The sequence below is a fragment of the Uloborus diversus genome, chromosome 10 (assembly GCF_026930045.1).
Source record: "Uloborus diversus isolate 005 chromosome 10, Udiv.v.3.1, whole genome shotgun sequence".
NCBI lineage: Eukaryota > Metazoa > Arthropoda > Arachnida > Araneae > Uloboridae > Uloborus > Uloborus diversus.
The window spans coordinates 56,448,479-56,736,836 of NC_072740.1; the positions used below are offsets into that span (position 1 = coordinate 56,448,479).

Genomic DNA, 288,358 nt, shown 5'->3' on the forward strand with positions numbered 1-288,358 from the left:
TATTGTGCCCAGTATTCTCGGGGCCTAAAATGCTCGGCGCCCAATGTTTCCGGCGTCCAAAATGCTCGGCGCCCAATGTTCCCGGCGGCAAATTTTGAAACGCTCTCAATGCTTACGTTACGGTAGCTACCGGTTAGTTAACCAAGTGACAGCTAATGATCACGTGCTCCAATCAACTGCTTAGAACGGTAACCGGTTGATCATAGAACGTTGCGGTTAGTAACCGGTCGACCGGTGAGGTTCGTCGAACGCAAGGAATGCTTGCGTTCGCCGAGCTTAACAGGTAGCTACCGGTTAATCGATCACGTGACATCTAATGATCACGCAGCGGTTAGCAACCGGTTACTCAGTGGTCGACCGGTTAGGATCGCCGAACAAAACCAATTACAGTACATTGGCGAAATGAGAAATAAAAACGAGCGCGTTCTATTAAACAGCATGGTGACCTGGATACATTAAAGCAACCCCGAGTAAAATGTAAACAGAGCCGCCCCTTTAAATTGTGAGGTAGAAATTGCAATGCTAAATATTGCTGTTTAAAGTTTTAGTTCGTTTTAATTTCACGATTTACTGTTTTTTGTGTTGTGAAATATTTCCGTTTTCGTAGGCTTTCTTCTGAATCTTAATTTACGTCTGTATTGTTGTTATGTTTGGAACCGTTTCCCCCAACTACCAATCACTTCTGAAGTGCTCCAAATTCAGAGTTAATTACAATACAATACGAATAGCAACCCCTTCTGGAAGTTTTCCGGATTTTTCGCATGGCATGAATGTAAGGGAAAAAACGGAAACGAACAAGTTCAAAGGGTGCAAGAATGCACTAGCCAAGGGCACTCACTTTGGCTCCCCTCCCTCCTCTAACTTAACTATCACAGGTGCTGTGAATTCAAAGTTAATTATACAATATTTGCTGTAAACTTCTTTGATAGGGAGCATTTTAATATAATTAAGATTTTGGTGCAATCTGCAAATTGTTATTAATTATCAGTTCATTCAGGCAAAATTAACAAGGCCAAAAAAAAAAAAAAATTTTTTTTAGAACTCTGAATATATTATTATCATTAGCATACAAATGCACTCACAAGACTATAATGATTTAGTACAGTTAAGGAGTGACACAAGCTCGGAGCATAAAACAATCGAAATGGAAAAGCTTACAGTTCCTGTGGCCAATGACTACTGATTGCGAGTAGTTGGTGGTAGCCAAACGTGTCATTTTAATTTTTTCTAGGAAATGGGGGGGGGGGGGGATTGTGCAAAGGCTGACACTGGTCGCTCAAATTCTCACGAGTCCCACAGAGCATAGGAGCAGTGACTCAACATCTTCCCACCCATCCTTTCCCCTTTTTATTTTGTTTTACAAAACTAAAAACTGAGACAGATGAAGGTGAAATTAAATTAAATGAAAAGGATTATATTCTTTCCTGAGATAAAATGTATTTCTTAGATCATTAAATGGTAGTATTTTTTACAGATTTTCTCACGACATTTTTATTGTTAAAAAACTTTATGAACTAACCAAAATCTTCAACATATTGTTCAGAGAAAACCAATAAATTAAAACATCAACAACATAAGAGAAGCGCACTCAGATTGTATTTCAGTTACTATTCTCAAGAATATAAAAAAAAAATCAACAGTCAAAGAAACTCATTTTGAAACAGCATGTATTATCTACCATGTTTAAATCTGTTCTGCGTCTCTTTCAATGTGAGTTTATTGCGAATGTTTACAGCAAGCAGAATTTTCCAAACATAACAAAAACACAGACGTAAATTAAGATTCAGAAGAAAGCCTACGAAAACGGAAATATTTCACAACACAAAAAACAGTAAATCGTGAAATTAAAACGAACTAAAACTTTAAACAGCAATATTTCGCATTGCAATTTCTACCTCACAATTTAAGGGGCGGCTCTGTTTACATTTTACTCGGGGTTGCTTTAATGTATCCAGGTCACCATGCTGTTTAATAGAACGCGCTCGTTTTTATTTCTCTTTTCGCCAATGTACTGTGATTGGTTTTGTTCGGCGTTCCTAACCGGTCGACACCTGAGTAACCGGTTGCTAACCGCTGCGTGATCATTAGATGTCACGTGATCGATTAACCGGTAGCTACCTGTTAAGCTCGGCGAACGCAAGCATTCCTTGCGTTCGACGAATCTCACCGGTCGACCGGTTACTAACCGCAGCGTTCTATGATCAACCGGTTACCGTTCTAAGCAGTTGATTGGAGCACGTGATCATTAGCTGTCACGTGGTTAACTAACCGGTAGCTACCGTAACGTAAGCATTGAGAGCGTTTCAAAATTTGCCGCCGGGAACATTGGGCGCCGAGCATTTTGGACGCCGGAAACATTGGGCGCTGAGCATTTTAGGCCCCGGGAATACTGGGCACAATATGCTCGGCGCCCAAAGTGCTCGGCGCCCAAAGTGCTCGGCGCCCAAAGTGCTCGGCGCGCAAAATGCTCGGCGCGCTCAAAGTTCCCGGCGCCCAAAATGCTCGGCGCCCAAAGTTCCCGGCGCCCACAGTGCTCGGCGCCCAAAGTTCCCGGCGCTCAAAATGCTCGGCGCCCAAAGTTCCCGGCGCCCAATCTTCCCATTTCGTTAATTTCATACCTCATATTCCTTAAAAAAAGGCTTTCTACTTATAATTTATAGAAACGCTTCCGGGGGGGGGGGGACCTATCTGACCTCAATTGAATGCTTTCGGTACATTGGTACTGCCATTTCTGAAGCTATGCGCATGCCTCTATACCCATCAATCATGTTGCATAAATGCTCCCTCGCAGCAAAATATCAGAAAAGTGTCGAGGTATGCTACTCCGCGTTTGCAGTGCTGAACATATGTTTTCATGACAGTGTACAATGATATGGCAGTGTAAAAATTAATCTCTACCCCCAACCCCATCTCTCGGCAACCCTGCTCCAGCTATTATTTTTAGAATTGATTACAGGAATATTTAATTAATAAAATGGCCAATTGCTGTTCACTATTGCAGATTTTCATCCGCAGAAACTTAAGCTAGGAGTGCTCCCCCCTCCCCCCATGAGCGATAGCATCCCTCCCCGCAGTTTCACAGCACCTCTCAACAAAAAATGCGATCTCCTAATAAAGTGTAACTAAAATCCTTTTAAAACAACTTTCTAAAAATTTTAATAATATTACCTGAGACATGACCCTGTCTTCGCTGTTATTATTAGAATGAAATGTACAATTTTATCAAACACGCTGACCTCCAAAACCAATCCCTCCAACAACAGGGGCGTTATCCAGATGGAGGTAAGATGGGGCAGCTGCGCCCCTTACAAAACAGAAAATATTTTTTAAAATTTTCCAACAAAAAAAAAAAAAAAAAATAAATAAATAAATAAATAAATAAAAATAATTTGAATTTTGACATCTTGAATTCAAAATTATGTTTTTCGCAATCACGAGTGTGTGTATGTAGGCGTGTGTGTTTGTGTGTGGGGGTATGTGTGTTTGTGTGTAGGGGGTATATGTATGTGGTGTGCAGGCATGTGTAATTGTGTCTGTGTGCTGGCATAAGTGTGTGGGTAGTTGTGTGTATGTTTTTGTGTCTGTGTATATGTAGGTGTCTGTATGTATGCGTGTGTGTATGTGCATGTGTATGTGTGTGTAGGTGTATGTGTGTGTAGGTGTATGTGTGTGTATGTGTTTGTGTGTGTGTATGCGTGTATGTGTGTAGTTGTGTATGTATGCGCGTGTGTGTAGAACATGGATGCAACCTGGAGACGGCTTTCGCTAGAGGAGCAGCATCGTGAGGATCCGGTCGACGGTGACGCTGCAGAGGGTGGCGGTCGGAAAATAAAATGATAGGACGCCAAAAACAGTCAAGTGAGAACAATAAACAATCGTGATTGCTCAAAAAAAAAAGCAATTTTCAAATTTAAAAAAAAAAAAAAAGAAAGAAAAAACTTTTGGTTGTGTGTGTGATAGAAAGTTGCGCAGAAGAAATCATTTCTTTCTCTACAACAAACAAAGGTGACGCGAAGCGCAAGATATTCCTCAGTCCTCACCTGCGAACGAATCTGCTGTCTTGGAAACCAGTATACTTAATGTCAACATATGCGGTCAGGCCAGGATCTGCGTACCCGCAGAACCCGCAGTGCTGAGGGGAGGGGGGGGGGGGGGCACGTCTTTGAAGGACCCAAAGGCTCGAGAAGTTGAAAAACAATTGTAAAAACTTGAACAAGACCTTTAACGTTGCAAATATATACTGCTGGCCTCTGGGAGAGGCCCTACAGATTTTGTTGCAGGGGGGCCTGACCTAATGTTAAATTTTCCCATTTCGAAGACGGGCTCCTTGTCAACTTGCTCTTCGGGACTCTCCCCTCCCCCCCCCCCCATAAATCTTTGTTACAGAGCGAAGAATAGCATTTGTTCTGACAGCTGCCTGCGCGCAGTAAAGGAGAGATCGTTTAGGTACTAGTTTTTTATGTTCAAAACATAATGAGTTTTGAAAGCATTCCTCAAATGAAACATATAAAAAAATAGGGACAAATGAGGAAAAATATCTTTAATAAATGTGGGTTTCACTGACAACTTTTTAAATTTGAGGACGAATGATAAAGGTAGGGACTTACCGATTTTGTGACGAAGTACTGGTCTAAATATTTTCTAGAGTAGAAATTGCATAAAATTTTATAAGTTCTAGTCAATAAAACTTGCAGTTATTTGATTTTTTTGCGTCTTGACTTCGACAATAATTTTCCCTAGCGAAAATGAATCAAACTATAACTGTGAAATTCCCACTTTAGTGTTACGTGAACCATAGCAGACAGTGTATCGTCTGTTAACGGTGCGTCGAATGAGCACTGACGGCGTCTTAATTATTGCAGTTTTCATGTTGTTTGTGTATCGTCTTTATGCCTATCGAAGTACGATCGAATAGTGCTCTCTTCAGGAGAGCTGAACAGCTAAAACGTTGGGAAGATTCAGAAACTAATAATGTGTCACCTGTGCCTCCGACGGATAAAAAAAGCAAGATTAAATTTAGTGATGGATGTGTTTTTCTTGCTGCATGTGCTGCAAGTGACACGGAAGAAGTTGAACGATTGCTTGAGCAAGGGACGGATATCAACACAGCTAATGTTGACGGTCTAACAGCTTTGCATCAGGTAAATTTCATTTTCTAAGAATTCAAGCCGGAGAGGATTCATGTAAAACATTTTCTGTCAAAAATTTTATCCATTTAATGTGTCATACTAGTTCATGCCTCAAACTTCTCTCTGTCAACAGTTACAAACCGAGTCACTCTATACCTCACCCTACTGTAAAAATGTTTTTATGTTTGACGAGTCTGTAACAGCATTAAAAGTTAAAATGGAATTACTCATTACAGTGGAATTTTTAAGGTTATGAGTGAACTGAACTGTTCAGGAGGGAACTAAAACAAGCTTATGCTTTTTATTTTATTGTGTTAAATGTCGTTTTTAAACTGCAGTTGTCAAACTTATAAATTTTTATTTCAACTGTTGGCAGTGACATTAGCTGTCTCGTTCTGCATTTGATCATTTTGCTGCATTGTTTTTCGAAGTTGATTTTCTCTAATGTTCTGTCTGTGACGTTGTGCGTTCAGGTTGATGCCCACAAAACTTTATACAACTTGTGCATTTAAGTTAACTTATCAACTTAATGTAATTCTGCTTTGTTTATATTTCTTATTTGTCAAAATTCAAGGGACATGATTGTTTAAAACATCAAACTCAAGTTGAAAAAGAAACAAAACAAGAAAAAGCACCTTAACATTTGAGGCAGGGAGAAGCAAAGGGATGTAAGTGGACATTTTCAAGTTTTGAGTAAAACACATTTAAAGATAACATCCTAGGCTTTCATTGAAAATTTTTTCTAAATCATGCTGTATAGCAGCAACTACCAAGGCTTCTAGTACCATCTCTTGCCCCAAGACAGAGGAAAGGTTCGCCTACCATATGTACTGGTTATCTTCAAATTGTTAATTTTGCCACTTACATCGCTTTGCTTCTCGCTGCCTCATTTGTGCTTGTTAAACTTGTAATTTGTTTCAAACTATGATGATTGATTGTAGCCTTATACTATAAAAAGGTTTTCCTTTGGTCAAAACAGTTAACTCCTATATGTACATTATGCAGTCAACTGAACCTTGTGTGGACCAACGTATCACATGCCTGATGCACCTTGGTCCGCTCAGGGCTTGATTACCGAATAGGCCAACTAGGCCGCGACCTAGCGCCTTCATTTCTTAGAGGTCCCTCAAATTGCCAAATTGCTTTAGCCAAAGGTAAGATTGTTTTAGCTAGCTATAAGGTTCTACTACAAAAGGGTCCCAAAAAAGCTTTGGCCTAGGGCTTTAGCCCCCCCCCTCCTGATGCCTTAATTGGGCCCTGGGTCCTCATGAGGCTGGGAACTCATGAGGCAAGTTGAACCACTTAATGCAATGATGGGTGGAAATAATCAGTGGTACTTCGTTGTACTAGATTTTCTACTGGGTGTGGCCGAAAAGACTCGAACTTGAATTACATATTCCAGTAGAAATTAACTAAGTTTCTTTTTATTTGTGTGTTTGTTTTTATTGATCATTTTAGCTAAAATATATTTTATGACATATCTCTCAGTTTACATGTCGTTTTTTGGTATTTTTACAATATCAAACAAGACATCTGTTTTTTTAGAATAGCTGCAACAAAGAAAATGGTAGCCAGTTTGAGTTTAATATTTCTCTGCAAGCATTGTCTGCCATTTCAAAGAGCTTGGCAATGGTCAACTCTCAAAAAGTTGACCAAAGTGTACGGTGAACACTTGCAGTATTTGTAAGTCCATCAAAAAGCTAGTTTAATGAAATCTAGTGGTTTCCACGAAAAACTTCAAAAGACAATGAGTGACCAATCTGATGAATGGTAATAACAAAGCTTAGACTGACCTTACGAGTGCCAGAAAATTCAGCTTCTCTCTGAAGAAAACACTAATCCGTCTCTAAAAATGCCAAAGGTTTTTCCGACGAGCCGCAAGTCAACGCGGCAAGAGATTCTATTTCACTAATGAGAAGCTCTTTGCTATTCAATAAGCTCGTAACTCCTAGAATCATGGGATTTTTAGCTTAATTAAGTAGTAAACCTAACTTGATAATCAAAATGTTTGTTTTTGCCGCGATTTTGAGTAAACCATGGTTTTATTAATGAAGTTTATATGTAGATATTTTTTATGACTTGTCAAGTGTATTTGAAATATTGAAAATTTAGTAAAGCATATTTTTACTCTGTATTTGAAGTAAAAATTTAGTTTCAAGAAAAATGGAAGAAGAAAAAAGCATAATATTTAAAATACTATAAATACACTCGGGGACCGAGTCGGGTAGTTAGGTTAAATTTTAGTTTTTAGCATTGGGATATATTTTATCTCTTCAGTTGCGGGGTGCCCATCTCTCCCAAAAGCAAGGGCACCCCCCTAAATACCAAAAAAAAAAAAAACCCTTCCAAGAACAAGACCCCCCTAAAAAAGAGAAAAATACACGTAAACATTTCAATGGTGCAGTCTGCGCCATGACACTCCCCTAGGAGGGCAGCACTGTCAATTGAATGTACACAAGTATGGCAAAGAGCATTGCCTTTACAGAGTCAACATACTCAGCACATTGAATTGTTCAGGATTTTCAAATAATACTTCTGATCTAAAGGAGCTGTGCTACTTAAGATGCTAATTTTTGTTAGGAGGTCAGGGACGCCCCGACGGGAGGTCACTGTGACCTTCCAAATGTTTCCATATTCAATAAATTTTGTCAGTCAATTCGGCGAATTTGGAAACAATGTTGCTTTTTTAAAATGCGTAATGACCCTTCTTTTTATGTTTATGTATAAGTGTATACTCATATTTTATCACTTGGAATAATTCGGAGTTTCCTTCGGAAAATTGAAAAATTCTTTACTCCCAAAAATTTAAGCTAGGAGTGCCCCAACTTAACTCTAAAAGTGCCTAGGCTTGACAAGCCGCAAGTCAGCGTTGCAAAAGATTCTATTTTACTGATGAGAAGCTTTTTGCCATCCAATAAGCACTGGACTATGCTGGATATGATTACCATGACTCCTCTGCCCTGCCCCAGGGATTCGCACCGGATTACTTGTGGGATCCCTGTCAAAGCTCCCGTGAAGGGTAGTGTTAAGCGGAACCCAGATTGAAAATAGTAAGCAAAACAAGAATGCAAAAGTAAGCAAAACAAATCGGTAAAAGCAAAATTTTTCTTAAAAATAGTTATAGTCTTATGTCACAAAGTTTCCTTGGACTGGTTGGCATTTGAGATTAATCTAACAAACAAAAGACAAAAAAAAAAAAAAAGAAAAAGAAAAAAACATGAAATAATATAATCCAGGATAATCCAAGGATAAAATAATATAATCCAAGGATTCCAAACTATAAACAATTATACAGTAAAATATTTTTATGCAGAATTTTTTTCGAATGAAAAGGCATTTCGCAAATTCAAACTATAATGCTGCTTTTAAAATTTATCCACCAGTTCAGTTTGGCTGGGACTACGATTTTTTTAAATTAAATTTTATGAGCAAATTCGGACAACATTCGCACACACTGCTTAGGATGGCATAATATGCTATATCTTGTACTACATGAATTTATAAATCGGAATTCTTCTAAATGTTCTATAAATTAATTTTCCCCAAGCAAAAATTACATAAAATTGAATGAAAGTGAAGAAATATAAAATGAGAGAGAATTTACAAACTAACAAAAGCAACAAAACGAATGTGCAAACAACAATTTAACCAAAAGAAATTATTGATTAGAAAATCATTTTTAAAAGAATGGATTTGCTAAAAATTTTTTTCTTAAAATAAATTGTCCTTCAGGAAGAACATTTGAATCACTAATTTTGAAAAGGGCGTAAGTCACCATTTTTGACAAATCGAGATAATAATGGGAAACAGTACTGTGGTAGTAAACCTACTAATTGAGATTAAGAACTGCATAAGTCTATATGAATAGTGATGGAGAAAAATGGAGGGGGGGGGGAGATATTTGCGATCACTTTGAAAAGGGCATTAGTCATTCAACTTATGCCCTTTTCAAACTCATTGACAATTCTAATAGATGTCGCTGGTTGTGCAATGTAATATTTTTTTGTTTCTCTGGCGGTACAGTGTTTTATGAACTGTAGTTGTTGAGTGGTTTGAAGGTGAGGGTGTTTCGTATTTCATTGAAGACTAGTGATATAAGCACATAGATGTTTTATTACTGGACGGAGTTACAGCACACAACAAATACACCGACGCAAGAATCACAACAACGAATAGCCACGCACTCAGCTAGCGTTAGCATACATCAACACAGAGCGGAGTGCCGTCTAGTGGCCAAAGCTCACGTAACATCCCCCCCCCCCGACAAAGTTCGGAAAAAGGGATTTAAAGATCTAAACGTTCTGGGGGTTTGACAACCCTACCAGAACGAGTTTGTTTATGGTAATAGTCTTTGGTGTAGGACAGTCCTGAATTGGAGGAGTCTCTGGAAACACAATTTCTAGCGCCTCTGGTACAGCCTTGGGATCATTGATTGTTTCCTCTGTCTCTTCTGGTTCCGACATTGGAATTAGGTGTTGGCGATTTCGACGAATTTCACCTCTGGGGGTCAGGACGTTGTAGAACCTTGGTGTCTTTGCCGGAGAAGAAATGATTCCTGCTGTTTTGGAGTCTGGAATCCAAACTTTCTCACCTGTGCTTAGAGGACACAATTCATAAGCAGCATGTTTTCGATCAAAGGCCGCTTTTTCTTTTTCTTTACGAGAAATGTCTTTTTGTAAATGTTCTTTCCCGTTTGACCATTTTGGAAGTAATTGCTTAGGGTGAACTGGAAGTAGAGTTCGGAGCGATCGTCCCATACATAGTTGAGCAGGGCTACTTCCTGTTGGTTCCGATGTGTTGCAATAGGTTAGTAGAGCAATGTTGAAATCTGAGGACTTTTCCAGTAAGGTTTTCATCGTCTGTACCATTCGCTCTGCTTCGCCGTTTACCTGCGGATAGCGGGGACTACTCGTTTCATGCTTAAAGCCGTAGTCAGCAGCAAATGATTTAAATTCTGATGATGAATACAGTGGACCGTTGTCACTAATCACAAGATCGGGCATGCCATGTCTGGCGAATATGGGTTTGATACTGTCTATGGTTGCTGAAGAAGTCAAGCATGGCAATTCACAAACTTCTGGGTATCTTGAGTAATAGTCTGTGACTAATAGAAAGTGTTTACATCTAACTTCAAAAAAATCTGTAGGTACCTTCTCCCAAGGCCGAGTTGGAGGAGTAGATGGAATTAAAGGTTCTTTATTTTGAATTCTTGTTTGACACAGATCGGACAGCAAGTTGCCATTTCTTTTATTTGTTGAGAGATACCTGGCCAGCATACCGGCTCTTTAGCTCGGAATCTACATTTGTTTATGCCTAAGTGTCCGTCTTGGATTCGGCGTAATATATCTTTCTGTAATTTTTTTGGAATTACCAGCCTAGGACCTTTTAGTAGTAGTCCGTCAGAAAAAGTCAATTCGTCTTGACTCTTCCAGTATGGATCCGCTTCAAATGGCATGTTACCGTGTTCTGGCCACCCCTCTTGGCAAAATTTGATAATCAGAGATAAAGAGCTATCCTTCCGAAGTTCTTCTTTTATTTCTTGTAATTTCTCAGAAGAAGCAGGGATGGTTTTTACGATATAATTAATATAGGCTTGTACTTCCTTGTTCGACTGCTCATCATGATTCATTTTATGTGTTTCTGGAGATTTTGATAATGTATCGGCAGTTGCAATTAAGTCACCTGGGACGTACATTATATTGTAATCAAAAAGCATCAATCTGATTCTGAAACGTTGAATACGCGGTGGTAGGTCTTCAATGTTCATCTTGCCTAAAAGAGAGACTAGAGGCTTATGATCAGTCTCTAAGGTGAACTGAAGTCCTAACAAGTATTGTTGAAATTGTTCTGCTGCCCAGGTCGCAGCCAAAGCTTCCTTTTTGATTTGCAAATAACGCTTTTCTGTGTCACTTTAAGATCTTGAAGCGTACGAAACTGCTCTTAACTCGTCATTGGGTTGTTTTTGGAGCAAGACACAGCCTAAACCAAAATATGAAGCATCAGCCGATAAAGTAGTTTCATATTCGGGGTGATACTTTGTTAAGCAGACTGGCGAAATGATTAATTTTTTTACTTCTTCCAGTGCTTTTGATTGAGGAGTATCCCATTGAAATTCCACATTTTTATTTAAGAGTGACCTTAAAGGCTTAGTTAATGATGATAAATGAGGGATGAATCTAGCAACGTGATTTACCATTCCTAGAATTCTTCGAACACCGGATATATCACTTGGAGCACTAAGATTCTTTATTGCACTTACTTTCGCAGAATCGGGTCGAATACTATCTTTATCGATGACATGCCCGAGAAATTTTACACTAGTGCATGAAAATACGCATTTAGATAGATTGAGAGTGACTCCATATTTGGATAATTTTATTTAAACTTTTTCTAGCCTTTCATCGTGTTCTTTTTGATTTCAGCCCAAAACTAGCGTATTGTCGGTTTGATTGACCACTCCTGGTAATCCTTCCAAAATTCTTTGCATGCGATGTTGAAAATGTTCAGGAGCCGATGTAATACCGAACGGAAGACGAGTGAAACAGAATGTTCCGAATGGTGTTATGAATGTAGTAAAATCTTGGCATTCTTCTGCCAGGGGAATTTGAAAAAACCCAAAGTTTGCGTCAAGTTTGGAAAATATTTTAGCTTCTCAGAGTAGTCCTAATGACTCTTCCACCATTGGCATTATGGTTTTTTCACGGGCTACGTCTTTATTGAGCTTAGTGAAATCGACGCAGATCCTTACTTCTCCAGTTGGTTTGATAACTGGAACTAAAGCTGCACACCATTTCGTCGGACGAGTTATTCTACGAATTACCTCCATTTTCTCGAGCCTATCGAGTTCGAGTTTCACTTGTTTTCTTAAAGGCAATGGTACTCTGTGAGCAACATTAACACTAGAGGGAGTAGCTTCTGAATCTAAATCTATATGATTAGTTGCCTTCATTTTACCCAGGCCGTTGAACAATTCAGGAAATTTTGATTTATAAGGTTCCTTTTCGTTGCGAGACTTTCCTACTGAACTGGCTATCTTGATAATGCCTAAAGCTTCTATAGTAGGCCAGCCCAACAAGGGCTCTGAAACTGAATCAACTACAAAAAGTGTTTGTACAGAATCTTTGTTTTCAAACTTTAAGTTTGCACAAAATTTCCCTAGAACTTTTAGTCGTGAGCCATCAGGCCCTTTCGAAAATTCATGGGCTTTACTTAACGTTTTTGGAGTTCCTGGTGTTTCTGAACCTACAATTGAAACTTCTGCACCAGAATCCACTTTAAACTTTATTGAACAGTCATTATATAATATCTGAATATGGAGAGAATTTCGATTTTTACTAACTATACCCCCAACTGAATATTCCGCATGTTCTGTTCGGTCACATTTAGCAATAGAATCAATTTTTGGATGGGCTTTATGATTATTTAGCTTTTTCTGGCAAACTTTTGAAAAATGTCCTTTTTTATTGCACGAATGGCAGATAGAAGTATTAGCTGGGCACATTTTCCTAGCGTGTGAAGAACCACCACAATAGCCACAAGTTTTGTTTTCAACTTTCCGTTTAGAATTTTCAAATTTATTTGATTTCGGTTTATTTACCCATTGGTTATTATTTACTTATTGATGCTTCTTTACAAAAGCAATTTTAGATGACTTAACATTCAATTGAGCGAGATCATGTTGTTGAGCTTTCACAGTTTCTATTTGGCACGCTTTTTCTATGGCGACATCAAGAGTTAGATTTGCGTCTAATTGCAAGGTTTCAGATAAACTTTTATCACGTAATCCAACCACAAAACGATCTCTGATTAATCTCGTTTTCGAATTACCAAATTTGCAATGAGCTGCCAAAGAATATAAAGCAGTTGCAAATTGATCAACAGTTTCGTTCTCATATTGATACCGTAAATTAAATTTAGCACTTTCATATACCTCATTATATCGAATTACGAAATGAGAATCAAACTTTTCTTTTACGATTGTATATTTATCTTGATCATCAACTGGAAGGTCGAAGGTTTACGAACTTCCCACCCCATTGTATGTAACAGCATGCGAACTTGAGTGATCTCAGATTTTTCACTAAGTACCGATGCATACCGAAAGTCCTCGAACTCTTGAATCCATTCGGGCCATTCAGCCGAATTTTGGAAATTAAATGCTGACGGAGCTCTGATTGCAATACTATTGTTTGAATTTACTTCCTTTGTGATGCAATTGAAAACAAAACTAGTACTTACGTTCGATGTCTTCTATTATAGAAACAAAAACTTATTTTTTTTACTTGAATAGACTCCTGACACCATGTCGAGTGGTTTGAAAGCGAGGGTGTTTCGTATTTTATTGAAGACTAGTGATGTAAGCACATAGATGTTTTATTACTGGACGGAGTTACAGCACACAACAAATACACCAATGCAAGAATCACAACAACGAATAGCCACACACTCAGATAGTGTTAGCATACATCAACACAGAGTGGGGCGCCAACTAGTGGCCAAAGCTCCCGCGGGTAATCTTCTGTCATTATTTCGCCATATTGCACCATTATTTTACAAATATTGCATCGTCATTATCTATGTTCTTTTGGTTTAGGTAATTTTTTTAAACATTAATGATGGACGAAATAGATGAAAAAAACGTAAAAAGAGTTAGAAACATGCTTTGATTCATTCTGTCCAGAGAAACATGACAGTGTCCTTGTTAATCTATACTCTATGCAATCAAAGACAATACAAGACATTTGTCCTCAGTCCCTCGTTAATCACTATGAAGTCGAAAAACATTGTCTCAGAAAAGAGAACCACGAGTGAGGTAGCTTTCAGCTATCATGTCATGCAGGGCTCCCAAAGGTACCTGTTTCTCAAAAGGTTTTTCTTTTCGAAAATAAGCTAAGGCGTTTATATGGATTGTTTAGAGGAAGAGACACTCCAAAAGAACTGCGCGCTCAGGCTCCTTGACCAAATTTCGAGATTTCCGCCATTGAAATCAACCGAATGGTGGAGCATATTAAATCATTTACCATGAAAACGTACCACTATTCCAGCAGGGAAAACGTCTACGTCCCTGACAAATATCATGCAATGATTCTGGCTGCCAGAAAGGATCCCTTCACTATCAAAGTGCTACGCCCCAAAGAAGTCAAAGATTTCAGTCAATGGTGGCCAAAGTCCTGCGTCCCTTTGAAAAAGACCCACCCGGGGCGGAAGAGTGATCATTGATATTTATTCTCCATCAGTTACAACAAGATGTATGTGTTTGATTCTTCAACACCTGGGATTTATTGCTTTTGACCGGATTGACGGTCTAAACTACAACAGTTACAAACTCCTGAAAGTCAAGAACATCCCCGACCCACCAACTATGCTAGCATACAGTCACTGATCAGGTGCCCGTCAATGAAAGGAAGTTGACTGATATTAGAAAGCTCCTCCCTCACATTCCTGAATAACGCCATGGATTCTACAAAAGGATCCTCTCTTGGAAAACCACAGCTTCTGACATCGCCAGCAACGACGATGAAATGTAGTTTAGAAAAAAATTTGTAACATTTATACAATTAAAATATCTTTAAAATAAGTGCAAAGAAAATATTTTTTTATAGCCAAAAATCGATTGATTTTGAAAAGGGCGTAAGTGATCTAATTTGCAAATTCGGTATTTGATCCAAATTAAATCAGAAATTAACCAAAACTTCACTGAACATATGTAAAAGCAATACCTTTGAAACGACTGCTATAGATTTATAATAACATATTTGTAACTTAAGATAAATGGTTTTATCAAGTTTTCTAAAAATCAATTACTGATGACATACACCGTTTTCAAAATCAACGATTCATTTCTACTCATGAATTACTATGCTGAAAGAATGGAAACATCATTGATTTTAATTCATGAAAATATTTAATTTTTCGTTTACTTAAAAGGAGGGAGAAAAATAAATGATAAGGAAATTAAAAATATTTAACAATCATGGGTTTGTTTCTTAAAAATTCAAATCTGATTTTTCGCAATCAAGATTGAGGTAGGAACCTTTCAAAGAAAACAAAAAGAACCTTTTATCCAGGGACAGAGGATCCAATGGGAGGTCACGGACAGTGACAGAGCAAAATGGAGGATTGTTGAAATTTTTATTCCTCATTCAACATGTTTCTTCTTACTAAAGTTACTTCTACATATTAACATGTAAGAAATTAAATGTTTTAGTTAATCTGCTTATGTCATTCATTATTACCCCTGGTTAAGGCTCATAATTAGTTATCATTTTCATAGCATTAAGAATTATCTTCCCTCAGAAACACTCTAAAAACTAGTCGGAGGTGTGCTGTGTACCCTTTTGAATACTCGTGGCACTGAGGGGGGGGGGGTGCATTCCAGTGTCCCGGTTGAACATTGTAGAAATTTGGCATGCCTAGTTATAACCCAGTGCTCGTAAAACCCGGTTCGTGAAAAATATCATAAATACTTATACTTGCTTGTTTTGTTATTTTTATATCTTTGTACAGTATCGAAGATGGTTTTTTGCTTGGAACTTTCTTATTGTCTCTATTATTTTCGAGGAATATGTGGTTCTAAAAACATCCTCATTTGCATCCATCGCTTCAAATTGATTTAAAGTTTTTCTGCACTTTAGAAGCCAAGTACAGTCAAGCCTGCTTTTTGGAATATCGGTTAAAAGAATATCCTGCTTAATGTAATACATTTTCAATGTACCAAACCATTGATGTCCATAATTTTAATCCTGTTTAATGGAATATCCGGCTTATTAGAATACTTTTTCGTGAAAAATTTGCTATTCTATTTAGCAGGCTCGACTGTATGTCAATTGCTATTTAACTTCAAAATCTTCACACTTGTCGTTATCGTCATCGTTTCATTTTCTTTTTCTCATCTGCATTAGCTTGACTTTCTGCTACAATATCCTCGTAAGTAAATCCCGAAAATGATAGCATTCACTTTAACAAATATATAATTTTTAAATGCTCCTCCACTCCACAAATGCCAAAAAAAGAGCTGCGTTATCCCTTGTTCTTGGGATTATGTCTTATATCTAACATTCAGTTGAATTCAAAATGTTAATGGACTTTTTCTAAAAATAATATATTCTTTTTTGAGGAGGAAATAAACAGAAATTTTATGAATTACAAAAATATTGCTTGCTTTAAGCAGGATTTGTTTGTTAAAAGCGAATTTTGTTTCCATAAATTTAACAGTGTACCAACCAAATCTTTTTGATTTCCTCACTAAATCCGAATTCTCGTTAAAACAGGGCTCATTATAAGCGAGTTCGACTGTATATAATTGTATCCTTCCGAAATGAAATCCTGTTTCCTAGTTGGCTATGGTACTGCTCATGGGAGGTCTCGGAGGTCACTCTCAAAAAGATATTTATTTGGCACATTTTGTCTAAACAACTCAACAATACTAGTAGTGCAGAATTGCTTCCCCCCCTCCTTCTGCGTATAATATTTCTTCGCATTGAATGTAGGTGTGCATGATTGTATTTCATCATTCGGTAAAATTTCATCATTTGGAGTCTTATTCGGCATATTGAGAATTCCCCCCTCACAAAAATGTGGGTTAGGGGTGCCCTTGAATGAGGTGTTCAAAAGCTAGCTCTATCTCACTATATCTTCTGGTCAATAATATAGTGATACAATATTTAGTTTGGATATCATTCATCTTATATACACAGTGGAGGCAATTTTGAGGGGGGGGGGGGGGGGACAAAAGCCTCCCTCCCCCACTTTTTATGGTTCATTTATATATTTTATTTTCCAATTTGGAAACCAAAACTAGAAATTATAAAAAAGCAAAAATGACAAAATTTTCAGGACTATTTGTTTTACTTTTGACTGCAAAATTTTATCTAGCCATAGTTGTTCAATGAAATTATTACCAAGTGTTTGTGACATCTCAAAATACTTCAGGGTAAATAATGTAAGTGTAATTCATGTCTAAGTGTTTCTTTGGGGAAAGTATAAGGTACGAAATTCATCAAAATCTTAATAAAAACGTGAGTTAAGTTGCTAGATTTACATCAATTAGCACTCATCTGCTCTCAAAATCACAGTGGCGCAGCCAGAAAATTTTTCTGGGATGGGTTTTCAAATACGAAAATTTTTGCTTTCTTTCCCATTCATTTACAATGCGTAATAATTCAATACCAAAGAGTTTCTACAGATTAGTAATTATTCATTCAAAGTAAATGCTTAAAAATAATTAATAATTCTCATTAATATCACTATTAAACGAAAAACGGAAGTGGGAAAAAACATAGAATACTTATCATTAGTTTTACCTTAATCTTATATTCAGTTTTTGTCTTTTTTTCGTGAGATCATTTAAAACTTCCTCCTCAAATACATTCATGTCTTTATGAATGTCAAATGCTAGCTAAGAACGGTTTCGATCTTTCGATGAGAATTAGTAAAGAGCCCAGCAGGGCTGGTTATAGTAGATCTGCCGCCCTAAGCGATATTAACAAGTGCCGTCCCCGACCCCCATTGAATAATAATAGTCATATTAATAATATAAAATAATAATATATTAATAAAATAGAAATAATATTAAAGAGAAATAATAGTAAAGTTCTTAAGATTAAAGTGAGTTTCTAGTTAAATTCCAAACTGAGTTTTGCACATCCAAGCACTAGTACATACTTTCAGTTATCTTTTTTAACATTAAAGTAGTACATCTTATGTCACTGAAACAAATATTAATATTTTCAAAAGACTTTTAAATCACGCAATTTGCCGCCTCTAAAATAAAATTGAATTTCTAGTTAAATTCCGAACTACGATTTCCATATCCAAGCACTTGTACACACTCTAAATTATTATTATTTTTTAGCATTTGAAGCAGTGAATCTTATGGCACTGAATCAGATATTCAAACTTTAAAAAAAAGTTTCAACTTCGAAATTTGCCGCCCCTAAAATCTGCCGCCCTAGACGGCAGCCTAGGTCGCCTACCCCAGGAGCCGGGCCTCAAAGAGCCTAAGAAAATCTGGTGCGGTAGACTCTCTCTCTCTCTCTGTAGGCTTCCTCTCTCCAGATGTCCCTAAAAAGGATTTATGCAGTGATGGAAGTGCTGAGGGACCATGATGCCCTGTAGAGTTTAACTGGCACCATTTTAGCTATCTTATACCAGTGGGAGCGTGGGGAGCTCATCATGACATATAAATTGTATATTCAAAGAACTGAAAAGTAATTTCTGACTGCTTCCCGATCATTAAAAGCATTAAGATATTTTGTTGAAACCTATTCCGCTTGGAAAAGTTCAAGTATAGTCAACTCGCGCTACAACTTGCGCAAAACTGCTATAATGCGAGTATTTCCCGACTGACGAATTTTAGAGCTAAAGCGAATTTCTCTCCCGCAAGACGGAACTTTTCATTAAGTAATCGCTGAGTGTCAGAATCGCCATCGATACTATGGCTACTAAATATTGGTTTCGTGAATGGGTTTCATCTCTTTAGCATCACTGAAGTGCGGTGTGTTAGTATATATAAATTACGACTCCATACTTTTTTTTCATTCTAAATTGAACACAGTATCTAATCGTGCTGTTTCTTTGGAAGAGAAAGTAAAGATCTTCCATATGAAGGAGAACATTGACATCGATCGGATGAGCTTCACAGCACTAACAATCATCTTCAGTTTTTTAGTTTTTGTAATTCTTATTATTTTGCCTACTGTGGAGAAGAGTAATAGTGCTGTATTTCATTATTATTATTATTGCCTACTGTACATACAGTATAACAATTTGTCTCACTCTCCCATTGATCATTGATTTTGTGCATCATAACAGTATTTTATATTGAATACCGTAGTTCTTTTTCTTTTAAATACAGTATGAATTCAGTTCTTTATGTGGAAAATGTTGACATATATTTAAGGAATAGTTTAAATCTTTATGATAGTTTTATGTAAAGACAGTGTTATGCATATCAAAAAGTCGTATACATAGCCTTTTTCACAACGCGAAATTTCGCCTTACGCGAGGGGTCTTGGAACGCATCCCTCGCGTAAGTCGGGACCGGACTGTGTTTCCATTGATTTTAACGGAGGAAATGAATGTGCTTGTGTTCTGGGAGGGGTTTTAACCCCAAAACCCCTCCCGTGGCTGCGCCACTGCAAAATCAGCCCTAGCAAAATTTTGTACTTCTCTCTCTCTCTCTCTTTTTTTCTTTCTTCTTTTAATTTTTTTGCTGCTGCTTAAAGGCTTTTAGTTGTCATATTTTTTTTGCTCACTCCCCTCTTTTCAGTCCCAATTGCTGCCTCTGTATATACAAAAGGTCATAAATCCATTGGCAGTATCAATCATTGCTGGAACCCCATTGGTTCTTGTCGCAAACAGCTTCTAGAGGCATTTCTATTGACTTAGCATATGCTGTTAATATTTTCTAAATGCAGTGAAACTTCAGTAAGTCAAATTTCAAACAGCTCAAGAGCAATGTTAGGTTACAGATTTTTTTTTTTTAAATATCTTTTTTGTGGTGGATAAAAAATATAAATTTGTTTTCTAACCTATAAAAACTCTTGCTTTTATAGAATTATATTATACATTGATTATGTCAAATTATCTTTGATGCATTATTGATTATTCTATCTCTGTTTTGCTCATATTATAACTTTAATCAGTTTCAGTGGTAGCATTTTATTTTAATCTATAGTTTTGTTTTCATATTCAATAAAAATTTTTGGTAACTCAAATTTTTTTGCTTTACCTGCAACTTTGACTTATTGAAGTTTCTCTGTATCTTTACCTGTTGTTCATCCTTTCATGGATAATAATTTTTAGCAAATCTTCGTGTGTGACATATTTCTTTAGATCTTATGAAAACAGGAAAAAACGAAAACTGTTCACAACGTACAAACATTTGCTCACAAAACAAACTTAGGTATATCACAAAAAAAAAAAAAAAAAAAGAAAAGAAAGAAAAAAACACCCTTTATAGCTTTTTTTTTTGGGGAGTGGTTTTAAGTCTGTATCTAAGTTGGAGAAAACAAAGCGTCTCAAAGTAACGGTATTTGTTTCTGCTGATATTTGATATTTCTTGTGCAAAAAATGTCCTAAAATTTTGTCAAAATTGTGCTTTATTTTTTTTTTTTTAATTCCCACTCTGACCCCGCAATTGTCATTTTTTATAATGTTAGTAAATTAACTTGAAATTAATCAATTATGTGTTTTTACCATACGTTTATTAATTAAACTCAGTGTTAACTAGTGCAAAGTGTGGAATAGCTCACATTTGAGCATGCTAGTGATGATTTTAACGAGATTCTCCCATAAAAGTTGTGTCCCTATTAAAGAGACTCAAGTCCTTCTAAAGTCACTTCTCCGAAAATTTCAATTGTATAGTCTGCTTCATCCCCCCCCCCCTTCATGGGCGCCTCTGCTTTAGGTATTATTAGTATAAACCAGGTTTAGAGTCAATAACGAGGGAATGTAATCGATTATGATTACGGGCACAAAAAAAGGGGGATTACGATTATAATCCTCTGGCAAAACGTAATTACGATTACAGCAACTATCCGACTATGTAGAAAATGTAATCGATAACGATTATATTATGCCGATTATGATTTTGATTACAGATTTATATTATAATAATGTATATCTATATCACTTATTTGCATTGCAACAACATGATAGTTGAAAATTATGATTTTTGATTTAATATTAAAAAGATAATTGCAACTACCGTTACCGTGTAGTATTAATTCACTTAAAGATTATTTATTTTGTATTATTGCGCTGTTGCAGGAAAAGAGCAATATATGAAAGGTAAAAAAAATCTAAAAAATTCAAATTGCGTACATTGCACAATGCTTCCCAATAATTGTACAAGTATAGGCACACTCTTATTCAAATGTATATACAGTGCAGTGTTTTTGATTCAGCTCAGCTGTTTATTATTATTTTGTCATTGCAGTAGTTCTGCCTTAGCCCTGGCTTAAGGGCAATAACTTACTGCTAAACTGCTCAACATTTTAGAGCTTATACTTTCTGCAAATTGTGTGATATATTTCACATTTGTGTGGTATTCTCAATTATTTAGTACGTTATCAGTTAATTTAATACGCAGCTATTTAAAAAAAAAGAACCTTGTATGTTTCTTTATGCAGAAAAACTGCAATGTAATAAAATACGCAGAAAGTGTAAATAAAAGATACGGAACTAAAATTAAAAAATGAGGAATTAAATGCATTTAAGTGTAATTAATACTTCAAAGATGTCTGTTTTTTTTTCTCATTCTTTGAGAAGTGAAAAAATTTTCAGCAATGCTAAACAATCGTTGAATTGGAGCAGATGACGCAGAAATTAAAAAAAAAATTCTTGGGTAGTATTATTTTTAGCAAAAGGATATATATGAGTGTTAGACCCCAACAACTCTATAGGATCAATTTTATGATCATTTGATAAGCTATTTGCAGATGCTTTGATTTCGTCCTTGAATCAATCACTTACTAAAGAAATTGCACTTACTTAACTCATAAAAAAAATAAGATTGGGCATAACATGTTTTGCTATGATTTCCACTTTTTAATCATACAGCTTTTTTTGCATGAATGAGTATTTTATAATAATATTTATACATCACAGTTTTAATGCAGCAGTGAAGTGCAATTTTTCTCACTTTAAAAATGTGGCATGAAAAAATAATTAAACTTCAAAATTTGTGTTAATTCCTTGATACAATAAAACGTGAATAAACTTTATAAAATCTATCAATGCGAACATTTTACTTTCATACATACTCATTAATTAGAGATAATATCAGTTGTAAACATATAAACATACGTTTAAGATGAAACTATGCGATATATTATTTTGAAAACATACAAAAAAAAAAAAAATCTTATTCACCAGGGTTTAGATTAGATGTCATGTAGCAAAAAATAAATGCAATACGTGTAAAGGCAAGAGTGTTTAAAGAATCACTGAAACACAAATGCGAATTCGGTTTTCTTTTGACAAAATCTTTTTTCAGTCATTCACTACTTTCTCATGAAAGTATAAAAAAAAAAAAAAAAAAAAAAAAAAAAGCTTTTTGTTGCGCGAAACTTAATTGTACTTTTGATATCATTGCACTTTTTCAGCTAAAATATGATTTTGAGGTGGCAATGTGCTTTGCTTGATTGCCTAACATTGACAGATGAAAGGGAAACTGATGAATGACCAATTGTAAGGATTTGGGAAGATGTTCCCGGGAAGCTCCTGTCAAAGGCGCCCACAGGGTACTGATTGTACTAAACACTTAAGATAGGGCTCGATTTATGACTCTCGTTTGCATACAGGGACGAGTGGAGACGAACACTGAATTGTCGTTTAAAGAAAGAAGTCGTTTTCTATGTTACTATTGAACTATGTTACTTATCTTTAAATACATTAGTAAAAGGGCGGCTTAAATTTTTTCACTTTTTAGGAAGGCAAGATTACACGATTACAAGGGGAAATTACGGATTAGGGGAGAAGGGGGCTAGTGTGGACATCTGGAATAATTCTATTATTTGTTTTTTCAAAATTTCTCTGTTAATTTTTGCATAATGACAACACTAACATGCACTTTCATGTGTAGTTTCATGACAACACACTTGATAGTTCAGTAGTAAATTACAATAGAAGGTTTTCATAGTGGAAAAGTAAATTTTGGATTTTCTATTAATTATTAGATTAGACTATTTTAATTTATTTTTTCAAGTAAGATATCATAAATAAATGTATTAAATATATATTTTCATATTCAGTTCTGCTGTGCATAGTTTCAATTAATAATTAAAGGGCTTAAAAGAAAAAAATGCTCCATGGGTTATAGCATAGAGTTGTAGCCCAAGTATTTCCCCTCTATGGGTTAGAGTGGACACACGGTGATGGGGCCATTGTGGACACATGGTAGTGATGGGCATAATCGAGTTCTCATAATCGAATCACTCGATTATTCAAGATCATTCGAGAACTCGATTACCACGAGTTCTCGATTATCGTATCTCGAGTTCTCGATTATCACTTCTCGAGTTCTCGAGCGATGAACTTCTCGAGTACTCGATTATCACTTTTCGAGTTCTCGAGCGATGAACTTCTCGAGTTCTCGATTATCACTTTTCGAGTTCTCGAGCGATGAACTTCTCGAGTACTCGATTATCACTTTTCGAGTTCTCGAGCGATGAACTTCTCGAGTTCTCGATTATCACTTTTCGAGTTCTCGAGCGATGAACTTCTCGAGTACTCGATTATCACTTTTCGAGTTCTCGAGCGATGAACTTCTCGAGTTCTCGATTATCACTTTTCGAATTCTCGAGCGATGAACTTCTCGAGTTCTCGATCATCACATTCTGAGAACTCGAGCGATCAACTGCTCGAGTTCTCGCTTTGAACTTCTCGAGATGTTGAGTTCTCGAGATGTCAATCACTCGAGCAGTGTAATCTTCGATCGATTTGATAATCGAATGAACCTCTCAATATAGTTGACTTCTGACAAGGGTGCCCACCTATGGAGGGGGGGGGGGGGTCATGGCGCAGACTGTGCTATTGACATTTTGGGGGGGGGGGGTGTTTTAAGGGGTATTTTTCTCATTTGTTGGGGGGGAGGTCTCTGCGATATTGAGCGTGTGGGGGGGGGGGGCTTGACCTCAGGGCGAATGGGAAACCTTGCTTCTGAAGTGTTTTAGTTACAGGGGCGGATACGTCATTTAGGCGGTCAAAGTTAATGATTTTACTTATGAATGAGCATGGGGTTTTTTTCTGTCTTCCGAAAAAGTTTGCATTGAAACCTTTTAACCCTTCCCCCAGAAAGACGGGCTGCGCTGAGGAGCCCACAGGGGAGGTGGGTCATTGCGCAGACTGCGCCATTGAAATTCCTAATGGACGTAAGACTTTTTTATGGAGTGTCCTTCTTGAGGGGGAGAGAGGATCCCTAATTTTAAAAAGTGTGCCAGCACACTTGAGGAATAGATACCCTTGCGATCTAAATGGTATTACAATCAAATAATTGCCTTTCTAATGTTTCATTCGAATAGTGTTATAATTGAATGTATACTGTTGAATGCTTGATTATCAAATGATTCTTTGGGGATGCTTGGTAGTATAATAATATATATTTTGAGCGAAAGGTGTTAATGAATGAACACATGGACGGGTCTGTGGGAGACATGTGTCGTGTGTCCCGGTGGTGGAAGTAAAGGTTGGAGGCGCTTATAAGGTTCTAACTTGAGAGCCATTAAAATTATAGTTCAGGTAAAAAGGGGGAATACTTAAGTTGAAAACCTGAGGGGACGTCTTCCCCCTTACGTTCACCTTCGACTATACGATTGGGCAATGATACAAGTGTAATAGGCAATAACAAACGTTTTAGAGCCCAAATATACAGATCACTGCAGACACGTGTTTCGGGGTTTGAAGGAGCCCTTTTTTCAACGCAAAATAGTGAGATTGTGGATGTAAGGACATTACTGGATGTCTTTACGGACCATTCATTAATTACGTAAGGGTCCCGAGGGGATGGGGTTGGAAAAATGTCTACATACTTTGGGGGGGGGGGGAGAGGGGTTCAAACGCATTCTTACGCAGTATTTTCCAAGCCGATGTTTCATTTGCGTCTGGAAAATAAAAACGTATTAGGATGACTGTTTTTTATTTGTTATACGAAGAATTAATTATGTAAAACATAATAAAAGAATTGCACTATTGTATGGCATGTTTTATTTTTAACTACTATCGTATCATATACAAAAAAATGTCGAAAACACATTTAGTCAAAATTCCAACTTTTTAGTAAATATTTCTTCACACAAAAAGGTTTAATTTAATAATACTGAATTAAATTTCGATTCCAGTGATATTAGATTAGTTATTTCATTATTTCGAAAAACGAAATGGAATCTTACGTAAGAATAGGGGGAGGGGTTTGAAAAACCTTACGTACCCTTACATGGGGGGAAGGGGTCAAAAATGGCCAAAATCATCCATACGTAACAAAGGAATGGCCCCCTATATGTAAAAGCTTACTATTTTGTTGAAAAAAGGGTACCTTAAAACTCCAAAACACGTTTCTGCAAAACTCTATATTTGGGATACTAAACGTTTGTTATTTCATGTTACTTCTCGGCACAAAGGTACTTAGTTATTTCTTAATAAAACAAGTGGTTAACTTCTCGTGTAATTCATTCCTATGGGTGCAAATAAGAGGGGAGGTGGGGGGGGGGGGGAGTTTTGACGTAAACTGCGGGATTCTAATTTTTAGGGGATTTTGTCTCTTTTGGGGGTATTGCTCTTGGGGGAAGAGCTTCATTGGTGGTGATCTTTGCTCTTGGAATGGATAGATTTGGAATGATTTTTAAAATCGAATGATTGCTTTTCTCTTGCTTTATTCGAATGGGGTAATAGTTGAATGTTTGGCTTCGAATTTTCGATAATTGTGAGATTCCTTAATAATCGAGAACGATATTTTTGGAACGAAAATTGTTAATTATCATATGAGCGGATTTATGGAGGGGCATGTGTTGTGTGAGTGGCGGATACAATGGAGGGTCGTGGGGGTCATGACCCCCTCCCCCTGAACTCTCGAGAATAGTATCCGTACACATTGTGTTCGAATAATTTATGCATAAAATGCAAACGATGACAGTATCTTATCTTTTCAATACATCAATTATTTTTCAAAGAATTAATTTGAACAACTACTTTGTTTTATTGCTTATGAAATTAATTTGCAACGTTTATCCCCAATTATGTGCCTTATTCCTGACCGATTTGGGGCTTTTTATTGACCCCCAAAAAAGTTTCAGAATTTTTTCGTACTTAAAACGGGAATTTCGTTCATGGGGGAGGGCTTTCTTCAGCATGACCCCCATCCCCCTTCAAATGGTTTTCTGTATCCGCCCCTGGTGAGATCCGGTGGTGAAATCTTGAAACAAAGGATAGAGAAACGCTCTCCATATTGTTTTGAACTTGACAGTTATTAAGATTAAATACGTACGTATGTACAATTTTTATTAAAAAGTGAGGGATAATGATAATATGGGCAAGTCGTTGGGCGACACTAGCAGGTTTAAAATTGAGAGTTGCTAAACTTAAAAATATATTAAACCGGTATGAAGGGCTTCCATATAGGGGGGCGGCAAGTAGGGGCTCAAGCCCCCTCCCCCTTCTTTGAAATTAGGACATCCTTGCTTTTAGTACTTTTTTTTTTTTTGCGAAAATGTAAAATCATTTCTTCTCCAGCAATTAATCAATAAGTTATTAAAAATGTCAAATTTTAATAACTCTAATTTGTACTGAAATCGGTTTCTATGGCGCCCTTGACCGGTATGGTACAAACCGTGTAATTGAAAATTTAATGTAGTCTTTAGCCCTTTTTCGGATTATCGTTTCTTGGGGGAGGGGGGATTGTCATAAAAAGCGCGCCATTGCTCACAGGGACGGACGGACACCCCTGTCATTGTATAAGGTTTTAGAATCAAATAATTGCTTCTCAAATGTGTCACCCCTGTCATTCTATAAGGTTATTGAATCAAATAATTGCTTCTGCTTTTTTTCGAATGGGGTTACTCAGAGTTGAGTAAATGTTTTAAAGCGATTGTTAATGCTGTGGCAGCCATGTTAAAACGTTTATGAAATGTTTAAACGCAAGGTGTTTATAATTCAGTGGTGCCCCCGCCCTCATGGCGATGACACTCATCCCTCAAATGCGACGTTGAGCCCCCTAAAATAAATTAAAGCCCGCTTAAGTTACCCTCTCCTCTTCAAAACTTCAATGGCGCGGTCTGCGCCATTTACCCCCCCTCCCTCGCGCTCTCTCTTGTATAATATGTTGTTTGATGTGGTATGCTCGGTTATCGAGCATCTCGGATGATTTGAAAACAGAATACGTAATCTGCTTTTCAGAGAAACTTGACAATCAATTTTAACCTTTTTGAGGACCAGCGCACGGAAAATGAAACGTAGCTACGGAACTTTAAGTTCCGAAATGGACCGTTGCGAGCCTTAGCATTTTCAGCAGTACTGCCTCAACTTTACAAAAAAAAAAAAAAAAAAAAAACATAAAATCAGCACATTAATTGACTGAAAATTTTTAAGTTGAGTAAATAATATATTAATCAACATTTACGAAACTATAAGGATTATGACATAAACAGAAGCGATTAAAACAAGCAAAATACTTAAATTTAACTACCCACGCGAAAATAAATGCTACGCACACAAGAAGTCACAAATATCTTGCGTATGGAATTTCAAAAAAAAAAAAAAAAAAAAACAATCTGTATAAAATGTAATTTTTATTTAAAAATTGGGCCGAAGAGTGGAAGCTAAAATTAATCCCACACGACAAGCTTCAATATTTCTTTTTAAAGCACTCAGAATCATTTCAACTTCACTCCCAACACTTTTACTGTTATTGCATATTCCTAAAGTCGACGAATGAAAAAGAAAAATAAAAAAGAGCGGATCAAGAAAGAAAAAAAAAATAATCATGAACTTCAATGCACTTCAAGCCACACTTGTACACTTTTCAATGGGTCGGGAATCCCAATCCTTTGGAAAACGTAATCAGAAATATTTTACCCTCCCTCCTCATAAATTAGTCAGATAAATATATTTAATTACTCTCAACAAGAACATCAAAAAAAAAAAAAAAAAAAAGCAAAGCTATAAACTACGAAAGAATGAGTACTTTTGCGCAGAGCAACTATTCCACTACTTGTTTACATTATTAACTTCGTGTTTGAGAGTCCGAAAACCATTCGAAATAATCACGTGATAACTGAAAATCATTAGTTTAAATGCATAACCGCTCGAATAAATCGCTCAGTCGCCCAAATGCCGAGCTCCTAGTTTCTGACAAGCTAACAGGGAATCTAGTCGAACCTGCATCCCCCAAGGATTGCGACCCCAAAATGAAGACTAAAATCTATCGAATCGACCCCCTAAAACAAGCTTGCATTTCGAACTTTGCCGGAGGGTAAGGGGACAAAAGGTGTATCTGCTCATTTTATCGGAAAACAACAAAAAACCAAACCCACTCAAATGTAAAAATTAGAATTTTTCATGGAATTTGGGGGGAGTGGTATTGATCCCCCTTCTAAAAGGGGGGTGTCAATACCCCCCCCCCCCAACTTAACCTAAAACTTCTAAAAGTCAGGAGGGTTCACCCTTTATTATACCCCTAAATGGTAGGCTAAATGTCATATTCCTATCTCGAACGCACCCCTGCCAAAACAACTCGGGAATTCAACTGAAGTCAAGGGAGTCCACCTCCCCCCTTTCGCAGGGCGCTGGCGCACCCCTCTCAAATGTTACGGAGCATCCGTCTAGAAAGAGCTCTCTCCCCCCCCCCTCCCGAAATGAGACTTAAAAAAAATCTCAAAAAACCGCTTCTAAAAATTTCGGTTTCGCAGGCTGCGCCATGGACCCCCTCCCCCCTTCCGAAAATGAGATTAAAAAAACCCTCTCAAAGAACCGGCTCTAAAAAGTTTAGTTGCACAGGCTGCGCCATGCCCCACCCCCTTTTAGTGGGCACCCTCGTAGCAGTCAAGCTCAATTTTGGAAAAGCTCAGAAAATGAACTACTCGAGTACTCGATTCAAACGTCTCGAGATCTCGATTTGAAACATCTCGAGATCTCGATTTAAAACATCTCGAGATCTCGATTCAAAAGATCTCGAGAAGTCAATCGCTCGAGTACTCGATTCAAAAGATCTCGAGAAGTCAATCGCTCGAGTACTCGATTTCAAAGATCTCGAGAAGTCAATCGCTCGAGTACTCGATTCGGAAGATCTCGAGAAGTCAATCGCTCGAGTTCTCGATTTCAAAAGATCTCGATTATCAATCACTCGAGTGATCGACTTAAAAAGATCTCGATTATCAATCACTCGATTATCAGAAGTACTCGATTCCCGAGATCTCGATTATCAAAAGATCTCGAATTATGCCCATCACTAACACATGGTAATGAAGCTTCTGTGGACTCATTCCCACGCTAATCCCTTGCAGCTTTGAGTGAGAAAAAAAAAAATAAGGAGTTAAATAAAATATAATTTATGTTATATGCTTGATTAGATTAATTTTGACAAGTATGCATTTAATTACAAAGGATTTTATTTCCCGTTTTTTTATATTTTAAGTTTCATTTACAAAATAAAATTGATTCTTGTAAAGTGATGAATTCTTTTACAAATGATTTTGTTTATTTATTTTATCATATCAAATTTGGGATTTTATTCTTTACCAATTGCTTCATAAAATGATTTATTGAAAATGATAAAATGATGACATTTAAAAAGGATTCTTTGCACATTTTTAATCCTTTTTTTTACTAAATAAGTTTGCTTATTGAAAAGTGATAAATCAATTTACCTAGGAATTCTGTCATTTTTCACACATTTTTTATTATTATATTTTATAATTCAAATTACCAATGACATAAGCCTTAATGACTTTGTGTTGGTCAAGTTCATTAAAAAAATAGCATTTTGCACAACGTTGGACGAGTAGACGCCGTATAAAAATCAACTGATTTTATTATGCATTTCTTCTGGAGAAAAGGTGAACAAAATCGTTCTTAGAAGCACAGAAACTTATTCTTTTTCCACGATGGAAAAGATATGCCCCGAACATCGTGAAATGAAATTGTAAGGAACTTAACATCGCCAGATCTTGCTAGTAGCACATTAAAAAAATTCCGAAACGATACTGATTATTTTCGTGGAACGTTGCAGGATTTCACGGGTTTTCACTTGTTGGCTAAGGAATATGCTATTTAGTTTAAAACTTATTTATTTATGCTTGTAAATCCACTGTCTACATTGCTAAATTGGTATTCTAGCTTGTTCACGATAGCCCCTTAGCTTGTTCACACTAGCCCCATGCCATGGGGCTAGTGGACAAAAACAACCTTTTTTGAAACATTTTTAATTAAATAACTGTTCGGCCAAATGTTTTAATATATCAGTTAATATAAGTGCAAAAATGCAAATTATTGTTAAAAAGATATCAGGTGTATTAAAAACAGTATGTAGTGTATGTTTTTTCCAAAAATGCGAAATTTGTCCACACTGGCTCCCTTCTCCCCTATTTTACTTAGATAACAATTACGATTACGCATGAAAATCCTGATTGTGATTTCGATTACGATTACGGGAGTATCCCATCCACAGATTGGGATTATGGTTACACAAAAACGTAATCGAGTACTCAGATTACGATTACGTAATTGTCGATTACTCTAAGCCTGGTGTAAACTAATGGAATATTTACTTATCAAGTTGTCCGATGGCTTTATTCTCCCTAAGTACGTTGCCTTCTCTTTAGTTTTCCGAGCACCTCCCCCCCTCTCTTTCTCCAAAAAAAAAAAAAAAACCCCTCCTATTAAAGAGTCTGAAATCATTTTAAAATAACTTATCTAAAAATGTAAATGGTATAGACGCCCTTCCCCCTCCCAGACACACAAGAGAAGCTTTTATCATTAGAATCGTTTTCTTTAAAATTCACTTTTCAAGATGCCCGACGATTTTTTTCATTTGCAGATCTTAATTTGCTGATGATATAGCTAAGGGTGCCCATTAGGGTGTCCCCCAAAAAATGAAAGTCAATGTTTCAAGTCACACACCCTCTTATATATTTCCTTTTATGTCAAAACAGTTGTAAAAAAAGTTTCATATAATTTGAACAACGGCATCCCAAGCCGACTTGCGCCTGAAAGTGTAAACTAGCACTGTGTACTAGGGCGAATCGAAAAAAAAAAATTTTTTTTTGGAAGTTCGAACTTGTCGATAAAGCGTTGCCACTAGAGCCCCATAAGTACCACACAAATATTTATCCAAATTTTTAGGTGTCCAGCAGGTCTAAAATTTATAATTTTCTTCAAAAAATGCTTTCTTTCTATGATTTTTTTTAAACATAAGGTAAATTTAAAGAAACAATAAAGCTGAAAAATATAAACAGTAAAGTATGTAGTTAACATTAAATAGAAATTTTTGTTCTCTTGTAATATTTAAGTCTCCCACATAGTACTGAAAGATATGAATTTTTTCAAGTTTGAGTTAAACTGTTCACTTAAAATATATTTTTTTTTCCTTTTTCATTTGCAAATGTTGATTTGAAAATGCATTCTTTAATACTTTTTGAACTTAATATTTTATTTAAATGTATATGTAACTTTTTAAAAGATAAATAGAAAAAAAAATCATTTTTTGCAGAACACTATAAATTTTAGGCCTCCTGCTTAGCACTTAAATATTCTTTAATTTGGATAAAATTTTTGTGGTACATGTGGGACATAGCGGCAACGTTTTATCTACATGAAGTTTCGAACTTCCATTTTTTTTTTTCCGATTCAGCCGAGTTATATTGTGCGTTCATGAGGAGAAGAGACTTCGGAACGCCTTCCCGAAAGCAAAGCTAAGTTTAGCGCGGGGGTGATCGCTACCGCTTTCAATTGAGACAACCCTAAATTTGGCGGGCATTTAAATTTGTAAAAATGTCTTTGTGTTCTTTCCTTTCGTTTCTAGCTTCGCGTAATTGTCGTCTACGGAGAATCTATACTTTTTAAACTGAAAATGTAAGAACAAAAATATTGTATTTACAAAAAAAAGTAAGGTATTTTGTTTTCCGAATGAAACATTTCTATTAAGGATAGGCTTTCTGAATTTTGAACGATATCCTTTTAAACACTAACGTCCTATATTCGAAATTGCAAGTGCGCTGATGAAAAAAAAGGGGGGGGGGACAGGAAAACTTCATTGCCACACAGACTGTGGCATTGAAATGCTTAAGGGTTGCGTTCGTTTTGAAGACTTAATATCTCTCTCCATCTCCCTCTCCCTTTTCTTGAGGGGGGGGGGGGGTGACTCAGTAGCTCTTACGGGTTGGGTCTTTTTGATGCATCTGTATGAGTTGCACAAAATTTCAGATCATATAGAGCGGATATATAGTCAGTAGATCTACAGTAGCAGTTATTTTTGAAAAATGATGAAAACATTATTCGAACAAAAGTTGCCCCCCTCTCCCCCCCCCTCAAAAAAAACTTGGTTGAACCAAAGGCGGGGACTGGGCAATTGTTCCAGAAAGGATTTACTTGTGAGAAATAAAAGTAAATGAGAAAACAATAAAAAATCAATCTGAAATATTTAAAGCAATTGACTATTAAAATCAAGGCTATTTCTCTAAGTATTGCATGAATATTAATGTTTAGAAATATGTAATGATTTGCGATGCGTTATAAAAAGTGTCTTTGGTTTGAATACTGTTTTAAAATTATAGGTTCATCGGTTGGGTCCGGCTTAAGAGATGACGACTACCCCCAGGGCGAGTATTTTCAAGGCGGGGGGGGGGGGGGGGTAACCAACTTCGTTTCGGGGGGGAGGCAGAAACGAAGTTAGTTATAACACTTCAGTACACAGTAGCCTAACGTAAACACGGATTGTCCATAAAGGACGTTACTTCACCTTAGCCTCTCCCCTCGTCACGTCTCACGCAATGTTCGAATGAACATATTGCTATAACGAACGCTTTTATTTGGACCAAAATATGTGAAGTCATATTTTTTATAATCTTCTTAATATACCCTTCTTCCCCCTTGAGACTAACTGTCCGAAGTTCATGAACCCCGAACCCTCTCTCCCTACCCCTTTCAAGCGTGACATCATTTGTGAACGACTCCTTAGGTTTGCTCTAAGTCACCAAAATCGTAGTAACAATTGTTTTAAGGGAAAAGACCGGCTCCCCCCCCCCCTCCTTCCTGGATAGCTCTAGTCACAATTTGTTTATAATCATGTATGTTTTTAATAAAGAATCATATCGTACTCCGGCAAGGAAAGTGACACAATTCAAAATCTGGGAAAACCGTACCGACTATTGATTTAAAATCTAAATTTAGTGCTTTTTCTCGACACAAAAACCGCAAAGTTAGCTCACCTAAATGGTGCGGGGGGGGGGGGGGTAGAAACGATTTCATCAATAATGACACATCATTAAAATTTCATAATTTGGAAGAATATTTTTCGAGCTTAAAGTATGCATTATGTATCTATACTTCAAAAACTAATTAATAAACATCACATAATAAGTTGAATGCGCATATTGTAATGTTTGAGACTAAATCACTTAAAATTACTATTGCGTCAAACCTTAATTTTCTAAATTGCTGTTTTTTTTTTTTTTTCTTGTGGTTGAGTCAGTTTCCTTGCCAGTGTGGGATATGTTGAACAACTGAATAGGTTGACTATAGCAACATTTCTTGATAAAAATAACGCATTTTACATTCAGAGCTAAGGACGGATCCAGAAACTATTCAAGGAAGGGGCGATTGATTTCACACCCTTACCCTTTTATAAATTCGCAAACCTCCGCCCCCCCCCCTTTCCAAACACCATTTCAGTTATTTTGGGAAGGGGAGGGACTTCCTTTTCTACAAAATTGCGGAGGAGTGTACCAAACCCCATCCCTTACCTTAACGCCATCAAAGGTGTCCCCCCCCCCAAGTTCCTCTTTTTTTTTGGGGGGGGACTTCAATTTTCCAAACTTTCCTGAGAAGAGCCCTTGAACCCTATAACCCTATTTAATATCATCTAAAATCTTCTAAAATTGAGTTTTTGGAACTTTGAAATACTTCCTATACAAAGTTCAGATCTCTATCAGTAATGTGTTAAGAATAAGATATGTGCTACACTTTCATTTTCCAGACAGCAAGTCCAAAGTCAGTATCAAAGACATGCCGTGGAAGAGTTCTGCATCTCGACTCAAGGAAGGGGCGGTCGCCCCATCGCCCCTCCCTTGTGTCCGTCCTTGTTCGGATCTGTATTAGAATACGGGCAACAAACTTTTGCCTATTTTATGATCCCCACACGTAACGCTGTTCCGTAAAAGTACTGGAAGAATTGAATTACTTTTAGAGTAATCGAAAAAACTTGAATAAAAAAAAGCATGTATATTTTTTCATATTTACAAAAATAAATAGGTTAAAACAGTAACATAAAACGTTGTTTCAGGCACTTATTCCATTATTCTGTAGATAACCATATTGGCATGTGAAAAGCTTTAATTTTTGTTTTGTTCCTTTTTTCATTTCTGAAGAATAAAAGCCATATTGGGAAAAAAAATAGTACTAAAGTATTGAAATGTGTCACACATAGTGCAACTTACCTACTGAGGCTTCCAAAATTGTTCGTAGGCTTTAAATGTGATTGGTTAAAAATGAAGTGCCTAGGAATCATAATAGTAGTTCAATACTTTTTCATACTGTCTCTATATGATTACATCAATTCAACATTTTTTTTTTTTTACAAAATATTGACTGTTTGAAATGGGCCAAAAATGAGGTGACAGAGAAATATTTTCAGAAAAATTCGAAATTAAAGTTATCGTCTGTCGTTTTCTTTCTTTCTTTCTTTTTTTTTTTTTTTGTTATTTTTTCAATGCGGTGATAGTTAAAAAATCTTTTGGCATTAATTTTTGCTTGTTCACTTTACAAATCTACGTATTATTTTAAAAATGACTCGTATTCGCAAAGTAACAACAAACACAATTCGAAAACGCATTAATTCTTCATTAGATTCGAAGTAAAACAGTTCGAAATATTGCAAAAGTAGTTCATTTATCCCTAAGCACTGTGTAACATTTAATAAACGCTTTAAAGAAGAAAATCGGATCGAAAATAAGGTGAGAAATGGTTGACCAGCAAAGTTAACAATATGCGATTAGAGATTTATAATTAGAATACCTATGAAAAACCCACGTTTGAGAGCTGTGAAAGTTTCAGCAGAATAGAAGGAAAAATTTTCCTTCCAATTTCACCTGCAACTGTTCACCGTGTTTTCAGAAAATGTTTACTTAGCGTGAAAGACAGAAAGTTTAGGATTTCCTTCGCAAAATCAATGATAAATTAACCCAAAACGTATAGAAATACACTGCAAATCTTAAAATACTTTTAAGTCGAACAATTGTCTTAGTAGCACACCTTTTTTTCGGGAAAGATTGTGGGAGGTAATTTCTTAGAAAATTATAGAACACTCGTCTTGTTACAGCGCGATAACGATAGCCAATTGCAACCTTTCTCAGTGTTGGTCTGAAGCCTCATCCCCAAAAGACGCATATAGAATCTTCCGATACCACGTGTTGGGGGCGTGGCCAAGTCTCAACTAGTGAAAAACGGACAATAGTTACACAGTGCTAGTTCACACTTTCAGGCGCAAGTCAGCACGGGTTGCCGTTGTTCAAATTATATGAAACTTTTTTTACAAATGTTTTGTCACAAAAGGAAAAATTTAAGATGGTGTGCGATTTGAAAATTCACCTTTCATTTTTTTTTTTTGGGACATCCGAGTGCCCATCCTCCTCAAGAGCAATATAACCCTCAATTTTACGGAGCACTAAGCCCCCCGCCTCCGAAAAAAAAAAAAAAAAAACTCAGCCTCCTGATAAAAGGAATGAAATCTTTTTTAAATAACTTCTTTGAAATTTTCAATGGTATAGTCTACCTTATGTTCCCTCCCTCCCCCCCCCCCCTACGTGGGAGCACCTCTGCTGTAGGAATTAGCATCAAAATATTTACATTGCTGGAATATTTATTCATTGAGATAACCGATTGCTGTTCTCCATTGCAGATATAGGCGTCCCTCGTATAACACAGTACTTCTACGATACGGTTTCGATATTACACGGTACCAAATTTGTGATTATTATAGCACGATTTCGATATTATACGCTACGAAACATGAATTTAATATTTCATGGCTTTGATACAACACGAATGTTATATTTAAAAAAAGATAGAATTTCATGTTTCTTTAATACGTTCTGTAAATTTTTGACAATAACTCTAATTTTTGACTATAACTCTAATACTTCGTTTTGGTTTTATGAAACTTGGTTTCGATACAACGCGGTACACATCCCTAGATTTACATTATTTCTAATGCTCGTATAACACGGTTTCGATATAACACGAAACAAGATTTCGATACAACACGGTACATATTGACATGATTTTTACAATGTACATGATTAATTAGTGTAAAAAAAAAGAGTTAAAAAGTTGTTTTTAAAAATGTCTTGTATAACACGGTTTCGATACTGCACGGAACGCATTAACCGTGTTATACGAGGGACGCCTGTACTTCACTTTTGCATTTGGAATCCCCCGACGTTAAACGTTGAATTTATGGGTCTATATATATCTATACCTGGAGAGCGATATATCGCAGTATTAAAATTCTGATATTGAATCTGTGGGCGTGAGTTTCTCTTTTCATCAAAGAAACTATTCGTTTCTCAGCGAAGTCTTAAGTTCCAAAATGGTAAAGGCCTGAGAGCCAGCGTTATGTTTCATGCTACCAAAATACTTTGTGATGGTTTTGGGGGCTGTTAAGAAAAGATTAAAACTCTTGTTAATTCCCATTAGGAAGGGATTAAAAATCAATGTTCAGTGTTAGGAAACTAAGACTAGACTAAGGATGAGAGAAGTTTTTATTCCCAAATGTCCACAGTATGAATGTGGTGGAATATTGCTGCTTCCAACAATTGGGGCCCATACAACATGTGTGTTTCAGGAGTGGTGAAGCAAACACTTTAGGATTAAAAACAAAACCCAACCCTCTCGATCTGAACTCGCTTGATTATTTTGTGTAGTCATTTATCATAGCTGTAAAATTCCTAATTCGAGCAAATTCAAAAATGAAATTCTAAAATAATAGTAGGAAATGGCAGTGCAAGTGTACGTTCCGTATGTGATGGATTTGAAAAGAAGCGGAATAATTCCAAGTCATTTATTTTAAAGATACATAATGAATGATGCTTTAACTTGATGCAAAATGTTTTCGTGCTCTTAATTTTGTGCTACTGTGCTGTATTAAAAATTCGCAACTGTATGAGAACTTATTGGTCAGTGGTCACCCTGTACTTCCCTTTTCTACCTTTCCATCAAGTAATTTTTTTAGAAGAAGGGGTTTTTTTCCTCGTTGACTATACTCATATGAATTTCCACAGCGAACTGATTACTTCACTTGCAAACAGGGGCGGACTGGCCCGCACCGTGGGCCGATGTGCCATCGAACGCCCTCTGCGCGCCTTTTTTTTTTTTTTTTGCGCCTTCTCCCCCCCCCCTTTTCACCCTCAGTCTGTGCGACTTTGTTTTTACCTTTCTTAACTTTTTTTGCTCCCTTGAACCTGAGCGCCTTCCTTTTTTTTAGCCCTCGAACCTGTGCTCCATCGGGTTTTTTTGGCGTCCTCAAACCTATGCACCCTCGTTTTTTTGCGCCCTTGATCCTGATCGCCATTGTTTTTTCTATTTTTTTTTTCTTTCTTTTTTTTGTGCTCTCAAACCTGTGCTCCTGTGTTTTTTTCTTGCGCTCTGAAATCTGAGTGCCTGCATTCTTTTTTTTTATGCCCTCGTGCCCTTTTTTTTTTGCACTCTCGAAAATTTTCTTTTTTATTTTATTTAATTTGCCATCAAACTTGCGTCTTCGTTTTTTTAAATTTTTTTTACGCCCTCGGACCTGTGCAACTTTGCTTCTTTTTGCGCCCTCAAACCTGTCCGCTTGAGTTTTTTTCTTTTGTGTGCTTTCAAAATTGTGCTCCTCTGTGTCGTCGTCTTTTTTTTTCCCGCCTTTGGTTTTTTTATTCATAAATTTTAATTAAAACTCTTTTTTTTTTTAATATTTATTTTTTTGCGCGCATTCGTTTCCCCTCCCTCCATTTTTGGCGTGTTTCATTTTTATTATTTTTTCGCTTTCGGTTTTTTTTATTATTGTTATTATTATTTTAAATTTTTCTCATTTTTTTATTTTATTATATTTTTTTTTGCGCTTTCAGTTCCCCCAAAACCCCGCCTTCGTTTTTTTTTTTTTTTGCGCCCTTTGGGAGTTAAGGTTGGTGTTCTTTTGGAGGACTCAGTCCGCCCCTGCTTACAAAAGCCGGATAATAAAAAGATAGTAAAAATAACATTTCTTTAGAAAAGCATTTGCTGAAGTTTAGTTTTATGCGTAAATGACATTTTCCAAGACTGCCATTGGCAACTAAAAAAGCGACTATTGCTACTATTTTGAAACAAAAGCCACAATTGCTACTATTTTGAAGAAAAGCGACTTTTCCTACTATTTTGAAGCATAAGTGACTATGACGACTACTTTAGACAAAATATGGCCAAAACGGCTACTTTGCAATGAATTGTAAAAAACGGTGGCTAATTTAGAGAATAGATGACTAAAAATTCATGAGAACGACCCCCTCCTAGGGTGAAAATGTTGTAAAAAAATGAAGGATTCGCTTTTATCTTACTTTCCGGGGAAAAAAATGGAAACAATTTACCGCGTTTTTTAAAATTATTTTTTTTTTAAATTGAGCGTTTTAAATAGTAGGAAAATGAAATGTGATAAACATATTCACGATCAGAAATGTGTGATATTCTTATTTTTTTTTTTTTTGCATGAAAAGTTTCGTTTTTGCGATCGCAAATTTTGAAAAGAGTTAAATTTTTACGATCGTGATTTTTGAAAAAAGTTAGTTTCCTCTACTGCTATTTTTATTAACTGTTTGCATTCTAAATGAATATCAATCAAGATTTGCTTTTAACTTTTGTTGCCTTATTACATTCATTTTTTGAAAACAAGCGTTAATTTGAACGCGAAATAAATCATGCGATCGGAAATATCGAGAATACGGCATTTCTATTTCTTTTTACGTAGTCAGTCTTTTACTGTTTTTAATATACTATCAGACAATGCGAAATGATACCAGATGGTGTCATTTTTTGCTTCTTTAAAAGGGTTGTACTAAAGTCAAAAATGTTTGTTAAAGTTCCATTTTTTTAAGGGTTCGTTTGGGGAAAAATTTCGGAAATTTCGCCCCATGTATAGGTCTAGCCCCCTGCTGTGAGTGGTCCCGTTTAAACACCATGCAGACAAAATGTGTCTATTTATTGACACACTCTGAATTGTTCTGATGAAGTCAAGTATCTTGGAGTCTACTTTGACTCCAAGATGAACTGGGAAATTTTTTTTTACCCGTTGCTTAACTAAGTCTAATAGTTTTTTAGTCCTTCAAGAGAAGTATTGGTAGAACCTGGGGGCTTAGTCCCAGAGCTGTCTACTGGATCTATAAGATGGTTATTTGTCCATCATTGCGTACGGTGTTATTGTTTGGTGGTCAAGAACCAACTTAGACATTGCGCAAACTGAGCTTAATAATCTACAGAAGATGGTGTGCTTAGCCATGACTGTAGTATTAGGACCACGCCCACTGCTGCGCTGGAACTACTTTTAGGTTTACGTCCCATTTATATGCAGATTGAAGCTGAGGCTTTTTTTTTTTTTTTTGCGAAAGGAGAAGCTTAAACGTTCTGGTCTATAGAAACCCTACTATGGATATCTTTTATGATGAGAATGTACTTGGACATCTTCTTTCTGGCCTGCCTAGTTATAAAATGCTTAGCGAGTATGCTTTTGACAGGTCTGATCAAGTAATCTTTCCCTTTTGGAGTAATTAGACAAATGTTCCTTTTTATCATAACAAAAGTTGCACTCTCTAGTGCACTAATGGTTATAAAATGAACAAGAGCATAGGGCTCGGGCTTTTTGTCTCAGAGATAGAATTGAATACTCTTCGCTCCGGCAAATTCACCTTTTTCTTTCAGGCTGAGGCTTCTGCCATCCTGATGTGTTACAGTATTACATTTGCTGTGGTCGTCAAGCTGCCTTAAATGCCCTAAATAAGGTTGTAATGATATCCCATATTGTTTGGGATTGCTTTAATATGTTGTGCACTCGTGCAAAGCTGGAATAAGTTTACTCTTTTCTGGGTATCTGGACACTCAGGGGTCTTACTATAATGGGTTCTACTTATATGCTGCTATGTTTGAAGCCACAATGCTTTAAGAAACGAACACGATTTTTAAGTCTACTTTGAACTTACACTTTAGTTTATTTACCTTATCGGCAACGCCTATTTATTGTTTGTTATCAAGTTTTGGACGAAATTTAATGCACATTTAAATTATTGGCGCATACGTCTACTAGCGCAGCCAGGATTACCTTCTGCAAGGTTTTTTTTCCCTCCTTTTTGATTAAATCAACTCTGACACGTGTAAACTACTGTGTTTGGATTGGTAAAAACCAAGGCCTCTGGGGGTGTTTTTATCCTTCCCCCCTCTTTACGCTCCTACATACACCCAATACCATAACCATTACCCGATGTTTTTTGGAGATAGGGAACAAGTGAAAACAGCTCGATATTTGTTGTTCAGCATCCGTCACTGTGAGGATGAGTTCTCTTCTCGCACCTCCTACACATTCTACTTATATTGAAAGTCCGTTTATACTACCGTGTTTACTCGCGGGTAAGTCGCCCTCGCGTATTATTCGCATGCTAATTTGGAAGCAAAGAAATCGCCAATAAACATTCACATCCTGTTTTTCCGGCATAATCATCATAATATTCGCTTATGTAGGACATCCATTCCCGAAACTAATGTTTGACTGTGAAAAGCAATGTATAGTAGGCTTTTACAACATTGGACATGCATCACGAAGGATGGATTTTCAAAAAGGTTTTTGGAAAGACAGGTATTTTGCAAGCATTTTGTACGAAAGTGTAATTGAGGCTGTCGAACAACAAATTCATTATTTACTAATGTACATGGCATTGAAAGCGATACATTCAGTGAGCAGTTATATTTTAAGTAGTAATTTTTTAACTAATTTTGAAAATTTCCGCAAATCTTATTTGTAATAAAATAAGTTTCTGATAAATTAGCAAAAATGCCTCATCCACTCCCGTCCCGTTTTTTCCGAACTAAGAGAAATAATTTTTTCGAACGGTACATGGTTTGTATCTAAAGTGTTCAAATGCAACTTTTTCATGAAATTTTTTATATACAATCGGGAAAAAAAGCGGAACCCTCTTAACCCTACCATGCATGACTTTTCATTTTTCGTTTTTAGAAAAACTAAGTAGCTATATAAGTAATAGGAAGAATTAAAAAAAAAAAGTTTAAGTTTAAATTTACAAACACATATACGCAAACGACTTTGCAATTACAACGTAAGTTTAGTTGTAAAATAACTGAATATTAGTATTTTAAATTTTTTGTTGTATGATAGTGATTGACATACAGTAGATTAAACTTTTATATTATAAGTTTCTCTTATTCATATAGTGTGATCGCATTTAAAAGCAGCATAAAAATGACTCGTGAAATAAAGCGATACCTATTATAATTTATTACATTACTTTGTAGGACTGTTTTCCTCTTTCTTTACTTGAAAATCAACTTCCATCGTTTCACTTTAAGAAAGCTATTTTTGCTTTATGGTCCCTTAAACGGGCCTTAAATTGTTTTTAAACGTAGTGTAAAAATTATGAAATATTTAAGCTTAAATTTTATATATCTAAATTAAAGCTCTTCTAGATTAATTTTTCATTAAAATATAACATGGTTTCATATTCTGTTTTTCCAAAAGTTAATTTCATAATTCATAAAAAAAATAAATAAATAAAAAAATAAAAGTAAATAAATAAATAAATGAATCTGTATTTTCGAGCTCGTAAACTACGTTTTTATTATCAGGTTGAGGTTGGTTCGCACTTTGATATAAAGTGGCGATCTTTAGGTATTATACCAATATATATTCTTTGAACATTATGAGGTGGAGTTTTCTCATTTTAAATATGAAACAACGACTGAATTGAATTAAACAAAATTTGGTGTGCAAAGATAAAAGGATGCTGATTACTAACATGTGATTTTAAATGGGGTTGGGGGGGTTGAAGTTGAAAATTTTATAGTTGATGCTCATTTTAATATGGCGGCTATCTCCCAATAAAATTTTAAAAATTGCATTTTATAGAATAAATAATTCCCTGAGAAAATGATACATTTGTCTCCCGTGTAAGTACAGAGTTTGTATTTTAAGTAATGATAATAAATGAATCGATGAGTTTCGAAAACCAGTCATCTCCATCAAAACTAATTTTATAGGAGAGACAAAAAACTAAATTATCCAATATTAATCTGACATACAGGACTTCTTTTATTTTTTTACCGTAGAATATGGCTGTTTATCTAAGATTCCGTTACTTCTATGGGATTATAACACTTTTTGGTTCATTAAAAATACAATTAAAATTTGGATATAGCTTGTTTTCACACAAAAACATTGAAATATACTTTTCATTACTTTAACAAGAGAATAGATAAATAATTCTTCATTGAAAAATTGAAGTAAAACTTATTATACATGTTGCAAATTAAATGGATATGGCTATTTCTGCCCTGTAATGGCATTAACTGTTAACGAAGTAAATGTAAAAGCTAAGTTATATCTATTAATTCAGGAATACTCTTCTGGATCATTACAATTTGTGCTTAGTCTCATCTAAACTTCTTTATAAAAAGCCAAAAAATCACTTAATATGCAAATACTTTCTTAATGTCGACATTTTCCCCAGAATACGCCGCCTTTACTGGCAATGGGGCAACTTTTTTTTTTTTTTTTTTTTTTTGACAAACAAACATTAGTTTGCTTAAACCACGAATGAATTGAGGTACTTCAACTTCGCCAGGTGTCCAATTTTTATAAGTAAAACTAGTAAATAGGTATTTGACATTGCGTTTTTTTCTTTTCTTGTTTTTCCATATAAGCATTTTGATTGTACTATCATATCATACTAATAATATAAAGCTGAAGAGTTTGTTTGTTTGAACGCGCTAATCTCAGGAACTACTGGTTCGAATTAAATTCTTTTTGTGTTGAATAATCCATTTATTGAGGAAGGCTATAGGCTATATAACATCACGCTATGATAGCAACGCTAAAGTCTCGGGTTCGAACCCGGCTGCGGGCGGGAAGCTTTTCAACACTTATAACCCGGCTCATTTAAAAATGAATTAATTTATTAATCAAGGGTTTTTATTGATTTTTTTTTCTATTTTCTTATTTAACGGAAAACATCGTTGTGGATAAGGGTGTGTAATTTTTTACTATACATATATCATATCGTGATATACTTAAAATAGTTTTTTAATACATTGTTGTCTTATTAACGTGGGTAAAACCACGGGACACAGCTAAAAATAAATAAAGGAAAGTATAAATTGTTTCTCAATATTATTACTGACCCAGGCAACCCTGTGTATGTTTGCTAGTTTTCTTATAATGCTCCGGCCACCTGCATTTAATATCAAGAGTCATGTTTGCTGTTATCTCTCACAGTGAACCTCTGTGATGTGGGTGATGATTCTAGTAGTGAGTATTGTTGAGGAGCGTATGTACGTTACGGGTTCAAGTTTAGTTAGAAAACAAGTCATTTCCAGGGATATGGCATGTTTTCGAGCTAAATAAGAGATTTTAATGTTTAATATTTTCTATAACTAGTGAGAAGAGATGGCTTATTTTCAGGTTTAAAGATGTGTCCACATCAGTTGAGCGGGAGAGTAAAATAATCTCAATTTGGTAAAAAAGTGGAAATGGCTGGTTTTTGGACTCAACGATTCAAATCCATAAATCAAAACGTTTTATAGATATTACTACAAAACTTGGTAGTCTTCAAATTATGCTCATTGAGTATTAACTCTTCTGGAGGCGAGTTTTCCACGCTTTGTACGCTTCCTGAAAGTCTGCAAATGAAACATCCTTCAGAGCACGCGTGCATGCTCAAAACTCTTCAAAGCATTGAACAGAATTAAGCAATAAAGTTTTGTGCAAATTATTGAACTGCCGGGTCAACCGAGTGCCACCACAAGTTGTCGTGATGGTAAACTTCATTATGACAATGTGCAATGTTACACCTGCTTCGACTAACGAAAAATGGCATCACAACGATTCCTCAGCCTCCCTACAGCCCCCGACTTTGCCCCTGCAGAATCTTCATTCTTTCTCAGAGTAAAGCCGCCCTCAAAGACTCAACCACGGAGCTCTGGATGCTGTCCAAGTGACTGCACGCTTGCTCTGAAGGATGTTTCATTTGCTAACTTTTAGGGAGCTTACGAAGCGTAGAAAACTTGCTTGCAGAAGTGTGTTGATATACTCAAGGCGCATACTTTAAAAACTACTAAAGTTTTGTAACGATATCTCTAATACATTTTGATTTGTGTGAATTTATTATTACTTTCAATACAGACCACGTAGTCTTGAAATACGGAAAAATGTTTCGTTTATTCCCCATGACGGTATCAAGAAATTTCGTCGCATATAAGTTGCAATTGGATTTTAATATTAAAAAGTGGGGGGACGGTGAGAGTACCTATAGACTCGATAACTGGACTCTTATCGAAAATGGTTCGGTTTCGAATCTTTCTCTTAAGCAATTCTTTGAATTAAAATTATGTATAAAAGGAACTTAAAAAAAAAAAAAAGCCAAATGCATTCGAAATATCGTCGTGGAAGATCTATCTTTAACTACTCGTTGACATAAGCATTAAAGCGAGTGTTCAGCAAGTTTAAAAAAAAAAAAAAAAAAAAAAAAAAAAAAATCTGAAATTTAATTATTTGTTGTTTTTCTGTAATAAGGTGATTTGTATTTTTAAAATTTTCTGCGTTTAGTCATTATTTTTTAATGTTTACTGTAAGCAGTTAATTCATTAAAATTTTTAATTTATGATCAGTAGGAATAGTAACTCACGTAAGTGTTAAAGGGCTTGAAAGTTTTGAAGCGTTTTACTGTTTTGTGCGGTGATGTATAAATTGGAAAAAGCTGAGGGTTCCAAATTTCGATAGTTGTCAACGTTCTTCGGTTCTTCGTATCCTCATCGTCTAATTTGGGCCGCCACATCTGGTAATAGGTAGTGCAACGACCACTGGATACGGTGCTTGGCAATCAGCCAGAGTGTTTTTTGTCTTAACTTTGACTTTTCTTTACTTATTTCGCTCGTTTCATTGTCGCTGATATTAAATGCATTTAACTTGGTGAAGGTAGAAAGGCAAGAAGATGTCAACTCTCCCGGAAAAAGTTTCGCTTCAAAGCTGTTCACGTTATTTAAAGGCCTGTTTCCGGCTTTATTACTCAAGTCTCTTAAGCGCATTCTTCTTTTTCAGTTACGTCATCAATGTTTATACCTTTTCCCTCAATGTTTATGCCTTTTCCTTTACCCTCTCTTCTCTTGTGTATAATGCCATTGAGTTCTTCTCGAAAAATGTGGGCCTGATTCGTTTGTGATACTAATTTGTGAAGGACAACATATGTCGCGTTAATAAAATGATCTGGCTAAAATTCGACTGTAGTTTTAAAATTCCCTATCCCCCCTCCCCCCCGTTATATTGTGCTTTTCTGGAGACAAGAAGCTTATTTTTTTATTTTCGGTCTCTTTTTTTAAATAAAAGTAACAAAATCAAGGTCACCTTTCCCATTACAGTAAAACCTGTGAAGTTGACCACCTTTGTAAGTTGACCACCTGTCTATGTTGACCGCTTTTGTCAGGAACGGAATTAGTCCTATCTTGTATAATGAAGGAAAACCTCTGTAACTTGACCACCTTTCTATGTTGACCACCTGTCTATCTTGACCACTAATGTACCCCGAATTTGGTTTTTAGTATTGTAAAAAACCCTTTGTAAGTTGACCACTTAGTTTATTTTTTAAAACTTAATTTAGCAAATTATTTTATTTCATTATTTTTTTTATAGCTTTCCAAGAATATTTTTGATGCCAGACCAGCATTTTACCAACTAAATAAAACAGCAGCATAACTAAACCTCCTTGTAATTTTAACCACATTGGAAAACTACTAAGAACCCTTTTATTCTCCAAACTTGTTTTTCTTTTGTTGTTCTATTTGAGATTACCTTTTGTACTCTCTGTTCAATGAAAACATGTGTCAGTAGAAAAGTACAAAGTATTTTTTTCTAGTTGCAATATTTTGTGGCAACACTGGAATTGTGCTAGAGTAAAAGTTACTTGCTATCAGTATTTCTGGTGCAAGGAATTAAGAAATAGGACATTTTCATTTTCAACTATTCTTTTAGAACTATGAGAGTCCAGCTTGTTGCTCTTTGTGTTATAGTTTGACATAAGATGGCTTAAAAAAGAAAGTTAGTTGAACTTGAGATCGATAAAAAGTATGAAATATGAAAATTAATTGAAAAGGGAGAAATCTAGAGAAAATTAGCCGACACATATGGAATTTCCAAAACTAGTGTCTAATAAGTGCGCCAAACTTCAATAAGGAGTTATTTTGTTGAAAAGTAGATCATCATGTTTATAAATGTATTGAATGTATATGAGCAAAAAAAAAAAAAAAAAAAGCGAAAAATTTGTTATTTTTGATTAGCTATGAATTTTTTGGAACTATTAATATCAAATAAATTTTTATAAACAATGATTTTTTTTGATCAATTTACTGAAATTTTAAATTTACATGACACATTATAGGTCATTCTGAGAAAATAACCTCTAAAAATATTTGTATTACCTTTTTAAATTATTGTTTCAAAGTAATGTTAAACAATGAAAGTGAGTTGAACAGAAAGAGTAAGTGTCAATTAGTCAAAAAATGGTGCAAGAAATGACAAAAAAAAAAAAAAAAAATCATTACCCCCTTTATAAGTTGACCACCTGTCTAAGTTGACCACCTGTCTAAGTTGACCACCAAAGTACTGCACCGCAAGTGGTCAACTTACACAGGTTTCACTGTACTATATTTGCATATTGTCGCCTCAAAGCAACAGTAGGACATCTTAGTCAGGGTTGCCAGATTTAAGGACAGTAAATACGGGACAGGCTTCTAAGAGTGAAAGTGGGGGGGGGGGGGGGAGAGATGTTTTTGCGGTTGAAGGCAATAACTGGTTATGGTGTATTTTTAAGGGGTGATAAACAATCAAGTTTTAATAGCTTTTGAAAGATTCCTCTAAGTGTGTTTATGGGTGAGCACATTTTTGTAGGAACACTAACTCAAAGAATAAAGCAAGCAATATAGAACGAAGTTCAGTTTTCAGATCGATGTTGATAGGAACAGGTGCTAAATAGTTTAGTCACATTTTTCGTTTTACTTTATTTTTTTTACCTCAAAATACTTCTCGTATTGTAAAATATTGTTATTAGCTAGAGTACGGGACCTAAGCCATCCCGTATGGAAGTTCCCCGGGACGCGGGACAATTTTTCAAAATACGGGACTGTCCCTCGAAATCCGGGACGTCTGGCAACCCTGATCTTAGTGTTATTTCTGGGATTAGATGTCTTGTTGCTCTGAGTTGACGATATGCAGTTGTTGAAAATGAATTTAAAGTATTTCTGCTGCTTTCGGTGAGAATCTCAAGTTATTTACCGTCTTTTTCTTTTTAAAATTTGTTGTTTACTTGAAATTAACGATCGAAGTTACACCAGCAAACGTTGTAGTTATCTCTCTCTGTTTCAATGGGCATTTATGTTTGCATAGATACAAAAAATAAATAAATAAATAAATAAAAATAAATAAATAAATTAAAAAATAAATAAATAAAAAAAGCCTTCAACCCTATCGAATTCTACTGTTGTGCGTGATTGAGGGAGGGGAGAAGGAATTGTGTTGCACGGGAATTAAATGTATGGAAAAAATCCCATTTTGTTTATCGACGATGAGTTGAAATAAAAGGCTTTTTCTGAATTGTACACCACAGTGGTTCCAAAGAGAAAACGAAACCTTTTCTTCTTTTTTTCTCTGTTTTGTACTCTTTGACTTCTAGCTGCTTTAAGCTGAAGCGATTCTGTGAGCCGCATGTATAGTGTGGCTCTGATAAGTTGAGCCATGACCTTGACCATGTTTGCTTCTCTTTTGCGGAGTTGAGTGAAAAAGGGACGTATTATTGGCGTGGATTTGAGTTGGAATATTTTCAGAAAACTACCACAAAGTAACCCAACTCCAATTCCCCGTTACCCTAATACGAAGTAAATATTGTCAAGTTCACGGCCAAACTTATTACAGCCAGACTATAGCCGCCGAACGGGTAGCGATCACAGAGAACTGAGTAAGTTTTCATGCACTATGGATCTTGTCGGCGGCTTCCATAGTCGACACTGATGGCTTCGCTGAAAGCACATATGCGCCCATAAGCCGCACTGATGGTTCTAGCTAGACTCACATATTCTCTCATTTCTGAATGGGACTGTCCCGTTTTCCCCGCGCATTGTGTCGGGACGCAGAAGTATCCCGTTTTTTCAAAGTTAGCGGCCTACTCTAAGAAATTGAAAAAAAAAAAAAAAAAAGGAAAAAAAAAAAAAAGAGAGAGAGCGAGAGAGAAAAGTGTAAGAGGAACTTGATCATCGATGATAAAGTATAGAGTGGCGATCAAGTTAGTCACATAAGTGAAAAAAATAACAGTAACCAATTTAGCAAAGTAAGCATAACCACTTAGTAGATCAGGGTGCAAAAAGTGGTTACCATATTTGGCAAATATTAGCCGATTTGAATTTTTTTTATTAATTAAACTTAGCGAATTAAAGTAATATCAAAGTAACAATTTATTGTTGCGCCACCTTAAAAATGTTGTATGTAAAAATACGGGGAGTGTATATTCAAGTGAACATGCAGTTGAAGCATTTAAAATCATCCAAGGGTGGTGCGGTTAGTTCTCACACATCTCAGCTATTTTTGGTTAAATTTAAGTAGAAGGCTACTTTCAAAACTTTTCATTTGACAATTGAGTGATATAATGCGAGGCAATATAGCTAGGTGTTGCTATAATTGCTGTTGACTTATTAGTTTACAAATTTTTCTTCTAGATGTAATTCAGTGCTCTATTTTATAATTGTTGATTAAAAATATTTTCAGTCGGTTTTGCTGGTATCTTTAAAAAGCTAACTGGCTGTGAAATAGCTCTAAAAACACATATGTTGAGGCCTCCTTGAATAATACAATCGAAGAAAGTGCTGTAGAGTTTCAATCACAAGCATTATTTGTAATTTTATATGCTACAGCAAAGGTACAATTGGGGTGCTGTAAACGTAAAGTAATTTAAAAAGTACTGGTAGCAAAAACCAGTGGCGTGCCACCCATGTAACAGAGGGACTAGGCTGGTCCCTTAAATATTTGCCCCTTCAAAAAAATTACCTTGCAGAATAATTTATTAAGAAAAAACGTGAGCAGAAAAACAAGTTTATTAGAAAGCACTACTTCTTTTACTGCCCCTCCCTCCCTTTCTCCCCTGTGTGCGACGTCTTAAATGGACTTGTCCGTTGGACTAGCTCTTAAGAACCTGTTCCCCATATCTCATATAGCTTTGTTAGATCCTTGGCGTTCGCTGGAAAGCTTATTTGATTATTTCATGCATTTTTTAAACCAACGGAAAAATTTTTGTTTCCGTACCTAGTGTACAGGTTTCTATGTGAGCTTCAGGAAACAACAAATTCACTAGTCAAAGTTATTTTCCTGCGTCCATTGTGTTTTTCTTTTGTAATGGAAGTGGACTCGGTCGAAAAAATAAGTCCCCAACTGGACGTAGTTGAGGAGCATGCGCAACAGTACAGATTGCCCCGGAGCTCGGAAGAGAATTGCTGCCTGCTGGGACGTTCTCGCAAACCGTTCGTTCCGAGCTTTGACTTGAACAAGAGAAAGCTCAAATACTTTCACAGAGCAGGCCTACTCCTGACCTAGCAATATCTGCGAAGCTAAAAACTTACAATCGGCATGTTAAGAAAGATTACTTTGAGGCTGACTGCTTGTAAGTCAAGAAAAAAATTATTTTGCTGGCCCTGCGTCCTTTTTGAAAAGGAAAAAGGCGTCTGGAATGCCAATGGATTTTCAGATATGAGCAATTTCCACAAGGCAACGATTCGTCACGAGAAAACCCAAGGACGCTACCAAGCCATTACTCAGTTGAAAACTTTTGGTAAAACTCGAATAGATTTTCATCTTAGTGAGCAATGTTGCTCATCAACTTTGAAGCATAACACTGAAGTTGATAATAATAGGGAAGATAATATATCTATAAATATTTTTACTTTTGTGTATCGTAATTTACCGTAACCAACTAGTCCCCTAAAAAATATTGATCTGCAAGCCACTGGCAAGAACCAGATCTTTTGATGTTAAAAGCCCCATGTCTGTCTATGTACTTTGTAATATTGTTCTTGATTTTAAAACCATAATAAACAAATTAATACTATATTTTGTGATAATTTTCTATATGGTCTATAATTTTTGTAGACTTCCTTGGCTGGGATTCCCCTAGTTCAGGCCTAATGGTAAATCAAGTTCTGCCTTTGTTTACACGTGTTTGTACGTTTTACTTCATAGTTATGATTTTCTTGCATTAAGATTATGTAGAAATTTCATAAATATCAGTCAGTTACTGGGCAATAGTCAGTCAGTTACTGGGCAATAGTCAGTCAGTTACTTAGCTGTTGTAGTTATTGTAATTCTTTATTGTTGCATTATTTTCGAACTCAAATGCCACATGCCGAAATGTTATTAATCGTCTCGTACTCCTAATTTAAATTTATTAATTTTTTTTTTTTTAAATTTTAGACAAATCTCTTATTGAATATGTATTTCTTTTCACCTGGGTTCCAATAATGTCAATTAGTTACCATGTTATGTGCCATCACTTAGTTACCTAGGATGGTCCAAAACGGTTATCTTAAATTCAATTATATAGTTAAATTCAGCTTAAAAAACGATAAACCAGGGGAGAAAAACGTTTTTTAACTGTGTGTTTTGTATTGTTTAATCCAAGGGGGTAGGGGGAGATGGAGGCACGCAAGGACGTTTATTTTTTTTTGTGTTGTACAAAAAAAAAAACTAACCTTTTTCACTTTATTTTCTCAATTGTTTACTAACCATAATCGTACACCTAATCCCTTCAAATGTACATGCTAAATTTTTTGGAGAGGTGACAGTATTTAAAAAAAAAAAAAATATATTTAAAATTTTGCGAAAATCGTCCACATGTGCCGTGTACCTACATGGGAGTACATTTGGACATTCTTGGATCACATTTGAAAATCATAAATAAAACCTTGTTAATAATTTAGAATGACAAAGACAAATAGGTTGAATTTACATAAATTGAAAAGTCGCTTCATTCTCCCAAAACTGCTTGATTAAACTTTTTTTTCTTTGTCATATTCAGAAATTACTTTTGGTCTGAGTAGAAATTTTGAAATTCCAGACACATCAAAATTTAAAAGTCTTCTTAGAATGAGCTTATACAGGGTGTTTCTGAACTCTTGGGCAAATCTTTAAGGGGTGATAGTACATATCAGGACAAAAAATATAATTGCAAAAATAAGGGTCCCAAACCTCTTCTGAAGGAGATAGGCGTCATTAAAGTTTAGGGTCCAAAATTTCAAATGAGCATAAAAAAACTGAAAAAATTGTTCGTTTCGTTTGCTGTTTTCGCTAAAATTATTTTCTTAATCAGTATTTTCTTGAAAATAAATTTTGAAGATGTGGTTTAAAAGATGCCGATAGAGGTCGCGTTAGACTTTTGAGTAACGAACAACTATTTTTTACCGCTATTTTTAAATCTCATTAGGTTTTTCTAATGCTTGGACTTAAATTTAAATTTACAACTCAAAATCAGAATCATTCAGTGTGATTAAGTTGCGCTAACTGAACTGTGTTCAGAAGTTGAAATACACTCTGTCACAAAGAAAAAAAAAATCCATGAACCCAAAGGGAAACGAGCGATCTTCACGAAACTTAAAATGGATGTGGCCTAGGACAAGATAAGGAAATGATTATAAATTCAGAGCAAAAGATTGTTTTATTGAGAAGTTATGACACAATAAAGGTTACAAAACGGTAAGTAGTATAGCCTCCTCTAGCAGCTATACAAGACAAAACATGGCGTAATATGGAGTGAAATAGGTTACCTTTGACCACTGGGACTAAATAAGGATTCATCGTTGAAGATAACATGCCTCCTGTCTGTCACAACCCAGCTAATCAAGTGCAGCAAAACCCAATCGACGAAAATCCAATCCATCGCCATGGAACGCCGGTTCGAGATACCAGCGTTTTTCAGTCTACTCAGGATTGTTTTTCTTGATACCAACAATTTCTTGTAAAGTGTTAAACGGCATGGAACTAATGTTATCGACCTTGTTGATACGGTAGTGGCCGCTCTCATGATGTGCGATCTTCGCGCTTATTTCTGTTTCTAGAATGCCTTAACCGACCGCAATGGAGTGATTCATTTATTTTTAGATACACTAAGCTACTACCATATCGCTCCGACTGAGGTGGCGGCGGATACGTGCGTACAACCAACCTGCTTCTCTGACGCCTACTGTACGTCCCTTTAAAAAGTCCAACAATTGTTCGTATGCCTCTGAAAGGTCGTCCTAGTCACAATAGCGTCCTTACAACTCGACAGTTTCGTATGAAGTGCTCTTTGACACAAGCTTTCCCACTTTCAATCGGACCTATCTGCGCATCTTATATGCGCATAGCGCGCTTACCCTTTCTTCACTGGCGACGGAATTTAAATAATCTCTTATCAAACTACATTCTTGCCGAGTTTGTTGGTTGCAGCTCAATTTCATCTTGATGCATACATGTTTTTGTGACAAAGTGTATTTTAACCTTTGAAGACAGTTCAGTTTTCGCTACTTAATCCCTCTCAAATATTCAGATTTTTAGCTTAAGATGTAAGTTTAAGTCCAAGCATTAGAAAACATTTAATGAGATTCGAAAACAATGGTAAAAAATAGTTGTTCGTTGCTCCAAATTCTAAAGCGCCCTCTATAGGCATTTTTTAAACTACATCTTCAAAATTTATCTTCAAGAAAATACTGATAAAAAGAATAATTTTAGCGAAAACCACAAACGAATCGGTCAATTTTTCCGTTTTTTTATGATCATTTGAAATTTTGGAACCTAAACTTTAATGGCGCCTATCTCCTTCGGAAGACGTTTGGGACCCTTATTTTTGCTATTATATTGTTTGTCCAAATGTGTGCTATCCCTCTTTAAAGTTTTGCCCAAGAGTTCAGAAACAACCTGTAAGTCATAATATCTGAATAAGTTTTCAAAAAGGTATCAGTATTTTCTGCATTAAGGACTCTGGCTAAACTTTTATTCTTTGGTCTTCAAAAAGAGGTTTGCCTCCTGATTTGTCTCCCTTCAGTTGGTATCAGCTATTCTATTTCTCTAAACGTTAGATAATTTTTATCTAAAGCTTCTGCACATTTAAATGAAAGCATTCTGGTTTAAAGATAGGCCAAGCCATATTGTACCTATTTGAAATGATTTTTTTTAAATACTAAGGGATGACTTTTTTTTTCTTCTTCACTTGTTACCATACTTCACTCCCAACTTAACTGCATGGCTTATTCCCAAGCAAAGAATGAAAGCTACAGTCGTTCTTATTTATTTTGAAAAAATTTTATGCACCCTATTTCTACAATTTTGTGTAATAATTTATACATATATATCATTTGGGGCATTTAGGCTGTTCATATGTATGTGCCCCCAAAGCAGTGTCCGAATTTGCCCCATTGCAAGATGTTGATAACTTTGTAAAGCCTAGCTTAATATATATATATATATATATATATATATATATATATATATATATATATATATATATATATATATATATATATATATATATATATATTTTTTTTTTTTTTGTTGTTGATAGGATTTGATTAATATATCATTATATTAAATCAGCTATTCTAGAAGGTGGAATTCAGTCTAACAGAAAAAAAAAAAAGGAAGGGAATGTTCGCCTCTCAGTTAACAACTAATATTCTGTTTCTTTTTTAACTCCTTCTGTAATTTTTCACTTCTGCTGTTTCTCATTTATGTGTTATTATGCAGCAATACCCTTCACCCCGTCATATGTGAGATATTTTACTGTATATTTCATAAAAAATATTCTAAAGTCGACTACGTTAAGATTCCAGAAAAAAAAAAAAATTATACATATGTATTTTAACGTAGGGTAAATGAGTAGTTATGGACACCCAACCAGCAATGAGCAGGTTTATCTCGTATTGTTAATTAGCAACGAATATTCGGCTCATCAGCCGAACGCTATGCATTATACATAGTCACGCATTATTCGTTGCCACGTATCGAAAGTGTTACACATTTCTATTTATGCTTATGTTTAATGGGCATTTCAAAGGAAATATTTGTTATACTTATAGTGCATTGCCGTTTTTAGTAGTTTTCATTGATGAATGGAATACTCTGCACCCCCTCATAGGTTAGAGATCACTGTATATTTCATAGAAAATATTCTACAGCCGAATAAGTTAAGAATCTAGAAAATTTTTCATGTATATGTATATTTTAACAGGGTAAATGACTAGTTATGTGCACTCCACCAGCAATAGGCAGTTTGTCTTGTATTGTCAATTAACAAGGAATATTCGACCCATCGGCCGAATACCTAGTTTACTATTCGGTCTCGACCGAACACTATGCAAAAACGCATTTCATTATCACGCATTGAAAGTTTTGCACATTTCTGTTTATGCTTATCATTTTTTATGGGCACTTAAAAGGCCCATTAAATTAACTAGTTTCGATTATAGTAATTTAGTATAAAAATAAAAGAGGAATTGTGATTCGTCAAAACTTTGGTCAAGTTCTCATAAGAGAAAATTACATAATTGTTTTATTATTCTTTCCTGCAACATTATTGTAAATTTTCATACGTGAACTGTTCTGCATTTCATTTTTGAATAAATAAAGTTTTATTTGTACAAAACTAGTAAAAAAGTGAAATGCTAAAATAACCTTTTTTGGCAATTCCAGAATGAAATTTTGCTGCATCATTTTTCTTCTGTGAATAAAATTTGAAATAATTAAAATGAAGGATTTAATACAATGTAAAAGAAAACATTCCTTTTTGATTATCATTAAACTACAATTTTAATGAAACATAATTTGTTTAGTAAAACTATTACTGAACGTAATCGATATTTTTGATCGGAGAAATTTTATTGATCAGCTTCGACTTCAAAGCTTGATTAATAGTGTGCTCCTATAAAAATGAATAGAGAAATAATACGGATTGCAAAACGCTTGTTTCCACCATATTATAGGATAAAAGGTTTAAGTACATGACTCGCTCAATTGTGTGCCATCCATTAGAGTACCTTTTTGGTTCTCTTATTCTATAATTTTTAGTAATATCAGTGAAATGTAATTTTGTTCAGTAAAACTGTTCCTGAACGTAATTAATTTTTTAAAACTTATATTAGAGAAAATCTGTTGATCTACTTTGACTTCAAAGCTCGATTAGTGGTGTATTACAATAAAAAATGCAGGGAGAAAAAATTCGCTTTGCAAAATGCGTGTTTTCAACTTATTAGGCCTTTTCACCCTTAATTTTTAGTAATATTAGGGAAAAGTAATTTTGTAAAGTAAAACTGTTTCTGAACATATTTTTTTTTTCTTTTGAACTTATATTAGAGAAACTCTGTTGATCTACTTTAACTTCAAAGCTCGATTAGTAGTGTATTACAATAAAAAATGAAGGGAGAAAAAATACTCCGCTTTGCGAAATGCGTGTTTTCACCTTATTAGGACCATAAGGTTGAGGCACGTGACTCTCAATTGTGTGCCACCCGTGAGTGTACCCCAATCTGCGTAGACAGTGGTGGATAAATTTAACTCATATTCGCTGAGAGTTTTGCGGGACAATGTGCTCTTTGAAAGCGAAGTACTTTTAATGCTGTGGTCTGCGTCATCTCATTCTGCGTATCTGATCACTTTGGGGGAAACGAGAACCGTAGCCCCTTCTTGAGTAGTTACCCTTGTTACATATACCTCTTCAATGGCTAAATACTTTTCGCGATTCGTTCTGTTTTCTTTAAACGTTTTCTTTTTTTATTTGTTTATTTTTGTAGACTTGCCAAGAGGATTGGAATAGCGGGCTTTTAAACTTTATCTTTTCTAGTGTAGCAACTTGCCATAATTGCATTGAAAATAGAAAAAGGACGGTTTCTGTCGAGACATGAAGAATCCCCCCCCCCCCCCGTGTTCTCTCTTTTTTCACGTGGAAGATAAAAAGTTGTCTGAAATGATATAGGGGCTGGGAAAAAACGTTATTATTATTATTATTTTTTATTTCAATGTAAACCGCTGAACCTCTATTTTTAATTTTGAGTGATTGAAGATCTTTATGAACTTGAGGGTAGTTTTCCTGGTAACTTCAGGAGACAACCAGTTGCTTTGATGAATTATGCAACATGTAGATTTTGTTTTATGTCTTTCTTTTTTATTGTTTCATCAGAGTTTAAAATGTTCAAAGAATTTAAGAATCGCATAATGTATTTTTTTCTCGTACGTAAAATTAAAGAGAAAGGCAACTTGATGAATCAATGGTTTCCAAAGGCAAAGCCCCCTCCCCCCACCCCGGCTACATAGGATTTTTTGAGTGCTAAAAATTGAACTTTGTAAAATGTGCTTTTAAAGGGTTTGAAACAGCATTGAAATGTATTTCAAAGTATTGTGGAATCAGTTCGTTCTGTTTTACATTGAGAAGCAATGAACAGTTTATTACATAAAATCTTTTCCTTAGAGGGTCGAAACTCTATCTATATATTAAAAAAAAACAACTATACTCTTATATTTAAATTTTAAAATGATTTAAATGCAGGACTAAATGCTCTAAAAAACGTGATAATTGATATTAACTACGCTAAGTAAGTTATTGCTGTGAAATTACCAATTATCGGAAACGGGTAAAAAGTTCGAAAAATATTTGATTTTCATTTCGATTAATAGTTATTTCTTTGCATTTCAAATGAAATTATATCTTTGTCCGTTTCAGAGAATCTGTTCGGGAGTAAAATCTTCGGGTATTTCCGTTTATAGACTTCCGATTTATTGTCAGGGACTTCAACCCGTTGCGCATAACGTGTATCTAATCCACGCGCACCATTCTTGTATAAAGCGTGGATGAGTAATACTTGTCGGAGAATATGCAGGTGTGATGGTTATTTCGTATCTGTTTTTTGTGGCTTTTTCAATTTTTCTTGTAATCACTGTAAAACTAGCAGTGCATATTCCGATTTTTTTGTTTCGTAAGTCTTTCCAAACAACTGCAACGAGCAAGTATAAGTTACTGATAGATAGTTAGGGAATGTGAGGCAAAGTGAAATCGTTTAGACTTACCTTTTTCAAAAAGATGAAATTGGAAATTCGTTTTGAAAATTTCAGTACATAAAAGAAGAACAATTTATTTTGTATTAAAACTTGTACTGACTGAAATAACATTTTTCATTTTTGGCATTAAATTTGTGCCTTCGAAAAAAAAAAGGTGAAGAATTTTACTTTGTCCCTTATATGAAGCAAAGTGAAAAATAAAATAGTTTTCTAATTAAATACTTCTATTTGATTATTGAAAATATTTTTCATCAAATGCATAGTTAAATAAACGAATGAATGAATAAATAATGAAATAATAAATGAATAAATAGGTGAATTAATAGGTATAGGAATGAATACACGTGATTTGATGAATGAATAAGCAAACGAAAAGAACTATTTCACTTATTTCCTCCCATGTACACTTGACAAAGTGTATCAAACATTTAAAATCAAAACATGCCTAATATTATCTAAATAAATAGGTACTGTTCTTGACATCAGTATATCTCAATTATTACTTAAAATATTTATAACAAAAACTTGATCGTTTCATAACAGCAAATTTTATTTTTGATAAACCACAAAGTATTACAATACATGTGTATCAAATTTTGAAAATGGTTCTTATTATTTTTTCCTTTGATCTTTAGAGCTATTTATTTTTTTGACTAGATTCAGTTACCTTAAAAACGCTTATCTTCTCGAGGCTTTAATTTTCTCTGACCAGTCACGAAAATATAAGCCTCGCGAAATATTTCTATTTTGTATATGTAATCAACTTTCGCTTCTGTTCACATAAAATTCGCGAAATCACGGACATCTTAATTTTTGCGAAAATAAGTGATGCTTTTACAGAATATGTGTAAGAACATAGTAAAATATTGCTAGATAGGTGGTGCTGCAAAGCAAGCTAAATATATATTTTACCTTTTCACTGTGCCCCGAAATTTCACTTTACCCCACATTCCCATAAAATTATTTCTTGAAGCTTTATCACATGCAACTGCAATACATTTGAGTCTGGAGACTTCTACAGCTGTAATTTTTACTGCATATCTATTACTATCTTAAAAAAAAACAGAATCCATTTGCTTATGATGTTTTCACAAACAACCTTCGAACCTCAAGACTAGTGGTATGCTGTTTATATTAAGTTCAATTCGACACATCCGCCGTCTTTAGGGCTCAATGCCGCTTTCTCACCATGTCTGTTATAATAAAGTTGCTTGTTTTACTTCTTGATTGTGGTTTAGCATGGAGTTAATAAGAAGCCACAATCAAGAAGCAAAACACGGTACCATAGCACACATAGGAAGAATGCATCGTTTAGCCCCAAGATGGTGGAAGTGTCGCTACTTATTCTACCGATTCAGGGCTTTAGCTTACATACTCCATTATTGAAACCATGGAATTCCACCTGATATCTGATTGCTACTCAAGCTTTTTGAAACCTGTTTTCCAATGCTTTTCTCAAGGAAACTGGTTATTTTGGTAATATATAACAACAACTTGAAGGTTAACATTGGAGAGTTAATAGTTTTTACTAGAAGAATTATGATCTGAGTTGTGAGCTGATCATTCATAAGTTATGATTTTGATATTATCCCCCCAGTCTTTCAAATGGGTTTCATTTTCCCAAGACATTAAAAGCAATGTCAGTTACAAGATTTCGGTCAAGGCAACCAATGTATTTCTTTGGTTGCATTTATGGGAACCACTCACAATCTCGCTGAAACAATTAAATTTAAGAGGACGGCCAGGAGTCTACTGAGTACATTTGGTATTTACAATCAATAAGATAAACACACCGGTAGTGACCAGTGCTTCATAGTGCATCAGTAGTGGCCACTTCAAAGTTTCTCTTTATAAAAGTAAGGTTTCAAAGAAATTCAGGAAGGAAGTCTGTGGCGGACGTGCGTCCAGGAGACCCCAGCGCCTACAGCCTTGAAATTTTGCACAAAATTACTTCGAGCCCCGGGGGTGTACACCTGGGGTTTAATTTTTTAAAATTCGAATTGGTTTTTTGTAATTAATTTGTTAAGCTCAAATTTCGCGTAAATTGCCTATTATTGCCTATGAAAGGGGTGAAAAATTATTTGCACATATTATATACCGTTAGAAAGGGTAGAATTTTCCGCTTTCTACGCAATTTGTTTCAAAGCTCTAACTTAAATACGGCGAGAGTTATTTGCGTGTTTATCTTAACTTAACTTTTTAGGCTTAGCTAAAATTTAAGCACTACTTCATTAAATCTATCAGTAAAAAGCGGAGGATTTGTCCTACAGTTTTCTTTTTCACACCACTGGAAAGAGTGGATTTTTTTACTCCAGATCTAACTCGACCTATGGTCGAAAAACTGAGCTTCTATCTCCAAAGGAAAAAAGTTACATGCCGTTAAAAATCAAGTTCGAATAAACTCATCTGCTTTAAAATTATTGATGTTTTATTTGGCGTTGCCATAGTTACGTCTTTTCGATTCGCATGTTTCTTCTTTCTTATTCAAACTTTAAGGTTTTCGATTTTAATGGAAAATCTTAGGCTCAACTCAATTGTCCCGAGCTAAGGCCGCCTCTACACTCGACGACTCTACGCGCGACAGATTAAGGAATCGATTAGCACCCCACCTCAGTAGCCCTTTGATTGATTATAGCCGATAAGCTATACACGCTATCTGTGGGAGCCGGCCGCACAGCTTTTCGTAGTCTCTTGCTCGTTCATAGTCGCTCAAGAATCGCTTGAGAACAGCAAATCGCAGCAGAAAGAGTTCTGAAAGAACACGCTACGCATCCCGCACCAAGTACGCGACAGTTATGGCTAGCACAGACATATTATTCGATGCAGAAAAATTCGTTTTGGCTGTTAGCGAGCACAGTTGTCTGTGGGACCTCTCAGCAAGTGATTACTGTGATCAGAATTAAAAATAAATAAATAAATAAATAAATAAACAAAAGCGTGGAGCACATTGTAGCTCAAGTAGTGATTGCGCAGTTCTCTGATTTGGATGCTAAGGAATTGTAAAATAAGTTATTTGTACGATTGTTATTATAATTTATTTAGAATTAAATTTAAATGAAAAGACAAGTAATTTTTTTAATTATTATAAGTTAAAAAAAACATATGACAGATCACAGAAAACTAAAAATTAATTCTAAAATTAGCCTAAAAATAATCGTAAAAATTATACAATATTACTTTATTCCTATTAATAGTTATTTGATTTTATCTGATTTATTTATTCATTTTTCTAAATACAGATACTCTTTAATTGACTCAGACAGACAAACGCGGGATTAGCGGTTGAGAACCAACCACTTCCAAAACACCTTGTTTTAACACATGTTGCCAATCCTTTTATACGGTAGTTTATACACCTATAAAGGCGGTTATGACCAACATCCCCACCCAGATAGTTATTTCTGATTACTTTTACTGCCCGCCTATAGATGAATTCGTGTCAATATTTTTTTATTATTATTTATTTATTAATGGGGAAGATTATTTAAAAACAAATTCCAGGCTTAATATTTCGTCTTAAATTTATTTAGAATTCTTTTTAATTAGTTAAAAAATGAATAGCTCATTTAACATTTAAGTTTAGTTTCATTAGTCATAACTTTTGTTTTCTTTTTCAATAATTATTATTATTTGATTCAAGATGATTTACTCTGGTTGGAGCAAACCTAACCTAGCAGCGTCATAATGCTGTGATTAGCACCTAGCGCACTAAGCAGCACAATGCTGCCAGGTTGGGTTTTCCCCAACTATAGACGAAATTGAATTTAGCAGTTATGAAAACAAAGAAATTTTCTTTACTACATATGAACAACAGATTTGAGAATTTGATTTTTTTTAAAAACTTTGAATGAATTATTCGCACGAATCTTCGCTCGAATCCCTTCTTGGGTAAACCCCTACGAATATTAGTGCAGTTTAATTATTGTACACATAAACTGAAATTCTGTGTTCAGGGCTGATCTAAATTGATGTTACTTATAAAAAATTAGATACGATACACACCAAACGTATTTTTATCTCTTTTACAAGCTTATTTCACGTTTTAAAAAACATAAATACGATTCTAACATTTATTCAAGCTTATGTTCACGTTTTTTTTCTTTTTTTTTTTTTGCATTATAGTAAATGCAATTGAAGTTTCAAAAATACATTTGAATGATTTCGTTATTTTATAGCATACAAAATGTCAAGCATTCTCGAAATTGAAAACCAAAATATTGCTCCCCTCTTTTTCACTTCATCGATTTCATCCTTCGGAAGCTATTTTTATTGTGGAAATCACCATCGTTATCCTTTAAAAAACAGGGCAAACTTTGAAGTGTTATTACAAGTATTTGCGTTACAAGATTTCAAACATATGTCAAATGCGCCGTTTCAAGTCAGCCTTTGAATGTACCGCTTCAAGTCGCATGAGCAATCCACACTGGGTCTTCTCTGATGACTCGTCGACCCCCAGTGTCTAATGAGGGGGATTCCTTAATCTGTCGCACGTAGAGTCGTCGAGTTTTCAGGCGCCCAGAGTAAAATATATTATTAGAGACCACGAATATGAAAGCGACTTTTCAAACGTAAAAAACTGCAGTTTTGCAATGCTCAGGAGCCCCTTAGCCCTTGCAACTCAGCAAGTCGGTACAAGGGGTGCTTTTTGATTCAAAGGGAGCTCATATGATGTTTTTAATCTGTTTCTTTTTAACTGACGATTTAAATCTTTGCGAATCAAAAAAGATTGGCGAAGCAATCTTCGGGGATTGGTGAGCGTTAACGAGCAGGGGGCAGAGCTCCCTAGTATATTTAAAAAAATAGGATTCGAGGTTTCCCAATGGATTCAAACGTGCAGGAGGTAATACCTCTTTACGTTTGATGATTTTTTGAATCCATTGGGAGATCTGGAATCCTATGTTTTCAGATATAAACCTTGAAGTGGCCACTACTGAAGCACTGGCCACTACCGGTATGTTTACCTTACACACCATTCACAGAGAAAGACTTACGAGACATGCAGGCTTTAAATAATGTTCTAAATGTAGCGTTTTAAACGTGTTTAAACTGCTGTTTTAAACGAAATGTTAAAACGTGACAACCCTGATTTGATTGCAACGCAAAATATAATGCATTTATTGAAATAAAGCAGAAAATAAATCGATTCAAAATCATTCGAGTTCTTGAATAGTGATGCTGACTGCATTCTATACGCGTAAAAATGTTCCATGAATAAAATTGAAAGTTGAGACGAAAATAGATGATTTCTCGAGAATCCCCATAAAAATGAATAACTAGTGAAATGTTGTTCTCTGATCATTCTGGACTAAAAATCCAGAATTATGTGTTTCATGTTTCTTGGATTTTTAATTTGATTTTTATTAAAATGCTTGCCCTGCAAGTCAGCAATACAGCATTTATTCAAAAAAAAAAAAAAAAAAAACCACATTCGACTGTCAAATAAAATTTTTATATTTTAAATTGTCTTTCTTGGGGTTAAACGATCAATTAGGAAATTAAATTAAATTTTAATCCTTTAATTTATAATTAAAAAAAAAATTCAAAGTCAAATTCGCTGCTGGTGACGAAGTGCCTGTTCACGCGATTGCATTGTGTAAGAATTATCTATTGTCTAGCGTAAGAGCTAATTAATGCACGTCAGGAAATACCCTGCGATATGAATGCAAGCATTGACATTGTGGCACGTGTTGATTTCAACAACTCTGCGGTTGCAATTTTCTAACGCAGTGCAATCGCATCACTAACTTATATTGTGAACGGGCCCTAAGATTATTATGTTCGCACCTATAGGCATCTCCACTCTCCCCTTCACTGAAATGTACCAATGATATGGTTATAAAGACAGCCAATTTATTCAACAATTACACAAGCCTTACGAAATTTTTTTTGGTTAATCTGTATACACGTTGGTATCGAATTTCAGTTTCATGGCAAACTAATTGTTATCTACATCATAAAATTTAAAGACATTTTCGTTGCACGAAAGTTGTTGTGCCCTTGATTGTTCTTCGGAATAATCTTCTACACATAAAAAGTTCTCTAATATCACAACTTTCGACGTTTCTGCTGTACAGCTATTTTTTTATATTTTAACTGTCACCGTTTGAATTTAGAAAAGTAAATAAAAAAAATAAAAATAGTTTAAATTTTTTTTTTATATTACAAGTTGCATTTCATTTCCAGTTTCAAGGTACAGTTGACACATTTTTTTGAACTATTTTTAATTAATTTCGATACTTAAATTTCAGCTCTACAGTATTACTTATTTTGTCTACACGGTTTGCTATAAAATATTTTTTGTGACTTGGAAAATATTTTTCACCTTCTAATTTAGAGATTTTCTATTGCAGTTTCATGATTTTATCGTCAGCACTTTCTTGTCCTCGAGCGTGAAAGATTCACTTCCAAGAATTGTTCACTTTTTTTATCTGCTTCCCATTCTGTTTGTGTCTTTACATCATTCTACCTTCAAACTTCATTACCACCTTTGCCAATGAAACAGTTTTCTGAAAATTTACATTGCTTCTAACGTATTTTGAATAGGCAACATTTTGAGGGGAAGAGAAGCCTTAGTATTCTTGTACTTGAAGTTTTTAGTTTCGCTCGCCAATTTATTCTGAGGATCCTAGGTTGCATCTGTGATATATTTTTAGCTTCGGTAAATGTTTTGGCTCTTGAGGGAACAATGCGAGAAGATTGTTTATGTTTTTTATTGCATTTCTAGATTTAATGCAATGCGTTGTACTTAAAAGCCGACTGGTGAAGGATATCAGTTTTTGTAACAAAAAAAAACTAACATTGTTTAGAAGATCATGATTAATCTGTTTCTTTGTCCACGTGGCCGAAAAATTGATGTAACTGTTCTCTTCTTTCACACTTTTTTTTTTTTTTGCTTAGTTGGAAATACAGTGCTTATTTAAAGTCTTGCTTAACGCAAACATTTTCAAGTGTAATGTATGTAGTTTTTTGTTTTTGTTCCTTTCTTAAAAATATTTACATTTTGATTTTAATTGAGTAATAATTGTTGTTGTCATGTAAAACTAAGTAAAATAATCATGACTTTTTTTTTGAAATAACTTAAAAAAACCGCATTTTTTAAAAAACTTTAATTAGATTTTTTGGAAATAGAATTTTTTCAGATAAATAAAAGACCTTAAAAACTTCAGTTACTAATTAATTTGCATTTATATAACTTAGAAACTACTCAGCGAAATGTTTTTAAAGTTCGACCATATACAATAAAACCTCGTTTATCCGAATTTCTCGAGGAAAAAATATGAAAAATTGGGTTTTTTTGCTCCCCAAAAACGGCCTGTGCGTTAAGTGATAAAATTTGAAAACGTTAGGGTAAGAAGCTCTTATGGTTTTCTTTAAAACGGAACACAAACTGTCTTGTTATTCCTTTGCGTAAACGAGATATAAGACTTTAAAAAGTGCGTATTAAAATAACTTTCGCAGACTACTTAAAGAGGCTAAATAGGCTGACTTAATGCCTTATAAAATGCCATCTAACCAAATTTCATTGGAATATGTTTACAAAATATAATTTTACGCATCATAACATTTTCAATTTTTATTAACTATATTTACAAAACAGGATTTTTCACCATAAATAATGTTTTTTTAAAGGCTTATATCTCTTTTACACCTATGAAAAATACAGTTTTTTTTTTCGTTTTACAGGGCAATGTAACAGCTTCTTACTCTTGCATTTTCAAATTTTCATCCCCTAACCCACAGGCCGTTTGTGGGGAGTGAAAAAGCCCATTTTTAATTTTTTCTTAAGCTTAAACAATTTTTCCATCATGGAAGACTACAAGAATTAGACTTTTTTTTCTGTGATTATAATACGCCGTATAACTATCTACAACTGGAAAAAAAAAGTCTCCTATTGTAAGTCCCTTATCGACTTTGTGAAGGTCGAAATGACAGAAACGGCACTTTTTGAACAATGATTTGACCACCGAGAATTTTTCTAATTAGTCTCAACTTAAATCGTTTACTTTTGTGCACAAATAAAAGTTCATTCTTTCAGCTTTACAATAAGCCGTGTTTGAACTTCCGAATATTTTAAATGCATTTACAAGAGCTTTTAGAAAAAAAAGATCAAAAAGGCCAAACTTTACTCATAAGCGAAGAAAACAAATAGTTATAGCTCAGGACTAAAATTTTTCCAAGAAAGGAAAATTAGTTTTTTGAGTGCAGAATATTGGTACATATTAGCTACTAAATTTCATCAAAATCAAACATGGTGCGGCACGGTCCCTTGGTTGATTTAATATCGAATGACCCCTCTATAACTCAAAATGAGGTATAATTTATGACTGTAAAGATGGAAGGCTATGTTGATGATTATGGAAAGAATTCCAGATTGCATGTGCACGAGCAATAAAGTTCGACGATATTGTAAACTGCTGAAAATAATTTCATGTAGTATTTAATACCAAGCAGTTCCTTGTGTGTGACTTCAGTTGTTTTCTTTCAATTAAAATTAATACTCTGGGAGTCACTATTTTTTAAAATACTTCTGCTGTCTTAGCTTACAGTTCGCCAGGAATAGCATAATAAGATAAAAATATAAAGTATCTGCGCACAAAGCTCAAAACTATCCGCAGGTATGAAGAACAATGCACAGTGGCTGGACAAATTTTTTCATAAGACAATGCCTTTTGCTTCCAATCATGTATCCGTGATAGCAAAAGGTGAACTTTTTAATTAATTTATCTACCTATTTTGAAGGTAATCAATGTTCAATATTTACATTAATTAACAATTATCATGCGATGTACATATCTCCCACAAATCTGCAGAGAGAAGGCGCTGTGTACTGTTCCAACACACATGTAGGGGTATGAACAGATCACACAACTACGTATATAGTTGATTCTTCAAAAACCTGGCATTTTCCAATCACATTTTTTTAATTAAAATAAAAATGTTTAAGAAAATCTGAAAATGTATGCTTTCTCTTTGTTAGGAACCTATTAAGAAAAATAGATGGAACTCACTTTAATCATACTACACCCTCAAAGGAGGGGATCAAATTTTCACACACCAGGAGAGTGACAAAATGAATTTCATCAAAGGTTATCAAAAATGTATCTATAGTAATAAAGAAATAACTCTAGCCCAAATCAAAAAGTATGGTTATTGCATGAGAAAACAAAATCTATGTAAAGTCTCTCAAATGGCGAACATTTCTTCGAGTCACAGTCCCTTTATGTAGATTTTTTCAATACTATTCACTATGAACAACTTACACTTTGAATAACAGATAGTTATTTTAACAAAAAATAAAAATAAATAAATAATAATATTTTTCTATTGTTCTACTGAAATTCTAAACCAACAAATTGATAGCAATTTTTACTTGAAGTTCTATTGTTGTTAATTCTAATTTTCTAATATAGAAAAATATTTGCTTAATTTTAGAAAGTTGTTCCCCAATTTATCTAACTTCAAAATTTAAAGCAACTTCGCTTGCCTATTTGAGCCACATTTAAAATTAAAAAATGTATAACAAAGACGTCTCTTTTTGAAAGATTCGTCTGAACAAATCAATAAGTAGAATTTCTGATTGATACATTTTTTATTTATGGTTTGCCAGAATTAGCTTTTTTTTCAATCATTATTTTATTTTCTAACTATGTATCTAACTAATGAATTGGAAATAAATCCTGCTATTCTACTTGATGTTTTACCAGTGCTTTATAAACTGTGCCAGAAGAGTGACTTTTTTTTTTTAACCAGGAGAATAACATGCTCCTTACAACTTGCATGTTACTTAGGCCCACAATTATGATTAAGGTACAGAATGCTATTTTTCTATTCTAATCTCTTACTTGAAGTAAGAGATTAGACTTGCTACTTTCATCCACTGCTAGTAGAATTAAAATGTTTCCTTTATTTAAAACAAAAATGCTGTCCAGGAGAATGACAGCAAAATTTTAACAAGAATAGAAGACAAATCATATTAACAAAATACTCAAGGAATCCAACAAAATGGGTATAATAAACTAAACAGTATCGTTGTACAGCAGATTAAAAATTACATTTTTATCTATAACAATTGACCTCATTCCTAGGCCAGGAGAGTGACATCGAAAACCTAGAGACAAACTTTAAAACGATGTACCTTAATTATTGAAATAATTAAATTTCTTTAAGAAATGTTATTTTACACTTTTAAGTGTATATAATTTATTACTGTAAATTAAATTTGTGGAACATTGATACAAAATTTTTAAATAATTTAAGAACATTTGAGAAATTGATTGGGACACGCCAGGAGAGTGATTTCTGGTTATTCAAAAATTTTTGTAGGCAGAAAAAAATAAGTTATTGGTTTAATAAGAATGGAATAACATCAGAAAAGTTATTTCGAGCTGTTAAAGAAAAAGAAAAAACTTTTTTAGTCAAACAATTTTTTTTTGTTAGGCTTCTGGGACATTATATTGTTAGGATTTTAGAGAATGACCCACATGGGGCTTTTGTCGTACTTAAATGTTGTATCCGAACTTTGATCGCAATTACCCTGCCATGTCGGGCATTATCGCTCTATCCGCTAAAAACGATTTTAAAAAAATCATGATTTTTTAAAAAATTTGTTGGTTGCGAACTGTTTTAAGGCTTTGTAACTATACTCGGTAAAAAAAAAAGTGTAAATTTGACTAGCTGTTCATCATGTTTTCCCTTTATATGAAGCGGCCTTCCCCAACTTTCCCCCACCTATTTGAGTTACCTAAAGATTTAATTTTGTTGACGACGAAAAATAAATGCATGTGAAGTGTGAACAAATGTGTACTGAAAACGGAATGTGATGCCGTTTCTATGTACTTATGCGCATTTATCTGAGCAATGTCATCGATATTATTTCGCTGCTTACAAGTTAACGTATTTGCTGGTACTAAAAGGAGTGAATTAGATTTTCTGGCAAGTTGACGCGGAAAAGTAACAAACAAGCTTTTGTGTTTAGGGATTTGAAAGACACGTTTAAAATAAATGTTTACGTTTTTTATTTTTTGTCTTCTTCGATGTTTATTTTGTTTTTCGTGTGAACTTGGTGAAGCCGAAGCAGAATGTAGCTTTTTAAAGAGTCTTGTTAGTACATGTTTTTTTTTCTTTCTGATATTTTTGAAGTGATGCGTTATTTATTTAGTAAGAATTTTTGTTTAGTTTTGAAAACTGTAACATAAAATGCTTTATTATTGCTGCTATAAGGAAAGTATATTAAAATACATTTTCATTATATGGAGTTAAAGAATTTTCTTTTTCATATTTTGTTTCAGCATTGCTTTTTGATAAAAAGCAATTTAACCCCATGCAATAAATGTATTTATTTCATTAGTTTACTAAACATTTCAATGAAATGTTTTGGCATGGGCCAAAGGTGAAAATTCAAAATCAATAAAATGAAAATTCAATAATATTTCTATTTCGGCGTACGATTTTTTTTTCTTTTTTGTTTCTTAACTATATCTATCCCTGAGATAGTTGCCTTTTATGCGTAAGAAATATTTTTACTATTGATTTATTTTCTGGAAATTTTTTTTGAATAACAGTAATTAGGCTTGCGTTTTGCTGTAGATTTTTCTAATCTTTATTTCCAATATTTTAATGCAACTTGAGTTAGTTACCTATAAATTGCATTTACTTCATAAACGTTTTGCATTCTTATTTATTGTATAAACATGAAGTTTAAAAGTTAAGCTTAATTTTGGACTACTTAAATTTATATTGTGATAATGATAATACAGTCGTTTGATTTATTGCTCGTTATGAGAGCAAGTTGAGTTGATATCGTTTAGTGTTGTATCATGTACTCATTGGTTGTGATAGTTATTAACCAAGAGCTCTGCGAGAGGGACGGGGGGTTAGGGAATCATACCCCAAAGCCCTTGGTTTTAGCACATTACCCATCCTAATGTGGTAGATAAAAATGTACAAGTAATGACTTTCATTTCAAATAGTTAACTCTGGCTGCACTAGTACTGTCAACGCACGTTTTGTGTAATTTTCTCCTGTAATTATTTTTACTATTTTAATGGTAGAGCTTATAAGTGCGAAAAGTAATGGTAGTGCTTATAAGTGTTGGCTTATATTTGTTTTTATGTTGGAAATTCGCCGTGAAAATTTTCGCGACACAATGGTAAAAAGTTGCTCCATATGTTTCAGACTTCGCGAACCGAAAAACCTGTCCGAATTTTTTCTTGTGGGCCCACTTGAAAAACCCACTATCTCCGTTCACACACACACACTTTTTTTTTCTTTTTCAGAATTTACTGCTATTAAAAACATTTATTTCAGAAACAAATTAAATATTAAAACTAGATTGATCAGTACTAAGTCCAGAAGTTGCCATCTTCCTTTTTTAACAATTAATTGAAAACTTCATTTGTTTTTTTAATTAATTACAAAAAATACATAAGCGACCAAAATAGGCAAAAGTTATTTCGAGCTATTTCGAAGTTTTTTTTCCCTTGTTTAGTGTGACTTTTTGATCAAAAGGTAACAAATCCGTTCTCTGCACGTTTTATTTTGAACAAAAGGGGACATATCCTGAAAGAATCTGTAATACGAAGACTTTTAGATCCAAAGGAACACAAGTCCAAAATCCTCGAATTTTAGTCCACTACTTTTAGGTTCATGAACCTCGATAAGAGTATATGAGAAGGGGAAATATTAGGGTTTTGGTGAAATTGGAAATCTCAACATTCAGGTTTTCGTTTAAAAGGGCACATATCCAAAATTAAGATGGCTATATCTCCTTGTTTTTTTACACAAACATTTCTTACTCTGGGCCACGATTTGCTGTGCTTTCGTGCTCAATTTTGTACCCAGAGAAGTTGGTAAAACTATTTTGCTCTTACCCTTATTCGTTTTTCTCACCTCCTGAACATTTTTAGAAAATGGATGTGTTCCCTTTTGATAAATTAGTCCACAATTAGAACAACAAAGTGGCTGATGCAATTCAAACAGTCGGGAACAAAACAGAATCCGCAACAACTTTTCTTTTCCACACCCTTTCTTACCTTTTAGCTAGTTCCTTACGACTAATCTGCGATAATTGGCTCAGGCAGCAAAATCATTTTCCAAAGTAAAGTTCAACTATTTTACTGTCATAATTCATTCCTAATGTAATAATTGCCCACGCAAAGCAAACAATCAATTTTCTTTGATGAATCATAGGGAAAAACAAAATAAGTCTCCTAAAGTAAAATAAAACAATCATACCAGGGTTTGAAAGGACTCAGGTGGACTGGGTCCTTTCAAACCCTGGTGGCTCAGAGTAAGAAATGTTTGTGTAAAAAAACAAGGAGATATAGCCATCTTAATTTTGGATATGTGCCCTTTTGAACGAAAACCTGAATGTTGAGATTTCCAATTTCACCAAAACCCTAATATTTCCCCTTCTCATATACTCTTATCGAAGTTCATGAACCTAAAAGTAGTGGACTAAAATTCGAGGATTTTGGACTTGTGTTCCTTTGGATCTAAAAGTCTTCGTACTACAGATTCTTTCAGGATATGTCCCCTTTTGTTCAAAATAAAACGTGCAGAGAACGGATTTGTTACCTTTTGATCAAAAAGTCACACTCCACCCTTAAATAAAATAGGATTTTCCACGTTTGGATTTCTTGAGAGTAAGTGATTTGATAAATGAGGCAGGCTTTGTCACCTACTGTGACTTAACTTTATCCTGACTAATTAAAATATCCATATCAACATTTTTTTTGCTGATGATATATCCCCATTATCATTAGCGTACATGCTTATTTCCATGCCCAAAATGAAACACTCGATATTTTTCGAAATTGAACATCTCCCACTTATCTGCAGGCTTAGAAACCTGATCCAAAACTTCTTGAAGCTTTTTCAATTGAGACAGTGAGAAGCAAAGGGATGTAAGCGGACATTTTCAAGTTTTGAATAAAACGCGTTTAAAGATAACATCCTAGGTAGGTTTTCATTGATTTTTTTTTCTAAATCATGCTGTACAGCAGCACCTACCATGGCTACTAGTTCTATCTCTTGCCCCAAGACAGATGAGAGGTACCTCTACTATTTGTACTAATTATCTCCAAATTTTAGATTTTGCCATTTACATCCCTTTGCTTCTCACTGCCTCAGATGTCATCTGAAAGATTTAGAAAATGTCATAAAATGATTTTTCTAAAAAGTGGATATGTTCCCTTTTGATAAATTTCTCCTCAATTCTAATGGCATAAAGACCATAGCTCTTTTGAGCCCATTTATTTTTTCATTAAGAACAGCAGCGGGGCGGGGGAGTATGGAGAGAAAGTATTCTTTTGTTTTTGAATGACTAACCATTTTCCGGACAGCTGTCTGCGGAATATAACCCAATTTTTTTTTTACCATACTCGACATCAGTCTGTGGGCAGTAGCTCTAGCAAATAAGATCTATAATTTACGTTTCACATTGAACGTGGTAGTTCTCTTGTTCACTTATTAGTCGTGGTCTTTTAATTAGAATTAACGTACACGTATATTCTGAACTTTCGATTGATGTTGGTAATGGAATACTCCCAAGACTAGGTGGTTACTCGCTCAGCAATGTCCCATCTGCGAATGATTAAATTGTATCTTGCACGCTGGATAATATTTCCAGAAATATATTGCGCAATAAAGTTTAATAACGTTTTGCATATATTTATTAATAGGGTTTACTGTGGCACAAGTGACGTGCGCGTTTGGTTTAGTCTGGCAGTTCAAAATAAGAATAGTTTTTAACATCATTATGCGTTATCATTCTACTGTGTGATTCAAAAAAAAAAAAAAAAGGTGCTGCTGCTGGCACGAAGCAAAAGCATAAATAGTTATGTAGTTGTAATCATAAAATTTTCATATGTACACACCCAAAGACGCGACTAAGATGACAGCGTACTTGACTCGTGACCAGTCAGTTAAAATGAAGCGTCATGAGTGTAAAAACACATTTCATGTGTTTTGAATTGAGGAAATCGGAATAAATACTGTTCAATGACCTTTTGTATCACTATTCAAAAAAGACTCCCAAAAAAATAAAGTTCAGCATGAAATGTTTGAAACTACTGTCTGTTTGTGAAAACTTAAAAGTCCTTGACGATTGCGTGTTGAAGATGTCAAAAAACTTTCCACTACCCATTCATCTAATCTGGAGGAAATAATGTGGAAAAAGAGAAGTAAAGGGTTGATTTCCTAATTTGAAGAAGAAGCTGCAAATGTTATCTTAAAAATGGCAGATATATCAAAATTAATAATCAACGATAAAAATTTCTTTGCATATGATATTACATTTCTATTTGTTGAATTATACATTGGGTTTTGAAACTGGTGCCCATCAGCAGCTATTATTTAAAACAGTGTAAATTATGGAGGAAATAGTAGTATAATAAAAATATAATTTGAAACTGTTTTAATTGACAAATGCCGAAAAGTGACTTTAAGGTTAATGTTGAAAATGCTGGCTAGACCTTGTTATCTGATATGCACGTGTATGCATTTCTCCAAATGTGTGGACACAGTGGTTGAAATGTGATGTTAGATATTGTGTTACTGATGGGGAAAAAATGTTTTTAGATGCTGTAAAGCAGTAGCTTTTTTTAGGTACGAAGTAAAAGTATGAATGGTATGAATGTAGATATAATCATCTACATAATACTAATTGAATGATACTCATTTGAAATATGTCGCTTGCATCAATAATCCACATAAACCTACGAACATCATTTATGCAATATTCTTGAACGCTCAATGTGTCAGGGACTACTAGCAATTTCAAAGAAGAAATTTAAATGACAAATAGCAGAAATTAAAAATTTCCGCCGTTTGTCATCAAAGCAATATCTTCAAATTTCAGTTTTGTTCTATTCTATTGTTAAATCTTGAAAATCCTCATATATATAATAGCCAATTCACTGATCGAGTAACGCTCCTGACGTCACCATCAATGAAACTCGAGCCACAGCATGATAATTTGATGATATTTTTAGTAATGTTTTCACTTGGTAATGTCGACAGGGAAATGCTTTATTTTGACAAGGCTGAACTGGGCCCGGTTACTTTACTGTTTTACTGGTAAGACAGTTATTTTAGGTAGGAGAATGAAGAAACGAAAAAGTGGTCAACGCTATCTACTGGAGTTGAGGATTAATCCACTAAAGTTAAGGTTGAAATTTCAACCATCAAAACATCACCAAACAGGCAATTGCTTCGTTCAAATGTAGAAGCGATTTTCACTCGTCGTACCTTGACGGGCGATTTTCTAGTGTATTGAATAGTTAGAGAACTTATCTTAGTTTTAAAAGTAAGCTGAATGGATTCAACTATTGTATGAAATATATTATATAAGTTTCTAAATGTAAAGTAATTAATTACTACAAACTTTTGAAGATTTAAAAAAAAATAGGAAAAAAAATCTGATTTAAGTAAAAAAAATTCGATTAAAAAAACAAAAAACAAAAATCACAAACCCTGATAAATAGTGAACATACACTATATGACCGAAAGTATTGGGACACTCACAAAAATTAACATTTTTTAGGATTTCTCAAGAAATAAAAGACAAATTGCTTTGTATTCCTTTTATTTCATAACTCTTGTATCTCTCAAATAATTTTATACAGAATGCTAATGTAGGGGAATGTGGGACAAAGTGAAATAGCGGGGCAAAGTGAAATGGGGAAATATTAACTTCGTTTTCAGCGCCACCTATCTGGTAATTATTTTATTATGTAGTGACACATGTAGTCTATTCTAGTCAAGATAAAGTTACCTCTGAAAATCAAAGAATGATAATAAAAGCAATTTTCAAAAATTGGTACTGTATTGTAATATTTTGTTGTAAGTCAAAAATTATTTTTGTTACTATTAAATGATAAAGCTCTTGTTATTAACGTTTTAAATATTAATTAAGATCTACTAATGTTCGGTGCAGTAGTTATTTGTTTAATATTAAGCTTATTTGTGTTTAAAATAATTTGCACAGTTATTCAAGTTCATGCGGGGCAAAGTGGATGGGGTAAAGTGAAATAGCTCATTTCATTTACTTATTCAATACTTTATACAATCTCTTGCGTATTTATTTTTTAATTATTTATAATTATATTCTTTCATTTAATAATTTCCTTATTTATTCATTCATTCACTTATTTTCTTATTCATTCACTATTTTATTCACTCATTTATTTTTTCTCGTATATTGATTTATTAATTCATTTTTATTGTTTATTTTTTTCTATTTATTTTTATTTATTCATTCATTCGTTTATTTCTCATTCATTTGATCAAAAATATCTTTAATAATAAAATAAAAGATATTTCACTCGAAAAAAATTTTATTTTTCATTTTGCCCCATGGAAAAAAAAAAGTGAAAATTTTCTACCTTTTTTTGGAGGTACAAAGTTACTGCCAAAAATAAAAAATAATGTTTCAGTGCAAGTTTTATTATGAAATATATTGTTCCTTCTATATGAACCGTAAATTTTAGAACGAAATTTCAATTTATTCATGTTGAAAAAAAGCAAGTGATCATAACCATTTCACTTTGCCCCACGTTCCCCTTTTATTAAACTCATAAGTACTTGAAACACATTGAAAAATTTTGAAATGAACAAATACCTATGTGAGATAAATAAATACCTTTGTGCTGAATAGTAAAGTCAAACCAAACAACGTAAGTAGAAGCACAAATTTGTAAATTACAGCAAATAATTTACAAATTTGTGCTTCTACTTACGTTGTTTGGTTTGACTTTAAATACCTATGTACTGAAAAAAAAAAGATAATTAAGCAAAAGCAATTAAATGCAATATAATTTTTTGAAATTTCTGCATTTATTACTTTTTTTTCCATCATTTATTGAAAATATTATTTAAAATAAGGGAAAAACAATAACATTCGTCATTTTTAAATTAGGGGAAGAGTGGGTACAGCGAGACAGGGAGAACTATCAGACGACCGTAATTTATCTTTTGTTTCGATATTTCTAGTCTGGCAAAACTTTTGAAAAGTCAAGTTGACGTACGGTGAACAACAGCATTATAAGAAAAAAGATTTCTTTCAACTCTGATGTACGAAAATGAGCTACGTCATCATAATTTAGCCCCATCGAAATAAAATATCTGTATTGTTTCTAAACTGTTAGATAAACGTTACAGACTGCTATTACTAATCTTATATTAGCCTTTTATTTAATGTTCATTTTTGCAGTAAATGTTGTTAATTTTCTTTGTCTGAAAATAGTCTTCGGGTTTATATATTGCAATGAAGAAACAGTGAGACACCATAAATTTGTCCCGCACATGGAACTTTCATATTAAAATAGGAGAAATTATGTATTGAATTAAATTTATATATTTAAAACTAGCCTGTTGATACGAATGATAACAAGAGTAGTTTGAAAGCCCTGCACCAACAAAATAATGACGTTTGAATTGAATTGTGGCTGTTATAGCTTAATAATATTGCACTATTGACTAAATTTCTATTTGTTCAAACTACGTATTTATTTTAATTTCTTACTTAATTCAATTAAAAAAAAAATTGTTTCATTGCAGTATGCTAAATGTAGTAATATGTATCTACATTTCAAAATTTCAACATGACTAGAAAAAAGGAAGTCAGATAAGCTTACTTGGAGATTTTATGAAACAGACATGAAAGAAGTTGTTGCTCTGGTGATATACAAAGGCTACAGTGAAAGCATTCCATCCTCATCAAATGCTATACATCACAAGATGACACTTTAATAAACCAATTTACCTGTCCAGAATCTTCTAAATCACCCTTAGTTCCGAATAGATACGCAGCAGATGTCACTACTGTGTGTCAAGACGGTACTAAATGTATCTTGCCAAAGGCAATAACTCATACTAAAACCGAACGGCAACAATCATTCATAGTTTTCTAAGTAAATTTAGATTCTTTCAAAGTTCGCTAATTCGAAAAAAAAAAAAAAATAAAATAAAATAAAAATGTGTTTTACTGTTTCCGCTTGCTGGATGAACAGTGAGACAAAATTGCATTTCAATTTCATTTTATTTTCGTTTGTGTGAATTCGTACTTTTTTCTACACCAACTTTTATAATACCCATTACAGTGACAAATATTGTACCACTTGAAAGAAATTGATTTTTATTGTTTTTGATAATAAAAATTGAAACTGAATTTTTGTGTCGCGCTGTACCCACTCTTTCCCTACTTAATAAATAATAAAGCTCAATAAATTTCATTTTATTTCAGTTTTTTTCAACAACTGGTAATACCATAAACAAATTAATCGTAGCACTTCAGTTAAATTACTTTAGTTAAAAGTGTTCGGAGTTGGCAATATTGTTAGGAAAATTTTATCACCGTAGTAAGTCTGATGAAGCATTGAAGATAAGTGCTTTTAAGTGATAAAATTCGCGGCTAACTTTCAGCTGAACTTTAATGAGCCAATCATCTGCAGCTATTGAAGTTGCTTCTTTTCACCTGGAATTTGCATACAGCGAATGTGTGACGGTGATGTTCCAGCATCAGCAACTTCTTCTCCGCCAGGGAAGAGAATGAGTGGAGCTCGTTGATGTGTTTCTAAATTACTCTATTGTTTTCTATTGGTGTTATCAATCAACCTTTTTATGGTGTCGCGAAGTTGACGAACTTTTTCAAAAGTTTGATTATTAAAACAAATGTTGTTTATTGAAGAGATTGATGAAGATTTGGGGAAGATGTGTAAGTAAATGTGTCATTATTTGATATTTTCCAAAACAGTTTGTTCGTTATCATAATACAAAATCTCGAAAAGATTTTGTCAAACTATGATTCTACAAGTTCTCCTTATTAGGAATTAAAAAAAGTTGCTTAGTGAAAATGACCTGCGCAAAGTAAAAATTAAGCAATTCCGACAAGTTAGGCAATTAGTTCTTTTTGTAAAACGCCATTAGTCCTTCAATTTTAAGGCAATGTGCCAGAATTTATTTTCCATTCTAAAGAATGAAATACCTACTAAAGTAAATGAGAAATCATATAACCATAACGATTATAGCTACTCATCCTAACACAGCTCACAGCTAATCTGTTTTTGATTTAAAAGATTGGGTTTTTATGTCATCACGCAGTGGGCACGTAAAAAGATTCATGAATTTTTACTTTGAAATACGATTAACATTACACATAAGAGCCAGAAAAACTGGTGCAGGCATGTTTAATACTGATTTATTAGTTTAGAGTTTAGTATGCTTATATATTCCATACCTTCGTTATACAAATAACGAAGGTATGAAACCTAGCGCAATGCGCTTTGCAACGCCTATAAAATCGATGTCTGTTATATCTCCTGTTACTGTCTTCCTGTTTGCTGCTAAATGATTAATATTTATGAAATTTTTTGAGGGGTTTTACTGTCGGCACATGAGAGATGACCTACCGTTTTCGAGGTAGCGATGTGATTTGAATTTTTGCATACGTTCTTTTCCCCTTTAAATAAGGTATCCAGTGAAGTATCGAATCTCCGATTGCGGTGCTTTCGGTAGATCTCGAAAGAAAGGGACCTTTGACTACTGACGAAAAAATTCAAATGTAGTTGAAGTCGAACACTTCTTTCAAATTGTTACAAGTTCAGTGTACACCGAGTACTGTCACTGTGTGAACTGTCATGCAACGAATGGTCATTGATATGGAGTTTGAGCCGAAAGCCAACTCTTTTATTCTGATATGTCACGAGATGAGTTTTACATGGGATACGTACGAAAACCACCACCTACACCTAAATCAATTGACCATACATTTCGACGGACTTGAATAATTCCAGCCGGGCAATGCAACATCTCGATCGAGGTCCTTATCATGATGTTTATTGAGAGTTGCTTCTGAGTGGCTCCAAAAGTCCTCATCTGACTTCAGAATTTTCTCATTAGCCACCTTAATACCCTGACATGAACAATATTGAGCCTATCTGAGGTGCTTTTCTGCCACATCGGACTACTGTGGGTTAGTAGACTGTCTTGCAGACTTCATGGGAAAAAATGTATTTTATATTTAAGCAATTATATCATACAAATATTTCATAAAAGTACCATTAATGGTACATGGAGGTTTAAATCAAATTTAATGATTATTATAGAACCTTTTAAGTGAAAGTATTACGTAGCTTAGTAGATATGTATTAAAACGTTTTGAAAATTCTGGTAAAGTTTTGTTGGTAAAGTATTAGCTCTCTTTTAGAGTAGTTTTAATCCTTCCGCAATAACTTTTTTTCTTTTTTCATTTAGGCATGTATCGACAATAATTTAGACATGGTTCAGTTCCTTGTTGAGCATGGATGTGATGTCAACAGAGGAGACAATGAAGGTTGGACTCCTCTCCATGCTACAGCGTCCTGTGGTTTTATTAGCATTGCCAAGTTAGTTTTACATTTTTCCCCCCACTTATGAAATTTTATCTTTATTAATGACACTGAGTATATGTTTTAAGGTGCAAACAAAACATGTTTTGAAATATGCTAATTTATTAAGATTTTAACCAACTTGGTTTGCAGATCCTTTATCAAATTTATATTTTTTATACTTTCATTTCACTTTATGTTTAGTACTTTTATTAATTTCTTTTCTTTGGCTCCTTTATGTATGTGAAAAAAACATTTTTTTGGTGAAGCCAATTTGATTTTTTTTATAATGCAGTAAACTCTCGATTATCGTCAAAATAGCATGGCTGTTAACTCTCCCGATTCGTTCGAGAAACTCCCGAATTTTTGTGCCTTCTCCCGAACTCCCTAATGAAGTTAATATCGCCTGAATTTTCATCAACACGATGAAATTCCGTAAAAAAGAGATTTTTTATTGACCTGGGTGCTTATTCCAAGCTCGAAATTCACCTTGGGAGATTCTGATCGTCTCACTAGATGGCGTTATAGGGAAAATCGCAGTCTCGCAGAATGAATCTCGCAAGTTCCTATTCCAATCGCCAAAAGAAGGGGAAAAAGCGACTTTTCGCGCGTTTGCTTGCGAGCGAAATCTCGACTGCCCCAAAGAAGGTGAGATTATGCGATTTTTGTGATACAATTATGGGAGTTGGTTTTTCTGAAAGATATTGGCTCGAGGAAAGCGAATTTGGATGTTGCCAATCCCGGAAATAGTTCAGGGAACGGGGGGGGGAGGTAAAACTGCACGGGGGGGGATTAAGTGGTTTTCCATTCAATTTGTGATACAATTGCGGGAGTAAGTTTTCTGACAGGTATTTATTGGCAGGAGGACAACGAATTAGGAATTAGGATTTTGCCAACGCCGAAACTGGTGCAGGGGGCAAGGGGGGGGGGGGGGGTTCATAACTGTACCGGGGGGGAGTGGTTTTCCGTTCGATTTTCGTGACGCAAAAACGGGAGTTAGTTTTTCTGAAAGGTATTGGCACGGGGAAATCGAATTAGGATGTGGCCAACCCCAAAAATGGTGCAGGAGGCAGAGGGGGGGGGGGGTTATAACTGCAAACATAAAATAGGTATATATGCAACATTTCTCGCTTTACAACAAGTTTTCAAAGCTTAAAAGGCTTAAACCAACTAATAACAACATTATAATGCATAAACATCAGAATTAAGATGCAGACACATGTTTCGGAGATATTAAGAGCTCCTTTTTCAATGTAAAAGATGTGAGTTTATGAATGAAAATGCACTCTCGGCTAAGGTTGATTATTTCCATTGATTTCATTTTCTTTCGACCAAATCCATCACTTAGGAAATAAGATGAGGGGGGAGGGGATCGGGGGCTCCCTATTTTCAAGAGATAATGCATTCGAAAAAATTAAGCGGCTATGAATTTCCTACACCGCCTTATTTTTTTTTGACAGCTCGACGGCCAGCACAAATGCGTCTAGGGCAAATTATATAAAAAGGGTATAAGTATGAATTTCACGTTTACACAGAATATTACAATCCCCTGTTTTTGCGTTTTTTAGGGGGGGGGAGGAAGGGTGACACCACAAATTACCGCCCCCCGGATGTCACCCATACTAGGTACGCCACTGACGAAGGTTTTTTTCTCTGTGTTCTTTTGTTGTAAAATACCCCCCCCCCCCTTCTACCCTAAATTCTTTAAAATACCCACTGTTATCATTTCAAAAGAGGGTGTAAAGTTCTTTTCATAAGATTTCAATTGAATTCAATGTGTAAGAAAATTTATTTTTCTTCATTGAAATTTGATATTGATTAACTAATTACAAAACAGTACTGAGGCTGGTAATTCTGGGGTTGATTCCAAAATTTGATTTTCCATTTCGCTTACATCAAAATTAGCAATATTGTACAAATACTGTATTTGATTATACTGTAAGCATTTGTAAATTGGCTGCTGTATAATATGATGCATTTGAAGGAAAAGAGAATACTTCAAAACGCTCCTTTTCATTTCTGCTTCAATTTAGAATCATTCCCTTTGATTGAACTTATTTTAAAGTTCTTTATCAGCTGAAGTGAAACTATGATTAAAAAAATTATTTTCTTTGCGAATATTTTTCAATATATTTACAGAAGCGAAGTTTTTATTTATTTTAAACTGCTCTTTTAACCAAGATTGCTGGTTTAACTTTTTAATCTTGAAAATAAAGATGGAATTATGTAATCATAGGTACAAGTTGCTTGTTTTAAAAAGAGAAATCTAGAAAAGTACTTTTTGAAGAACAATTGAAAAACAATACTTAGAAGAAATGGAATCTTGAAAACAGGAATAATGAAGAAATAAAATTTTTTTATTTAGCATATACTTATTAAATTATAATTTTAAAAGATAAGAGAAAAAAAACCTCTGAAATATGTCTTCGAAACTGAGATTGTTGTTATAATTACAACTGACAGGGGGGAAGGGGGGTATCCCCAATAGCCCTTGGTTTTTACATAACCAATAATAATATGGAAGATTATATACTCTGTTATGTCTGCTCTCATCCCCAAAAGCTCAATTAGCCCAACAAGCCTTTTACATTTTACAATGGGTGCCCACCCCCCTAAGAGCTAGGGCCCCCTAAATATCGCGAAGACTCCCCTCTCCAAAAGCAAGAGCCCCCCAAATGAAAAACCACCCATCAAACCCCCCCCTAAAAATTTCAATGGTGCAGTCAGCAAAATGACTTAATCCCCCTCCTCCTTGGTGCGCACCCCCCCTGCATTTTAGTCTTTTATATATTCAATTTGAATGGCAAATTTTTTCATGAAGACTTTCGGGTGCATCTAAACCTTTCGCACTCTGCACTTCATTAAAAACGACAACAATAATAACAACATATATTCAATCCACGATTACGGACAATTTATAATTCTTCGTCTGCATTTATGATAGTAAAGATTTTTTTTTTAAATATCATGATTATTTTTTAAAGTTATTATTATTACTATTGATTAAAGTTACTAATATCGATGGTGTTATATTGTAAATCAACATATTTTACGTTTAATTTTCAACTTATTTATGTATTAGCTCCCCCCCCCCTTCTATAATTGTTCTAGACACTGTAATGTTGAAATATGCATAAAATATGACTTACCTTTTGCCATTTGACAATGCTTTAAGCACCGGAATCCTCGGGGTGGGCGAGTTCGGCCCATTTTTTCTTTTATCCTCTTTCGTGAATTCCTCAGAGAATTTATTCTTATGGACGCTTGGATTTTCTCAAAAGAAAATCTAAAATGATTTCAATGTGATTCTTCGTCACATAAAATGTGTACTTTGAAGCAGCTATTTGCAGGCCTTTCAGTGATAGCCTTCAAAATTCGCGCCTTATCGTACACGGAAAAAGCGAAACAATAACTACAAGGGTGAAAGAACATTGGTTGTAACAAGTCACGTGCCTCAGCGCGCCGATCATGCTAGCCGTAACCGGCGAAAAATCCTTCCCTCCTTCGAGTCTGTTATCTTAAACTCGCCGCAAGCTAGGAGTTAGGACTTTGGAATAGTACATTGCCAGATATATACGTCAGAGCCGATCACGTGACGGGAAATGTCGAACTCAAGAGCAGAAAACCTTGGAATGACCTCCCAGAATTTCGGAAAGAGTCCCAAAAGTAAAGCAATCACAAAAACAGAGCCCTTTTATATACGAGTATGAAAATTGTACTACATCCTATCACTTTTAAAACATGTTCATTTCGTTTTCCTCCTTTTCAAAAGTTTTATTTCCTAAAAAATACTGTACAACCTAGCCGATTTATTTTTTCCACACATCGTTAATTTTACATGCTACAAGGAATGTTTGCTATCACTTAAAGAGAAAACACTTTTGCTTCTTTTAAATCATTTTCAATGTAGAAATGTTGTAGGTGTTTTTTTTTTTTTTTACTTCAAAAAAGTAAAAATAGTAATCTTAATATCCCGAATTTTGGGTTCTTTAATGTTCTTATCTTTATAGATATTTAATTGAAAATGGGGCAAATGTTGCTGCCGTGAATAACGATGGCGATCTACCCATTGACATTGCTGAGTCCAGTGAAATGGAAGAATTTTTATCCAATGTACTTGATGAAAAAGGTTGATTGTTTTTTTTATAATTTGAATTTGTGTATGCAACTGAAAATTTTATTTTGTGTTAAATGTGCTTTAATATATCTGTTGTGAAATGTACAGTATTGGGCAATTTCATAGCAGGATTTAAACTCCATTTGTTTATGTGTTTTGGAGATTTATTTTAAGATTATTTTCCACATAGGAATTGACTGTGATGAAGCACGTTCAGAAGAAGAACGTATTATGCTTGAAGACGCAACTGAAATGCTCAGTTCCAATAAATTTTTGGATAAAATTCACTTGCGAACTGGTGCTTCTGCTCTTCATGTTGCTGCAGCTAAAGGTTATATCAGTGTTATGAAGTAAGTGTTTTGCTGCTAAATTAATTAATAGGTAGATTTTATAAGAGTTGGACAGGTCAGATACGCACCATTTCTGATTAGCTGGAAATTTTACTGCATGTTCTTCAAATGATTTTAGAAAATACAATTTTATTCTTTTTCCCCCAAAAAAATTCCTTGTGATCTACAAAAATACGGAAAATTGGTCCCGACTTCAATCTCGATCGATTTCTCAAATCGATATTTTTCAGTATTCGATTATCTTTGTGCATTGAGTACCAGCCAAACTAATTTCTTGCGATTACAACATGACATTAAGTGTCTATATTGAACCGAGTTGAAACTTTAATGGCTGACCTTTCGTGCAGCCTGGTAGGGATGGCCAAATTTTGCCGATGGAAATGAAAAAGTCCATTGTTTGAGGCTTCCTGTCTCTATGCGCTGAGGGTCTCATAATCGCCATTGGTGCCACTTTTCAGTACTGAAGACGGAATTCTATTTTTTAAAAATCGGCGGACTGATTTCCGTTTTTCTATTGAAAGGATTTAAGAGAAAAGCGTTTTACGAAAAAATATTTTTTATTGAAGGAAATCTTTTAATATAATAATAATAACCAGGGACTTATTTAAAAGTACAAACTGGGACCTTTTTTGTCCGTTTTGCACTACTTAACAAACTTTTCAGGAAATTAACAAATGTAAAAACGGAACTTTTCCAAAAATTTTAAGTCCAAAAACGGGAACAAGCGATATTTATCTATCCTCGTTAAAATAATTCTAACGTTTTCGTTTACTAACAGCTATTATTATTTTAGTATGAAACCCATTATTTTGGAAACCGATGGGGAAATACTATTTTAGATATCGGAATTAGCCGATTTTCAGATCGTGACCGAAAATTTCAACATGGCGGCCGCAAAAGCTTATCAACAAACGATTGCTCTAAAGTAAATTTTTGAATTGCAAAAACTTTTATTGTAATTATTACCATACATGCTCCCTTATAGTTCGTACAAATTAATACAGAAACAAGGTTATGTTATACGTTGAAAGATTTGTTTATGGGTGCAGTCAAATTTTCGCAATTTTCTCCGTAACATCGATCGAAAATCGAAATGCTATCGTGATTTTATTTCAACCCTTTTAAAAGAAATACCAAAGAATTTAATGCTGACTATTTCAATTGTCTGACAGTTGAGATGTTTATTCCACTCAAATCCCAACTGTATGAAAAATGCGGTAAACGCCAAATGCTGGGCTCGCACAGTTAGTTGCTTGGAAATTAGAGCTCACATTTTAATAAAATATATGAAATAAGACTGCAAGAAATTTAAAAGGAAATTGTTTTTAGCTTTGAACTTAATATAAAAGCCACAATTAACAAAAATCGCAATCGCAAAAAAAAAAAAAAAAAAAAAAAAAAAAAAAAAAAAAAAAAAAATCGCGATCGTAAAAGTTTTGAAAATGAAACCGTTTTATATGTGAATGTGAAAATTGTTCATTTTCACTCAGTGCACTGAGATACCGGACCATGAAAAGTAGGGGAAAAGGGAGCACATGTGAACATTTTTTTTATCATTTCTTAATTTCTCAGAAAACATTTTCAATTTCTCACAAAAAAAGTCCCCATGATTGAAGTTTTTTCTTTGTGCCATGGATTTTTTTTCAGATTTTTACTTCCTTTTACAAAAAACTACCTTTTTCGTCTACTTTTCACAAATATTTAAAAATACGAAGAAATACATGCTTAGTCTGTTGTAAAAAAATTCTTTAAAAGAAATAATTGTCAAATAAATAACTAAGTAGATGAATACTGCAAAATAAAAATTTTGAATATAAAATAGTATTTTCCAATTTATTTGCAGATTTTTACTAGACTATATAAGATACATGATCTGTTTTCACTGCATAAGAGCCTGGATGTTTTATCTTTAAATTTATGCAATCATTAACTAATAATACTCTGCGTTTTATCGTCATTGAAAACATCTCTTAGAAAAATTTTCCTATTTTTGCCCAAAGTGTTAAGTAGACGAAGATAATATCAGAGCAATAAGGTATATATGACAACCACATTTGTGTGAAATTTCGAGATGAGAAATTTTTTTTAATGTTGAAATTGTTATCTTTATTTACTGCGTTTAACTTTCATCATAAGTTCTTGCAATATAAATGAACATAAATGTATATAAAATAATATTTGCTGATTAGTAATTAAAACAAATGTGTTCAGAGTTTTACTAAAGTATTTTTTAAACCAAAAATTAACAGGGCTAAATGTGCAATATATAGATTTTTTTAACTTTGTATTTCCTGATATCAGAATTTTTTCTAAAGTTGTTTTTCCGTTAGTTTTCAAAGAAAAAAATTGTGAATGAAACCATGCTCTTAAGCATTTAATATTTTGACCAGTTCAAGATTTTTTAATTTATTTTCGTAGTTTCAAAAAAATTATTCATAATTCAGTAAATATATGAATTAAAACTCACAACTTTTAGTCAAAATGTGTACCAAAAAAGCTTTACATTACGTTGCTGCACATTACAAATAAAGCTAGCATTTATTTCACTAAGTATGATGCTCTTTCTGGTTCGCCTGAGTTTATTAAGCTTTTAAATTTTAGTCAGCATTTGGTCAGTATTTTATAAATTTTCTTCAGTAGTCAGTATTTTTGTCGCTCCAAACAGTTGGGGCGACAAAAATACAAACCCCCTGGTACACCCATGAATGAAGATGCTAGCATACGCCATCGCACCTCCACCATCAACTTTCATGCATGAACACTGGATTGCTTCTAGTGCCACATTCAGACCCCGAAGAGTTCCTATTTTTCCTACTTTTTAGAACTCTCTAATTATTTTCCTACTTTTTCCTTTTTTTTCCTACTTTTTCTTTCTTTAGTATAGCACTTCTAATTGTGCATTGATTCTTATTTTTACAATGCCACATCAATAATTTTCTGCATGTTTCAATTTTCAAAAGCAAAAGAAACAAGCGGATCCGGAGCTTTTCATTGACCCAGTACAGTAATTTCTGGAAGGAACGCCGTGCCGCGGCGTTTGCGTGTTTAAAGTTAAATTTTCGTAAGTGACTTTTTTGCCATTGCGGGGTTTATGCTCGACTTTTCTTTTTATCTTCCCGTCTTCAGTCCTACTGTTTTAACAAAACAATAAAGAAATAGATACTGGCACATTCTGATGCAACTATATATTATTTACCCGTCAATTAGAAGCTTTAATTAAAGTAAACAGCCGACTTCAAAAAGTGCGAGAAAAGCCGAAAATTTCCTTTTCGCCAATTTTTTGTATAGTTGATTACCAGTGAAGTTGAGCTCTATTTAAATAGAAAGGCAATGTAAAACCTTAAAAGGAACGTAAGGAAGCAAAAACTGAAAAACCTGTACACTGTACATATTTTATTGATGTTAGTACAAAATAAAAGCTACAGATAACAGAAATTCGCAAAAACGGACCACTTCAAAAATAATAAGCTAACTAAAAATAATAAATAGGAAACTAACTTTTTTCACACATAAAGATGATTATTGTTCATTCTAAATCGCAAACATGATTATAAAAATTATAACCTTTCATTTTTTCCTTTGTAAAAAGTATTTGCAAGAAAAAAAAAAAGAGGAAAAAAAAAGCCACTGCAAAACCTAGATGGGCAAAACGTTCCTAATTTAAATGCGAGATTCTGTTTTTATTTTTTTACTTTTTTAAAAGTTGGGGGATAGAGCCACAAGCAAATATTTACTGATTTTTTTTTTTTTTTGGATGGGTATTTTCTACTCTGATATATCATCAATATTGAGGTGTTGCTCATCATTTTTATGTGCTGATGGGTTTATGGCAATGCGGCATTCTGCACATTTTCTTTAAAAAATTTTTTGACAGACTCTTACTCTTTTCTGGGTGTGGCAATTATACCGATGCCGCGTATCTACTGTAAGTTATTGTACACAGGGCGCCGTATCAAGGGGGGGGGGAGAAAGAGATATATGCAGGCATTTGATGCCAGGTGCTCCCCCCCTCACTCTCAATTTCGTAAAAAATTTCCGATTGAATATTTTTGTTGTATGGGGAGGATTGAGAGAAACTACATGCCTTCCCTTTTATGCACAGAGAAACATTAGTAATTGACCTTTGTCTTTGATAAAAACGTTATGTTTACAAAAAATTTTGGAACAAGAAGGGGGTAAAAATCATCAAACCAATAAAACAATATTCGTTTTTATTGCTTGATTAAAATTAAAACTGGCCAATCATTTTGATTTTTCCCTGTGGGTGGCTAGCGAAGGATGTATACTGTGAATGCAAGTTTTATCTGAAAACAGCAAAAATCGCACAAATTCATGTATAGTTAAGCACTAATTTTCCAAAGCCAGGGATGGGAGAAATTGACCCCACTGACTCCCATAAATGACGTGCCTGAAACAAAAATTTATGTTGCATGCTAAAAATACATAACATAATACAAACCCTTCAGTTTACTTATTTCGCTATTTATTTAGTTTTATTATTTTGTTATAAATTTTATGTCCCATATTTAAGAACAAATTTATTTTAGTTCTGCTTTTTCAATCTGCCCCTGCCTATGCAAAAATGCATGTCAGCTACTGATTATGTTTAACTAAAACTAATTTAATATTTGCTTTGCTTTTTGTAACATAGTTTATGACAACAGGAGCTGAAAGTTTTAGTATTTTCAAATGATAAATGGATGCTCTCAAAGGAATGTTTTCGTTTTTGACAAAACAAATCTTTAACAAAAATGGTTTTATTGCACCAAAATATAAATTTTATTATTATTATTGTTTTTTTTTTCTTTTTGCGGTCGCTATATTGTATTTTATTCTTTAACTATTAAAATTTTTATTACTGTTTTGTTGAAAGGTGTTTCTTTGTTTGGATTTTTTTTTTCGTATTTTTGTAATTATTATCTTTGTTTCCACCAATATATTTTTCATACTGGTGATTGTCAGCTTGTTTCTTTGGTTTTGTTTTTGCGGCTCGGTCTTGTATTAAATTCCTTTGATACTTCAAAAGTACTGTTGATTTATTTTTGGGACAGTTTTAAATCAAAAATAGTATTAGCTTATTTTACATTAGAAATAAAATTTACGCCAATTTAGTTTCCTCTTGACGTGTGTGTAGTCTTATCTCTTCCTATTTTTTCCTACCTTTTTAAGTGATTTTTTTCTACTTTTCCTACTTTTTTAATTTTTGATTCCTTATTTCCTACTTTTTCCCTCCAAAAAACCAATTTGGGGTCTGCACATTCCCTCCTGATGAAAATATGCCTATTATCAGGAAGGAGAGAAAAATGGGATTCGTCAGAGTAAAGAATATTGTTCCATTCATTTCTTCGTGAGTTCACATGCTCTGTTGCGCACTCCCAGCGGGCACGACAGTGCCTTGCAGTTATGTGATCCACACCATTGATCGATGAGCATACAGACCTACAGTGTGAAGGCGATTTTTACAGTTTGTGTTGAAACTGTCATGCCAGTAACTGTCGAAACTGTCATGCAAAGGCATCGTTTGAGTAGAGTGGCATTCATACTTCGGTTCATCCGAGCCATTCAAGCTAAATAACGGTCCTTATTTATCGTTGTTGCCCGTCTACGAACTTGTCCTGATCCAGACCCTCCCCCAGGATTGGGCGGGAGGGCGCCGCGCCCAACTTGCCCTTTGATTCTTAGAACGCGCCCAACTTTCCGTTTTATCGTAAAACGGCGCCCTAATTTCCTTTTTGTTCATGAACTGGCATCCTTTGTATTTAAGATTTTTACTAGAAAAAGGAAGGAGCCAGTGTCCCTTTCCGTTGTTTTCCTACAATGACTTTCTTCTAAGTGAAAACAGCAGACATCCGCCCCTCCCCCTCGCCTCCAAACTAGGGATTGCCATTGAGCTGACTATTAGAAAAGCATGCCTTCCATTATCAGTTACCACAAGGGATAAAAAGTGGCCTACTGGGCATTGTAGAGACTTAACTATGTTCTTCTAAGGACCTTTCACTTTTGGGAACACTACTCATAAGCCACTGCTGAATTCCCAGAATCGCTTCCTTGCTCCTTGCCTCAGGCTTTGCATCACCCTTTATTTAATAATGGAGGGCTGTAGCGAAGAATACTGGCTGTCATCCTTCCTCCTTATCGCTTCATGACAAGGGAAGTGTTTCTTTGTTCAATTGACATGTATGTTAAGAAAATTCTACTTCTCTTCCAGCCAGATCGATAAACGTTAAGTTAGCGCTGCCTTTTTAATCTTTCAATCAAATTCATATTTTTAATAGTGCTTTTCCATTTCGAATTAGAATTAAGTAGGTGCAGTGGAGCACCACAAATCCACCGACCTGAAATCCCCCAACGTCCAAAATCTGCGCCATTTTTTCCGTTTTTTTTTCTGCGCTGCGAATTTAATCTTTTTTTTTTTTAAATTTTATTTCAGTCTAAAATAACCAAAATCACTATTATTTGCTGAAATAGCTGTTTTAGCGGATAATATGTTCTGTTTTATTATTATGCATTATACGCACGTCGATAATTTTTGGTCCGAAAAATAGGTTTGTATTTTTGCTCAGTTTACTTCATATTGTGTACTACTCAAAAAATAATAAGAAATATCGAAAACTGAAAGCAGATGCTAAAAGATTGCTGCAGTTCAACAGCAAAACGCTAATATTTCGCGTGACACGTGGCATCAAAGAAACGCAAAAATATGACAAAAATACAAAGAATTCAGCATGTAAAAGTTAAATGTGGATGATTTTGCACATTTCAAATGAAAACAAATGACTTAACTATTGAAAATAAATACTAAGTGCTTTCAAAACTGGTGCTGTTTATTGGTTTTTGTTTCCTTATGGTGGTGGTTACTCCAAGAGCAATTATTACTTTTGGATTTAAAAGTCTTTTAAGTTACAGCTAGTAGCAGCTGAAAGAATTAGTTTTCCGCCCCCCCCCTATAGTTCATTCTTTTTTTTTTCCAATTTATAAACCAAAACTAGAAATTATAAAAAAAAAAAAAAAAAAAAAAAAAACAGAATGTCCAAATTTTCAGATCATAATTTGTTTTGTGTATCTGCTTAGAAAACATTTTTTAGCCACAAGCAGAAACTTTGACTTTATATATTCATTGTTTAGATATTAGTAAATAAATTGTTTTTCTTATACAAGCCATTCTTGCTTAATGAAATTGTTACCAAATGTTTGTGACATCTCAAAGTACTTTGTGGTAACTAATGTAAGTCTAATTCATGTTAAAGTGTGTCGTTGGGGAAAGTTATTATGTACATAATTTATCAAAATCTTAAGAGAAACGTGAGTTAAACTGTTAGATTTGCATCAATTACCAGTCACATGCTTTCAAAACCAGCCTTAGCAAAATTTTGTACTGTTTTCTCTCCTTTTTTTTCTTTCCATTTTCTTGCTGATGCTAAAAATCCTATGAATTTTAGTTGCTTTCTTTTTTTTAAACCCCCCCCCCTCTTCCCCAATTTTTAGTCCCAATCGCCTCCTTTGAAAATGATTATAAACTATTCAAATGTCCTAGGAAGTAATTCATAAATGTTTCGAAGTTTTTATTGTTGCGACAGTAAGACATTTGAACCCAGGAATAACAGTAATATCCTACGACTATATCCACTGATGCTTTGAAGCTATAATTAACATGCCTTTTAGTTTCCAAAAAGTGCCCTTATCTCAAAAATGTGTCCTTTTTTGAAAAACAGCACCCTGCCCTTTTTTAATTCTGGGGGAAGCTCTGTAACGGTTCCAGATCCTAGAAATCCCACTTTGCGAAACTCCAATGGCTTCTGCTGCCTCGGCTTGTGCTTGTCAGCCAACAACTTTAGAAACTTCTGATTCAGTTTAATGACTTTGTTGAGCCATTGCACTAATAGAAACAACATGCTTACTGAATGTCAATCATTCTTTTATGTTTTGTCTTAAGTTGAGAGTGAAACCTCATTCACTGCCACTAAAACGTTATCTTTGACCTCAAACTCAAAATTTGCATCCTGCAAGGCTTGAAATTGTGAAAAATTTGCATTTGTGACTCTATCTATTCTTCTATTTTATGCAACAAAAAATTTGCTTATACCTTTTTGTTATGCAAGACTTACAATATCCTTTAATTGTTTTGAGCAGTGTATAAACACTGTGGGCCACACAAAATGCAACACCAAGAAGGAATAGTCAGAATGACATGAAATTTTACACAGGTGATTGCAATATTGATATTAGAAAGTGGTTATAAAATGAAAGCAAAATGATCATTTATTACTAGAAAATTAAATGAATGGAGGTTTAAGTACACTACTGAGCCACCTCCAGGCTTAATGTAAGAGGCCATGCAGTAAAGCATTGAGGCATAGCAGTCTTGTAGGATGTCCTATGTCATCTTGTATTACACAGTCACTGTAAACCTGACATTAATTCTATCAAACTCATACACTATCCAATTTATCATATCAAGTGATCCCAGATATGCTCCATTTGTCAGAAATCAGGGTATCACAGAGGCCAGAGAAAGTTATAACGTGGAGAAGAAGTCCCCTGGCACCCTTGCTGTATGTGGCTGATCATTGTCCTGTTTAAAAATGGCTTCTTGGAGCCATTACAAACCTCATACATATATGCCTGGAAACGTAGAACAATGCACATAGAATGCAGGGATTTAAATTCATTTCAAGACTGATAATTTTTGGTTATTACTTCTTGGAAGCAGATTTTTAAATAGACAAGTTTGACTGTTGTGTACTACAAAAACTCTTTAGTTTTTCTTTACCAAACATAAGTGATTTATGTAAGGTTTTTTTTATCAGTTGCTAAAGTCACTGAATGCACCTTGTATGTTTTGTGAAGTGTAAATATTTCTAGAGACTCTTTTTAAGGTAATTTTCACAATGAGTTAGAAATATTAATGAAAGTAAAGTGCAGTACATTTTAAATTCTCTTGCAGTATTCTCATTCAGGCTGGTGCAGATTTAAACGCTCAAGATAATGATGGATGGACACCTCTACATGCTGCTGCTCATTGGGGTCAAAAAGAGGCATGTGCGGTGTTAGCTGACAGTTTGGCTAACATGGATATCCAAAACTTTGCCGTTAGTTGAATGTTTAACCTTATAGTTTGATGAATAATTTAGTTTTGTAGAAAAATTTGTTTATTAATGAACAAAATGTTTTAAATTAGCCACCATTATGATACATTATGCTTTTTTTCTTGAATAGGGTCAAACATGTTTTGATGTTGCTGAACCTGAGTTAGTTAAACTTCTAGAAGAGCTTAAAAAGAAACAGGCATTTGTACGTATTTTGCATGTTTTTTCTTCTTTGTACATATTATTTCTTTGGGAAAAAATACATTCAGTTACAAAAATTAAAATGTTTTCTGATACCTCTTTTTAATTATCCATGTACATTTGTTTGAGAATAGCACCGATATCTGTAAAGATATCAAAGGTTCCTTTCAGAAAATATTCCATAAGTTTTCTGTCATAGTATGTAGGTTTTTCAACTCAATGCAATTCTGTTTGAGAAAAATTTAGAAATTATGTATTGCAAACATAAAATTTCAGGAAAAGTCAAGAAATGCATTGTTAATACTTTTATTTGAGGGATGAACTATTATGCAAGTAGCTTTAAAATATATTTATTGCACCATAACAGCAATTTTGCCTGAATTTGTACCATGCCTGCACCAACTTCAGAATCAGCCCAACTACTGTCCTTGTGTCTTGTACTATGGTTTATAATAATCTAACTTATTAAAGTGCAATTGCTATCACTGCTCCTGGAAACTTAAAGTATCTGCCCTCCTCCTTTTTTAAACTGGCACACTGGATTCATTCTGTAACTCCCTCCCAAATCAGAACATAGTTTTCAATAGCTAAAAGCAAAACTATTTTAGCAATACATGCCAGTTTTGAAATACAGAGAATGCTCAATTTCATTTGGAAACTGCAGGAAATGCCGAATTTTAGCTACGTGAATTTTTCCAGATAGTTTAGAGAGCAAAATTCAATCATATTTGGAACTTGGAGGGGCTGCCAAAAATACTGATAAGTCTGCAAAAAATTGAAAAGTAAAAAATTAATATTATTTTCCCAGCAAAAAAGCAGCAATGGACAAAAATATCAACCACAAAAATGGTTTCTTGAATGCTCCCCTCTTCCTGAGCAAGAATTTTTGTTATCCGAAAATTTTGGGTTGCCGTGTCTGAAAATTTTGGGTCTACATCACATTCTAAAACTGAAAAATTATTAATTTTTTAAAAATCTTTCTTTCAATTGCTTTTGTGTGCATATTTGAAGAGTTTTTATGGGGGAGGGGGGTTAAGTTACCTCATAGTTTTAGTCAATTTCAGTCAGTCTTCAGAAAACTTTATTTGAATTCACTATCACCCCTAACTAAAGACGCTATTGAAATATATATAATTTGCAGAAATTTGCTGAATTTTTAAAGCTTTTGTAAAATAGTTTAATATGGAATAGCATTTCTCAAGACATAATGAATGCATATAACCAAAATTTTAATAATTATTATTAGTAATTTTTTAAAAAGCATTTTGAGGTTAAAAAAGGTTAATAAAATTACATTTTGTTCTGTGTCATTTTGTGGCAAGTATAGATACTTGCTACTGCAATCAAAAGTGCAAGTTTTTACTAGTCGTATGCATGAAGAATAAGTTTTCATTTGCATAGGTTAATGAAATTTATTTGATTAATGTATGATAAGTCAATTGAAGTGCTTATTCCATATTAACTATAATGTAAGTGCATTCATGAAATTTTGTTGACAAACTGGTTTCAGTCTCTTGAAGGCTTAGCCACAGTTAAATCTTATGCCATTCAAATTTTTTGATCGTAAACATGGACCTATTGTATAGTAATTAACTGAATTTTTCCTTTTGTTCTGATTGTAATATGTACTTAAACTTTTTTTTTTAAATTCATGGAGTGGTATTTCATTTTGTTGTTCTTGATATTTATTCAAGCGACAATGCACATTTTAATTAAGCTCTTTTTTTATGGAAAGGAGAGGGGGAAAGGGGGGGGGGATTTTGCTCTATATGTCATGGGTCTTTTAGCATTAATTCTTTTTCTTTCAGGGTTTTTCATTTTGTTCTTACTTTAATGCTAATTTGATTGAAGTTATGTATTTTCAGGGAGGGGAGGTCAAATTTTGTATTTTCCTATACATAATCTGCAGATTATCTGTTAAAAAAGTAAAATAAATGAGGTGCAGATTATACGCTGCCGCAGGTTATCTGTGCATTTCCCTCCTCCTCAACACCAACGCATTAAACCTCAATATTTATGACAGGATTCAATTCACCATTAAAGATCGTTACCCTGCCTATATGTTGTTTATTTTACATAGCTTGAATGTTCGTCTTACGCAATTGAGGCTATATAAAATAAACAACAAACAGTAAAAGAAGAAGCTTTCATATGCACAAGATTAGACCGTTTGCTCCTTTCTTGAATCTTTGTCTTCAAATAATTAACATTCTATAATGACAGTTAAGAGAAGAAATCTTTATTTTTTAGATTATTTTGTTTTTTGGTACGGAATATACTTCAAAAGTTATTACTTCTTCAAGTTTTTAATTTAGTTGCTAAAATTGAATGTTACATCAAAACTTCATTTTTTTTGCATTGTATTATCCGCGTATTATACAAAGATTATTTCTTCTTCACGCCGATTTTAGGACCTGCGGATTATATGCCGTTGCGGACAATATACAGGAAAATACGGTGCTTATAATGAGTATGTAATTAAATCCTTTTTTCTTTGAGCAGGAAGGTGATTTTCATTTTGTTTTTAATCAAGTATAGGTTAAATTAATTTGTCTTCCTTGGTGGGAGTTGGAGCATATAATGGGTAGTTGTTATCATTCAAATAGGGATTTTTTTTTTTACTATGCAAAACATTTTTTTATTTGAAATGCATTTAAAGTGTTGTTCTTATGGGATAAACTTATGAGCCCCCTTAATTACCCCATTCAAAAACACATCAAATGTGAAAGAAAATTTTTCTGCTGTTAGTGGAGAGAAAAAATTGAAGTCTTAAATAAATATCATTTTACGTTTTATTTGAAAACAAAAACATTATTTGTGCTTTAACAGCAAAACTATGCAGTATGACACATTTACTTCAACTTCTGAACTTTTTTCTAAACTCCTTTCTATCAAAAGTAATTTATTGTTCATGCTTTTTTGAAATCAGGAATTAAATTATTGTTCCTAATACTTTCAGATGCAAAAGGAAAGGCCAGAAATACAAGCAATACTTCAGAGAACTAGTACTAGACCACCATTAAAAAGAAGAACTTCTGTTACTCGCATGAGTAATCAAGAAAAAAGCAAATCTGTTATGAAGGATACTAAGTCTGAAAGAGCTCATATTGAGAGCTTAACTCTACCGGAAGAAGAAGAAGAAGAAAGAGGTGAAAAAATGTTTTTTTCTTTTAAATAATGTTCTATATCTAATTATGCTGAAAAAATATAAAACACTCATTGAATTTCAATGTATTAACTATCATGTATTTTACTATTCAGAAAGGAAGCAACATGAGGCATTAGAGCGACTAAGGAAAGATGATGTAATTAAAGTAAAAGGTATCTCTATGTTTGAATTCTTAATTACATTTTCATTTCACAGATGTATTTCAAAGTTTAAATTTTGAAAATCATCCTTGAAGTAAAAATGTATATATTGTGGTATAAATGATGTGTTCTGAAAAAATAACCGAGACATAAGTGCACTAAATCATATATATATATATATATATATATATATATATATATATATATATATATATATATATATATATACATACATATCTTAAAACAGAGGTAGGTGTAATAAAGCGTTGGTCATAGTATAGTGATTGAAATTCAGGTGGTAGTGTGTTTTGAGAATTTGAACTATTGTTTTTGGCTATCCATAGTCATCAGACATCCATGTTTAATTTTTCAAACTCAAATTTAATCTTAGAGTCATGATTTGGTAGTATATGAGTAGTGGGATTTTTGTTTGGAAAGCTGTACATTCTTATGGGCTAGGAAAATGTTAAAGTATTCAAAAAATGATTGTAAATCATATGCTTCCAATGTTAAAAAATTGTTCGGAAAAATCTTCTCTTAAAACTCCATCATCTGCATATTTAAGACAGTCACTGATTACTTTGTTCAGTGAAACCTTGACTGTTTTCGGATGAAGAAAAATATTTTCATCACATTGAAACGATCACAATCATGAAGTGGAGTTGGTTGTTGAAAAAGGAAACATCTCCTGTGTAAGTTGTTAGGCTGATTAAAAATTAACAGTGGAGTTGATTGTGCAATTCCAAAGTTCAATGTTTCAAAATTTTTTAAAAATAATTTTTTTTATGTTTTAAGTGTTTTAATTTGTTTCTCATTTTATTAGTACTTAAATTCTTCAATGAAATTTTCAATTGCTAGATTAGAAAATTTGTCAATTTCATTTATATTCTTCTTCTTTTTTTTTTTTTGGCCACATTCTGCTGCTATTCTAAATTAATGTGTTCAGTTTTCGGGAAACTTAAAATATTTCAATTTTTGAACAAAATTTCTCTTAATATTTGTTCTATGGATCAAAAACTTTTCAGTCTTCATGCTATTTGTAATTTATTGCTAAAAGTTAAAGTAAATGCTTCATAATCAAATTTATGATTTATGAGGAATTACATTAGTCGGTTTCTAATTACTACATCTATGCTGAAAATATTAGTTTTAACTTTTCCCCCGGTGTATTAATGAGTTTCTATTAATTTTTCTTTGCATTTTAAATAAATTAAAAATAAATAAATAAAATAATTATAATAATAAAAAAAATGAAAATTGAGTATTTTAAAATGAAAATTCCAAATAGATTGTGTTTTTAAATAAAAGTTAAAATTTACTGTTTCTTACTTTTGAGAGAAAATTACTAGCTAATTTAGCATTTAAGTTTTTAATAAATGTATTTTTATTTCCAGATATACCTATTCAACCAAAGAAAGTGCCAACCACAGAATCAAAACCAAATGAGGTAAAATTTTATACTGTTACACAGTATGTTTTAAAATAACTAAATCGAGGAAATATTTTACAGTATTTATATAGTTCAATTTTCAGTCTATGATCCATCTGTAAACTATCCAATACAGTTGATTATTGAATTCAATGTTGATCAAAGCTATAGTAAAATTATCCTCAAATATTGTATAGAGTAAAAATAGTAAATTCTGAATCCAAGTTTTATAAATAACATCAATGAAATATGATTTGGATTTCTAACAAGCAGCTTAGTACACATAAAATTGCTGAGAGGAAAATATTCCCTTTTAAAAAAGAAACACATATTTTATAGTAAAATGTATCTTTTGAGTCTCATAGAAGTGGTCCATGACATTGCCTATCCCCCTGGTACAGAAAGTCAATAAATCTTTTCCAAACAGTCTAAAAGTTTTCAGTATCCAAATGTTTTCAGCAGCAATTCTCTTGTTTATAATATGGTACTATTATTAACTTCTGAACACCTTTATTCTGCTATAGTCAACTCTTCAACTTTTTTTTTTACAATTAATTGGCCAAAAAGGAATAAAACAGAAGCAAAAAAAAGAAAGAAAAAAAAATCATCTTGAGGAATGATAAACAATTAATTGTTATGTTTGAAATTGTTTTTTGAATATATTTTACATAATCAATGATATACAGCAATATGCAAATTATGGTCAATAATAGATTTTGTAAAAAGTCATTCAGCCTTTTTAACTCTCAATCCTAGATTTTCCTGGACAAAACATGAACACTTTTATTGTTCTTGTAGCTGTGACCTAATTTGCTTCAATGTTGGTTAGCACAGTGTCAGCAGCCATCCTAATTATCCTTTGTTGTCATAGCTTAAAAGAGCTCAGTTAATTTGTAAAGAAGAAATATGCCTTATCTTCTGTTATGCTCAATTATTTCAAGCAATTTTCTAATATATTCTGAACAACTCTTTCATGATGGATCAGATTTTGATAGGAAGGTGATGCTGAATGTTTATAATCATCTATATTTTTTAAATCTACAATACTACTTCTATTGCATATTGATGATATATTTGCCATGGAAATTCATATGATAACATCCTTTTGCTATGATAGAAGAATGATAGTTGAAAACTAATTCCTAACATTCCTTCCTGATCAGCAAAGAGAAAAAAACTCCTTAACATATAGATTTAAGCAAAATACTGCATTCAAAAAACTAAATTTTCTCAAAAATATTTAGTAATTCCTTTGGTCTGTAGCAAATGGAAAATTGTAGCATATTCCATAATGCCTGTGTACTGTGCGCAGTCTGTACCAGTTGTCATCACTGGTGTAGTTTTTACAGAAAAACCCTCCCTTCTAAATAACGCATTCATGGCCACAATGTGGGGAAGTTAGGGGGCACCACAGCAGTGGGGCCCCAAATGAAGAAAAAAGGGGTTAAAACTTATTTTTGTATGCCTATTGACAAAAAAGGAAGCGCTGACCTGTATTGACTCATTGCAGGATCTGGGAAGGGGGCATCTTAATAAATGTGGAGCCTATGAATGTACTGCTAATGTAGACTAACAAGGTTTTTCTTTTTCTGCTGCAATTTGATGCTTAAGCTTTTAGTTAATTTAAACATTAGTTAGTGTCTAAATCTGTTGTAAAACGGATATGTAACTTTTTTGTCCACCAAATTTTGTTACGCCTACTATGAGAAGACTAGCACAAGATATTTAGTGTTAACTTAAATCTAAATGTACTGAACAAAATCAAAATTTCCTTCATTACAATTGATTTCTAAGTGATGCATGTGTTAATTTCAAAGCATCACTGTTATGAAATGCTTTCTCGTTTGTAAAAATATTAAATTTCAATTTTAAGATTTAACTGCTTGTCCAAAAGTTTTTCTTTCCTAAGGACTTTTTGATTTTAACAATGAAAAATTTTACCTAAAACTTTACTGCATAAAAGTAAAACTTGAATTTTTAGAAGTTACTTCACTTTAATAAGCATGGCAAGATTTTTACTGGTAAAAAGTGTTTTTTTGTTGAGAAATCAAAGCATTGGTTTCTTATACTCTATTTTCATGACAGGATGTTGTTTCAAATGAGGCAGATTTAGAAAACATTCCGTCGTGGAAAAGGTATTTGAGGCGATCCTCTGAAAATCTAGAAAATTTAAATTCTAATTCCGAAGTTGAGGAAGTAATTCTTAGAAGGCCAAAGAAAAGTTCTGACAATGTATGTATTTTTCAAGTTTTTGGTTTTTACAAATTTTGTTGCCTTTTTGATTTTTTTAATTTTTATTTTGTTGTTACATGATAGACTTATCAGATTGTAAATCGTTTGTTTATAAGCTGTTTTTAAAGCACAAAATGCAGTTGTTGATATGTAACATAAGTACAAGCAGTTTATTTGCCACTTTCTGGGCTATGCAATGAAAAACATTTAGGTTTTCAAAAGTACTGATTCACAGTTTTTAGAAGAACTCATATATATATAAGTAGTTTCATATATTGCAGTACATCTCTGTTTTGAGATTTTAAAAAATATTGAATGCATCGAAATTGCAAATTAATCCGAAAGATTTTTTAATAAAATATTGCATGTTTAGAAAGTGAGGTTTAAAAATTTTCAATTATTTTATTGCTGTTTTTTTTCTTTTAATTATCATTTGATTTCTAATCAATTTTCTTAGAAAAATCTAAGTGATTTTTAAAAAAAAGTTCAGTCATAAAATCTAAAGCATAAGTTCAGTATAAAAATAATGTAAATAATATCTAACTGGAATCTATTCAAAACCAATGCAATATTTTAGCCATTCTTTCCATTCGAATTTTTTATGAAATATCCAGTTCAGGTGTTCTGTCAAACAATATTTTTTTGAAAGTTTACTTTTGCTATCTCAAATTTCATGTCCCACTGTGCTGTAATATACACCGAATTTTCTACATTATACATTAAAAAATTACATAATTTACTACATGAATTTAATGTGCAATTATACGTAGTTACAAAAATTACATTATGGAAAAATGGACACTTAAATTAATTATTTTCATTTTGATCACTTTAGTGGTGTAGAAAAAATATTACATGAAAGAAGAGAAAAAGGTGGTTCTACACACATTTCCAAATACTCAAATGTTATTTTTTCTCTCCTAATAAAACTACTATGTACTGCTTCATTGGTGATTCCAAACTCTGTCTAACAAATTGAAAAATGCTTGGTTTATCTTTTATTGTATTGACAAAATATTAAATCATGCAAGCTACAATTAGAAACTAGTATAGCTAACATTGATGATAGACCTTAAAAATCAATCTAATTTCATTCAGATTCTTGAATGTCTGAAAGTATAATTGTGCATTTGTTAAAAGTAGTTTAAGACTTTTCTTTGCTAATTCTTTTAAGCAAAATAATTACTTGATATCCTTATTGAACTTTGGAAGCAGTATTGTTTGCTCTTAAAACTCAAAAATTTTATTCCTATCTCATTCCTTTTCTTTAATTGTACATCTCTTTTATCATATGTAACAACTGCATGAATATTGTCTCTTAAATTCATTTGTTACTGATTTTGTTCTTATCTTGTCAATTTGTTCTGTATCTGAAGTGGAATCAGTGTTAAGTCACTTCTGAGAGGTCGCATTAATGTGAAAGTTTTTCCTGGCTTCCAAATAATAAAATATGAATTTTTATTGTGAATCAGAATTACAATAAAAATGTATTGCTTGTTAAGTGTACATTCTTTTTAAATAATTAAGTCAAATGGTGTAAGACTTTACTATAAAATAATTTGACCCTAAAAAAGAACAAATTGAAACAACTTCAATTAATAAAAGGCTAACTAAAGAAGCTGCCAGAAAAGAAAAGAGAAAGAAAAAGAAAAAAAAAAGTGCTGAGAGATGCTGCTAAATGTCAGAAGATTGTTTAGTGTTTGAATGACTGGAAAAATTCCTCTTGTAAATCTAGCTCCAAAATTTGTTAGCTTTCAATATAATGCTTTGGGTGAACTCATTCTAGAACTTCTTAAATTTTGAGAAGAAACAGATTCCTTTAATGCACTGATGAACTGCTACCACATCAATGAAGGTACATTAATTGTAATACTGTTCACATATGATCAAAAAAAAAAAAAAAAAAAGCATACTGAAAAAGTGAAGCCATGTAATAATGATAATTATTTTGCCAATTATGTTCAAAAGATTTCTTTGTTGAAAGTTTTCTTCCTTTTAAATATTTGCTATCTTTTCACCCCTAGATAGTAGATAAAATCTTTTCAAAACACAAATAGATGTAAATTATCATATTTAGACTTCTATATGTGTTAAGAAGCCTAAGAGGCAAAATTGTGTGTTATAAAACAAGTAAACTATGAGAATGAATGATTCCCTTACATATTTTAATCATAAGAAATATTTAATGACACTTTTTCATGGGGTTCAAAAACATTAAATTTTCCCCGACTAATCAACATTGTTTTTGCATCTTATCCAATCCCATTTAAACTTTTGTTCTGTTGGATTATATTTTTAAATCATAAAATATTATTTTCTAGCTGCAATAGACTCCCTAAGTTTTTTTTTTTTTTGTATTGAGTAATGGACTCTAAAGTAATGACATGACACTTGAACTTTAACCTATGTCTAATTCAAATGGAAAATTGCTTTTCTGAAATGTACATTTGTGTGTGTGTGTGTGAAAGGAATGAGTAGATGAATTGCTATGAAATTGTAGATATAGAAAAAAGAAAAGAATAAATAATAAACAATAGTTGTCTTTAATAAAGTTAAAGTAAAGAAAACTTTCAGTTGCTCAGAAGGTTTTTGAGCCAATAATTTTTTTTAATTTTAGAAAGGGTTTGTTTTTATGATTACAATCTTTATAGAGGATATTTTTTACAACTTTTGTAAAAAATTACTTTTTGATCATGAATTTTTTAAAATGTTTTATTTGAAACCTACAACCTCTCATACACAGTGCCATAAGCAAATCTTCATTTTTGTAGCCACTTTAAATATTTTCTAGAAAGGGAAAAAATATTGTTTGCTTCTTCGAGTGTCTTAACTTTCTTTGAAATGAAATTTTTCTGCTTGCCATGCTTTTTTCTGTTGTATGGTGTTTTTGTGCTCATTGAGTTGATTAACCGTCTGATGAGGTTTCACTTTTTGTCAATAATCCGATGTCAATTAATGCATGTTTGGTTATATTTCATTTTAGATATTTGATAAAACGAGTAGTTCACTTGAAAATGAAGCAAGTAACGATGGGTAAGTTCACTTGTTAGTAATTTATTGATGACACTATGCTGAATTTTTAAATTCGTATTTTAAAAGTTATATTTGCATTCCTAAACACAAATATTCCCAGAGCAGAATTGCTAAACTCATAAATGAAAAATCAGGGCACTTGTTTAAAAAATTGGGAGATTTTTCCTGCAAAATTCAGTTGAACTTGATTAATACGAAATGTCAAAAATCAACGAATTTGTGCGTATTGGCAATTATTCGTAACAACCGTAAATGAGTTATGCTTTTAGAAAATGAAGAAATGCCTACCAATGTTTAAAATGTATTACTACTAGTACACACATTGTCGTCTAACTTTTAGTACATTCAGAAAAAAAATCACTCATTTTTTTATAAATGAATGTTTTTGGAAAATATTGAAGATGAAAGATGATAATCGACAATCGCGAAATAGGTTGTAATTTACAATTGAAGCTGAACAGTTTTTTCTCTGATTAAATTGAAATGTCCACAGGTAAATAAATGTACGAGCTTTATTCTCTATGCAAGATGTTTAATATTTTCTTCTCGATACACAACAAGACTTCTACCTAAGAAAACGATGAATTATTTCTGAAAAAGAAAATTAAAATATTTAGCAAGTAAAGAGGTCAGACTTCTTGTTCACCTTAGCCGAGACTGAACTTAATATGCATATGATACGTGAAATTTTCAATGTAATTAGATAGTAAACCAAACTTAACAAGCAAAATGTTTGTTTTATCTGTGATTTCGCATTAAACATCATCGTATTAAGAGAGTTCAACTGCATACTGACTTTTCTGTGTGAAAGACAAACAACTTATGTGATAAATACTTAAATGAACCATTTAAGTTTCTTTCTTTTTTTAAAAATTGTTTCCAAAAATAAGATAACTTTGATGAGCAATTTAGAATTCAAATTCATTACTTAAGTTCAAAACTAGTCATAAGTATTACAAGATTTGTTTTTTCATTAATTTATGCTATTTTTTGATGCATTGTTTTTACTAAACATTAGCTTTTTTGAAGAACTAGTTGTTTTAGAAAACACTTTACTGGACTGCATATGAGATAAAGCATGCATTTTTTTACATTCACATTTTTATTACATTTAAAAAATTGGCCTTTGTATGGTAAATTTTAAATAACAGATGTGTAAAGAAACAATATTAATTTCAAAGGTTCTTGCTGCCTCTAAATATAGCTACTACCACTGCCTTAAAATTATATACAACCTGAGGCACCAAATTTCAAAAAATCTCAGGTGGATAAGTTGCCATATTGAAAAGCAATGGTGATTAAGAATAAACAGGGGCATATTCACAGTTGGGGGACCAGACCACCAAATGCAATGTACAAAAAATTGTAAAAGAGATCTTTGGTTAATTTCAAGAAAATGTACTAAAAGCTGTAAAGGAATGTAGTTAATCATAAATGGTATCAGAAATAGCACTTTAGATATTTGTATTTTAATAAAATGTTTTAGCAATTAACCATTTTTTACCTTTTTTTCAAACTTTGAAGCTCGTTTCCCGGTAGATAAACTTTAAATAAATAAAAAAAAAAAAAAAAAAATAGAAATGAGATTTTCTGTTGCAAATACATTATATCCTAAATATGCTAGTCAATGTTTACAAAAAAAAAGGACTTACCCTAGTGTGGACTCACTCATAAAGAAACTAAAAATTCACTAGAAAGTCAGGAAGAGCCACACTGGCTCCTTCAGTCTTTCTATGCATGTGATCACAAATGAAAATTGAGGAATTTTGGAAATCTTCATTTACAAGATTTCCACTACTCCTTCATTTCCCATTTTTAAAAATCTTTCCTTCAGCATCCCACCTTTAGCATTTCTTGAATGCAGTTAGTTCTCTTTGTGGTTTTTCATGCCTTTTAAGTTAAAGTACCTTTTCAGGTTTCTGATAGTCTGTAGCTGTATATTTTCTTTCTTATCATTTGCCCTACTTTTGTGGTGAGCCTTTCTTCTGCACTGATTTGAAGGCTTTGATAGCCTCAAGATAGCTGTTTGTAAATTTTATGTCTTTTGTCTTTTTCATTTGTATTTGAAAGTGTACTTTTGAGACAGGAAATCATCATATATAACAATGATAATAACTCTTCAGATTCATGTATTGGTAAAAACTCCAGCAAGTATGGAAAGAGTACAATAAGTGAAAAATGAATTATTTTTAATTTTAAAATAACTTTCTTCTCTTCAACTTTATGCAATAATTTTTTTTTCAGAAAAAAACGTTAATTTTACAGTATATTTCTTTAAATGTGTAACATATATTACCGGGAAACCCTATCTTACATGCCAATAAATACAGCATTGACATTTGTATTGATTCATAATAATCTAATGTTAAGGAAAAAACATGCACAGTAGATTCCTATCTAATGCATTTTTTGTTTATATTTTTGCTTTGCTTTTTATAGTATGTAGTTATTAACAAACATTAGTATAGTTTCTGTGCTTCCCTCCTCCCTTTCCAGCATAGCATATAGTGAATCAAGTAGTGTTCCTACTACCCCTTCAACCCCTTCAGATTCATACTCAGAATCTCAATTGCAAGATAAGCGGTAAGTTTTGTTTTTTCTTATGTATTCCTTCTATTGATTTTGAATAGATTGCATTGAAATTTATTTGCATGCTTTCTTTACTATATTTTATTTTGCTTGAAATTTTATTATTACGTTTTATTTGAGAGTTTTCGTTAGTATACTAATAAATATAAATAATTTGAATAAATTTATACTGTCCTGGAAAGAAAGATGCATTTTCAAATTTGGATAATATTTCAGCAGAGACACATGAAACTTATCAATTTATCAAGATTAATGCAATCTACATAATGTCATGATTTTCATTCCTAGAAAAAAAAAGGTGTCTTAAAAAAATTCCAACAATATTTGCTGTAACCTTTTTACACTATATTGTTTTGTATTGTATATTGTCCTTAATCATACATTAGATTTAAAAAAAAAAGAAAATTAACTTATAGGGGGTTATGTTATAGCACAATGGCAAAACATATCCCATATTTTAATGCTAAGAATATTTGATGTAGAACAAGATATTAAAGTAACTACAGTAAAATCCCTCTAATGCAGACACTAACCGGACAAAATTTTTGTCCGCAATAGAGAGGTGTCTGCAGGACAGGGGTTTAATAATGTTATTTGCATTGGAACTAGGGAATTAAAAACTATCCACATAAGAGGGGTGTCCGCCTTTGAAGGGTGTCCGTTAGGAGGGGTTTTACTGTACTTGTTCTGGTTATTGTAAAATATTTCTTTTTATGAAATCAAGCCAATCATTTTGTTCTTAAATTTCCCCATTGCTTTTTCTTTGAACTTTTGAATGATTTTTTCCAGGAGAGCTTTCATTATTCCTGTCAGAGATGAGGAATCAGAGAGTCAACGGAAAGCACATGCTAAAAGAGTGCGAGAAACTCGCCGGTCAACACAAGTAATTTCCTTGTTCCGGTTTTTCTTTCTCAATTATTTTGTATAGTTGAGATTGTTTATTCTTATTTTATAATAATATAATTATTAATCAGAGTTAGAAATCAGTAAAAAATTCAACTGGTCCTTCTTACCAGTCAGCATGAGTAATGTACTTGTGCGCAGACAACATCACTGGTCTGCTTTAAATTTAACACTAAATATGACTGCACCTAAAGCTATTTACTTTATGATTACATTTATTAAGTTAATGTTTAAGTTTTAAATACAGTACAGCACTGTTTATACATTTTGCTTCTATATGTTTTTATCAGTTATAAGTTTTTCAAATTGGTCCCCACAGATTCTAATACACATTAACGTATTCCTATTATATGTTTTTTCGTTTATACGCTCTTTTCATGCAGTCCCTAAAAAAAAGCATAAACGGTGCTTCACTGTATAACTTGTTACATTTTCAGCTAATTGATAAAACATTGAATAGATAACTGTTAATATAGAGATATATAATAGAGTATAAATATAGAGATATAGTTAAATGTGCGAAAGTACTGTACAGCAAAAAAAAGTTCAAAATGGTAAACATAATATTAAGTAACAATGCAAACGCTTAACATTAAATAGCAATGTGAAACAAATAAGAAAAAAGTAAAGCATTTTTCTACCACTGAAGATTTTTTGCAATGTTTGGCAATAAACATTTAAATCTGGTATCTTAAATAGACTAGTGTACAGTATGAAAACCAATTTCCTTAAGCAGTTCTTAAAATAGGTTACCAAAGGTTTTAAGAATTTAAATTTACCATTTTTGCTTAGTTTGTTTGTTATTCCCTCCCCCCCCCCAAGTGTGATAAATAATGAGTAAAATGTGGATTTGCGATTTAAAATTATGTAAAGCTATTTGAAAAAAAAAGGGTTTATTGTCAAAAAAGTCAACCAGTGGTTTTGGTAATAAATAGCCAAACAACGTCTAGGCTAATGCTTTGTAATTTTTTCTAGCCATGTATGATCAGAACTCGTGAACCTCTAATTATTTTTTCATGGTTGTCCCAGGCAGGTTTCACTGGTCTGGGATCAGTGATCCAGCAGTAATTTCAGACTCTGATTAATTATTTTCTGGATTTGATTTAAATTTCTGCTCTTAATTTATTGAAATTATTCTAGGGTGTTTTGCTGGAAGATATAAAATCTGCTGAGCTTCAGTACTTAATTAATACACAGCGTGAAGCTGCAAAAAGACAAGCAGATGAAGTTGAACCAGCTGTAGTTGACAGCAATAAAACATCTACAGAAATACCAACTGTTAAAGACAATTCCAATCATGAGTCTTCAAGAAAAAATCGTCGACAAGAGCTTCAAGATTCTAAAGTAAGTTTATAGTCTCTCCTAAAAATATATACATAGTCATCAGGAAAAGTAGTTTTTATGCTGATATGAAGCTTATTGATTACATTTTTTGTAATAGGGTGGTCCTTATTATGTAAGTAAAAAATGAGTTTCATATTTTTATAAAGTAAACATGATTTTTGAAATACAAAGTAAAAGCTATAAAGAAATAACTTTTGAATTGGGGACAAAAAATGAAGATTCTATGTACAGGGTGTGACATATCAACCGCACAATGTACAGAATTTGTCCGGAAAGTAATGAGCCTCATTTTTTAAAAAATACTTTTAATGATCAGATTCTTACAAATACTTAAAAATCTTCAAAGTACGACCCTTCTGCGTCGATACACTTTTGCCAGCGCGATTTCCATGAATTGAAGGCTCCCTGGAAGTCCTCGACCGATAAGCTCTTTAGAAGTGACTTGCAGTAGACTGGATGGTTTCCACGGTGTCCCAATGTTTCCCCTTCAGCTCTCGTTTCAGTTTGGGAAACAAAAAAAAGTCGGCCGGGGCCAAGTCGGGACTGTAGGGTGGCTGGGGAAGCGCGTCGACGCGAATTTTGGTCAAGTAGGAGGTCACAACAAAGCTGGTGTGAGACGGTGCATTGTCATGATGGAGTTTCCAACAATTTTTGATCTCCTTTCGGACGCGGGTGACGCAGTTATTCAGCCGTTGAAGCACTTCTTTGTAGAACTGACCCGTAACAGTCTTGCCAGGTGGGACGAACTCGTGATGCACTACTCCTTTAACATCGAAGAAGACAATGAGCATTGATTTCACGCGTGACTTGCTCATTCGAGCTTTTTTCTGGCGAGGCGACGCCGTGGTGTGCCATTCCGCACGCTGTCTTTTCGTTTCTGGGTCGTACTCAAATATCCATGACTCATTTCCAGTGATGACGTTGTCCAAAAAATTAGGGTTGTCCCTACACATTTTTTTCATCTCCTTGGAGACTTCCAAGCGATGCGTTTTTTGAGCATCGGTCAAAACTTTGGGCACAAGTTTTGCGCAAATCTTTCGCATGCCCAATTCTTCCGACACAATCTCATGGACAATTGTTTTCGGCAAGTTCAACGAGTCTGACAACAAACGAACACTCATTCGGCGGTCTGAGTTCAACAATTCGCGCACACAACTCACATTGTTGTCCGTTTTCGAGGTTGAAGGGCGTCCAGACCGGGCCTCATCGGTGACATCCTCACGACCCTCTTTGAAAGCTTTGTGCCACTTTTTTGCCTGCGAATAGGACATGCAAGCCTCCCCGTAACCCTCCTGAATCATATCGAAGGTTTCCTTGGCAGTTTTGTTCACTTTGACACAAAATTTTATCGCGTAGCGTTGTTCATGATAGACATAGTATGTCAATCTAAGTGAAGGTTTATTATCATTTTGTATGTTAGATAACATTTTACACATTTGCAGTTTTCATATCATTGTTCCTTAACGAACGCTAGAATCCGTGACGTAACTAGTCTTGGAATAGAGAACGGCACGTGTAGTGGGCGTTGCCCATGACGTGACTACTTTAACGTGAACATGTGACGTCACGTACACACGCTTCGGGCTTGGCCACTGAAGATCACGATCAGGTAGCATTGAAGTGAAGATATGCTAATGAGATTCTGAATATAAGCAAAGCTGTTATCAGTTGATCTCTCTCTCACTTCTTGCACAGCCTAGACGCGTTGGCTCATGTCAGGCAAGCCAACTTGCTGTCTGTTCAGCAAGCTTAGGCTGTTACCTTTTTTTGTTTAATTGAAGTAGTATGACGTTTGTCCATTGAAGACTTCGTTCTTCATGAACGATAGTCGGGTCAATTGATAATACTTATTAGTCTAGGTCAACGGGGTATTTGCAATAATGATATACTTATCCTTATTTACTTTTTGTCAAAGCCATATACTTTGTTTTTTTATCTTTTAATAAATTAATTGATGTTTAATGAGCTATTCGTCTTCAATTATACTGATTCACGAACTCCAATTTCACTCTGCTAAATGTATTACGTTGTTTGGGCAAGAGTTAGTTCCAATCATACCTTCCCATCCAACAAGGGGTTATGGGCCCAGATTGCCTTTCCCCTGTAGAGTTCTTTGAAAGTGAATCAGTTGTAAATTTTTTTGAGAATAAAATTTTATTTTTTTTTCGAGCAAATACCGCTGTGCAAGAAAGTTTTATTCGGGGAGGCCGTAACAAGCGATGTGTAAGAAAATGGTGTTAGTCGTTTCCTTTACCGATGTTCTTCAGTCAAATTACGAAATTTCAAAGAGATCTCGGATGTTTGTGGAAAAGCTACACTAGTTGATATTTGAAGCGGAAATTTTTTGGAAGTGAACTCTTTTTCTACCTAATGGAACTGTAGGATTTTTTCATCCAAGACTCTTTTTATCGCGCATGCGAATTTAAAAGTCAAGATTTATAATGGCTACTTCTGGGGTTACCATAGAGCCACTTACGAATGAAAATTATACGGAATGGGCAATAAATGCCAAATTCCTTCTTATGGACAGGAATGCGTGGTCCATTGTAGATGGATCGGAAAAAGTACCCGTTATCAGCAAGGAAGCCGAAATCACCGCTAGAGATGTTCGCGATTACGAAATACGAAGAAGAGCCGCGCTGTCAATTATTTTTTTAAATATCAACCAAAGTTTAAAGAAAATCATTGAAAATATAGAAGATCCTGCGGAGTCATGGAAGAAATTAAAGGATCATTTCTTCCCTAATAATCGATGCGTTCAAATGCAAAATTTTAATCAATTAAATCAGTGCCATCTTGAAAAGGGCGAAAAATTAAATTTATTCGCCGCTCGCCTTCAACGAATTTTTGATAACATAAAATTAGCTTATCCAGAGTTTCCCGAGGATTACCTGACGTTTCACCTTCTCCAAAATTTACCTAGATCATATGACAATATTGTCCAGAACATTCTCACACGTCCTGCACCTGAGTTTAGATTCGATAAGGTTGTCATTGATCTGATAGTAGAAGAGGGTCGCCAGAACCTTAATATGGAGAAAGAAGCCAATACATATGCTTATATGACAAAGATTATCTGCCACTCGTGTGGCGAACAGGGCCACATTAAGCGTGTATGCCCAACCCGGAAAAAGTGTCATCCACCACGGAACCACCAAACGACTCAACGAGGTTATCCCCGAGAAGTCTCACCCCAGCAGAGGAGTGACAGACCCAATCGATGGAACCGAAGTAGAAACCGAAGTCGAGGTCGCCGATGGAATTCCAAAGGACGGAGACGGTCATTTTCCAACGACAGACGTGAGTACGAATTATATTTTGTCTCTGAAGCTAATTTAAGTCATTCAGGCACAGGGCGATCTAGGAACCTATTTACCTTTGATACAGCCGCCTCTCATCATTTTTCCTTTAGAAAGGACTGGTTCGTGAATTTTGAGAAAGTTCGGGATGTTCGTATGGCGGTAGCAGTAAAGGAGAAAACCTTTCCAATTGTCGGAAAAGGAGATGTTAAAGTTAATTTTGGTGAAAAAACTGTAATTTTACAAAATGTATTGTACTCTCCCCAATTACGTCGTAATATTTTATCTGGTACTAAATTTGACCAGGGAGGTGCAAAATTTGTAGGGGGAGGAGGTTTCGTGGAGGTATCTAGCCAAAAGGGTCCAATTTTTAAAGCAAAACTTGAAAATGGCATGTATATTGTTGAAACTGTGGATAGTGAAATCTCTGAGAATAATCATGTAGATAAGAATCCCATTCCTGAAAATAATTCAGTAGATTTGGAAACTTGGCATAAGCGATTTGCTCATGTGAACGTAGATTCTATCAGACAAACCGGTGATTTAAAATCCGTTAATGGTTTACCCAAATTTAAAAGTATAAAACTAAATTGTGACAATTGTAAAATCGGAAAGTTCAAACGCGTTAGTTTTAAGTCTATAGATAATATTCGGTCGAAACGACCGATTGAACTCCTTCACGCTGACGTTTGGGGACCATATAGTGTCAAGGGAAGGAATGGAGAAAGATATTATTTATCCATAATCGATGATTTTTCTCGGAGATGTTCACTTTATCCAATTTGTAATAAAAGCCTAGTTCCTGAAATTTTGAAGTACCATATTTTAAGAGCAGAAAACTTGATTGGTAAAAATGTAAAATTTGTAAGAACAGATAATGGGTCTGAGTTTGTAAACAATGAGTTTGATGATTTTTGTAAAGAAAAGGGCATAAAGCACGAATTAACTGTACCATTTACTCCGATGCAAAATGGAGTAGCGGAAGTCTTTAACAGGGTGGTAGCTAACGCAACTCGCGTAATACTTCAAGAAAGCGGATTACCACAAAATTTCTGGCCTGAAGCCATGTTATATTTTGTCTATACGTGGAATCGCGTCTGCCACAAAAACCAGAAAAAGACACCTTTTGAACTGTACGGAGGCAGAAAACCTTCGGCTCGTCATTTAAGAGCATTTGGCACAGTTGTATTCGTAGCTATACAAAAGAATTTAAGAAATAAACTCGATGCAAAAGCTCAAAAAGGAGTGTTGGTCGGTTATGCTTTTAAACGAAAAGGATATCGTATTTTTGTTCCTGAACTCAATAAAATTATAGAATCCATAGACGTGTCCTTCAAAGAAAACACTTTCTACAAAGATGAATTCGCGAACGTAAAAGAGAAAGAAAAAGTCACCCCAAATTGGCCTCTCACTCAAGTCGAAAGTTCTGACCTTGACGAGACGGCAGAAGAATCTGTTTTCAGTGAGGAGGGGGAAACTAGTCAAAGCGAATTACAATCAGAATCAGAAAGCGAAGTTGACGGGAAAAGTAAACCTTTAAAAAGTGTAACTTGGGTTAGAAAAGTTAGACCCAGGACGGATAGTTCTAGGAATGATATTTATTTTTTTGAGAAAGGGAAAAATACCAGATTAAGATCCATGCATGATGTTCACAAATATTGCAATTAACATAATATCGCGTATGATCCAAATATGTTTAGTTTCGTAGGTAAGGACCTATTTGAAGGTGAAATTTCCGCTAATAGACCAAAGGTAGATTTGAATTCTTCATGACTAGCGGAGGATATTAAAGTTCCGAGTACTTACAAACAGGCATTAAAATCAAAAGAATGGGATCAATGGAAGGCATCAATGAAAGAGGAATATGACGTGATGTTAAATCGCGAGGTGTGGAAATTGTCCGAATTGCCTGAAAATACGGTACCAATAGGATCGAGATGGGTTTATTCGGTAAAGAAAAATGAGGAAGGCCAGGTAGTACGTTTCAAAAGTAGATTATGTGCTCAAGGTCATACTCAGATCAGGGGCCTAAATTTTTGGGAGACCTACTCTCCGGTGGTCCAATTCGGCATAATTAAATTTTTTTTCGCACTATTAGTAGTATGTGAAAAATGGATGCATATTCAATGTGATATTAAATGCGCGTATTTGTATGCACCTTTAGAGGAAACCATATTTATGACACAACCCCCAGGTTTTGAAATTAAAGGTAAAGAACATTTATACTGTAAACTCAAAAGGGCTATATACGGCTTACATCAAAGTGGCCGTTTATGGTATTATGAAATGGAAAAAGTTCTGTGTAAAATTGGTTTTTCTAAATTTTCAAGTTGTAATTGTGTTTATTTCAATGAATATGTAATTTTACTTCTTTATGTCGACGACATTGTTTTATTTGGTAAAAATGAATGTTATATAAATAGCGCAATCAACATGTTGAATGAATACTTCGATCTAAAAGTATTAGGAAAAACACGCAAATTGCTAGGGGTAGATTTCTTAAACGAAGAAAATGATTTGTGTTTAAGTCAATTGGAATATATTCAGGAAATTTATGAACGTTTCGAAAATTTTAACATTCCTGTAGCATCTTTACCCATTAGCAAAGGAGTCATTTATTCAAATGTTGATTGTCCTAAAACTGATGATGAAGTAAAAGAAATGACAAAATATCCGTATAGAAATTTAGTAGGTTGCTTAGCATTTGTAGCAAATAGAACTCGTCCAGACATCGCATATGCAGTAAATATTTTTAGTCAATTCCAATCAAATCCTGGTATAATTCATTGGAATGGCCTTGTCAAATTACTCGGATATGTTTGGAAAACGAGAGATTTAAAACTAAAGTTACAATGCAGCAAAATTCAATTGATTACTTTCTCGGATTCTGACTTCGCGTCAAATCGAGACGATCGCACATCCTTAGGCGGACAAATTGTTTTTCTAGACAAATCGCCGATTGAATGGCGTACATTTAAACAGAAAAGTGTAAGCTTATCCACTATGGAGGCTGAATTTGTTGCAATGACAGAATCCGCTAAGGAATTGATGTGGTTTGATAGGGTATTAGATGAATGCATCGAAAATAAAGTAATCAAAAGATCTAAATTTAAATCTATTCTTTTTGTTGACAATCAAGCATCAATTGATTTTGTAAATTCACCTATTGAAAACCATAGAAGCAAACACATAGATGTGAAACTATTTTTTATTAGAGATCTAGTTTGTAAAAATGTTTTTGACATTAAATATATTCGAAGTAAGGAAAATTTGGCAGATATTTTCACGCAATCTCAAACCCGTTTTGAATTGCAAACATTTATTGAAAATATTTATTGTGAACAAAAATAACATTGTTTTTAAGAAAATTTTTTTTCCAAATTTTGAAAATGTTTTTTGTAACTCTTGAATATTCGTATTTGCACTTACATCATATGATATTTTTCATGTTAAATCTCTTACAAGGTGAACAATTTGATTGTTATCTTCGTTAAAAGTCAAGTAAAAGCCACTAGATCGTTTTCCAGTGGGGTAATTGATGAAGTGATTAGGGTTAATTAATTTTTGAACGGGAAAAATTGTAAAATTGTTAAAATTACTTTTTCGAAATATTTAATTTTTTTTTTATCTAACAAGTATAAAAATATTAAAACTGGAATTTTAAATGGTCACAACTTTAAGGGTCAAATTTTTAAAGGACCAAAAGTTTATGATAAATTGGAAAAAAAAAAACTTGAGTTTCTCTTAGCGATGCAGAATGCCTTATGAGAAGTTTAAAATAGAACTCAAACATAGTATATCAATTTTTTTTCAAAAATTCAATTTTATCATTGATCAATATTAGAAATCCTAGAGTTTTTTTTACAACGTATTACGTATGCTGATTTGAACAGTTACTTGTGTATTTTTTTTTTTTCATGTTTTTCAGACAAATGTGTACAAGGAACTTTCAATTGAGAAGAAATTTAAATTGATTTAACAAGATGAACCATCCTCGAACATGAACTGTTTTCTGATGTTGTGTTTCTCGGATGTTACGGATCTCCGGAATTCCTTTTGTTAATGTTGAAATAAGTGTTCTAATAATTGTTGTTGTTCTATTAACATTGTTATTGTGTTTTGTAAAAGGATATGGCTAAATTTTTAAAGATTGTTTAATTATACAGTTTAAATTTTTTTAGATTATCAAAATGATAATGGGGAGGCCTTGATAGACATAGTATGTCAATCTAAGTGAAGGTTTATTATCATTTTGTATGTTAGATAACATTTTACACATTTGCAGTTTTCATATCATTGTTCCTTAACGAACGCTAGAATCCGTGACGTAACTAGTCTTGGAATAGAGAACGGCACGTGTAGTGGGCGTTGCCCATGACGTGACTACTTTAACGTGAACATGTGACGTCACGTACACACGCTTCGGGCTTGGCCACTGAAGATCACGATCAGGTAGCATTGAAGTGAAGATATGCTAATGAGATTCTGAATATAAGCAAAGCTGTTATCAGTTGATCTCTCTCTCACTTCTTGCACAGCCTAGACGCGTTGGCTCATGTCAGGCAAGCCAACTTGCTGTCTGTTCAGCAAGCTTAGGCTGTTACCTTTTTTTGTTTAATTGAAGTAGTATGACGTTTGTCCATTGAAGACTTCGTTCTTCATGAACGATAGTCGGGTCAATTGATAATACTTATTAGTCTAGGTCAACGGGGTATTTGCAATAATGATATACTTATCCTTATTTACTTTTTGTCAAAGCCATATACTTTGTTTTTTTATCTTTTAATAAATTAATTGATGTTTAATGAGCTATTCGTCTTCAATTATACTGATTCACGAACTCCAATTTCACTCTGCTATATGTATTACGTTGTTTGGGCAAGAGTTAGTTCCAATCATACCTTCCCATCCAACAGTTCAATCGTTCTTTCCATTTTTAGTATGACAAGGGCGCGAAACAGGGGTCTCCTTAAAATGACGTCCTCACCGTTTCAGAGCTCGGAGGCGACTGAGGCATGGCTCGCTGGAAAGCTTAGGGTTCCCCCCACCACTTCCAAGCGGTCGCGCCGCTCGGTGGTGTACGGTCGTGTCACAATAAAATAAGGCTCATTACTTTCCGGACAAACCCTGTAAGTTGTGGTAAGAATAGTATAGTTTGGTGAGCATAGGCATGTGTTGTGGAGGAGTATATTCATAATGGGAGCACTCAACAAGAATTTCTCACTCAGTTTCAACCTAGTTGACATGATTATTGTTTGGCTAAAAAAATTTATACACATTGTGAATATATCTGAGCAGGATTTTTCTTATATTCTTATCAGAAAATCTCAGGGTAGCGGTATGTTAAAGTCCAAAACACTTTTGAGATTCCTGGATTGACTCTCACATGCATCACATTTTTCAGTGTTTTAGTGGTCTAGGATTAACCAGTTGTTCCTATTTTCAGCATAGCACCTATGGTTCTAAAGTTTGATACCCAAACATAATTTTGTCTATCTGGAACAAGATCATACCAGCCAAGTTGGAACTGAATTAGAAATGTTCGCTGATAAGTAATCACACAACCACCACAAACATGCTCCTCCACAACACAAGATGATGCTCACTGTGCCATATCATTGCTACAACTACAAATGGCACATATACTGCTTTCCATTGGTATGACTTCCAATACCGTATCTCAATCACAACTCATGATGCTCTCTTCCCATATCATGGAGGTTAATATGTCACATCCTGTATTTTAGCCTAAAACACCTTTTCTTTCTTAATTATATTTAAAAATAAAACTCAGCTTCACCCTAAATGATCATGATTGTTTAACCCATTGGCAGAGGCGCCATTGCAGAGGTGTTGGGCTAATAAGAGAGGAATCAATGCATTGATTTCTCTTATCGGCCTAAAGGCACTTCCCTGGTATACCCTCTGAACGATGCTGGCATCTCAACGTCGCACATATGCATTTTCAAAATGGAGCGACTTTTCGACAATAACTTTTTAAAACGATAATAGATGGCACTAAATAGCTTTAACTTTCATCACATTCCAGTCACATGACGTTTGACCTTCTTGTACAGGCATCAGTTTGTGTTTGAATCTTAGATAAGATAGATTTGTTTACTTCCTTGTTTTGCTCATTTTTATGTATTTTTTTCATTTGGAGGCTTTGGGGAACTGCAATAAAATTGATCAGTGCAGGGAGTGATAGTGAAATGATTCTAAGTGCATTATGAAGATGTTTTGAGACTTGTCAAATGGGGTTATAATTAGTTTTAATTCGTCAGCTTAAGTTTTTAATTAAAATTACATCATGTACAGATCATTAATGCTTTATTTCTTTTTTTTAAAAAAAACCCCATACACATGATGTTTGTTTTTGTGTGTATGTAATTTTTTATTGTTTGCATAGTTAAAATTTTAGTTCTTTGCTTTCTTTCACTCGCTTCTAATACTGACATATTCTTTATATTATTAAATGTTAAGTAGTTGTATATTGTTTATACAACTTAAACAATTTGGAGCCATTATATTGTGGTGCTGATTTCATATGAATTTTTTTTAATGAAGTTAAGCTTCACTGCTGAAAATGCTTGGGCCTGTAGTACCATTCCATTTTGAAACATTTGACACAGTAGCTGCGCTTTGTTTTTTGCAAGCTGGTCCTCAAAGGGTTTAGGATTTTACTAGATTGTCAGAATTACTTCTGACTTTTAGTCTGATAACACAAGCAAAATTTTAAGTTGCATTTCTTTAAGTTCAATTTTAACATTTTCAGTTGAAAAAGTTTAATTAAAAGTTACATGTGTAACATTTTTCTCACATAAAGCCTTTCTTTTTAAAATTTTACTCTAATAAATTATTTCAGTTATATATAAAATTATGGAAATATCTTTATTATTTTGTTAATTTGGTATGGATTTGTAACTTTCAGTATAGTTTATCTTTGCTATATTGTGGGACAAAAATGTTAACACTGGTTTTGGGAAAATGTTATTCAGTAGTACTTCTTAAAAAATAGTTTTTGTATTTGTAATTAGTATTATGTTTAGTGTATGTGAAAATATACACATACTTATTTTAATTTATTATTTTTTGGAATTAATTTTTATAGTCATTACATTAACATATATTTTGTCTTGATTATTGTTAGATATTTAGATTCACATTATTTTTTAGATGCTATGTGCACCACTTAATTGTTTTTTTAAATGGGTTGTATTGGTAAGGAAAAGTTCTTACAAAATTAATCTTCCTTTGCTATGATAATTCCAAAGCTGATACAAAAGTAGGATCTTACTTGCTACATAATGGTAAAATGTGGTCTAAAACAGCTGTTTCTCTGATAGAAGGTTGCTGCTTCAAAAACAGTTTTGATTTTCTACCTCAGTGAGTATAAATACCATAACGGAGCTTCTAAGTGAGGCTTTGGTATTTGATTCTAAGCTTTTAAAATCTGATGTGATTTAATTTCATTACCATTGCTGTGTGTTTTGTACATTATTTCAAACATTGAGAGCATACTTTTATTGCTGAAACATTCCATGCAGTTGATTATGGTCATACGTGGATAATGTTTGTTTCTCTGTCTATTTTTCATCAAACTTGTATTTCTATGCTGCTATAGTGAATGCTTCAGAACTTAGTTGGGGAGTTAACTTAATATTTGGAACTTAAACAATTGAGAATTGCAGTGAATTACTATGCAAATTATTGGAAAAAAAGTATATATTGTATAATTCATGTATCAGAACAGACATTTGTAAGATAAGAAAGTTTTTAAAATTTAGTGATAAATTATTCCCCCCCCCCATGATACTGTTCTATTTACTGGTGTAAAAAAATTCTTAAATGAACTCATTTTTGAAATATACCTTTCATGAGTTTTCTTTCTGTAAACAAAAATACATTTTTATATAATCGTTATATAATTTTTCAGAATGTGTAAAATATAGTTTTTACTTAACAAAATATATGTTTTCTGTGCAGAGAAATTTTCATTTTGTTCATATTTTTTCTCAGGAAACTGCAGAAAACCTTTCATCTAACCAAGAGAAATCGAGATCTGATTTAAGCACTGACTCTGCACCTTCTGTAACATTAGTACTTAAGCCAAAAACAGGAAGCTCACCTGAAGAAACAAGTTCGTATTATGTTTTTATTGTGCTCTTTACTCTGTGTGGTGACCGGAGCAGAATAGTCCCAACGTAGTCCATGCGTGTCGTAAGAGGCGACTAAAATGGATACCCAATCTAAGGTGTGAGGCACCGTGCTGATGGATGAATGGCATCTGAGTTGTATGATGTCTTAAACAGTCCCCTTGAGGAACTGGGTGAAACCTCGTTGTATTTAGCATTACACTCGTACAGGGTGGTTGTGCAGGTGTTGACCTTTTATCACCTCACAGTTCTCAGCTCCTGTGGAGTTGGAGGCTGGCTTGAATTAGAAAACCAGCAACCTTGCTGCTGGAGGAGGTGAGTGTGAGGGTCTGCAACCCACTGACTCTGCAGTAGGGAGTACTCAATTTGCACAAATATGCAGCAGGTGCTGGCGGGAGAGGAGGAGGCTGTTACAGGAGGCGAAAGCCACTGGGCCTGCTTTTCTGGAGAAGGTAGGAGAAACCAAACATCTTCGGATGGAGGTTTCAATTCCTTCCCCTGCACAAACTGCTGCATCTTTAAGAGTAAGGATAGGTCAACTACACTCCTATGCTCCCCAGTTCCCAGCTGCTATGAATCTGGATACTGACTTGATGGAGAGAACCAGCAACCTTGCTGCTGGAGGAAGTGAGGGTGCAGGTCTGCAACCCACCAACAAGAGGGGGTGAGGGTGCATGTCTGTGATCCCACTGACTCTGCAGTGGGGGGGGGCAGGGGGTACGTACTCATTTATGCCCAAAAATGCAACAGGAACAGGCAGGAGAAGGGAGGCAAAAGTCACTGGGCCAGCCATTCCTTTGAAGGTAGAAGAAACCAAACATCATCGATTGCAGGTTTCAGCTCTTTCTCCTGCACAAACTGCTGGATCTTAAAGAGCAAGGGCAGGTCAACCACAGTCCTATGCTCAAGCTGCGCATATGTTTAAGATGGCTGTTGTGAGAGAAACCTTCCCGTCGGAGAGGTTATCTCGCGATGACATTGAACACATTTAACTTGTCATTCTAAGGAGGACAGACCTGATTCTCTCTGAGGATCACATGCCAAAAATGCAATAGGCTTCTTAGCAAAAATAATATTAGGAAGGCTTTTGGTCTTACTGTTCTTTACACCTTAAAGTGGCACCTTGCTATAATGGGTGTCAGTAATGATCCAATTTGCAGAGTTACCTCTTTAAGGAGGAAACTATTACTCACACCCTGTGTGATTGTGAAGTGTTTTCTGATAGTCTTCATGATATTCCTATTAGGTGTTTGCTGAGTTTTGCTTCAGTTTCTGGTCTGTTTTAAGACTTCTGTTTGGGGACTAGTACAATAGACCTGGTCGCAGTGCTTGGTTCGGTTGAGCCCCCCTTTCATTCATTTCATAGTGCCCTTCTTTGTTTAGAACTAGTTAATAGCAATAAACTAGACTCAATGGTGCAACAGCTCATGGGGACCAATACCTACTGCTCCATCTCGGTTTTTGTGACCGAAGGCACAGGGTTGCACGGCAGATATTCCGGTTAGATGTCAGCCAAACAGGGAACCCCAGTATTTACTTCCCGAACACACTTGGGATTCATGTTATCCACCCATTGAAGACTGAATTAGCCAGGTTCAACCTGGTAATCAAACCCGGGTTTACAATGTACTAAATAATACCAGATCCAGTCATTTACAAACGCTTGGTTTCCTGACAACTCAATTGTATACAGTCGAATCCCGACTTACACGAGGGATGCATTCCAAGGTAAGTTGAAATTTTGCGTTGTAGATAAAGGTATGTATGCAAATTTTTTAAAAACATACCAAATTCTTTTAGACACTTGTAAACACCTATCAAACTGCTTTAAACCATTCCTCACCTTTACACTACAGTTTCTTACATAAAGAAACGAACTTTTACTGTATTTAAAAAGAAAAATATCTGCTTTATTGCACATAAAATACTGTGAAGATGCACAAAAGGAATGATTAATAGGAGGGAGAGACATAAAATAAATAAGTATGGAACATACATTATGTAGTAATAATAAAAGGTTGCACTATAATAGTACTGTACAGTAGATACAGTAATAATATTTATGAATTAAAAATGAAGATGATGATGATTTATGCACTATGATCAGATTGTTAATCTTATCTTATTTTTAAATACAGTTGCTTCACCTTTTCTTTTATAATGTTTCCATTCATAGTAACACCTCTCTTCCTGGTCTCTTTAATCCAAAATACTAGAGCAACTTACATTTTCATAATATTTACTTTGCTTAGACATTACTCTGCGAGTTTCAACATTGAAACTAAGTTCTGAATTTTTAGGGACATCTTTTTTCTTGATTTTAAATTGTACTTATGGAAGTTTCACTTATACTTATTGTTGTGCTGCTTTCAATGCATATTTTAGTTTTTCAAACACATAGAAAATCTCAACTTTTCTTTATTTGTCAGAAACTTTCTCTTTTTCTTTCCATCTTCATGAACTTTAGAAAAAAATAAATTAGAAATACTGAGTGGATTTATTTGATACACTAACAAAGCACTGTGTAGATTAGCATGGTGCGAAAACTTCCACTGTCAGGGATGCTAAAGGGATGCAAATCCATTCAGAAAATCAATATTTAGTAGCCAATGACAAAGGTGATATTCGTTCCAAAAATTTTCGTGTTGCGGGTGAAGAATTTGCGTTAGCTCTAAAATTCATTACCGGTGAAATAGTCGCGTTATTGCTATTTTGCGTAAGTTGAATCACATTGTAGCAGAATTTGACTGTAATTTAAAAGTTTAAAATTATTTATTTTAATCTAAAGCAGTCCAAGACTTTTATTGAAAAATTAATCAAGCATTCTTGCATCATTTTTTTGTTTCTTCATAATTCTCTGTTAAAGTGCAGTGTTTGATTATTTGCCATTGCTAATAACTTAAGACATGATTTTTTTCATGCAGTTTGTCTGTGATAAAAGTTCAGTTAGGAAAATAATGTATGACTTATAGGTCATTGGTGAAAAAGCTTATCAGTATAAGAACTTCAAACATTTAGCCTATGTTTCAGTTTGTTCGAGCCTCCTTGTCAGCTACTATTTTTTACACATTGTAACCCAAGATTTTCTTTTAAGCAACACAGTATTTCAAGTGCAATTTTTACCCTTCTGTAAAAAACACCTCACTGAAAAAATCATATTCTCAAAGGCAAAACTTTGTTCTTTCTACTGATGATAATAAAAATGGATAATTGATTGTGGTAGGATAGCCCATTAAAAACATATCATTTTTAATGCAGATGAATTTGGTAGCCACTTTGGTTGACAATATCTTTTACAGAATTAATATCTAAGCCCTGCAAATCTAAATTAATGAAAACAACCATTTGTTTATAGAAGAACAAAATATGAGCTTTTGAATGATCTTTGTTTAGAACTTCTGACAACCTAAAATCTGAATTAAAAGTTTCACCACCTAGTTTTTTTCAAGCATTTACTTGTGTGCTACTCATAAAGCTGATAAGCTTAAACATGCGAAATTTACAGAATGTGTTAACAACAAAAAGAAGCTTCAGAAGTTTTAGCCCTCCAGTACAAGTAAATTTTCTGCAAGCATAGCCCAAACATGGCAATTTGTTTCACAAAGTTATCCCAACATTTTGAAGCCTATTATTTTAGAGATTCTAGATCCTCAGGATTTTGTTAGTAGAAGTTTAAAGTTGCATGTATTAGTTTCAAAAGCTTTTTTTTTTTTATCAAAGTTTTAGATGATCAAGTTTTGTTTGGATTGAGTTTTTTTGAGCAATCACGATTGCTTATTGTTCTCATTTGACCGTCTTTGATGTTCCGTGCCTTTTTCAACCACCACCGCCACCTGCAGGCGCGGCTGCGTCCTCCAGTAGCCGCTCCTGGTCGGTGCCGTCCATGTCCTCGACACACGCACGCTCATACACATACGCACTCACGCACATACACACACACACGCCAACGTGCATACACACAGGTCTACGCACACACAAAAGCCTACACATACACAACTTATAAACACGTCTCCGTTCAACAGGATGGTAGACTTGGAGGGATAAGAGCCGTGTCTAGAAACAAGTGAGTAGAGTAGTAACCAATGAGTAGGGTCCTGTCGCAATTCGTGATTGCGAAAAACATAATTTGAATTGAAAATTTAAGAATTCAAATTATTATTATTTTTTTTTACTGTTATTACCTTTTCAGAATCACGAGAATGATAGCATATTTGTTTAATTTCTTTTAAATTTGTATGACATCCAATGTGTGATTAAGCTTCATATGGTTTAGACTATTGATAATTTGCTTCTCAACCACCAATAGAACCTTTTATTGACAAGAAGTTGACCTTATTTTATAACCAAAGTGCTGATATTGTAAAAACTCAAACTGAAATAAGCTATTAAGAGTTTTTTTTTTTACGATTGGGAAGAAAAACAGAAAATAGTGTTTCTCATTGAGGGAGATGACCTTCTTGAAGTGCAGTGGTTGCTAGATATTAACTTTGTATATTTAATACAAATATAATAATCATTTGGAGTTTACATCCCAGTTTTGTGTTTCACATTCCTTCAGCTATTTTGTGTTTACCAATGGACATCAACTTGCTGAAAGTTTATTCCTAAAACATACCGTAAATGTGCAGAGGTTTTTAATTCAGAGAAGCACATGAGCTGATGTGTTAGAAATTCACAGCCAATCTATTAAAAGAGTTCATTTTATCATTTATATAAAGAAAGTTCAATTTAATGTCACCTCATGCAGCCTCATATAAGAGGGATTCACTTGGTAAGCACTAGTATTTGCCAATGAACTCCACTACAAGTTTGAAGTTAGTTGTTTCTCTTGTTCAGCATATTGCCACCAACCCACTTACAAAATCCAGGTTATCTAAACAGTGCCTCTTTGATGTTGGAATAATACCTGGTCTTAATTTTTTTCTCTGTCAGCTGGTGTTCAGAATTGTTTGTTACTCTAAAATAACTCTTCTCAGAAGAGACTTTTGCCATAATGTTTGTCTCTTCCGTCTCAAAATGCATTATGCCATTGTAAATCTTGCTAAGAAATTCATAGATATTATGTACCCCTTTTGAGTGGATTGGAAAATAAGTCACTTTTAGGAAGATGGCAGACTACTGTAAATTGATGTGCATTATATATACTTATCACATTCATGTGCTAGCTGTGTTCTCAATAGACAATCTTTTTATTGGATAATAATCTAAGACCTTCCTCACTTTAATGTTATCCAGCTGGTTTCTTCTTTCCAGGCTGCAATTGAAAATTGCATTTTTACTGAGCACCTTTTAAACTACCTCTATTCCTTTTTTTTCCAATTGCAATAGGCATTCGACTAATGCTGGTAAACTCTTAAGGTTTTCTCATATGTATGATTAAAATTTCCTTACATTTTACATTACTACAGAACTGTATGCTTCTGGTTCTTTATTAAATATTGCATGGTTATGCTTTTTATACCAGTGCATTCATGAGTTTATGAAGTTGCTTGCATTGTTTGTGTAGTTAATTGCTTTAATTCCATACAAGTTTCATTTTATTTTTTGAAATTGTTACAAAAAATTAATATAAAATATATAACTGGTAGTGTTTTTAATGTATCTGCTTTGAACTCCATGGCAAAGTTAATTTGAAAGTGACATAAATCAATAAAATATGAGTACAGTATCTATTTACACCTAAATAAGAAAACTTATGAATGTCCTTTTTTTTTTTTAATTTGAACAATGCTGTAACGTGAGAAAGTTAAAATAAATTCAGTTCTGACTAACAGTTTTGAAATGTTTAATTTGATCTTTATAATATTTTCAACTAAGTTTATGCATTTTATTCTTAAAATTTAGGTCCATCTGAAAGCAGGACATCTTTAGGAACTCAGGCAGCTATCCAAAGAAGACGGCGGCCAAAGAGGCGATCTACTGGTGTTGTTTATCTTGATAGTGATGTAAGTATTTCATATAATTTTATTTACTGTCTGACCAAGCATGCTGATATTTTTTTTTAAGAATTAAGAAAGGTTGTTGAAGGCCACTATCAGTTACGCACATTGATGTAAGATTCAATACGTCATCGTTTTAAATTCTCTTCATGGAGGTGGGAGAACCATCCCCAAGAGAAAGAAAAAAATTGCATTCCTATTTAATACTGTCATGTACAAGGAAGTCATATGAAAACAAGACAAACTGTAACAATCATGGTGCGGGAGCTGGTAAAAAAGTTAGTAGTGCTAAACAGTACATTGAGAATTATGAATAAGCTGCAATTGTTCATTACTGTGCTATTTGTCTGACACTCTCAAACTGAGGTCAGTGAGTTGTGTGTACATCCAACATCCCTACGGAGGTTAGGAAAGAAGGATAGTAAGGTGAAGAACATTTTATGACTGAAATATGTGTCAGTAACCGATATTCATGGTCTGGTGTGTGGCAAATACATACACTCATGTGTTTGAGTGGAGTAAACCAATCAGGGGTGGCCTGGTGGAAGATCACTGCAACCTCAAAAATTTTCTAGCTCAGCTAAGTTGACTAACGATTTGGCAGATTTGGAGATATTACAACATTGTAATTTGATTTTTTTATGCTTCTTTAATTTTTTTTTATTGATTTTCATTCTCATTTGAAGTAATGTATGTACAGCATGTGTGCATGCTCAACATAAGGTGAAATATGGAATTTCATTTGATAAATGTAAAATCCCCCCTTCCTCCCTGCAGTTTTAGTTTGGGGTGTCCCTGTACACAATTTCAAGGAAGTCTGGTGTTACTGAAAGATGTCAATCAGCCCTAAGAGACTCAACATCCTTACCTTTTCTTTTACTGCTGTCATTCAAACAGTCCAGAGCTCTCCAAGTGATTTCCATGTTTTAAAAGCTCTGAAGAAAGATATTTAAGGCAGTCAATTTTGATTTGAACATAGAGCAGCACACTTGTGTACATTCTTGGTTCCATAGTCAACCATAAGCATTTCTCCATGAAAGCATTGCATGATGTATCTTGCAGTGGGATGCATATACTATCAGCTATGGCAATTACTTTAAAAATAACATACATTTTACTTTTAGTTTTTCTATCTGTCTTGTTTTCATTTGACTGACCCTTATAAATAATTAGATAAGTGCTTATGTTTTGTATTTAAATGAGGACATTAGATGTTTATTTTTCTTTTTAATTATTTGTCTTAGTTGGTTTTTAATTATGTTTCACATTATTTATGAACTAGGGTAACCAACACTTTTCAAACTCAATTTTTGTATAACATACTAGACAGTCAACTTCTCCTACCTTATGTTACTGCATTTTGTCCTTCAAATAATTGTGAAACTGTATAGAGTTTTTTAAATTTAATATTTGTATTCGTTCTTTGAATGTGAGTTTTTTTTTTTTTTTTTTTTGAATGTGTGTTGAGCTTAGCTTATAACAGCAAGTGTTTCACTAGTTAAAGTATATTGAAGCACTTTTCAGTCATTTAATTTTAAAGGGGCAATCATAAAATCAGTAACATTTTGTATCAAATCATTTTGCATTTTTATTGAATTAATTTTGAAAATGTAGACTAATTGTAAAAGCTCTTGATTTTTTCGCACATGCCTGATTGTTAAAAAAAAAAAAAAAAACAAATTCAAAAATGTATTTTACGTGAAAGAATAAAACTTTTATTCACTTTCAAATTGACAGTAGTAATTTTTAAAAAAAAGTTACTTATGAAAATTGTTTTTAAGAAAATCTTAATGTGGGACTTGTGGTATTGTCCTTTAGTCCCTAAAAGTATTCTTTTACCTTCTGATCCATTAAAGATCTCCTTTTTAAATCAAATTGATCGCTTCATTCTTATTTTTTAACCTAATGAAAGAAACACAATTCTTGAAATTTTTAATTATTCAACGTAGTCAAATAGCTATAAAATATGCTTATACTTTTTTTAAATTTTAGTTTTAAGTTGAAAGTGTAAAAGTAATGAGGTTTAGCTTTTTAATATTATTTTAATCAATAAGGATTGCAAAATATTGGATGTTGCATGAAACAAAATGTCAAGCTTTATTGTTCAATATTTATTGCATCTTGATAAAAAAAAATTTTTTTTTTTTGACTGCATGCGATTCTGCACACAACTCTATCTGCAATTTGTTTGTTAATCTCTGCAATTAAGTTTTTTTTCCCCAATTCTTCAAGCTTCCTTTATTGTAATATTTATGAAACCACATCTGAATTTTTTGCTAGTTACCTTTTATTACATGAATAGCCCCTGAATAATGACCACAAACAGTTTGTTTCAACTATAGAAATAAAAAGCGTTAAATACTTCTATATTTTATGAAAGCACATTTTGTATAGCCTTTTTTGTGGGAATTATTTTTCATAGAATTTGAAGTAGTAATGATACGCATTGTCATAAAACAAATTTCACATTTTTTTCCTATTGAAGTCTTTTTTTTTTTAAATAAAGGATTTGTCGAAAACTTAAGTAAATCACTTGTTTTGAGTATCCAACCACTAATGGGCAGGTTTGTCTTGTGTTGTCATATCAAGTTTGTTATTGATATTCCAGGGATACCATCAGTGGATTCTCAAAATAGCATCTTTCAAGATCAGTCCCACCACATTTTTTCCAAATTTAAGTTTTTATCTATAGTGTGATATATAATGTTAATGTTTCTCAGTCACCAATAATGAATTTTCTGTACATTTTTATGTTTTTGAAGGGTTTCTTTCTTAAGGACCTGACATTGCTGTTTCTTATCACAGTGCAGTTTTATTGCTGCATACTCATTCTTTTGCTTTTCTTCTATCATTTACATATACTTTTGCCATAAATTAAGGTATTTATGATCCTTTCAAGCTAATGATCCCATACTAGTTAATTAAAAGTAAGTCTATTAGCTATGGGCACATATGAACACAGTTAATTTTTTGTCATTCTTACCCAAAACTATTATTTATGATTGATGATAAAACCTAAGCTAAATTTTTGCAAAAAACAAATAAAAACTTGCAATAGAATCTGTTTATTTTACGTTTATTAATTTTTGTTGCTGTTCAGACAAATCTTTTAAAAAGCGATTAATGAGTTATCCATTTTTTAATTTTAATGTTGCATGAAATTGGTAAGTCAAGATACTTTAAATTTGATTAGAACAAATGAATAGTTATGGACATGGTTTTGGATTTTTCTAAATTGAATTGTTGTTGAACTGTGATTTTGCAGCTCTAGTTCATGGGGAAAACTCACGGTGTTAGAACTTAGAAATTGTACTTCTATGTCTGGAATTTTTTGTTAATGTTTAACTATGATTTATATATTTTTTTTGACATAAATTGGAGTATTCTGGTTTTACCAGTTATGGTCATTCTTGCGTAGTTATGGGCAGACTAAAAACTAGTAATGGTCATTCTAGCTGAATGCAATTATTTTCTGGATGTACACAAAAAGGTATTCAACAATATTAAAACACTTATTTTGTTTACAATATAATCAAATTTTAAGTATCTTGACTTACCATTTCAAGCAACATTAAAATTAAAAAATGGTTAACTGATAAATTGCTTTTGAAAGGTTTGTCTGAACAATATCAACAAAAATAAACAAATAAATGAAATAAATAGAACTATTCCTATTGCTGCATTTTGTATTCATCGTTTGTTAAATTTAGCTTGTATTTTATCATCAAATAAAATTATCTTCAGTAAGAATAGCCAAAACATTAATTATTGTCATATGTGCTTGTAACTAAAATACTTACTTTCAATTGACTATTTCTGGGCACATTAGCTTGAAAAGATCTTAAATATCTTGATTAATGTTAAAAAATACATGTGTGTACTTTATTTTTTAAAAACAAAGCTGAATAATGAGTTCTTATCAATGAAATTACAAACTGATATATATATATATATATATATATATATATATATATATATATATATATATATATATATATATATATATTAGGGTGGTCCTTATTTATATGAGAAATTTTTTTTTTCGGAATTCAACAAGTGACGCCCCCTAGTTTTGTGACACTATAATAAAAAGTAATCAGTGCAAAATTTGAACTCGATCGGTCAATAATAACACGTGCCCCTAGGACGTTGAACTTTAACACTTTTGATAATTTTCCCACAAATCTTCGAGTTTTTACTTCAGACCCCGTAAATCGTTTCTCCTATGTTTGCAAAATATTTTTACAGTGAGGTAGCGCTAAAATTAATCTTTTTAATTACTTCATATCGTCTAAAGATTTTACATTGAATAGGAATGAAATTTTGCTTTAGAAACTTTACCTTAATCGTACGCTTTTCTCAATGTATCTCAATCGTGTGCATTTTTTTCCAATAGTCTTGGAGTGCCTGTAAAATACTAAATTGCTTTTGTGACTCATATTTGGTAAATTGATTGTGAAATTCTTCGATTAATTGTGCTCCTCTTTCAGTTGTATCATTCACAACTTTCAACGATATCTCTTCCCTTTAAATAGCTTTCTTCATTTTGCCATGAATCAGGATCAAATAGGAAAGCATCTTTTGGTGCTTGTAACTTATTTAACAGTTTTATTGATTTGTAATTGATTCGATAAAGAGGAAGATCTTTACTAAGAAAGTATTCAAAATCATCTACTGTTATTTGAAATTTTTTATACAGTCATCAGACACGTCTTCCTATACAGCAAGCATTTTTTTGACATAGTCTTTTCCTATCTTCAAAATCAATTCCTTCATCCAATACGGACAAAGCTACTAGTTCATCCCCTAAGTACCATAAGTGATTTATGAATTTTTCAATCACTGCTTCTGCTGCATGTTTGTCATCATTTTGTACGCTGCAGGTTTTTTAGACACTAGACTTTATATTAATTTAAAAGGCCTAGAATGGGTTGCTGCGAAAAACTATATCTTCATACAATATTTAACTGTAAAACAGAATTTACCGGAAATCTCTTCATGTAAGGTCAATTTAAGTTGTTTCCTAAATATATAAATATTCAAACAATAAATTCCTTTTGCCACCCATCTGGCTCACAGATAAGCTCCAGGTTGGCGAAAACATATCCCTGTAGGAGGGAGGCCTTCACCAAGAAATATTATTACACGTTATGAGAATTCTCTGTAATATTTCTTAATTCCGCTTTCTATGAACAATAATATGTCATCAAATTCTTCTTTTAGAATTTAAGTCGTATGTGTAATTTTTGAATTTTGAAGCGCTTAAATAATGGAATATCGAGTCTAGAACTAAGAAAGGCAAGAACTTCTTTAAAGACACTCTGCAGTACGATTTCAAGTGCATGATGATAGCAATACATATACAATATATAACCGTTCAGTTTTTGCTCTAAAAAATTACATGCACAAATTATACGGCTGGTATTGTAAGCCGCTGTATAAAAACACTACAGCTTGAACAGTTAGCAACAAAGAGCAATCATCAAAGATAACATATACAACTGAAGAAATATCTCAGGAATTTTGAGTAGCTGTTCAACATTGGAAGCTATCATGGTAAGCCTATCGGCGTTTTTTTCAGTTACATCTGGGGATAACTAAAAAATCTAAATTTAAATTCATGAAATCTAGTTTTACCTCTCGAAGATTTTCTCTTGCTCTCTTAAGGGATGTACGATTGATTATAAGATTATTTGGATTTAAATTTACTGTATCTACATAGGCTGTTAATAAATGAGCAGCATTTTTGTCCCTAATATGGCATTTGTCTAACATTGATGAAATGCGAGCAGATCTCAATAGTTGTCAAGCTTTTTTGCGTTGTGGTAGACCAGATATAGAAAAAAGGTTCAACAGGTTAGGATAAATACCCATTTCGGTTCCTAAATCTTGTAAATTGCAAGAGGAATTTGATGATAATAAAGGACTATGTACTGACATAGAAGGCAATTTAAAGAATAGATTTTTACATTATTCCGATCTGGAATTTTTTAAAATTTATATTTAAAATATGGAAAATAGAGTTTATTTTTATGGTAAGGTAATCGAGGATTTTTCAAAATTTAAATTATAAGAATGCATAAATATTTAAGAATATAACTAAAGAACATTGAATTAAAATATAATTGTCATCACTAATATTTATAGCATCGGACGAGCGCGAATAGCAGCGGTATGCCTGTCCCAAGGCCATTGGTGTACATGTACCCTATGAAATATGTAAAATTTTACAGAATGAATGGTTGGTCTGGAAGTAGCAACATCTATAGAAGGTTCAAACTTACTTTAAATATGAAACCTAGGAATACTTTTACATAAAAATGAGAAAATCCGCAATTTTTTCTTCAAAACTCAAAAAAGGGGGCCCTAGGGGCACGTGTTAATATTCATGGATTGACTTAAAATTTTGCATGGATCATTTATTTGTATAATGGAACAAATTGAGGGGGCGTCGTGTAAAATATCTACAACTTCAAAAATAAGGACCACCCTAATATATATATATATATATAAAGAAAAACCAAAGGAAAAAAAACATAATAAATCATACTGTAGATAAAAACTTATGTTTGACAAAAATGTGGTGGGTGATTTCTTGAAAGTTGCTATTTTGGGAATCCACTGCTGGTGTTCCTAGAATATTGATTACAAAAATGGGGTGTCCACGAGTGATGTTGCACTTGGAGTAGTTGAGAGGGTAACAAGAAGTGTGGCATAACGCATTATCTAAAAAGAATATGCTTATAAAAAAATAGCCTGATGGTGAAGTGTATTAAGGTGAAGTGTAATACTTTTGACAAAGGAAGGAAAGGATCAAAAATGTTGAAAAAAGTGGGACATCCTTTATGGACATCCCTAAACTAGATATTGGCAGTACAAGACAAACTTGCCCATTACTGGTTGGGTCCATTTAACTAGCCATTCATGCAATATTGTAAGAAAAATAAGTGTTTTAATATTATTGACTACTCTTTTGTGTTTTTCCCTGAAAATAATTGAATTCAGCTAGTATGACCATAACTGGTCAAACCAGTGTATTTCAATTTATGTCAAATATATATATAAATCATAGTTAAAAATTAGTCGAAATTTCAGACACAAAAGTGCAATTTCTGAGGGTTTTTTTAACATTAGTCTATTTGTTTTTTTCTGTGAACATGAACTGCAACATCAGAGTTCAACAACAATCCAAATAACAAAAAAAAAAAAAAAAAAAAACTCCTAACCATTCCCATAGCTAATCATTTACCCTATTTACTCTTCTTTTTTTTTAACTTTAAAATATGGTTTTGGAGGAAGTAAGATGCAATGGAGTAGACCTAATGAATATTTAAAAAATAAATTTGCATGAACTAAATAATGTAAGAATTTCTTCAATAACAATACCATTTACTAAACCATATGTTTACTGATAACTAATTGAAAGGACTAATTATTTGGAATTTACCTCTTTTAAACATTTTAAAACCTTTGTTGTGGAAATAAATTTCAATTCCATTTTATTCGCTGTTTTTGAAAATCAGTAGATACAGTCAACCCTCGATAACTCGAAGCCTTATAACTCGAATATCCTTTTATCTCGAAGGTTTAATCATTGGTCCCAAAATAATTTCGAGCTTTCAATACAAAGTTATCTCAATGTCTCAAATGTACTCCCTTTAAGTCTAAGTTTTTACGAAAGTTTAATTTTCATTTTATGTCAAAATAAGAAAAGTTTTTTTCCGTTTAACACCTTGCTTTGCTTATCAGTTCCTTTGAGGACATTTTTAATTTACAATAGTGCTCCTTAATGCGCACAGCGTTGCAAGGTTGCATGAAATGTTGCCAATAAGGCTACCTTTTGCTGTAGCTGACCGAAAATGTAACTACGTGTGAATATTTGTTCTACAAAGCTATTATGGAAATTGTTTGTAGAGAGTCTGCTTGTGCAGCTTAATGAAGATAATGATGAGCAATCTTTGCCACCTCCAATTTATCAGCAAGTATCAGATTTTGCAAGTATTTTTCTGCAGTACCTGAAAATTCCAAAAACATGGATGAGTCCGATTGTGTTTCAAACTTAATGACGCTTTAAGATGCGATAAAAAAAAATATATGCAGCCACAAAAAAAAATCATAGTATCTCAATAAAATGTATTCTCTGTGAAAATACTAATAATTAATTTTTAATTTTATCCAAACAATAGGTGTCTATCTATTATGCACTATTCCCGAAAAAAATATATAAAACATTACTCTTGAGATAGCTAGAAAAAGAAGTTCCAATAACTCTAACTAGCAGTTACTCGAAGGTTTCAGTCAGTCCCTTGGAACTTCAAGTTATCGAGAGTTGACTGTATTTCTTACCTTATGTGGGGTGGGGGCAGACATTTTTGATAACATGTTGCACAATTAATACTGAAATTTCATACATCATTACATTTTAATAATTTTTCCACTCTCTGAATGAAATATCTCACATGTAAAATAGTGAATTTTATTCAGTGTGCATAACAAACAGTAGTGAAAAGCACTCTTAAAGATTTCTCTGGAATTGCTACTTTAATGAGCATAACATTTATAAAGCATGCTTTAGCAAAGTTTTAGAAGCACAATTCATCTACAACAGAAAAATAATTCACTGTATTTTGAATTTATGAAAGCATTTTCTTTCATTGATGATCATTCGATTTTAACTCGTATCATGAATGCAGCATGGGAGGGATTAAGGATCAACCCCCCAAAACCCTTGGTTTTATCATATATTGGCATTCCTAATGTAATTTTTAAAAAAAATGTATTAAGGTTGTTTTGACCCCCCTCCCCCCCAAAGTGAATTCTGGCTGCCTTTGTAACTCTTGAATATTGGTTTAAAAATTATTTGAATATTTAAAAAAAAGTTAAATTCTGAGCATTGAAATTTTATAAATGTGCTATCATTCTTTTGTAGGATGCTCAAGAGGAGAAAGAAACCACAAAAGATAAAGATCCTAATTCTCAAGTAGAAAGTGTAAGTTTTTTCTTCTATGTCTGTAAATCAATTGATTATACTCCTTTTGTTCACAATCTTAATTGTGAAATGTTGTGTTTCACAATCAGTTTGTGAACTGTTGTGTGCTTAATAGCATTCTGTACTTCAGACTTATCTTTTACCATCAGTAATATAGATTTTGCTTAAATAATTGCTCTGAAATAAATTTATATGGTTTCTAAAAATCAATGGCAGGTAAAAAGTCATAAAAATTAAGTTTCTTCTAAATTTCATGGAAATTCATTTATTCTAAAAATCCTTGAATTTTTATTATCATAACACAGTGTTCTTAAGGATTTAATGTTATAAATTAAATGTTCAATTTTTGCTGTTTGTTCTAAGGTTTCAATCTTCTGCTTCTTAAACTGTATTTGTTCTTTAGTCTCTCTATATATACACACACACATGCATACATGCATGTGTTCACAATGACAAAATTAGTGCACTATGCCAAAATTGGTGCATACAATAAAAATACTATCTTACTGACCAATGCTTTACGAAATAGTATTGAATTTTAGTTTATCTATACAGTATTATGAAAGATACATTTTTTATTCTTATCAATACTAATGGGCATATCATTGACTTAATTCAACAGTAAGGCATCTAAGTCTTATAATAATAGTTTAATATCATACTATTATAGCCCTGAGGTGATGTCATTTCTGTTTTTCATCAAGTAATAAAGGTGTCTAAACCTCGGCATTCAAAAATTAATACAGAAACAGTTGAACTCCACTGACCATTTTTAAATTTATTCCTTTGTAGGTATAAAAAGCACATTGAGGTGATAGGTATAATTTTTTTTGCAGATTTTTATTCTTTGTAAATCTTTAAGTTTTCAGAAAGATCTCTATTGACTCTAAGTCAAGTTTACAACAAAGAAATATTTGTTATTTTCAGTTCACAGAAAGGAATGAAAAATACCCAAAATGCAAATGGGGACTCATCTTTAGCAGTACAGTAAAACTCAGCGAAAAAAAGCAAAAAACCCAAACATAAAAAAAAAACCTGTAACAAGAAGGGGTAAAAAATCCCAGCATTTTGTGCATAGAGTTTGAGGGGAAAAAGAAAAAGACAAAAAAAAAAAAAAAAAAAAAACCTTTTTTTTTTAAATGTCTATTACTTGATAAAATTACTCAAAAATTGCAGGAACCACTCTTTCATTTTAAAATAATAAACCCTTATAAACAAAAATGCTAAATAACTAGGTGGCATGGCACAGATTGTATCAGTGGAATTTTTAAGGAAATTTTTTGCAGAGGTATTTCTCTCTTTTTGAGACTTTTATTCTGGAAGTTTACTCTAACACTTGAGGGGTGCGCTATCACTTTGGGAGAGGGAGACCCTGTAATTTGCATTCTAAAATCAATGATTGCACTGAAATTCATAGACAAATTTCACTGATTTTAAGCTTTCCCGAAATAACAAAATGCAACACAATGAAAAAGTTATGACAGAAGGCTCATCTGAAAATGATCTAAGCAAGCTCAGAAACCAATTTAGTTGTGACTGGAGTTGTTTAACTGTTTAGGGCGCTGGAATGATATCAAAAAATAAATCCCTGTGAAGCCCCCCTCCCCCCCCAAAAAAAAACATCCAAATTGACTGAAGTTTCCTTCCTCCTTCTTAATTAATTCACTTTAATTTTTCCACAGTCTTTTCCCATCACACTAAGGGGAGATAAACTGAAATCGCCAATAGTGAGACTGGAAATGCTGCAATTCTGCACCCTCTAAGTCAGTGGGGATTCTCATTTGCAAACACCAAGCTGTTTTTTTTATGCAGCCATTTATGTTAATTATACTAAATATGTGCACATATATTTGCAAAACTCTCTGAATCTTTTGAGTACATTATGCGATAAAAAAAATTAAAGTGTTGAATCAGGCTGCCCAACGATCCAAAGCAATGACAAATTTTAGTCGGGAACCTGCAGTGACCGACAGTAGAACAAGTCTTGATGAGAGCAGTGTGCAATACAACAGTAGAATGCTAACTATTTACAGCTCTTTGTCTCCCAGTTTGGAGATCTCAATCTGTTTCTAACGCCACTAGAACATTCTTTCATTTCTATGGGTATTGACTCAAGCTGATAGTGCTGATACTGGCTGGTCGCTGATAATAAGGTGAGTTGTGATGAAGCCCTTAACAATGGGGTAGTAGCATAAAAGGATATTGAAGGCAAAAAATTTAGTCTCTTTTGTTTGTAAAGGAAGTATGCAGTTTAGTCACTAGCTTCTGTTATGACATCAGTTACTAACTGTAAAGATGTGTGTAAACCAAAACCATCTTTTAGATTGAATGGTATGTACAGTAAGATGGAACTACAAATTGCTTAAAACTTCCAATACAAGTCATGCGCTTATCCTCCATCGGTATTCTGAAGGAAAAGAAATCCTGTATCATTAAAGTGTTATTACCTGAAGCAGAAGATCCACCATCCCAAAACAAACAGCTGGTGTCATATACGTTATGGAAAATATCTTCTCCATCATTTTTTTTGGCAACAATCTGCAAGCTTCAAAGAAATATGTCAGCAATGCAGTGTAGTTGTCACTTGTAAATATGTCATTTTTGATGGATATGAAGAAAGAAAAATCACCAAAGAAATCATCTGTGTCCTACTACAACAGCTAAAGCCTTCTGCTCAAGAAGACTTTCTGTGCCTCATATCCTGTGCTTGCTCTGAGGGATTCATTTGACATCGTGAATGTTTGAAACGTCTGAAACTGGACTGAAGTGATCAGCTATATGCATAAACTGTGTTAGACATAGCTGCAACAATAATTTCATAGCGAATCTTTATAGCGAAGACTTTATGTTACAAGCTTAGGAGAAATCATTTGAAAGCTCCAGTTCTGACAGAGAGTTGATCTCGATCTGATGATGTATCATGTATTTGAGGCGTGCGTGTATATTATGGTGCTCTCAAAAAAAAAAAACGAAAGTCGATTTTGCAAGTTGCTAACCTTCTTATATTTTTCCTTTTAGGCTGAAACAATCGTAAAAAACAGTTTCATGTAATTTGAACTAGGGCAACTCATTCTGACTTCAGCTTGAAAGTGTAAAACAGCCCTGTGTGCTAAGCCAAATCTTTTTTTTTTTCGTAAGTTTGAAATTTCATGTTGATAAAGCATTGCACCTATAGCCCCACATATACCAAAAAAATATTTTTCCAAATTTAAAATTATTTAGGTGTCCAGCAAGAAGCCTAAAATTTGTTATTTTCAACAAAAAAATGATTTTTTTTCTGCATATTTTTAAATAACTTCTTAAAATTTACCTTACATTTATGAGCTGAAAAATATAAACAGTAAAATTGGTAATCAGCGTTAAGTAGAAATTTTTGCTCTCATGCAATATTTAAGTTTTTCACCTAGTACTCAAACTATTAATTTCCAGTTTAACTTAATTTCTTCACTTTAAATGCCTTATTTGTTTACTATTAATTTGCAAATGTTGATTTGAAAATGTTGAGTTGAAAATGTGTTTTATAGTAATTTATGAACTTGATAGTTTATTTAAATGTATGTGTGTAGTTTTTTTAAAAGATAAATAAAAAATTGTTTGAAGAAAATTATAATTTTTTTTTACATCTCCTGCTAGACACCTACATATTTTTAAATTTTGATAAATATTTCTTTGGTTCGTGTGGGGCTGTAATGGCAACGTTTTATAAACATGAAATTTCGAAAATCCAAATTTTTTTTTTTCTATTTTTGGGCCAAACACACATGGCTAATTTCAACTTTCAGAAGCAAGTTGGCACAGGTTGCCATTGTTCAAATTATATGAAACTGTTTGCATTTGTTTTGACCTAAAAGGAAAAATGTAAGCGGGTGTGCGACTTGAAAAATCGACTTTCTTTTTTTTGGGACACCCTAATGCAGAGGTTCCTAAACTTCAGGCCTTTATTTATTTATTGTTTTGTATATTTTTCAGAGCCCTTGTCTGGTTTTCATTTCTTACTTTATTATTTTGAGTCTTGGAAGTAAAATTCTATTTGAAATTCAATTAGGAAAAAAAATGTTATCAGCAAATTTCTACAACAAGTTTACTAATAAAAATGAACTTTTGAAGTTAGTGAACAAAATACTGTTTACCTAGTTAAGGTGTGTTAATTTTTCATATCAGCCTGCTTAAGTTTGCCTCAATTATAAGGAGCCACAGACCTCTGCTCGCTATCTGTCTCCAATCCCTGAAAACTTCAAACAGTTTCATTCATCGCAATCAATGCATTATTAATGCTTTAAATGTAAATATAATACTAAACATCAACTAATTCCACTTGCACCAGTGCTACAACCTTGGTCACCGCTCTTGTTCATCAGTTCACCACATACTAACTACATCAACAGAGTCCAGCAGATGCATGTTCAATATAGTAAGAAGTATGCTAATAATATCAATATATTCTGAGAACAAATATTTTAGGTCTTGACGATTTGTATAAAATGAAAGGATGATTGCCCAAAATTTGGTGACTACGAAAATAAGCGTCTAACGTTTACTTTCACTTCAAATGGTTTTGCCGAATAAACGCAAGCATGTTATACAACGAATTTATAAAACAGTGGTACTCCGTAATTATTAAAATCGAGTGCAAGCTATAGCATTTGTTCTATTTCAGCCTTTGCTTGAAATTTTGAATGTTGACTAGTAAATTTAGTCTTGAAAATTTTGGAGCAAAAGTTTCATTTGAAGTATAATATCCCAGCTGTAAAAATGTTTCAATGTTTGCATTTTACTTAAGATAGTTTTGTAAGAATATGAACTTCGTTATGTGCAAAAAATTAATAAATGTGTAGTGTGTTTACTTCCGAGAGTTTGGGGGGAGGGGGAGGGCTGCTTAAGCAAGAACTTTTTTATTCCTCATAAATGTGCTTTCTTTTTGAATTAAAACATCGTTACTCATCCCTCAATCTAAATCATATTTAAAGTTTTAGCTAGATAGCACCTCAGACCCCCTAGTATGAACTCGTGCCCCCCCCGGGGGGGTTGCAGGACCACAGTTTGGGAAACTCTACCTTAATGTATTATAATGTAAACTAAATATTTTGATTTTAAATATTCCAAAACATATATACATTTATATATACATATATATATATAGTATAACAGAAAAACAGTTCAGCATAACTTTTTCGAACATTTCAAATGTGCACCAGAGAGGGAGGATAAACTTTAAGGGTATTATTTTGTTTTGCGGAGTGAGCTATCATTCTCGTGGGATGGAGAGCCCTGATTTAATACTTTTTAATTGTGCATGAAATATTTCTACTTGAAACAGAATGCAGGGGGGGGGAGGAATTGGGGTTTTATTTTAGTTTGGGGCGTAGCTTTGGGAGGAGGTGCACCATCACTCTTGGAGGATGGAAACATTTGATTTATAACTCCTTAACTTTGCATGAAATAATTTTTGTACTTGAAATGTTGTGGGGGGGGGAGGGTCTCTGTAGCATTGGGGGACTGTACCATCCCTTTTAGGCAGCTAAATACTTTTAATTTAATGTTTTTAAATTTAGTAGGAAATCACATTCCCACTTGAAATGCATTTTAAAATTTCCAAAAAAATACCCAAAATTGCAACTTTTAGATGTCTCCTAATCCAAAACCGGACGCACAATGGAATGGGATTTTTTTCCTGTTCTTATGGGAGGGTAATAAGTAATGTGCAACAGATTTAAACTTTTTTATTTTTTTGGATGCTTAGGTCCGACCCCTATTTTTACTGTACTATAGTTTGTACAGATTTCATGGTTGATAAATTTTTAATAAGCGAAAAAAACTCGATGTACACCATGCATACTAACTTTATTTCTAAAAGCAGTCAATCATTTTTTTTTCAAAGAAAAATGTGGTTTGTAACCGAATTACGTAAAATTTTCCTTTTTTTACTAGAATAAACCAAAAATTTTGAGGTACAGTAAAACCTGTAAAGTTGACCACCCTTGTAAGTTGACCACCTGTCTATATTGACCGCTTTTGTTAGGAACGGAATTAGTCCTATCTCATATAATGAAGGAAAACCTCCGTAACTTGACCACCTCTCTATCTTGACCACCTGTCTATCTTGACCACTAACGTACGCCAAATTTGGTCTGGAGTATTGTAAAAACCCCTTTGTAAGTTGACCACTCTGTTTATTTTTTAAAACTTTCTTCAGTAAATTATTCTATTTTATTATTTATTAATATATTTATTATTATTATTATTATTATTATTCTTTCTTTCTCTTTTTTCAAAAATGTTTTTAATGCTTTGATGACAGACTAGCATAAAGCTTATGCTGCTCTATATTCTTCAAACTTGTTTTTCATTCTTTGTTCTATTTGAGGTAGCTTTTTGTACTCTGTCCAATGAAAATAGGTGTCAGTAGAAAAGTTCAAAGTCTTTGCTTTCAGTTGCAGTATGTTGTGACTACAGAGGAATTGTGCTAAAAAGAGCACGCCCGGATCTATACATTTTGGGCTCCCTGCAGCAAAATATGTAGGGCCTCTCCATAGTGGCTAGCAGTGTCTATTTGTAAAGTGAATAAGTCTTGGTGCTAGTTTTTTTCTATTTTTTCTTCAATTTCTTGGGCCATTAGCGCCTTTAAGGACGCGGGCCCCTTGCACTGTGGGTACGCAGATCTGGGCCTGCTAATGAGTAAAGTTACATGTTTCTGGTGCAAGGGATTAAGAGATAGGACATTTTAATTTTGCTTTTATGAACTGGGAGAGTCGCACTTATTGCTCTTTGTGCTATAAGTTGTACAAAAAAGCTTGAAAAAGAAAGTTAATTGAACTTGAGAGTAATAAAAAGTATGAAATATTACATTAAAATTAATTGAAAATGGAGAAAGCCAGAGAAAATTAGCCGGCACATTTGGAATTTTTAAAACTAGTGTCTAATATAGTTAAAAACAAGGAAAAAATAACAAAACTATTTAAATAGTATTTTTAATTATTGTTTCACTTTCAATAATGTTAAACAATGAAAGTGAGTTGAACAGAAAGAATAAGGGTTGAATTACTCTAAAAATGAATACATGGTGCAAGAAATGACAAAAAAAAAATCATTACCACCCTTTATAAGTTGACCGCCTGTCTAAGTTGACCACCAAAGTACTGCACCGCGAGTGGTCAACTTACACAGGTTTCACTGTATATATGTATATGTTGCTGCGAAAGATCGATATTAGAGAATATCGACTTTTGCCTGTGATTCACGTGAAATATCTGGTATTTTGCCCATGTCTTTTTTATGTGAAGTTTAATGCAGTAAAATCTCTATTATTCCCAATACCGATTATCTGTGGTGTTTCACACTTACAAGAAAAAAAAATGTTTTTATCGGTGATGAATATCTAAATGTAGACAAATACACCCATTTTATCGCAACAAGTGAAAAATATTGTTTTAGAAATTCATATTTCTTTCTTCCCCCTCCCTTTCAATGATATGAAACCTTTCAAAGTCACTGAAATCAGATTGGGCAAAACTTGTGATTTAGATTACACTACTTACTGCTTTAGCTCTGCACTTCTTACTGATTCAGATCTACACTATTTCCTGCATTAGATCTACATTACTTACTGCATTATATCTACACTACTTCCTGATTTTTAGATCTACATTACTTGTTGAAGCCTTATTTTTAGACCTACACTACTAGCTGAAACTTGATTTTTAGAAATAGACTACTTACTGCTTAGATTACACTACTTACTAATTTTTAGAACTGCATTACTCATGCCGAAAATGAGCAACCAGACCAGTTTTGTTTTGAAAACTCCTCCTTTCCTTAAAATAATTTTGGTGTCTCCTAGCTTGATTTGTTTCAGTTAATCTGTTTGCACAACTTGCTCATTTGCCATAGTGAGAAATCCTTTTAGCTTTTATATACATTTTTACCCACATTATTGACGTTTTTTATTATAGTTTATATGCATGTGAGTGTTTTTGATTCTTTTTAGTTATTGCATACACTAGTATTATTTTTACCTGTTTTGCTGGTTATCCGCAAAATTCTCTTGTCAAGGGGTTATGATCCCTCCCTATTTTTCATGGATAATCGGGAGTTAGCTGCATACAAAGTTGATGTCCATGATTCTTACTAGAAATTAAAAGAGGCATGTATCCAAAAGAGAGGCATCTTTTTCAGAAAGGCCTTTCTGAAGAAAGCCAGGAGAAGAATTTCAAAATCCCAGACACCCCGCAAAAGCTAGTTATAGCAATAGATTAAATCAATTTATCTCTTTCTTTTTTTTAAAGCTTTCTTACATTCCCTCCTTTCCTTTGTATTTCTTTCAACCACGATGAAAACTTTATCCAGTACTTGAATGTCATTAAGAAAATTAGATGTGCGACAGTTCCATTTTTCTTATTCTCTTAATTTTCACAAGAACTATAGCATCACTTACCATGATATAGGACCCACAGGACTTGGTTTTCCTATTCTTATTATTAATATGACATGTACATATTTCTGATTAAATAGACTAGATATTGTATTATTAGGATTAACTTAGTCTTAGGTACTGGTAGTAAAAACTGTTCTTAGTATCTATGAGCTCCATGATTTATGCCAGATTAGAATGGTTTAAAAATAAGCTGAATAACAGAAAGTGAAAGCTGTTCAAATGACTTGATAGAACATTTGGGGGTTGAAACGTTTGTCGATTAAGATATCCTGTGATATAACAAAGTTTTCAATACATATTTTTTTATAATACCTGAGGATTGTAGACCTGCAAGACCACTGGTGGATCACCTGCTATGGAACAATGTTGGCCCAACATTTCATATTTTTTCAAGGGGGAGAGAGGCAAATTGTATATACTTAATGTAAATACAGTATAATTTCGATTTAACGATTTCCTCAATTTAATGATACATTTCCCTGATCCGGATTTGACTGCATTGAAAGTCTATGCTTTTTGATTTAACAATATCTTAGATTTAAAGATAACTTTTTCCCGTTTCTTGGCAATTGTTAAATCTGGGTTATACTGTAATACAAAAAAAAAAAGCTAAAACCATGCCTATTTACATGTGAGTACATTTATTTTACAAAGCTGGGGGGGGGGGGATTGTTCACTCCCCTGAATGGCGTGCCTTGAGCTTTGCATTCTTGCTGAAAGTCTGGGTTCTGGAAGTATTTTATATCATAACTATGGCTGTATGGGTAGCGCATCTATGTACTACACTATATGATGAAGTGTATTGAGACTCTTTCAAAAATTCACATTTTTACGGATTTCTCAATAAATAAGGGACCAATTCCTCTGTAAAATTTTCGCATAAAAAGAATTCAGCTGTTATTTTCCAATGAAAATTAAATCTTCTATTCATTTAGGGGACCATCAGCAAATTGAGAAAGAAATTAAAGGTTTTTGATCATTCTTCATTGTAAATAGCTGGGAATAATCTATAAAGTTCAGAAATAAGTTAGCAAACTATGTAGAAGTTATTTTGATACTTTTGTGAAGTATCTCTTATACCCGAGGAGATGTAAGCATTTCTTTCAAAAATACAAATTTTGTTCAAAAGTTTTCGGCTCATAACACTCAGTCCGTCAAATGCTACTAAACTTTCAAAATATTCGACAGCATACAAAAAAAAACATAGTAAAATTTGAAATTAAAAGTATGAAAATTTGATGAAATATGATCGTTTAAAGTAATTAAATATTCACTCCTCAGGCGCGAAAAAGAGCGATTTATAACCAACATAATCCAAAGCAGTAGTAGATTCTGCAACTCATATTAAAATTCTATTTCAATATCTTGAAAATTTAAAATGTTATCAGCGATCTAATGAGTCGAATTTCAATAATTCTTGGATAGGCAGAGTTGTAAAGGGTCGTTCGCAAACCGGCAACACTTTCCTGTTATCGTGCAGAATGATGAATGATAAAAACAGATTATTTTCGAAGAGCATATCCAAGAATTATTGAAATTCAGCTTATTAGATTGCTGATAACTTTTTGAATTTTAAAGATATTGAAAGCGAACTTATGAAACCAGTGCACCAAATAGGTATGATATTGATCCCTAAAATACTGGGTATCAAACATACATGTGTACCCATTGCTTAGTAAAATTGCACCTTTGCGCTTCTGCTCCAGCTGAGCGTTTGTTCGGCATTGCTGGAAAATTTTACACTTCTCAGAGAATGAAACCTGACAGTTTTGAAGCATTGGGTGCTACTGAAATGCAATAAAAGATTGTTTTAAATGCAGTATTTATTTTTGAACATTTACTTTCAAATCATTTATTTATACTATCTGAATGTATTTTAATACTATGCATGTTTTACAAATCCTATTTTATAAAAAACATAGGTTTTTTTTCTCAGTAATTGGGCTGAATTAAATAGTATCAGATTAAATTGTAGAGAATAGAATGCAGAAATATAGCACATAAATTTTAGAAACCGTAACCTCTAAAATTTTGGTTGTATGCAAAATAACAATGAATATTTAAATCATGTACGATATGCAATATGATGGGGTGAGCCATTTAGATATGGGATATCCAGTTACCTTTGCAGGATATATTGTCAAAATAGTTATGTAGTATTTAAATGCACAATCAAAAATCATAATTTTTCAACTATGACGTATTTACCACAAACAAGCAATGAGAATAATATGTATGTGTGTATGTATTTTTCTTCCACGAGCCTGTAATCAAAATCGTATTCGGCACATCATAATTGAAATCAATTACATTTTTCAAATAATCTAATGATTGCTTTAATCGTAATTACGTTTTGGCAGAGGATTGTAATCGTAATTGTAATCTCCAATTTATCAAGCTTGTAATCGTAATCAGTTACATTCTTTCGTAATTGACTCCAAGCCTTGCACACACATATGTACTTTTTAAATATTTCTTTACTCCACAAATTAAAAAAAATGCTGCCATCGCTTGTTCTATGGATTTATGATTTATCACTAACTTTGGTTGACTTTGGAATGCTAAAGAAAATTTACTAAAAAAAGATAAGCTGAGCTGAAAGTCAATAGAAATTTTATGAATCTCAAAAATATTACTCGCTGTAAGCAGGATTTGCTTGTTAAAAGCGAGTTATGCTCCCATAGACTTAACATTGTACCGAGTATTTCTGATTTCCTCTCTAAATAAGAGTTCTCATTAAATCTGGACTCATTAAAAGCGAGTTTGACTGTATTAAAACAGAACGTGTTAGCTGCGAGTTTAATTGGTAAAAACAATTGTTTGAGCAAATTATCGCAATTTCGATATATCGTTGCCTTAGAGCAACCGTAAGACATGGAATCCCAGAAATAACAGTAAGATGTCCCACTGTTGCTCTGGGTTGACAATATATCAGCCTGAAATAAAATAAGAATGGAAAATAATTTTGTAGCGAGGAAAAAAAAACAGAAAAAACGAAGCTGATTTCGGACTTTGGTGGATTTGTAGCACTCCGCTGTACATTGAAGTTTAAAAAACTTGAGGAAATAATATTATTATTTTTATGCCCTTAAGTGAAGCTATAGATTTCATGTTGTTGCAATTATTTTACTTTAGTAAAATGAATTCTTTAGCACATACAGCTGCGTTTTTAAATTCCTGAAAAAAGCTTGAAAAAAGTTTAAATTTTCAAGTGCATGAAATCCTTGAAAAATGTAAAAAAGATGTGTGTTTGAGTTCTTCCACTCCCAGCAGTTTAATAGATTTAATTTGAATTTTTAAAAGCATTTTATCAGTAATTCCATTTTTTACATCTACTTGCCAATCCTTTCGTTCTGTCTCTCGTCATCTGGCCAGAAGACAAAATCTTCTCCCCTCTCCACTTTCTGTTGCATTTGGCTGATCCTCATACTTATGTTTCCTTCCATGAGGACTTAACTATTTTCAGCACAAGGATCCAAGCCAGGGCTGACGAGAGGCCATGCCAGCCTAGTCAGAAACATGGAACCCGTCTCTGAATCGAAGTAGTGTAAATTGTATGAATTTGAAGGGTGGAGAGGGCCCCCAGTGATTGAAATGACAAATGGCTCGCCTTAGCTCTCGGCACCCCTGATCCATGCAAATCCAAAATTGGGACCTTTGCAAAAATGAAATAAGTCCCAGAAAACGTCAAACTTCATTCATTTGGAGCACCATAAAATTTATTCATTTTCCAAACATTTAATACGATTTCTGTTACATGATTTTAGGTAGATATTGTAATGATTTCAGTAAATGTCATTTTAGAGTAGGAGAAGAGAAAATACTTGCTTGGAGAGTAAATTTTATCTTTTCATTTTTCCCATTTTATTTGCAACACATTTGTGTTAAAATGAACCATCTTTTTGCATCCTTAACAAAAAATGCAGTTTTGCTTTCAAAATGCTTAATAGTTGCTTCCAAGTTGCTGACAGATAGTTGTTTACCTTTTTATTAACAAAAGTATATTTTTCCCAATTACTCATGCTCATGGAATCAGATCCTCAAACTGGTGTGGATACTAATGTATTTTATTTTCACTGAACAGAACTAAAAAGGAATTTATACTCCGTTATGATTTTAAACTGTTTTTGAATTTTAGCACATTTGTGCAGTTGTGGTGATCTAAAATAATAGTAATAGACCGTCATAGTAGATACCATCAGAAAAGTAGAATGATTTTTTTGTCTATACTCCTGTAACTTTTTATTTGGTCCACAATGAAGTGTATTTATTCAACTAATGGTGTTTAGAATTCTTAAAATAGTAAAACTTAGCATGATTAGAATGTTCTAGTGAAAATTTAACAAACTGTTTTGAACTATCTAAATATTAAGAAAATCTAATATTTTTTCATGAATGTCTGAGACAAAAATTTGCTTCAAAAATTAATTTTGAACTAATTGGTTAAGAGTTATGTTTCTACTAGCAATACCCGCACATCAATGCCCATGTTATGCATTTAAAGGAAGTTCCTTGAATTAATTCCCCCCCCCCCCCCGATGTGAAATAATCATTTTTCTTCAACTAAAATGTGTAGACACTCTTTAAAAAACGCATAAAAATATCTTCACAATTTAAATTAATTTGCTGGAACATGAAATTACATTAACAATTACTTTGAAACACGAAATAATCCAGCAACTCTACTGTTTATCACCTTACACGCCAAGTGATCTACATTGATCTGCGCTACGGTAACACAGCTGATAAAAAAACAATGCGATCTTTATAAAGGAAGCATTCAAATGAAACCCTGCTCTCTCATCACCGTCTCAATAGAAAGCCTCTTCACAGGTTACAATATTGCAAAATATGGCTCCTCTAGAAGTCCGAAGGAAAAACAGTAGGCTTAGATACCACATTTGCCTGTTATCTTGGCTTCTTGTTCGGCGACTAAAATTGCACCCCCATAATACTACATCCCTGTAGTATCGGGGGGTCAGAGAAACCAGTTTGGCGTTGAAATCCTCTCCAATATCAATGCTTTGCTCCTCGTGTTTGCTTTGCTTTTGTTTACAGGCTGTGAGAGATACGAATAAAAATAGTTATGAATAGAGCCATTGCAGATTAAATATAGTTATTACACTGAATTATGAAGATGCCATATAGGTGCTTTGCTGTAAATTGCAAATGAAACTATCAAAATGGTCCAAAAGTTGCGGGGTTTTTTTTATTCCCAAAAGAAGACGAATTAAGAACGAGATGACTGCAAGCAATCTGTCGGAAAATTTTCAAAATCACTCCTAACTCACGAGTAAGTTTTTAAAATTTTTTTATCCATTTATTGTTTCTTCTATTTTTTAATAAATTAAGCTTCTCTGGGCTATCAGTGTCTTTAACTCCTTTATTCACTCGTGTTTCATTTTTCAGTATTTATTAAATAATTTTACTTTGTAAACTGCTCACATAGTGTAGATAATTAATTAAGAAGTGTATTCTGTTAATTAGGAGGTTTGGTGAAATTTGGCACAAATGTTTTTTAACTAAACATATTAACTTGCATAATAATATTTTCCTTATTTTGCAATAAAATAATCTAAGTAACTAAAATTTTATTCATTCCAAAACTTATGGACAAATATAGTCCATAATATCATTTAAGTAATTTGGAAGTTAGGTCTGTTTATCCTTTTGAAGAAACACGTACATACTTTAAAAATTATACTAATGATATTTTCCTAAACTTTTATTTTATTTTGTTTCAGACAGTGAATCACTTGTAAATTTATTGTTAAATAATGTAATGATGGAATGAAATATTTCAGAAATTATCAATTTTAGCTTATGAAGATTTAGAAAAACACTTTTAGTGTCACTTATATTAAACTTTATTTCAGCTGATAATTTTTATGCTTTAGTTGTAATTTAAAAGCTAGTGAGAACGTAATCTCCACTTTGATTTGGTCCTAATTTAATTTTGAAAAATTAAGACTCTCATTTTTTTTTCAGTTAATTTTTGTAGTTTTTGCAAATTTTAAGAGCTTCCTTCTTTTAAAGTAATTTTTTCTCAATTGTTTATTTCCATTTTGTTGTTGGAATTGCTTACTGAAAAATTCGTCTTTTATTGTTCGTCATGAAAGTATTCTTTTGAATATGGCTAAAGATAATTTAACAATTATAGAAAAATCAGCAAAATATATCGAAATTAAAAAATTTTAAACTTTGCGCTGATCTTTAAGGGTTTAGAATTCAGAGCATGAATCTTCAATTTTTTGGAAATTTTTACTGTGCTTGAATTTTTACTAGGGTGGCGGAGTCGGAAGGAAAATGGTAGACTCCGACTCTGACTCCTGACCTCTGACAGGATTTTGAAACATCCGACTCCAGCTTTTTTATTTTTTTTTTTAATTTATTTTTTCAAATCACCCTCCTCATTGGAAGGGGGGAAAATCCCTAAACAGATATTGAAATATTAATTCCCTTTTATGAAATCTTCGCTTTGTATTTTATTGTAGACCTAAGATGCCTACAATGTTAGAAATTCAATTTGAAAATCAAACTCCAATAGGTGCGATTTCTGAAGTGAGATTACTAAAACGTCCTACTTTTAAAAAAAATTGAAAAATATTAATTTACTCCCCTTTAATGTTTTGTGAATAGATGCTGATCAAATCCTGTGCTTTCAATTTCTGAAAGCACAGAGAAGAGTGAGAGAAAAGAGTTTTGAGAGAGAAGAAATCTTTTTTGCTAAGTCAAAAAACTTTTCTTAAGAGGGGGCGCCCCCCCCCTCCCCGGGGGACATCCATCTGGTGGGTGACACCTCAACTTAATTTCAGAGTTTATGAAAATTGAAATACTTGAATTCTGAAAAAATCCCCAATAATAAATCTTAAATTTCATCTTAAAAATTTCAACAAAAATATTGCACCATATTGCGGAGAGAGGTTGGGTACATGTACGTATGGGGCAAATTTTACGCAAAATTTGGCAGTATACAGCTTTGTAAGAATAGTTGTAACTATACCTACATTTCTTGGCTCAATTTTTAATTTTAATTTTTTATTGGCAGCTTCAGAATTAACCTTAATATGAAGATTTTAGGATTAACTACAATTATTGAATGTTGTAACCAATAAATCATGTACTAATTTTATTTTGTACTTTTCAGTGTTAACCAAGCTTTTTTAGATAAAATTTTTAGAATTAAAAAAAGCATTATCGGAAGAAACATTTTATCGGATCTTTTGGATTTGCAGTTTCGTGCTAACAATCTTTTGAATTTACTAAGCACCCTGAGAAGTTTCCCAACTTGCTCAAGCGAGAAATACATTCCTTTTTTTTTTATAACAGAGATTGACCTAAAAATTATATTATTATTTTTATTTGAAAGCGATTATTTAGAAAATGTTAGGCAACAAAACTGTTTGCTGACAAGCTATCAGATAAATAAAGTTAGAAAATAAGCAAACTAGGAGACGGCATAGGTAGCAGTTACAGAAAGTTCGATAAACAATCAAACCAGCTAGTTGCCACGATGAGTTATTTTCTTATTAGTAGGTATTTATACATGCAATCAAATTAATTGGTAGTCATTTTTTTTTTAATGCAAGGAGAGTCAGTGAAAATTAAAGAAAAAAAAAGAAACTCGGAGTCGGAGTCGGCATGTTTTCGAATGACTCCAACTCTGACTCCTTTACCCCAAAATCCGTCCGACTTCGACTCCACAGCCCTGATTTTTACTACTTGAAAGAAATATTTATTTCTCTTCAATGTGTTTTTCAAGTGTTTGAGAATTCTGGTTGGAAAATAGATTTTTGTAAATCAAAATCAAAATATTGCATATGATTTTTTGTGAAATTGCAAAGTTGCAGTTTTGTGATTTGCCACATTTTGTTAAATAAAATTCACCAGAAAATTTATAATGAAAAAGTCTATAAATTGTATCAAAAGCAACCTCTATTTTTGTTCCTTAAAAACATCTTACCGCATTTGTTTTAAATTTGAATAAGTCTTCCATACCCTTAGTTCTCTGTTTTATTTAAAATTTTGATGTCATTGATCCTTGAATTTTTAATCAGGAGAAAAGGAAATGTTATTGCAAACTAATTTATTAAGTTCCATAAAATTGCAAAAAATAAAACTCATTCACAATTTAATGCTGAAATTTGTTAAAAATTATATCGGATTTTATTTAACAATGCAGAAAGGATAGCTCAAGCAAAGTCTAGGTCTAGGTTATGGTCTGTGATAAGAATCTAGTTTATAAAATCTGAATTTTTCGATTGTAGCGAGACTTGCAAACTACAAAAATATTACATGATTCGAAGACAACAAACGAAAGGTTGCATAAGCAACTAACAAAAGTAACTGTGAGTTCTTTCATGTTGGACTACTAGGCATTGGGTAGGAGAAAGTGTGAAGCGGCTTCTTTTATTCAGGGGGTGCTGGCTCTCTCCTCTCCTCCAGCAGAAAAATGACATAATTAGAAAATATAGATCAAAAGGGAAATCCCACTCCCCCCCCCCCATGAAAAATAATTTAACAGTCGAAAAGCTGTCGTTTGAGAAAAGGAAAAGAAAAAAAATTCCCTTGAACTAACGAAAATCCCCCTCCCCCATCTAATGCAAAATAACCATTTTCTTTAACTAAAATTCTAACTTAAACACCCTTTTAAAAAAAAAAAGACAATTTTTTGCAATTTAAAATATTTTGTCAAATGACCAAAAAACACATTAAATTACATTAACAGTAGCTTTCAAATGTAAAACAATCCCGCAACATTGTTGTTTATCACCAAACTAACCTTGGAGCTATAACGCAGCCAATTAGCCAGCGATGCAAAGTCAAATCGATTAGCAATCCAATCGTTCTAACAAAAATGTTTAAAGGATAATTCTGCTCTCTCCCCCTCCCCCACAGAAAAAGAGCGTTATTAAAAAACACATATCTAGAACAAACGGAAAATCTCGCTCCTTCGTTTCCAGTAGAAAAAAGAATTTTATTCAAATACGCAACGCAATTTTTATAAAATGATCATTCCCTTTCTCTCCCCCTGATGTTATCAAGGATGGTGTGCAATCGCGTTTTTTCGGTTTTAATTGCCTAAAGTTTCCACTGGAACTCCCCCGAACCTCCCCTTTCTCTAACATTGTCATCAAAGAAAATCAAAAACTTCCTTTTTTGAAACTTCAATTTCAAATAATTGCTTGGGAAGAGTCGCTGAGCCCCAGCCCTTCCCATAACAACATCAAATATAGCCTACAATTACAAGGACTTAAATTTCAAAAGCCCTGTGGAGCTAACCCGCTTTCCCCATCATTATAGAAGATCATCTTCTAAAATTTTGCTTTTAGGACTTCAAATTTCAAAACATTTGAATGGAGAGCTTCTGAGCCCTCCCCCTCTCCATCATTACCATAGTTTGTTTGACATTGCGGTTTTTTAACTTCATTTTCTAAAAACTGCCGGATTAGAGTTCCTAGCATCCTTAAGTATCGTTTAAAACTTGTTTTTAAGACTTCAATTTTGAAACATATGCGAGGAAGTGCCCCCGAATCATTTTGCCCTAACATTATCAGTGATCGTCTAAAATTTCAAGTTAAGCACTTAACTTTCAAGAGTTCCTAGACTCTATTCTTTCATCTTATGTCATGGAAAACCACCTACAATTTCATTATTATGACTCCTTATCTCGAAAATCTTCTGTGGGAGTGTCTCCGAAACCTTCTTGCTTTAACTTCGTCAAAGATCTTCTAAATTTGCAGTTTTTTGAATCTTCAACTCCAAAAAATTGATGTGGGAGAATCTCTGAACCTCATCTCTTTTCCTAACGTTACCAAAGATGACTTACGATCACTTTTTTAAGACTTAATTTTCGAAAATATTCTGCGGGAGAGCCCACAAATCTTAACTCCCATTTCATGGCCTAAAATAGTTAAAAACTGCGTTTTTGTTACTTCATTTTCAAAAACTGACCACAGAAGTCTCTGTACCCCATCCCTCCCCTTAACGTCATCAAAAGTGTCCCACACTTTCGTTTTTAGGAATATAATTTTGCAAAATGTTCAAAGGGAAGCCCCTAACTCCCCTCACCCTAACATATCTCCAAGAATTGTCTAAAACTACGTTTCTGGAGCTGCTATTTCGAAAAATCCTCCTTCCCCGATTTCTCCTTGAATTATACCCCTAAAACTATGCCCCTTCTACTAAAAATTAAATTAAACACAAACTCCAGTTTTCACACATTTAAATTAACAATATATATTTATTAGATTTTTTTATGCTCATATGTAAGGGGGGGGGAGCAAATTTTTTCAGTCTTATACGCATCACCACCATATTTTGCACCCATAATTACAAAAAATTGAATGTGATTGAGGTGTTTTGAATTATCTCTGAATTGGGGCCATTCCACCGTCACGTGCGGGACAATCAAGAGCTTTAATTTAACCACATTTTGTTATATCTCTTTATATTTTAATTAATCAGAGGAAAGCATGGTTTTAAAACTTACATTTGATGAAATCTTTTGATTAATAAGTCACGCATAGTTCTGTAATTTGTAAAGCCATAAAATTTTGTTCATTACTTTTTTAAATTATTACTATTTTTTGAAATATATAGTGCGTCACGTCGACCATTGTCGTGAAAATCTTATGTAGGTGAAACAACTATTTCCGCGTATTTCAATTCTTGGAAAGTTTAAGGTAGCATTTCTATGTTATTGAAGACGGATAAACCGAACTCGCGATTGCTCATTGCACTAACTGTTTTGTGTAAGTGCTATGTCAAATTGATCTCAAAATGAGATAAAGGTGCTACAAAATTCTGGCACTAGTTCTTTATTACTAAAGCTATCATTACAATAATTTTTGTTGTTTCCTCATAATAGGGAAATCTGAGGCAAATTGAAATAATGAAGATAATTTACCTTTTTAAAAATAAACAAATTGGAAATTTGCTTTGAAAAATAAAGGAAGAATATAGAACATATTGGAAGATTATTGTATTTTGTAATAAAACTTGCATTGAAATATTTTTCGTTTGTGGCCGTAAATTTGTACCTTAAAAAAAGTGGAGATTGGAGTAATGAAATATTTGCAATGAAATATTTTCTATTGGATCGTTATTATTTTCCCCCCCTTGAAATGAATGAGTAAATTAACGAATCACTGAGCAAATGAACAAATGATGAAACATTAAACGAATAAAAAAGTGAATATGTGAGAAAAAATGAGTGAATAAAATAGGGACTGAGTAAAAAACTAAGTGAATAAATAAGTAAATAAGGAAATAAATAAATGAAAATATATAAATGATTTTTGAATGAAATTCGAATATGTTGCTTTAAGATAGTGGGATATCTAGAGAACAGTAGTGTCTGGTGTAGTTTATGCTCCGTACATATTGAAGTTAAGAGAAGCAAACGTCATATGTTAGTCAGTCCTAATTGCAGCAGAGTGCATGTGAGGACATCATGGTGCGTTGACATAGCAAAATTCGATGGTTGATGAGCAATGAGGTGTTATCAAATTTATGACTGGTGGAAATGTCCGATATTCATCGCTGGATTGCGACCGTACATGGGGAAAACCAAGGAGGATAGAAGAATCTATCCTCCTTGGGGGAAAACTGTGTTCGAGAAGGCAGTGAGAAAAAGGAGAGCCTGTTTTCGTTGAAGGCCAGAAGGGTTTGAGCTGAACATCACTCCAACCATGGCTGCCTAACACTCCGGAGCCTTCAATTTGGAAAGGGAATAAAGGAAAAAAAAATACATGAAAAAAAGAGGGAGAGAGAGGAAGAAAAATGTATTTGTCTAATAAACAGGGTGTATTACTACAGCATTTACAGACTTTCAGGGCAGATAAAGTACCCCTGGACGATGGGAAATCGCATAGCAATGTATGGTCGGAAACGCTTTCCTGGCCTGGTTGACCACATAAATCACCAATAAGACAAAACACGAATAAGAGAAGAAAACATGTTTATTATCAGTAGTACAACAAAAAACTAAAAAAAAAAAAAAAATTAAGTAGCCAACGATCGTCATCAAAGTATGTGTTCGGAATAACAACCACCCAGGGCCGTGATGCGTGCCTCACATCTCCGGCGCATTGAATATCGAATGTTAACGTAAATACCAGGCGTGTTCCGGACTTCTCCGTGTAACAAAAACCGCGTGTGTGCATGCAACGTCACCTGATGCTTCCGCTTACGTAACAGAATCTATCGTGTACACCAGACAAAACCAGTATTTCTGCTGTATTAAAAATAATAAACATGTTTTCTCCTCTTATTCGTGTCTTGTCTTTATTGTGCTTTGTGTCGTCACTATCGCGTCAGGAAAGCGTTTCCAACCATGCATTGTTATGTGATTTCCCATCGTCTAGGTGTACTCTATCTGCCCTGAAAGTCTGCAAACATTGTACTGACACCCTGTATAGGGGAAATCTCCCGCCCTATCCCCAAACTGTCCTTGAATTTATGCTTCATTGGAGTGGCGCAACCGGAAGGCACAGGCCTGCTCTGCGTGCCCCTAATTCAAATTCTGAGTTGAATGTTTTTAAAAAATATTACTGAAGAGAAGAAAATAACGCGTGTTAGGAAAACAATGTTACTCACTGAGTCCTCATATGTGTAACATTCCCTATACACATTTTCTGAATAGAACATCAAGGGGTAAATGCTTTTGCTATCATTTAAAATGCTTCTCACTGCTTTCTAGTGAAGTCTATCTACAAAGATTGAGAGAGCCTCTTCAAATGTATGTTTCACAACACCAATTAGATTAATTAAATACTTTTTTTTTTTCGAAGTTTAGTTGTTGCGTTTTTTTTTTTTTTTTTTTTTTTTGGAATTTACTTCGTTTATTATTTTGGATTTTCCCTGTTTTCTATAGTGCAATGGCTTATAACAATGGCACTTGTTATCTCCTCAACGGGTACCTGCTCTTGTAGTTCTTTAGTTTTACAATTTAGCACTTTAAAGGACTTTGATGGTCTCCCCGGTAATCGTGCAGATTTAGTCGACCAGTAATAGAAGGTCTTAGCCATTGATCTTTATTTTTTGAGAAACGTTCATCTTTATAGCCGTTTGTATTGCATTTGTCAGTTTATATTGCACTTGAACTTGGTTTCAAAATACGACACAATATGATCTGTATATTTTCCTAATTCTTCAAGTTTTTTTTTTCTGACAATGTTAACTTTTCATCCACAATCACTGCTTGAAATTCTTTCAGTATATCATATAACATTCTGTTAAACGAGTTAACAGTTTCAGAAAAATCTACAAAGAAATAAGAAAATACTCCGAACTTAATATTAGAACCTCGACCAATGCATTAGCGCCGATGGTTCAAAAATTTAGACATCTTCATCGGCAGCCGATGTTAACTTGAAGAAAACATCAGTCCATCGGCCTTGGAAAACACCTCAATACCGATGTATCGCCGTTGTTTTTCGGAAAAAAAAAGAGAAACGAGCTGATGTGTGCATCACATGACTTCCTTTTACTCCAATTAAATTTCCCCATTATTGGCAATTTTAATGTGATTTAATTGTTTACTCTCTAAATATCACCAACAGTGGCCGAATTGAAACCAAATTTAAAATTAACAAAAAAAAAAAAAAATGCCAAATTTGTCGCCAAGTTGGCGACTAAAAGACTGGCGATATATCGCCAAGTGTCCGACAAATTATAACACCACTTGAGTTTACATCGAAATTAACAATGATTTCCTCCCATAAAGGGACAAAAGACCCCCTTATGGGGGTCCGAATGCAACCAAAAGGGAAGGTGCACAACTAGGCTCCACTAGGAGTCTACGTACCAAATTTCAACTTTCTATAACATACCATTTTTGAGCTACGCGAGATACATACGCACATACACATACGCACATACATACGGACGTCACGTAAAATTCGTTGTAATCAACTCGGGGGGTCGTCAAAATGGATATTTCGGGTGTCTGTAGGTTCTTAGGCATATATCCACGTGTGGTCCTGTCAAAAAAAAAAACTCAATATTCATTTGGGGGTGAGATAAATGGAAATTAAGGCCGATTTTTGAGTAAAATTTTTTCGCGAATACAATACTCCCTTTTTTGTAAAAGGAAGTAAAAATCTGACTTTTTTACCTAGTTTTTACTGCATATTTAAAAGTAAGTGCACCATAGTGCCCGAAATAGTCCTGCAACGGGACCAACACCAGTTTTGGACTTGGGAAATATGCCGAGTTTCGGATCACTCGGCATTCGAAATTTTGACTACATAGCAGACACAAACACTCACTTTGATGAGAGTTTTAATAACTTTATGCTTTTTAGTTGAAATAATTGCATATGTGTTAGCATGCTAGTGGAACAATTTAGTACAAAAAAACGAGACTCAAATTTGTTAGATCAACCAATGTCGCGGACAAAATTTCCCAGAATTTTCCAGCTATCATATTTATTTATTTATTCATTTTTTGAAACATGACTTGACATCGGTTTCTTCAAGGTACAGAATACTTTTTTGTTTCTTAAAAAATGTTTGAAACCAATATTTCGACCGTCCTTAGGAAGGTACTTCCATTGGCATCGGCCAACAATCGGGTTCGGCCCATCGGCCAAAAATTGCCATCGATCGTGCCCTACTTGATATAATCAAACTTTTTTACTCACCAATTTCTTAAAAAACAAACTACCAAAAACAGACTGATGATCTTTTCGCATAATATCATAGCAGATGGTCTAAATTTTATACCCATAAAAAAGTATAGCCCGACTAACCGCGGAAAATAAACAAATACCTTAATATAAAAAATTTTGATAAAAATTAACACTCAATTTTGACTTTCATATAGTAAGAAAATAACAAATGATAAATAACGCAACAGAATTTTTAATTTAGCTACATACCTTCCTTTTCCATATTAAAAAGTTTATTTTTTACTAAATAACATCACATTTAAATTAAATATCAAGAAAACCGAAGATTTAGAATGAAAAATGTCGAGAAAGAAACGAGCAGTTCAACGATGTCTTTAGCTTCGACTAGTGTACATCAATGGAGAAGTATATAGGTGAATATACGCTATTTGAATTTCAACGGCGTATAGAATTTTTTTTAGATAAAATAAATTATATTAGGGTCATTCCATGTCAAGTGATCCAAAATTTGGGAAAATTTTTAACTCACCCTTTTGTATTTTTTTGAAATTTGGCTCATCGATTGTACCCTTCGAGGTAATCAAAAGTCCAATTTTTTAGATTTTTATCTCTATTGTTCTTTTATTTATGACACTTTGATTTTTCGAAAAACCCTCTTTTTTTTTCATGGATGCTTAAACATAAAATGGACGATAACTCAGCACCAAATATAGATAGAAAGATTTGGTAAAAAGCATTTTAAAGTACATTAGTTGCTGTTTAATGGGAAATTCAATATGACTAATTTCAGAAAAAAAAATTATTTTTAAAAAATGAAATTTTAAATTTAAATTTCTCAGAAAAGGTATAATGAATTATTTTTTTTAAATTCTCAAAAATTTGTGTGTATTTTATGTTTATTTGTGCAAAGTTTCAAGTTGGGATCGCAATAAGATCATATTTTTATGAATTTTTAAATAAAATTTGACTTATGAAATAATGACATTTTTCAGATTCTAATTAGTTAAATATGGGGTTCTCTTACTGGGAATGATCTAGTAAGTAGTAATTGATCATGACTATGCTTGAAATGAGCTGACATGAATTTGTAGATTGCTAAGCCCCCCCCCCCACCACTTTTAATCTTTTTTTTTCCAAAACTTATCAAAATGTAAAAATAAATAAATAAATAAAAAACCAAAATGAATAGTAAACTTATTAAAAGTTGATAAATGTTTTTCTTTAAAGCAAGAAAAAGCCCCCTCCCCACACCACCACTTTTATTATTTTTTTTTTTCAAAACTACTTTCAAAATGTAAAAAAATAAAAATAAATGAATAAAATAAAACAAAATGAATAGAAAATATATTAAAAGCTGGTAAATGTTCTTCTTTAAAGCAAGACGAAGTGCATTACCCCCCCCCCCCTCCCCCACCCACTCACACTTACGATTAACACTATAGTAGTAACACGCCTCACCTGATACTTTGTTTTTTCAGACCAAGTGTTTCTTTTTCAATCCGAACTTCACAAAGTGTACTTTATTAATTCACTATCTGATAACCCCTGCTTCCTATCTGACCCCCCCGATCTGACCCCTGCACCAACTTTCAATTTTGGAGGGAGGAAAGAAATAGTTTGCCCCAAGATCATATCAAAATAGGAGTGGTCTCCCCCCCCCCCCCCCGTGTTCTTTTCACACTAAACTAAAAATAAATCTAAGCATCAGATCATATGTTTGTCCGCATAAAACTGTCTTCCTACAACATTTGAAGTGCAGATGTTTTTTTCTTTTCTTTAATGCTAGTTTTCTTTTTAATTTCAGTTGTAAAGGAGAGCAATGCAGCTAGAGAGAGAGATCTATTTATACATATATTAAAAGCAGTTATAGATCAAACAAATTTTGCTAGTTTGAGCATAACTTTCTATGTTGTAAAGCTTCATTCCGGATTACCTCCCTTCCCTCTCCCCCCTACCGTCCCAATTTCCGAAAGAAAAAAAAAGCTACAAATGAGTGGTTCAGTTTGTCTGTTAAAGTTTTTCTGACTTTTAGTTTTTATGACCCCCCCCCCCCTCTCCATTTATATAAATTAGTCTCTACTGATGTTTAGCAGCGTGCGTCTCAGTTTATTATAAATTTAACTCTTACGTGCCAGCTTTTTTTTTTTTTTTTGAATACAGTTTTGAAAAAAAAAGATAAATAGTGGTTGTGTGGCGAGGGGGGGGGGATACTAATCTGCAAATTCATATCAGGTCATTTCAAACATAGTCATGATCAATTACTACTTACTAGACCATCCCCAGTAAGAGAACCCCATAATTAACTAGTTAGAATCCGAAAAATGTCATTATTTCATAAGTCAAATTTTATTTAAAAATTCATAAAAATATGATCCCATTGAGATCCCAACTTGAAACTTTGCACAAATAAACATAAAATACACACAAATTTTTGAGAATTTTTTTAAAAAAAATTCATTATACCTTTTCTGAGAAATTTAAATCTAAAATTTAAATTTCATTTTTTAAAAATTAAAATGTTTTTGAAATTAGTCATGTTGCATATCCCATTAAACAGCAACTAATGTACTTCAAAATGCTTTTTACCAAATCTTTCTATCTATATTTGGTGCTGAGTTATCGTCCATTTTATGTTCAAGCATCCATGGAAAAAAAAGAGGGTTTTTCGAAAAATCCAAGTGCCATAAATAAAAAAATAATAGAGATAAAAATCTAAAAATTTGGACTTTTGATTACCTCAAAGGGTACAATTGATGAGCCAAATTTCAAAGAAATACAAAAAGGTGAGGGAAAAAACTTTGGATCACTTGACATGGAATGACCCATTATTGTTATCACACACACACACACATGCTTAATTTATAAAGAATATTGTCTTTTATGTGGCCCATACAGTCAATTGGTGGGGTCGCGTTTTGCGGGCGATGGATATTTGACAGGTGTCAACCTCTCCAGATAAGCAGACGTCCTGGTGAGCTATGGGCAGGAGCACTGAGGGGAGATATATGCATGTGGAATGGTTGCATATAGATACGTTTATTTCATATATCTGTCTCGCACCCCCAAATCTACTGTCAACTCCTCACGTTTTCTATTTATTTGTTGTAAGGGCCGCCATTCACGGGCGCTCCATTCATCCGAATGGCGCGGCATCACTCCAAAATCCGGTCGTGAATGCCGAACGCCTCATCCATTTGGATGGCGTGGCGCGGCTCGCTGGATATCCAGCCGAGCTGAAATCCATCGCACCGCGCCGATTTTCGACCGTTCCATCGCATCGTGAATGTGAAAACCCGCTTGGAGTGGGAAGTCGAGATCGTATGTACTTGAAGCGACTAATTGATATCAACCAATGAGATTTGAGCTCCCTGGGTTTGAGAGAGGTAGCAGAGAGGTGAAAATCGTGATGCAATATTTGTTTTTGTTGATGAAATCATGTTCTCTCATGTAATGGATATATTTTTTTCAACTTTTAGCTCTGCAATTGGAAAAGAAAGCAAATTCAATATAAAAATGTTGCCGTTTAAGAAATGCGTCATATGTTCTACATGCATATTGTATTTGTTTTGAATGAAACGCATGAGAATGAATCTGACAAGGGTCAAAGATTTTTCAATAATTTTCTCACAACTGAATAATACTTAGGGAATTTTGTATTTAAATTGCAAAATAAAAGCAGTATTATTTAAACCAATTACTGTTTGTGAAAATGCGTTTCGTAAACAGAGGTAGGAGAACAAGAAATTGGAAATGAAAAAGATTAACTCGTATGATCTCACTACTCTCAAAAATTAGAGCCTATAAAAGTAACAATATGAAATAAATAGGTTTTATTAACAGTTGTTAGGTTCAATAGATTGTACTCAAGGTGAGGTTTTTTTTATATGGCTAAAACCAACTGGTGCAGCACATTATTCATACTTGTCAAAAAAAAAAAAAAAAAAGCTAAAAATTTTATACGTATCTGTTCATCAACTTTAGTTAGTAACCACTAAAGCTGACTTTTTTTTACAGCATACTTTAAATATCTTTTTCATAACTGTAATGTAAGCATTTTTTAGTGCTACATAATGCTGCACTAAAAACTGCATATTCTGATATGTTTCAATTTCATCAATTGAAAAAAAGAAAATCCTACATGCCTAAATTCTTGAATTCAAAGAAAAAAAAAGAAAGTCATTCTAATATTTTGCACACAAACAAAACAATATGAATTCTTTTTTCTTAGTGATAAAGATTTCATTGAAATTAATAGTAAGAGCAGATATTGATGGTTCTTAGCACTCAGCTAAATTTTCTTACGAAGACCTTATTAAGTTCTTGCAATTAAATGAATAATCAAGTGCATATTTTCATGTTAAGAAAAATGTGTGCTATGAATTTTGCACTAGTGCAGATTGATTTTTTTTTTTTGGTCATAACAGTTTTGGAATGACAATATATATTAAAACCAAATGTTCCTGGGGGGGGAGAAGGGGCACGACTTTCTTTGCAGCACTAGTTACGAAAAACCTTACCTGGCAGCAATGAAATGGTAGGATTGAGATTTGCATAGCCTTTACAATACTGCCAGGTTAGGTTTGCCCTAACTGTATGTCTTTAATTGATAGCGATGTGCCAGATATCCAAAAGAAAATAAAGATTTGTATCCATATCATGATTAGTAGATCTTAAATGGATTTTTAGCCATAAACTCTTATTACATATTTGAAATTCTACATGTGGATAACTATAAAATAACATACAATTAAATTTGAATTAGCTTTACATTTTTTAAAGATATTATAAGGTAACATTTCAGCATTTTTTTTATACTGATTTAGGAATTGTACTATTCCTCCTATCGAGTCTTCCAGCCATTCTTCGAAAAATTGAGACAGAATTCTCCGATTACTCTTCGTAAAAATGTTCTTGGCAGTGCTATGTCGGTAAGGGCAGGTCGAGAGGAATGGAACAACAGCATTTATATGCCGAAATATTATTTCTAGCCAGCAGATGTAGCAGCTACTAGTAATAGCTACAGACCAAGCTAGAAATAATTTTTCACATTTTACTTCGTCTTAAATGCAATGCAGTCTCATTCTTACCGACACTCCCCTTCTCTTCGTAGAACTTATTTTCAGAATAAATCAAATTCCTGATTATGTTTCAGCTATGGATTGATTTTTTAAATAAATCGTGCTTTTACCCTTACGGGAATACCTTTCATCTCAAATTTTACACTTGGACAAGGATCAAATTGGGTTAAAAATTCAAGGTCCATATATGTATTTGCGGATCTACATTTTTATGATCCGGCAATTCACTAGTAATTATACACTGTAGCAGTGTTCTATTTTCAGTAGGAGATTTATGGAACCACTGTCAATTTTATAAACAAAATTTAATTTTAGAGAAAACTAAAAACATTAATTGTCAATATTCTGAAAATATTAATGATAATTATTTGTCTTTTATTCGTTCAAAAACAAATGCTTTTGATTTTTTTTTATTATTTGTGTGTGTTTATGAAGGTACTGGCTTTACAGAAAAAAACATAGATTGAAATAAGAAAAATTCTCGTAATAACAAAATAAGTTTATTCATACAGCATTTATATACATTAATCTTTTAAAGTGAACATTTATTGCCAGGTGGTGTAAAGTTGCACACATCAAATAAAAGACTATGTTACTAAAATATAAATAGTCGAAAGAATGTTAAAAATATGTATATATATTTAGATTTTATCAATAAGGAATTAAATTTCAATTTCCAAATTTTACTGCAGACAATTCTTTACTTAGAAAAAGCAATGGTGTTATTTACTTATACAACATTTTAAAATCGGAACACTCTCATTTTCGCTCAAATTTTGTAGAATTTTCATGACATTGGCTGCGTAGAAAGCTTCATTTTTTAAAAAAGTTTCATGTACTGTGAACAAAGGCAACCAATGCCAACTTGTATCCAAAAGCGTGAATCAGTATGCCTTGTGTACCAGGCTAACCTAGGGTAAACCTTGTGTACTAGGCAAATCGGAATCCTTTTTTTTTTTTTTTTTGAAAATTCGTAATTCCAAGTGGATAAAAAGATGCCCCTTTTGTCCCCACATGTACCATAAAATCATTAATCTCAGAGGCATCTCGTACAAAGCCAAAAATTTATAATTTTTCTTCAAAACTATTGATTATTTCTTCCTTTTTAAAAAAAATCAAACATAAGTCTAAAGAAAATATCAAGCTGAAAAATATATTAGCTAACAAACTTTCGAATCAACATTTGCAAATGAATAATAAAAAAAATAACATATTCAAAACGAAAAAAAACAACTGAAACTTACAGAAATCAATATTTTTAAGCACTATGCGGGAGATTTTAGTGATGCATGAGAGCAAAAACTATTTCATATTAATTACCTAACTACAAATAATCAAGATAATCAGTTACTACTTACTATTTTTCTATCTAGCGAATGCTTCCACACTTTCAAAAGTAAAGACGCATTGGTCTCCACTTTTCTAAGTTCACAATTATTAACTAATCGTAAAATAAAAGTACAGATCGACTATTGTGTTTACAGAAAAAAACAGACTTAAATATGTTTTACATTTTTCTCATGTAATTTTATACAAATTGAAATGGAAGGAGGGAGTCTCTACTGTGGCCATCCACCTCGATTTTTGAGATTATGTCCCAAATGTATTTGAGAAGGTCATTTAATTAATAATCACGTTAAAATCCAACATAGTCAAATTTTCATTAAAAGTTGATGATGAAGAGTTTACCCTAATCATCTCTTCCTGCATCTTTTTCGGTGCATCAGCTATCTATAAATCTTTAATGAGCCAACTTATGACTACAGGGCATTAAAAATGTATATAATTTAATTAAATCAAGCCGATTTCTTTCAAAGAACTAGCTGTGTCGAGCGTTTTAACTTTTATGGTTCTTTTAAAATAGTCGTATATCTGTTGTTTAATTATGACCACCTTGCCCCATGTACCACTCCTTTTACCTCACCACATGGGATAAAGCAGTCATAACTACATATGAAAAAGAAAGTGAATAAAATATATTTTTTTTTCTTCTGAAAACTTAATGCAATGTGTTCTCTTAATGTAATGTTTCAAAACATATGTGAAGTTTTTACAGGAAGTCTTAAATATTTATTACGTACATAAGTTGAAAAGCAGGATTTTATGACAATTCCCCACCCTTTCCTGACCGTAATAAATAAAACAATATCATAGAGAAAAATAATAAAGTACATACACCAAATCTAATTTTTCTTTTTAAATTAAAACTAAAAATTGCATTGCATAAAAATAGTTTTCATAAATGTCCTATTTTCAATCACAAGTGATCATAGCCCCTACCACAAACTAAAGGAAACATAAAATTATAAGATAATTTTTTGTGCAGAAATCATTAAACGAAGAAAAACTGTTTTCCTAGAAATTAAAATTGCATAACTTCAACATTTCAAAACAGTAAATATAAAAGTAGTATGAAAGTCAGTGGCGCACACGAGGGGGTCCAGGGGGGTATGGGTGGGGTCCGGACCCCTCCCATAGCTCGTTTTTTTTTCCTGATTAAATTCCCCGCATGTGAAATAATTTCAAACAAAGGTAACAATTGTTTCAGTTCCAATGAGTGAAAAACTAAAATCCTAGTGTTAAAACATTTTTTAAAATATTATGCACTTTTCACATAATGCATTGCCTTTTAGAAGTGCAACGGTGATTATAAATGAATACACTGTAATAACCCTGTTTTTAGTTTTGACATTATAGAAAGAGAATTGAAAAGAGATTCTATGAACTTGAATCTATTTTTTAATTATGAGAAATGTAAAAGTGTAAATTATTTTGCTCTCTGGTTATTTTGTGTATTTCATTCAATGATGCTAATTACTTATTCAAGTTTATTTTTTACTGTTTTCCATTTTCGGGCACTGATAAAATCAAGTCGATATGTTTGACGGCATATTGGTGTATGAGATAGGAATTGCGCTTTCGACCTTGGACCCTCCCCCTTGCAAAATTCCTGTGTGTGCCACTGATGAAAGTGCATGATAAAGCAAAGTCATTATTGCAAAACAAAAATTATACAAACCTTTCTTTTTTTTTACTTCCACTACTGAGGGATACATCCTAAAAGCCAACAAAAGCGAAAGCCAAATTTAAATTAACAGGCAATCACCATCGTATGACCATTGGGACGAATTCTCTTTATCCCTTTATGTCACTTACCATAAACATGTTATGCGTCCTTTTCAGTTGCATGCATAGTGAACAAAATTGCCATTAAAAATATAATACTGCTGCGGACGAGAAGGTAAAATAATTACTTATTGAAATGAAAAATTTTAATTTAGGGGAGTAACTCAATATTAACAAACTTATATTTTACAGCATTAAAGCAAATGCGACAAGCTGTTTGCTTTTTTTTGAGTAATTGTAAATATATATGTACACATGTGTCAGGTTTTTCAAATAGATCATAAAAGAAAGAGACGACTTTTTTTATGAAGTTAAGAGTACACGATAAGGACTTAGAAAATGCTTCTCAGTTAATGGCTCTCTCCTTGTTGGTTGCTATAAAACTAAGAAATAAATTATCTTAAAATGGGCAATGTAAGTTTTTTTACCTTCAAATGTCTGTTAAACAAGGTAGTTTTGCATAGCACATTTCGAGAAACGTCAATCGTTGTGGCGAACGATTAGCGAATTTCAGTAAAAGGTAATCTGATCTATGTTTGCAACGAAAAATCTTGTGAATACAAACATGTGAATACAAATGCTTAACCTCATCTTAGTAAAAAGCAAGACACGTTTACACAAATAAATGAAGAAATTTGGCTGATGAAGCCAGGAGATAAACGTATACAAAGCTATTTGAGGACTAACTATCATTAAATTGACGTTATTTGACCAAGGACATCCAAATAATTTCAAATAAATGCAGGAATAGCGATTTTCTATTTCAAAACAAACATTGGCGCGGTGCGGTGTGGATGCGGTCGTGAATGCGGTTACAATTTTATCCCATTCCAAATGGAACGACTCCGAATGGCTCGGCTCTATTCGGCTCGCTCGTGAATGGCGGCACTTAGACTGGAGCGGAGGAAGGAATGCACTTCAAGTTTGTTCTGGTTCATTCTTAGAATTCTAAAGAAAGGGTAGGCATACTATATACAAAAGAGAACATGTGACTAATCTCAACTAACGAACATATGTAGTTTAGCTATTTCTATTTTAATTTTTTTTCCTCAAGCAAGAGTAAAAATGTCTTAACATAAAAATGAAAAAAAATAAAATAAATAAATAAAATAAATGAATAAATAAAATAAAGATTAAAAGGAAACAAAATCAGATAAAATAAAATAAAAAAAGAAAAAAAAAAAGAAAAGAAAAGTGAATTTTTTAAACACGCCAGCAGTAATGCTACGAAAACTGGTCTTGAACTGAATCCTACTACTTTCCTGTTTACGAACTAGCGAACTAAAGGAAATGTATACATCAATACATAAATTGTTTTAAGAAGCTTCTTAAAGGGATATTTGGAAATTCAAGCACTTTTACCTCCAATATGTAAGCGCACAAACCTAAAATAGTCCTTACACTAAGATTCTGTATAATCTTAGGAATGGCAGAATCTCATCAATCTGCTGCATGTCCAAGTGTTAATCAGGTAATCTACTCGAATATTTGGAATGATCGAGTAGCAATAAAATATTCAACAGGTGAAAAGTTCTAGGGACCAAACATTGAATAACAAGCAAGCTTTATCTTATGTTGGGAATTCTATGAATTAAAATAAATAAATTAATTAAAATCTTTCATTGGCAATTCTCTTTCAGCGTATTTAAAATTTTATTCGCAGTTTCAGTATTTTAATTTTCTTTCTTTTTTTCCTTTTATTTTCATGTAACATTTTTTCTATTTGATGTCCAAAACATTGAATAATAAAAAAAAAAGCACACACATCACCTTAGGCCAAATTTATCATTTATCCATTGATGTTTTAGTCTTTTTTTAGGGATGGCTCGAAATACATTCAAATTTTCCAAACAATAATCATTTTTATCAACAAATTGTATTAAAATTTTCCTATGCTATTGTTTCAAGTTAGTTGATTTTGTGGATAGTTGCAAATAACTGAGATGAAGTTTATTCTATAATCTTTACACATCGATGCTCAAATTGTCAGGCATTATTGGGCTAATATAACAATAATAAAATTCTTTGTTATAATTTTCTTTTCGAGTCGAGACATTTTCATTAGTTTCATATCTGAAATTCAATATTTTGCACGAACACAATTCTTTTTCTTTTTTCATTATTTTTCTTTTATTTGCATGTACTTTCTTTTCCCTCTAATTATTTGATTTTTTTACTCTACTACCAAAAGTTTTTAAGACAAATTTTGTTTGAACCTAGCCACTCTTGCCAATCAAGAGTAGGACAAAATTAAATTAAAAAGAGACGTTTCGAGAGAAATAATGTCGGGTCCAATAGTTATAAATGCTTCTAAGTTCAGAAATTACAGGAGAAAGAAACACCAAAATAAACACACATTTTTCAATCTCTAATCATCACTTTCAATTTACTTATGGGAAACTCCGTAGAAAAGAGGAAAAAGTATCAAAATCGTTAATTATTTTTTCCCTCACAAATTTGTTATCAATGAAAAGATAATTGTCTAAAGTGCAAGAAAATGACAAAAAATTGCAGCAAAACTCAAAATTAATTAGAGTTATTAGGCTTCAAATCATTTCGTTATAACCATATTCTTATGAGTAACTTTTTTATGCTACTTAAGAATAGCTGTTTGGTTTAACATTGTGGCATTTTTCAATTACTTTCTTAAATATGCTATTATGAACTCTAGAAGAGTTATATGGGTGATTTTCAAATGTATTGACACATTACGTTCGGCACAATTTGAAACTTTTTGTTGTTATAAACATTAGAACTTTCCTAGGATTAAATTCCTTACAGTTATAGCTTCCTAACCAGGTGATTATTAGTGAATTAATTTGCTTAGATTTTAGAAATTCCAAAAAACTTCTTGGCAAGTCACCGTTTTTCTCCTGTTACTTTATGAACCACTAGCTGCATTGCCCGGCTTTGCACGGTTAACCTCGAAAATAAAAGTTATGTCAAGTGACACATGTTCAACAATCAGACTTCAATTAGAGAAGGGAAAAAAGTAATGTAAAATTTCCCGTCAAAATAATCATTCTTAAAGATACAAAACAGCAAATCAAAAATACCCCAATAAATTAAGCGCAACTCTCCATAAATACAACTAAAGTTCTTGATTATCTTCTAATGGCAGTACAAAAAAAAAAAAAAAAAGATAAATCGCCGAATAATAATCAAAAGGGGAAATTTTTACCTCCAAAACAAAAACCAAATTTTATTTAGTCATAGCCGGGAAAAGAAAAGTGGCAAAGTTCTGAACTTTAATTTAAAATGAGATCGCGCAAATGATAGTTTTCCCGATATGAAATTCTGTTCCATTAGGCTTAAAAATGCTTTTAAATTTTTTTCCCGGTGATTTTATAGCCTTTGTTTTTTATGAAATGCGAAGAAATTATTTCAATTTCAAGGGTATTTTTTTGTGGGGTTCGAATAGCGCCAAATGCGAAATGATCGGATAATTATTTCGGGTTAGAAAGAGCCATTTAATGCCATTTACGGGCCTTAAAATTTGAACGATTCGGGGCTTTTTTGGCGTTCGACCCCCCCCCCCCCCTTACGTTCCTTCTCGGGTGCCCAAGTACCTCACTGCCAAATTTGGTCGCGATCCGACGTAAACTGGATTTGTATAGGGAATATACATACACAGATACACACATATAATATATTCTCTGTCTCATTTATACACAACAAATGACCAAAAAGTGTTGGCTTCCAAAAGTGTTCGTATACACTTTGAAATTTTTTAGTAAAATCAAAATAACGCGAAACTGAATTCGAATATGAAGTTCAATATTTTTTTCATATCATTCCTATGACATTCTAACGCAGCTAGTCCTAAATAAAGGGTAAAGTTCGTGATAAAAGCATACTAAATCAAACAATAAACGTTTTCATTGCAATTACCAATGAATAAATAAAAAATGTCAATACTGAAACCACTTTTTAAAGATTAAATAAAAAGTTCATTAATACAGATTAAAGTGTACAATCTCAAGATTCTATAAGCTATTTTCAGACAGACATATTTAGCGCTTCCAGATCGCGGTTAACAAGATAAAGAGTATTTTACGGCATGTGATATTAGTAATAAATATTGTTGGTCTTTACTCAATATCGTCGGGTCAACCTGCAATCGGTTGGCCCGACGATTTGGGGACGCTTTTCAGAGTCGTATAGGTTTTTTTAAATTTTATAAGAGTAATATTTGAGGTCTGACGTTGTATCATCAATAAGCTAAGGAGAATAGAACACTGGAGGGGTGTGCGAAGATTTTGCTTCAATTGGCGAATGATTCTAGCTTTCAATCTAGTGAATTGAAAATATTTAGAAATATGCATCATACAACAGACAGCTTAACAAATATTTTAACCACGTGTCTTCCCTTCGAGATATGCAAATTATTTCGAATTTTTGCTGGGGAGGGGGGAGATAAAGCGCGTGAACTGAATGAAATTTTATCGAAAAACCACAAAATCACGCCAACTTACATGTAAAAAACTTTTAAGTAGAGGGGGGAGGGTGATTAAAAATTCGAAGTATTCTAGTGTATTAGGTATGTAGCCACTTTGTAATGTATCATTCGTATTTAATGAATTTTGTATACAATTCTCCAAATTCAGGCCTCTTGCCAGAACAGAAAATATTAACTCACAGGCTTGGAATTTTGCGCAGTAGTTTGTGTAAGGAACTTACAAAACTACTGCACCAAAGCTTAAAGTTCAGCGGAATTAAAAATATTTTGTAAATTTTCTTTCTTTGATATTTTTCTAAAAATCTGAAAATTTCAAGTCTTTTGCCAGAGCAGAAGACATCAACTCAGTCACGAAATTTTGCACAGTAATTAGTGTTAGGGGGTCACAAATTTTCCGTACTAAGGCTAAGTGCTTTGAAGAAATCCGATTTTTTCAGTCCACTCTAATGTATAAGTATTGAAAGAAAAAAAAGGGCCCAGTTCATCTATTTTAACTCGGAAAATTTTAAACTTTTATGGATAAATTTTGTGCAAATTCTACGTCTGACACCGCAGAATTGCCGCTATTTTAGTTTGATTTAGTATTTTTTTTAAGTTATTAATTAAGCTTATTTTCCAATCAAAATAAAGTTATTTTATTTTTTTTAGATTAACTTTCTTAATTACTTCTACGGAAAGTAGAAAAAAAAAATGCTTGCATCATCGACTTCGACTTTCACTTGCTTCTTTTGAAAACTACAAAAACATGAACCTCTTTGAAATACAAGTTCCAAGAAAAGAACAATGCTTACTTGCCTTGTCACCTGGTATTGCAATCTATACAAAGGGGTGTTTTGCTGCATAGTTAGATAAAGGGTTTACCACCTTTCCACTCTGTTCTTAAGGGGTTTAGGGTAATCTTAAAGCCCATTCTAAATGTATACACAGTCCCTAAACTCTTATCGGGGGGAAAGACATCATGTGTCGGATTAAGGGCATAACAACTCCGCCTCCTCAGAGTGATTGACCGCAATCGCTACTACTTCAGTCAATTATCGATAACTGTGTTATTTTAGCATTATTAAGCTGAAAATAGTTAAAAATATATATCCTCTGGTTTCCCTCTTTTCGACTTTTTGTACAAACACGTTCAGCGTTCTTTTTTAAATAACCTGACATGATGTATTTTACTATAATCATACTCGTGAATAAACACCAAAAAATATTTTATCAAAACACATTGAAAAAATATTTATTAATATGCAAAAAAATAGTGATTTTTTACGTCACAGAAGAATAGTGTCACCCTCACCTGGCAAAACTGAAAGACTGAAATTCAACGTTAAAACTGCTGAAGGATCTCCTTAATCGCAAATAATACGCGAAATACAGACTAAAGTTAAAAACAAGCTAACTGTTTCGAACAAAATTCAAATAATATTGCATCAATTCTCGTTATAACTCACAAAGCATGCTTGCTCCAGTCGTTGCAGTATTTCCCCTGGTATGTATATGTTTTCATATTTTATCGTTACATAAATTTAAGTTTGTACAATGAAATGTTTATTGTGTGCAGACATCATGGATTACATTTAAGTTCTAGTAAAAAACATGCGTGGTGTTGTTTTGACAGGATATGAATGATTTTGTCACTTCTCTGACGTCACTCCTCTGGCGTTTTTTTTTTTTTTTTTTTTGTGCCACTGGGAATACATATTCATCTTACGATTATAAAGTTTTTTTTTTTTTTTTTTTTTTTTTGTGTTCTAGTTAATCATTCCAACTCATGTATCATGACGGACATTAAAAAGAAGAAAACAGGGAGAGATAGATTGGGAAAAAAGCGTCAAGCTGAAATATTACTTTACCAAGAAATTAAAAATGGTCCGGATAAAAATTCTGAGTCAAAAAAGAAAGAAAAGCGGAACTATCAGATAAATAAGGAAAAGAGTAAAAAGTTAAGGTAACATAGATAACTCTGCCAATAGTGTCACTCCCCTGACAACATTTTCCCCTGGTGCCTAAAAAATTGAACAAAATTAAAAAAATCTTCTGTCCTACATCTTTACAAACACAAACATAACGGCAACTAGTGAAATAATGAATGTTAAACAAAACAGATGACTTTTTCTTTGGGGACATAAAACAAAATCACTTACCGTATATTCACACATATACTAAATTTTTTTTACTCTCGCTCTTAGATAGAACATTTATCTGAAAAGTAGGTTTTAAATAACTTTTATCAAACTTTTGGATTTTCGTTTTTGTCCGGTTTTATTGGCCAAATACTCCTATGTGCGACGTTTCAAAAACAATGACTGCGATTTGTATTTTCGGATTTTTTTTTTTTTCTATTTTTTAAAACTCACTCCTCGTGTCCAAAAGCATTAGAAATCCTCCTCTATTGTGTAGAATAGCAAATCACTTCTACACTCTGCTGATGTTAAAATGAGAGATTTTGTGGTTAAAAACCGAGCATTTTATTTAAAATAATAAAAATGACTGATTAAAAAAAAAAAAAACTCGATTCATGTTAGCGTTTTGTTACATGTGAAGCAGTGAGAAGCAAGGGGATGTAAGTGACAAAATTAAAAATTTGCAGATAACCAGTACAAATGGTAGGTGAACCTCTCTGTCTTGGGGCAAGAGATAGTACTAGTAGCCCTGGTAGGTGCTGCTGTACAGCATGATTTAGAAGGAAAAAAAAAACGTACCTAGAACCTTATCTTTAAACACGTTTTACTCAAAACTTAACAATGTCCATGAACACCCCTTTGCTTCGCACTGCCTCATATATGTAAATAAACATATTTTCATCTCAAATATCTTTTAATTTTATTAGTTTGAATGTTAAATGTTTAAACTTCCTTGAATCAAATGAGTTAATATTTTTATTCTTTGGTTTACCGGTTTCCTTTAAACCGGCATAGGTTCGGTGTCGCAATTAAGCGGGTAAAATGAGGTTCTACTGTGTTTCCATTATCCTAATCCTGTTGCCGTATCTAATACGGACGTCATTTTTTATCATCTTTAAAGAACATGTGTTGCAAAAAGTAAGGGGGGGGGGGGGGAATATGCATAAAAAATGTTTCTGAAGTAAGTGGCTAACGGGTTAAGAGTGTGTAGTGGGAGGTTGTGTTAGCTAAGGGTTGCTTCCAGTCCGTCAGTATAAATTGGGGAGCTGCAAACTCGTCCGATTCAGTCTCCGCGTTTCTCTCGCTTGTTTGTTATTCGAGAATTTCGCTAATTTTAGAATGGAGCACATGGGCTTCTTTCGAGTTGCCTCGACTGAGAGTACGCAGCTAGGTTTGCCAAATTTGGCTGTTTATGTCGGTAAAGGATTTAAAAGCTCTTTTTTGGTTTATGTCACGGAAACTTAACTGGAATTTTCTTATTTCAAATTAATAAATTTATTTTGAATTTACATAAATAAATAAAAACTCTAAAATAGCACGCAAGAATTCTTTTATCAATTTTAGATTTTTAATTTTAAGAATTAATAATGAAATAATATTGTTTTATTTTAGATTATTTTCATAAATGTGCCTGATTGGTGCAATGCGGTTACAATAAGTAGAGCAAAACAAGTTGTTTCTTCTGCTCTGTTTTAAGATTTAAACAGTTGGTTCTTCGTATCAATTTTAAACACTTGAAATATTGCATAGAAATGGCCTTTGTCAAATTCACTAATAGAAAAATCGTTTTAAGTTTTTTAATTAATTAATTAATTTTTTTAGCACTTTCTTGAGGTTTGATTCGGAATGTTTGCCAAAAAAGCTAATTTTTTTTTTAATGACTTCTTTTATCGACATAAAAACTCCGATAAAAATCCCTCTCAACTGCTCGGTATGTTAAAAAGCTGTCTGGATTCAGTATCTTTAGCAAGGGATCAACGACTTTCACGTGTAATTGCGCCTTAGCTTTTTCTCTTCCTTGATTAATCCTTCCCGGTGCGCCCATTGAAGATGAAAGGCGATCTGGTGATTATATGTGTAAATTGATCTTAGATTCTGCCCTTTAATGTGTATCGCTTGTTCGCCAAATAAATTATCATTGTTTTCCACTGGATTTCTACTACATCGTAACAAAACAATTGGAATCATTGTTGCTGCAACGACCGTGCGCAGTTTTTAAAAAGTCTCACATCACAGAAGTAACTTGGATAAAGGCATAGTTGACGCGTAGCTGATTAAAAATGAAGAAGAAATCACTCTCTCTCATTTAAATTTTTATGTTTATTTGAAAGGTTTTGCAGAATTTACTTTTTTTAATTAAAAAAAATCTCGGAATTATGAATATGCACATTCAAATTCAATATGTACATGTGAAGCAATCCAGCTATTTTTTTAAGAATAATTTCCTTCTCAATACTTCTGTAATATTTTCTGCAAAGTATTCTTTTTATTTTAATTCAAAAAAAAAAAAAAAAAAAAAAATGTTTACCAAAAGGAATTTTTAGGGGAAAGGAATTAGGAATGTTTTTAAGAGGCGGGGGGGGGGGGGGGGTCAAATGTCGACCACTTTCGTATCATACCAAACAAGACGCAAAGCACATTGTTTTTATTTCATTGATTGTCGAGAACAAAAAACATTAATGAATGCATAATTGAATAAATTAATTAGCATTAACTGATAAAGTAATTTACAAATAACTAATAATTAAACTGTCGGAAATCGCACGTTATTTACTTTATTCAAAATTCAAAAATAAAATAAAGGCATCATTTGCAGTAGAACGAGAATCTTTTTCTTTCATTTCCAGGATATTTGTTTTTCCTCACATACGTTTTTCACAAAAAACAACAATGTGACTTGTTTTCTTTTACAGTTTTGATCTCTCATTTTTGCAGTTTATAATTTTAAAATTAGATTTTTAAACTAGAAATCAAAATGTATTTACTCGGCATTAAAATAATTTGCGTGTTACACAATCATGTTTTATCATGAAATACAAGTAATGAAATAATTTTTGACGTTGTTTTCACGCGAGCTTACCTTTCACTAGTGCACGTGGTGAGATGACTGCTATGTATATGGGATTATAATCACTCGAAAAAAGTCGAGGGGTGATAGGGGAGGCGGGGGGGGGGGGAGTTAGTTCGGATTTCTGGACCCCTTCCCCTTGTGTTTGCCATTGGTAGTATTACAAACAGCGTTAACCACAGCAAATTTGTTTATCTATCATTAGCAAAGCTTTAAAATTATTTGGGTTTTGACCATGAAGTTAGATTTGGGAATTAACTTTTGATATTGAATTACTACTCAGCACATGTAAAGTTTGATTTAGAACTTCGTTAAATTCGAAATTAATGAAAACAAAATTACGAATTTCTATTTCTCAATTCATCCAGAGAAGAGACTAATGGTTAATGCATTTTAGACCCAAATGCTGCATCCCACGCAACGCATCCCACATAATTATTAATTTTTAAGTTTTGAATTTTTTATTAAAAATGATATAGTAGTTTGAGAAAAATGTTTCTGAAGCCGGGCTCTAACTAGGAAGCTGCGAATTATTATTCCAATGCTCTACCAATTGAGATATTCATTCTTTGAACGCTGGTATTAATTTTCACTTCTGAGGCTATTAATCGTACGTGAAGCTCGTATCATGGGGCGTATACTGCTTTTTAACTCTCTCGTACCCTGCGTAGGAAATTTGTAATAGTTGTTCAATCAATGCACAAAAGCAAGTTAATCCTTTTTTTCCACTTATATATACAAGGTGGTCATAATTTCACGACATTACTTTAAAGTTGGTCAGTGACGAAACTATTCCTCAGAAATTAACGAATTTTTGTGTATAACATATTAAAGGGGTAGGAATTTGTTCGAGCAAATGAAACAAAATAGTTGAAAGTTTCGCCGCCAGATGGCATGCTTAATGAAATTACGTTTACGACTTTATCATTATTTAGAATTACCATTTTTTTCATCTCCTTCTCCAGATGGAGCTCATCCACTCATGATCCTTCATGTTAAAGACGTCCTCAAAAACCACTTCACAGAAGAACGTATCATCAGCCGCCACTTTCGTAACCTGTGGCCTTCCCAATCCCCTGACCTCAATAATGGGACTTTTGTCGTTAAATAAAAAATAGCCGTAAGAGTGTCCATTTGAGTTTGAAGAAAGTATGAAAAATTTGACACAGTCTTTATCATTGTTGGAAAAAAAGAACACCGCAAAATTATTCAGTTAATATCGCTGCAGAGGAAGATAAAAATTATGCTATATTTTTCTCGTATACACAAGTTTGAAAACTCGGTAATATATTTATTTTAAAAGCAGAAAATGTAGCGATGCCAAAATGTTTTCTGCTGTTATTTCTGAAATCTGTCTTTCGATCAATGATAAGATTTCTCACAGTTTGTGTAAAAAGTTTTTATTCTTTTTAATTATTTCTTCCTTTATGTGCTTTGCAATTGATGATTTTGTTATTCAGATGCATATTATGTTTCGAATGGCAATTTCGCATTTTATGTTGCTACGAAACTAAAAGTGATTTTAACATTATTTTCGGAACTGTTATTTTGTCAAAGAAGTACATAGACAGTTCATTTGCTTCAAAGCTTATAGCTGCTTGCATTAAGCATATAGATAAACTAAGTCTACAAATATCAGACGTTTGCACAAAAATGTTACAAAATATTAAATGAATCACTAATTTTTCAGCGTGACGATTGAAAATATGTCATATGAGGCAATTAGAAGCAAAGGGATGTAAGTGACAAAATTAAAAATTTGGAGATAACCAGTACAAAGGATAGGAGAACCTTTCCTCTGCTTTGGGGCAAAAAATAGTACTAGTAGCCCTAAGTAAGTGCTGTTGTACAGCATGATTTAGATTTTTTTTTCAATGGAAGCCTACCTAGGATCTGAACCAGGGCCGGATTAGCCATAGAGCAGAAGTAGCAAATGCTACGAGCCCCGCGCCCAGATCATGAACATCTTTCTAAATGCTCATGTAAATTAAAAATCTTATTTTTCCGATGGATTGCTTTCCAGAAATTTCACTCAATTGGAGTCTTAAAAAACGCAATTTTAGTTGATCTTTCTTAGTCGAAGGAGAAAAAGCTCCGTGGGTCAGAAAAGTTTCAAAACTGACCTAAAAGTTACAATTTTTGGCAATGTTTTTACAGTGGAGAATTGGGTTTTCTCTAGATTCTTTTCTTCTAGGCTTTTTCAAATTAAGTCAATTTTAAGGTATCTTAGGAAATTTAAGGGAGTTAGGGCCCTAAAACTTTTTAGCTATTCAAACCTAAAAAGAGAAAATTTAGGTTGTTTGATAATAATAGAGGGAAGGGGATCTTTCCTGAAATTATGTTGAAAACTGAAGTCAATTTCAGGTTATCTTTGGGAGGAAAGGGTTTGAGGGATCGACCCATGGTATAGCTGAAAACAAAATTTTAAGCTATGTGAGAAGTTTAGAGAAAGGGATGAGGGTCTGAACTCCCCTAGAAACAATTCTGACTTCAAGTTTCAAATTGCGGTTTTAGATTATCACTGGAGACGTTATCGGGGGGGGGGGGGGGATACGGGATTGCTTCGCAAAATGTTAGATACTGAAATCTTCAAAACTCTCAGGCTATATTTAATTTTAACTTTAGGTTAAGAGTGGTGGTTTGGAGCCTACCTCCTCCCCCCCCCCCTCGAATGTTGAGAAGCTAGGAAAGTAAGTGGGTAATCTCCTTTGGATTTTTTTTTTTTTTTGTTGAAATTTTGAGATAGAGATGGTTCAAGTGTTTTCTCCGGAATTTTTCGGAATTTAGGGTCTAAAAACTCAAATTTAAGCACTTTTTGTTGATAGCAGGAGAAAGAGGATGCTGAAACTCTTAAAGCACAAATCCTAAAACCACATTTTAAAGCTCTCTTTGGCGATGTTAGACAAGAGAGGGGAAAGGGTTATTATCCAGAAATTGTTTGAAAGTGCCTTTCTTCTTAAAGCTTTCGAAATTGGAGACCTGAAAAGGTAATTATTAGTCATTCTAAACTCTATTTGGTTACTTAACTCCATGTCAATTTGTCACCCTCAAAATTTTCCGCCCGCGACACGAGCCCGTAGATCTGCCACCGTAAACAACAATGGGCAAAATTAAGAGATCATGATAGAAGAAAAGAAAAAGATTCTGAGACTTCACACTTATGCTGAGCGAAATAAATAAATTGTTAAGAGACCATTACTTTTGATGAACTAAAATAACTATGTGTAGAAGAACGAATTTAAATATCGTTTTCAATTTTTTCCTCTGAGTGGAGCGAACTAAAAAGCTGCCTCCCATGCCCCGAACCTAACCCATTTCTTTTGTCTCATCAGAGGTAGCCGAAAACTTTTTTATTCGAACTTGAAATTCAGGAAGAAAATTGTTTAACATAATCGAAAACCAGCTAAAATTGCTTTCTGGAGCTTCAGTTTCGAAAAATTTCCATAGGTGTAATTCCGAACCCCATCCCTTCCTATAACGTCGTCTAATAAGGTAGCCAACAAGTGCGTATTTTGCACTATAATTTCGAAAATTTTGGAGGAGGGAGTGTACTTCTCCTCCTCCAACATTGTTAACGATGGTCTAAAATGTACTCTTAAGACTTAAACTTCGAAAATTTTCCAGGTTGCCTTGGAGAGTGCCTGAACCCCATCCCATACCGAAACGTTACCCGCGATGGCCTACACTCTATCACGTTTTCACAACTTCACTTTCGAGAAATTTCCATGGGATGGCTTTCGTGAACTCCGCTCCAAAATCACAAAAGAACGTAAAAAATACCCTTTCAGAGTACATGAAACCTGTGTATACTGTCTATAACAATAAACCTGTCTATAACGATGTTTTCCTTGATCCCAGAAAAATGTTAGCATGAATAATCAAACTGTCTGTAACGATAGCTTATCTATAGCAATATTTTTTTAGGTCCCAACTGTATCGTTGTAGACAGGTTTTACTGTATATAATTTCGAGAATTTTTGCTTAAAATTGTATTTTTAGATTAATATTAGATAATAAATTCAAAAATTTTCCAATGGGACCTCCTTGAACACTCCTCTTCCCTCTCTCTACAATATCATTAAAGATAATCTACAGTTTTATTTAAGACTTCAATTTTAAGAAACTGCCTGCCGAGAGAGTCGCTATGAATCCAAATTTTTTCCTTTGATCTTACTTAAGATAGGATGCAATCGCGTTCTTTGACTTCAGTTTCTCCAAATAATTGCCCCTGAATCTTCTCTTTCTAATATCATCAGGGGTCGTTAGAATTGAGTTTTTAGAATTGAAATATCGAAAATTTTCCGGGGGTGACCCCTGGACCCCCTCCCTTTATATCGTCCAAAAAATGTGTTTTTTGGATTTAAAACTTAAAAACGTGTAGCAACGGGAATACGAGGGGCAATATAAGGGGGTCATAACCTTTGCAAAGCTCTAAAATTATATCCACATTTATGTATTCATGCCTGTTGCAACTCTCGTCTCCATGAAGAAGTGCTCTATTGTTTACTATATCATGCTAAAACGAGGGCCCCATTGGAAACATTTGCTACGGGCCCCGCGCTGGCTTAATCCGGCCCTGATCTGAACTTTAAACGCGATTTACTCGAAGCTTGAAATCGTTCACTTAGATCAATTTGTTTCTCATGGCCTCATATGTGCTAAATGCATTCAGTTAAAAGAAGATAGACTTTCTATGGCCCTGGGGAAAATCTCGAGCTTTCCTCATACAAATAATTGGAAAGGGGTGAATGTTATGATACGAAAAAGAGGGAGAAAAAGAATGAAAAGTTGCACGACCCTGTATTCTTCTTTCTTTTTTATTTTAAGCTTATTAGTCAAGCAATGACGTCGAGAGAGATAAAGCTGTCTACTTCGCACTGCAAACTTACAGACTGCTGTTTCAATGGGCTGTCAGCACTTGTCTTCTATCATAAGTCCTGAAGAATTACTGGGTATAGTAAAATTTACGGCTCTCTCTCTCTCGTTTTCTCCCACGAGAAGGCATGTTTTGTGCAAAGTTTCAGCTATGTCTTGAAAACGTTAGTTGTTCGTTTAAATTGATGGCGTAATGTTCAGGTTGTGTATCAAGCTGAGTAGCAGCGAGTTGGTTCTTTATCTTCATAGTTGAATAGCTGCCAAATGTGTTTTACATTAGCAGCCAAAACGATATAACGAAATTGGTCTATTTAGAGTAGATTTCTTGCTGTGGGGATAGAAAATATCAAGTCCGAGCAGTGAAGGAAAGGTTAATTTTTGTTAAAGCATATTTAAAAGGAAATAATGCCCTATTTTTATGAGTTTATAAACTTATTCATTTGTTGTTTTGCTGTTAATTGTCCCATGGCTTTTTAAGAATCTTGGCTGTAGATAGGTTAACCGTGTTAAGTAGTTGATGCTGATTTTACAAACCTCTAATTTGCGAACACTCACGATTTTACGAACCATTCACTAGTCCTGAAAAATCTTCCATTACAACAATGTAATCTTTCATTCTTTTTTATGAGCTGGAAACGGCAAAAATCTTTTTTACGAAGATGTTAGGCCAAAGTAGCTCTTTCCTAAGAATTGTATCAGGAGCAGGAAATATCAGGAAGAAGATAATCCTTTTCATTCAAATTGTAATTTCATCTGCTCTCACCTCAGCTCGAATTTTTTAATGAAATAAACTAGTTTTAAAAGTGGTCGCAAAACCTTGATCTTACGATCTGAATTTTCAGAATGTCTGTGTTTTGACGCTTTTTCTATTTGGCGTAAAACAAAAATATCTATTAGTATTGATAGAACTTTGTTATATAACTATGCGTCCCATGCAGAGTACAAGTTGTGCAAAAAATTTAAACTTTTTTTGCGTTTTTCTATGTTTCTGTTAATTTCCTTTTGTTCTCAGTTAAAAAAAAAAATTTTATTACTTTCAAGTTGCGTGAAAAAGTGCCGAAAGTATAATTGTATATGTTTTTCAATGCATTGAAATTAAAATTTACAAAAAAAAAAGAAGCATACTGCTGTTAAAATTGTGTAATATATGAATGCTAAGTATTTTTCTAAGGCTTTACAATCCTAATTATATTGCTTTAACCTTAAGCTCCTGGGCATTGTCGTGGAGTTGCGAAATATTTTGACCAATTTTTATATGAACGCTCAATTGAATCGTTTATTTCAGAAACCCGTCAAGTGCACTTTTTAAAATTAGTAAAGGTTTTGGCGTGGAAAAAAATTTCGTTGTTTCTTATTGGGTTGCAAAAAAAAAATACTTGGGGTAAATTCTATTTTTTTTCCTTTGCAAATTTTTTTAAAATTTTTGTACTTGACAGGTTTGTGCAATAAGATAAACTTTCTACTTGAAAAAAAAGTTTTTGAATATAATATTGATTTTAAAAAGTTGTTATAGGTTGTAAATAAAAAAAACAAAGAATTTTATATTTAAATTTATTAAACATCAAAGAAAACGTTGAAGTATTTAAATGAGGAAAGCAAAATAAAAAAATAATCGAAGGCAAACGAGACAACATAAAACATATCGTCTATGCATGTAGGCCAAGCCTTATGTTTGAGTTTTTATTCTACGCATCTTCATACACTATACATCGATGTTGCAGGCGACTTGAGTCTCCAGATGGACATGAGATCACTGTTGGGAACTCCGAAACTGCAGAATATTTTTTGAGTGTGAATGTTGAGGAGGTGTTAAACCGTCAATAAACTGCTTGGTAACCACTTTTCCTCGGTCAGTAGTATTGTAATAAAACTTATTGTAAGTGGATACTTTAAAAGGAATTCCCCTCCCAAAAGTTTCATCATTATAAAAACAAACGAAACGAACACGAAATTTGCTGCAGAAAGCCGCCATGTGATTTCACTTGACGGGTTTCTGCAATAAACGGAGATAAATTTAATTACAAAATATTAGTGCAAAAATATTTTTGGTGCTGATTGTATCGTTTTTTTCTCCTGTTTTCTGATGTAAATTCTACTGTTTTTCTCCTGTTCTTTGAAGAAAAAATAACTTTCGTGCTTCTTTCAAAAACGGCAGGTATGCGATTATGAAGATTAGTTCCTGTGCGCACGCCCGTTAAACTCTCTTTAACTCTTTGACTTTTGTTTCCTTTTAATAGTAGAATACATCTCAGACTTCAAAAACTCGATGCGTTGCTATGCTTAATTTGTGAATGTCATCGCGAATTTATGATTAATGGGCACAAAACAAAATTAAATTATCTTCTTTCTACCTTCACTGACCCATTGCCATCAAGCGTGCATATTTGAGCATGAGTCTCAATACCTTACTAATGTCAAACAACTAACTCTTGAGCAATAAATAAATACCTTTGTGCTGAAGAATAACAGGAAACATCCAACGTTGTTTAGCATAATAAAATGTATTTTGCTATCCATACCTTTTATACATAAAGTATCAATTTTCTAAAACAATTTTTTGTACTTGAAAGATAATGATTTGTACGTGTAATGGGCGTGATCATACGGTCGCGCTCGCAAACGTACAAATCATTGGTTTTTAAATGCAAGAAAACTTCTTTGAAAGTTTATACTTCATATTATGATACATAATCGTTCCTCGTGTTCAAATTTATCACTAATAAAAGTGCAAATATATGCGCAAAAACGTGAAACACGTGCAAATGGATTGAGGAATAAAACTCATAGGATTGAACTTTAAAATTAGAAAATGTGAAAAAGAAATAAAAATAAATAAAATAAAGTAAGATCTTCATTGGGCATATGTTGTTGTTTTTTATGACTAAAGGTGAAATAAATTGAAGATTTTTATTAATAAAAATTTTATAGTAAAATTCAGTTTAGAAAGTGTTGAAAATGAAGTAAATCGTGTTTAGATATATTAACTCTGCTCTGACGTCCTCGGCACATCCATTCGTTGCGCAGTATCAAATTATGCAAATATCCACGATGACAGACGACTCTTTCTACTGCATCTGACATTTGTTGTGTCAGCTTGAATTTAAGCATGCTGTTAAGATGTGTGAAATTGAAAGAACTCGCAAAGCGAATGAATAAAATCGGAGCTTAATTTATAAGTAATTATGGCAGCTCTTTAGTCTTCAGAACTTATTTTCCTTTCGTACGTAGTCTGGATCAGGGTTGCTCATGAGGAAAGGCCCGATGGCGTAGACTGCGCCAGTGAAATTTTTAGTGTGTGTTAGTCGATTTTTCAAGTCGCACACCCTGTTATATTTTTTCTTTTAGTTCAAAACATTTGTAAAAAAAAAAAGTATCATATAATTTAACAATGGCAACCCGTGCCGACTTGCGCCTGAAAGTGTGAACCAGCTTTGTGTACTAGAAACTAGACCGAATCAAAAAAAAAAAAATTTTTTTTTGAAAGTCGAAATGTCATGTTGATAAAACGTTGCCCCTATTGCCCCACATATACTACAAAAATATTTATCCAAACTAAAAAATATTTAAGTGCAACATAAAATTTCGAACTTCCGGACAAAAAAAATCGATTCAGCCTAGTACATAGTGCTGTTTCACACTTTCAGACGCAAGTCGGCACGGTTTGGCTTTTTTTCAAATTTGTGAAAGTTTTTTTACAATTGTTTTGACCTAAAAGGTAAAATATAAGAGTGTGTGCGACTTAAAAAATAGACTTTTTTTTTGACACCCTGGTGTGTGTGTTTTGGTTACTTTTTCCTCCTGGGGGGTGGGCTAGCCTGAATTCCGCCTAATGTTTAAAAATTTGCATAAAAGGATAAAGAAACACTGGAATTGAGTTCCCGGGAGCTGCCATGCAAATTGAGCCCCGAATCAAGCGAACAATTTTTAAAACAAGTTCAACGCTTCACCGTCATTTCCCCCGCTCGCTCAAAGACTCACTACGTTGCTAACCTAGGAAACGTTCCGGGAATACTTTTTATGTGAAGATCTGCAGTGCGTTTCAATGTTTCAATCTTGGCGGAAATTAATTCTGTGTTGGCGATGTTTCTGGCTGAAAATAAATGCAACCCGTGAGTGCAAGTCTCGCTCTCTGTTTAACTTTACTGTTTAAACAGCCAGTTCAAAGAAGAGGTTACGCATTGTTTACATAAATAATTTCCTTTGAAATTGTATCGGCATTTTGAATTGTTTTGATTCTCTTCGACACATGCCCTAAGAAGTAAAGTGTCTTCGAATATCATACCTTTGTTGCCCTTATCAATGCGATAAAATTTTAATAATGAACAAATAAATGGAATTAAACCCTTGAAAGAATATGTCCTATGGTAATTATGGCCGTTACGGGTCCAGTTACAGTTCTTTCAGTGGAAATAGCCGAAGGCCTGGATCATATTACGGTGCACAAAATTTGAGTTCATATGTACCCCAGTCGTATTCCCGGAGATCAGCCGGGGGAGGTTATGGGTTAAAACCTTCGTTGTCAAGTTCCTACATTTCTCCTAATTCCAGTCCCAGGAATTCGATCTCTTCGACGAGTCCGAACCGCTCTTCCTATAGCTCCTATAGAACTGATGCTTTGCACACCGATTATTCACCTGATTCTTGCCTCTACAAACTGTCTACAAGCAAATCAACGAGTTGCATTCGAGACGAGGATTTTTCCGATTCTGAAGTAAGACACAAGGGTAGAGGTACTGATTAGGATGTTGTTCAAACTATATCTTTGTTCCTTGGAAGTTTTAAGAAAAGTGCTTTCAATGATATGTAATTTTAATGTATACCTTTATGCACCACTTAAATTTTAATTTTGATTTTTTACCTAAATTATAAGTGCTTAGTCAATAAATATCTCTTTAAAATAAACTATTCTATAAAATGAACGAGAAAGAAACCCATGCTTAGATTAGCATATATGTGCGCATGCTCTAAAACCCAAGTACCCTTTGCTCATGTCAACTTTAATTTCGTTTTATTTAGAAAATAGCATTTAATAATACGTAATTTTAATGTATACCTATATTTGCCTAGCACTAAATGATGATTTTGATTTTTTTTTCCTATAAGTTATTAGTAGTCAATTATAAGAATTTTTTCACCCAAATTAAATCTTTTTCTTTTTTATTTCTTTAAAATAAACTCTTCTGTAAAATGAACGAGAATAATACCCATGCTTAGATTAGCATGTATGGGTGCATGCTCGAAAACCCAAGCACATTTTGATCATTTCAACTTAAATTTCTTTTTGTTTCTTTAAAACAAACTCTTCTGTAAAAAAATGAACGAGAAAGAAACCTTTGCTTCGATTAACATGCATGTGCGCATGCTCCCTAAACGCATTAACACATTTTGCTTGTTTACTTTTTTTTTTAATGTTAATTTTGCAATTCGTTTAAGCATAAAGAATGTCAATTGTGTCTGGATGTCTTTTCTATAGATTTCGCGATTGACACTATGCACTGAAATTCCTTCGCATTCGTTGTATTGTAATTTGTTACGATTTCGTAAACAAAATTTTCTTTTGCGCTTATGTTTATTCAAAAATATTTTTTCTTGTTATTTTTATTATTGGAATGAAACAGTCGTTTATTAAATGAATGGGTGCACTGTTAAAACTACAGGTTGCGTTTGGCACCTTTCAGGGGTGAAACGCTTGTTCACCAGCGGCACCCATTACGGAGCCGAAATCGCACCTCTAATTAGGGTGAAAAACGGGCACCTTTTAAAAGAGAGACAGCGGCGGTGAAAAGAAGGAACCTTCAAAGAGATAAATGGCACCGTTCCTGATTTCTACAGTAGATCCTCTCCCCCCCTCCCCCGTATTGTGTGCATTTTTGAATATTATTGTGTTCATTGTTTGTGTTTATGATATACAAAGTCTTGGTACGTTTTTCACATTGAATTGATTTTGGGTTAAAATTTGTCATTTAAGGCATTTGATCACATTTCAGACTTTCCAACATAATTTAGAAGCGTTCATGACTTCAATTCCTCTATCCAAGTTCTAACTCTCATAAAAACTCTTGGATTGCTCTGTAGTTTTAAATGGATATTGACATTTACTACAGCATAATACCAAAAATTAAGAATGTAGGCATCTATGGATAATTTACGGACACATTCAAAATTTTTCAGTTATATTACAATCACGGAAAAATCAAATCGTTTCATAAATTGCAGGCGTTTCATAAATGTTCAAAATATTTTAATCAAGAGTAACATATTGATACGTATACATATATGGTTCGACATTTGAATATCCTATTTGAAAATAAGTAATCTAAAAAAGCACTTTTTTTTTCTTTTTTAAATAGGAACTTTTTTGACATTAAAATCAAAACAAATTTTTGCCATCCCACATAATAAAAAAGCATTGGAAACCGAAATTAGAAAAAAAAAAAAATAAACGCGTCTAGACAATGCATTCTTTTTTTTTTTTTTGAAATAACACCAACGAAATATTTTTACGTAATGAGTCATGGCATGAAAAACACAGAGAGATTTCTTTTCCAAGCGTCTTTTTTTTCCCTTTGCTACATCTACGCAGCTATTTTATTAAGATTAAGACATTTAGTGTATCTGCTGTAGCAGTTAAGTTACATCGTTAAATTTTCATAACGGTTACTTATTAATTATTTCGTATTGCTAACAATAAACATTTTGGGGAATATCCGCGAGACCGCTGACGCGACAAGCAAGTAACAGCATATATTAGTACACGCGATAGAAAAAGCCATACATCACTATGTTAAAACGGTTAACTATAAACAAGAAGTAGTACTTTGTTGAAACTCGACTCTGAAAACACTAAAAGCTTGTTGGAAAGCCTTAAATGTTATACCATGATTAAATGACTGTACTTACGCAAGGTTTTGAAGGTTTGTCCCAGAAATGTTGAATTTTAATCCAGTTTAGTTGTCAATTCAATGTGAAAATTTAATGTACCAACAACTACGTTGCTGCCTTGCTGCATCGTCATCCGCCATTAAAGTGGCTGAATTGAACTTGTGCCGGATCGCACAGCGCATGTGCGAGCGGGGCACCTTTTCGAAGGGAAAAGATTCAACTATTGGCTACTGCGCGGGCTAATGATGGCTCTTCATTACCTTCTTTCATCCACTGAGGTGCTAAAAGATATCGGAACAATATTTCCTAGCCTCTGTGACTCTCTATGGCTCCGTCTTTGCACCCTAAGGCGGAAAATCACTCCTATGTGGCTCCTCCGGTTTTAACAGTGTGGCGGGGAAAATGTTGTATGTAAGTTTTTAACATTTTTTTTACAGTGGAAAAAATGGTGAATCTAGTCCAGAGAATGAATCACGTGTGTTTTTATTTCGTTTACACGGTCAGAAAATGCGCTAATAGGCATTGACCTTGTAAATAAAGTGTTCATAATTTATGGAAGAAGTCTTCTTTGCAATAGGAAGTGAATTTGTAATTGAATGGGAAAATGTTGTATGTTGCCCTCAGTGTCCTGTTCAGTATATTGCACTAAGCAGATTCGTTTTTTGGCTGTAGTGAAAAGTAGTAGCTATCAACATGCAACGTTTTTCCCTCCACCCATTCAAATTATAATTAAAAATGAAGAATGTGAAGAAAAGAAACTTTGATAGAAAACACTCAAAGAGCAGTGTGACATGACTGCCCTGGTTTAAAGAGTGACATGCATTGTCAATCAATTTTCCGCCATTCTCGAAATATCGCATGATCATTGGCAGCCATTGATTGTGTAGAAACTAGGGTTGTGTAATCGGAGTCGAAGGGTCGGAGTTGGACTGATTTTGGGGTAAAGGAGTCGGAGTCGTTCGAAAATATTCCGACTCCGGGTTTTTTTATTTCTTTAATTTTCACGGACTCTCCTTGCATTTTTTAAAAAACTGACTACCTATTAATTTGATGACATGCTACTAATAAGAAAATGCTTGTCATTGTGGCAGCCAGCTGACTTGATTGTTTATCGAGCTTTCTGTAACAGCTACCTACGCCGTCTCCTAGTTTGCTTATTTTTTAACTTTATTTAAGTGATAGCAACTGTCAGCCAAAAAGTTTTGTTGCCTAACATTTCCTAAGTAATTACTTTCAGATAAAAATATATTTTTTAATAGTAAAATGAATGTATGAATCGCTTGAGCAAGTCGGGAAACTTCTGAAGGTGCTTGGTAAATTCAAATAAGTGTTGGCTTGGCCCGAAAGCGCTAATCTAAAGACTTTATCTAAGGAAGCTTGGTTATCACTAAAAAGTGCAAAATAAAATCAGTACATGATTTCTTGGTTACAACAATTGTAGTTAATCCTAAAATCTTCTTACTAAGGTTAATTCTAAAGTTGCCAATAAAACTAAAATTAACTAGTACGTTGTGGTCATCACGAAACTTTCTTCTATATCTTTCTTATAATCTGATCCCTCCCTATGCTTGACGAGGAAGCAATATTCCCAACAAAAACATAATCACACACGCCAAAACTTGACGACCGTACCAATTCCCGAATTGTCTCAAAAGCAAACCAAAGAATGAAAATTGAAAATTATTTTAAAAGCCTTGCTTAAAATAATTAAAAATTTATTGTAACAAACACAAGATGGCAGCAGTTTAAAAGTTTAAATCATCGCGATTTTCTGGTCATTTTCCAACAGTTAAAATCACGCGAAATACGCGGACGACAGTCTATTACGATTTATCTTTCTTATTGTTTTGCATTTATAAAGCTATTTTTATTCATAAAAAAAAAATCAGCCCCCCCCCCCCTTATGGAGCGATTGGCGCCAAAATTGAACCAACGTCTGTTTGCATATAGATTCACATTCATCCCAAATTTCATCCAGAACGTAGCATTACTTCCTGAGATATGGCACTCACAATGCCAAAAAAAAAAAAAAAAAAAGAACGTTCAATTGCGCCACCCCCTTATCACCATCTAAACAAAACGCGACCCCCTATGTGTCCCCTATATATATATATATATATGCGCGTGTGTGTGTATGCAGTAGCGTACCTAGGGGTTGGCAGGAGTTATTCTTGCTAGGGGCGCACCAGCAAGTGGGGCCGGCAATTTTCCAACATCACTTAAAATATATATATATATATATATATATATATATATATATATATATATATATATATATATATATATATATATATATATATATATATATATATATATATATATATATATATATATACAGTGAAACCTCCGAATAGCGGACAGTCAAGGGACTAGAAGTTTTGTCCGTTATTGGGAGGTGTCCGCTATTAGGAGGAACTACTTAATTTACCTTTTTCTAAATGGACTGTTGTGCCCTTTGTAGAACACAATCGAAACAATTGCGAAAGGTTTACTACATTTTACGTCAAGTGTAATTAATCTGTTTTTTCTTAATAAAGGTATACTGACAGCACACACTTGTCTTAAAAAGCATTTAATCAATTAAAGTAATCTGTTAAAACAGTTTGACATCTCTTTTTTTGCATTACAAGCCTGTTTCTCAATATAAATATTTAAATCATTTACCTTAGCAAGTCCTTCAGTGTCCCCTTTGCTCAGGAAAAATGTTTTCAATTCTTTACTGTATTTCAGTGCTTCCGAAAATTCTCTACTTTTTATGGTTAATTTATTTATTTCGAGTATCACTATTGCATGATTGACAGTTGGCAATATGACCTTGAATGTGGGCAAATCTTTTTCTTGTCTAAAAATTAAACAACCCAACGAAACCACGGCGCCATACAGCTGACTACTACCGGCGCCGGTACGCTCAATTGCATCTCCCGAGAGCCCCAGTTAGAAAGAACACCCAGTTTCCTCTTTTTTATCTTAGCTTTTGAATAGTTATTGTGTACAAAATTCATTGAAATCTTAAGAAAAATGTGCGTTAATTGTTAGACTGACATCAATTTTCACTTATCTGCTTTATTACTCTCAAAACTAGCCGTAACAAAAGTATGACTTTTTTTTTCTTTTTCATTTTTTGCTGCTCGCAAAAAGTACCATGTCTTTTAGTTCTTTTTTTTATTTCTGCCTCCAACTTTTAAGCCCCAATCGCTGCCTCTGCCCATTACCACCCTTTTAATTCCAAGAAACATTGATAAGGAAATGAGGGGGGGATATCAGTTGTGGAGGATGAAAAGCTTTGTAAGGCAAGCAGTTACTAAGATATTCTGTGAAAAGAAGAAAAAAAAAAAAAAAAAAACGGAAGTGCTACGGTCGCAAGGGAAATTTTTTGTGAAATAACTGTCCGTTATTCGGAGTGTCCGTTATTCAGAGTGAATTACATGGAATGGCCTATATTGAGGGACTGGGACTTGCCAAAATGTCCGTTAATTAGTAGGGCTCGACCGATGGCATTTTTTGGCCGATGGGCCGATGCCGATTGTTGGCCGATTGTTCAAAGATGGCCGATGGCCGATTGTTTTCCTCCAAATGGCCGATTGCCGATGGCCGATGCTGTTGGCCGATGGCAAAAAAATAAATAAAAATAAATTGATAAGATTGTCAGGGATTTAAAAGATCATTGATTCATTTCACTTTACTTCCTTTCTACGAATAAGGAATTGTAATCCCCCCCCCCCCCAAAAAAAAAAAAAAATCAGATTTCGACCTAAATTTTTATTTTACGATCATCCAATTTAAACTTCACTAGTTTTTTCAGCGCATATGTACATGCATATGTACCTAAGAACATAAAGATGACCGAAGTATCCATTTTGAAAGCCTTCTTAGTTAATTATCGCAAATTCTCTTGTGATGTTTTAATACGAGTAAACTTACGTCACTCAAAAACGTTATGAAATAGTAAGTTGAAAACTCATGCGTAGGTAGTATGATCTAAAAATTCGAGGACAAGTTGTATAAAAATTTACTGTGAATCAATCTACAAAATAGTCACCTTGAACGACTATGCACTTCTGCCACCGTTCGTATAGCTTTTAGAAGGACTCCTGGAAGACATTTATCGCAACCTCCTGTAAGGCCTCTTTCGCTGCTGCTTTGACTTCATCGTGTGGAAGAAGGCGACTTTCATGTTGAGGATGCACAGTTCGATTGGTCAATACTCTGATATGACAAATTAATAACATCACGTTTCGTCGGACTTAGCTCCGTGTGACTTTTACCTGTTCCCAGCAAAAAAAAACATTTGCATGGACGCCGCTTTCTTCCGTCAGGTGAAGATAAAGCTGCATCACAGAAGGTAGCGAAAAATGGCTTCCAGGAGTTTTTCCAAAAGTTATATGAACACTGGCAGAAGTACATAGTCCCTCAAGATGACCTTTTGTAGGTGGATGTGCTTCGGTAATGTGAACTATTCTGGGTAAGGTTTTATACAGGTTGTCCCTCGAACTTTTGGATCGTACTACGTACAATCTGTATAGGGTGTAGTTATGCTTCTCCTTTTTTGACTGCTGTATGATGGAAAACAAAGAACAACAGCCAAAAAAAAAAAAAAAAAATGGAGGAAAAACAAGGAGACTGTTTAATAACCAATTGATTTTTTTAAATTGAACATGTAACTAAGATTTCAGTAATATTGTAATAATGTTTGGATTTAGGTAAACTAAACATAGTTAAAAAGCATTTAATTATGTTGTTTAATCATTCAAAAAAACAAAAAATCTATGAAACCGACAGCAAATTACGCTATTAAAGTGGAAAGATTGCACGTAGACATTTTTTAGTCATCAAGTTAAACAAAAAAGGTAACAGATAAATTACAATATTAAATCATAATAGGAATATTTTTATACTTATTTAAAATTTATGAATAGAAAAGTTGGCATTTTTCATAAAATGTATAACAGTGACATAAATTTTGCGGAAAAAAGAAATAGCCATGAAATGAGCGAGGTTCTTAAAACGCAGCTACAATAAGCAAACTCAATATTTACACCAAGTTAATAACTGAATACACATATATACTACTTGATTTGATGTTTGCACACGTAATATTGAACAATTTGATTGATTAATCTTTTATGAAGCACTACAAACACGTTCAAATTAAATTTTTCAATTTAACAATAATTTTCTGAAATGTAAAAATTGCATAGTAGAAAACCTTTGAAACTTTTCTATAACATATTATTAAACATATGATGAAAACGAAAATAACTTATTCATTGATTTTATATAAATGCATAAAAATAGTTACAAGCGAAAAAAAATCGATCGCTATTAATGATGCAAAAAAGGTGGCGCATTACAAAATATAGGTGAAACAAGTATAAAAAATACGCAAAATGACATTTCTTGACCAAAATAAATAATCGCTAAATATTTAAGAAATGCTGAAACGACGAGGGCGGATTAGGGGGTCAGCCTCTGACTTTGGAGTAACTCACAATGTTAAACTTCGGCCCCAACTTCAGCTTAATTTTTTTTAGTACAGAACCGCTACCACCAATGCCTCGGAAGAGTTTTTGAATCTACTTCAGCACTTCCGAAGAAAAAATTCAAAATCCCTTTGTTTTCCGAATTATGTCACCATTCAAAACGTCTTTAATCAATTTCTAATTAATGCTCTAAATTCTTCCTAAACAATTGATAAAACTTGAAAAAAAAAACTCTAATTTTATGAATGGTGTTAGTTTTAAACAACTCAGAAGTACAACTTTAGTTTAATTTCAGAAATTGAGGGAGTGGGAGGAGGAGCACGCAAGTGTTCTCGGAAATACAAAAAATAATCGTAAAAAGTAGAGTTCAAAACAATAATAAACATTGAGCAGAAAATCCCTCTTAAAACTTGCACCCGAGTTTGTTTTGACGTGCAGTGGCGGATTTTAAAATGTAGCAAATGTTGCAATTGCGCGAGAGGCCCCATAACCATAGGGGCACCGTAGGAGTTAAAAATGCTTTTGATAAATGTTTTACAACTTCTGTGATAGAGAAATACGGCTCCAAAATGCATTTCGACGGGCCCCAAACTTGTAGCTCCGTCGAAGCGATAGAGAAAAGACTGCATTACTCTGATTCATATTACAAACATCGAAAAATTAAAAATTACCGTCGGTTCAACGGGAATCGAACAAAGTGAAACAAAACCGGTTTCGTCATCTCATATTTGGTTCCATGGTCTCCAATTCTGCAATATATCACTAAATGATCGTCAGTCTGAGACACTATATTAATTTTGCATTGAAATAAGTAATTCATAGCCACATACATCAGTTAATAGACTTTTTAGAACATCCGATCGAAAACAAAAAGGGAAGGTCACAACTGGAACGTGCGCACTTTCCACAGGCGAAAATTTAGCCTTCTACAGCATACCATTTTTTAGTTATGACTTATGAGAGATACATTCGTATATCCAGCCGCAAGAAACAACGCAATAATTAACGCGTTTGGTACTTGAATGCAATATTAAAAACTCTTTCAGGGGTGACTAAAATATAAATTCATACTGAAATTTAAGTAAACAATTTTGTTTGAAAACAATAACTCCCTTTACTTTGTATTAAAAAGTAAAACAAAGGTCTTTTTTTCAAAAACATCGGCCAATTCCATCGGCTTTTCGATGTTTTTAAGGCCGATGGGCCGATGTTTCCTGCAAGATAGCATCGGCCGCCGATGCATCGTTCGAGTCCTATTAATTAGAGGTGTCCGTTATTCGGGAGTGTCCGTTAAGGGAGGTTTCACTGTATATATATATATATATATATATATATATATATATATATATATATATATATATATATATATATATATATATAGACGGGCGGATGAGGGATGGCTTTTCGGCCTGGATGATTCTTCCTTTTCTGGAAGAGGGCAGCATTTTAACTCTCGATAGAAAAATGTATTTTAAAACATTTAACAACAAATTTCACAACAAATAAAATGCAGTATATTATCTGTTACAATTATAAATGCAAGTAAACTACCACAGATTTTTAGCAAAGATCGTCTACAATTGGGTGAGCGAGTGATTAAAAAAAATTATGAAGGAGCGTTTTCAAATCGTTCTTTTAAGAAGATCGTCGCGAGATCAAAAAATTGGGAGGAGAGTGTTTGGCAGGCACTCATTTTTTTTCCCAAACGTATGTATAGCGAGAAGAAAAGAGAGAGAGAGTTCAGATTTTTGGCTTGGAGGGGGGGGGGAGAAGGTATGTCCTTACAAGCGTATGCGCAATCAAATTAAGAGAATTGCGTTATACAGGGTGTTCCGTTTAACCTGAAAGACCTTTATTTTCGCAACCGTTAGTCCTAGATGTATACTTCCAATTGCAAAAATGTTCAAAATCAGATGTAGAGTTAAGATGTTGAAAGTTTGAAGCAAAAATGAAAATGAGTCAAAAAACACAAAATTTAACTTTTTATACGGGCCCTAACTCCTCAACTAATATTTAGAGAAATAATCTCCATTGAAAACTATTACTGATGCAAAAAACTCGACATTTATGCTACGAAAACTCAAGGAGATATTCCAATTCAAAGTTTTAAGGGACCATACAGAAGATGAGATTGGAACTTATCGCCCTTTCAAAAAAAAAAGGCAGGTCGTCAAAGTAAGAAAAACAAGGTATTTATATTTTTCATGGTTATTCAAAAATGAATGCAAATGTTAAGCTGTGATACGCAAAAACACACAACAAAACATCGAACAATTTTAAAAGCCACATTCTGTTCACACATATAATTTTAAGCACTTGTTAACCGCTATATTTTCCCCCAAAAGGTTTTAATGACGGCGAGTGAAAAGTGGTGTAAGTCACAAAACGCTGCTTCATATCTTGGTGAATATTGGTCATATTACTACTCAAATTGAAAATAATAGAATAGTTCCCACTTTTTGGAAAAAAGTTTATTCTAACCAAAATTTAAGTGCAAATTAGGTGTTTAAATGAACGTGCCACCTTTCTTAGACCTTAAAGTGTGCATTTCATTTCAAATATACTCAATTAAAAATAATCTCAGACAAAATAATCCAAAAGTTTATAGTGATGAAGATTTACATCGAGTCAAAAAATTAGAATATTCAAATTAAAGGGGGAAAAACACTTTCAAAAGAAACAATATCAATATTAGAATGCGTCATTTTTTGGTGGATTCAATGCTTTAACCCTTTCTCACACGAATTCTACCACCTGTTTACATTAATCGTTTCTGACACTGTTTCCATAACCTCTTAAATGCGGCATCGAGCTCAACTTTGTTGGCTGGCACCAGGTCTTGAACCGCTTTCTTAGATTTGACGGTGTACCACAAATTCTTGATCGTATTGAGATTGGTAGAGTTGCTTGACCAGTTTAATACTGAAATTCCTCTTTCTGTTTAAAATCTATTATGTTGCAGCTATGAATTCGGTATATAATGCTTTACTATTAACAATCGCGACTATTCGAGAATGACTTAGTGAGGTCTTCGGACATCTGAATTTGTACGAACGCAATTTAGTAGAAGGTGTTGCATTTTTATAGACAGTTATTTTGTGTTTCCAAAAAATGAAATTACATATATCAACGCAATTGGCATGTTCTTCTAATTTTCCCAATTATTGTTATTTTAAATTATATTTTAGTAAAATGTTTTTTTGAAAAATGGGCGATTCAGAATCAGAATAGAAATATGCGAATTTGTCTGAAAGTGGCTCAAAAGATACTGATAGCTACAGAATTTTATCTTGAACAGTTAAGAAAAGAAGATAAGCTGTTGTGTGATTGGAAACATATAGGCTATGTCTAACGAAATGAAAGATTTCCGTTTGTTGTTGCTCTTGGTTGAACTTTTTTTATATATATACAATTTGGAGTACCAGAATGTTTTAAATTAATTTCTGACGTGCTATTACGGTATGTGGGCTAAAAGAGTTAACAAAGGCGAAAGAAAAAAAAAAGTCTTTAAAAGTGTAATACTTGAAATGTTGGGCACCTTGTTTCGAAGTTTACATATTATAAACAATTATTATTATTTTTTTTTTTTTTGATTAAAACAAGGTTTAAAAATCTGTTTTCTTTAATTGAAGAAAAATATTGGCTTCTTTTTTTTTTTTTTTCTTCAAATGAAATGAGCTAAGGGGTTAAAATTTATTTATGCACTTGTACCTAGCTACTTTTTCATTTTAACACTGTCCGCTTTTCATCTTAGCTATCGATCGGCTCGCCGTTTTTATGTAGCTGAAATTCTCAGCTCTCAATGTAGGATTATTTTCCTTATAAGCAAGCAAGTATGCTTGTATAAAATAAGCAAATATGCAAGTTTAAAGTCTATTACATTTCTTTGTTTTTTATAAAGAAATGAATGGGATTCAAGATTCAATCCGTGCTTCTAACATTTTCAATCAAGCACTTTTGAAAAGACGCTTTTAACTGTTTGTGCTAATGAAAGATTAGTAGACTAAAAAAAACCCATTCGCCCTTTTCTTTATTTTTGATTGTAAAACGAGTGGAAGTGACACTGCCAGATCCCGTCGTTTTGAAAAGCAATGCATTCTCTCCTAATGGCTTTGCTTGACAATTTGATTGCTGAAATAAATTGACTCTTGATTAAGTCGTAAGATAAAGAGCATTGTTTAAAATCTAATTACGAATCTATTACTAATGTGTTGATGAGAGAAGGTAATGCGTAATCAAATTATTGAATGACTAGCCAACTGTGATAGAACTGGTTTACCAAAAGATATTAATGCTTGAAATAAATCAGAAAAATCGAGGACTTTCGAAAAAATTAGCAGGCATTAGGAGTTTTCTTAATATAGTTTTTTCTTTAGAAAATCAAACGCACAAAAGTGATAATCATTACTATTATGTTTTAAAATTAATAAATAAATAGTTAATTTTCATAAAATTTCAGGAATAAAGTTGTTTTTCCAAAATCTCAAACAAATAAAATTCATTTAGATTCACTTAGATTTTAGAGTTGCAGATGAATTTGTTTTTCGAAAATAGTTTTAAAAGAATCCTAGATGTATTCAAATATCCGATGTTCAAAGCTGAAGTGGATCAAGTCCGCGAACGACTTCATTCACTTTAGCTGTGATTGCATTATTTTAACACATCACTTCGGGCTCTCAGTACATCAGACGTTCAAAGCTTAAGTGGATCAAGTCGTCCATAGACTTGATCCGCATAAACTATCTGAACGCGTCATATTGCAGTAGATCACTTTTTTATATTTTTTGTATATAACTCTCGAAAAAGTAAGGCACAAATCAGTACCTCAGAGTCAGAAGGACGTAAGTCACATTATTGTAGTTTTACAGATGATAGGAAAAACTTATTTTTGACGCATGCAAAGGATGAGAGGCATATTCTTTTAACCCTGGTAAACAAATTTAAAAGTTTTTTTTTTTTTTTTTTTGAGAATTCCGTCCACATGGCTCGACGAGGCTTCTGCTTACAATGCACCAATAAACGAAGAACCGCAGTTTTTGGATTCAAGTCAGTCTGACTCTGAGGTACAGAAATAAGAATTGCGATGTAAAAAAAATTATGAATTTTGCGATCTTTTTTTCACCAAAAAACATTTGGGCCACCAATTGGCTCTTTGAATGCAACTTTTTTTTTTTAAACTTTGAAATCGGATATACACGCGTAAAAGTCCAATCCCTCTTCTTTCAGAAAAAAAATCGGAAATTCGTGGCAAATCACTCCATACAGAAAAAAAAGAGCAAATGTTTCGCCAAGTTTTTCTTTGAAACAAACGTTATAAAAAGAAAAAAAAAAAGGAAAGAAAAATTTATATATACGATGGAAATGCGAAAATGCGCGATCCCTCCCCCCCTTAACCCCCTTCTGAAGTAAATTCTTGTGTAGGTTTCGTTTTTCGATTTAGAATTTTGGCGAAAAAAACAGCTTTCAGATCGCGGATGACCTTGAAGCAGAAACATCTTTTGTGATGTTATTATTTTGTAATGGATAGAGTCAGCAAGAACATGCCTCTTACTACTTGGCGCTGCTTTACAAATGATGTTTTGCTTTAAGGTCATCCGCCATCTCTCAGTGGTCAAGCTTTGATAGGCTCATGTTTGCAATTACAATTTTTATTATTTGAGATTTTTATTCTGGATTAATATCAATAAAATTTTGCTTTTTAATTTTTCGTAACTTTATTGCAATCATATTTTTATTACGAGAGCTATTTTCCGAACGATTAATTTTACAAAAGATTAGAGAGTCCGTCCTTTCGCGCCTGTCGGCGATAATGGTAGTATGTAATTAACATCCTTGCGGTATAAAATTGTATATGTTAGTATTTATTTGTTTAATGTTTATTTTAAAAGTTGAGCTTCGTTGGAAAAATATCCTTTCTTGAGAGAGAGAGAGTTCGGGTTTTTCTTTTTTTGAAATTGTGCCTTGCCAATATTGTTGCTGAATTGTCATATAATTTATTAAATTGTTGACTGACGAGGAAAAATTAACTTTAATAGGTAAAAATCTTTTTTTTTTTTTTCTCATTATTTAATACATAGAAACACATGTGCTTCGCGGAAAATTTGTTTCTGTTCAGATTTTCGTTTTCGCTGTTTTAACATACGGTACCAGGCTGCCAGCTACCTTTTATATGTTTATTTTTTCAGTCTTAATTTTAGTTATTTAATTATTGAATTTACGTTTTTTGTGGGAGTGCACCAAATTCTAAACGAATGAACTCTAAATTGTTCAAATATTTCTTTGTAATATTTTGTATTTTTCCATTCAGAACACAATCAGGTTTTTGTTTTTTTCAATGGCTAACACATGTTTGCAATTTTGATTTAAAATACAAAGCATGAAGTACGCTTGTAGAGACATTAAAAATATCTGCATTTATGTGTGTACATATATAGGTATGTTATACATTATAGTGGTTGGATTTTGCTTTAAAATAAATTCAGAATATCGGGAATACGTTTCGTGGGCCCTGAAATTCCAGAAGTTTTTTTCTGGAAAGCCTGAAAATCTCAGGGAATTTGAGTTTTTTTAAAGAGTGGCGACTCTGTAAGGAGTTAAGCGTTTCAAGAGATTATTTGTTGTGGTAAGAAACATGTTCATGATCAGAAAGAATTCATTTCGCAATCTAGATTTCTTAAACGAGGATGCACGTTTGAGATCCTGTTTTATAGTGGACCCATTTTTCCATCGTCAGTTTAGTGAAGGGTCTGTTTTTGCTGTAGAGTATTTTGTAAATTTATGAAAAATTTCTGCCTATTACAATTTTCCAAATTTTAGCTTTGATTTTTATTTTATTTGTTTTTTTAACAATAGCTGGGGATGTTTTTTTTTTTCTTTAATACACTTTAGCTGGCTACACAAAAAAAAGTGATCATGAGGTACATTAAAAAATTTTGTTTGAAGGGAAAGTACATACATAGACAAGCATTTATTGCCCGGTCTGCCAGGGTGGGTAAGGGACTGGGCAGGGGTGGCGGGTGGTCAAAGAATGCAAATTTTCTGCATGAAAACTGCAGGTTTCATTGAAAAAACTGCACTGTTTTTAAAGATGATCTTCAATTCTTTAAAATGTCTTCAGAATTCATTAAGCTTTCTGCAGATGTAAATCTGCAGACTTTTTGAAGAAAACGGCATATTTGCCTTTTTCTGATTAAAACTAGGCCTTTTCGCACGAAAGAAAATGGATGCTGATATGATTACATTAGTTGCATTGATGTATTTGCACACATATATTTTAATTACAATTATTGTCATGAGGTAAATGTATTTACATGTATGTGGGCCATAACATAACGCGTGTTACAACACAACACATGTATGTAAAACAGACCCACATACGTGTAAATACATTTATCTCATGACATATTTGCAATTTTAATAGTACATGTATGTAAGTACATCAGTGAAACAAATGTACTGTCCACCTCAGTGAAGTTGAACTTTGACCTTGAGGAAGTCCATTTCTTTGAAGGGAGAGTTGGGCTACCATTACAACCCTTTTATTGGCGAGAAAATCCTGCATCACTCGCTACTTCTTACCTGAATAGTAATATTGTTTACCAAATGGGCAATAACACTGCCAACTAAATCCGCAAATTCTTAAGCCGTTTTTCCTCACCCCTATTTCAACTAATGGAATCATTTAATCGGTCGGGCAATGGAACTCAACTTGCCAGAGGTGGACAATAATCGTATCAGCATTACATTTTGTTTCGTGTGATAAAGCGTAGTTTTAATCAGAAGAAGGCAAATGTGCCGAGTTTCTTCAAAAAATCTTCTGATTTACATCTGTGGAAATCTTAAAGAAGTCTGAAGATATTTGAAAGATTTGAGGTAGTTACCTTTAAAAAAAAGTGCAGTTTTTAAACTGAAACATGCGGTTTTTCTGAAGAAAATTTGCGATCTTTGACTACCTGCCACCTCGCCCGGTCCCTTACCCACCCTGGCAGACCAGGCGTTAAATGCTTGTCTATGTATGTACTTTCCCTTCAAACAAAAATTTTTAATGTAACTTATGATCACTTTTTTTGTGTAGCCAGCTCTTGGTCTATAAATTCTTTCAGATGAGTAGAAATTCGTCAAACAAACCTTTTTTCATTTATTATATTTCTGAAAACTTGACCTTTAGCTTAACCGTTTAAAAAAAAAAATCGGTGGAAAAATGGTGAAATTATGACACTTTTTGTGGGAGCCACGTCCCTTTGTTTACTAAAAAATGCATATAAAATGCATGTATAAAAATGCATAAAATGTTATGATTTTTAATACTGATACCATTTCAAACAAATCATAAGACCTTATTTATGGTGAATTTGTATTGAAAATTGAATTGTTTATTTAATTATGAAATTTTGCAGAAGTAAAACCAAAAAATGTTGATTTTCTCAAAAACCTAATTTGTGACATAATTACAAAATTCAAACTATTCCAGTGTAATTAATTATTATTTAAATTTGCTGAATATTTTATGCCAAGTACTTAAAAGGTTTGTTAACATTGTGTTGGGAAAGAGTTTTCTGTTTGGTTAGAGTTTTGTGGAATATATGTGCTGTATTTTATTGCAATATGGACATATTTTACTGAAGATGTCTAGTTTTTGACTTTTTGTCCATTTTTTTATCTTTACCATAACATTTCAAAAAAGTACTTCCAACATTCTATTTTCGGTTGTTTTTGCGTATCATACAGGGCCGATCCTAGGGTGTCGGCCGCCCGTGTGCAAAGACTTAATGTGCCGCCCCTCAAGAGTAATTTGCATATTTTGACTAATCTTTAACGCTCATATAAATCTTTCTTCAAATTTCTATACCAAGTTCTAATTTAAAAAAAAAAAAAAGAAAAAAGAAAGCAGAAGAATGATGAACTTATAAGAAGGAACAAAAGTTTTATAATAAGAAACTCCTTAGGTACAATTTATATCTTTTAAGAAAGTAATAGATACCAAAATTTACTCGTCGCAAAAACGCATTTTGTAGTCTGTCTTCGGTGACATCAGATGAAGGATGGAGGAGGGAGATTGCTCCGAGAAAATTATCGAAATTGGCGTATGAAAAATAGTTTTAGTTCATCTTTGGTTGTGTTCGGTTGCAAGGACAAAAGAGTTGTGTATATTCAAGGTGCATGGAGAAATTTTTGAAATTGGCTTCAAATATCGCAATTTTAGGAACGTTTTCAAGACTTCGGGGAAAGTAATGTTGGAGCTCTTTCCTAAATTTCTTTTAGAATTGAAATCAATTCGAAGCTATTTTTGGTGAGCGTATCTTAGGAAGAATCGCACTCTTCCCGTAAATTTTCCGAAACTGAAGTTTTAAACACTCAATTTTGGGTTACCTTTGTCGACGTTGCTAAAGGGAGGGAGATTCAATCGTCTCCAATCGAAAGTTTTCGAAATTGAAGTTTAAAACTCATATTTGGGCTGTCTTTGCTTACGGTAGGGGATCTGGCGGCCTTCCTCCGGGTGTTTCTCGACACTATTGTTTCAAAAACCCATTGTTGGCTATATTTGAAAACGATAGGGGTAACGTGAAAATGTTCTGAACTGAAATATTTTTCGGAACTGAAATCCATTATGGGCTATTTTTGGGAAGGAAGAGTTTTGGGGCTCCCAAACGAATATTTCTAAAAGCGCAATTATATACTATCTTTGAAGACGTTAACGAAACTGGGAAACTTCGGTGGATCTTTCAGATATTTTTCGATATTAATATCTAAAAAATACAACTATTGACTTTTGTCCACCTCACCTCGACCATTGATGGGTATGCCCTAGCGCTGTGAAAAGTTACATAAGCCAGGCAGTTCTAATCCGGAATTTCGTAGATATTGAAGTCCCAAAATCATATTTTAGGCATTGTTTGAGAACAATGAGACTAAGAGCGGGGGGGGGGGGGGGGGGGTTCAGTGTGTCCTCACGAACTGTTTTTTGAAACTGAAGTCAATTTCAGGCTAGTTTAGGTAGGAAGGGTTCTGTGACTCCACGGAACCGTCTGAAAACGAGAATTTCGAGGTGTATAGTGATAGGGTTGGAGAAAAGGTTGATCCGGGGTTCTTCTCTAAAAGTTCTTGAGACTGATGTTTGAAAAACGCAATTTTAGTTTGTTTTTCAGTACGTTAAGTGAGAGGGGGTGGGATTAGAGGTCTCTCTAAAGACGCAAATTGAGACTGTCTTTGATAGTAATGTTTGGGAATGGATTTCGGCGCCCTCCATTGCAAAAATTTCGAAAAAGAAATCCGAAAAATGTCATTAAGCAATTTTTGATGATATTAGGAAAAGCTGCCCTCTGAAAACACATTTTGGACATTAGAGCCCACATTTTTAGGCTATGTTTGATTAAGTTAAGGTGGAAGGGGTGAATCAGAGAGTTAATTGGGTCCTTTAGATCGGTGGTTCAACCAGCGAAAGTTTCCGAAATTTAAGTCCTAGAAACGCAATTTTAAACATTCTTTAGTCTCGTCAAGGAGGTCATGGCATTCTTTTGGATCTTCGTTTAGTAGCTACATTTAAATTTACTTCCCGGTGCAAGAGCCCTGTCCTGCTACCTGATCAGAAACCGGGCAGTTCATTCGGGATCTTAATTAGAAAAAAATACCGTAAAGGGGGAAAATTACAAAATTTTTGTTCGTCATTCAAATATGTTTGACGCCCAGGAGAGTCGCAATTTTCCACTTTCTCTCCACGCATCCACGATTATTGAACACAGAATTTGTTGTTTGAAATGCTTGCGAGAGTATCTAATCAGTATGGCTTCTTTTTTTAACAAATAAAATATGTCTTCATTGTTTAGGTCTATAAAAGTTTGGGGGGGGGTAAACATTAGTGGCCGCCCTCGGTGCTCCTTTTAAAAGGCACCCTTTCATGCTTTAGGAGGGGGGCCATTTCCCTCATTTCTCCTCCCCTGTATCCATGCCTGATTGACGGTTCTGTCACAAATTTTGCAACCAAATGAAGCATGTGTAATGAGTAGATATTAATGGACATTGAACCAACACAATGTTCCCTAACAATCTATTTTTCTTAAACTATGCTATGCTGTCGGGAAATCGGCACTTACTTTGATAATAGAACATTTAAAATTCAGCATATTGATTCGATTTATTATAAGTTATCTTGTGAGAAATTCTTGAGGAATTTTGCTTGATTATAAGAATTATATGATGCGGCCCGCGGCCGCCCATTGCTTTGGCCGCCCTTGTGCGGTGCACACCCTGCACACCTGCTAGGATCTGCCCTGGTATCATATTTAGCTAGTACAGTAAAACCTGTAAAGTTGACCACCTGTCTATGTTGACCGCTTTTGTCAATAACGGAATTAGTCCTATCTTGTATAATAAAGGAAAACCTCTGTAACTTGACCACCTTTCTATCTTGACCACCTGTCTATCTTAACCACTAATGTACCCCAAATTTGGTTTGGAGTACTGTAAAAAACCCTTTGTAAGTTGACCACTTGGTTTATTTTTTAAAACTTAATTTAGCAAATTATTTTCTTTTATTATTTTTTTTATAGCTTTCCAAAAATATTTTTGATGCCAGACCACCTTTTTACCAACTAAATAAAACAGCAGCATAACTAAACCTCCTTGTAAGTTTAACCATATTGGAAAACTACTAAGAATCCTTTTATTCTCCAAACTTGTTCTTCTTTTGTTGTTCTATTTGAAATTACCTTTTGTACTCTCTGTTCAATGAAAACATGTGTCGGTAGAAAAGTACAAAGTATTTTTTTCCAGTTGCAATATTTTGTGGCAACACTGGAATTATGCTAGAGTAAAAGTTACTTGCATTGCAGTATTTCTGGTGCTAGGGATTAAGAAATAGGACATTTTCATTTTCAACTACCTTTTAGAACTATTAGAGTCCAGCTTCTTGCTCTTTGTGTCATAGTTTTACATAAAATAGCTTCAAAAAGAAAGTTAGTTGAACTTGAGATTGATAAAAGGTATGAAATATTAAAATTAATTGAAAAGGGAGAAATCCAGAGAAAATTAGCTGACACATATGGAATTTCCAAAACTAGTGTCTAATAAGTGTGCCAAACTTCAGTAAGGAGTTATTTTGTTGAAAAGTAGATGGTGCAAGAAATGACAAAAAAAAAAAAAAAAAAAAAACATTACCCCCTTTATAAGTTGACTACCTGTCTAAGTTGACCGCCAAAGTACTGCACCGCAAGTGGTCAACTTACACAGGTTTCACTGTATTTTTAAATTTTGATGAAATTTTATACGCTAGGAAAAAAAGCGTTTTAAAAACAAAATTTAAATTTTGGAAACTTTTAAATTTTGAAATAATTTAATGAAATTTCATATTTGAGTTGGTATTAGCATCATATAACTATGCTGAAAATGTAAAAGAAATTCATTGAAAATTACTAAAAAAAATTGATAGCCCATTATCGCCCTTAATTACAGAATGTATCTATTTTTTGCTTGTTTAAATCAGTTGAGTAAGATTTTGAAACAATGGCGGATATCGGCCAGATAAGCTTATGAAGTGCATCAGAGGTTGGTTATCGTGGTATAAAGCTCTCAAAGGAGCCGGGTGCAAAGAAGCTCTTGTACATATTCAAAATAAAAAATATTAGTTCTAGTATGCGATTATTATGCTTCATCTCTATTGATTCAAGTGTACATCTTTAAGTTAATTATTTAAATTTGTTATTTTCTAAAAATAATGTGGTCAAGGTAACTTCTTTTGTTTTTTCTAGAAATCCACATGTTGATTTTTGGTAACTTTGGGAAAAGAATTTTAAGCGATTTTTAAATCTTGAAATTCATGATAGTTTTAAATAATTATCCACATAGTTATGGTCCGAGAGTCAGCGACATTTTTTTGTCAGTCATTTACTCAAAATTATTCTTTTAACGTGTAAAAGAAGGCGGTGCCATAGCTGGGTAAAGTAGCGGTTTAAGTGCAAACATGTGAAAAAAAGAAGAAAATTTAATTATTTACTCTCGCCTGAAAATTTGTCAGTAAATAATTGAAGTAAAATTAAAACAAAAAACAAAAGTCAGCTGGCTGTATCGTGGTGGACTATGCATCATCTGGCCACATGAACTTGTATTTTATTTATTTATTTTTTTATCATTTCCTCTTGCTCGGGAACTTAGGAGATGATAAGTTATTAGTTAATTTTATATTTAAAAAAAAGTCTGTCAACTGGCTGTGTTCCTGTGGAAAGGTCTTCAGCTGACGTAGTGAAACTTTCTGTACGGAGCACCATTTTGATCATTTTTACTGCGCCAGCTGACAACCTTTCCACCAATGTAGAGTCAGCTGACATATTTTTAAAATAAAAGCAACTTATATACTAACTAGCTTAATACCCGGCGTTGCCCGGGTGCTTCTCAATGCAATATATCTTTTAGATAATTAAATGGAGGAATTCTATCTAAATGACAGTAAAAACCTGCATTCACACCACTCTAGGCTCAAATTTTCAAGACTGTAAATAGCACAGAAAGTTGAGCATTTGCAGAAAAAATAGCATCAAGTAAAAACGAAAAAGCATGAGGCATGTTATCGGGGTTATGTCAACAATGTTCTTTGGTTCTGTCGTGTCCACTGGCACGTTTTCTGCGGTTGAAACAGACGGGCGGTACATTCAATGTCTTAATGCAGAGACAAATGATTGTCTTGCATATCTTGTGGGACAACCTTTTACGTGCTTCGAATACGAAAACCGTTGTGCTGTGTTTGTAGGTTTTGTATACCTCAAGACATTAAAGCATGTGGTAGTACTCTTCACATACATTTTATTCTGGAAAAAAAAATCATGGAATGTCTTCCTAGAAAGAGTCGTAAGTAAAATTCAATGGCTTTTATCAGTTATAAATATATGCAAAATATGACACCGTTACAATATTTTCAGATATAAAAATCATCCTTAATAGCCCAAAAGCTAAACAGATAGTCCACTGTACAGAAAATAAAGAATCCGGTCATTGTTATTAATAGTCGTTAACGTTTCGTTTCACGGATTTTCTGGCGTTGTTTTTACTTTCACGGTTTCACGTGTTAGGTAGACTCATTTTATAAGTTTTTGTAAGTGTTCAGGTATGCAAGCACATTCCATTGAAAACTGTCACTTAGTATAAATAATTTTACAAAATGTGTCTGTTTGCCCTTTCCGTGTAGATTTAGTAGCATGCCATGTAGTAAAATTGGATTTTCGTAAGTTGCATAAAAAGACGTACGTCAACAGCATTTTATTTTCTTATATTTATGTCAAATTTCTATTTTCCTAGGCGAAAATGACAGTTAGACATTAATATTGGTGTCTTGCAACGATTCAAAATTTCTCTTGATTAAAATTTTATTTCCAATTTTTAAAACCTCACACTTTTGCCGTAAATGTTGTACATGATAACTCAAACTGATGCAGGTAGTAAGAGCACTTATTTAAGTTTGCTGCTCTAAAGTATTCCTTTGAGAATATCGAAATTTTAATTTACATAGACACAGTCGTAATGAGGGGTAGGAATGGTTCCACTGAAAAATAGTTACCATAGATATAGTTACAGTTATTATTTTAAGTTACATTAAGCATTAAAAATGGAGTACGTGAACACGAACTTATGGAACGAACTATATAAAACCCATCAATTGAACTGCCTTATAAAAAAATAGGCGTACACATTTTGGTCACTATCTGCGTATTTTTTTAAGAGTTATTTGCAGGTCATGAAATTAAAAGAAAGAAAAAAAACCGTCTTGTTTCTACTTACAACTGTATACTAGACATTTTTTTGTTTATGTTTTACAAAAGCTTGTTGCACATTCTGTTCCCCATATCCGCAGCTTCAAAAGGAAGGAAATGTATTTCCACGTTTAGAAACGTAATCCAAACACTAAAAAGTTTAATTATTCAAAATGTTTTTTTAATTTGTAAATTTAACTCAAATCTTGCTCCTAAAATACAATTCTTAGTCCCCGTTCCAGCATCAAAATGAAATACATTTTTGAGTGAACCCAACCTTAAGCATGCAACATAAAGCTATCTATATGGGAAATAGGTAATTTTCACATGCTTTTAAAGTACTTGATCGCCTGCCCTTCTGACTTATTGATCGTGATACAGAACTTAAGTCTTACTGGAGATTTTAATTTCTCGAAGTTTAAAGAATGATGTATTGCGATTAGTGGTTATACGTGAGATACAAACTGTTTCACCTTATCCCTCCACTCTGAACAGAGTTGCTTTTGTAACACTGATACGTATCCATTTTTATCTTACACCATTTTTTCAATGACGGTTGAATTACTTAGTGGTAGTTACAAACACTAATATTTTTCGATTGTTTACAATAAAAGTTATCGAACTGAGAGTCTTGGAATTGGAAATGGAGCTTTGCTCAACTAATTTCACGATGAAGACTAAAAAGAAAAAACTTTATAATGTGGTGTAATATTTCATCATGCCCATTTCAGTAGCAATCTCTTAGTGTCAAAAGTTGCATCATACCCGCTAACTGGTTTAAAATTATTGCTAGTCAGCGAAGATGCTCCATCAGGTGTACTATTGCTTCGAGCGTTAAAGTAACATAAAATTTTATACGATTAAGAAATTTGTTTACATAAAAATGGAGACAGTTTATGCATTTTAAAAGTTTAAATTTAAATTAATATTTCTTTGCATTTTTTCAAACTTTAAACTTTTGCCCTTCCAAAACTTTTAATTCCGCCGTATTACATTTCCGTGTGGTTTCGGGTCTAAAGGTGCACAGTCTTTTATTTCACCACACATTAGCAATCCTAGTATGGTAGTTTATGTACATGTAATGAACCCCATGACTATCCCCCTCCCCCTTGAAAGATAAATTCAATCTTCACTACTATGCACAAAAATTATTATTTTGCAATCCATTAACCCTATTAGTACTTTTACCCCTTTTTCTTTGATAACCTGGAGAGATTTCGGTAAAACTTAGGTGAACCGAATTAGGTAATCATGGAATAGTATAAATAACCTATACATATTGATTTGTTTAAGGATAATACAATATTAAATTAAATTTCCGTTGCAAGGATGTCGTTTTAATATAAGTTTAGTACTCTAAAGCTAAAACTGTTGAAGATTTACTTCGATAATTGAATGCATTTTTAATACCTATCTCATTTTGTTATTTTCTGTGCTGCTTATGCAGAAAATACAGATCAAAATTTCGTTTATTGTTACGGTATTATTACTTGAAAACTTATTAGCAAAATGCGCAAGCAAATTGATGAAGAACCGACGGTGTTTCAATGCATCCCTATGTCTTTTCTGGGTGCAATTTAAGAACTACTGAAAAACAGCATTTCTTTTTCGTTCGGCTTTCTTTCCAAACATGCTTTAAGCTTGTCGCTAATCGACATTATCGGCCATGGTTAAGGATACTTTTTGTGTTGATTGCATTTAAAATTTCTCCTGGTGGTTATATGTTGCTAACCATTTTCATTTGCTTTGAACCAAGGTTCACAAATTTAACGATTACAGTTAAACTTTGAAAAAACTTCATCTAGGGTAGTTTTTTACGGGCTTTTCATGTAGACATAATTCATAACTATACAAAAAGTTCGATCGTGCCGAAAAGAGCAATTTTATGACTCAAAATATGAAATTAGACCTCTTTGGGTGTTTTTAAAATTCCAAAAACCCGCCTATATGAATTCTTGAGCAACAATTCACCTTTGTGCCAAATTTGGAAGAAATCCGACGAAAACTGTGGATTTGTATAAGGAACATACACACATACCCACAAACATACATTCATTTTTATATATATAGATATCTCTGAAGTTTATAAGTAAGAGGAAATGATTTTAATAATAACTCAACAATAAATGGCGATTTTGAACTTGAAATAATGACTAAAATTCACAATATATTACGTTTTGCACAAGATTCTATTCATTTAAGAATAATTTATAAAATTTAATACACTGTTTACATTAACAATAAATTAAAACTTTCAAATATTATTTCATTATTTTTAGTCATTATTTCGGGTTCAAAATTGCCATACATTGTTAAATTTTTTCAAATCACATCTTCTTGCTTGTGAACTCTGACTTCTGAGACATTAGTTTATAAGTTACTTTCATTCAAAACGAGCTGATGTGTGCATCACATGACTTCCTTTTACACCAATTTAATGATAATAGTATCTTGGAGTAAGCAAAGAAACACTTTAAATATTTTCACCCCAAAGTTGACCACGAACCGATGAAAAAAAGCGTTTTACAGAGATTGATTTTCCCAATATCGACAATTTTAACACAATTTAATGGATAACTCTCTGAATATTGCCAAATTGAAACGAAATTCAAAAAAAAAAATATTTCGACAAATTTGTCATGTCACCAACTTGGTGATATTTCCCCAAGTTGGCACCAAAAGCTTGGCGATACATCGCCAAGTATGCGCCAACATATAACACCACTTGAGTTTGCATTGGTATTAGCACTGTTTTCCCCCCAAAAAGGTGTAAAAGTCCCCTTTTTGAACATTGGACTATTTTAAAATTGAGTTTCTTGAAATAATGAATCAACAAGTGAAGGTTTTACCCAGCATAAAACTGTATCAATATTTTAACATTGATCAAAAGTTTATTTAAAAAGATTTTTCAAATGGATGTAGTAAAAAAAAATTCAACACATATTTCCAAGTGGTGCAGATCATCTTAAATGGAAAATGATTGTCGTTCAAAAAAAAAATAAATAAATAAATAAAAAAAAAAAAGGCAACAAAATGTGGTGCACCATTCTGGAGATAAGCAGTTTGAAAATTTTGTCGAAACTCGCAAGTGAAAAATGGCGCTCAAGTTGCCATTTTTGTTTGGCTGTATTTTGGGCCAGAAATTTTTTTATCCAGAAGCTAAAGTATTCTTGTTACTTACTTTTTTTCTGTATTTTAACATACGTTAAATTCAAAAACTTCTCAGACTATGAAGGTAACTCCCCCCCCCCCCTCCCAGTGGATTAACTATTCCTGTGGGTTATGCAAACATTTGTATTTCATGTAAAAGTTGTGAGTACATTAAATTATATAAATTTAATAATGAAATCTGTCTTTTTATAGAGTCAAGGAGAAAGAGCACGGCATCGATATGGGTCATCAACATCAATTCCAGACACGGCATCCGACACATCTTCTAGAAGTGAAACTCCATCGAGGTTTAGCTCAGTCAGTTCTAAAAGTAGCTATGTTGAAGATGATAAAGATTATAAAAAGGTGATATATATTTATTTATTTTTTCTTTTCAGCAATATTTTATTTTACTTATAAAAGAGTTTTGTTCATCTACACAAATGATTCAAGCATCGTCATTTATTTTCTAAAATGCATTACTTCAAGAAAAATCCGCCTTCTAGATGACTTTGTAAGAGCACTTAAAAGTTCATCCTTTTGTTGAGTTTGTGAAATGTGTTTCTTACACTAATTGTTTCAAACGAGAAACAAACCTTGATGCAAAAATAAACTCGTGAAATCAGTGCAAGATCAAAAATCTGATCATGTTGTCTCAAATCCTGGTGGACTGTGACCCTTATATTCCTCACAAAGCAAGTTAAATTTTTGTAATAAATAAAATACTTATAAAGACCTGGATTAATGGATTATCTTCAATTTTTATTTGGAGAATGTTTACATAACATTTCTTTTGTATGTATCCTTTAGTTGTGCAGTTGCAGTGAAGAATATCATTTATACCTTATGATTGTTTTTTTTTTTTTTTTTTTTGTTTGTTTTTCCTTCTGTCTTCTAAACATTCCCAGGTTTATTCAATTTATAGTTGTTCAAACAGCAACCCGAAAACAATATAAGAAGGGGAATACAAGTTTTCAAGGATTTGCAATGAAGCATCTAGTATGTTAAAGTTATCAGATGTGATTAAAAGAGTTGTTTTCTCAAAGAATTATTTCAATTTTTGTTCAGAATATTTGCAAGACTGATCTTGAATAGTACTTTTGTAAATTATGGGAGAAGCTTGAAAGTATACAACATACAGTACTCCTAGTAACGGACACTCAAAAAATGAACTAAAATTTTCAAGTGGTTGAATTTGCTGCTTTTATTTTTGCATTTGCGCATGCTAGCGATATCATGTAACCACTAATTATTCTAAAAACAACTTTAAATAAGAATTAATGTTTTGCTATCTAAATAATGAGCAAACATTATGATTCAATGTTAACCATGGCCGTTTTGGAAAATTTGGTCTACAGTATGCCTGGCTTGTCACTTTTGGCTAAGTCCTGATCAGTAAGGGATTCAACTTAAAATCATTAGCTAAATAAGTAAAAGTAGAAGAACCTCAGTAATGCATTAAAAGAATAAAATTTAAAATCAGTGGAAAAAAGGACTAATCAGAAAGTCTCTTTTGTGTCAGTGTTTAAGAATAAGATTTGTTGTAAATGAATATTATATTTGTTTTTCAAATAATATTCATTTTGTGTAAGACTATTGAATATACTATACAAATACAAAATTAAAGACCAGCAACAGGCTGCCCAGCTTCAAGTCAATTAATCCAGCACATTCTAATTTGAAATTACCCCATTGCAAGAAACAGCAGCTTTTGGTAAACTTTTCCAAATGCCTAAACCCCTCTGAAGTAGTTAATTTGAGGATATTCATTCACAAACAGATTAGTCAAACAAATTAGTATTCACAGGTGGGTTAAAGTCGGAAGTGTATTTGAAGAAATCTCTGAATCTCTTTATTCCTGTTGTTGCCTGCAATCACTTCTAATACTCACTTTAATAAAAGTATTAACTTTATATTATCATAAACATTGCATAATGTATCTTAGGAAACCTCACCAACTGGTAATTGTGTTCCAATTAAACACCAGGATTCTGTTCCTGCTACTCTCTCATTTTAATGAATTAATTTTTTGTTTGAATTTATATTTAGTAAAATCATTTTGCATTTTTTCCTCCCATATTCCTTTTATGTTGAAATAATAGAAGTTTTAGAAAAAAAAAAGTACCATGTACCATTCTGTACACCCATCAGCTGTTTTAATTGAATATTTAATGTGTTATTTAATTCTGTAGCTCTATGATGATCTTAAGAAAGAAAATGAGAAATTAAAAGAAAACTTAAAGAAAAGTGAAGACGAATTAGATCGAACAAAGAAACAATTGCAAAAACTATCTCAGGTAGTACATTTTTATGAAGTCCTTTTAAGATTTAAATTGTTCTACTGTATGAATGTTTTAAATTTTTACTGGTTTAATTATTTTTAAACTGGGTTTATAATTATTTAACTGCAATGATCATTTAACTGCTTAAATAAGTATTAGCCAAGAATAATTTAATGTGAGACATAAGTCCCTTTAAAATCATTTTTATATCTTTAACGACATACATTCACTGTTAAAGTCTATATGATACCACCTAAATGCTGTCAAAAAATTTTTATATATTTTATTAGGAGGGGTGGCTTAGATTTGTTTCATTACACAATGAATCTCAAAACAGCTGAATGTTGGTTTAACAATTCCAATTGTAGTATGATTCGGCTATAAACTTCCAAAATTCTTACTTTAAATAAAGAGATTTTTCTGTAGATTGAATAAAATCTCAATAAAACAAGCATCATTTTAGTGATAGAATAAAGCGCTGGTTGCCAAACTTTTTTAAGTCAAGGTGCCTTTTAGAAGTTTAAGATTTCTTTATGGTACTCTTAGTACCCTAAGTAAACGTATGCCTAATCATAACTAACAGATAAAAATAAATAAAATCTTGACCCTGTATTGCATCATTCTTATTTATACTGCAGTTGTGTTGCAAAGCAAGCATTTCTTAATTTCTGACTATCTAATTATTTGTTAAGTTATTGCAGAATTTCGTGGTTTCATGGCTCCCGGGGAGCTGTGCCACAGAGTATGGGAATGATGGTGTAGAGCGAGAGTTATTAATGAAGAATGAAATCTATAAAAAGGGTAGAAGATCCTCTTTGAAATCATTCAAAAGAAATCTATTGATAAACTCAAGCTTTTTTTTTTTTTTTTTGGTATGTTGTACTATTGACTAAATTTGAAGTCATAATTTAATAAGACTGCCAGGTTAACTACTTTTCTGCTTCACTGATGACTGATTCCTGTAAATAATAACTTGTTTACACTAGAGTCCCTCTATTCTGTATAGTCCAAATTCCATTAAAAAAGGGAGAAGGAGTAGGGGGGAAATATAGCTATTTGATTGGAGTGTCACAAAGCATATGCCCAACACATATCGTCTTCTGCGATTTTTATTTTTGTTTCCCTTTTAAATTATATTTTATTTTCTTATTTTTATGTAATAAAAAATCATTTTTAAAATTGCATTTAAAATTATACCCCACTTACTGTCCACTTAGAAATATAATCTAAAATAATCTTGCAGCTGTATCATTTTTTCTCATGATGTTCCCAAAGATATTTTCATTAATAGTCTTAAGTATAATAAGCAAAAGACGCCTTAAGACTTAAGCTTGAGGAACCCCATGTAAAACATCATTCCATTTAGAATGATTTCTGCTAAAAATTACTCTTTGTTTCCATCCAGTCAACCAATTTCTAACCCAGATAAGAACGATATTTCGTAATACTCCGAAATCTTCCAGTTTGCTGAGAGAGCAACATGGGATACCTTATCAAAAACTTTTTTAAATCAATATTATTAATTGGATGATTTTTGTTATCTACAACCAAATTAACCTTGGTATAGTACTACAATAAGTTAGTAGCTTATGAGTTACCTCTCCTAATTGTTTTATTTGTAGTGATATTACGGATCTTATGAACTTTAAGGGATTTTGCTATGTCAATTTATGATGTATAATGCCACCACAGTCGAATCTTTTTTAAAATATTAGAACTTCCATTGAAATGGGCCATTGAGTACCTTTTCTTTATTTTTGTTTCTATTAATAATTACTACCAACAAATTAATTGTGTTTTTCCTAATATTGTTCATAATTAACTTGCAAAGAGATAAGAATGCTATTGTTAATTTTCCTGTATCAACCTATAGTGGCACACTCTTATATCACATGCCCAGGGGCATGTACAGAAATTTTGGGGCCCATCGCAAATGACTTTTATGGACCCCCTCCATATTGTTTACCCCCTATGTTTCACCCCTAGTTTTAAAAATATTGGGCCCCTTTCTGGCTCGAGCCTGGGCCAACAGGTGTCCCTTCCTGCAACTAACCTGTCCCTTCCTGTAACCCCCCCCCCCCCACCCCTGCACACGCCTAATACAATGCCACATCTGCAAAAACTACTTTTCGAGACAAATCAATTTAAATGTAATATGCCTTAGCTTAAATTCTTATAGTAACATACTGATGCATCTCAAAAATATGGTTAACTTTTTTTTTCTTTTGTGGCTGTCTTGCATTTTAATATTTTTTGACTTGTGGTGGTGTAGTATTGAGTGTACGTATTCGATATGATTTTTAGTGGCACTGACTGGCTGGCTATAGTAGGTCAGTGAGATAATTTCCTTCTGTTTTTATAAATTGTTCTGCAAAAAAAAAAAAAAAAAAAGAAGAAACTTTTGAATGAAACTCTGTCATATTTTTAAAGATGAAGTGTTACAATAATTTACAATATTTAATTATTATTTAAATAACACTGAGAAATTATGTCAACCTTTTAAAAAGTTCTTCAACTGATTGATTGAAATTTTATTTATAGAACAATACTATGAAGAATTCTCTAAGTGAAACAGAAAAAAAAGTGAGTATTTCTTCAAAATTTATAAATTTGAACGACTTAACAAATGGTGTTTTACTTACTCCATTTGTAAAATCGTCTTAATTTATGAATGGATTTATAATTTGGTCGCCTTTACATTGCTAATTCTACTGTTAAACTACTAGTGATATAGCTAAAAGAATGAATAATTTAAATCATCAATATTGAATATGGAGACAGGTTATACATTTGAATAAATTCTATCTTTGCTGTAGGTTATACTCTTAAAATAAACATTTTTAACATTCTTATACAGAAGCTTTTCAAATAAGTTACATAACTGTGTAGCATATCGAGGGAAAATTTAGAATACTTCCAGCTTTGAAAAAAAATATGCTTACTCAAAATCAAGAGATTTTGATAGGGTTTTTTTTTTTTTTTTTTTTTTGTAAAATATTGTTAAATAAAGATTTTGTTGCTATAGATTTTTCTGAAGCTTTATTACATTTGTATAGGTTAGAAGGATAGTGGCATAAATCAAATTTTTTACAAATTAAGTTAACACTAGAAAGACAACGTTTTCCGTATACCTAGAAAAACTAGCAGCTGTCATTTTGACCGCTATACTTAAAAACATGAAAATGATTTATTTTCGGGATTCTCAATCATAGAAAAGATTTGTCTTGATCCATTATAAATTCATTTAACAATTTAATCATAATATAACCTGTAAATTAGTCTGACACAGCTTTTTTAATTTAAATTTTATATTCCATCAAGTGAAAAGCATATATACATTAAGTAATTGATATTGCAAAAGAATAAATTTGTACAAAATAGAGGACATTTTCTAAGCATGTAATCACTAACAAGTATTTTCAACCATTCATGTGATTCATTTCTTAAATGCATAAATATCGTAATATACTTACATTACTTTTCTTTACAATATTTACAAAAAATCATCTTTATCACTTGGCCTGTACATGAGCCACAAACTGTCTTTTTACAATCACAACAAAAAATCATAGTTTTATTTCCGCATTATTTCAGTTGACATCGTTTTTTTTTCTCTCAGGTAGAAACTTTATCATCATCTTTTTGTGCAATGCTAGGTTTCGAAAATTATTACAATCAACTGATGAAGGAATATTATTTTCATCGCTAGGAATGTATTCCTCTTCAGATACCGTATATACTCACATATAAGTCGAGAAATTTTGTCCAAAAAATAAGGCTTGAGATGAGGGGGATCGACTTATGCGCGAGTAAAAATTTCCGAAAAAATTTTCCGATCAAAACACAACGCGAAACAGCGATATGCGGTTACAGGTATGAGTCGCAAAGTTGATTGTGTGACAAATTAAACGGATTTAATAAAAAATAATAATAAAACAAGCCTAAAAAATGTTCACAAAACAAGGAAAAAAAATTATATTCATTAAGAATAAAATCAACAATTTAGAGAAATCGTAATACAGTAAAACCTGTAAAGTTGACCACCTTTGTAAGTTGACCACCTGTCTATGTTGACCGCTTTTGTCAGGAACGGAATTTACCCTATCTTATGTAATGAAGGTAAACCTCTGTAACTTGACCACCTCTCTATCTTGATCACCTGTCTATCTTGACCACTAATGTACACCAAATTTGGTTTGTAGTATTGTAAAAATCCCTTTGTAAGTTGACCACTTGGTTTATTTTTTAAAACATAATGTAGCAAATTATTTTATTTTACATTATTATTTATTTTATAGCTTTCCAAGAATATTTTCAATGCCAGACAAGCATTTTACCAACTAAATAAAACAGCAGCATAACTAAACCTACTTGTGAGTTTAACCACATGGGAAAACTACTAAGAACACTTATTTTCTCCAAACTTGTTTTTCTTTTGTTGTTCTGTTTGAGATTGCCTTTTGTACTATCTGTTCAATGAAAACATGCGTCAGTAGAAAAGTACAAAGTATTTTTTCCCGTTGTGATATTTTGTGGCAACACTGGAATTATGCTGAAGAGTAAAGTTACTTGCATTGCAGTATTTCTGGTGCAAGGGATTAAGACATAGGACATTTTCATTTACAATTGCCTTTTTGAACTATGAGAGTCCATCTTGTTGTTCTTTGTGTTATAGTTTTACATAAAATAGTTTCAAAAAGAAAGTTAGTTGAACTTGAGATTGATAAAAAGTATGAAATATTAAAATTAATTGAAATGGGAGAAATCGAGAGAAAATTAGCTGACACATATGGAAATTCTAAAACTAGTGTCTAATAAGTGCGCCAAACTTCAATAAGGAATTATTTTGTTGAACAATAGACCGTCATGGTTATAAATGTATATGAGAAAAAACTAGGGAAAAATTTGTTATTTTTGAATAGCTATGAATTTTTAAGAACTATTAATATCAAATAAGTAACTTTTCATAAACAATAAGATATAAGTTTTTTTTTTTTTTTTGATCAATTTACTGAAATTTTAAATTTGCATGACTCATTATACGCCATTCTGGAGAAAATCACCAAAAAATATTTGAATAACACTTTAAATTTTGTTTCAAAGTAATGTGAAACAATTAAAGTGAGTTGAACAGAAAGAGTAAGTGTCAATTAGTCCAAAAATGAATACATGGTGCAAGAAATGTCAAAAAAAAAAAAAAACAATTACCCCCATTATAAGTTGACCACCTGTCTAAGTTGACCACCAAAGTACTGCACCGCAAGTGGTCAACTTACACAGGTTTCACTGTATTAAAAATACGAAAACACGTTTGTTGACACGGAAAACTTTCCATACAGAGGTATGAAAATTTTACATTTCTCTTTCATTATTTTTTAAATATTTATTTTCAATCAACGTATCAAAAAATATTTTGTGAACAATCACGCCCTCTGTAAGTTCAATTAAGTGAACAATAATTTTTTGCTTTATTAGTGGCAACACTTTGCTCGCTTAGTCGTCTATTGCTAAAGTCGCACATGTTGATGTTTAATGTTGATACAATGACAGAGGACTTCCGCGAACTTTACTGTGCATCTGACTCGGAATCTGAGTTTGAAGCTTTTGATAGATTTTTATATTTTGCTGTTTTTTCTTTTGTAAATAAATGTGTTTTTTATGTTTGAATTTATTTGAAAACATTTTGCGATTTTCTTTTGGAAGTTGGGGGTCGACTTATGCTTGGGTTTCAAATTTTTTCCGATTTTTTTTCTCTGAAGGTGGGGGGGTCAACTTATACGTGAGATCGACTTGTACGCGAGTATATACGGTAATTCAGACTACGCATCCAAACCAGAATCAATTTTAGGCAGATCCTGCAACAGTTGCAGGAATTCATTTTCTGATAAGTTTTGCTTTCCAGCGGTCCTTTGCAACATCATAAAGATAATTATTATACTAGACCTTTCAAGAACATCGAAGGAAACAAACGCCTATGTTTCAAGCCAAACACATGTTTTGGTACACGAAATAATTCCAGCACAAGTTTTTAGAATCCACCTGTTATAAATTAATTTTTTTTCAAAACCAAAAGAATATTATGTGTCCGGTTACATTCTTTTCAAAGTCGCCTTTCTCAACTTTGCCCCCCCTATAACAGCAGAAAAAAAGAAGCATGTGACCAACAGGTATTTCGCATTTTCCTAATGGTTCAAAGAACTGCACCTGACCAGCAGATGCTACTCGAACCCACTAATTACAAAAGAATGCTATTCACTCTGACAACTAACAAAAAATCCATAGTGTACATATCTGATAAGAGAAAAGTGAACAAAACCGGAAGCATAAATAACAGCGGTCAAAATGACCGCTGTCCGTCTTTCTAGGTATAAACGCTTATAGCGACTGTAATAATGAGCCTAAAGAAATAAAATTTACTTTTGTGAGATCTTAATAAAGTGGTTAGAAAAGTCAATAAAGGGAAAAGAGTTTGAAAATTAAACGCAGCAAATATGAGCGTTTAAAAATCGTTTGCAGTCAAAATGACCACCTCCGTCTCTCTAGTGTTAAGAATGGGTTTGGGTTGCTCTGTAGTTTCTTTATTAAGTGTACCAATGCAATTGACTAAAATATATTGCCCACTAGGATTGCACCAAAAGTGTTCACTAACCATAACTGCTGCCAAATGTTTTTACAAAACCTTCCATTACTCAAAACTTGGTTAGTTAGGATAACTAATGCCACACTCATTCGAATCAAACATTTACTGATTTTTTTTTTTAATGGACAAGCAACCTTGTACAAAATTAAAGAATACTACTAAATGTGCTTACTGTATGTTTCATTAATTATTTTTCTTCTGCATTTTAACTTATTTGAATTTATTTCTGTAATTATTTTTACTTTTTATTATTTCTGCTAATGAAAGATTCTTAATCCTGGACCTCAAAATCTATAAGTTTTATTCATTTGTTTAAAGAAAATATAAATCATCTTCAAAGTAGTTTTCCACTGACGGCCCGCTACATTCTATTTAATTTATCTCTCTATTGTATCTATATGATTATGAAACACAAGAGCACAATTCAGTGAATCTTATGCAGAAAAATGCTTTGTTTCATCTATGAATTTACATTAAATATGTATTTCAGGAGCGGAGAAGTCTTGAAAGAAAATTGTCTGAAATGGAAGAAGAAATAAAGGTATAACTTTTATTTTAAAATTTTGATGTAACTGTTTTTGGTGTTTTTGCATGTGTAAATTCAACGTTTAATTTAGTATGTATTAGAATTGATAGTGCTTGTGTTGTGAAAAAGTATTCTAAACACCATATGGATTATCGCTTGATTTTAAAATAATGGATAAATTAGTGTTTATTTTTTAAATAGCTTTTGTACTCTACTTTTAGAAAGTATGTTGCTACATTTTTCGTCCCATACAGGCTTTAATAACCTTCAGGTTTAAGCCTAAGTTTGCATGTTTTGTGGATGATTAGCTATTCAACCTTTTCTTTAAGTTTTATTTAATAGTGTTTCAATATGCATTTAGTTATCGTATAGATTACAGATTGAATTATTTTATTTTTGTCTATATTCTGATGCTAGTACTATCATTTTTCTATAACACCTGCTTTGACAACAACAAGCCTGTTTCAAAAAAAACTTATGAATAAAGAGGTGAAAGTAATTTTTTGCATTTACATCTTCACTTTTGGAAGATCTGTATTAGCCTATTTTTTTCCCGTTTGGGGACTCCATCAAGTTCATTTTCATCTATTGATTTACTATTGGTGTCTTTATTTAATTTTGTTTTGTACATATAACATTATTTATGTTTTTTTCCCCCTTTTAGAGTAATCTTTATGAAAGGATTTTTTCTGTATATGTAGTTACGTTTTAGGATGTAAAATGCCGTGATAAAATTTTTTAAAATAAATTTGAGCAAAATTATTTCCAATATATATATATATATATAATACAAACTTTAAGCTTCTGTTTTAACATGAAAATATTTTTAAAAATAATTTTGTGTTCGATAAGCAAAGTATCAATTAGTATTTTAAATATCTTATGCTTGTGTACAATTTCATTCTATGCTCAAATTTTGAGGACTTATAAACCCTTTTTTACATCATTTTCTGGTAATTTAATTCTTTTCTATATACATAAAACCAAATTCTATACAAAATTGTCCTTTTGTACTCAAAATTAATTTGCTTCGGATCCAAGTATTGGTCTTAGAAGTCCAATTAGCTAGCTATGATAGATAAAGGGGATAAAGGTTAACTTACTATGAATTTAGAAATTAATTGAAATGAAATATTTGCACATAGTCAAGGTGCTGTTAATCGATAATAGATAGGAAATTTTCGAGAGGAAGTGGAGTAGCTTTAGTTCACATTTAAGATGTTTTTAGTTGTAATGAATTAGTTATTAGAGAGTGTTTAGAACCTACTGCTATTGACCTCATGTGGATTGAATTATTGGACAAAATGGTAAGAGGTTTTGATTGAGGAATGTTTACAGCCACATAAATTAAATTTGAACTAGTGACTCTACAATATGTTGCAACTGAGGACGGTTTTGACACTTCAAGGGAAGGTAATCACTCATCAAGTGAAGGTGAAAGCATGGAGCAAAGGAGAGTCAGAATTGGCTTGATTTAGTTGTTTAAATTTATAAAAATGAAAGATGTGAATGAGTTAAATTTTGCGTGGAAAGCAGGATGAGAGATCAAAGTTTTTAGCGATTTAAATCTCAGGCTAACCTGCAAATTAGGAAAAAAAACTACTTTAGCCAGGCTGTGGGCACTTGGAACATCTTACTGGAAGCAGGTGTACCGAGCGGGGGGGGGGGGGGTCATTGATCTTCATTGGGGAGTAATAAACTGACTAGTATCAGCCTTGTTGGACCCAGCGCCTGTTGCTGATCATCACATTTGTATTTGTAAAGGCTTATGTTATAACCTAGGCTTTTACTTTCTTTTTACGAGTTGAGCTGTATCAGTTACTGACTCTTGCTGGTGTGCTAAATTAATATTAGCCACAAATGTGAAGGTAATCTTAGTTTCAATGAGAAGATGTTTGCCTCTAGCTTGGAAATGACTATCCCTGACAAATGGAAACAAAACAAGGGTAAAACTGCAGTCTTGTAATGTTGTCACCCTGCTGTCAGTGTTTGCTTGTAATTCTGCCTTAGTCCCAGCTATAGGACAGAAACTTACAGCTTATAGTGTGCTTATTGTTTAGAATCTAACTATGAAATTCTCCCCAAGAATTCAGGTTCAACGTAGAAATATGCCTTGTTGTGAGATGTGCTATATGTCTTTAGATGTCTATATACATCTAATGTATAATAAAATAGGCAATTTGTGATTTGGTTTGTGGCTGCTTTTGATATAGATTTATAAACATAGATAAATAGATAGATACAAAGATAAATTTGCCTAGATTGATAGTTATAGAGGGAAAGATATAGAATATGTTTTCTTTAACTTAGATAGATTGATAATTGCTAAGTGGTAATTATAGATGTAGATACTGAGGTAGAAAGATATGCCTAGGTTGATTTTTATAACGATAGACAGACATAGGGTTAGATTGAGTACATAGAAGTAAATAGATGTTTAGATAGGCTCATCATTTAGGGGAAAATGCTCAACTCCCCTTCCTGGCTTTGAGAAATCAATGTATAGTCAACTCCTGTTTATTCGCAGAATAGGATGGCTTTGTGACTGCACATAAGCGAATTTGCAGATAAACTCCTAATTGGGTAAAAACAATGCTACTATTTGTAAGTAAAGCTTAAAAAGATTAATAGCATTTGCATACATTTAAACTGTAGCAAAACTTTAACCGTTTATGCAAAAGCTAGAGAAAGATCACTCATTATTGCAAACAGGTTATGCATATGCTCAAACAAATCGTGCACGCAGAGTAACTGCAGCAGATCAATCTAGGTTGTACCAAGTACCCAAAGGGGAGTTGAAAGGATTTTTTTAACAACTGGTCCGGTCACTTATTTACCCATGTCAGTAGTGTAGATCTAAGCATCAGTAAGTAGGGTAGGTCTAAAATTTAGTAAGTATTGGAGATGTAAAATAGTAAGTAGTGTCGATTTAAAAATCAGGCTTCAACTAGTCTGGTTTTGGTGATTTTAAAAGGTTTAATATCATTGAAAGGGGGAGGGAAGAAAGCAATAGAAATGTTTAAAAATGGATTTGGCGTTGTTAAGTTCAAATGTGTGCCTTTATGTACATTCAGTCAGTCATCCACAAAAAAAAATATTTGCAAGTGTGAAAGGCCGCAGATAGTCCGCCCCACGAATAAGGCGCCCACAGGCTCCCAGGAGTTTACTGTACTTGCTCATATCTGGGCATGGTTTTTGTGGGCTTTCGATATAATATGAATATAGTATGTACCCTTGACCTGCAGGAAAAATTTCAAATGATGGCCTGTGTATAGAAATTTAGATATGGATTAAAATAATTTGTATACTGTGACCAAATTTATTTATGCATTCCTGGTGTAAAAAGGAGAATGGCATCAAAAGTGAGTTGTGTGAAAATTCACACCAAAATAAAGAATGCAACTGCAAAGCACATTCAAAATACACACCATTTAAAACTGAGCACACTCAAATTTTCCTTGACTGAAATTGATATGTATAAGACCAATATTTTCATCTATAATGAAAATAATGAATAAAGTGTAATAAAACAAGAAAACAAACTTGGTTCCGTCTTCACAGAATAGAAGCATAACGTTTTGTTCTATCCCAATTCAGTTTGGGCATCCCAATTTCGGCCTGTATGTGTTGCCACTAACTGTAGTTGGGTGACATTGGCAAGGTGTTAAGAAAGGGTTTGGCAAAGGCTCATAACTATTGACCTCTGAGTGTTAATGTTGATAGTTTGCAAAATATTTAAAAACAGTGTTCAAAATCAGGTTTTTTTTTTTTTTTCAAGCAAAACTTTTTGAATAGGTTTTAGACTGAATTTAGGAAGAATAGGGTCTGGTGGGGTAAAGTGGTCATAAAATCGTAGGTTTTCAGCTTAGGTGGATAATAAATACAACAAATTCTTTAAACACTTCAACTTTTTTTGTTGTTATTTTACATTGCATTATTAAAGAACACGGTACATTGAATTTTAGGATGAAAAATATTGATTTTAGTAGTTTTATAGCACTTTCTTTTCCCTATGTTTTTATGACCACCTTACCCCATGGGGTGGGGGAAAGTGCTCATAGCATGGGGTAAAGTGGTCATAGTTAAAAATAGATGCAAAACCATTATAAATAACCCTAATACTTGTATATTTCGGCTATTTTTATAGTTACAAGTATACTCACGAGTACATGTGTGTATACATGAATATATACGTGTTGTGTGTTATACACGAGTAAACACGTTCCTATATGAGTAGATACATGTATACATCAGATACATGCATACACGTGCCTACTCAAGTATATACGTGTATATACATGTATATACGAGTACATAAGCATATATACGAGTATATAAGCATGTATACGTGATTAGCTACAGGAGTGTATACGTGTCTGCATGAGTACATACGTGTCACATGTATATACGCGTCAGTTGTATATACGTGTCACGTGTATATACGAGTATATACGCGTGTAAACGAACATCATATGCGCGTATGCACTTGAATCTCGAGAAAATACGTGCATACTTGAGTATATATGTGTATAATAGACGTATATACGCATATATAAATGCACATACATGCATATATGGGTATACACAAGTTAATTCGTGGATACATCCAGTGCGTCTTTGGGGGTACATGCCTACTCACGTATATATAATGTGGAAGCACGAGTATATACGCATATATACGTGTATACTCCAGTACATGTATACATACACGAGAATATACGCTTATATACATGTCGGCATACAGAATGAATCCAAGCTCTTGGGCAAAAATCAAAGGGGTGTAAGACGGTAGGATAAGACGCAATTTAGATTATGATCACTGACGCGCTACATGCACACAAAGCCAGAAACTGAGGGATACAAAGCAGGGCACAAATTTGTTGCACAAAGATGATTTTACCTAACATTTTAGTTTTTAAGAAATATTTAGAACAGTTGTTAGAAGTTACGGCTTGTAGTAGCTCTAATACACGCATCGCAACAAAGCCGCAGCGACTGATGAAAGTTTTTCAAAAGTCTCGTTATTGCAACAGAGAGTGATCTGTGAATGCGACATATTTGTATTACAACTGCAGGCCGCAAATTTCATCAATCGCATTAAAACTTTCTTAAGACCTAAAATGTTGTGTAAAATCGTCTTTGTGTAATAAATATATGACTTCTTTTAGCATCCATCAGTTTCTGGCTTTGCATGTATGTAGCGCGTCAGCATTGTGTTTGTGACCATATGTTCCTTATGTGATTCTTGCTTCTTATCCTCACCTCTAACACCTTTTAATAATTTGCTCAAGAGTTTAAACTCACCCTGTATACTTGTATTTCGTATTTCTTATGCTTGTATGTAAGTGTCTACTCGAGTACGTACGCGTAATATACGTGTCTACCTGAGTATATAAGTGTTCTTCTATATACGAGTATATTCGAGAATATACGTGTATAGTAGAATTTATAGCTATATGTATAAAAAATACTTGCAGATACTCATATACGTATTTATTGGCGCATTTATGTGAACACGAGTATATATGCGTATATATACGCATATACAAGTATATTTAACCCCGTTTACTGTAAAAACAATATATATGAAGTAAAATTAATATTTAATTTGTATCTGCCTTATACTTAAAGATTAAGTGACATTTGAAGAACAATATTCGTTAAGCCTAATATTATAACCACTTTACCCCATCTTACTTAAATTGTTCTAAAAAATTATTTAAAATAGATTCAGCTAACTGCTAATGAGTAAGAGTTCTTGAGACATGTAAGGAAGCTTCCTGTGCAGTCAATCTGTTCCTAATTCTATTAAACAAAATTTCCCGAGGAAGTTAAAATAGGTGTTTAGATTTAAAAATTTTTCATATTCACGCAAAATATTTTTTGTTGCCTAATAAAATTTTGCCAGTTGTAAAATTTTGTATTCAAAATGTAGTTTCCAACTGCCCTACTCTAAAATAAAATTTTCACATTCATTCGAACATTTATTGCCAAGTTATAGCCATCTATTTGACGTATGACCACTTTACCCCATTGACCACTTTCCCCCACCAGACCCTAGGTCTTGTGTGCTGCTATTTTATTGACTATCTATGATAGTGTAACCATGCTCTCAAGTGAAACAACATTGATGTTCTTCTTAACTGACTTTCAAAAGACCTTTAAAGATACTGACTGCAAGATACTGTTCTCAGGAAATTTACTTATATGATAATTGGAGGACAATCTAATTTATGGACATAAAAATTAAATATTAACTAAATCACTGATTTATGACAAACTAATTATGGAACACAATGGTGAGGTGTTTTGTGGAAACGTTGATACTTTGCTAATGATGTTAAAATTGTGAATATTGTTGATAATGAAGAGCATGAAACAACATGAGGATCCTTAATTAGGCAGCAATGTTGAGTCTGTTAATTTTTGCTAAGTGTCAACTACATTGGGATCATGGATATAAGCATGTAACTTACTGTTTACATGGAACTGTACTGATTTAGATGTCTGAAATGATCGTAGCATTAAGTATATCAAGTCAACACTGTAGAATAACAAATTGTAAAACAAACAGAATAAAAGGTTAGTTAAAAATTTGTCTAAGGATAATTATTCTTCCACTGTCCAAAAGTTTAGTAGGTTCTAAGCTGCTTAATTTTTATCAGCTTTTTACAGAAAGATTTTTTTACTACAAAAGGGTTAAAGGAGAGTTACCGGGTTTATAAATTCACTTTTTAGTTTAGAAATCAAGTACAGAAGTAAACAGTTCAATTCGTACCGTATTTAGCAAAGGAGAATCTGAGAATATGATTCTTTACTTAGAATTTTTCAGGTGGTGAATTTCTTGCATTTTGTATCACAAATTAATTTTGAAGTTTTCAATAGCTTTACTTGTGTATGGAGTGCTTTATCTATAAGCATTTGTTCTAATGGGTTGAATGGTTTCAAAAGGTTATTTGCTCTGGTTGAGAATTGATAGACAACTAATAACTAACCAGATTTGGCACTGAGCCTATTACTGGTTTTCTTGTGTATTTTTATTCATATAAATTCTTTAATTTGCTTTATTGTGTTCAGTATGTTATGCTTTTCATCATGGGAGTTGTATGTAGAACTAGTAAGCAATATACCAACAGCCTGGCTATCTCATTCAGAGACTGTAGTTTGTTCTTGTTGTGGACTCGTCAATCTGGGATAAGGATTAACCGAACTGGAGGCAGATTTCATCTCAATGAAGGACAGAGTGCCAACAAACTGGTAGGAGCTTTGCCTTCAATTTGCGAATTGAACTACACCATGGCTGTGGACTCAAGCTACCAGTTTGTTGGTACTTTGCTTTTATGAGATGACATCTGCCTCCAGCTCAGTTATTCACTATATCAGACTGATGAGTCTACTACAAGCATGAAACTGCAGTCTCTGGATGTGACAGCTGAGCTGTCAATATATTTAATGTAGTTCTGCTTTAGCCCTTGCTTAGGGCAGTAGCTTAATAGGCTTTCAATGTATTTCATGTAATATTATAGAACACAGTAACATGATTATTATGTTTTTCTTTGTCACTGCTAATGCCAAAAAATGGAGGAATACTTTCAAGATTTTTTTTTTTTAATATTAGTTTTGATGAATTTGTTTTAGTTAAAATTTGCTTGAAATGCTACTTACTGTAGTTTTTCAGTAGTTTCACATTATAATTTGGTAAAGATTTCATTACTCTAGATTTTCACTTTGGTTTTTATGAAGGATTAAATAAGTGTGCGACATCTGTGCCATTTTCTTTTTTTCATCATTTCCTCAAAGTGCTCAACTGAATTATTGGTTCTATTTATGGCCTTCTTTATCCATGCTTCTCTTTCTTGTGCAGTGTCTGCATATTATTGTTATTCTATCTACCAGATTAGGATGCTTACAAATTTTGATATTTGAAGTAGCTGCTTTTGTTTTTGATATGTGCGGTTTTGGTGTATTCACCTGCATATGTTTATTATCCATACCCTGGATTTATCATTACCTGCTGTTTTTTAAAATAAATGGTGGTAATGTAATTTCTTCTATTGCACACTGATTTTCTTGCAGAATGTTGCAAAATTAAAGGCTGAAAATGAAAAGCTAAAAGCAGAAAATCGAGCATTGTCACGAGTGGTGTGTAAATTATCCAAATAGGTAAAATGACTTTATTTTAGGAATGTGCATGTAAATTAACGTTTTGCCTCTGGTTAATTAGTTAATTTGAAAATTTTTGAAAGGCTGAATTTTGCATTCATATTAGAAAGACCTTTTGCTTTAATAATTTACTAACTGTTTGATTTTTGTTGTGAGAACACTAGTCTGGCAGTGTTACAGTTTTGTTCAAATAGTGATGTCTGTGTTTTAATGTGATATTTGTATTTCAGGCTTGCTGTGTAGGATGATAGTTTCCTTCTATTTTTGATGTGCATTTTTTTTTTGTGTGTGTGTGTGTTAGCATTCTACTGAATGAATAGCTTTTTTTATTTGTTTTTTCAAATTGCTAATAAACAGTAACATTTTTACTTTGTTGAATATTTATGTAACATTGTCAATATATGATTTACCTCAATGTAGATATCAATTTATTTTTGTTTAGCTATGTGAGAAGTTGAGAGCTGATAATGAACGACTGAAAGATGAAAATAGTGCACTTATTCGAGTCATAAGCAAGTTATCAAAGTAATATTTTGTACTTTGTACCCTTGCATTTACATAAGATGTAACCTATATGTTCATAGTGGATTTTGTAGCATCCTATGTGAAAGAAGGCCTGCTAAATCTTCATATTTTACATTGAAAGTGGAACTGGTTTTTATAAACTGCTGGATTTTTCAAACCACCGTTGGTGCTCATATTGAGCTTTTAAATTTGACTGCCTTAAAATATGTTTTTCTATGCAGACTTTTAAAAATTGTTTACTGTATTTCTTTTTACTCAAAATTATATATTATTATTTTATCTAGTCCAAGTGTAGCAATATCTACTTGATGTAGAACAAATACTTTGGTACTTAAAAAATATTTTTTGTAATTTTGTCAATTGTATGACTTTGCCTTTTACAATTAATGCCAGTCATATAGGAATAGATTTTATATCAAACTGACGAAGGAGTTTTATATATTCATATTTTCTATTAGGCCACCATTCAAACTGATTTTCTTTTCATCAATGAATTTTTCTGCTCTATGACTATAACTCAAGCATGCCTGGTAATTTTCTATAGGAAAATAATGTTGATTTAGTTGAAAGTTGTAAGCAAATGTTCTTTATGCACAACTAAGGTTTAGTAATGGCAAAAACCTGTACCAAAACTTTGATTTTTCTTCATTAACTCAAAACATTTGCAGTAAAAGTTTTCTGTAAAATATATATATAAAAGAAAATGAATGAACAAGTAAAAAAGCAAAGGAAAACCACATTAATCCTCAATAATTACAGAGTTGTTGAGAACGTTTTTGTGACATTTAAGGAAGCTAAAATGAATAAACTAAATAATTTTTAAATTGACTTTTTAAAAAATGAACTCTTTTACTTTTTTTTATGGCCCAAACATAAATAAAAGTATGCTTGGATTTCAATAGCCATAAGGAATAAAAGACCTGATTGAATCCTTCTTGTTTTTTGGTGCTGATGTTTTTTAAGTGATCTTAAGCTATGAGTATATTTTCATTTAACTCTTGCAAAACTTCCCAGATGTTTTACAATTCGCATATAAAATAATAAAAATATAATTTTAAAACTTTTCATCTTTCAAAATCAAATTTTTCTAGTTTAACTCATCATAGCCAAATCAGACTTAAAATTTAAAAATACACTAGGATAAATAAGCAAATTGAAACTTGAAAAATGAACCAACGCTAAAATTATTGCCATTTAGGGTCTGGCATTTAGCTTGAGAGGAACTTGATTAGAAAAAAAAAATCCTATCATTTTACTCTCTTGGGGATATTTTTGCCCTTATGGTGGAGTGATGAAGCATTTTTTTTTTTTTTTACTTGCAGATGAAATTTGAGTTTTCGGTAACTTGAAGAAAACTGCTGCTCACATCTGAAAGAATCTGCCTATATTCAGTAATCAAGGCCACAGCTAAAGTTGGAGTTCTTAGGGATTGTCCCAACCCTTGAAATGTTTTAAGCATTGTGTGTGTGTGTTTTTTTTTTTTTTTTTTTGAATAACAGCCACCATTTGGAGATCAAGCACAATTTTTTCATGAAATTCTCCAGTTGCTCCCAGACATAGAGTGGCAGAAATGATTAAGTTAAAACAAAAGCAATGTTAATGTTCTTGATAGATGACCCTGATCAATACACACCACTGAGTTTCAGCTGCATTGGCAGTGGACAATAGTGTGGGAAAAACATAATACTCTAGATTAATTACTGTTAACAGTGGCCAAATTTAAGGAAAGCCGTGGAGAGCTCAAGTTTAGTAACTAAAGCAGGGATGAGGGGACGTTCAAAAAAAAGGTTAAATTACAAAGTTAAACTCTCATGAAAATGTGTTTCGGGTATTTTTTAATGAAAACCTTTTGAAGGGGGAAAATATTCACTGTTATAGCATTGCTTCCCTTTCCTTCATATGCTATGAACAAGACAAAATTTCATAATTAGTGTACAAACTTGAAGAGCATTATGACAGTGAAAATTTTATAAATGAAATGTTGAATAAATATTCTTAGTAGAATCTGGTACATGCTGCTTGACCACTAACAAAATGGAAGGGCAAAGATCTGTTTGATTGGTAGAAATGGATGCACCTGTTACTTTGCACATATGCCAGGTTGTTGAATTTAAAGCAGAGACACAACGAAATGAACAAAACATGCGCTACAAACCTCCACCGGTTACTTTTTTTCTTTCCCTATTTGACTCATTCGAATAGAATCATCTTAGCAGACTGGTTGCCAATTTGCCATGCTAAATATGTTCTAACTGTATTTTTCAGCACAAGTTCGATGTTGAACAATGGTCTTTTATTAAGTTGAGTAAATGTCTGATTTTCCTTTTTAAATTATGAAATTTTAATAATTTTTCATTGATTATATTGTTTTTATGCCACCATGCACCAGTTAATGGAAGCTAACTTTCTGTGAGTTGTATGGTAAGAAAGAGCATTACACTTATATATATATATATATATATATATATATATATATTAGATTTTACATTAATAGTTAGTAGTTTTTTCCAAATTTCGAGTTGTGCCACTTTCCTTTCTGGGGTGTGATATGTCTGCCATAGCTCCCCCCCCCCTCCCTTTAAATGTTACTATGACAGCTATAGTTTGCTCATTAACATATCAAACTACTGAGCAATTGCTTAAAACATCATTACTGAACTTAATTGGGGCAGAGCTTGCCTGAAAAAATTTTGGGGTAATATTGCTTTTCGCCTTCATGAGATATTTGTCAACATGAACAATTACTGAAATTTTCCAAACACAAAAACTATAAAAATGTATGCAAAGGTATTGAACTTGGCTTCATATATTCCATTCTCCCAGCTCATTTCAGTCATTTTCATGACACTTATTACAGTAAAGTTGCAAGATTTTTGTCAACATAAATTTTAAAAAGAACTTGCTTTTATAAGTTTGCAAATTGCAGATGTACCTTGATAGTTTAATGTTTTGTACATTGTTCTGTAATTGAATGAATTTCAATAGCATTGGTGACTAATTTAACAAAATGTTTACTGCAAAACAAATGAAAATAACTGTTAATATACTTTTCTGTATAAAACAAAAGAACTTGCTCTTAAATTATTTTAAATAAAAATGAAAAGTTAAAAAAAAAACTTTTAAAAAGTTATTATTGTTGATACTTGTTGGAATTCTAATCTTATTTCACATCTGTCAATTCTAATAGCCCTCCATTTAATTTTGATTCTCTATTTGAAACAAATTTCAAATTCTTTTTCCAAATTTAGATTTCGTTTTTGTACCTTTTATATCTGAAGTGAAGCAAAATGTACTAGGATTAAAACTAATATTGATTTTTTAAATGATACTTGCTTGTTTCCTAAATCATCTCTTTGCATAAGTTTTATGTGTTTTTTATCTTTTGTTCCTTATTATATAAAATTTTACAATTTTTTGAATTATTTTTTGTTTTGCTCCTGTCTATTGAGTTTAGAAAAGTTGTTTGCTTTTGCTAAGTTTATTTGTGCATAATTGACATTGGTGTAATAGTTTTGAAGTATGTCTTTGATAAAAAGTTTTCTATATTTACTATGATCATGGATTGCTGTTTAAAAATGTATGATATGAAAATGTTAATGAACTGAAAATTAATATTATAATGTGTAGATATATTATACAATCGTAGGAATTTCAATTTTCTGAATTATTGCAATATTTCATGAAGTATTTACATTCTGTTTTCAAAAGCATTGTTTAGCTTGCATGTATATATTTTTACTTTCAGTGATAAAATTTCGGATTAAATTATTAAGAATGTACAATATTTAAAGAAATTCGTATTATATCTTATAATTTTGTATATCTACTGTTAAGACGTTTTTCTCTATACTTCAAAGTTTTTTATTTATTCAAACAAAGCATGTGTAAATATATTTAATACATATTGACATTGCATTTGATGACATATTCACTCAGAAATCATCTTTATGAATGTGCCTTTAAAGTGCCATGAGACTGTTAAAATGTTTTATGTGCGGATTTTTTTAATAAATTGTTTAAAATATATTAAAGATCTGATGTTAGAGCTGTATAGTGCTACTGTTCTTAAGTGGATAAGTAATTGGCTCAAATGTCTGCATTAACAATTTATGTATCTGAACTACTTATTACAAAGCAGTACTTTATTACTTTTTTATTGAGTACTCAAATCAAATTGCTTAACCTCGTTAAAAAAGTCTTATTTTGCTGAGCTTAAAGTAAGTTTGAGAAATATTATATTATTTGTTATGGAATATGCTAGTGTCAATGTTTAGCTGTTTCAATGTAATTCAGCAGCGTGAAGCATAGGGTAATCTGACCAGTAAATGAACACTTAAGCACAATTTATTTTTAAAAAATTCATAATGTCAATCAAATTAGCATTTGCTAAATGACATTGATAATACTTTAGTGATATGTGTATTTATTAGAGAGAAAAAAGGAAGGAAGAACTTTTATGGTTCCAGTTTTTTAGAGGTTTAATTGAAAATGGCCCAGCAACCTAGAAAATGAACATGTCTGACCAGTGGACAAAAAAACATTTTCTAGTCATTTCTTTTTATAATTACGTAGAAGGAAGTTAATGTTATCAATTTTATCTTAGTTTTTTTTTTTTTTTTTTTTTTCAAATTATGAATTGTTCATTTGCTATTTAGATTATCCAATATAAGAATTTATTACAGTGTACATCTTACAAAATGAATTTAATCATTTCACTTTGCATTAAAGTTATAAGTGTGTGTGATATATTGTAACTAGAGATCATTTTAGCTTATATAGTTTGTTGCATTTAATTATAATTTATTATTCGTTGTGAGTGTGACATCATTTAAATTTTTTTTATTCATTTTGAAAGTTAGTGTAACTTAAAATTCTTTGCACTGGTATTTTCAAATATAAAATGAGCTTTTAAAAGGGCTTAAGTGACAGAGAAACTTAATTTTCAAATATATGAAAAAAATATTGCTTTTTTTTATTTTTTTTGTCTACAATGGGTAATCCGAAGGTTTCCATTTGAGGGCATGGCTTCAACATGTATGCAAATTGGCATGTCACCAATGTAGGTATATGAGTGCTAACATCAATGTATGAAATTATTGTGGCATTTGTTTGTATCCAATGTGGGGGTGGTAAACATTTAACATTAACAATGGGTTGTAGTTCTTCTCAAAATGCAAATTTATCTGGAAGGTCATCCACAATTAATACAGACAACATCAAACAAACTGTTGGTGATTTGATTAAGATAGAACTTCACACTCAATTTACATTCTTGATTTCTCCCCATGCAGTTTTAATGTCTTTGGTCCCTTCAAAAGTCTTTGAAAAGTTGGTAGCTCTTGTCAGAAGTATTAGTGATGCAGCCTTCTTAGCAAAAGAGGAATTTTACCGAAGGGACGTTATATTTATCTTAGCATGGTAATTGAAGGTTTGCCTTAAATGCCCAAGACAATTATGCTTCACTGACCTGTTAAATGTTATCACTACAGCCTTTGAATGGAAATTTTTCGTTGCACCTTATATTATGTTAATTATTTTAACAGATAATTTATTAGTTCCTTCTTATTTAAGCTTAAAAGCTAAATAGTTGCTTTTGTGTGCTGAAAAGCGATAATTTATTATTCAATGTTCTGTTCTTACACCTATTTATGTGATGCTGAATTTTTATTTTCCCTGGTTACTGTATTTGCATCAAAAGCAAATACAGAACTGATGATCAGTAACAGACTCTTGGCCCAGCTAGGCTGGTTCTGATCAATTTATTAATCGCCAGTGAAGATCAAGAGCTCTCTTAAAACTTTTCAGCCCATTGTAAGTAACAGCTGCTTTTCGTAAATTGTTCCAAAGGCCTATGTATCTTTATTTTTCCTAAGTTCAAGATTGGCTTGATATTTAAAAAGCTTTCAGTAATGATCCCTAGTTTTTTCATCTTTTCAGAAGTTTAGCCCATCAACATTCTCCATTTTAATAAATTTAAATAACTATCGTTTTCCCTCTGACTCAGTGACTTGAAACAAAACAAGCTTGAAATCATAATCCAAATCTGAAAGCTCCCTTACCAACCTAGTCGTCCTTTTTTGAACCTTTTCCAATTAATATTTATCTTTTAGATATGAAACCTAAATTGAACAGCATATTTCAAAGTAGGTCTTATCAAACTTCTGTATAAAGGTAAAACTTCCTTAGAATAGACTTACTGAAAAAATCCTACATTCTGTTGGCTTTGTCACCTGCTGTGACTTAACTTTGTCCTGACTAATTAAAATATCCTGATCAACTTTTTTTTGCTGATGTTATATCCCCATTATCATTAGCGTACATGCTTATTTCCATGCCCAAGATGAAACGCTCGACATTTTTCGAAATTGAACATCTCCCACTTATCTGCAGATCTAAAACTTCTTGAAGCTTTTTCAATTGAGGCAGTGAGAAAAGCAAAGGGATGTGTGTGTAAGTGAACATTTTCAAGTTTTTCAATAAAATGCTTTTAAAAATACCATCCTAGGTAGGCTTTCATTGTTTTTTTTTTTTTTTCTAAATCATGCTAAACAGCAGCACCTACCAGGGCTATTAGTACTATTTCTTGCCCCATGACAGAGGAAAGGTTCACCTACTATTTGTACTGGTTATCTCCAAATTTTTAATTTTACCACTTACATCCCTTTGCTTCTCACTGCCTCAATTGTTCTTCAATGTCAACAATCCTCATAAATTTGACATCACCTGTAAGAAAGCTTTAAAAATATCAGACATGTACCCACCAGGTTACCAATCAGTATGAGATTACTGTATTATGAGATTACCTTCTATTATGATAATAATTTATTACCTGCTTGCTGTGCTTTCTTTTAAAGTAGATATGTTGACAAAATTTTGTAGAGCTAATAAAATGAGTCAAGTCATATTGTTTACTGTTCCACTTTAAAGAGTGCAGTAGTATTTGTTATTTTTTTTTTTTTTTTTTGAAAAGTATTATAAATATGTACAGACCTTAAATTAGTGTGAAATAAATAAATAATTATAAGAATTTTTTTTGTTTTATTTGATGCCTAATATTTCATTAAATATTTTTATAGCTAGCTTCTACCATATGAATCTGCAGTGCACTCACATATATGCATATTCAATACATGTTGTCCCTGTCCTGACATATCCCTTGAGATCATTGCATCTGACATTCATACATTTTAAAAATTCCTACACTGATGGTTATTATCAGAAACTATCCAAATGTATTTCTACAGGAATTATCATCGCTAAATTTCTATGTACACTCAGGAACATTGAAAATAGCGCCCCAAGAAGGAAGCATTATAGTGAAGTGAAATTTAATATACATAATAATGCCAGTGAGAGAGAAACTTAATCCGAAAATCCGGGCAATTAAACAAATACAGGCTAAGAAGTGAGGTAAATACATTGCTACTTGAATAACGCGTTGGACCCCCTTTTGCTGCAATACATGTCGTAACACGAACTGGCATTGAGCTAATTAAACGTCTGATGTTGTCCTGAGGCAGATGGGCCCCCAAATTTTGAACAGCCACTTCTAAATGTTGCACATAGACGCACGTTCAACTGATCCCATACATGCTCTATACGGGACAAGTCGGGGGAGCAGCTGGCTATGGAAGAGTCTCAAAAGGATGTAAGAAATATTGAGCAACTCTAGCTGTATGCGGGCGAGCATTATCTTGCTGGAAAATTACTCCTGGGAGACCATTTAGGAACCTACATGTGGTTGCAGAATGTCATTAAAATAACGCTCGCTCGTTGAGGTTCTACGTACCACAGCTAGAGTGGATCGGCTATCATAGACTATGCCCCCCCCCCCAGACCATTATGCTCACTGTTTGGTCAGTGTGTAGTGCAATAAAATGGGTTGAATGGTACCTTTCTCCAGGGCACTTCCACATCCGTTCGCGGTTATCACCTGACCCCAAAACGAACCGGGATTCATCACTGAACACCACCTTTTGCCAGTCAGTGACATCCTACATCGCTCTGACTCCGCACCATTGTAGACTGAGTTGCCTATACTTTAGTGGAAAAGGGAGTATGCGAAAAGGGCGCTTGGACTGCAGATTCAGTGCCGCAAGACGTTTAGAAATGGTTCAAGAAACAACTGCTACCCCTACGGCTGCTTGTATGATGAAACGAGTCACTACGGGATCGATGAGTGCTTCCCGCACGATCCTTCGATTATCTTTCCTCGTCGACTTCCTGGTCGCTCCAGACTCGTTTTTTTTACACGTGGGTACCATATCCTGCCTACAACAGTTTCTAACGGAACACTCCTAACGATCCACCTGAGCAACACGGCTCGTCGACCAGCCTGCAACTTTCATGTCGATGATCAAACCTCTCTCAAACTCGCTTAACTGTAAGAAACGTTTTTCCAACTAATCGACCTGGCATCCTTCACTCATTAAGGCTCTCCAACAATCAGGATGTAATCGTAACATTTATAAATCTCTAATTATGCACTGGTTTATATAGCACCTTTTTCCCGATTGCACCGATACTGTAGGGTAAACGGTCATGCGCATTGACACCAAACTTGGATCATTTGAGTATCAGATGTCACTCTTCATATATGCAAAATTTCGCGATTGTACCTTTCTTCTTTCTTTGGGCACTATTTTCAATGTTCCTGGGTGTATATGTGATTAAAAGCTTTCAAAATTCCTTCTCTTAAAAATCCAGATAATAAAATAAAGTGGATGAGTTTTTTTTTTTTTTGGGTATGCTTCTCAAAAGAAGTTGTCCTTCTAAAGTTACTTTTTTCTAATGAGTTTTTGATATAATGCTTTATTTATATTTGCAACACATTAGAATGGGGCTCTGAAGAAATATCGGCAAACATTAGATTTAGCATCGCATTTTTAGTGACATCTTGGCAATATACTAATTTATAACGTTATTTTCTTTGAAAAATCATTACTTTGCCTCTTTTTGTTTATTTTATCACCAGTAAACAGAAGTGTAACTTCAAAAATAGATAAAACGATAAAACTTGTGATTGGCCATCTTTTTTGCATAAGCCTTACAGTGCGAATAAAAGTTGTTAGTTGTACTTAGGCACTTGGGGTCACGTTGCAAGTGGTCAAGAGCTGGAGTGGGAAATTGCATGGTCGGGTGAGTTAATTTTCTGATGAGGCTAGTGTATTTTTAAATTAATCAGTTTATTTTTCACATACACTTCACATCGACATATGAGGCGTTCAGAGCTTAAGTAGATCAAATCCATGAGTGACTTGAACCACTCTGAACGCTTCATATATTAAGAACCCTAAGTGTTTTGTGTTAGAGGTGTTCAATACTCAAGTGGAACACGTCGTTCATAGACCTGATCCACTTTAGCTCTGGGCGCATTATAAAAATGACTGCTATACTCGGCTGCCTATATCAACATTTAATATTGATTAACAACAGAAAAAGATATATAAACTACTAACAATTGAAGTGAAACTAACATTTAAACTTTTATCCTATGCAAAATTCATTTAAGTACCTTAGTGAAAGTTCTCTGCACAATGTATAATCAGTAGCGGCTCTGAAGGTGTGCAAACTGTGCTGCCTCACAGAGCTCTACTGCTCAATCTAAGAATGTAGACCTGTCGCCGGCGCCTGTACGAAAGAACTCTACAAACTCCTATAGCACAAGCCCTACAAGGGCTGGCACCGCCACTGTGTGTAACTTCGATTTTGATGACGTTTGCATATTTTGATTATCTTTTTCTTTTAGAGTACTTTGTTCAAATTTCAAAAGGAAAAAACAATCAGTATATCAGTATAGGAGAGCTGGGGCTAAAAGTTCCGCGGGTAAGTTGTTCAATAGCTCAGTGAAGAAAAATGATAAGTATTGTAACGGATTCGGTGCGACTTCCACTTTCTTGAAATGAAGACACAGTTCTTGATAAAAACACAGGAGCTTTATTTACACTATGTACAGGAGAAATCGTTAACAACTTCTAAATTAATCATCAGCAATTAAGCAATTATCACACAACACCGTAAACTCAACGTTTACACACGTATTTACTTCCAAATACGAAAACAACACAGCGAAATGCCTCGCAATAAACAGAGCTAATACACTCTCAGAACAAATTCTCAATCGAAACTCAACTGTTTATCCATCGCTAACGGCTTATATACACACCGAAAAGAAATCTCTCAAATATTCCAGAAAATGCTACAACGTTCTACAACTACACTTTCATTGATAAAATCAGTGAATGAAATAAGAAAAAAGGAATAGGGGGTTGTATACTTTAGCCATATGTTAAGGGGTTGTATATTCATTACGGGAAAATATTTACAGGTTACGTTACTACAATAATTACTATTTACAGAATTTGTAACATTGCCCCCTTCCCAAGGACTGCACGTCCCGGGCAGTACAATCCCCAGAAAGGGTGCAAACTTCTATCACAAGTTCACAAATACACACATTAAATAATAACCAATAATGCATAGGAAACACAATAATAACAAGAAATATTACTAAACATTAAAAGCAAAAAAAAATTATCTACAACTTTTATGTTATCAACCATGGTTGTTTACGTAATACTCATGAACTATGGCCATAGTATGGGGCTAACCGATCATAATGTACAACCCTAGACTTTGCATTAGGTGATTTTTGGATCCTCACTACGACGTCATTCAGTCGGTTAAGGACTTTGTAGGGTCCATCCCAATGCGACTGCAATTTGGGTGAAAGACCTTTCCGTCGGATGGGATTCCATAACCAAACCTTGTCGCCTTCGTTGAATTCATGTCCAGTAGACCTTGTGTCGTATCGGGTCTTCATCTTCTCCGCCGCGATGTTGATTCGCTCTCGAGCGAAGTTATGAACGTCTTCCAACCGGGCCTGGAGATCCTGAATGTACTCCTCAGGCGATGCAGGCGCATCCGGAGGACGATCGAAGACGAGATCACAAGGTAGCCGAAGCTCTCGTCCGAAGAGCATCTGAGATAGCGCATATCCGGTAGTCTCGTTGACAGCACTGCGGTAGGCCAGCAGGAACAAAGGTAGCTTCTTGTCCCAATCCTGTTGATTTCTGGATACCATAAGTGAGAGATTATTCAGGATTGTGCGGTTAAATCTCTCCACCATGCCGTCCGATTGTGGGTGTAGTGGTGTTGTCCTAGTTTTCTCAATTCCGAAAATTTGACATAGGCCCTTAAACACAGCAGAGATGAAATTCCTTCCTTGATCGGAATGAATCTGCAAAGGTGTTCCATATCTCGAGATCCAATGTTGGACTAGAGTCTCTGCTACGGTGGTAGCTTCTTGATCTGGAATGGGATATGCTTCCGGCCATTTGGTGAAGTAGTCGATGGAAACAAGAATGTATTTGTTCCCATCAGCAGTTCTTGGTAGAGGACCCAGGATGTCGATCCCAATTCGTTCGAAAGGAGCTCCAACGTTGTACAGATGTAGCTTCCCTCTGCTTCTTTTCTTCGGTCCTTTACGAGCAGAACAGGCGTCACAAGAATGGCACCACTTCTCCACGTCATCCTTCGCCTTGCTCCAGAAGAAGCGCTCCCGAACTTTATTGAGGGTTTTCAAGACACCAAAATGTCCTCCAGTCGCACTACTATGTATTTCTATCAGAACATCTGAAATCCTTGATCGGGGAAGTTGTAACTGCCACCTAGATGTTTTGCCGTCGTCAGATTCCCATTTTCGGTGTAGCACGCCGTTCCGTAAATGGAGCGAGTTCCATAAAGCCCAGTATCTTTTTGTTGCAGGACTGAAGATGGAAACGTCCTGCCAGCTAGGTCGCCGACTGTCACTTTCCATGAACTCCAAAATTGGTTTTATGTCGGGGTCTTCAAGTTGATCTTTTCGAACTTGGTCGTCACTCCATGGATCAGGTTCTGAAGATGTTGGAGTCACTGTCACCTTATAGGCAGTAGGGTTAGGCGTTCCATACTGTTTCTCGATTCGGGAACAATAATTGCATTTCTCAGGACAGGGTCTCCTTGATAAAGCGTCTGCATTACCGTGAGACAACCCTTTTCGGTGCTTGATCTCCATGTCATATTCCTGGAGCCGCTGTATCCACCTGGCTATCTGGCCTTCTGGATTCCTGAAGTTCAAAAGCCAAGTTAACGAGGCATGATCTGTCCGAAGCAGAAATTTTCGGCCGTAGAGGTAATGATGGAAGTGTTCTACAGCTTTCACTATGGCCAGTAACTCCTTTCTGGTGACGCAGTAATTTCGCTCCGACTTTGATAAGCATTTGCTCCAGTAAGCGATGACATGTTCATTGCCGTCAATTTCTTGGGATAAAACAGCTCCGATGCCCTCGTGGCTCGCATCAGTGTCTAGGATGAAGGATTTTCCAGGCTGAGGACATGAGAGAATAGGCGTTGATGTTAAAGCCTCCTTCAGTCGTAGAAATGCATCTTCGCATTCTTTGGACCATTCAAACTTTTGCTTGCTCTCCGTCAGCTTATGCAAAGGTCGTGCAATGTTGGAAAAACCCTTTACAAACTTCCTGTAGTACGTGCAGAGCCCCAGGAAACTTCGCAGCTGATGGATGTTTTCGGGACGACTCCAACTCTTGACCGCAGATACCTTTTCTGGATCGGTTTGTACACTTTCAGAAGAGATGATGTGACCAAGGTAGTTCACTTCCCGGCGGAACAAATTACATTTGGACGGGCTTAACTTCAGATTGGCCTCCTTAAGCTTTTGCAGCACCTTCCTAAGGTTTGCCAGATGTTCTTCGAAACTGCGTCCCACGATGATGATATCGTCTAAGTAGACCAGACAGGATTCGTAGGAAAGTCCTCTTAACACTGTCTCCATAAGACGCTCGAACGTAGCTGGTGCATTGCAGAGGCCGAAGGGCATCACTTTAAGCTGCCATAAGCCTTGTCCAGTTGTAAACGCTGTCTTCTCTCGGTCATCAGGGTGTATCTCAACCTGCCAGTAGCCGCTCTTCAAGTCCAGGGTCGAAAACCACTTGTGTCCGGAAAGAGTGTCCAAGGTATCGTCTATCCGTGGAAGAGGGTAGCTGTCTTTCTTGGTGATTTCATTCAGCCGTCGGTAATCGACACAAAATCTGGTGGAGCCATCTTTCTTTCGGATCAAGACGATGGGAGAGGCCCAAGGACTGGATGACGGTTCGATTACATCATTCTCCTTCATCTCTTTCAGGAGGGTCTCAACCTCTTCCTTCTTGGCGAACGGTAGTCGTCTTGGATGCTGTTTAATAGGGGGGTGTTCTCCAGTGTAGATCCTATGCTGCGTTAAATTCGTACGGCCAACATCCTCCGATGTAGATGAAAACAGATGCTTGAAGTCATCCACCAATTGTTCCGCAGCAGTTCTTTGATCTTTCGATAAGGGTGCACTCCTAATTAACTTCGATGTCAAGGACTCAGAAGACACAGTCTCGTGGGAATTGATTCTTCTAATGATGCAGTTTACTGGAGTACAAGTTGCCAGCACTTCACCTTTCCGGATATTCCTTGGCCTTTCACTCACGTTGACGACTCGCACAGGAATTACATCTTTAGAAAGGTCCACCAGCGTAGATGCTACCAGCACTCCTTTTGGGCTATTGCTTAATTTGGGGTATTCAATGAGTCCAAATCGAAAACTATTGCTTTCTTCGATGGAGCCAGGTATTAATGATTCTGACCTTGAGGGAATCGATAAATCTGTTTGGGCTATTATTTGATGAGCGGATTTTACATCACTTTCTGCGGGGAAAACGGCTATGTCTTCTCTCATCGAGTGCAGCTCATTTGTCTTGAAGTCGAGGTTGAAGTCATAATTCTTTAAAAAGTCCAATCCGAGAATGAAGGGGTCTGTGATATCAGCAACGAATGCCGTATGATGGTAAGTGGCATTTCCAAACACAATTTTTAAGTTTACTTTACCTTCAATCTCGATCTTGTCACCTGTCACAGTTTGGAGGGTAACACAGGGTGGCGTCCATAGAATGTTGAGTCCAAATTGACGAGCCACATCTGTTCTAATGATTGTAACATTGGCTCCAGTGTCAATAATCAGTTCGCAGGGAAACCCGTTTACGTATGCGTAAACAAACAGTCCATTACTGTCGCCACTCGTCGATGAAATCTTTAAAACTTTAAGATGGGGCTCATTCCAATTTGGCGACCTCCGCCCCGCGAGATTGCCATGACTTAGTTTTCCTGGACCTGAGAAGGAGAGGCGCTCTTCCCTCCGGTTTCTTAGCAAGCTTCACAGTTTCTTCGCAAGTGACCCTCGCCGCCACATTTCCAGCACTTAAGTGATTGTCCATTTTGGTACTTGGGAGCCGAAGTCCTTTTGAGGATTCCTGCAATTTCTTTTATTTGCTTTTCCAGTTCAGCAAAGCGTGACGAAACCAGATCAGGCTCATCAGTTTTCACGCCGCGGATTGAATGGCGATCCTTGCGGGCTGCTTGCTGGGCAGCCTCCAACTTCATCGCATACACAACAGCAGAACTCAGGTCTTTGACATCCGCCATCCGTAGAGCTTTCTGGATTTCCGGATCTCGAACCCCGTTGATGTAGTAGTTGAGTGCCAGGTTGTCTCGAACATCCGCAGGACAGTCGCAAAAAGCAAGATGAGACAGTCTCTCGACGTCAGCCGCTAGCTCTTGCAGGGTTTCCCCGGTTTTCTGGAAACGGGACTTCAACTGGAGTCGGCTGAAATCTTTCTGGCACTTCTCACCGAAGCGAAGCTCCAACGCAGATGTGAGGGCGGCGAAATCCAGGCGCTGGCTGTCCGGAAGGGTCTGGAGAATGTCCGCTGCGTCACCTCTCAAGGATGCTGCAAGATGACAGGCCTTGGTAGCAGAGTCCCATCCGTTCGCTTCCGCCACTATCATGAATTGGGTCTTGTACACCTGCCACGAACTTTTCCCATCAAATGTGGCCAGTTTAATGGACGGTCGAGCAACAGATGTGGGAGCGCCAAACTGTACAGAACTGCTTTCCGCGGTCGCCAATCTCCGTTCCATGTCTTTAATTATTTCTTCCTTAAATGAAGTAAATTTCTTGTCTTCTTCTTCCAACTTATTTTCCACATTGGCGATACGCTCTTCCACAGTATCAAATTTTTCCTCCAGAGCATCAACTTTATCTCCCATGGCGGTTAGTAGATCCTCCATCATGGTTTTCTTCGACGTTAGGTCACTTTTTATTTCATCTTGACTTGCAGTAATTTTAGCAGTTAAATCACTATTTAACTGTTCTTGGTTAGTCGCCATACTTTCGGTCAAGTCACTTTTCACAGCATTAATTGCTTCCAGAAGTTGTTTTAATTGGTCATCCATTGCGCGAGTAATCACCATAAAAACAAAGTCTATAAATTCTAACAGTCTTTATGAAAAAAATGTCCAAAGTCACACTTACTAAAAGAAAGTCCAGAAGAAGCCCCACGTTGGGCGCCAAATTGTAACGGATTTGGTGCGACTTCCACTTTCTTGAAATGAAGACACAGTTCTTGATAAAAACACAGGAGCTTTATTTACACTATGTACAGGAGAAATCGTTAACAACTTCTAAATTAATCATCAGCAATTAAGCAATTATCACACAACACCGTAAACTCAACGTTTACACACGTATTTACTTCCAAATACGAAAACAACACAGCGAAATGCCTCGCAATAAACAGAGCTAATACACTCTCAGAACAAATTCTCAATCGAAACTAAACTGTTTATCCATCGCTAACGGCTTATATACACACCGAAAAGAAATCTCTCAAATATTCCAGAAAATGCTACAACGTTGTACAACTACACTTTCATTGATAAAATCAGTGAATGAAATAAGAAAAAAAGAATAGGGGCTTGTATACTTTAGCCATATGTTAAGGGGTTGTATATTCATTACGGGAAACTATTTACAGGTTACGTTACTACAATAATTACTATTTACAGAATTTGTAACAGTATATTAAGTAATACTTGCTGAAATGGAATATTGCAGCGGATCGATGGCAGCCATATTAGTCGGGCCTGTGGCGTCCTGTATATTAAAAGCAGAGTACGTACATCACTGATCTACTTTTGTAAATATTTTCGTTTTTAACTTTTTTTTTTTCTACGAATTTTAATAAATAATGCTTAGCTCTTTGGTGTTCTTGTGCAAATATGGATTGTACATCCCAATATAATTCGTTGAAACGATGTACGTTTCGTTATCTAGCCGATTATTTGATTTTTCAAGAACATATCGTCGCCTCCGAGCAACAGTAGTACATTCAATCGCAGAAATAACAACTAAGATATCCTACTGTTGCTCTGAAGTGACGATATGCGTGTTGGGCTAGTTGTTCCGCGAAACAACTAACCTCAAGGAACTTCCTACTCTTACTCATCTGCATCAGCAACGCATTAAAAAAAAACATATAAATAAATGTTACATGTATATATTTATTACCGCAAAAACCGAAATTGGAGGATGTAGATTTCTGCCGATGATTCTCCGAAAATATTCAGTCTTTCTCATATAGACATAGAAATATATGAAATATTCGAAGATCAAGATGTAAATCAAACTGTTGTAGCTTAAGAACATTTATTAAAAGGACATTATAAACAGTTACAAGACGAAGCAAGAGTCTACAGTTAAAGCACAGGAGATACTATACATAGAATACACACATGTATCAAGTTACAGTTATAGCCGATGTGTAAATCACATAAAAAGCCCTCCTTTTTCTCAAAATTTAAAACTATATACCAAATCAATTCAAGCAGGCCCATGTCCAGATTTTCATAAAGGGAGGGGTTTTAATCTTACCTATGTGTGTGTGTGGGGGGGGGGGGGGGGAATTCAACCCCTCACAACCTTTAGTTTTACGACAAATTGTCGATCCCAGTATGGCGATTATACCCCTGTAAGTATTGCTGCCCCTCCTTCCCGTTAAAAGGATAATTCTGGCTGCACATGTAACCAAAGTATTCCTTCATTTTACAGGTTCACTCACTTGAATCAAACCTTGTTTGTTGCTTTTGAATTAAATCTGTTTACTATGCGGTTTATTGCAACAAGAATTAATAACTCTCCACAAATTCTTTTATAATGTAGAATGTACAGTAGACCCTCGTTTTACGCGGTTTCGATCATACGCGGTTTAAGATTTGACACCTTTATTTTATTTTACGTGGATGAGTTTCGGTTTTACGCTGATGCGGCAATGCAAACAGATAGAATTTTCCCCTCTTTCAAAATCCAAACTCCTAAATATTGCAGATTATGCGCAATCAATTAAATTTTGGCGTGCTAATAATCGAGCTTGGGCCACTGGAGACATTTAATCGATTGGTTCCAGAGCTCTTTCCAGAAGTAAATTTATTAAACTCACACAGTTCAGAACTCACTGGAAGAAGAGCTTTTAGGAGTGACAAAGTAGGGCAAAACCAACGAGGATACCGACGTCGGTGACACACAACCAAAAACGTTCACATTGAAAATTTGAACCATTCCTAGACAATAGAAATGATCTTTCTCATCGTTTAGTGAAGGAAAATTCTATCTTGGAAATGACTGCCAAAAGACTATCATAGCCAGCTCCTCTTTATAAACAGACCACGAAATTAATTTATGTTTTCTTTATACATGTTGTGCATAAAAGTCGATATAAGTACATATTAAACTCATTATATAATTAATCATCACTAGAATGAAGTATTTTGTTATCTAGGGAACCAAACCCCCATTTTAACACTAGTATTAGGTCTCAATTAACTCGGCATTTCCGTGGAACGCAACCCCCGCGTAAAACGAGGGTCTACTGTACATCAGATTTTATGTTCTGAAATAATGCTTATTACGTTCTTACTTGTAAACTAAACAAGAACGAGCTTTTTGTAGATGGAAATTACATTACTAAACACAATCGCCAATACATTTTCATAGCTGCAGCATATGCAAAATTCATCATTACCTCCTTACATTAAGCAATATTAATGCTTTGTATTGGTAGCTCATTCAGTGGTTCAACCACCACAGTTTTTCCAAAATATTATTTTAGTCGGTAAAGATTTAACAATTGTAAATTACATAACATTTGAATGGAATGTAAAACTTTTCAAGTTAAAAAAGAAGAAAGAAATGCAAGCGTTTAGGGTTGAATAAGAGAAAAAAAATATACAGAATTACTGAGTTAAATTACAGAAAAACTTCAGAGAGAAAGGGGAAAAAAGCGCTAAACGCAGACTTTCACATTAAAGTTAATTTAAGTCAATCATTTTCTTCATTTGACATATATTTGTTTTCCCAATGGGAGGGGTTTAACCCCTAAAACCCTCCCCTTGGACACGGCTCTGAATTCAAGTATTTACAGTTCAAATTATTTTGCTCGTGCAACATACCTCTCTGGTGGTCTGACAGTTCTTCCATATCTTGTTACATAATGTGTAAAAACCATTCTAGAGCAATTGTTGTTCGAATTTTACAAACCAGAATCTATATTTGAATCACCTATTACATTTTCAGTAGTTATAGGACCATCCATATCGCAATCAACTCTGAACCTTGGCTCATTATAGGAAGATCTCGTATAGCGCCTATTTCGCCTCACAACGCGATTTTCTTTAAGCGAATTGGGAAAAAATAAATAAATAAATATTAAGAGAACAGTAGGCCAAACCGGGCTTCGAACCCTGGACCGCTTGCTCTCGAGCCGAACGCGCTAACCACTGACTTATTTGGGCTTCAAAGTTCGAAGACTTAAACGTGAAAAATACAAAAATGTATCTTAATTATATTACGGTTTTTATTGCAATGCAATCAAATGGCAGCATAATTAAATCAGGTGAGAACTTTGTTCCGTATGTAAATGTATTGTTTTCCGAAGAAAAAAAAAGAGATAAAAAAGAACATTTGAGTTTTACAAGAGGAAAGAAATAAATATTTAGAGGACAATAGTTCAAACTAGGTTTCGAACCCTGGACCCCTTGTCTCGAGCCGAACGCGCTAACCAGTGAGCTATTCGGTTCTAAAACTGATTTAATTTCAGTATAATCAAAGGGCAGCATAATTAAATCAAATGAGAACTTTGTTCCGCAGGTAAATGTATTCTTTTCCGAAAGAAAAGAGAGAAAAAAATATCTTTTACGTTTTACCATTAGACAAAATAAATATGAAGAGGACGATCGGCGAACCGACTTTTGAACCCTGAACCGCCTGCTCTCGAGCCGAACGCGCTAACTACTGATCTATTCGGGCTTAGAAGCTCGGGAACTTAAAAGTGGAAAGTACAAAAATGTATCTTAATTATATTACTGATTTTATTACAATATAATTAAAATGCAGCATAATTAAATCAGATGAGAACTTTGTTGGCATGTTAATGTATGAGCAAGTCCATTTGGAATAGTCAACTTTAGCACAGAACTTTGTAAATGACAATGAAACAATACGTACATAAATGAAACCTGCAGAGCAAAAAGGGATCAAATCCATTTCGACTTACTTCTTTTTAGCTCTGAACGCTGAAGATTTCCGCAAATAAATGCTACATTCATAAATACAGCATTCAAAGCTGCAGTGGACTGACTTTGTTCACTTGAGCTCTGACCGTAGTAGGTTTTTGCAACGAAACGTTACATGCATGAATGAATCATTCAGAACTAAAAGGGATCAAGTCCACTTCGAGTTATGCCACTTTAGCTACAAACAGTGCATTTTGACAAAGAAGTGTTACGTTCATAAATGAGATATTCGAGCTAAAGTGAATCAAGTCCATTTCAACTTAATCAACTTAGCATAGAACGTAGTGGGTGGAAAAGAAATGTAAAGTTCATAAATGAGGCATTTAAGCGCTAAAGTGGAGCGATTCCTTTTGGACTTAACCTATTTTAGCACTGAATGCCTATACTGGCGAAAACCACATGCGACAGATCACTGTTCAAAGGCATGTTTTCGATCATCTCAATTAAAGGAACTTTATAAAGTTCATAGTGGCAAAAATCCGTATTTAAAGGGACTGTAGTTTCAGACCTGTTAGAAATACATTTTCTTAAGTAATTAATGATACCGAAAATTCGTTACGACTGTTTTTTATTAGTAGTTCAAGAGTTCCCTCTTAAATTTCCGCAAAAGTTCCTATGTTGCATTGGCTGTCTGCGGACTAACGTTGTCGTGCAAGGGATGACAGCACGCGAAATTTTACAGTAACCACACACAGCCAATGCAAAAAAACGAGCTGATGTGTGCATCACATGACTTCCTTTTACACCAATTTAATGTTATTTCTCTATTATTGCAATTTTAATGTGATTCTCTCTCTAACTCTCTAAATATCACTAACAATGGCTACATTAAAACCAGGTTTAAAAAAAAAATAGCCAAATTTGTCGCCAAGTTGGCGAAAAAATTTGGCAACAAAACGGCTACCAAAAGACTGGCGATATATCGCCAAGTGTCCGCCAAATTGTAACACCACTTGAGTTTGCATCGAAATTAACAATGAATTCCCCCCAAAAAGGGGCAAAAGTCCCCGTTAGAAACACCCGAATGCAACCAAAAAAGGAGGTGCACAACTAAACCTCACTAGGAGTCTACGTACCAAATTTCAACTTTCTAGGACATTACGTTCTTGAGTTATGCGACATACATACGCACATACGTACATACAGACGTCGCGAGAAAACTCGTTGTAATTAACTCGGGAAACTTCAAAATGGATATTTCGAGCGTCTATACGTTCTCAGGTACATATGTACGTGTGGTCGGGTCGAAAAAAAAAACTCAGCATTCATTTGGGGGTGAGCAAAATGGAAATTAAGGCCGATTTTTGAGTGAACATTTTTTCGCGAATACAATACTTCCTTTTTTGTAAAAGGAAGTAAAAAAGAGTCACCACTGAGCTGAATATATGTTTTTTTAATCTCATTCTTATAAAATAACAAATCAGGAATGGCTAGGTATATTTGGCAGGAGAACAATTAATTTATAAGAAGCACAAAACGAGCTGATGTGTGCATCACATGACTTCCTTTTACACCAATTTAATGCTATTTCCCTATTATTGCAATTTTAATGGGATTCTCTCTCTAACTCTTTAAATATCACTAGCAATGGCCACATTGAAAGCAGATTTAAAAAAAAAAAAAAATCGCCAAATTTTTCGCCAAGTTGGCGACAAAACTTGGCAACCAAAAGACTGGCGATATATCGCCAAGTGACCGCCAAATTATAACACCACTTGAGTTTGCATCGAAATTAACAATGATTTCCCCCCAAAAAGGTGCAAAAGACCCCTTTAGAAACACCCGAATGCAACCAAAATAGGAGGTGCACAACTAGACCCCACTACGAGTCTATGTACCAAATTTCAACTTTCTAGGACATACCATTTTTGAGTTATGCGAGATACATACGCACATACGCACATACGCACATACGCACATACGCACATACACACATACGCACATACATACAGACGTCACGAGAAAAGTCGTTGTAATTACCTCGGTGATGGTCAAAATGGATATTTCGCGTGTCTATACATTCTTAGGCACTTTTCCGCATGTGGTCGAATCGAAAAAAAAACTCAACATTCATTTGGGGGTGAGCAAAATGGAAATTAAGGGCGATTTTTGAGTGAAAATTTTTTCGCGAATACAATACTTCCTTTTTTGTAAAAGGAAGTAAAAAAAAAAAAAAAAAAAAAAAAAAAAAAAATCGTCGCCAAGTTGGCGAAAAAACTTGGCGACCAAAAGCTTGGCGATACGTCACCAAGTGTTTACCAAATTATAACACCACTTAAGTTTGCATTGATATTAACAATGATTTCCCCCCAAAAAGGTGCAAAAGACCCCCTTAGGAACATCCGAAAGCAACCAAAAGGGGAGGTGCACAACTAGACCCCACTACGAGTCTATGTACCAAATTTCAACTTTCTAGGACATACCATTTTTGAGTTATGCGAGATACATACGCACATACGCACATACGCACATACGCACATACACACATACGCACATACATACAGACGTCACGAGAAAAGTCGTTGTAATTACCTCGGTGATGGTCAAAATGGATATTTCGCGTGTCTATACATTCTTAGGCACTTTTCCGCATGTGGTCGAATCGAAAAAAAAACTCAACATTCATTTGGGGGTGAGCAAAATGGAAATTAAGGGCGATTTTTGAGTGAAAATTTTTTCGCGAATACAATACTTCCTTTTTTGTAAAAGGAAGTAAAAAGGAACTTTTGCGGAAATTTAAGTGGGAAGTCTTGAACCACCTCCCTCTTATAGTCCATATCTATCACAGTGCGATTCCACATCTTTGGGAAACTCAGGAATCACTTCGGGTACAACGATTTCATTCGGACGATGAAGTATAGGAATGCGTGAGTAATTGGTTCTAGCAGCAGCCAAAGGACTTTAATGAACACTGAATTATGCTACTAATTTCCCAGTGGGATAAGTGTTTAAACACTTTTGGTCAGTATTTTTGAAGAATATCGAAGAAAATCTGTTTTATAGCCTCTGACTCGTTATTTATTGACTGACTCTAACACAATCAATATCGTTGATAAAGATTCAACTCACAGCTTTATTTCAAAGCTTTGCTTAAATCATTAAACCTGTGCTTCATAGTAGGGAAGCTCAATGAGTTTTTTTTTTTTTTTTGGGGGGGGGGGGGGGATTTACTCGAGCGAGTGGAACATAGGGGATACCGTGCATCCTCTCGAGTAATACCACCAAATATGAGCTCTCTATGTCCTATATATAACCCACACCCCACATGTACCACAAAAACATTTATTCAAATTAAAAAACATTAAGATATCCCACATTTAACCTAAAATTTACAATTTTCTTCAAAAAATCGAGTTTTTTTCTTCTTTAAAAAAATACACATAAATTTAAATAAACTATTAAGTTCAAAAGTTTTTAGCGAACACATTTTCAGATCAACATTTTTGCAAATGAATAATTCAAAAAAAAAAAAAAAAAAAAAGATGTATTTAAAATGAAAAATTTAAATTAATCTTGAAAAATACCATATTTTTGAGCACTATGTACATATTGCAGGTGAGCAAAAATTTCTATTTAACACTAATTATCTACTTTACTGATTATGTTTTCCAACTTGATAATTTTTTAAAAATTTTCCTTACATTTTTAAACATATATATCGAAAAAAAATCAATATTTTTGAAGAAAGATAAATGTTAGGCCAATTGTGGGATACCTAAAGGTTTTTTAATTTGAATAAATGTTTTTGTTGTGCATGTGGAGTCTTGAGGCAACGTGTTATCAACAGAAATTATGCTGGTTCACACTTTCAGACGGAAGTCGGCACTGGTTGCCGTTATTCAAATTATATGAAACTTTTTTTGCAATTGTTTTGACGTAAAAGGAGAAATAAAAGAGGGTGTGCGACTTAAAAAACCAACTTTCGATTTTTTGGGGACATCCTAATACACACACATACACACACCGCAAGAGGATTGAAAGAAACGAGCTGATGTGTGCATCACATGACTTCCTTTTACACCAATTTAATGTTATTTCCCCATTATTGGCAATTTTAATGTGATTTAATAGTTAACTCTCTAAATATCCCCAACAATGGTCAAATTGAAATTATATTTAGAAAAAAAAAATCGCCAAACTTGTCCAAGTTGACGACAAAACTTGGTGACGAAAAGACTGGTGATATATCGGCAAGTGTCCGCCAGATTATAACACCACTTGTGTTTGCATCAAAATTAACAATGATTTCCCCTGAAAAAGGTGCAAAAGACCCCTTTTAAAACACTCAAATGCAAACAAAAGGAGAGGTGCTCAACTACACCCCACTAGGAGTCTACGTACGAAATTTCAACTTTCTAGAGCATACCGTTCTTGAGTTATGCGACATACATACGTACATAAACACATAGGTACGTACATATAGACGTCACGAGAAAACTCGTTGTAATTAACACGGGAATCGTCAAAATGGATATTTCGGCCGTCTGTATGTTCTTAGGTATATATGCACGTGTCGTCGAGTCGAAAAAAACCTCAACATTCATTCGGGGGTGAGCAAAATGGAAATTAAGTTCGATTTTGAGTGAAATTTTTTCGCCAGTACAATACTTCCTTTTTTGTAAAAGGAAGTATTTAACAATGATTTCCCCCCAAAAGGTGCAAAGGACCCCGTTAGAAACACCCGAATGCAACTAAAAGGGGAGTTGCACAACTAAACCCCACTAGAAGGCTATGTACCAAATTTCAACTTTCTAGGACAAACCGTTCTTGAGTTATGTGACATACATACGCACACACATACGTACATACAGACGTCACGAGAAAACTTGTAATTAACTCGGGAATCGTCAAAATGGATATTTCTGGCTTCTATACGTTCTTAGGTATGTATGCACGCGTCGTCCGTTTGAAAAAAGAACTCAACATTCAGTCGGGGGTGAGCAAAATGGAAATTAAGGTCGATTTTTGAGTGAAAATTTTTTCGCGAATACAATACTTCCTTTTTTGTAAAAGGAAGTAAAAAGGTTTAGCTTAATAAATTAGTTCATCTGAACATGGAATATTACTAAGAATTATCTGTTATTTTTATTTTTTTTCCAAAAATGGCCGTTATCATACTCTTATATAAACTAAAGCTCGCATTTATTGCAAGCCGGCCAGGGCAGTTCAATACCATCGTCTCCTATAACATTTAAAGTAGCTTTCTTTTTTTGGTGAATACTGTAAAAGTACTTATTTTCGCGTGCCCGCTTGGGGGCCTCTTTGTCTAATCACAGAACTATGTATAAATCATTTATCATGAGCATTTATGAATCCCCATTGGGGCCCCTCATAATTGTGACTAAGTAAATTCGTTACTGGCAGAATGATTAAAAATTCTTCTTTAAGGAAGATTTATCCAATTAATAAGTCATAGTTTTTTATTACTTTAAAAACAACAAGTATTTTTCTTATAATAGTTGCAACGGTATGCATAATTCTTTAAGAAATTTGGGGTCTCTTAGGAAGATGGGGCCCCCAGGTCTAGGCCTAGTCGGCCTATGCGGTAATCAAGGCCTGGCGTTATGTTTCTTTAATTGTTTGAGGAATCAGTGTCTAAATAATCATTTAAAATGATGTTTTAATAGATGAAAATGCTATTTCAGATTGGCTAAAACAAATATGTATTTAAATAGAATCTAGCATTACCTTCCCTAAAGCTTAGTTTAATTTCAAATATTTACTTCGGAACAACAGCAATTTCAAAATTTCTCGTCGTGTCTGAAATTTAAATTTTTTTTAAATCTCAGACACTACGATTGAGATTGATTATTGAGATTTATTGAGATTTAAAGTATTTTTGAAATGATAGAAAATGGAAAGCAGACTTGTTGTATTAGTTTAATTCCATGCGAAATGAGCAAATCAGTAGTGACTCACCAGTCACAGATTGCAATGACAATTTTTATTCAAGTAAATCATGTTGACTATGAGTAAATGCAAAGTATGACAGTTTAAAAACTTTTTTTTTTTTAATTGACATTAGAGAAGTTGATGCTTACGCTAAGTTTAAATTTTCAGAGTTGATGGTAGCCAGTTTGTGTCGCAATAAGTAAGTTATAGACATATATTTAAAAAATAAGTATTTTCATATTCTCCAGAAAAATCTCTATTGGGAAAGGTGATAGTTCAACTCATTTTCGAGCTTTTATTAAATCTGCAAAGATTGAAATCTCTTGTCAATTTACTTTCTTTCAATAATCACAAAAAAAAAAAAAAAAAAAGCAGAAAAATGATAGAGTGAAAAACCGTTCATAACTTATTACCTGGTCTAATTTAGTAATCAATTTAAAATTTCTTGATGGAGAAATCGTATTTTAAGAAAAGAAATTTAGTCGAAATATTCATTTTTGCCACTATTTCAAATGCTTGTTCGAATATAAGAACAGTGCCCCAAGTTAGCTCAACATTTTTTTTTTATATTGAATTGTCTTTTAGGTAATTATAACTTTGAAAAATTTACTATGAAACATATAAATAGCCTTACTCAAAGATTATAACAATACTAGCTGCGTTCCCGGCGTTGCACGGGCTGCGTAAAAAACGAAAGAGATGTCCAATTGATATTTTTGCATTACTCTGACACCAGTTTCTAAAGCGCTAAGGAGTAAATAAATACGCGTAATGCAAGGTTTGCAAAACACCAGTAGAGCATATTTTTGGCAAAAATCTCTTTAAAGTTAATCATAGTTATCAATAGTGCAAGTTATGCGTATTTTCAATTAGCACAAAAGATAAAAATACATGCATTATCAATTATAATCTGTGCTCACTTTAAACTGAATTAAATCTGATAGACTATATCAGAAACATTTGTATGTACAATTACGATCAGCTTTTTACATAAAATGACACATACTTTTTGGTTGCTTACGTGAAACTAAAGCACCAAGACTTAATAAATACCAATTAGCATTAATTTAATACCAAGTCATCAGATTCGAATTAAGCTTTAGTTAAAATCCTTAAAAACAATATTTTTGTTCAACTCTGTTTCACTTAAAGAAATTCAAACAATCTTAATTTAACATGTCCTTTTAACGATACAAACTGTATTTCAAAAATAGAAACAAGAAGGAAAAAGAGAGTTATTACAATTCGAAAACTCACCCATGTGACGGGAAAAAGTCCAACAAAATAAACATAATTAGTCGCGCATCCTAAATGTACCAAAATATGAGGTCGGTGAATAATAAACTTACACTACAATCAATAAACATAACTAAAGAAACAACTTTCATATGCTGAAAAGAGTTAAGAACGTTGAATGTAAAAAATAAAAAAAGGACTGACGATAAAATAAAGGCTATGTTCGAATAGGGCAACCAATTTTAAACTAATTTGAAATGAAATTCTAGATGGAAACGTTGTTTTAAGATTTGGACAGCAGCCAAAAAATCTCTTTTAAAACAATTATTAGAATTTTACTTGCTCGCGCATATGCAAAATGGCAACAGGAAAGAAATAAAAATTCCTGAATAACGTTATGTTAATTAACGTTTTAATTAATATCTCTGCTAATTAAAGTCGCACAATTACGAGATTGGTCCTATTGTTTTCTTTGGAAAATTTCGAATTGATCGGTATCTCGTTTGACTCCCGATTCGCAGTGGTTCTAGAGAAGATAGATCTTCAGACAGACAGACGCGAACAGATTTTAATATTATACTGGATGGAGCTTTTATGTTTACATCAACTAGTTAATAATAATACAAGGCTTCCAAAATGCAAGATTTAACACTTGGACGAATACTTCAACTAGGCAGACTTTCAATTGCATGAAACTACTGAAATACAAAATATTCATCTAAAATATTTTAGTTTTTTTGCATATGCTTAATATGAACTTGTATACCAAATTTCATAAAAATCTGTTACCGTGAGATCACCACTTTTTTCTCACTTTTGCAACATTAGAAGAAGAGGGTTTTTTTTTTTTTTTTGAGTTTGCAATGTGATTTGCGCTGTAAAATTTATTCAACCGTGATTGGAGGAATTTAATGAGCAATACCTAAAACGTTGTTTATTAGAGAGAAGCTGAAAACGAAGCTATGATCGACTGTGTTATCAGGTTTAAAAAAATTGCATTTGTTAGAGACATTTATTATGAAAGGTTATGTTGGATAATCAAATATATTTTTTAAATAGGAGTAATAAAAAATTAGCAGCTACAATATACAAAAAATATCTCAAATGCGTGACACAGGAGCTATCACTTAATGTTTTGCACGTTTTTTTTTTTTTTTTTTTTTGAGAAGAAATTCTGATGTCATTTTGTGGTTAAATTGTAAAAATGAATCATGTTTCAAGTTGCTGCTAAAAAATGGGGGGGGGGGGGACAACATCAACACTGAATTTCGGTGTTTACATGTAATTGTGAGACAAAATAAAACCAAGAAGCACAGTTTATTCACGGTATCTTATTTCTGCAGTAAAAGCGTGGGGGGGAAAAAATTAGAAAAATAAATAGGGTCTGGTGGGGGAAAGTGGTCAATGGGGTAAAGTGGTCATAATTCAAATAAATGGCTATAGCTTGGAAATTAATGTTCGAATAAATGTGAAAATTTTATTTTAGGCTAGTGCGTTTATAAACTATATTTTGAATACAAAATTTTACAACTGGCAAAATTTTATTTGGTAAAAAAAAATATTTTGTTTAAATATGAAAATTCTTAAAATATAAACACCTTTTTTAACTTGCTTGGGAAATTTTGTTTGTTAGAATTATGAACAGATTGACTGCACAGGAAGCTTCCTACATGTCTCAAGAACTCTTACTCATTAGCAGTTAGCTGAATCTATTTTGAATAATTTGTTAGAACAATTTAAGTAAGATGGGGTAAAGTGGTCATAATATTAGGCTTAACGAATATTGTTCTTCTAAAGTCACTAAATCTTTAAGTATAAGGCAGATATAAATTAAATATTAATTTCACTTAATATGTATTGTTTTTACAATAAACAGGGTTAAATATACGAGTATATGCTTATGTATATGCATATACTCGTGTAGGCACGTATATATACGTATTCATATAAATGCACCAATAAACACGTATTTGTGTACCTGCAAGTATTTTTTATCTATACAGATATACATTCGACTATACACGTATATTCCCGCTTATATTCTCGTATATATACGAACAATTATACACTCAGGGAGACACGTATATACGCGTACGTACTCGAGTAGACACTTGCATACAAGCATATGATATACATGTATACAGGGTGAGTCTAAACTCTTGGTCAAATTATTAAAAGGTGTTAGACGGGAGGATAAGAAGAAAGAATCATAAGAAACATCCAGAATCAAACTCAAGGCTGACGCGCTACATGCACGCAAAGCCAGAAACTGATGGATGCAAAACATGTCACAAATTTATTACACAAAGACAATTTTACACAACATTTTAGGTTTTAAGAAAATTTTAAAGTTATTGATGAAATTTGCGGCCGGCAGCTGTAATACATGCATCGCAATCACTCTGTTGCAATTACGAGACTTTTGAAAAACTTTCATCAGTCGCTGCACCTTCGTTGCAATGCGTGTATTAGAACTACTACAGGCCGTAACTTTTAACAACTGCTCTAAATATGTCTTAAAAACTAAAATGTCGGGTAAAATCATCTTTGTGTAACAAATTTGCGACCTGTTTTGCTAACGTCAGTTTCTGACCTTTTGTGCATATAGCGCGTCAGCGACCATAAGTTCCTTATGATTCTTTGCTTCTTATCCTCCCCTTTCACACCACTTAGATTTTGCAAAAAATCTTGGGATTCATTCTGTAAGCATACATGTATATTAGCGGATATACTTGTGGATATACGTGGATATATGTACTGGTGTATGCACGTAAATGCACGTATATATGTCTAACAGGTATATAATCATGTTTACACGTAAACATACGAATATACTCGTGCTTTCATATATATTTACGTGAGTAGACACGTACAAACACGCACTGGATATATCCACGATTTAACTCGTGTATACTCGTATAAGTATGTATGAACACTTATATGTGCATATAGACGTCGACTGTACATGTATATACTCAAGTATGCACGCATTACTCGAGATACAAGCGCAAAACACGCATATGATGTTCTTTTCTGCGCTTTACTCGCATATACACGTGATACGTATATACTCGTGTAGACGTATACACTCCTATAGGTAATCACGTATACATGCGTGAGTATATACGTGTATACACTCGTGTATACACGTATATACTTGAGTAGGCATGTGCATACAATTGATGTATACATATATCTATTCATATATGAACAAGTTTACTCATGTCTACACGACACGTATAGTAGACTCGTGTATACCCGTATATGCTCGTACATATACTTGTAACTATAAAAATAACCGAAATATACAAAAATTAGAGTTATTTGTAACGGCTTTGCAGTTTTTTTAAACTATGACCACTTTACCCCATGCTATGACCACTTTCCCCCATCCCATGGGGTAAAGTGGTCATAAATACAAAGAGAAATGAAAGTGTTATAAAATTACTTAAATTCAATATTTTTTTCCTGAAATGCAATGTACCGTGTTCTTTAATAATGCAATGTAAAATAACAACAAAAAAAGTTGAAGTGTTTAAAGAATTTATCGTTTTTATTATCCACCTAAGTTGAAAACCTACGATTTTATGACCACTTTACCCCACCAGACCCTAATGTATCGTTTAAAATTTAAGGGAAATATCTTTCAATGATTATGCAAGGCTCGAGGAAAGATGATGCTTTCATTGTCATTAAAACAAGTTTGTAAGCTGGAAAATGGAATAAATGCCTAAAAAACAGCTATTGTTATTTCGCGTGACTATCAGCTCAAATATAAGAGTATTCGGAAACAGATGCATGCGTTACCATTTTGGGTCATGCCATTTTCAGCATAAATAAGAGGCTCTGCAACTAGTAATAATTTCTTTAAATCTGAGTACTCGATAGCAGTTGGAATGTATTTCAGTGCTCAATAATAATCCTTGTTCCTCTTCGATGAAACATTGATGCAATTCTTTATAGATGTTATTTATTGGATTTTCAGTGTGGGTAAGTTTTAATGTTTATCTATTTCATAGAATAATTTGTCGAAATTATTCTGTTACAAGCAGAGTCGTTTTATGCTTATAATGAATAGAAACGCGATTCTTTGAATTAGATTCGAATTCCGCATCAAAACAGCAGAGTCAGCAACAAGCAATACTCGTATTTTTAGCTTCTGAAAATATTCTGGTGAAATATATATTATTTCATCAGATATATTTTCTGGTGAAATAAAGATTTATTGTATGAATAAAATGAAAAACTAATGTAAATAAAGCACAAAGCGGCAACTACACCACGTGGTTGACGTTCAGTTCTCTCACGACTTTCTGGTTGTGTGTGTGTGTGTGTGTTTTTTTTTTTTTTCCACTGATGAAGCGATTCTATTGTAGCCTTGAAATAGCTATATGCTGTAGTATCTTGAGATTTTGTGCTTTATTTACATTATTTTTTTTTTCACTTTATTCATATTGTGGCACAAAATGTTTATTTGATCATTTTTCTTTTTTATTTCTTGTAGCTAGATTAGATTTAGGTTCAGCATGAATTCAACGATTTGATTTTATCTTTATTCTTATTCTTATTATTATTATTATTATTATTTGTAGAATACAAATTTTTCCAATAGTGAAGCAAAATATTTACTTTTTACTTAAAAATTATTTGTTAGAGAAGTTTAAAACACACACACACACTCAGAACCAGTGGCGGATACAGACTATGGATTTGGGAGGGAAACTTTTTGAGCAATTAATGTTTATGGGGGGGGGGGTTATATGATAGGGGGGGGGGGGGTATATATTACTTACTAAAAAAATAACCATGAAAATTGAGTTATACAACTTATCGTCTGCGTCTTAACGCTTCTTATAAAAAAATATGGCATTACAAATTCTGCAAGTACAGTTCTCAAAAAATAATTTTAAAAACCGTTTTGCTCATTGCTGTATTTGTATTGTTATTTTAATATTTTAATCTTAAAATGTTCACCAACTGGTAGGGGGGTCCAGGGGTTCTCCCCCGGGAAAATTTTGAAATTGTAGTCCTAAGAACAGTTCTAGACGGTCTCTGATGAGGTTATACGGGGAGGAAAGGTTCGGGGGGGGGGGGGTCTTCGATAGAAAGTTTTAGAAATTGAAGTTTTAAAAAGCGATAGTTGTTGACGGTAAAGTAAGAAATGGGACTTTTTGGCGCGTACCCCGATATATTTTTTTTTTTTTTTTTGTAGAATAGATCCAAATCGATCACCCCTCTGCCCGATATTTCGAAGTTGAAGTTCTAAAAACGCAGTTACAGACAAACTTTGATGATGTTACGAACAGTGGATTTCTGAGGCTCTTCCCAAAAAAAATTTCGAAACTGAAGTCTTAAAGAGATATTAGTGATGAAGGATTTAAACACTCTCCTCCCCCTTAGATTTTTCGAAATTGTATTTTTTTTTTTTTTTTTTCATTTTTAGATTTCCTACGAGAGCATTCGGGCCCTTGTCCGGAAATTTTCGTAATTGTCGTCTTAAAAACGTGACTGTAGACTATATTCGGTAACGTTAGGGGTTCGGGTTCGACAATTTTTCAATTTTGAAGCTCCAAAAAAGCAATATTAAACGATTCTCGATGTTTTTAGAATGCGAGGTGTTAGGTAGTCCCCTGGAAATTTTTCGAAATTGAAGGCCTGAAAACGAAATTTGAGGAGCTCTTGAAAGGTTTTGGTGGGGGAAAGGATATTTCCAAAGCGCAGCATTATTAAGACGACTTTCTTATTTTTAAACCGAATAGGAAAAAGGAGAAAAAAAAAAAAAAAAAGGAAGGAGGATAAAAGAAATAGGAGGTGCGGGATGTAATTAACTGATCAATAATCTGCCACGATTCAAAATTTTTAAGGTTCTTTTCAATAGAAATTCAGATTATTTTCGCGACATTTTTCCCCTGGTATTAAAATAACTTCGTTTTCTCCAGGTACGTTCTATTTTTCTCTTTAACTATAATAAATGTTTTTAAAAACATTCTAATCTGCCTTCTGGGGTGGTAACCCCCCCCCCTCATTCTGGTTGTGCCACTAAATTGTGGAAGCTTTACATATAATAATACTCTACACCAAATAAATACAAAAGACAGTTTAAACAGGTTTGTGTTCAAAAAGACTTATTTTAAAAGTTTAGTACTGGAAAACAGATGAAAAAATTTCCTGCACTCTGTTTTTAAAATTTTTAGGTACACGTTGTGGGATTTTTTGGGGGGAGGGGAACATTTTCCCAGTTCCCCTCCGTGGATCCGCTTCCGCTATTGTCTAATCGCTTTTCCTGGAGCCTTTTGTCAAATTTTAAAAAATAGAAAAAAAATTCCTGTACTCTGTTTTCTGAAGTCTTAGGATCATTTGGGGGTTTTTTTTGAGGGAAAAGGGAAACATTCCCCAGTTCCCCTCCTGGGATCCGCTTTTACAATTCTCTCTTCTCTTCTCCTTGTGCTTTTCTTCAAGTTCAAGTTCTAAAAAACAGAAGAATTTTGCTGTACTCTGTTGTGAAAATTTTTAGGTACACATGAGATTTTGGGGCGAGGAAAACATTCCTCTAGTTTCCCTCCATGGACCCGCTTCTGCTATTTTCTAATCGCTTTTCCTGGAGCCTTTCTTCAAGTTCAGGTTCTATAAAACAGAAAAATTTTCCTGCACTCTGTTATGAAATTTTTTAGGTATCTCTGAGATTTCGGGGGGGGGGGGGGGGAGCATTCCCCTTGTCCCCCTCCGTGGATCCGCTTCTGCTGTTGTCTAATTGGTTTTCCTGGTTCCTTTTAGTTCACGTTCTAAAAAACGGAAATTTTTTCCTCTACTCTGTTTTCTGAACAGTGTACTCTTGGGATTTTTTTTTTCGAGGGAGGGGGTAGAACTTCCCGCAGTTATCCCCTCTTTGGATCCGCTTTTACAGTTCTCTTCTCGCTTTTCTTGGTGCCTTTCTTCAAGTTCAAGTTTAAAAAACGGAGGAATTTTCCTGTATTCTATTCTGAAAAGGTACACTTGGGATTTTGGGTGGATCCGCGCATGCTCTGAACTCAGTCTAAAACTACACGAGTATTGTCTCCCGTCTAAGCATGAATATATATATGTATATGCATGTCTCACGCTAAATAATTTTTAAGCTTATTTGATGATGTAGAGTAATTTATCAAAAGGTAACAAATCCATCCTCTGCACGTTTTATTTTGAACAAAAGGGAACACATCCTGAAAGAATCTGTAGTACGAAGTCTTTTGATCCAAGGGAACACATTTCCAAAATCCTCAAATTTTAATCCACTACTTTTAGGTTCATGCGTACTTCGATAAGAGAATTTGAGAATGTGAAATATTAGAGTGTTGGTGAAATTGGAATTTTCAACATTCAGGTTTTCGTTCAAGAGGGCACATATCCAAAATTAAGATGGCGATATCTCCTCGTTTTTTTTTTTTTTTTTTTACAAAAACATTTCTTTCTCTGAGCCATGATTTGCTGTGATCTTGTGACGGTTTTAAAATAATGAAAAAAAAAAAAAAAAAAAAGTGTGACATTTATATGGACGTCCCCAACATTTTTCTAAAAGAAAATAGAAAACCAGTATTGAAAACGAGTGGTTCTAACCAGTCATTTGTGCTATCAAGTGGGTGAATTTTAGAAACATACTGCTAATATACATTTCAAATTACATTCAAATATACAGTGGCTCCCAAAAGTGTTCGTACACTTTGAAATTTTTTAGTAAAATCGAAAGAACGCAAAGCTGAATTCGAATATGAAGTCCAATATTTTTTCACTTCATTCCTATGTCATTCTAAATAAAACCCTGTAGTTTTTTCAAAATATTGACGGAGCTTCTTTTTGAAATGGGTCAAAAAACGAAGAGACAGAGAAATAATACGCCACAAAAGTCTTCGTACACTCAAATATTTTCGAATAAATTCATGATTAAAATTTATCATATGTCGTTTTTTATTATTTTTGCATTGTGTTGACCCTTAAAAGTCATTTGGCTTTAATTTTTTTGTTTATTTATTCCTTAATATTGTGCTTATTACTTTAAAATGGCTGCTATTCGTAAAAAACCACAAACACCATTCGAAATTTGAATTTTTTCCTCACATTAGAGGTTAATTGGTTTGAAAATTCTCTAAATTAGTTAATTTATTCCATTCTATAGTGAAGTGTTTGATAAAATGCTCGGAAGAAAATAATCGGACCGAAAACAAGTTTAGAAAAGGTCAACCGGCAAAGTTGACAAAGCGTGATCGGAGATTTACAGTTAAAAAAATTATGAAAAGTACACATTTGAGTGCTGTAAAAGTTTCTGCAGAGCTAAATGAAAATTTTTACATTTAATTTTCACCTAAAATTGTTCGCCAAGTTCTCTGATTAGCTGGATTACATGGGACCTCTTCACGCAGAAATTTTCTTGGCCGTGCGAAAAGCAGAAAGCTTACGCTTTTCGTCGCAAAACCAATGATAAATAAGCTCAAAACGTTTTGGAATAACGTCTTACTTACACTAGGAAATAAATTCATCATTTTTGGTTAAATTATTGTATAGTTGTAAATAGAAAGAAAAATTAGAAACTTAAACTTAAGAACTTAGTAGGACCAGTTAATCAGGACGGTGAAGGTGTTCTTGTGTGAGGGTGCATATCACCATCAGGACTTGGTAGTTTGGAAATTTTTGATGAAATAATGAATCATGCTGTTCATTTATATATTTTAAAAAACAATTTTAAACTCTTAGCCAAAAATTTGGTTATCGGAAACAACTTTGTTTTTTATCAACATAACGATAAGAAGCACCACGGTTTTCAACGTTTGCGTCTAGTGTCTCAAAAATTATCCTAAAGTTTAGAAAATACCCCTTCAATCTCCAGATTTAAACTTAATGTAATATATTTAGAGATATCTGGATGTTAGATTACGAAAATACGGCTTTGAAATGAAAATAGAGCTAGAAACAGTAAGACTCGAAGTGTGGTTGAACACTTGCTCAGAAATTACGCAAAAAAAGAAAGAAAAAAAGAATGAAATCTATTCCCAGATGTTTAAAAGGTGTTGTTGATACTGCATGATATTCTACTAAATAATAACTTAATAAAGAATTATGTTATTCAATAATAAATAGACATTTTTTAAAGTGTACGAAGACTTTTGTGAGATAAAATTTGCGGCACTTTTTGGTTTTTGATTTTTTAAAAAATTAAGTTTTATTATTTTTTTAAAAAATGCCATGTAGTTTTGTGGAAAATTTATCATAGATCTTATAATTAAATACCTGTTCCGAAATATTACTTCTAACCAATGGATAGGGTCCTATTTCATTGAAAGTCGTAGGTGTACGAACACTTTTGGGAGCCACTGTACATTGAGTATGTACCCTTTTGCTTCCCCTTCTCCTAGAAAACTTTGAAGTGACAGGACTAGCGTTTCCTCCACATTCAAAAATTTCTAACTTCACTCAGATACTGTATGAAATGCTTCGCATCTTCATAAATTTTATTTTGACTCGATTCAATAAAAGCGTTCTTTTTACTTTTCATCATGAGCAAAATTATTCTAACTCATGGCGCCATCTAGTAACAAGTCGCTTCTCTCTGCTTTTTCAATTACGTGACGGAATCATTCTTATTGCCGTAATGAGAATTCATCTAATTATACTTTGTGAGATCAAGGATATTGCCTTTTAGAGGAAAATAAAAAGTATTTAGCAAAAATTACGCATTTTCAGTCATGTTTCAAAAAAAAACGGGGGGGGGGGGGAACCAAAACAGCTTATATCTCAAAAGAGAAAGAAAAAAAGTTATATTTTACAAAGTGTAAATTAATTGATCAAAAAGCAGTACACTTTCACTATTTCCTACGTTTCTTATGAAAAATATGAATAAGGTGCATAATGCAACAATATTAAAAAATAACTGAATTATATTGCGTCGTTAAGAACTTTACCTCCCCAATAGTGCACCCAGAATTTGCGTTCTGGGTGTGTGTGGAAAGGGGGGGGGGAGGTCATAACCATTCAGAAGAGATAAAATGGAGGGAGTGAAGACTTTCATTTATGAAACCAAGATGCCAAGTCACGTGATAGATTTTAAAGCAAAGCATTGGAAGACAGGCCCGGATCACCCAATAGGCCAACCTAGGCCCTGGCCTAGGGGCGCAAGGCAAAAAGGGCGCATACCAAGGAGGAAAAAACAAGAAATCGGCATGCTGGTATTTGGAGAGAAATAATTCAGCTAGAACAGATTGCAACCTGCCCACTGGGCAGAGAAAAAAAGAGGAGAGGGGGCATAATGCTTGAGTCAAGGTCCCATTCCTGGTCAAAATAGATAATATTCTTGGGGCGCCGACTTCGAAGGTGCTGCGATGCTCCAGCACAACCTCCCTCCAAAAAGAAAATAATAATAATAATAATTGCGGGAGTAACCTAGCACCCCCACCGGCCGCAGGCAGAAAAATGAGGCCATACAAAAGGGCACGAACTTTTTAATATTTAGTTAAGCTTAACAAAAAGAACAAATTATACTGTTATGTTTTTGTTCTTGCACTATTTGTGTTTTGATTCTCGCTAATATTTCCTCTGCTTTATTTTATTTTATTTATTTTTTCTCGTGGAATTATTTTGTGGTAAAAAACCGAAGTAAAAGTTGATATTTTCCACTGTTTCTGAAAAAACTGAAACGCATTTTCTTGAAAGTTACTCTGAAAATTTGGCCTTGTTTGGGTTCCGCTCCCCCCCCCTTTTTAAATTTTTTTATTTATTCTCGGTGTTTGGAGCACCCCCACTGGTTTTCAAAACCCGGCAGGTACGGGGACTCTGTAAATTTTCAATATCTTCAATTTGAACACTAATTTCTTGAAAATACAGCTCTGCTACAGTAAAAAAAAAAAAAGTTTACAGGTAAGTCACATACAAGGAAATTCGTAAAAGTTATGATACAGAAAATATTCCGTGTATAAAACTTGTTCATGAAACAATCTTTCTCTTGATGTCTTTCAATCATGTCGGTAAGTATGTTTTGCAATTAATAATTTTAGTTCATGTTTAGTTTTGAAAGCCAATAATTTGCGGTACCCAAAGTTTGAATTTTTGAAGGGGTGAAATTATTAATTTACCGAATGAAGCTTCAAATTTTACGGAATGACAAAACACGAGTATGCACAATTGCACGGGTAATAAAATCTAACGAAAAGAGATAATAGACATAATTTTAAAGAATAATTGTAATGTTGTCTCCAAATTTGCCCAACCATCAGAAAGTTTAACGAATAAGGAAATTTTGGGGGGTTCACAGTGACCTCATGTGGCCTTCTCAAATGATATCCAATATTTTGTACACAAAATATTCACCATAGTCTGTTTTAGTTCTCTACACACACATGCATTGCATATAAGTTCCTAATAAATATTTTCTTAGACACAATTTTCTATCTTTTCCTTTATAATTACTTCTGTTATTGGGTTTCCCTTCCAATATATTATTTTTCTGAATATTTTTTTTTTCAAAATATCATCTTGAAAATCACAACTAAGTAGATAAAAATTTCCGAGTGACTACGAATGTCTCTTATTTTTCGAACATCATCGAAGACAGCCAACAATTTTTTTTGAGACCTCAACTTCTAAGCATCTGTGCAGGAGTATCCCCTCCTTTCCTAGCATTTTGAATTTGGTTTAAAATTTCGAAAATTTTATGGAAGAGAGAGTCTTTAAACCCCATCTCTTCACCTGCAGCACCATCAGATGCATTAGAAGTCCTACAAATGCATATTTAGAATTTTCTTTTCAAAAATTTTTCAGGGGAAAGCCTTCATATCATAATACATCGTCTAAAATTTTGTTTTTAAGGCCTCAAGCCTGAAAGTTTTCTAGGGAAGTGACCTTGACTTCAGTATCCCCTTCCCCAACTCATTTAAAATCGCCTAAGATTAGGACTTTAATTTGAAAAAAAAAAAAAAATCCGGAGAGCCGCAGACATCAGCCTGTCTCCAACATTATTAAAATTGTCTAAGGTTTTGTTTTTAGGACTTCAAATTCGAAAAAATTACGTAAGAAAGTTACCAAACTCCATCTCTTCTCCTTTTGTCATTAAAGATGACTTACAATAAAGTATTTAAGTTTTCAATTTCGAAAACTTTCTAAGGGAGGGGGGATGTCTTACCCCCCCCCCCCCCATTTCCCGAATATCATAAAGATGTTTTCGAATGTTTCGGTCCCTGTAACATCATCAAAAATGACTTACTTTGAGTTAAATCGTTTTAAATGACCTAAAATTGCATTTCTGGAGCGTCAATTTTGAAAAATTTCCGGGGAGCACCAGCGGATTCCCTCTCTTCTGAACATCACCAATGTGAAATGAAAGAACGAAACCCATACCTCAATTTTCAAGCGGGGGAATGGGCACGATATTTTCACTTATCCCCCGGACGCTGCTACGCCTCTGAGAAAGACGGGGAAGGAGGGGGGGGGGGGGGAGTACGATTTCGATACAGTTCGGATATGTGAAGGGGGTGGGAGGGCGTAATCTGTAAGCTTGGCTTAGGGGTGTAAATAGACGTTAATCCGGCCCTGTTGGAAGAAAAGAAATCAGGTTTCTGTCGCTTGTTTGACGCAAAACGTCAAGGGCGTATATAAGGGAGGGGCTGAGGGGTCCCGGGCCCTCTCCAAATCTGGATTTTTTTAAAATTATTATTAAAGGTAGTTATTTTCGGTTTTAGTTGCTCACAAATAATTTCCAAACTTTTAACTACAAAAAAAAAAAAAAAAAAAGATAATAATAATTATAATATGTTAGATCAGAAATTTCCGAACTGGATGCAGCAGGAAGAGGTGAGCGGTGCCGAGAAGTGACCAAGTAACAATAATATATATATAGTATACATAAAATCAGACTAGGATATAGTCAGAAAATTCTAATTCTTCAAAGGATGCCGTACATCATTAAAGTTTAGGAACCCTGCGTTAGATGGTACTAGGCAATGGTGTTCAGAAGGTGTCAGGGGGATCCGTACGCCTTACTCAAGAAAAGAACGCGTCTTGGGAAAGCGAAGTTATTTTAACAAAAAGAAAAGCAAATAATGTTGGGAAAAGAATCTCAATTCTTTCAAAAAGAAAGGTTTAAATTAAATTTTATTTAAACAGATGCAGCTTATTGTTTAGCAAATTACGTTCCCCTCTCTTTCTTTCCCCCCCCCTTTTTTTTCTTCCTAGCCTGCCTGAAAAGAAGGGTCTTCAAAATGTCTCTCTCTTTAACTCTCGTCTCTTGACACTTACAATGATGGAATTTGATGTCCTAAAGACGCATTTACTTAGGCGTTTTTCAGACATCAATTTCAAAACATTTCTGGAAGAGGATCCCCGAACCAACACCCCTTCACTTAGCTTACCACCAAAATTAGTCTGAAATTGTGACATTTGAATGTCTCCAAAGATGACCTGAAACCTTGCGTTTTACCTTTCAGAGGAGGATTCTCGAACTCTTCCTTTCCAAAGATTGCCTAATGTTGGGAAAAAATCTGAATTTCTTTTGAAAAGAACCTTAACATTAAAAAAGAAATTACAAAGAAAAGGGGGGGGGGAGCTAATCTTGGTTATATGGGCCCCCTCCAAAATAAAAACATATATACGCCACTGCAAAACGTACCAACCTTTCGTCGTTGTTGAGTCACGTGACCTGGGGTCCATGCGTCGGCTTTTGCTAAGCCAATGATTGGACTAGCTTTCACCATTTTAATACCTGCTCTAAGGTCATAACAGTCTTTACGTGGATATAAACTACCGTGTATTTAGATTGGCAAAGTTTTAACATAGAGATCGAACGACAAAACTTCGGCCTGGCCGAATTTTGAGGTGTGTTTGAGCTGCTTCCTAGTTTATATTTTGACTATCATATAAAATTTTGTCCTTTAAGCTATACACCATTGTACTATACAAACATACAGTGAAACGAATAGAAAATTGTATTTAATTGAAAAGTTTGTGTACTGAAATCTTGGAACCAGAAACTGTACAATGTTAACAATGTATTTCTATTTATATAACTTAAAAAGAAATAAATAAATTACATTAAATTATGTTTAGTTAGCAATTGAAGGGCTCGAGGCAGAAATGTGACAAGGCACAAGGATGAACTTTTCGATAACGATTTTTGTTTCTCATAACTAAAACTGAAATAAACATGACAATGGATTATGTCATTTGGAGAAAAACATAATCTGGTTTCAGTATTTCAGAATATAGAATGTATAATACCTTTGAAAAATACTACAAATATTTTTTTTAAGTGGGAGATTGGCCAACTGAAATTTCAAATCGTGTGGCATATCACATTCTTGCCCGGAGCCCTTCAATTATATGAACAACTTAAATCGTTTTAAAATGGAGCAGTTAAAATAATGCATTCTTTAAACTTACAAAAAAAAAAAAAAAAAAATAGATATTGTCAGTTTTTAACGTCTACGAGAACAGTAATGTATTTTGAAATTATATTTTATTTAATTGTTATAAGTATGAAATTTCAGTTTCTTTTTTTTAAATAAATATATTAATCTACCAGCAGAATTTAATCCATTTCATAGTCATTGATCAAGGTTATCTATATATATATAAATGAATGTTTGTCTGTATGTCATCCATGAACTCAAAAACTACCTGGCAGATTTGGCTGAAACTTTCACCGTTTGTTATTTTTGGTACTGGGAATGTTTATAGACCAGTTCGAAAAAAATCCGATCGATAGTTCCTTTTTTATTCCAATTTAAGTCACAATCCATTGGATAAATACGAATAAAATTATCGGCTGCAGAAATTAATTCGCGTGAAAGATCTCATTGATAAGAAGTTAGCTGTTGCCATTTTTCTTGAGTTTGAACAAATAAATTCTTTCTTTATTGTTTTATGGCTTTTCATGCAACGGGGGGATTTAAAACTTTTTCTATTTGATATTTTTAGCGATTGATTGATCTTGCAAACTGCGTGAGTACAAAATTTGAGTATAGTCACGGCTTCACTTGATACCTGGACCGATTATTAAGAAAATTGCTATATATATGTATTTTTTCACGGAGAAGGTGCATAATTAGCAATGCTCATTGAAGCCACTCGCCACCAGTTGGCACTGCAGAGTAGCAACTTCTGCCCCGTTCAACCGATTGTCATGAAAATCAGTATAATGATGTATTTTTTTGTTGGCGTAGCAACGCGCGTCGGGTACAGTTAGTTAATTATAAAACAGGATTACAAAACATTTGGAGAATTATCAAAAAGGAAATAAAAGCTGAATTTTTGTTCTTTAGTTTTTATAGCATCGGACCCATTCCTTATACATCCACTTTTATCTCGAGACACATAAAATGTTCATTTTGCATATGACTTTAAGACTATAAAAAGAATGAGAAACATGTAAAGTTTTGATTTCATTTGTTACTTTAAAGCAAAAGCTTATTTTTAATTAAATTCTTTTTTTTAAAAAGGTTTCAAAATTAAACTCATTAAATGTTTTATTAAGTATAAATACTAAATGATAAGCTAAATAAGGACGAATGCAAATACATTACTCATACAAATTCAACCTAACTTCAAAAACTTTAAATTAAGGGCGTTTAGATATTTATAGTATTAAGATATAAGAAAAATTATACTTAATTTCTAGTTAATGATTCTGTGATGGTTAAATATTTGACCATATCAGTTGTTTATTTCAAACATCAACCTTAACTGCAGAACATGCTTTTAATATTGCAAATAGCGCTTTATCTATTTACTAATACAGTCAATTGTGATTGTTCTTTATTTAGCGAGAACTCGGATTTTAACGTTTTGAATTCAAACGAAAGTTAGAGATAAGACATAAATCACAAGATCAAGTGATGACACAGCTTTTTTTTTGAAATTACTGGAGTAGAGAAGCATTTAAAAACTTTATATTTGTTGAAGTGCATGTTATCATTTCCGAGATATACTTCCGAGGATATTGTAGTTGAAAGATAAGAGAGAGAAAAAAAAATGAAAAGTCAACCACCATAACGACGAATATGAAGAATCTAATGTTAAAAATCTCCGACATATACTTAGCTTCTAAAGTGCTGAAGAGCTTCAAACTATTTTGAAGCCAAGGATGCAAATGACGATGTTTTTCGGACCCCATGTTCGTCGAAAACAATAAGACAGCTCAAATCAAATAATCAACTTCTTTGGTACCTGTACAGAAATATAAAACTAACAAAGCAAGCACGTAAATTTTTTTTTTTAAATGTTTTTCACAAACCCGTTTTTACGAGCTCTTGGTTATAACTATAACTTGGTTATCGCGGTCGCGCTCGCTATAAGCGAGTTCAACTGTAATATAAAGCTGAAGAGTTTGTTTGTTTGAACGAACTAATCTCAGGAACTACTGGTTCGAATTGAAAAATTCGTTTTGTGTTGAATAGTCCATTTATTGAGAAAGGATCTATAGGCTATTTTTTAAAAAAACCAGATTAACCGAAATATTTGTAATTGGAAATTAAAGGTTTAATTTAACGTTTAGTTCTATGAATGCCTAATAGATGGCGGGGTAAGTTTAGCTTTATGAATTCCTAATAGACGGCGGGGTAAGTTTACTCATCGAGAAGGCGCTGGCTGACAGTGTCGATAGCTGCTATTGTGGGATTATTCAACGTTTGTTTTTGTTCTTATAGTTGCAGATTGTTACTTATCTAATTAACTAAGTAAATAATTTTATTTGTCGTATTATTCAATTGTGATTGTTCTTTATAACGTTTTTATTACAGTACTACCCAGGCGGCGCCGGGTTCCTGTCTCGTATTACTTATCTCATCAAAAACAACCCTGTTGTAAAAATTTCCCCGCCAAGAAAACCTTTACTTTTCCGCACAAAAAAGAAAACCTGCATCCTAAACCCAAAAACCCTCAGCCAAAAGAGTTATGATATTTAGTTTGCCCGCCAAGTATCTGCCAAACTATCATCCTCCCTTTTCTTCTTTTTCATCACAGCTACTTCCATTAGAACCTCCTCCCACCTTCAACTCCTCAGAAATATGGATAGATCTTTTAAATTGTTTATCTTGTTTGGCGGGAAGCTTTGTGCTCACCAAGCAACCACTTCACTTTGATAAGCTTCCCTCCAAACAAGATAAACAATTTAAAAGATCTATCCATATTTCTGAGGAGTTGAAGGTGGGAGGAGGTTCTAATGGAAGTAGCTGTGATGAAAAAGGAGAAGAGGGAGGATGATAGTTTGGCAGATACTTGGCGGGCAAACTAGATATCATAACTTTTTATGGCTGAGGATTTTTGGGTTTAGGATGCAAGTTTTCTTTTTTGTGCGGAAAAAGTAAGGTTTTCTTGGCGGGGAAATTTTTACAACAGGGTTGTTTTTGATGAGATATCACATCTTTTTGCATTGATATTATTACTTTGTCTGTATTTTTAGAATTGAGAACATCAAGTCAAAAAATTTTCAGTTGAAACAACGCTGTTTTGTGTTTTTAAGGAACAATAACGGCTAGCCTTAATTTACGTCAAGTTATTTTCTGACTATTAAGATTCTATGTTCATTTTGCGAGAATTGGGTGGTTTAAATTTTATTACAATTCTTGTATCCTCTCTCTGTTGCAAAGAAAATTTCTTGGATAATAAAATACTATATTTTAAATTATATTGCTTTCGAGTATTTTACAACTTCGCAATAAATTTTATTAGTTTCTTTATTTGACAGATTATTCAACATTTTCATGAAGGTTTCTTTAAATGTTTTACAGCTTGAGGGCTATTTTAATCTAGCTTTTCACTTTTTGTTTAATTACATTTTTTTCTTAAATCGTGGATTATTTTACGTTTTATGGGATAATTTTAATTGTTTGGTGATATATCTTTTTCTTGATAGAAGTCTTTGTCTTGTTTAATACCTAGTTTTGTTTAAAAGTTCATTTAAAAAACGAAATAACGCATACTATCACCAAGCAAAAAAAAAAAAAACCTAAGCCATTAAATATTTTAAATTTAAATGTGTCAGAAGATCTATACAACTTTACTTGATGTCAAATCACGGATATCCCAAATTTGCCATAGCGAATGCGCATGTTGCGCGCGGACTAAGCTCATTAAAAGTCTTGCTTAAATTAATTGCAAAAAAATTTTCAGCTAACAAATTACTGCAATGCACGGATATCTACACACGTATTTCATATATTTTCAATTCATTATGTATTGTTTGTGAAAAATCCATTAGTTTAGAAAATAAGCAAACCAATAAAAAAGTGCTATTTTTCGATTTCAATTAAAAAGTTATATGTGCCGTACTAATATGCGTACAGTTTCATATAATTTGTCACGTAAAATATTGTAATGGTTTAACCCCAGTTTCGCGCCGACATTTAAAATTTCTTCCCTCCATAAATATATCAAAACTGAAAAACAGGAAGAAGGGAAATTTTGTATCCGCGAAACTGGGGGGGGGGGGGGAGGACAGCATTCTAATCTTATTCATTAATTTGTTTCTCTGCTTAAGTATAAACAAACATAGAATCTGAAAACAGAAAGCCCAATGAACTAAGTCTGCGCGCATGCGCAGTCGCTGTGGCAAATTCGTGATATCCGCGATTTAACGTCTAGTTGCGACTGTTGGATATGTTTTAGTCTTGATTGAATTTCATTTCCTAAGACAACTTTGGAATAACTGTTAGATCTGTTCTAACCTTGCAATTGCAGTCCGAGATAAACAAACCCTATGAGCTGAGAGTAAGTACATAATAATTTAGGGAAAATTGGTGATTTTCAAACTTTAATTACTCCGGCCCATGATGTCCCTGGGGGTTGAATTTTTGTATATGTATTCAATGGCCTCCCAAGAATATGTATACAAAAAATCATTACCGTAGCCCCCAGGGGGGCTGTGATAGAACCCCGGGAAGGTACAATTTGGGGGGTAAAAACGAGGGGGGGAAGGGGAGGGGGGGTCAAATGGCACAAAAAGCACATCAGTAGGGCACAAGGAATGTGTGTGCGAAATTTCAGCTTGATTCCTTTTTTCGTCTGGGCTGTAGCCCTGTCAAAGAAAGCGAAAACTTTTTGGAACAGCGATTTTATAACTTTAATACCTCCTCCCCCTGATGGTCTAGGGGATTGTATTTTGGTTTACGGCGTCAGGGGCCACTAGAAATTGAGTGTACCAAAAATCAACTCCGGGGGTTTCATGGGGCTGAGATACAGAGGGGTGAAAAACCCAAAAAACCCCAATTCGTTCTGTCGCGTAATCTTGTTCTTGGTCGCTTTATTTTCTTTCGTCTTTGGCGGTGGATTTGCTTCTGTTGGCTGCTGACGTTTGGTTTCCTTGGCGGGGCGGGACGCTCCCGCGTCCCGTAATATGCAATGGAATAATAGAAATTTCTTCTTTTCTGATTAATACCTTTTAGGTACACACTTTAAAATAAACACTTCACCAGTGAAATTAGTTAAAAGAAACAACTAGCTAAAAATGTTGTATGATACTCAGAATATTAAAGCATATATGGAGTATAGTATGTTATATACATTTATTATAAACTCAGTGCTAAAAAACTCAATATGTACAATAGCCGAAGCTTCGGTGCTCGGCCCCTCTCTAGTTAAAACCTTAGAGCAGGAATTAGTAAATTGAAGGAGCAAGTTCAATCATCGGCATAGCAAAAGCTAACCCAAAGACCCCCAAGTCACGTGACACTACAACGACGAGTATTTGGCACGTTTTGTTTGAAACAAGCGAAGGGAACCTGATTTTTTCACAAAATGCTTTGCTTTAAAATCTATCACGTGGCTTGGGGTCTTGGGTTCACGAATGAAAGTCTTCATTCCCTCCATTTTATCTCTTCTCAGTTGTTAAAACCAAGTGCTCTGGAGGTTCCCCCCCCCCCCCCCCGTCTTCGTTGCGCACCTATCACTCCCAACTCTCCCATTCGCTCAGAAACCAATTTTTGTCATTTCACTTCTCAGTTGCTATCACAAGGCAACCTAAAACAAAAAAACTCAAATTTCTACATGGAAAAAAAACTTATCGACTTTTGAGCTGAAAGTTCGTTAACACACAAAAAGCTCTTAAAAATTGAGTTTCTATCAGATATTATGTACCCACGTATGAGTCGAGAAATTTAGTACAAAAAGTAAGGTTAAAAGTTGGAAGATAAACTTATAAGCGGGGAAGAACTTCCGGAAAATTTCCCCGAATAATTCTAGAAAATAAAACTTAAAATCGTGATAATTTTCCTGATTTTACTCCCACCCTTTTAAACAAACGCTAAAGGAAATACGCTAATATTTTGATTAAATTTTACATGGTCTGACTGCGAAATAAGGACTAAATAATTACGGTACAATTCTGACTACTTAAAAAATGAGGGAAATGCCGGTTTCGTGATTTTTTCACGAGTTAGTCTCGTGGAAATTTTTATTATTATTTTCCTAGACTTAATGAACAATATACTAATTCAGTACATTTTTCTCCGTTCCTTGGGAGGGAGCATTTAACTAAATGAGCAGTTTGGTCTGGGGTATTTTAAAGTTCTTTGAAGACCATGATTCTTGATCAATTGTCTCGTAAAGAATTGACACTACAGGCATTTCAAAATCCATTGAATTTGAAGGTAAGAATAACAGTATTTATCGAAGCAACAGCATTGAAAACATGCAGCAACAAACCTCAAATCATTCTGAACATAAAATCGAATAGTAAATAAATCTTGCTGGAACTAAGAAAGAAAAAGGGGGGAGGGGGAGGGGTGACAGTTGTAGAGAAAAAAAAGCTATTGACTAATTTTTGTTTTTGTCATATTTTATCGTCTGGCATAATAAAAAAAGGAAAATGAAAATATCTGATGATGAGATTAGTTGCTCGTTTTACTTTCAAGCGACAAAACGTGTTTATAATGAGCAAGCCGGAAATTTAGAATTTCATGTGTAAGATTTTTCACCGTTTACCCGCTAATGTTCCAAAAATGGAACATCATATTTAAGTGAAAATTTTCCCAAAAAATAACGTTAAAATAAACAAGCTTTTTTTAACACAGTTTAGTCTTATTTCAAAGTATTTTTTTTATTTCCTGCTTGATTGTTTATATATTTTCAATTATTTATTGCGATTTTTCAAAGATGAGTGTTTTTTTTAGCTTTTTGCAACTTTTTCTTATGAAATTTACCAAAAATTGGCTTTTTCAGAAAATGTGATGATATTTATTATAGTTGTGAAAAATACTTTGATGTATGATTTTAAAATGCTTGTAGAAATGTACAATGATATTTCCAAAAGATGTACCCCTTCAAAATAGCATGTTCCAATTTTGGAACATTGGCGCTTTTAGGGAGTCAAATTTCCAAGAAGTAAATCGTTCGACTTCAAAGGGGAAATTTCATTTTTCGTAATATATGTTTCTTTTTTTTCTTTCTCATTTTGCATGTACTCTGATGTAGATGTTGGCAAAACCAAGTAAGTTTATATTTTGAAAGGATATGACGTTTCCGTTAGCAAAGAAAATAATAACAGTCTACTGTTTGACGGACTATATGGCTCCGAATCCACACCTGCTCGGACAGCTGCATTGCCACGTGATAATAAAAAATAATATTAGTGAGCGTTTTATTCTTCATATTTTAAATGCAGTTCAATAATTCGCTAGCTTTGTTTTGGAGCGAAACGAAATTCTGTTTGACGTATACCATAGTACAGTGCAATTAGACATGAACCTCAACATCCAAAGTAAAAGTTTCCCGTCAACTCCAAATTGTTGTATACTGTCCACATAATGTTTGATAAAAAGTTACACCGTTTTCAGCGTCGGGTTTTGGGGGGAGCGGGGGAAGAAGTTGGTAAATTAGTAGTTTTTATCAGTTTTTTGAAATATTTAGAAAACTATGGTGTTTAGCGCGAAAAGTGCAATATACAAAATAATCTACACTAAATTACGAACAAAATGGTCCTAAACATTATTTTGTTAAGTGAACGGTTCCAGAGTTACGGCGGGCGTAAAAGTAGAAAATTTTCGCATTTTTAAGATTTTTTGGAAAATGCAATTCTAACTACTACGTAAACAGAAATAATTAAACAATTTTATTAAAAAGTAATATTGTACAATCGTATTCTAGTCTAAAAGAAACTAGAAGGCACCACATGGGGTTAGAAACGTATAAATACTGGGAACGAGAACCGGTTTTCTGCAATTTGCGTGAACTGTGATAAAGCACTTGAAGTTAGACTATTAGCATCAAAAAAGATTGAGAACAAAACATTAAGAGATACACTTAAAAAGAAAGTTAGCTGTTCAGTCTCTAGCCTCTATTACCAAGTCTATGATAATTAACAACACCACTGTATGTGTGAACCCTAATACCAGGGGTGTTTGTGATCCGAAATTTCAGAAATTTCAAAAAATTTGGGTTGACAACACATTTTAAAACTGAAAAATTATTATAAAAAAAAAATTTTAAAATAATTTTCATCAATGATTTAAGTGATTTTTGTATGCATATTTGAAGAGTTTTTACTGGGGAGGGAGAAGGGTCGAGCTTCCTCATAGTTTCAGAAAATTTCACACTGCCTTCAAAAAATTTTACTTGAATCCACGCGCACCCCTGCCTAATACTCTTTTACATCGGATGGTGTGCACTGTAAGAAAAGATGAGAGACTTTAAGAAATACTGTCGAACCCGCTTAAGTGAATAGCCACGAAAAAATATTCTAATAAGCGGGATATTCCAAAAACCGAGATAAAAACAACCACATTACATTGGTTTGGTGCATTGAAAATGTATTATATTAAGCGGGATATTCTTTTAACCGATATTCTAATAAGCGGGCTCGACTGTATTTTAATTCGAATTACGTGCATATCCTCCACAATTGTTCTACGAATCTGGCTTGATAAGGAAGGGGAGCAAATCTCCTAGTGGTGTATGTTTTGGTTCCAGATTCAAATGAATCATCGGTCACCCCTTATTTAGAAAAAGCGTCAAACATCACTGATGAAGATCACCTTCTTCATCGTGTTTTCTGATGTTTCCCAGCTACCTTCAAACAGATTTGCGAGCAATACATAAATTACGTAATTGCTCATTATAGGCCAGCAACTTGTTTTTGATGAATACGAGCAAGGAACCACAAAAGATGAAGAACAATTATGTAGATCACGTTCTACGACTAACATTGAAGTCAAAGTTGAAGACTCAATCGATGTAACTGTCAAGCAAAGTGAATTTCTGGCTAACACTAAGAACAAAATGGGCCTAATTTCTCTCCTGACAATGTACTTGCAAAGAGGCGGTTGCACAGTTCATCAAGCATCGGGTGAACGATGACTTATTTATAGTTTTAACAGCGATCGATAAAGCTAAGAATGGGGTTGAAGCTTGTGTGATCGGTGATGACATGGACTTACTAGTCTTGTTTAATGTTCACACACCATCAGAAAACAAATTGAAAATGGTGGTACCAAAGAAAGGCAATCAGCAGGAGAAGGTGGGCACTGTTTCGGACATTCAGCGAAGCATTGGAGATATGAAGGGTGTACTCTTTGCAATATACCCCTTCACAGGATGTGACATTGTACTATCTTTCTACAAGAAGGGAAACATTTCACCGTATAGGGAAGTGTAAGCCAACAACGCTCTTCGTACGAAGCTTCTAAATCTTTAACGATTCCAAAGCTGACCCCAGTGCGGTGGCTGACACAGGAAAGTATTTTTTTCTAGCGATGTTTGAAGCAAAGAATACTGAAGATCTAGATAGCTGTCGCTACCAGTGTTACTTGCAGGCTATTACAGAGCAGTCCATACATTCATTGTTCAAGTTGGCTTACCCTCACTTCAACAGCTACCAGGCAGCACTCATATAGAACCTACCACCAGGTTCAGCAGCGGCTGGATGAGGAAAAAAATTTACCTCTAGTGGGGGTGGAAGAAGATTGGTGAATACCTGAGACCAATTACAGCAATGCCTTCTGCAACTCCCTAGGAATTACTTTCCCTCATAGTGCGCGAGCACGTTTAAAAAGCCGAATGCGTCCATAACTGCGAGTGCCGAAGTAGTGGTCTAAACTGTTCAAGTATGTGCATTAATTGCTCAGGTCTAGGAAGCAATAACAGGGGCACTAATATCATAGACGAAGATCTAGAAGAGGACGGTGGTATGCTTGAAGAGGACTGAATCCTGGTGAATACTTTACATCACAATATGTTACATTCAACGTTCTACATTTTTATTAAACATTAGTATTGAACTCGTTTACTAACATCAAAAAGTTTGATAAAATATGGTTTTAATATACAGGCAAATATGCCTATTTTCTAAAGAAAAAACTTCAAAAGCTGCACTTATAATAAAAATGTTATTAGTAAAAATGATATAACTATAAATCATAATTGTTATGAATTTTTATAATTTAAAATCATCTATGTTTAAAATACATTCATTCTGATTGCGGCATCGTCTAGAGAATGTTTGGGTTTCGCCGTGCCGCAGATTTATATAACCACGGTCCATGAATGCTTCTTTTCCCTTAAAAGTAGAGCCCCTTGAATAGGTGGTGAGGTTGTCGTTCCTTCAAGGGCTAATCACAAACATACCACCTGCCCATAAATCGCAATTTGCTTTTACAAAACACTCCTCATACAAAAAATTAGTTTGCTGAGTGATAATGAATTTTTTTTCCAAAAAAACTAAAAAAATACGAAAAATTTCTATTTTTCACCTATCGTAACTCAACAACCGTTCACTTTACAAAATAATGTTTAGGACCATTTTGTTCGTAATTTAGTGTAGGTTATTTTGTATATTTCACTTTTCGTGCTAAACACCATAGTTTTCTAAATATTTCGGAAAAACTGATAAAAACTACTAATTTACCAACTTTTCCCCCCCCTCCCCCCAAAACCCGACGCTGAAAACGGTGTAACTTTTTACTAAACAATATGTGGACAGTATACAACAATTTGGAGTTGACGGGAAACTTTTACTTTGGATGTTGAGGTTAGGCCTTTTTTCGGTCTATTTGCACCGTACTACCAACTGTTCATAAATGTTAAAAAATGTGTACAAGATTTCTTACTGTAGAACAAGCTGTGGTTTATTTAGAGGCATTGTCAGATTCGGATTTGTCAGATGTAGATATATGCCAATTACCCTCTGATGAACCAGGCAATATCATTGAGGAAGAATAGATGTTGACAGAGATGAAATCCTACAATTTTTTGGTTTGCTGCTATTGAGTGGGTACCATTCCGTTCCTTCTGAAGATATGTATTGGAGCAGTGTAGAAGATACATCTGTGCCAATTGTACCAACAGTTATGCCTCAAAATCGTTTCCGAAAAATAAGAAACCACCTTTATTTGATGGACAACCATGAATTAAAACAAAATGACAAACTTGGAAAAGTATACCCTATTTACGAAGAACTGTGTAAAAACCTTCAACAATTTGGTGTATTTCATGAAAAATTGAGCAGAGATGAATCTATGGTTCCCTACTACGGTCGGCATTCATGTAAAATGTTTATTAGAGGAAAACCAATAAGATTCGGCTTCAAAATTTAGATGCTGTGCTCTTCAAGCGGATACCCATATTCCATGGAGATTTAATCAGGCAAAAAAGAAGGATCCCCTCATGTGCAATTAGGATCCAGAGTTGAAAAATGATCTATTATCAGTTTTGACTGACACGTCTAAGCATGAAGTATACTTTGATAACTTTTTTACATCATATGACTTAATTTCTCAGCTATCAAAAAAAGGTGTACGAGCAACAGGAACAATTCGTGAAAACCGAACTGGCCATTGTCCACTGAAATCCAAAAAAGCCCTTTCTAAAGAAGATCGAGGAAATTTTGACTATCGATCTGATGGATCAGTGTACATGTGCAGCTGGAATGATAATGCAGTGGTTACAGTAGCATCTAATTGTTATACACATGAGCCACTTACATGTGTAAAACGTTACTCAAATGCGCAGAAATGCAAGATAGATGTGCCACAACCTCATCTTATCAAGAGATACAATGAAGAAATGGGGGGTGTGGACGTCTTGGATAAACTTTTAGGGAGCTACAGACCTCATTTGAGGAGTAAAAAATGGTGGTGGAATCTTTTTAGTAATGCTCTGAATATTTCAGTTGTAACTAGGTGGTTACTTCATTGTGAGTTACACGAAGTCAAGATGAAGCATTTAGAGTTCCGAAGAGAAATAACAACTCACGTCCTAAGAAGAAAAGTATGAGTGGAAAGTCATCCAGGGCCTCGTTGTCATTTACATAAACAATCAAGAATGTCTGACGGACATTATATTGTATCTGCATCCTAAGCACGTTGTGCGGTGTGCAAAAAAAAAAAAAAAAAAAAAAATACGACTAAGAAATGTTTCCATTGCGACAAACGACTTCACCAGCAATGCTTCCTTTCATATCATGGGCATTAGATATTTCTGTATTGGATTTTCTGAATTCTGATATGTACATAAATGCAATTTAAAATACTATTTTTTCCGCAATAAAGTATGCTAAGATAAAAACCGCATTCAAAACCTCTTAGTTTAAAAAAATTCCCTGAAAAAAAAAAAAAAAAAACTTCATGCAAAGCGCCAACGTTCCAAAAATGGAACACACTGAAAAACACAATAAAAAAAAAATTTCTGGAAATTTTATTTTATTTCTGTATTTACTAGACATAAATAGACATAATTTCAAAAAATTACTCAAATTTGATCATCCGTCAATAGTTCGGCGGTTAAACGGTTAATTCATATTTTTATTATGTCATTAATTTTGAAAAATAAAGTTGCGTTAGTTAATTATATTTACTTTAAAAATATATTAAACTGGGTTTACGTTATGATTAAATCATTTTTTGAATTCATATGAGTTTATCCAGCTGTGCTTTTTAATGTTTGTCAGCAATTTTGAAAAATAAAGCATCTAACGATCACTAATGTCAACATTAGTTCTTGTTTTGGCTTTTAGTTAACTTTTTCGCACAAAAAAAAATTTCGTTAATCCATGATTTTTTACCTTGAAGTCCAGGTTTCAGGTAAGGGCAAAATATTTAATTTGCGATTTTTTTCATAAACTTACGTTCATTTTTTAAATATAATTGAAAAGTCATACTGAATTTATAATTATTTTTTTCATTTTTTGACAGTAGCTGAAGTCCTCTGGTTTTATTTCTCTATTCTTGTAATGTAGGCGGTCCTTGTGCCTCGGAAACGAACTATTTTTTCCGACCTTCTCGACTTGATTTTTTTTTTACCTGACTGCGCGTGCGCGACGCAAAGGAGGGGAATGTGTTTATGAGTATGTCCGTATGTATTGTAACGGATCCGGTGCGGCTTCCAACTTTCTTGAGAGGACGACACAGTTCTTGATTAAAAACACAGGAAATTTATTTACACTACGTACAGGAAAGATCGTCAACAACTGCTAAATTAATCATCAGCAATTAAGCAAATATCACATAACACTGTAAACTCAACGGTTACACACGTATTTACTTCCAAATACGAAAAACAACACAGCGAAATGCCTCGCAATAAACAGAGCTAATACACTCTCATTACAAATTCTCAATCGAAACTAAACTTTTTATCCAGCGTAACGGCTTATATACACACCGAAAAGAGAGCTCTGAAATACTCCAGAAAATGCTACACCTTTCTACACTTTCATTGATAAAATCAGTGAATGAAATAAGAAAAAGAACAGGGGATCGTATACTTCGGCCGAATGTAAAGGGCTGTATATTCATTACGGGAAACTATTTACGTTACTACAATAATTACTATTTACAGAATTTGTAACATTGCACCCTTCCTAAGGACTGCACGTTCCGGGCAGTACAATCCCCAGAAAGGGTGCCAAACTTCTATCACAAGTTTACAAATATACACATTAATTAATAACTAACAGATACAGAAAACAGAATAATAACAAGAAATATTACTAAACATTAAAAGCAAAAATTATCTACAACTTTTATGTTATCAACCATGGTTGTTTACGTAATACTCATGAACTATGGCCATAGTATGGGGCTAACCGATCATAATGTACAACCCTAGGTTTTGCATTAGGTGATTTTTGGATCCTCACTACGACGTCATTCAGTCGGTTAAGGACTTTGTAGGGTCCATCCCAATGCTACTGCAATTTGGGGGAAAGACCTTTCCGTCGGATGGGATTCCATAACCAAACCTTGTCGCCTTCGTTGAATTCATGTCCAGTAGACCTTGTGTCGTATCGGGTCTTCATCTTCTCCGCCGCGATGTTGATTCGCTCTCGTGCGAAGTTATGAACGTCTTCCAACCGGGCCTGGAGATCCTGGACGTACTCCTCAGGCGATGAAGGCGCATCCGGAGGACGACCGAAGACGAGATCACAAGGTAGCCGAAGTTCTCGTCCGAAGAGCATCTGAGATGGGGAAAATCCGGTAGTCTCATGGACAGCACTGCGGTAGGCCAGCAGGAACAAAGGTAGCTTCTTGTCCCAATCCTGTTGATTTCTGGATACCATAAGCGAGAGATTATTCAAGATTGTGCGGTTAAATCTCTCCACCATGCCGTCCGATTGTGGGTGTAGTGGTGTTGTCCTAGTTTTCACAATCCCGAAAATTTGACATAGGCCCTTAAACACAGCAGAGATGAAATTCCTCCCTTGATCGGAATGAATCTGCAAAGGTGTTCCATATCTCGAGATCCTATGCTGGACTAGAGTCTCTGCTACGGTGGTAGCTTCTTGATCTGGAATGGGATATGCTTCCGGCCATTTGGTGAAGTAGTCGATGGAAACAAGAATGTATTTGTTCCCATCAGCAGTTCTTGGTAGAGGACCCAGGATGTCGATCCCAATTCGTTCGAAAGGAACTCCAACGTTGTACAGATGTAGCTTCCCTCTGCTTCTCTTCTTCGGTCCTTCACGAGCAGCACAGGCGTCACAAGAATGACACCACTTCTCCACGTCATCCTTCGTCTTGATCCAGAAGAAGCACTCCCGAACTTTATTGAGGGTTTTCAAGACACCAAAATGTCCTCCAGTCGCACTACTATGTATTTCTTTCAGAACATCTGAAATCCTTGATCGGGGAAGTGGTAACTGCCACCTAGATGTTTTGCCGTCATCAGATTCCCATTTTCGGTACAGTACGCCGTTCCGTAAATGGAGTGAGTTCCATAAAGCCCAGTATCTTTTTGTTGCAGGGCTGAAGATGGAAACGTCCTGCCAGCTAGGGCGCCGACTGTCACTTTCCATGAACTCCAAAATTGGTTTTATGTCGGGGTCTTCAAGTTGATCTTTTCGAACTTGGTCGTCACTCCATGGATCAGGTTCTGAAGATGTTGGAGTCACTGTCACCTTATAGGCAGTAGGGTTAGTCGTTCCATACTGTTTCTCGATTCGGGAACAATAATTGCATTTCTCAGGACAGGGTCTCCTTGATAAAGCGTCTGCATTACCGTGAGACAACCCTTTTCGGTGCTTGATCTCCATGTCATATTCCTGGAGCCGCTGTATCCACCTGGCTATCTCGCCTTCTGGATTCTTGAAGTTCAAAAGCCAAGTTAACGAGGCGTGATCTGTCCGAAGCAGAAATTTTCAGCCGTAGAGGTAATGATGGAAGTGTTCTACAGCTTTCACTATGGCCAGTACTCCTTTCTGGTGACGCAATAATTTCGCTCCTACTTTGATAAGCATTTGCTCCAGTAAGCGATGACATGTTCATTGCCGTCAATTTCTTGGATAAAACAGCTCCGATGCCCTCGTTGCTCGCATCAGTATCCAGGATGAAGGATTTTTCAGGCTGAGGATAGGCGAGGATAGGCGTTGATGTTAAAGCCTCCTTCAGTCGTAGAAATGCATCTTCGCATTCTTTGGACCATTCAAACTTTTGCTTGCTCTCCGTCTGCTTATGCAAAGGTCGTGCAATGTTGGAAAAACCCTTCACAAACTTCCTGTAGTACGTGCAGAGCCCCAGGAAACTTCGCAGCTGATGGATGTTTTCGGGACGATTCCAACTATTGTCCGCAGTTACCTTTTCTGGATCGGTTTGTACACCTTCAGAAGAGATGATATGACCAAGGTAGTTCACTTCCCGGCGGAACAAATTACATTTGGACGGGCTTAACTTCAGATTGGCTTCCTTAAGCTTTTGCAGCACCTTCCTAAGATTTGCCAGATGTTCTTCGAAACTGCGTCCCACGATGATGATATCGTCTAAGTAGACCAGACAGGATTCGTAGAAAAGTCCTCTTAACACTGTCTCCATAAGACGCTCGAACGTAGCTGGTGCATTGCAGAGGCCGAAGGGCATCACTTTAAACTGCCATAAGCCTTGTCCAGTTGTAAACGCTGTCTTCTCTCGGTCATCAGGGTGTATCTCAATCTGCCAGTAGCCGCTCTTCAAGTCCAGGGTCGAAAACCACTTGTGTCCGGAAAGAGTGTCCAAGGTGTCGTCTATCCGTGGAAGAGGGTAACTGTCTTTCTTGCTGATTTCATTCAACCGTCGGTAATCGAGACAAAATCTGGTGGAGCCATCTTTCTTTCGGACCAAGACGATGGGAGAGGCCCAAGGACTGGATGACAGTTCGATTACATCAATCTCCTTCATCTCTTTCAGGAGGGTCTCAACCTCTTCCTTCTTGGCGAACGGTAGCCGTCTTGGATGCTGTTTAATAGGGGTGTGTTCTCCAGTGTAAATCCTATGCTGCGTTAAATTCGTACGGTCAACATCCTCCGATGTAGATGAAAACAGATGCTTGAAGTCGTCCACCAATTGTTCCGCAGCAGTTCTTTGATCTTTCGATAATGGAGCACTCCCAATTAACTTCGATGTCAAGGACTCAGAAGACACAGTCTCGGGGGAATTGATTCTTCTAATGATGCAGTTTACTGGAGTACAAGTTGCTAACACTTCACCTTTCCGGATATTCCTTGGCCTTTCACTCACGTTGGCGACTCTCACAGGAATTACATCCTTAGAAAGGTCCACAAGCGTAGATGCTACCAGCACTCCTTTTAGGCTATTGCTTAGGTTAGGGTATTCAATGAGTCCAAATCGAAAACTATTGCTTTCTTCAATGGAGCCAGGTATTAATGATTCTGACCTTGAGGGAATCGATAAATCTATTTGGGCTATTATTTGATGAGCGGATTTTACATCATTTTCAACGTTGAAGATGGCTATGTCTTCTCTCGTCGTGTGCAGCTCATTAGTCTTGATGTCGAGAGTGAAGTCGTATTTCTTTAAAAAGTCCAATCCGAGAATGAAGGGGTCCGTGATATCAGCAACGAATGCTTTATGATGATAGGTGGCATTCCCAAACACTATTTCCAAGTCCACTTTACCCTCAATCTCGATTTTGTCACCTGTCACAGTCTGGAGACTTACGCGTGGCGATGTCCACAACAGTTTCAATCCAAATTCACGAGCCACATCTGTCCTAATGATTGTCACATTGGCTCCAGTGTCGACAATCAGTCAGCAGGTATTCCCATTTACATGTGCGTAAATGAAAAGTCCATTACTGCCGCTACGAGAAGAGGAAATCTGCAGAGCTCTGGTGGTGGTGATTTCCTTCCCTCGCGTAGCTTGGCGAGTCGGACAACTCCTTCGCAGGTGCCCTTCACTACCGCATTTCCAGCACTTCTGCTCTTGTTTCTTTTGGGCTGTTATGCTGTTCAGATGTCTTGCCAAGTCACCGAGTTGTCTCTCAAGTTCATCAAGGTGGGACGACCTGGAATCAGACTCATCAGCTTCCTGAGTCCAGATTAGATGGCGATCCACACGGGATGCTTCTTGGGCGGCCTCGTATCTCATCGCATATATCAAAGCGGATTTCAGGTCGTTTACATTCGCCATCCGGAGGGCCTTCTGGATTTCAGGATTCCGAACTCCGTCGATGAAGTAGTTGAGAGCCAGGTTGTCTCGAACATCCGCAGGACAGTCACAAAAAGCAAGATGAGACAGTCTCTCGACGTCCGCCGCTAGCTCTTGCAGGGTTTCCCCGGTTTTCTGGAAACGGGACTTCAACTGGAGTCGGCTGAAATCTTTCGGGCACTTCTCACCGAAGCGAAGCTCCAACGCAGATGTGAGGGCGGCGAAATCCAGTCGCTGGCTGTCCGGAAGGGTCTGAAGAATGTCCGCTGCGTCACCTCTCAGGGATGCTGCAAGATGGCAGGCCTTGGTAGCAGAGTCCCATCCGTTCGCTTCCGCCACTATCATGAATTGAGTTTTGTAAACCTGCCACGAAGTTTTCCCATCGAATGTGGCAAGTTTAATGGTCGGTCGAGCAACCGATGTGGGAGCGCCAAACTGTACAGAGCTGCTTTCCACGGTCGCCAATCTCCTTTCCATGTCTTGTCTTCTTCTTCCAACTTATTTTCCACATTGGCGATGCGCTCTTCCACAGTATCAAATTTTTCTTCCAGAGCATCGACTTCATCTGCCATGGCGGTTAGTTGATTCTCCATCATGGTTTTCATCGACGTTAAGTCACTTTTCATTTCATCTTGACTTGTAGTAATTTTAGCAGTTAAATCACTATTTAACTGTTCTTGTTTAGTCGCTAATTCATTTTTTAATTGTTCTTGATATGCAGTAAAACTTGCAGTCAAATCACTTTTTAATTGTTTCTTGATTAGCCGCCATATCACTCTTCACAGAGGTGATTGCGTCAAGAAGTTGTTTTAATTGTTCATCCATTGCGCGAGTTATCACCATAAGAATAAAGTCCAAATTTAAAAAGTCTTTATGAAAAAAATGTCCAAAGTCACACTTACTCCAAGAAAGTCCTGAAGTAGCCCCACGTTGGGCGCCAATTGTAACGGATCCGGTGCGGCTTCCAACTTTCTTGAGAGGACGACACAGTTCTTGATTAAAAGCACAGGAAATTTATTTACACTATGTACAGGAAAGATCGTCAACAACTGCTAAATTAATCATCAGCAATTAAGCAAATATCACATAACACTGTAAACTCAACGGTTACACACCTATTTACTTCCAAATACGAAAAACAACACAGCGAAATGCCTCGCAATAAACAGAGCTAATACAGTCTCAGTACAAATTCTCAATCGAAACTAAACTTTTTATCCAGCGTAACGGCTTATATACACACCGAAAAGAGAGCTCTCAAATATTCCAGAAAATGCTACACCGTTCTACACTTTCATTGATAAAATCAGTGAATGAAATAAGAAGAAAAAGAACAGGGGGATCGTATACTTTGGACAAATGTAAAGGGGCTGTATATTCATTACGGGAAACTATTTACGTTACTACAATAATTACTATTTACAGAATTTGTAACAGTATGTTTGTTCCTATGTGGCGTTGTAGAGACTAAAGGCCTTGGCCAATTTTGATGATTCTTACGTCAATCGATTGTCTTTCACTTGGGAGTGTCACTAAACACATGACAGTAATCAAAATTCACCATATTAGCAACCAGTCACCATATTGTCAGTTCGGGATCGTGTCGCACACTACCTGCGCGTGACAAATGCAGGTAGCGTTTTCGGTGCCTGAATTTTATGTTTGCTAAGTCTACTAGTTCGATATTCATCTCGAACATGTTGCATTTGGTTTTGTCGGGATTCAGGAAACTGAGTTTTGCGAGGTTTATTTTCTTGACGGGCTTCTTTAGTTTTGCGAGAAAGATTTGACTGACGACGTTTCCGAACTTGCGTTATCACGCGTTGTACAGGCTGCTTATATAGCTGTGGTTGACTGCTGTGGTCGCGCGTTTTTGCTAAGTGTCAAGCATATGCAGCTTTAAGCCAAGTGAGGTCTCTAGAGGGACTAATAATCAGTAGTTTAGACCACCGCAAATTACTTAATAATCCTCACGATATAAACTCTCCCAATAAAATGACGAGATTGCAAAATCTTCCGTCTTATAATCATAATAACTGTAAGTGAATGAAAATTAACTAAAAAGTGCAAAATAAAAAATAATTATTAAACAAAAGTAAAAAACCTGATTGCGAAAACACAAAAGAACTAAAAAGAAAAAATATATAAACCCACACTCTCAGAAATTGACTTTCAAATTCGGCGAAATTTTCTTCGTTTTTGAAGAAATCTCTTTCAGGGATATGTCCCGAGCGAACATTTCGTCAAATTGAGGAAACTGCTTTCGTCTCTGATTTGAAGATGCGAATTTCGTCAAATGTAACGAAATATTTCTTCATTCTAGTTTCGTCAAATCGACAATCATTTTCGTAGTTTTGAGAGCATTAATGTCGTCATATTTGAGCATGTTAATTTCGCTTTTTTTTTCTTTTTTTTTGAGTTTATTTGT

At 33.9% G+C, this 288,358-nt stretch overlaps 1 protein-coding gene and 1 long non-coding RNA gene across 2 annotated transcripts; both read left to right on the forward strand.

Annotated features, from left to right (window-relative positions):
* The first annotated feature begins 4,861 nt into the window (after positions 1-4,861).
* On the forward strand, positions 4,862-214,440 carry LOC129231607 (protein phosphatase 1 regulatory subunit 12A-like). The gene is made up of 20 exons (XM_054865972.1): positions 4,862-5,141; positions 78,418-78,548; positions 82,541-82,659; positions 82,838-82,997; positions 91,942-92,086; positions 92,214-92,288; positions 95,244-95,433; positions 95,546-95,605; positions 96,988-97,040; positions 99,108-99,254; positions 102,238-102,287; positions 104,784-104,870; positions 105,666-105,759; positions 106,920-107,123; positions 118,442-118,562; positions 124,423-124,523; positions 133,447-133,506; positions 209,536-209,688; positions 211,515-211,619; positions 214,146-214,440. The coding sequence occupies exons 1-20, from the start codon at positions 4,890-4,892 to the stop codon at positions 214,266-214,268; spliced, it is 2,430 nt and encodes an 809-aa protein (XP_054721947.1). The 5' UTR covers positions 4,862-4,889; the 3' UTR covers positions 214,269-214,440.
* A 4,294-nt stretch (positions 214,441-218,734) lies between these two features.
* On the forward strand, positions 218,735-229,775 carry LOC129231608 (uncharacterized). Its single transcript, XR_008581276.1, has 3 exons — positions 218,735-218,785; positions 226,847-226,933; positions 227,376-229,775. It is a non-coding gene; the product is annotated as an uncharacterized LOC129231608 (long non-coding RNA).
* Positions 229,776-288,358: the final 58,583 nt, after the last annotated feature.

Excerpts from the sequence above, each read along its gene's own strand:
- LOC129231607 (XM_054865972.1), top strand. The coding sequence starts at position 4,890 with ATGCCTATCGAAGTACGATCGAATAGTGCTCTCTTCAGGAGAGCTGAA. Across the intron at positions 92,289-95,243 it reads TTAAAAAGAAACAGGCATTT|ATGCAAAAGGAAAGGCCAGA; the intron begins GTACGTATTTTG and ends TAATACTTTCAG. Across the intron at positions 105,760-106,919 it reads AAACTCGCCGGTCAACACAA|GGTGTTTTGCTGGAAGATAT; the intron begins GTAATTTCCTTG and ends AAATTATTCTAG.